Below are 287,669 nucleotides of genomic sequence, written 5' to 3'. Positions count from 1 at the left end.
GGATTGCAAGCACAAAAGTGAAATCAGTAATGAAGGACAAAGTTTGAACTACTAAATGCCAAAGTACATACAAAAAAAGCAATCTACGCTTGCCAAGAGTTGCGAGAATAAGTTTACTGAAGTTAATTAAAAGCTCACAGCCTTACTTATGTTTGTTTCCTTGATCTTTTGCTATGGCCTTCACCACCTCCTGAGAGAAATATCCAACTCTTTAGGAGCTAAAAGTGAAATCCACAACATGTCAGACTAAGTTGCCTTGTGTACCTGATGTTTGAGGTTTTTTATCTGAACATTTTGCCTTAAATGAGGTTGCTCGGGGTGGACTAGACCAAACATTAAAGTTATGCGACATAAAACTAAAACCATGAGCTAAGTTACTCATAATTCATCACTATGAATAGGACCTTTTTCCAAAAATTGGACAGTCAAAAGCTGAATTCATTTGTGTTACTTCAAAGGCTTTAATTTAAAAAAAAAAAAGTTGAACTCTCGATGCATGAATAGATAGAAATAGATTTTAGGAGCTGGAAAGTTGGGTGAGTTTATGCCCAATCTTCTATGGACATGTTGGATTAACTGTGACTAACCTCAGTGGAGGATCCCCCCCCACTAGAGGAAGGTCAGTGTAGAGGTGGATGGGAGTGGACCACACACACCTCCTGCCACGGAGAGATTTATCAAGCCAGCTTTGCTCCCCGAAACACATGGTTAATTTAGCAGCCATTACAGGTGACATTTTGATGAATAGAGAAGGCTGTTCACGCATACATAGGCAATAGGCATAAACACACACAAACACACACGCACGCAGACGCGCTCATAGAAAGAATAATGGTCATTTTACTGCAGTCTGCAGGAGGACGGGAGATAAAAGTTAGTGTTGGGAGAATGATGTGTCAGGATGGTTTCATTAACTCAGAGATAGAAGACTCCTGTCTGTGGCATCAGCAATCATTCTAGGGGAAGAAATTATTCTTCACGGCTGGAGATGGACATGTGCACTAACATAGTGACAAACTACTCAGTTACTCACAGTTAATCCCAGCTGCTTACAGACCCAAATAATCCTGTCTGTGTAATTAGCACTCCTGCTAATCAGGATTTAGCTGAAATGCTAAAATGTACGTGTGCACCTGTGTGCGCAGCCCCAGAGAAAAGTTGCACGCATCCAGGAGACGAGAGGCCGTTGCTCATTGATCCCCCCTAACCCATTTATCATCATTTTCATCCCTTTAAACTGATATCTATTGATTTGTCGGAGCTGCCCTTCACTGCTTTGAGTAGGAGGTTACACACATACCACAAACATTTGATCACTGTCAAACATGTGTTGGCTGGGGCTGTGACAAACACACACTAAGCTGCTCCACAAAGAGCTGTCTATTCAAACCAACAGATGATATAGAGTTGTTCTACCCACACATGCAGGATGCAGTCTGCCTACGGTTGAACAGCAGCCCAGGAGCGGATAGAAAATGTCCTTTATGAAGCAGCGACTCTGCTCGGGCTTCTATGTCTTGTCGGCGGTTTGGCAGGGAGCAGAACAGACGCGCAGACAGACAATAGAGAAGTCTCTATGGAGATCAGCCTGCACCGCTACACGGCCACCGCTTCTTTTTTTTTCCTCCCCAAGTCCCGGTGCCTGCAGGGACACTGTATAACCCTTTAAAATACAGTTTCAAAACATGGACAAATCAATTTCCTTCGCTTTGTTGAATATCAAACCTCTCCCAAGGACTAGCCTCAGATTCAGACAAGATTATTTTGGGAAAATGAAATGAGAGACTCAAGAGTATGTAGCACTGCAGCATAACTCTTAATAATAATGATAATAAAAAGCCAATACTTTGTCTGTGTATATTCGCAGTAACAATCAGATCAGATCAAACAATCACATCAGATGCAAACTTGATTTGATTATGGTCTTTTCACCACTGTGGGTATTTTTCCTCTACGGGAGCCGGGGAGTAGAGTGGTGTCATTACCTTCGGCTCTGATCACGATGCATCCTGAAGGTCAGACCTGATGAATTGGAGAGACAGCACTGTTATAGAGAACAGCCATTATCCATGATAGTGAAAGAGATTATTCACTCTCCTGAGAGAGGAGAGGAAAGGAAATACTGAGCAGAGTAGATAAAGATTAAAGGAAGAGAAATCAAAAGGAAAGGAAAGGAAGGAAGGAAAGGAAAGGATCCACATTCAGAGGGCTCAGACAAACACCTCAGTGAGGAGTCACTGTGAAATGCTGATAGCTGATGGGTGACAAAACTCCCCTACCCACTTAAAGCTGACACCTCGGTGCAACTGTTTCTCTCCACAGCATGCAGTCAGGGATGATATCAGTGTACCTGAGAGAAGCTCGAATACTCCCAGCCCAGTTAGAGCTGACACCAGGAAACAGTCTCCCTCCTCCGCTCCCCTCTGTTTCAACTCAACATTTTCTCTCAGCGGAGATGTCCTCTGACAGAATTCAGCACTGTAACCACTACACAAGGCTGTTAGCTGAAGATATCCCCTCAGGCTGGAGTTTAAGGGCAGAAACGCCTGCTGGTTCGACTGAATTAAAATAATGTTGATTCCTAACCTCGTCGCCGAATAATTTGCAAGCAATCTAAAAACACGTCCTTTTTACCCTGTAACCCCTTGAATTCTGTTTAAAACCGAGGCAAGAAATATGCAGCTTGTAATCTATGGGATATCCCATCCGAATAGGGGTCTTCTTGAACCCTAAGCCTATCTTCTAGTCTGTCTCTGCTTCTCTCTGCAGGCTGTGGTGATGAAGTGCTTTGTGCCTGCAGTAGTCCAGCAGTGTGCCGTGCATGTTAAAAAGCCAGTGATGGCGGGGGGAAGCCTGGGGAAGGCTGTGCAACCAACAAAGCTGCAGGCCAGAAGCCACGCTGTAGGCCGGGAGGTGAATAAATGATTTGAATGGCAGTAAAAGGCGGATGCAAATTGGCTCGGTCTGGTACGTAAACATACAGCCACATGCATGAAATGACACGAATAAACAAAGCCGTGTGTCTGGTTTTATCTACAGATACAAATGGAATGGCGATGCATGAGCACAGCTGCAGATGCGCGCGTTCACTCACACAAACACCAGTGCGAGTCTGCATATTGTACATCAGTCAACCCCATTATCATCTGCAGGAGATGAATACTGACAAGAGCAAGATGCTAAGAGAAAACAGCCTGTTTTTCTTCTTCTGCGGCACGTCCTCCACGTTCACACAGCTATTACATTCATGAGACATATGATTATACAACTAACTACAGGGATCCTTTTCAGTTATGGAGATATTTGAGTTTTGGAAATAAAAGGAACATTAAAAAAGCTGCCAAATTCGTCTTGAATCTAAATTGCAAGAAAATAGTTCATTTAATGTCACAAAAAGATTTGAAGAAAGTTCCTACTGCATGCACACACGCGTGCGTATATGTGTGTTGTGCGTGCATGTGTGCGTGTGTGTCTGTATACACCTGAATCTGAAAGCTCTGAGGACTAAATTAGAGAAAGAGTAGGTGCTCTGTTTCTGAAGAGAGGAAGGCTAGACCACTTCATGGGTCACACCTCTAGACTCCATCAGCACTCCGGGCCTCATTGAGAAGAAGATCTCTGGGGTGCAGGGCGGACAGGATGACCCGAGGTTGGCCTGGGGAAGTCATGCTCAGAGAGGCAGACATCACTGCACAGGTCAACTGTGCTTCTCAAGGGGGTGATTAAAAAGTTAGAGGTGTGATTTTCTGCTGTTGCTGCAAAATACAGCACAGTACCCGAGGCAAAAATGTATTCGGTTTTTCTCCTGTGAGTATTTTACATTTTGGCATTTAAATGACTGTAATATTAACATAAAATTAATCATAATGTGAAATTATCTGAAGTTGACTTGACTTCTGCCTACCTTAAAACTGCTACAGAATACCAAGACAATACATTTACATTTTCTCCACATGGTCCACCTTCTCTGTTTTATCCCTGGGATATTATCAGTTTAAGGCAGTGAGACTGAAACTCAAAGTCTCTGCTTGTGACTCATCATCACCAGCTGTACAATGCTGAATACATTCTGGTTAGATGAAGAATAGTGTTTTCCCTTTAGCTTTTCTATACCAAACAAGTTATCTCAGCAGGATTTACTTACTAATGACTAATATTGTGTTATATTGCTACCCTGTGCCGTGAATTGGCTCAAGGTTGGTGACAAGAAGGGAGTCACTTACTTTGATCCACTAGAAATAATTTACTGCAAATAAACTAACAAAATGCAAACATCAAAGAGGGCTGATGCCAGGTGGAGTGGAGCTAAATGAACTGAAGCTGCTAAAGTTCCAGCAACTAAACACAAAACTGGAATTGAAGTGTGAGCACGAGCCAAATTAGCATAGCCAAAGGCTCCTCCAAACAAAGGCTCTCTGACAAGCCCAAACTTCCCAAGACACCAACAGTTAACCAAGCAAAGACAAAGCTTAAACCAACTCCAAGTACAATTAGTGGTGTACACCAAAGCTACCAGGCCAAACTTCTAAGTTACAGATATCACAACACCATTTAACATTAAGGGATCTGCAGTTGTTAAACTTCATAGACTTACTAGTTGTACCATATTGAGCCATGTTAGCCAAATATCATAAGCATTTTGGATATACAGTGGTCCCTCGCTAAAACGCGGTTCACCTTTCGCAGCCTCGCTGTTTCGCAGATTTTTTGTGCAACTTTGCATGCTTTTTTTTTTTTGAACAGCGCATTGTGTTCTGCGTCCTGTTTGGCTGTAAACCACTGTCAGTCGATCTCCTCCGTGGCGTGACTCCTGTACAGTACAAAATGTGTTCAGCTTGTCAAATATACATAAATCTTCGATTGCTAGCAGTGTGACTCTGAAGTGCTGTACTGTATGTTTGTAAGATTTCTCCCCAATAAACACAACAATGTCGATGAAACATTTTGCACCGTCAAAAGCACCCAAAACGCAGAGGAAGATGCTAACCATCGGAAAAAAAGTTGGACTTCTGCACATGCTAAAGGAAGTTACCGTATTTGTCGGATTATAAGGCGCATTAAGCGAAGCAAAACAGTCAGATACATCAAACTTTCCTCAACTCAGTCTTCTTGCTTCCTCCACTTCCGTACCATTTTTTTTTAATTCTCTGGCAGCTGCTCTATTCCCATGTTCTGGACATGAAAACAGGGTTTGATCTTTGGTTTCTTTCTATAATACTGGACTTATTTTTCTACAAAGGTTTGAACTTTGAGAGTGTTTAAACAAGAGAGAAAAGTGTGAAAATGTTCATGCCTGTCTGAGAAAAGTGTATAAAGTGTGTAGTGAGGGGTTTTACAGCCTTAACACATCTATAATAATAGTAAAAAATAAAGTTGGTTACTTCACAGATTTCACCTATTGTGGGTTATTTTTAGAACGTAACTCCCGCAGTAAACAAGGGACCACTTTATTGGCCATATAGTTTGTCTTAAATTATATGGCAAACCCAGAAACACATGTACCAGAACAAATGCAGTGTTGCAGTAACAGCCAGAAATCCCAAGCTCCCCAGTTCTTGCCAATGCATTCAAAACTAATCTCAACCCTAGTCTTTGGACAGATACGTGTTCTGGGTACTTACGCACTGATTCCACTGGCACCAAAAACTGGGAACCATCTGTAGACCAGGGAAATGCTCCCAAGACATTGTCTTCAGCCACAAACTTGCCCATATATGATCAACCACTAAAGAGATGCATGGCTCATGGAAATTGAAATATGGCTATATTTAACCCAAAACAACATGGAAAATCTTAAAATTTAATTCTCTGGTTTGAAAACCAAACAAAATAGTGACTGGTGCTGCCTTCCTCCAACACCAACCGCAATTAACTCAACTAAAGTTATTAAAATACCCAGTACAAACAAAACGACATCTTTTGCAGAGCTCTCAAGCATCTTTGTCACAATGGTGAATTCCAAAATTTAATACCTTAATTTTTTTTTTTTAATATCCTGGATGAGCCCCTATTTGTCACGAGCTAGCTCAAAGGTGGAAGTCCACATGAGAAGGTAACTCAAATAAATCGAATTTATGACAAACTATCAAAATGCAAACATCAAAGAGGGTTGTTGCCAGGAACATTTGAAACACTCTGAAATGTTTCTATATGTCTACATGGACAGGGCATACTGGTATTCCTCAGACTTCACAGATACTGTATGGAAAAATGTGTTGTGTCCCTCGATAAGTAAACCTAATAGTTTGTTTGCTTTGTGAGTTGTGTTTGGTTCTCTTTTTCTATAGGGCCTCTGTATAAATCAGAGCCAATGCAGAAAAATTTCCAACAGGTTCACAAACTTTTTCCTGCAACTATATGCTGATTATGCGTAAGTTAATCCTATTAATCCTGGTTACATTAAAAGTTAACCACCTTTGCTTCCAGCTTGAAATTGGAATAATAAACCACTGGAAAGTCCCTTCAAATATTTTTGGTACACTGAATAAATAATATTAATCCAGTAATACAACTTACCCCTCTGAAACATTCATATATGCCGATTGCAACCCGATACGGTTTACCATTATGCTTGTAAATTGCACTGCCTGTGATTACTGCAAAATTGCCTCAGTCATTGCGGCACTTTTGTAGGCACACTCGTACCTGTCTTGGTCTTGATGTTGGAACTACTGCTGCTTCGCTGACATGCTGGACTTGCTACACAGAAGTGTTTCAGGCATGTTTTTTAAGTAGTCCGTCTCAGATATTCACTCCAGCTGTCGCAGAGGCTTGCTTTTTACCTGTGATATATGCATGAGTGGAAGCATAGCCTTTGAATTTCAAGTCTATTTTCCTGCATTTTACACAGTGCACAGTAATTGTGTGCCAGGCTCTGAGTGCTTCCAAAACACAGGTGACCTAAAACTCAATGCACTGGCTGAGCGCCTCTTGTGTAGACCCACATAGAGCACCAAAGCTGCTGCTGTTTTTCTGCTAAGCCCTGAGGGTTAGATTTGGGCATTTAGATTTATTTTTAACCATAAGCATATCTAGTCTTAGAATTGACTCTCCCTTGAATATAATCATTTTGACAGTAGTGGCAGGATCACCTTTTGGTTAAGGAACACCATAAATATTTTTAGAGAATGGGTAGAGAATGCAAGGCAGAGAATGTGGGGTGTGCATGTCAAGGTATCCATACCTCCTGCAGAGATTCTGCAAAAACTGTCTGACTGCCCCGACTAGAAGGTGACACGGTTAGAGGTGAACAGCACCTATATACTATGTTGGATACTTCCTATCTTCCAGCCATCTAACTTAGCAAATATTCCAAGCAATAGCAACTGAAAGAAATGTACTTTTAGCTAACAGTGTTCTTTTACACAGAAAAGTGCACTGATTGAGAGCAGCCAAGATCTAATATTACACTTAGTTATCATGTTCTAAAGGCAGATTTAATCCTTAGGAGAACATCTGCTATGGTACAAAAAAGCCTTGGGCAGCTGTTGATAAACTATAAGCTGTCAATCATGTCTTATATGCCCCCCCTTTACATCCCTGAGGGACACAGAGAAAGGGGGGGAAAGACAGAGAGTTAATCAAAGGACTAGTTTTCCAATTAAGTGACAGCGAAAGTTACAGGATTGTATCTTGAATCCATTTGGCTTACTTCATGCCTAAGATGAGAGCTCTAAATAGACTCTGTTGATTCTCAGGTTTAGTGATTAAGCTGGTCATGGCATATAAGAGTACGACAGAGCGCTGTTTTTACACCGCATTGTCTTGATCCTGTGTGTCTTCATGCCGTCCCAGGGAAAGCTTTTAGAAGCACAATCACTGTTGTGTTTGAAAAATGTCACCCTGCGTCATGCGTGTTGAGATTAAATTTTGTCTGATGCTCATCAGCTTACCCTATGAATTATTCCAAGAAGCTCCTTTCCCGCTAAAGCAATTTGTTCTGATGGGACTGAAGGTTATCCACGTGGATCCGGAGTGTGGCCTTAGTGTATGATTACATGTTTAGCTCCAATATTGATGTAATCCACAAAGGGTATTACCCTCTAGCAGATATGCATCGGGGGACTTTAAATCTGCACCCAATCTCTCCCTATCTTGCCCCTGCAGCTTTTTCCATCAAACAGCGGCGATTTGGCGCACTTCTCCTGATGGGGTGCTCCTCTATTCTCCTGCGGCTGTTGGATGGCTGACCCTCTATCCAAGGCGCCTCTTCTAACACGTCTGAATGTTTTATTCATGACACCTGTAGAACACAGTAAACCGCTAAACCGCAACCAAAACAAAACGCCTCAGTCACCTCAGGAGAACCACTTTCCCTGTTGAAATAAGACACTTCATGTCTCTGTTGCAGGGGTGTTTAGATGCTCATACTATGAAACAACCACACTGGGACAACTGAATCCATTTCACCAGTGGCAAAAAGATATGCTTATGCACATCAACCCCTCTGTTTGACTAAAAGTATATTCTTATTTCTTGGAAGATGTCAAGCAAGGATAATTACACCACTGACACGTCCCCCAAAATAGCCATGCTAGTCTGTTGTTTCTAAGCAACTCATTGTATTTAAATCTATTTCTCTTTTTTTATGTTCATTTGCTGTCTCACCGAGAAAAAGATATAAATAATCACAGCACTCATATAGCTGCACCCACCCAGTACCATTTAGCTCAGCTTAGCATAAAATTAAAAACAGGAGACTACCAGCCAAGAAATTGTCTGCTACAAAACCACTTCTTGTTTTTACAAGGGTTTTTGTATGAATTATGTAAATGTGGCATAACATAAAATATCAAGCATGGTTCTCTTCAGAGGGTGGCAGCTGGGCTAGGAGTTTTTAGGCTATTTTTACATCTCCCCCCAACAAACGTACTGTTTTTCAGCTAGCTGCTAGCATAGGGATTGGTTAGCTTAACTTAGCATATCAAACATACGACATACAAAAAGGGAGGCTTGTAGAACATTACACAACCTCAATGTTTTTTCTTAGCTTTTTTTTTCACTTTGGGTTTAAAAGAGGACCTAATATGGTTTTCTTCTTCTTTTTTTATCGCTTTGACTAAAAACCTATGCTTCTAGCTGTTTTAAACATGTTGTTTCAGACATGTTTTCCACTTTTGGTAGAGATATACATGGTCATTTAAGGTACACAGGTCTGGCTGTGAGCACAGAATCCTTACGCACCTGTTGTTCAAGTATTTTGTTTGCAACAGGCAGCCAATCAGAAGAAAGATGGCTTAAAGTGAAGAACGAGGAAGCTAAAATAGATCAAGGCCCAGTATATGAAAAATAAGCATTATGTTGAACTTGAAATCATGCAAAGCTATGAATATGGAGCGGGGTCTCTTTAAATAAATTATGTTTACGCTAAGCATGAAACACTGAACATTTTTAATTGATCAGTGCAATTTTTTCAGAATTCCTACTTATAAAATGATTTTTGTATAATCCTATCTGTCTTTGTCATTGTGGTTAGCTTTGATAGTAAATTAGTGTCAGTTGTCATGTTATTATCATCATATTATTTACAGCGGACTTTTTCTTTGACTCTTTAATTACTGGAGTTGTAGCTAGGTTGTATTTTTTGGATATTTTTATATATGCCTGTGCTTTTAGAGACCAACATTATTTGCAGAATTTCTTGAAAGCCACAATTATACAGGAAATCATGCATAACAAGCATTCATTTTATAGCACATATCATTTATATATTCTATGTTTTTATGGGTGCTAAGCATGCTATCCAACTCATATGGGGTCACTCACAGCACCCCACACTTGAAACATGCTCGAACCAACACTCACAAAAGCCAGTCATTTGCTTTACTACAAATAGACCTCTGATAGGTTAACCTCTTTTATGAGAGCTTTGTATGCACAGAGGAAGAAACAGAGTAATAGACAGATTGGGACAAGAATGGAGAAGCAGACATCGGCCAGGCCCCTGCAATTAGAGGCATGTGGAGACACTGAGGTGGAGTCAAGGGAGACATTGCTAGTGGACAGATGCTAAGAAAAAGCTAAATCCATAAACATGTCCTCTGGATCCCTTCAGTCCATAAAGTTTTTTCTGCTTGTTTTGTTCTCCATTGCACTATAATTTTGATGCTTTTTCTTATTTCAATAAGTGTACTCCAGGCATGTCAAACTTACGGCCCAAGGGCCACATCCAGCCCGCAATGCAATTGTATCTGGCCCGTGAGATAATTTCATAGAACAATTATTAATGGCCTGTTGGTATGTGGTACCCAGATCTTCAGCCCTGCTGAGAATCCTTGCAGGCAGGAGTGGGACTTTATTTTGATGGGCACACTATGCAGCCAATCACATGCAAAGACAGACTGGGATCATACCGAAGGATGCTACGCAGATGTTCCTAAGAAAGCAAGTGCAGCGGTACAGGCCAAATACACAGAGAGACCGGGAGCTTTGCATTTAAATGCAAAAGTGTCGGGAAAAAGTGAAGAAATGAGTGAAAGCGTATGGCTGCATTTGAATGATACTGGAAACTGCAAAGCTGAGTGCAGAATTTATCAAATTAGCAGCTGGCTAAAGTGATACCCATTTATATTCTCAGGTATTTTCTGTTATGGAGGACAAAAGGTTTCAAACTTGTCCAGGTGTTAAACCTCATGCGTGTTCTCTATAGTAGTAGTAAATGCATAAAAATAAGGCTTTTATAAAAACGTGCTTCCTTGAAAAAGACTAAATTTACAGTTCAGTAATGAATATTACATAAACTGTATACAAAGTGTCTTTGAATGGCAGAGATGCAGAAATATCTGCATGAACCACAAACCCATGGCTCAGTGTCTGAGTGTCTAAATGAGTCTCACAGGCCTGAATGTGCGCTTGAGGCAATTTATAATTCTTAACTTGTTTGATCTGCAGCTCACCACAAACAAGTACAAGCAGAAATGTTGGACTTTTAAATGTAATTTCATAAGTTTTACAGCTTTTCCTGCTGATAAAAACCTCCCATATGGCCATTCATACTACACAAAGTAACTCAAAGTGACGTTGGATTGATGTCTTTTATATGTCATTTTTGGATTTTCAGTTTTAGTCCACTCAAGGGGTTGTTTTGTAACGCCAGGCAACATCTTTTTTTCGACGTCTACTGAACCTCTACCGTTGACGTCCGTAGGACCTCAGTGTACAAGCTATTTATAGTTCAAGTGTGGTCGTAATGGACGTCTTTTCAATGTCAAACTTAGACTCATTTTATACTGCTTCTACAGGCTCTTTAATCCCATGTTTCCAGTGGGTGGAGGACATGTTTTCTATAGTCCGCCAGTTAATTTTTCTGTAGGTTTATTTACGCTTTCATAAATAAATAAATTGAATAAATAAACCACTTAAAGAAAAAAGAAAAACTGCCATTCATAGCATGTTGATAACAGAGAAGCGGGGTTACACTAGTAACCAAGCATTTTAATGTACTTTTTTTTCTTTTCTTTGCATTTGTGAAACTATGGAATGACAAAAAAGGAAAAACCCAAAACCTTCCCATATTTTTATCTAATCAAAATGTAAGTAAATGTACAAGACAAACAATCCTAACCGTAGCCCTAAACTACCCAATTGTGTTGTTGTTGGCTTGAAAGAGTTATTCAGAGGGTCTGTCTGTTTACAATTACACAGCTCTTTCAAAAATAATTGTTTAGTTTCGGTTCTTTTTATTTGACATGTGAGATGTTTATCTCCTGGTGTGTTATCATATACATGTATCTTGCGGAACAAGTGTCTAAAGCTGTAACTAATGAGCTTTAGAAAAGCTAAATGTAGCCTGATACACGCTGTATATGCCAGTCTTATTGTGATATCACAAAACTTTGAGCAAAAAACCCCCAACAAACCACTGTGACTGAAGTTGTTGTGAGTGAGCAAATGAGCATGCCGTTTTCACTTTTCAAACCCTAATCTTCTCGGCAATCAGTGGATTTGAGCCAGTGGCACTTTTGATCACAAAATTTCTTCTCCCTCATGAAAAATGCAAGAATTTCCCTTATGATCAATAAAAGCCTGTACCACTGGATCCCAGGTGATCAGACACAGTGCATAATACACCCTGTGTGTGACAGCCACGTATTGTAGAATGATTGAAATTGATGCAATGTCAATGTTCAGTAATCACAGAGCTCCCTGTCTCTACTCCTTGATCATTCAGAGTGAATCAGACCCAGTCTTTGATCAGTCTCTGGCGCTGTACCCGGGGACCAAGAAAAAGAGACAGCCAGTACAGAGGAGAGGACAGACACAGCCATGTATTTACCCCTGCATTTCAATTTCACTAATGATTATGCACGTCCAGTCACTGTATAACAGCTTGGAGGAAGCCAAGTGCTGAGCCAAAGCCTTTATTATAGAAGATCTGAGTGAACATTATTGCTTTTGCTGCATGAAACAAACGCTTCAAGCAATTATAATGATTATCATTATCTGCTGAGAGACATGCTCGACGCAAATTGGCTCTATGTCAGTAATTAAGTGATGCACCCCTTTTTTGAGGGAGGTGAGTGAAGTTTTCACAGTGCTTTTAAAATAAAAAGCTTCAGTAATGCTGTGCAGAATTTTAATATCCACTCTATGGGGGATAATTTGACCCATTCTCTCAAAAGGTTCTGCATTTGAATGTTATCACCTTTCAGAATGGCTAATTACATGTAAGAGAAAGCAAGAGGAAGAAAAAAAAGTGCGGGCTAATTTGAATATTTATAATCTAAGTGGCCAACCGACACAATAAATGTAGTGTCCAAGTCAGTTCTGAGTTCTATAATTTTACTTACCAAAGTTCTCTTTTTTTTTTCTAATTTCCTAATTCTTTCACTGGAACTTGGCCAAAATTGTGTGTGACAGTGTGTAACAGTCTAATTTCCTCTCCATGTCAGGAAAAGAGAAAGTGGCTGCATTAAAGCAACCTGCAGTTGGGGGGACAAATTAAAAGAAAAACCAACATAAAGTCTCCCAGTCACGTTTTAGATCCACTACGTGCCGCCTGAACAGCTTCAGTGCAATTTGGCATTCAGTCCCATAAACTCCAATGTCTTATTTGGTGTGACTGCAGATATGCCATAACACATGATTCACACAACTTTTATAGTAATTAAACAATTCATTGACTCTCACACTATCTTGAAGAAAACACACCAAGATGATGATATTTGACCATTAGGTAATGGCGATTTGTAAGAACAGTTGATTGATTTGCAGTGACTCTGACATCTGGAAGGGCAAGTGGACACAAATCAAGGCAGCAAAATTTTCCCCGCAGCACCCCTCACCCTGTATGGTCCAAGTATCCAGGTGTTTCCTTAAATCCTTCACCCACTTAGTCCACAGCTATAGCAGCAGCCTTCTAGCTACAGTAGCCCTACCAGATAGTCCAGGTGTGAGTTTATGTATACAATAAATTGGATATTAATTCTGATTTTTATCACCTTCCTATGCTTCACTAGGGTGCTGTTGTGACAGAATGAGGTTAGGCGAAACATGACCAAAAGGGTGACTACAGTAAAACACCAGCGACTGAAGAGCCAGGCACCAGATGCTGTCACAGAAGAGTATTAGTTGTTTACATCTGACAGGCAATTCTTTTCGCACAAAAAATAATCCTCTACAAAGTTTTCCTCACTTCACACGTAATGAAAACTTTGGAGAGGATTGTTTCAATTTAGAGTATTTTGGAGTTTTTTGGCAGGCAGAAATGCGAACTGAGTGCAATTTGCTTACAAGGGCAGAATTAGCGTTGAGGATGCCATTCTTTTTATGCTTCAAGTATGAACACTTAAAAAATGCAGATAGCTCTGTCAGGGTGTTGATTTGATTTTTCAAGTGATTTTAACACAGTCCAGCGCTAGCGTCTCTTCTTCGACCTCAAAGACATGCTGTTTCCATCTCCCATAATAAGCTGTGATTATCAGCCAGCCCAAAATTGTATATGCAGTACTATACTACACACCCCATCATGATTACTCTCTCTGTTTCGATTTCCTTTGTGCACCACTAACTTCCTATCCAGCGGCATGTGTCTGATGAGTAGTGCATGAGTAAATCAGTTGCTCATTATATTTATAGTAGTAAATTCCACATTTGACATGTTTTATAACACGCAGAGACAATGAGACAGTATGTTTTACACAGCACCAGGCTGCTAACTGAAGAGAAAAGATACTCAAAGGCACTCATTTTGAAACATTTATTGTTCTCAGATTGGCATTTTAAAACTGGGTGTGACTGTATTTGGACACAAAAGTATATTCAGAGCTTTATCAGCTTAGACAGGTGCTTATAATTCACTATGAATTTAAAATTGGAAATTTGGTGGCTACCTTTTCACACAACCTGAACAAGACAAAACAACATACACCTTTCACCAAAAGTGGCCACAGCCTTAATAAATGTGCAAGTTTAGGCCTTAAAATAATTTTTAAAGTTTTGGTTTTGTCTTTTTTTTTGGTTTAAAGTTCCTTTAAATTACTGCCATCTTGAGGCCACAGTTGGCTGTTGTCTCTGGAAGCAGGCATAACTCTGCTTGACTAAAATCCAACGGAGTCTACTTCTGTCTGTCCTATTTGTGGGTGTGTGTGTGTCTCATTGACAAAAGCTTGTCCAGCTGCTGAGGCCAGCAACATTATCTGATTGTAAACCTGTGCTCACTGTCTCTCCTTGTCTTTCTGTAAAAGTCACTGCCCGGCACTGCATATAATCTCAGTTTAATATATTTACTACCTGTCATGACTGTGTGCAGGCAGGCAGGTTGGACCCAAAAGCAGGACTCGGGAGGTGAAAAGTGCACTTCAAACTACTTTATTGCTAACACTGACCTGTAACAAAACTGAAACTGAAAACACAAATACACTAAACAGGCAAGCAGGCCCGCATACAGAACACAGAGTTTGGTATGATGGTACAACGCGACACTGGGCAGGGGCCAACAGGGGACAGGAGGACGGAAGTAAACCTACACTGAACATGGAGCACAGGGACCAAAACCTAAGTACTAGAAATCTCAAACCAAGGAGAAGCTGAGAGCTAGAAGTACAAACTGAAACTCAAAACACAACCACCCTAAGAAAACAAAAGCACAGACTCCCAACACCAGGTCACCAACCCAGGACCGTGACACTACCTTATTGTAGAGTAAGTCAATCAGTGTTAACCTTTGCTCTCATCAGTAGTTGCTTTAATTTTCCCACTTATAAGTTGAGAAAAGTTTAACTTGGGACTCACCCATTTTGCATCTCCAGTAGTTAATTCACACTTTGCCACTTTTAGTTTCTAAATGTCATTGTCTGACTGTGGTTGGTGGTCAGCACTCCACTGCTAATCAATTCTTGTGTGGGCATCCCTTAAATCTATTTCTGCAATAAAGTTGGGCATTTTAACAAGTACCCTGATGCTGGTGTGAGACAAAGGCCAGGGTGTTATTGCCAACGTCATAGACATAAAACAAAATTTATGTACAAGATGCTGACTTTAAATTATTTGAATACATGTAAATTTTATTTAGTACAGTGGAAAATGTTAAATTTAATGGAATCTGGTTAAATGAAATTTACACTGATATAGATATCCCATGCTTACTTTTCTTAATGGTTGAGTATTTGAATAAATAAAACTGTCATTCTATATATTTTAGTTACATTTTACTCAAAATTATTGCCAGAAACATAAAAATGTAGCAAGATATAAGTTGGTGGATTAGTCTACTTTTGGTAACTAGTCAAGTGTCGGTGCCAAGTTAACACATAGTGGACCAGCAAACTGATATTAACCCTACATCGAATTTCCTGAACTGAACCTGTTGTTACATATTGTGGTTATAAAGAATGATGCTCTCAAAATCGAATCCATGCATAATAATAACAATAATAATAACTAAAAAGAGTCACATTGCTGTAACACAGATGTATTGTGTGAGTGCTAAAAGCTGCAATCTATGCTTCAAATAAGTATAGTTTTGTTTTTTTAATCTTTTTTGAAGCAATAGCTTTATATGTGACAGAAAATGATGGAAAACAAAGCTCTTCTGATTATTCAGACAAAGTGGAGGTCACAAATGGAAGTGGGTGGGAGACTCATTATGTGATCCTCTGCCAGCAGGTAAGTATTCCTCATGCGTTTAGAGGAGAAAAGGGAACAGCGATGTAGACAATGCAAAAGGGCACAAAACGAAATGCACGACAAACATTTGACAGCAGACTGAGAGAAAGGGTAAAAAAGGTGAAAGGATAGACTGAGTATTCTAAGAGGCGGAAGGATTCTAAGTGAGGCTGAAGGAGAGGAAAGACTGAGTGGAGGAGTGGGTGGGTTGCTGGGTAAGTTTCTCGAGTGCAGGCGACTGGGGAGGGAGCGAAAGTGTGAATCCATGGGATATTGGATGTCCTGACCTGGCCAGTGGAGGGCGTGAGGATGGATTGGCCACCACGGACCATCTGAGAAAGCATGAAGAGGGAGAGAGAGAAAGATGGGGTGATGGAGATGTGGAGAAAAAGAAGGGAGTAAGGAGAATATCAATGGCCAGACGGAGACGCGTATGGATTTCTCTTTCGTCTCTTCAGAGCCTAACTTTACAGCAGCACAGGAGTGGATCGAATTGGGAAAGAGAGAAAAAGTGCCTGCCGATCCTCCCCAGAGAAATCAACACTTATGCATGAAAAGGTTCTTTGACTGTTAACTTTGTTTGCCTGCTCGTCGTTCAATAGGATGCACTTGTTTTTTTCATGTCCTTCTGTTTACAAGTCGACACAAGAAAAGCAACATAAGGTGGCGACAGGAAATAATGAATGCCACGTAAATGATAAAAAGTCCATGCCTCAGAGTGAACTAATAATAAAAAAGGAAATTTCTGAATAAGTGTGGTTATTACAAAGTCCTGCCTTGCAACTATTTGCATAATTCCAATTACAGCACAATGACACAGTTCCTTCCTGATGTGATTTGTGCTGACTGTTAATACCATCAGCCTAAACAAAGGAATATTATGTTGATTCTGAAGCTTTGTCTGTCAGTGTATCCATCAACATTCATATAATGTAGAACGTGAAAAGATAGCCAGAGGTTATCTGCTTTAAAGAAAGAATAGAAATCTGTCACTCGTAACTATGCCTTGTGTAACACTAGCAGCAATTCAGTCAACAGTGAGAACAGGATAGAGATTTCAGACGGTTAATTATTGTCATTTTACGTCAACGCCACCAGCTGTCCGGTCCTAAAAAGCCAGTTTGGCATCAGTAAAATGTGGCACATCACGATGTGGGATTGTTGACAAAAAGTACATACTGTGGACACGGCATTTTTCTAGCCATTGTCGAATTTTTTTGAGTGTACTTTTCAGTGGATAACTGCACATACTCAGAGTCTGGACACTCAAAAGGATTAGAGGGAACAATTTCCAGCCAAGTCAATGTCACCTCATGGTCCATTAGCTGCCTTCCCTGTGCGTTCTCAAAGATCTGAAAAATGTCATTAGGAAGCTTGGTCTTTCAGGTTCATCTGAGTAATCGACAAAGCTCGGCGTCAGCTTTTTCTATTGAGAATATTTCACTGGTGCAAAGCGGTTCTCGTTGTTGAATTTCCTTTTTTTCCCCCCTTTTTTGAGTAAAACCAAAATAGCCTGCATCCCACCGACGCTTGGAATATTCATACTGTTGGTGAACTGACGGTTTAAGCTTTATCTGTTCAGGGAGTGTCGTGATATCTCATCCCATTTGCAGCACAATAGAGCTGAATAGAAGAGAGTAGAGTGCTGGCCTTTGATCCCCTACAGGGGGATCGCCTGTGAAGAAGATAATGAGGAAATCAATAAGGCTAGTTGTAAAACTCGGGCTAAGTCATGCCTGCTCAGCTGGGGGTAAGCTGTGTCTTACCGTCAGCCTTCCAGCATCAGCTGAAACATAATTGCGTTACATGTGCACGTGTGGGAGTCGGCGTCTCAGCTTGTGTCCAAATATATACGTACGTGTTTCCAGATATCACATGTGAAAGGCACTGAGGTTATAGTTATAGATTCATGCAGTTTCACTTGTCACATCTCTGCTTAAATTCATGGCATCTCATCTGACAGGAGCCAAGCCGGAGAGAGGGGGGTTCCAAAATAGCCTCAGTGCTGCACTGTATTAGTCTTGCATGCTAAGACAAGCATCCTTTCTCACTATGGGGAAGTGTGAGTGAAGAGGCAATGGTGAATTGTGATTCCGGCAATATTTCGACATTCTGGAAAATACACGTGTTCCCTTGAAAAGGTCAATACCGCTCAGATATACTTGGTGGTAAATACGAAGCTACAGCCAAAAGTCAACTAACTCAGCATAAACACTGGAAACAGAGGGAAACACCCAGCCTGCTTGTCTCTATCCAAAGGTGAAAAAAGATGGGTAAAAAGCAACCCAGCTATATCTTGTTGTATAAAAATCCCTAGAGGTTTCTGAATTGAGTTAAGCTAGTTCTTTACCACATCTTCAGTCTTCATACTAAGCTAAGGTAAAACAAAAAGAACAAACAAAACAAAAAGTGTTCAATTTTATCTCTCTTGTTTGTGTGCATTTGATTAGCAGTCTGACTTACCCGATAAGAAACTGAGAATAACCCTGCTAGAAACACATTTTATCTGCGTCCAGTAACTTTCGTCATCAAGCCTAAATATTTTTGAAGCCAGCATGCTGCAAATTGAAAACAATCATTTCCTCACACTTATCAGCGAGAGGTTAGCAGGAGGGAACACGCTGAGTCTTTTTATATTGCACAAACAATGCTTCCGTTATAGCTGCTGGACATTAGGCAAATTTACAAGAGAAGAATCTGACATGACTGGCGATGTTCCTTATTACTCATGTATCTGCGTGCTCTACACAGGCAACACATACATTTACTGTATTTAACCCCTAATTGCCGTCAGATAGGAGGACCATGCAGATTGAAATGCTTGCCACAGAAATACTTCAGGTGTTTAAGAGACTGATGCTGCCAGAGGGAGATGGTATAAATTTTATGAAATGAATTTCACACTATGACGGATAACAATAGAACCTAACCTCAGCTTGGGGAGCAATGTGAGGCAGCTACATGAATGATCGCTTGCGCATTTAATATTTGTTGCTGTTTGATCAGTCAGTCCGTTTGATATTTCACTCGTATAAAGTTCAGTTTAGTGAAACAGTGTTGCAGTGTTCCGGGGGGAAATGTACTTTATCGTACTTTCATACAGAAGAAAATAAATAAATAAATAAAATAAAGGATTTTGTTTTCACGTTATGGTGCACATTTACCGTAGCTCATTTTCTGCATTTTTATTTGGAGCATTTTATATCTTGTATCAAAATATGTCTTGACATACACTGCTCTTTCCCATCCATGCTTATAAGCAAGTCATAAAAAATGCATCCCTAACCATGATTTCTACTTTTGACCCATTTTACATCAGGAAAGCGACGTGAGTGAACTGCACAAGCTTGCATGCTTGTCATGTGTTATTCTCATTATGTAGTTGACATCAAAAAGGTGTCCAGTAAGAATTTCAAAAAAAAAGAAAAAAAGATGTTAATATTTTACAATCGCACAACTCTGTAATGGCAATTGTGCAGAAGGAGAGGAGAGGAGAGCAGAGGAGACCTTGGGCTGGTTATATATTCAGGAAGGAGCCTCGCTCTAATCCAGATACACTCCTGCTCTGTCCCCCATGTGTGCCCTGCCCTTAAGAAGACAAACAATGGATATCCTTCACTCTTCTCCAAATCACCTCTTTCAACACATTATCCTTCATCTACTCATTCTTGATCCTTTTCATGTACACCTGCATCTTTATATCTGCATGTACAGCAGAACCCAAAAAGAGCATGCTCACATGAAAAAGATTTAATTTTTTAAAAAGGGTGAAGAAGGAGGAGAAAGGGCCTGGCTCACTTTCTGTTTGTGTAAGAGGGATTTTTAGTTAAGCCCAATTTAACAGTCAGTGAGTTTAAGCAAAGGTGCTCCACACTTTCTATTCTGCAGCATAAACACTCAATATATGCTAAGCCTCATTCTCTTGGTGTGCATAATGCTGCCTGGATCTCACCGAGCTCCTGTGGACCTGCACACACGGCCCCATCCTCCTCACTCCTTCTGCCAATAGCTGCCAAGGAAAATCAATATGCCAATACACATTGCAAATGTTGGGTCTTGACTTTGCAAGGTAATGTCCGCTTGTCTCTTCAATTTTGCTCTGTGCGCAAAAGGTAAAAAAAAATGTTCCTTCACTCTCCCACGGACATCGGGTGATGAAAAACACAAACACCGTGGGTATTCACTGTTGCTTCTTGGCCTCAGATATGACAGCGACCTTCTTTCTGTTCATCCTTCGCATACTCAGAGGTTGCAGTGCACAAAACTTGAGTTTTACTTTGCTTTTTTCTTTTCTTTTTTTTTTTCCAAAACCTGACACCCACAGAGCTGGTGATCAGAAAGAGTGGGGAGCACATATTATCTATGCTTCTAGCTATCCATTAGCAGATTCTTCTCCCCTTCACTGCTCTTAGAAAAAAAAATATATAAAAAGACGAAGATTCAGGCTGATTTCAAATGGAAACCATAACCTTGAGCCTACAGTACTGTATCCAGGTTTCATCCCAAGGCCCAACAGTGTTTAAGCATGGTGCTGAAAGGAGTGGGAGGGAAATGCCGAGGAGGAGAACTGGGGCTCAGCACTGAGAGCCCAGAGACCCCCGTGTCTCAGAGAGATCGGTTCTACTCTGAAAACTCTATCTACACTTAATCCTGTCTCAGAGGGACACACACCCACGCGGTGCCCATACAAATGTAAGCACAGAAACACACGTGCAGCTGAATAATTCATACACAGTCACACACAATGAGTGCATATTGCACATTATCACAGCTGCAGCTGCACGAGCACCCTATCCTCAGTGGTAGAGCTTGCACTGATGAGTTTAGAACAGCTAAATGAGAAATAATGGTATTTTTTTTTCAGGCTTAAGACTACTTTCTTATTATGCACTAGTTCGAACACACATATCACAGCCGAGCTGGCTAGGGGGCTGATGGTTTGCCAAAAGCACATGTTGAAAGGAGTCTTTTGCAAAACATACGAACCTTCTCCCAGTAGAGCTTTGCACAGTACAAAGTGTGTGACAGATGAGTAAAGCTGGAACACTTTGAAACATCTTCAAGAGTCAGGCTGCCCTACCTTAACATCTGAATATGCATGAGATTTCAAATTAGCAAACCCCCCCTTTCTCCATTTCAAATAACATCCATGCTGGCTCTTCAGCTGTCACGTACTGTGCATGTATCTGACAATAAACAGCTCGAGAAACTTTAACACACTTGTTTTCTTTTTAAATTTTCACAGAGGACTGATTTTATTTGCTTTTTTTTTTTTTTTTAAGGCAGTTTCATGAATAAGGTCACTAGGGAGAGACCAAACAACCCTGTCAGACACAAGCAGTTTCTGAAGCCCATCAAGGTTGTGTTCTCTCCAGGGATGGTAAATGGCACTCATTCTCACTGTCTTGTTGTGTTTTGATCCAGGCTTAGCTTTTTGGACGATCACTGATTTTTGCTGTTAAAGGTGACTCATGAATAATAATATGTTTTCAAGTGAGGCAAATTAATTCTTTGGCATGATGTCAATAACAACACTCTGAATAAATACAGCATTGACACGTCTCCAATTTTTTCAGCAAATTGCCAGAAAGGAAACAGCTGTTGCTTTTAAAATGATTTCCAGCCACTCTGGAATGCACACAACAAATTGTAAGCACAGAAAGTATTCACACGGTGTAAGACGACAGCATGCGGAGTCATATATTGTTAGCCATTGGAAAGCAGAAAAGTAGAAAAGAAAGTAGACAGAGCCATAATAAAGTGCAGGGCAAAAGTCTTTAGTCACCTCTTATTTCTTTGTATTTTGCTTCCAAGCAGCCAGACTTTGATCTTGAGAAATAGTTGTCAGGATTTCTGACGGTATTTCAAAGTTTGTCTGTGGACACTGGCTGTTTTTTAACTCAGTTTAAGTCCAGTCCTTGCGCTTGACCATTTTCTGACGAACATTTTTATTTTTTGCTATGACTTATTCCAGCATTAAAAAAAAGGGCACCTAACTCAAGGGATCTACGAGAAATGCCAAGATAACCAACAGATTCTCACTCCCAAAGCGTAACATTTCACACTAGGTGACAAATCGTCTGTATATTACGCTTCTGGGCACACAACATGTCCCTGTATTACGAGATCGGAAAAATGAGGAAACCATTTGGAATGAATCTACACATGTACGTTCGTTTTACTTAAATTCCTTTGGAAAACACTATCTAACATCATTAAAGTGCTGATTAAGGTCAGGGATAAGGTTAGGGTTAGGGCTAGAATACATGGGTGGATTACCGCGGGAGTGTCACTCTACTGGATTTCATCCATAACCTGGCGTGCGACAGCTGCTGATGTAATGCAATGTATCACCACATGGCGGCGCCTCCTGTCTCGTGACTGGTGTGTCACCCACTTTTCTTCTCCCTGTAATGTACGCGGACTAGTGTGCGGACTAGTGTGCTCTCAAGTAATGTGTGGTAGAGGTAGCACTCTTATTTTTGATATTTTAAATAATTGAGAACTTGTGAAAAGTCAGAAGCTGTTGCTCATTCGCTATCCACCTGCACACCTCCGAGGCTGGCTTCATCTCCACCGCACGTTACAGGCGTGTAGCATGAAAAAAGCCACCTTTCGCGTTCCTCAGGAACGCCTCTGGACTTCACAAATCGTCACTATATTACGCCTCGGGAGTGAGAATGAGCTGAGATAACACAGTAAAAACAGTAAAGTAAAAAGTACAATGTTTTTTTCACAAACAAGGTGATTCCCAGCAAGCTATTAGCTGAAAACTTGGCATAAAGCTTGGTATGTGTGCACCATGTTCTTAAAAGAGCTGAGGAAACTGGACAAGTGGAGGACAAAAGAACAAGTGGCAGGTGTGAAAAACTACCTTTAGCAGATGAAGAGTATCTGAAAGTTTTGTTCATAAGGAGAAATCTTGCTGGATCTAACAGGTCTTGTGGAGAGATGAGTCCATTTGAAAGTCTTGGTTAAAATCATGTGTATGTGCAGAGGAGGTCAGGAGAGAGGTAAAGCTGTGAATGTCTACAGCCATCTTTAAAACACAGTGGAAGCTCTGTTGTGGTTTGATACTGCATTTCAGTCAGTGGTGTTGGAGATCTTGTCAAACCTTGATGAAATTATGAATGCAGAAATTTACCATCAGATTTTGATCCACCATGCAATCTGAAAACTGTCTGGTTGGCAATGACTTAACTTTTCAGTATGACAATGGTCCCAAACACACTGCCAACGCAGTAAAAGCATACCTAGATAGAAGAGCACACAATGCACACACAATCATTTATGGATTGGCCTCACAAACCCTGGGCCACAATGACAGAGAAGCGGTGTGGGATCATCTTGACAGAGAACAGAACAAAGAGAAGCGCTTTGAATGTCCTTCACGAAGCCAAGAAATCTATTCCTGAAGACTACTTAAAGAAATGACAAGAAAGCTTGTATAAGAGAGTTCAGACAGTGTTGAAGAATAAAGGTGGACAAATATTGACTTTCAAGCTCATTAGAATTGTGTAAACTCTGTTTTTACCTCATATTCAGTATTTCCATGTATGTTTGCACATGTTTCTGTAAATCATTGCACTTTTTCCTGACTGACTCGAAACTTTTGCACAGCATTAAATTATGTCTTGTGGTGTTTTTGTTGTCATTATCAGCTAATGGCTGATTTCTGTGACCCTGACTAGTTTTTAGCTCTTGAGTGTAAAATGATTGTCCTAGCTAGCTGCTACATTTTACTGAAAAACAACAGGCTTTATCGGAGAGAACTGCAAATCAGAAAAGATATATAAGAGTTGATGAAATACCGCCTGACACAAGGTTTGCGGGAGACACTGAAGAATATGGTAATGTGTGTTCATACCACAACAATAACAATATAGAGGCTAAAAACCACCAGCTGAAAATTGGATGAATGCACTGTGGGTTGGGGTTTGATGGCATTTCATAAATTCCGAATTCAGTATCAAATCCACTCATCACATCCAAATTGAATCTCCGAGTTCATCCTTTTTAAATAACTATATAAATATAATAAAAGCTCTCAGGATGTTCCATTCCCCAACATAAGCAATATTTATAATATGCATTTGTCAGAAATATTGAAACAAACTTCAGCTACATTGTAGCATCCCCAGGGGTTGTTCTGGCAGGGGGCATTTTGCCTGCTGGTTTTATGTGCTGACTAAGAGTTCAGAAAGTATAGTGTATGGGATTTGTGATGTCGAAAGAGACAAACGCTCATGGCTTGTCCCGGGTGTTTTTTAAATGGCATATCTCTTCCTATAAAGCCATTGATTTGTCAATGACTTGTATTGTGGCAGAGGTACATGCACTACTTCTACTGCAGTTTCTCAGTAAAAGAAACCTTTATATGGCTTCATTCTTGGCACTGCAGTCGCAATCAGGCGGGAGGCAGACTGCATCCAAACATATTGAAGGGATTCTTGTTGTGTATGCTACACATTTTCCCGCATTCATGTATTTGGTCACGAGGGCTTTCTGCCGAGAGGGGTCTAAAGCACATTAAAAGTTGCTATAGGGTGTGTTTTAATCAAAAGCATTTTTCCCCCAGTCAAAATCAAACCATTTTATTTTGTTGTCTACATTAACCATAATTAAAAGAAACCTCACATTGTACTTTAAACTGTAAATAATAATAAGTCAAAAAGTGTAAGAAAACAAATCACTTCTGAACTAGAATCCATATCTCCTGGGTGTAAATCCTGTGTTTAACCCAGTCATCCTGTGCAGCCTGCTGCCTCTGGTACACTCTTTCTACTATCTCACCTGACTTCCTGAAGGCTTTCTGGCAGGAAGCCTTGAAGACAAGTTTCTCCCACCAGTGGCATATCTCAGAAGAAAAGTTTGTCAGCACAAATGGTATTTTCCTTTCATTTTAAGTCTAATTCATGTTATTAATTCACATTACACAGAACTGCTTTCCAAGTCAGACTTCATGATGCACCCCAGTAAGTAAAAATCCACAATTTCCTTTTGGCTCATATTTCTAAAAAGTAATTTTACACTATTTAATCAGAGATGTGTAAAATTGGTCTTTTCTTCGCTGGATTCCACTCACTGCTCTCAGGTAAAGACAAACTAATTAATCTGTAATCCATGACAGGCTGTATTTTATAGAGATGAAGTCACACACAGTGATTCTTCTCCACTCTGCCAATATCCACACCCTGAGTAAAGTATAATCTACAGGGAAACCGTTCTACAACAAAGATGCAGATTCTGGAGAAACCAGCAAATATGCAGTCGGCTTCCTGCCCTCTTCAGTTAAATGTGCTTGGTAATTCATCTTGTTGAATGTTGCTCATCTTTTATGTATATAGCTTTGCTGCGTTGTGTATATTTTTGCTTTTTCTTCAGTGGCTCAGGGGATATCAGTGTTGCCTCTCAATAACAACACCCCTGTTCTGATTCACATGGTGATTTTTTTGTCGTAGTTTTCTCTGAGTTCAGACTTCTATTTGATGGATTGCTGCAAAATCTGCTACAGATAAATTAGCTAAATTAGCATGCTAGCACGCTAAACTAAAGCTAGTTCCAGGCTCAATCAACAATATCCTGCATCAATCATGCACTCGTAGTCACTTCAATCTATTTGCTTGAAGTTTGTCTCCATTAGTCAAAATTAATCTGTGGCTCCCTCCCAACTCCTCCAACCGTTCCCTGTGGTTAGTGGCTCCACAGGGAGCTAATGCGCTAATGCATCTGCCACAGCCCCATGAACTCAGGCTTGGCCACCAAATGTTCACCTGCTCCAGGAGAGGGCCCAGTCTCTCATTTTCAGGCAAGGTTACCAAGCCTCAAACTTTTAGCTTTATTGGAAATTTCTGAAAAATGTCACCCGGTGTTTGGTCCAAGCTTCTAATAATGTGAGACTCTCCTCAGGGACAGTGTTTGGTGGACCAAACAAGACATGAAGCAACTTCATTGTGGACTGCAATATAAAATCAATTTCATCACATATGAGACTGGCAGAAATTCTCTCAATAATCAGTCAATTAACAGGCGTTTCACCCATCAATTGAAAATAGTTATTCGTTTTTCTCTAGCTACTCAAGGGAAGACAGCATACAGACAATCAATGAATCTTCTGTATTTCACTTAAGTATTTAAATTCTGAGCAATTGTCTGATTTAACTTATTTATTCACCCATTATTTATTCAGCGAGTTACTGAACTAGCGGCAGCTCATCACTCACAAGAACATCTGGTTTTCATGAAACACTCGATTCTATCCAACTCACATCCAGCAAATTAAGTTTGTTTGCAGTGTTCAAACAAGGAAAATGAAGTGATGATTTAGGTGTTTCAGTTGCTATTTGTCGGCTGACACAAAACAAAAAAATAAGACCATTAATGCCGCGTCAACAGATAGTGCAGATGGGAAATACATTAGATTGTGCTCATGTATATCCAATGGAAACATAAAAGGAACAACTGAGTGCCCTTCATAACAATAGACAGTTTACAATGGCCCAGGGGGATGGTGACACAACAGGGGAGAGGAGACACAAGTGTCTTGATTAGTAATACTAATTATCATCAGACCGTTAGCAAAGACGAGAGAGCATTAAGTTAAATGGCCTGCTCCAAATTCTCTTTGTTTCAGCAACATAAATAGCTCGACGACAAATCAGATCTTCATCTTTTTCTCATTCTCTCCGTCTCTCTCTCTCCGACTCCCCACTTTCGCTCCCTTTGAGGAGAACAAAATGAGTCAAAATCTTGTTCGTTACAATGAAATCAGACGACATTAAATTGTTCGCCTATTAAATCAGCCCTTTATCAGACGAGATATTTTCAGTACAAAATGCACAAAATGACAACCAAGTTCACACAAACGCAGGTCAGCGCAGACCAGCGAATGGACTCCAGCTCTGCTGCCACACTTAGATGATAATTATAGTATATATTGTCACAGTGGATGCATCCTGACAAAACACAAACACACCATATGCAGATTGGCCAGTTTAACAGGCTGAGGATAAATCAACATTTAGTGTGCAGCAACGCTGGAGAAATATTTATCCTGGAGGACAAATGATGTGTGTGACAAAGCAGCCATATTGGGCGAAGTAAATAAGGCAGATTAACCGTTCTGTTGTTCTGGTGATGTTGTGTTCCCAGACATGTTCTAGTAGGACAGATGGAGGCAGTGAGACATACAACCCTCATTGTTATCACAGACTGGGCAAAGCTGCATTAGAATTAATTAAACAAAAATAAACTCAGCATGAGGAGGGCTTCATTACTTATCATGCAAGGACCTAAAATGAGAATTAAAAGATCAAAGTTATTACAGTTAAGATGTAGAGAGAGTAGAGTATTCACAAATAATTGTTTTTTTGCTACTGCTGTACATTTGACCTTATGTGTCAATACAAGATAGCCTGTAGGGCTGTCACCATCTTGGTATTTTGAAGCCAGAATAAGGGATGTATTTGGATGAGAGGGAGAACCCAGCCATGGAGGGGCCACAAGCCAGTCCTTCTAGTGCCCAAGCCACCAGATAAATGGGCAGGGTTGTGTTCAAAAAGCGCATCCGGCATAAAACCTTTGCCAAATCAAACATGCGCATCATCAAGAATGAGATTTCCATACCAGATCGGTTAGGGCCTGGGTTAACAACGACTGCCTCCGGTGCTGTTGGCCAACAGGGTGGCAGTGGAAACTGTTGGCTGAAGACAAAGGAGGAGGACAGGGGGAAGGCATGTCCAGAGGCAGCAAGAAAGAAGGAAAGGAAGAAGTGCTTTGACTAGTAAAGGGAGAGAGCTGCCTGATAGGACGTAGAGAAAGAAGGAAGATAGATATATTGCGTGCTCAAGAGACCTTGTGGAAGGGAAGCAAGCCCAGGAGTACTGGAGGTGCATTCAAGCTCTTCTACCACAGTGTAGCTAGAAGGGGCAATCCTGAAGAAAAAGTATGTAACAGTAACAGTTTTGTGGAGGTGAAGTGAGAATCAGACAGGATCATGAGCTTGAAGTGTTGAGTGTTATCAGTGCGTATGCCCCCACAGGTTGGATGTCAGTTAGAAGAGACAGTGGAGTTCTGTGATAAGTTGGCTGAAGTAGTAGAGAGTGTCCCCAGGAGGGGGAGAGTGGTGATTGGAGTGGACGTCAATGGATGTGTAGGTAAGGGGACCAGAGATGATGAGGTGTTGGGTAGGTATGGAGTTAAGGAGAGAAATGCAGAAGGGTAGATGATGGTTGATTGTGGATGGGAATATTAAAGGGAGACATCACGTTGAGCGTTTTGGAGACCCTTAGAGAGGCAAGGTGGGGATGGCTCTGACATGGTGGCCAACAGATGTTGAGCTGCCAGGAAGACCCCAGGGCAGACACACGGATGTGATGAAGGAGGACATGCATAGGGTGGGTGTGACAGAAGAGGACGCCAGAGATAGGGAGAGATGCCGAAAGAGCCGAAAGAAAAAGGAGATTTGGATGAGAGGGTGGATACAAAGTTGCAGTTAAGCTAGCATGACACATTCACAGACTGCAAGGATGTATCACACAGCAAGAGATCTTCTAATTACCGCTAAATAATATATTATTGAAATACTAGAATTTGACTCATAAACGGTGGAGCAGGCTTATTAGACGGGGTGTTAATTAACCAAACGAGCCATATTACTTGCTTGATTATTGCCTTAAAAATGATGCATCATCACTAGCAACACAAACATGGTGAAGAGGTCCATTTCAGTTCATTCAGCGAGCCTAGATGAAGGCTAGAAGACTGCTACCTGTTTGTCAAAGCAGAGACGCCTGTAATGGTAACATTAAACATTCACAAGATTTAAACAGGTGGGTGTAAAACCATTCAACCCTATAGATGATATAATTTTATATAAATTAAATTACTAATGACTAATTGGCTCTTTCCTCCTTTCTCCTGTGTTGTTTAGAGCTCTGCCACTGTTTGCTTTAATTCCACAATCCTACTGTGTCACCAAAAGGGTGCAAGTTGTTTTTTTCTCTCGCTCTTTTATTTCTGTCAGACAAGTCAGTCTCATATTGATGTCAATCCATTGGTAAGGTCTAGCCAGTCGAATGAAAGGTCAGAAGACAGACTCTGTATTCCTTTTCAGTAGCAACCAAAGCCACCCACATGTAATACTGTGCGCTGCATTATCAATCCTGATGAAAAGACACGAGGCAATCTTTCATCTCACCTGGGAAATGTCATCTCTTTCAGCGGGACCTTGCCTGTGCTGAAGTTTGTTTGTCATTTCTGTGTACTGATCGTCCGCTGAAAAGATATGTTTCCTTGAGGGATTATTCAAATTAACAGAGTTAAAAATGATCAAGTGGTATTTGCTTTTCTTTTTTTTTAAATTCATGCTACATACCTTTGATTGGCTTGGGCTGAGCACACTGTGAGAAAGACTGATTAAAACATAATGCCTTTTCTAAGTGAATATCATATATTTCCCATATGAAATAATGCACACGCGAGCTTTAGCAGCATTTACCTTGAAGCAAAGATCAGGCTGAGAGCCTGAGACACAGATCAGTGGAGGAGTCTCTGGGGAAAAGTAAGTCTCCCTCCTGCTCGCAATGATAATAACATCCATGGTTACAGAGTCGAGAATGCAAAGATATCACTTTCTTTCTTCTTTTAGGGTCTCTTACACACACACACACACACACACACACACACACACACACGCACGTGTATATCGATATATATATAGAAACACTGCAATTACATTCATTATTACCATAAAAACAATCTCTGTGTATATTCACACACCAGAGGGACCTATCTAATCGAATCTATTTCCTTTGCAGATGATGGATTCACCTTCTGTCATGGTGGATGTTGTCACATTTCCATGCTGGTGGAAATATGGTTTTATTTCCCGGCTTATCTCGACTGCCTCTACCTCATCTGCTCCCTGTTCTCTCAGCATCTCACACCCGTCTCTGCCTCTCTCGCTCCCTCTCTCTCTGAATCTCACTAACATTACCACCAGCAGCAAAAAATGATGGTAATTGGCCATTTTGGACTTGGACAGCTGCTAACATGAAAGCAAAAGTGGCTTCAGCTTGGAGTGCTGGGCTCTATAACCTCTTCAACAGTTTTCCCACTAATAACCAGGATATCTCTTTCCTCTCACATAACCTCAATAAGAATGCATGAAAAGATGAATGTGGAACCCAGGTAATACATACAGGACACACAAACACACACACATGTGAGAAGCATCTCTACTGGTTTCGCTCCGTCTTGGCTGATTGGAACTGAGAGCTGAAACAGAGGTATGTCTCCCCATATACAGATTAAAAAGCCTCTTATCTTGCTTCTTAAAGCCTTTAAGCAAGGACGATGTGCTTCACTGAATTATAAATGAGAAAGTTCCACTTGACTTGTAGTTTTTAATTTAAACCAAGCCATTACCTAACTTGCATCAATTAGGCATCCTTGGATTCTCTGGAACTGGCCAGGAAAAAAGTGGCAGATCATGTTACTGTTATTTTTCTCAACATTTTTGCAAACGTGCAAAGCAAATAAAATGATTTCACAGTGTTACACGGGAAAATCATGATATTGAATGGAGGGATTCCACTATTTTGAAGAACGTCCCGAGGCTCGGTACCTTGTAACAGAGATCCAATCGATGCCTGTGGCTTTAATCACATCTAAGTTTAATGCTAGCCACATCTCCGAGGTCTAATGCTTTACTTTCACACCAAATTACTTTTTAGCCCAGGGCACATTTTCTGAAAAAAAAAATGTATCTGTGGTCACAGCTTGAACAGTACGGCCATGATCCATTGATTGACACACGGCTAAAGGCTGAATCCCACTGGAGAGGATTCCTCGTGAAGCACATACAGTAGCAGGAATCCTGCCTGTTTCTGTGGAATTACTGCACATGTAACGAGACCTTTATTACAGAGTACGGCGCCCAAAGCCTTACGACAACTTTTTTTCATTTATAGCGAGCCTAGATTCAGGTGCAGACTAGTGCTGAACACAATCACAACCCCTTTATCAGGTTTGGTAGCAGTTTCTTATTGAACCTCCAACAATTGCCAATAATCCGATGAGAGAGTGAAATAAACCTTGGAACTCTGGTAGTTAATTAAAATCCTCATTGGAAATTTGGTTCATTTCATTTCATCATTTTAGATCCATTCCTCCAGTTTCACTTTATCATTCTGATTCCCCTGAAAACTGGATTTGCCTGTGTGGTATTACTCCTGAAATAGACAATATTCTCAAATGCATTGTATATCTGATTTTTAATAATAAAGGATTGTCTTGTAATCCAAAGCAACTCGTGAGATGAAGCGGCATGCTTTAAAAGAACCAGAGTGCCATCATGTGGAGGACATATTTAACTGCAGGGTGCTGTGTAAACTGCATTATACAAAACTGTTACACAATTAAAAGTATTTACAGGAGTGACAGCATATTTCAGTGACCTAAGTTATTGTTTTTTGAAACTTATTGTGTATTTTCTGTTCAGGGACTTGATTTAGTAGAAGAAAAAATAGCCATCCCTCATGTCCCTGGTGTAAAAAGAGAACAGTTTCAGTTGGTTCCTCCAGATGTCTCTCTTTACCCAAGTGTATTTGCATATTTGGCAAATCACACAACCCCAAACAGTGAGGATCTAGGGGGGGACAGTTGTTCAGATGGCACTGAGTGTACACAAGTACATGCAAAGTCCAGAATATACAATGTCTGTCCATTTTCCGTATATTGTAAATACTGGTGTGTTGCCATTTGCACATTTATGCACTCTTCTCAGGGCCAAGAGCTGAACCATATTCTGCTATTGTAATCTAAGGCTCTGCTGCGGTTATAGAAATAGCACACAGAGCTGGGTTGGCCCATAGACATAAAAACTGCAACTATGTGAATAAAAATACAATTTTTAGTTTAAAGAAACGAGGCGGGTGTTAGAATTCCAGACAGTACTTAGTAAGTGACTACCAGATAAGCAGCATTTGTTTTTGGATGACTTTAGTGGGATTACAAAAGAATAATTTAGTTATGCTACTTATGGAGGCATCCTTTTACCACCTTCCTTTATACAGAGTATCTGATGATTAGAAGAGCACTTCCATGTATTTCCCTTTGCCAGGAGACAGTTCACAGAAAGCTGAGAGGACACAGGGAGAAGAAAGGGAGATAAATGATAGGCCTCATTATAGAGCTATTGTTTCGTATCTGTTAAAAACACAGTTGGTTAAACTTGATTTCAACAGCTAAACCAGCACAGCGGACACTGACCAGAAACAATGACGTGGTCAGAGGTCAACATTCATCACGGAGATAAAAACAGACAACTCTAAAAGGACTTTTCCAGTGACGACTCAGTGCGAGGAATGCTGGTTTACTATCAATCATGCTACTGATCGTGTAGGATATCTCGCCTAAGATCTCAGGCCTTGACTCAGCTCAGCTGTACTGACACATTGTGCTGAGAAGACGCAGAATGATCTTCAAAGTTTTTTTACCTTTTGTTCTCCTCAGCCCTCCTCTGCTGACTATAATCCCACCCTTCTTTTCCAAAGTCCCCTGGGTTTTCCCAGTCAGAAACACTGCTCTCCAAAGAACCTGGAAGCACCCAGATGAGTGGAAATGATGCCAGGGTGCTTTTCTGTCACTTTTACTGACCCAAAAACACAGCCAAGTACAGTTCACCCCGAGGGCCCGTATAGAAAGATACAAATAAACAACGCACTGATAAAGAACTGGGGTGAATATCTGCATCATCGAAGTTTAGATTTTTGACAGCCACAAAACACAGAGGACAAGCAGGAACCTACTGAGCCACATGCGAAACTAGGCTGGACAAACGCCGAATGCTAAAAATGTCAAAAAACAAGAACATTTAATGTTTTATGAAGAAAGTCCATCCAGAGTGCACTTATGATTTAAATTCCTAAAAAATCTGCTGTTTCCTCCCTTGCTCTAAAACAGGAAGTAGAACTGTGCTTGCCTTCCGCTCGTCTTGTTTATTGGAACCCGCCTTCCTGTTTTCAGATTCATCCTGATAATGGCTGAAAGTCCCCAGCTGAAAGCCTCTCTCTCTCGCTCACACACACACACACACACACACACACACACTGTCAAATCCCCCTCATTCCTTTTTTTCTTCCCTCCCTGTGCCTCTTTCTCCCTCTTGCTGTCTCTCAGATCATTGCGAGATAAGTCATTTTGTGAGACCTTCCAATCACCAGCAACATTCAGACCTTTCAGCACATTCCAGCTGTCCGTATGCGTGTGCCGACTGAGGTGGTATTTATGTGTGTGTGTAAGTGTGCAAAAAACCCCCAAAAGGCCCATGATTGATTAACCCAAACTGATTGGAAGGCTCAAAGAGTCAAATGTCGAAGCGTTAGCTGGTAGGATGAGCTCAGATGTGTGTGTGAGTGAGATTTGGGGATGGTGCCATGTGCACCCGAGCCAAGGAAATATGCAGGTCAGTGCAGAGGGAATGTCAGGAATGTCAGTGTAATTCAAACTCTTGTCTGCCACCGGAGGCAAGTGCTACCTGGAAATACTTTTTACACCAAAAGTGGGCAAATATGGGTGTGTGTGTGACTTTACACCAGAGCATGGTCATGCATAAGGGGTCTTAATGTATACACGGTCGTGGCAGCCCAATGGCATCTCCGGCCAGCAATCAGCGCCATCTAGGGACATGTGCTAAAGTTCCACAGTGTTTTCCAAACACCTGCACCGAAAAACAAGATTTCCCCGACTTCCCAGCTGTTCTCACATGACCTACACCTCCCGAATCCAGTTCCCAGGCTTTTAGTAAGCCTTTCATTTGATATCACAACATATCGGCCAACCCCTCCCTCCCTCCCTCCCTCCCTCCTTCCCTTCCCTGTCTGGCTTTTTCACGGCAGCCTGTTTTCACTCAGCGGCTTTGACAAAGACTGGCGAAATAATTACAGCTGGGCCTAAACTGGGTTTGTCTCCAGTAATCTCCACCAAAAACCAATGAGTGCGGACCGTGTCATAGGAAGAGGAGGAAGAGGCCGATTGTTCTGAAAATGAGAAGCCAGTGACATCATTTCAAAGAGCTCTGTTCCGAGTGTTCAACACTCCGGGTAAATGGGCAACAAAATAAACTCGCTGTAATGTACGCGGCTCACCAGACACCAACAGAACTTATCATTTCAGGCAGAAGCTCATCTCCATTCATCGCCCATTTCCCCGCTTTCTTTTCCCTCATACAAGATGCTGCTTTAATGAGTTTATTTTCCAAAGATCAGAGGCTGCTTTTTCTGTCTGTACAAGCCAGATCTGAGCTGAAACATTTGTCCCGTTTCAGCCAGGATGTCTTTTGTGATGGCCCGGGGACAGCAGGAAGACTGCTTGGGGTTCTGAGGAAGTGTGAGTAAGGGGAGGGAGGAAAGGAGTGAGGGACTGGAAGCAAAGACAGAGGAACAAAGACATAAGTTAACTTTATGAGAAAAGATGAACATAACACATAAGAAATGACAGAAGGCATTAATTTAAATCAGTCAAATGTAGCTTTCTGTATGTATAGTATAAAAAAGAGGGGGCAAGCCATTAGCTCAGCAAATGAAGACGTGACCTAAGATGCTCCATCATACGAGGGGGTCATATGAAGATGAGGTGGCTTTAATTCGCAGTGACAGCTGCTTATGAGTTATCTGGGGAAGTGTAGCATGTAAATCACCGTCTTGCTACTACTACAACCGCTACACCCTGGAGCACTCCAGGGAGAGCAGAGGAGAGGAGTACGGCTCCATGGGCAAGCAAGGGAAACATGGACACACAGAGATATTTACATACAGTCAGACAGACTTCCTGGCATTGTCAGCCCGAGAGCGTTGATGTCAGATCCACTCCTTCCTGTGCAGAAGGGAGAATGCTATGCGATGACAATGGGCCCAAAAACAGGACAAAGAGGAAATGTTTAAATTTAGGCCCCCTTCTTCCACCATCTCCTCTTTCACGGCTATGGAGCTCTGGAGCTGTTTAGTTTTGTGAATTCCTTCAGCCCCACCACCACCACCACCACCTCCCTGCCTCTCCAGAGCTCCCTCTCCCCATTGTGTCATTTCAATAGAAGGATTTTCACATTCAGAGCAAATCCCAAAGGAGGATCAGCTAGTGAGACCAGAGTTCAGTCAATCACTTGTTTTCACTGATGTTCCTTTAGAAATTATAAGTGCTTTCTCATAAATCCACCAACAAATAGAAGAGAAAAGAAAAAACAAAAACATACATAAATATGTGCTTAAAAAAGCGAGTGGAAACCAGATGAGGGGTTTTTAATGGGCTGGAGATTTATCACAAAAATGTGATAAATATTCTTTATAAAATGAAATGTTTCCAGCATAACTTAGCTCTAAACGCGCTTTTATGAGCCTGTTTAACTCAAATAATTACAGCTGCTCTGCTGGTGTGCAGGCATGTGTGTCTAGGTGTGTGTGTGTGTGTGTGTGTGTGTGTGTGTGTAGGGGGTGTTGGTGTGTGTTTCTCTGTCTGCGTGAGAGCTTTATCACAAATCAGAGTGTCGGCGTCTGTAGAAGCTTACAGGGCAAGAGTTCACCGGTTTGTCCAACTCGTTCTCGGAGTCTGAGGATAGCGGACGGACTTCACAGGCAACAAAAAAGCCCCAAAACACACGTGATCGGCAAAGGAGTCGCTGCAGTCCACGACTTAACTCATGGATAGAAGTTAAGCCCGCAGAGGACGGCGGATAAGTCTGGCTGACGTTAATAGCGACTGCTGTTATTGACTTTGACGACAGCAGCGACGATGCCTGTTTGACACGGAGGGGGGAAGCTTTCTGCTTTCGGGTAAGTTGTGAGCTCCAACAGCTAACTTCTCTTCAGGAGGACTCGGGAATTGTGAGGGAGAAGAAGACAGTTCGTTTTTCGCGGGTGTTACTTGACAAGCAAGTTTCTGAAGTTCGTGAATTTCACAGCGAAGCCCACATCGGCTGACTTTTGCGCTATTTCGACTCCTTGTTTTTACTTTTTAAAATACTTTTAAGGTGGTTAAAAACTTAGAAGCCCGTTTTACACTTCAGCCTAGCGTTAGGCAAACGTTAATTTTATTGACGCCATTTTTTTAATGACTTAAACGCCCAGTGTGGCAGCCGTCTGTCGTTCACTGACAGCGGGGTAGAGCGAGCTGCTGGTGCCCTTAAAAGTTGTGACACGATAAATACTGAAAGCCAAAACTTAGTGAAACTTAGTGTATATCTCATTACAATATAAGTACCAAGCAGGGTGTGTAACATACTGAGCAAAACTCATAATGCTGCTATCAGAGAATAACAGTCTTTTACAGTCATTTAAAAAAAGGACATGAAATTTTCAATTTAAATGCTAAAATAAGTACTAGCTAATGTGTGTAATTAGACAGCGCTTGTAAAACTGTCATTTCTTCTTTTTCTATTTTTTTTTTTAAACTTTTTGCGCAGCTACTGTTTATTTAAATAGCCCTCTGAAAGGCTTATCAGTAAATTGAATTGTAAAATTGTGCTGAGAGGCCAGCTTAATTGAAACGCATCTTTCGTTGTGATCTGAGGGAACAACAAAGATGTGTGCTGGGGGGCCTCCAATTACACAAAATGCTTCCATACATTTAAAGGGATTACAGTAGGAGGGGGTGCTATTAGCATGTGGTGGGTTCGCTGTGTCACCGAGCATCTTCTTCCTCAGAGGGAGCTTATCTGAGCTCTGATGATGTCACAGCTGGAGCGGGCCTGAAATAACCACACATCTCTGGAGTGGGTGTTTCCATGACAACACATCCTCCCGGTTTAAATGGTGGATGGCAACTGTGTCTGAAATAATTACTTTGAATAATATGGGCAAAATACTGGGAAAGTGGGGCGCTGGGTGTTGACTTGTTGCACAGACGTCTGCCTCTCGCAATCACAGAATGAGACTTTGAATACTGTCGTGGCGTTTCAGTATTTAAGCTCATTTTATTGGTTATTCTTGAACGTTTGACCTGCAAATAAAATTCAGTTTATTTAATATCCTCCGCTGATATTTCCCACATTTGTGGTGCCCATCTACAGGCAGGCATTCTGAGTGAGTTACATTGGAGTAAGGATGATATAAAATGACAAGGCAGTCAGTTTAATGTCAAACTCCTGAATAAAAATGTGGTTTTGTTCCTCTAGGTGATTGAGAAAGGGAAGGGCCTGAAACATGATGTCCATTGGAACTGATAGCTGACACCGTAGAATGAGAGAGGATGGAGCAGACAGGCAACCCTGCCCTTGAGAGCAACAACCCTAATGGGTTTGTCAACCGAGTGTTTAATGTTTCTCTGGATGTGGAGAATGAGACCAGCAGTGTTTATATTCAGGAGACTGGAACAGGGCCTGCAGAGGGGCAGGAAGAGACCCAGGCTGCCTCTTCTCAGACCCCTGTCAAGGACAGACAGGAGGTCAACAGGAGGCCTCGTGCCACAGGGGGCATCTGGAGGATCCTGAACCGAAAGCGAGCTGTCTCAGAGCTGGAGAGGAGACCCCACTCCATGATCTTGCCAGGGGAGGCTTCCATCCCTAAACTCTCATTCGCTGACAAAGTTCGATCCTTCAAGAAGCTTAAATCCCCGGCTGTATTCAGAGGGAAGGCAGGGAAATTGTCCACTGCAAAGTTTACCAGCTCTTTGGTGGATGAGGAGTCTTTCTGCCGTGATATTGGCACACCTCAGCAGCCCAGTGGTGGCACGCTTAGACAGCGTGGCCAGAGGCATTCGTATGCTGGCTATACAGCGCAGTTTGACTGTTTGTTTGAAGACATTGACCTCTCAGCGTCTATGGATGGCCATCAGCCCACTGTAACGGGCGAGGCTGTGACTCAGAATGGCTGTAAACCGTCTGAAAAAGTTTCCTATACTAAAAGAAGCCACAACAATTCAGCCAACTGCAACAAAAGTGCTGCAGCTTGTGAAGAACTAAGCACTAGAGATAGCCCGAGGACCCACCGGAGTGGAGGAAGGAGGCACAAAGATGTGTGGAGTTACCTGAGGAGGATTTCCCTTTTGGGGAAGACCAATCCTGTGTATTCAGAGAGAAGCTTTGACTCTGAGCTTCCCTCGCTGGACAAAACAATAGACTCGGACTATGGCTCTGTGGACTTTGAGAGTGTCAGAGAGTTTCAGCCACCTCCCCCGAAACAGTCGGACACCAAGGGGCACTTTGGTGGTCTCTTCAAATTTTTCAACAACTTTGCAGAGACAGCTAGACGATGGCGAACAACATCACGCTCCTTCTCTCCTCCAGAGGGGGAGAAGACTCCGATGAGCTCCCCACGGGCCCCACAGCGTGCAGTGGACAATGTTCACAGTGTGTCTCTGACACTTCACAATGAAGGACTTCCAACATCCCAGCCTACCCCTTCATCACCAGTGACTACTAAATTCTTACACTCCAATAGCTTTGACGGTGACACTCCAGCACCTGTGACAGGTGGACGATCACCTACAGTGGTCCTAAAAGCCTTTAGGCCCTGCTCAGGACCTCAGGCTGTCAATGGCCTTCATAGTTTTGAAGTTACAGACAAACCTGCTGACAGAGAGACAAACCACCGGTCCAAGGCCATAGTAGAAAATCATGTCCCTCATTCAGGCTCAAACACGGAGGCTGAAAATGAAGCAGAAGTTGAAAGGGACCAATCAGATTCTCTCTGTCAAGAGGGAAAGGTAGCGGGACAGACAGGAAATGAGCAGGATTCCCGAGATGCTCCGCTTGACTCCCACCAGATACAGGAAGTGAATGTCCAATCACAACAAGGTGATAAAGAGAGCACAACCAATAGCGTACCAGCATCAGATTCCACAGAGGAAATATTTAAGGTAGGTAACTTTAAATAGCTAGTGAGCCACCAAATTCGAATGAATGCATTCAGTAAACAAGTGTATACTTTGTGTTGTTAAACCACCTTTGTTTTTCTGTTTTATTTTTTAGAGAAAGGCATTTTCATGTGTAATGGGTCATGTTTTTATGCCATAACTACATTCCATTGCAGGCTTTTATTCACAATATTAACACTGCCAGAAGCATGCGTCATGTCATTACTTCATAAATGCTGAAAATATCATTTATGTAACTGCTTTAATCATGGTCATTCTTTTGCTTCTGAAAAAAAGCAAACGTAGAAACTAAAAGGGACCGGGGTGATCTGGTTGCATGCAGGTAGCATACGTGTTAGAGAAAAACAAAAACCATTCAAAGAGCTAGACTATGACATGATTTGGGCACCTGCTTTGCAGTTGTCCTTTTGCCCCATCTGTTGGAGAAAAGAGGAAATAGTAATTGTAAAGGTGCACAACACCATAGTGGAGGAATTTGGCATTTTCTTGCTTAGTCGGCCTTTTGTAGCCTGCAAGGAAACCCCACGTTTCCCACAGAGCCAGGCGTGTGTGTGTGTGTGGGACTGCGGCAGCCCAGAGTTCTATGACATCCGCGCTTCATGACAGCACCCTTCCCTTCTCACTCCAGTGGCAGAATTAGTCATCTCCCTTCTAGTCACACCAACGAGTCAGGACATGTTGGCCCCAGCTCCTAATGACAAAATCAGATATGACATCTCAGTACTCAGCACACTTTCATAGGGGCTTATTATGCAAAGGCAAGGGCTTTGGGAGCATGTGTTTTGGGAAGGGTGCTAATGTTTGGTCCCACAGTAAATTAGCAGGGTTCTACGCTGATGCCACTCTTAAATGGAAAAGATAATAGGGGCAGAAGGAGGAATTAGCAGATAAAAAGAATTCATGTTTAACAGTATTACAAGATGTAACTTAACTTGAAGCCTGCTGAAGAATTTCAAGATGGAAAGTGCTTTGAGCCTTAAGAAGGGCAGAATTTCACTTATTTAACCCAAATCCTTTTAAAGGGCTTAGTAAACCTGTGTTGAGAGTTCTGCTTTTAGAAGTTAGTGAAAAACTAAACAAGTAAGTCTCAAAAGAGCTAGCTGAAATCTGTAGGGTGAGAAATGGCAGCCTAATTAAGGTTCACAAGCCAAGTAGCTGTGGCATGAAAATGGAATAAAACACAACCTAATTTTTTTGCAGAGCTGTTTGTGCCAAATGTGTACACAGATCAGCAGTAGAAAAAAAACTGCAAACACTGATTATGTATTCACACACTGATTTAACTGCAACCCACTGGCTTTGGGGGACCTTGTTTCCCTACTAATACAAGTACCACAATACTTAAAGCCTTGCTTCAAGTATTATGGTACCTCATTAAGTGAAATTGATCTATTTAATTCAGCCGTGCACTCATGATTTTGAACGTGAGAGGCCGGTAGTTACAAAGTTTTTGCTGCTATCAGGTTTGGATCATCTGCTGTCAAGGTGATACAAACCTGACAGCACCACAAATGTGTTTTGGCCTGTCATCAAGATAAGTTATTGAATTAACACAAGTTTGGCAAGAGCATTGCACATGGACAGCAAAAACTGTGAAGCTGTGTACACCGAGCTTTGCTAAAAAGAGTGTTACAGCTCAAAGTTGTGCCCAAATAATTTGTCACATTTACACTGCAAAGCCCTGTTTAGGGGACGTGATGGCGTGGAACAAGAAAATCCTTCTCAGTAATCACAAATTATTTAAAAATGAAATCCACATGTCTGTTGTGCTGATATTTCCCCTGATTTGCCAACAGTCTTGGCATTCAGTTACCTACTGATCCACTGCAATTAAGCAATGGGTTAGAAGCTTTAAAAATAAAAAAATGTGAGGTATATTTTGTTGAACCTGCAGAGACATTTTTCTTAATTCCCTACACAAGAAATGAATTGTTGCACCTTTATCTGGGCCAAACTGCTGAGTATCTGTGCCAATCACAGCTGTGTGAGCAGATTGCCAGCCAGACAGGCTGCAGTGTAAGACAGCCTGGCCCGGCCTTGCCCCACTCGAGCACAGAGAAGACCTCTGTACCTCAGAAGCGCTTGCGCCCTCGTCCTCGCCCGGCATCAGCTGTCCTGGACCTTTGGAGACCCAACCCGGACCGAGATCTCGACAGCCATTACAGTGAGGTCGGCTCACTTTCCCGAAGGAGACGCAGGCCTGCTACCACAGTGCAACACTCTCTGGGGCAGAGAGGGATGGCTTCCCGCGCCAGGCCTTGCTCTGTCATAGAAACCAGTGTTACTAGGGAGACGCAGTCCACGGAACTGCATCACAGAGTAAGATGTCAACACAGGCATTCATGCAAAAACTCACTAAAAGCAAACATATAAATATGAACATAGACACGACAAGTAGTCCCATAAATATACCAACACGTGCAGCTATATAAAGCCAATGTAGGTGTGTCTATTACACATAAATATATCTCATTTTTACACTGAAAAAGTGAAAATAGGTAGGCCAAGTCTCACTAGTAGTCTCCACCAACTCACTGACAAATATAGCACAAGCCCATAATGAATCAAACACACACCACAGACTATGAAGGGCATCCCAGTACTAACCCAGTATTTATATACCACTCACTGTTTAGCTGCAACAATGCTCTGCCTCTGCCTGCACTTTTGGATGCAGCTTTTATCCCTAGCTCTCATACTCCCTTTCTGCCTTTCTCTCTCTTTCTTTCTTTTTACTTTCTTCTATCCTCCCTTGTGGTTCCCTTTTCTCTCTCCTTCACTCTCATTCTTTCTCTGTGGCCAATTTTCTGCCTCATCGCTTCCATAAGCTCTACCTCTCATTGCCCTAACTCAGAGTCAGTTCATTTTAACCTGAGAGACTGCCTGGTTGGCATGATGTATAGTCTCTCATGGTTTGCTGCAGGGCATGCACACTGACCAATGCACCAGAATAGACTTGCTGGATGTGAAATACTTTAATTCTCTGCACAAAAAAAGAAAAAAAAAGGGGGACAAGGCAGTAATGTGAAGGGCAGGAGAGAGTGTGCATTCAGCCTTGTGTGTGTGTGCGTGCATCTGAGTAACCGTGTATGGAATATTTGAGGTGTCCTGACTACTCAGTGTTCTCCAGGCCTTGTCTCGCCCCCCGGGTGTGTCACCGTTAGAGCCCCCACACAGGGCGTCTCTCCAGCGGTGTCGCTCCCTGCCTCTCCCCCCCAGCACTCTCACTGCATTGGCCCTGCTCCTGCCACAGTCAGGTATTGTTCCATATTTTTATTCGTGTAAATATCCAGATTGTTAATTGATGTGTGTTTAATTCTGCTTGTCTTCTTGTCTCTATCCAGCAGACATGGGGCAGTCCTCATCTTCAGTGCGCCTGCGGTCTGGAGGTTCTGGTAGCTGCAGGAGGAGGAGGCTGTTAAGACCTGGGTCAGAACCACTACAGGTCAACATAGTGAGTATGATATACACACACATGCAAATAATGGCATTGCATATTTTTATTTCTTTTATTTTCTTTTAGACTTTTCAGGCCTTTGGACAGATTTATTAAAAAAAAAAACACTGCACACAGTGGATGGTATGATGACTGATAGCTTCTCTCTGATACCGTTAATATTGGAGTTTACAAGGCGTTGCTCAATGTTTCATCAGATAATGAAGGGACTGATCCGTGAAGATGGTGGCCATGTGGATTAATGTCACGCAGTACTCTTTGGCCATTACTCATCCCGAGTTGCACACCCAACATTTCAGATGTGTTGTTTAATGTGTCGAGTGCAATTCACTCAGACCAAATGGTTAATTTTCACAGCAGATAAAGAAATAGCAGTAAATTCTAAATAATACTCTTTGCATGCTGGATTCTCTAAAAACTGTCTAGAGTGTCAGTTGTGTAAAATTGGCTTTAGAGAATGCTGGAATAACGCTGCTCGGGAGGTGAAACCAGGCATTTCGGAATCGATGCTTTGAAGTGGAAGTGGCCTCTAGAGGATTCTAGTGAAAGGAGATACAGAGTCTTCTGATACATCCTGACAGGGTAGTGGCACACATTTCTAGTGCTGTCCAGCAGCTCTGCTTACAGAACTATAATGCATAAGACAAACACTGTTTTTTGTTTTGAAAAATATTAAGGCTAAAAATAAAACCATCCAGAAAACAAAGAAAAGGAAAACAACAGAAATAGAGGTCAAGTGTCAGGAAACCACTCCTCTTTTTGATACGTGTGACCCAATATAGCAAACAGTGCCCAAAAAGGGTTCGCAAACCTTTTCATATATTGTCTGGTTGTCTTCTTTATGTTATTCTTTCTACCCCCCAAAATTGCCATGATTTGTCTAATTTTGCGAAACATTTGAGGGTTTTTTCTACCCCTAAAATTATGCTTTTAGCTTTTTGACACAAAAAAGGAAAAAATGAGGCTCACTGATGTTTGTTCCTTTTTTAATATAACTGTGCTTTTGTGGGTACAACCCAAGTAGAAATGACTTTGGATCTAATGAAATTTTTAATAATTTGCTCACATTACTTTTTCCAGAATGTTTTAATCTCTCTGCACTCCCAAACACACTGTTCCTTTTGCCTCTGTGCATCATTCATTTATTGTAATAATTAAAGTGCTTTAATCTGAAGCACATCTGAGTAGCTAATTTCCAATCGTCCGCTGAGATTTCAGGTTCCAAGTCTTTGTTCCATGTGCGTTCAGTTTTTCTAGCTCTCTAAAAAACTGGATATAAGCTCGTAAAAGATGTTTTTTCCCCAGAAACAGTCTTTTGTCATCATTATTTCAACAAGTGTAGTGAGTGAATTATGTTTATGTGTTTTTAAAAAGCTCAAAATAAAGACAAGGCTTCTATTCAGATCAAAAGTATCCTTCAGGTCTTTAACATCACAGTTTGGATGAGACAGCTCTTGAGTCTTTTCATTGCTTTAGAGGGCCAAAATTTAAATGTAGAATCTGCATTTCCTGCGGTGTAAAACCGGTTAGACCACACTATGACAGAGTCTCTTTGTTTTAAAGATTTTCCTTACATTATATCAGAATGGAGCTACATGTTTAAAAGTCAGCTTACTAGCCTGCTTTGTGGTAAATATGGAAACTTCAAAGAATATTATTTATTTGTAGTATCAGAAAAGTATTTTTTTTTACTCAGAAATCAAATAATTCAATGCTTTGAGTTGCAAAGATATATTGCTACAAGTTGCATTTTCCACATCAGTCTCAAATTTCCAATTATTTACAAGCAGTCAATGAGGACCGACTACAATATATGAATTACATTAAGGAGTATTTTCTCATAGCAGTAATGCTGTCTGCTCAGCTGCTGAATTATGATCCCCGGCTTTCGGTCCTGGCATGTCTTCCCATTGAAATTTTGTAAGCTGTGCCTTTGAAGAAGTGATACTACTGCATTTATAGGCTTTGATTATAACTTTTTTCTCCTGCTGATCTAAATAGTGTTTGTGAAACACTGCGCACTGTTGCCATGACACTCACTGGCTCCAGTTCATCTTCTTGCTTCTATCTTTAGGCAGCCTTTTTAAGCGTGAGCTAAATAGAGTAAGTGTGTGGGTGAGAGAGAGAGAGGCAGAGAAAAAGGGGTGGGAGAGAAAAGAAGAGAGATGCTCCCTTTGTCGTGGTCCTCCCCTGGGGTAGGGAACATGGACACATAACACTGGCAGTGTCTTATGTGTGTGGTTGAGTGGTGAGAAAAGTTTATTTGGAGCAGGCTCAAATGCTGGGATCCAAATAAAATCAGTAAAGACAGCTTTATTGTCATTATAGTTACTGTTTAACAAAATTTCATATGACTCCTTAAAAAGCAAAGGGGTGGATGGTGACTTAACCTGACAGTATATAGATGATTGATGGATGGATCTCTCCGGGTCTTCATTGTTAAAAAGCTCTTGTTTGTGATACAGAGTAGTGTATGTTATAGTCTTCCTGTTAGGATGACTGGTAGAGCCCGGAGGCCGCAGGCACAGAGAAAGCATTCTCACTGCAGTGGATTAACTGCTAATGCTGACGCCTCTCTTCTCCCTTTCATTTAAATGGATTTCTCCCCCAGTCAACCTCCTCTCCTCGTCTCTCCTCTCTTCTCTTCTCCTCTCCTCTCCTTTCCTCTCCTCTGACAAACTCTGGCAATAGGCGTCTTTAATTCCTATGCAGATGAGAGGACAGTTTCCTGTGTGTTACTAATGCTGTGCCTGAAGCTCTGCTGTCAGCTTGTCAGTGAAGGGGACTGTCTTATTAACAGCTTCATGCAGATTAAGAGTTTCAACAGAAATCTTCTATGATTAAGTTTGGGCGAACCTAGGTCTGTCTGGACATAATCATATTATGCAATGCTATCTATTTATTATGAACGCATGACTCAGCAGGCAGTGGTTAGCTGGGCAAGAAATGGAGCAATGATGAAAAAGGACAACGTCCTTATGCACACACTTAAACACACGCGGGGAGTACCAGTGCTCAAAATTTCTGTTCGCTAATTTAATCGGACACACTTGCAGATTTCGTTTGTATTTGCATCCTGGGTCTTTGGCCCCCATGTGATACACCCTCTTTGCAACCCTCTTATGCACACACAGACTTCACATGCTCTTCTGATATATTCAGTATTCATCTGTCAGGATGTATGAGTCATTGCATTGACAACTTCATTATTTGGTGTGGAATGAATAGCACCAGCTAGTGATATTTCTGTCAACCACACTATGAATGTGTAGCGTTTGTTTCACCCTGGGCTTTATTTTAGAGTCCTGAGAGAGAAACCATGGGAATAGCTCCACCTCGAAATAACTGCACGTTTGTACAGTTTGCACTCAGAGCCAGTGGCGACCTAGAATCCTTTATCAGTGTTCATTCAGCATTGTTCCTCAGTCAAGGTGCTGTGACTTACCGCAGCCACCAGCTAATGCTGTTTTGTAGGGCGCTGTAGAATCTGATAAATAGCAGTGCCACTGACTAAACCCGAGTAGATGGTTGTGTCAGAGCCTCCCCAGGCTGTTTCTTCTTAAGAATGATTTTCTGCCCGTCAGGTGTGTGCGTGTTGTTGTTAATGGCGCATAAATGCCCATGTGACTCTGTGCTTACATGTATGGGTGTGTGTTTCTGCGTGTCAGCGAGTGAGGCAGAGAGGCTAAGGGCCTTTCTCTTATATAACTGAGGAGAGCGTTGCCTTCACTCCCTACAAAACCCATTTCCACTTTTCAGATGGCTGCACGTTCCCTGGGACTGGAAGAACAGTGCCTGCGTATTAATTCTCTGAGTCACTGGTGTATCCTGTTTTACAGTAGCTCCGCATTACACTCTGTATTTTGTCAGAGCATGCATGCCTGTGCAAGTACTGATTTGCGTTCATGCTTTCTTGAAAAACACTCCACTGTTCTATCTCTCAAGCTGTGATATGTTGTTGACAGTGTGGGACAATGGAGAAATACTGGAGGATGGTTTCAGCAGTATCACAACATGCAGTCATTTCACCTATGAGACCGTTTCAGACCTAAAGGACTTAGGGGCTTGTTATCCAGCACCAGTTGTAGTTTTATTTGTACAAGTCTTCCCTGGCTGATTTTACCCACAGCCATCACTGTCCACTGCTAGTGCTAGTGTAGCACCTTGAAGGTGCACTGCATTGTCCTGTATAATATATAAAACCAATTAAACTAAGTTTGCAAGAGAGACTTGTAATGATGCCAGGTTTAGCAGAGAAAGCTGTAATTTAAATTGCCTATTCAGAAATAGGTTAGAAAATACAAATGTCAATAAATAAAAAGTAGCTAACTTTCAATCTGACATATATTCATAAGGAATATGTGTAAGATATATTTAATATATTAAAAGATATATTAAAAGATCTGACCCTGGATGTATGTGTATATATGTTATCTGTGATTCTTTACTCCCTCTGTGCACATTTAGAGACAGTCGCTCTGATTTGAATTACTTTAACTAACTTACTTGAGTGTTTGGAGTCTGAATAAATAAATAGCTCTGGCCCTGGTCACTTTATACTGCATTAAAATAATGAGACAGAAGCTAACTGTCTGTACAGTGTTCTCCTAGTTAGAATGTGTCCTGCAGGCCTCTGTGAAAGATGGGCTGGATTTTTCTGGCAGCTGCCACTTCTTGTGTACATTATTTAGCTTAACTTTCTGCCTTTGACCTCCCCGGCTCCCAGCTACACCACATGCGGCATCAGAGAAAACCCTCCATCACATTCACGTATTATGCAATCTCCTTGCTTCTTGTACTTCTTCTTCTTCATCCCCCCCCTCTCGATCCGCCTCCCTTTCTTCATGACCTCAGCGCTCGTCATCCCTCCCTCCATCACGTCCATCTCTGTTTTCTCCTCTGTTCACATCAAGTTTTCTTCCCCCCCCACTGCTTTCTGTGCTTGCTTACCTTCTCCCCCTTCTTCATCTATTCCTCCCTCCAGGCATGTGAAAACACCTGCTTCCTGTGGCCCGTTGTGTGGATGTGAAAGCTTGTGTGTGAGTACAAGAGCACAAAGTTTTAGTGCACATCCATGTCTGTGTGCAGTCGTATATTTTAGCTTTTCAATGGAAGAAGGTTATCAGACAGTCTATTAAGTCTTTGATGGCAAGAGCTACCCTAACAAAAAAAAAAGAAATAAGGTGCTCAGAAACAGAGAACAAGCCAAACAAGCTTTCACCCAAATACGGTTTCACTGCAGAGTTTTGCATTTCAATCTGCTGTTCTGCTTTTGAACTCTTGTGGTGTGGAAGCAGTGAGAATGTAAAATCGTTTTCGCTCAGAGGACAGGTGGAGTTTTCTAACCATCCCTGCAGTTTGTAGCTAGTCGCACATCTATGGCATGCACTGTGTGATAGTGGATTAGAGTGAAAGCGTGGACTCATCACTGCTAACTGCTGTCCCACAGACTATGTGAGAAATGTTTTACAGGAAAAATCTAAACATGGACGTTTTTCCGTACCAGAGCACAAATACCCAACGTGCATCGCATGCAAATCATCCTGGGTTAGAAAAGTCAGGAAGGCACTTCTCTCTACATGCTTCCGGGGGTCTGGGCTGCAGGTGGCAGCCAGTGGCTCTGATGAATGGTGACAATAGCACATGCTCACTACACACACAGCCAGCACAGTTGAAGTGTAGTGAAGCAATGCCAGTTTATACAACCAACCTAGCAAAGGCCACATGACTTTATCCCTCACACCTTAGCCGTGGTCTCTCCAGCGACGAGACTGTGGGCTTCATGAAACCACACACTGACTCTCACGCTGAACAGTGCAACAACAATGCTTCCTATTGGTTGCAATTTCTAAAAAGCTGCCTCACCATTACACACTTGATTACGTTAAGTAAATATTTTAACAGAAGCAGAGTTCTCCCCTCTGTTAGAAGAAATTTGAAAGTGGTCATTTAAATGCATCTTTTATCACTGAGATGATTCAGGGAGGCAGCTTAATGAGTGAAAGGGATATCAAGATGATAATTTAATGGCATCTTTTATCATTTGATGAAATAGTCACTTCTGTTATCTTCGTTAATCGTCTTTAAAGAAACATTTTTTCTGTTTGGGAAATTACACGTATTTCTCAAAGAAGAGAGATGAAACTATGGTTACAACTCGCATAAATGTGAAGCTACAGCCAGCAGCTGTGTGGCTTACAGCAAACAGTGACAGCTTGAACAAGTGCTTTCAATCTCATTAGGATTTTTTCTTAATAGAGGTGCGGGAGGATAATGTTGAGATTCATTTGTTTATTGCATGTTTGAAGCTATCAGTGCACAATTAAATTACTCTCTGTTATACGGTTATGACAGTAGCGTGGTAAGCTTCTGTCACAGAAGTGTGGAAAACAGGTGAGGCGTGCATCAAATGAGTTTCTAATTTTATATGTTTCCAAGCTAATCTTCAAAAGCTTGCTTTCATTCCACAGAGAGACTTGATGTGGCATTCCCTAAGTTCAGCTGTGTTTATTCAAAGACTTTCCGTCTTTAGTTCTGCTAGCGCTGCACAATGCTATGCAGTCTCACCAGGGACTGACCCAAAGACCACAGTCGCTGGGCAGATTGTTTGTTCTGCAGTCTCAAGAACACACAGATACTGTATTGATTTGTCATTAAATAGCAATTCATTCTCACAACTGTATCATGCATGAGCAGGACTATTTCTCTTGAAGCTATTAGGCCCTGGAGTGTTTTGATATCGCTTTTGATATATGTATCCGTGATTTCTCTGCCCTACTTGGCATCTATCTTACTCTATTTCTCAAATCTCTCCGTGCGCTGACCCACTGACTCGACTTTACACTAAAAGCCAAATTGAGCTGAACGAATAAACAGCTGATGCCTGAACAATGGTGACAAAACTGCGTTCAGGAAAAGTCCAGCACTTTATTTTTAGGGCGCTTTTGTGGCTGAAAGGCCTGGGAGGAAGCAGGAAGTCAGTGTGGTTGCCGTGGGGATGGGAGGAGAAGAAAAGAATTGGAGCAGACAGAAGGGAAATGGGTGTGGTGGGCTTTGCCTCCTATTAACTAAATACCTACTGACCACAAAGAGATTCATTTGCTAGCACTGAAACTTTGCAGTCTTTTTCAGAGAGAGGTCATAAGATAGTGGCGGCTTTTAACTGATCCAAAAATGAAAAGTAAGAATTAAAGAGTCTCAAAAGAGCTGATCCCAGACCAGCAAATGAGCAGCGCTTGTCTTAAACTGATATCATGTAGAATCCAGCTTTTACCCTGGGGCATAAATTGCGGGTTAATGTTCTGTCATATGCGGGATTTTTTCCACATCGTGCCAGCCTTGTTCAAGGACAGCAGTTTTTACTCAGCTTTATTCTAATATTATTTAACCACCATATATATACACATGCACTGCATTAGCTGCTGTTCATCGGACCAACGCATTTACACAGCTACCATATTGTTCAGGGGCATCAGTATCCCCTAATGTATTCAGGCCTGTAGGAAAAAAGTCTGTCTACCTATTTTAAGCAGTTTATCTCAAACAGCACATGTTTAGTATTAGATTTAGTAAGTGTTACACGTGTTAGCAATTTACACTGACAGAAGAACAGCAGCAAAAGTGAAAGGGATGATTTACAAGATGGTAGTGAGACCTGCTGTGATGTATGGTTTGGAGACGGCGGCACTGACAAAAAGAAAGGAGGCCGATCCGGAGGTGGCAGATCTGAACATGTTAAGATTTTCATTAGGAGTAACCGGACAAGAATATTAGAGAGACGGCTAAGGTTGAGTGGCTTCGAGACAAAGTTAAAGAGACAAGGCTGAGATGGCTTAGACATGTGCAGAGGAGGGATAGTGGATATACTGCACAAAGGATGTTAAAGATGGAGTTGCCAGGCAGAAGGAAAAGAGGAAGACCTCAGAGAAGATTTGTGGATGAAGATGAAGAAGGACGAGCAGAGGGTTGGCAATTCACAGGACATTTGTAAAGATGCTTAGGAAATGTAAAAATGCTCCTTAATTGCACTGAGTTGTTTGTCAAGTCTTTGGGTGTGTAATGACAGCAACAGTTGACTGAAAAGTCATGTGACTCACTGTGTTTTTATCAAGGCTGCTGTCTACTGACTTCTGGAAACTTACACACTAAATGAGTCTATGTGAATGATGCTTTCCAAGTCTACATGCTGTTACAATCACTTATCACTTATATGCAAATTAACTCTCAACAGTGTGTCATGGACATAGTTTGGGACTAGTTAGCAACATAACACAATATTTTTTTAAAAAACTTGTCACCATTGGAATCTTCTTCCTTTGGCGCTTAGTTTTTGCTTTGAATTATTTTTATTAAAACAACAGTAAGCAGAAGAAACATTTTACAGTAATAATGTCTTCAGAGAATATAAAGTCACTGTGGACATTAAGATCATGTTTTAAGGTTGTATTGATCTCATTTTAAGATCTGCTGTCTAGATGATGTTTTTTTTTTATCCATTAACCCATAGAATTGAAAAAGGGTGCACTTTCTTTTTCACAACTCTATATACAAATGAATCAGTACTTATATTCAGACCTAGGGAGCTGGATTTCACCTATTAAAACGAAAAGATCCCACAATTTACCTTTTTTAAATTGCGCTCGTCTCTCCTTCAAGGTCATCTTCTGATGGGCCTTTGGACTGCTTTCCACACAGATGCTATTTTTAGATCACTCTGCTCTGTCCCCTTGCACTTGTGTCATTGGTATGCACAGTGGATCTTCCCGAGTATGTGAAAACAGCAACATTTCAACTTGAATTTGAACCCTGAATTGTGTTAGTGCTGCTAAAGTAACTTATGTTTTCAGTGCACAGAAAGACGATTGTCTCCCTCAACTCTGAATTGGCAGTCTGACCCTCTGGAACGAACTAATACTGTACAACCCTGTAAATACTTTGTAAAAACAATAATCATGGTCCTGGTTTCGCTTCTAACCTTACATGCAAATTTGAGGTTCACTGTAAAATTGCAAAGCGTGCAGTGCAGGTAGTCGTGATGGGATCTAAATATAGCAGCAGTCCTGGAGAAAGTCCAGAGGTGCACGATAAGATCACCTTCGGAGTAGGATCGGATAAATACTGATCTGGTTTGGTTTTTAATGTCTGTGGGCAGAATCCCAGAACTTCCTAATCGTTACTCGGGTAAATATGAACGGCAGTTATTTGTAAATAAGTAAAATAGACCTTTGTGTGCGATTTGCATGTGAGCAGTTCTCTCATGGGTAAAACATGTCCCAGTGAAGTGGGGAGCCAGCAGCTGCTTCTGTGAAAGCGGTTCAGGGTTATTTTCACATGAGAGGATGAAGAGTGATGTCACTAAATTGACTGTCAGTTCGGTTTAGTGGTTGACAGTCCTGAAATTGGTGCAAGTCATACAACTGAGCTGCGTCGGGGCTTGTTCCCTAAGTAATGCACATTCACTAAGTGTAATTTCAGACTCATTTAACGTAATTCTCTGCCGGTGGGAAATATTCTGCCGTTTATACCATCTCTTTTTTTTCTTCTGTATATGTATGAGTATATTATCATTGGTGTCTGTGCAGATTTAGACTTTCAGATGTGACCTTTGTTGTCTAAATGTCAGGGAGATTGGAGAGGGAGCCCACAGAGGTAGGGCAGGCTTATGTAATCTCCTCACTCTGTGTTGCACACACACAAGCAGAGAGGAGGGGAAAAAAAGCTTGTTTGAGGACGGTTGTCATATCTCAGCTGTGATGCCTTGTATGGCTCTCTGTTCTCTGAAAGCCAAGCTTTCAGGAGCCATTGCTTTTATCAGCATGTATGTGCAGAAAGTGCCCTGGAAATTATTTATGGCTTTAAAAATACTGATACTCCTTTGGTGTTATTCTCTTAAACTTATTCTGAGGTCTTTTGATCCATTCCAAAGCTCACAGCTGAATGTGAAGTTAGAGTGTAGTTTGGAAAGGGAGTGTGTATCCGTGTGTAGGATGGTTGACTAGGGAGATGGGACAGAACTGAAGTGATTCTCCTATGTTAATTTATTCACAATCACGTCGTGCTGCACTCATAATCTGCCAACAATCCCGCAGGCTGGGATGTGCTCATGTTCATCTAAGGTATCACTGTGAACATGAAGGCCAAAATTATGTGCATGCCAATGGCAAACACGTGCATCAGATCAGAGCTTGGGCCATTTTGTCCTGTCACTTTCGATCCTTAACCTTAAAAGAACTCAACACTGAAAAACATTGTACTGCACACCAGACACGAGTCTCCTTTAGGTCTGAAAGGCTGCTCTGTAGTTGCAAGAGTTGTTCCTCTCTCTTTTTCAGAGGACTTCACCTGTATCCTGCACGAACCTCTAGCAGTTAGTCGATTCTGATCCGTAGAAACTTAACAGAACAACCCCATAAGTACAGCCTCCTTTTCAACCATTCAATCAATATGCTCATAATGCTCCAGTCACACTAAATGATATCAAACCACAGCTGCACTTGTTTATGTTGGCCATGGGTGTAAAAAGCTAACTAAGCTAGCAGCACAGGAGTCTGTTTTTCACATATTTCTGTTGCAAATGTGACAATTTGGAATATATTACTACTGACTTTTAAATAGTTTATTCTTACAGTGGGCTGCTGTTGAAATCCTCTTCATTTCATGGTGACCGTAGAGTCAGACAATAACCATGAGTTTTGTTACTTTTTCGTACTCATGCTTCACCGAATCACAACAGTAATCATCTCAAGGTACTTTACATTGTACGCTACAAAAATGACAGAAACGAGAAATGAGCAGGCATTTGGCAACAGTGGAGAGAAATAACTCCAACAGAACCAGGCTCAGGGAGGGAGGCCATCTGCCGCGAGTGGTTGGGGCGGGGCAAAAAGAAAAGCACAGAGATCACAAGTAACAAACAGGACAACACACAAACAACAGGAGAGAGAAGACACAGAGAAATGAGATGCAGTTATGGCATCTAAGCACATTTGGTGTCGAGGGGAGGGGATCGAAGGAGAAGTGGTTTACAGGGAGCTGCTGAGGAGAAGCCAGTGTGGGTGGGAGATTTGTGATCTCCCTTTCTAGTCCCTGCACCTTCGGTCATTGCTACTACAGAAACATAATTTAAGACAATAATGATGTCACATGACTTATTATGGCCTTTAAAATACACTTTGGGATATAATTACATAGTTGTTGTTTTTTAAATATTTTTGATGCTCGGGAAACAGTTACCATGATCTGGTTCTTCTACAAGTGATGTATATTGTTTAGTTTTTCTCAAGTCTAGCTGAGGGTCTGAGGTCTACCACTGTCAGTTTTGACATATTATGTCTATAAATCCATGTTTGCATAGACCATTGTCAAAAAGCACATCAAATACCCAATAATTTGATGTCTAAGATATTAAAATGTAAAAACGTCCAATGGGTGATTTCTTTTAATTAGGCACTGCGTGGAACTGACATTTCCTCCATGAGATCAGTTTCAGCCTTTTTATTGCAGCAGGCAACTGAAATAATTTTTCAAAAGTGGATACAAGTGCTGAAATTTACACGTTTGTCCCTCTGGAGCCATTAGTTTTAAAAATCCCATTAGCCACTTGAAGTTTCAAAATTTTCCAACTGGCCCATCATTTCTATCTAAGGAAACTGATTTATTACACAATTTCAACCGCTGGATACATTTCACAGGTATTTCTCTTGATTTATATGATGTCAAAACTCCTATGAAGGCAAATTTATAACTTAGAAACCTAAGCACCTAAGAGCTTCTTCATTTCAAGTAAAATAAAATGATGGCAATGACACATACAGCATTTTCATTAATGTTCATGTGGTACCAGTTTAGTCCTGTGCAATTCAGTGAACATCATATATTTGATCCCTGGTTGCGCTCTCTCATTTTTCTTTTTCATTGTTTTATAACTATTATTTTTAACAGGTTAACACAGAGAGAACGATGATTATTTAGCACAACACCAACAGCTGCTTCAGTTAACCTGACAAAGCAGGTCTTTGGACCGGTCCAAACCTAGAACCTTTTTGCTGCGAGGCAACAGATGCACCACTGTGCTGCCCACCTGTTTGTTATATTGGCTAACTCATGTAACTAATCTAACTACACAGGCAAGTTACTTAATGTTCTGCCCTCTCCTAATTTAGTCTGTGGTAAATGGACTATAATTTACATACATAGTGCTTTTTTCCCCTCAAAGCACTTTTTACACTGCAGGCTGCATGCACAGATATATTTTCAATGCTAACACACATCAGGGGATACTTGGGGTTCGGTTTCTTGCCCATGGACACTTCAGCATATAGATCCAGGAGCTGGGGATCGACTCACCAATCCTCTGAAAACTATGCAACCCACTCTAAATCCTGATCCCCCATGAACAGGATATCTGGGGGGCATAGGTGAGAATTTTGCCACCAGTGAGGAGTGCAAGGGGTCCACCCAAGAGACGTGACAAACACCATAGAAATAGTGAGACTACTGCAGACTTGTACATGGTTAAACGTGTATGATTTAACAATAAAGTCATTCAGAAAAAAATCTAGTTTACTGGGAAAAAAATTACTTTGTTGCAACTGAATTGTTTAATACTACATTTGTGGAGACATCTTCCATTTTAAAAAAGCAACAACAGCAACAGGTAACATTAAAACTGTACAGAAATTGAAAAAAATAATAATTGCAAGGAAATGGTGATCTTAATTTTATCTCTGCCCTCTATGGAGAGTAGTGTCAGTGTCCTCGTCTTTTATATAAGGAACTCTTTCTTTATGGATGCACTTCCTTTGTTTTTGGAGCACTTTATTAGACAATAGAGCAAAGGTAAGTCGGCATCAGGTGGAATTAATGTAGCATAGATGTGGCTTGGATTTTGAACTGCATAGGCAAAAAAGGTAGCACTGTAAATGAAAGAAATAACTTCTAAGGTTAACGCCACAGAGTACATCTAGTCCAAGTTCTCCAGTTAAGTGCACGCTGGACCGGTCTTCACACGATCTTAGAACTTAAAACTTGAGGTTCATCCACTCCAGCAGGACTGAATTGGACACCTTTGATCCCCGAGAAACCGTTGCATGTCCGAGAGATGGCACCTTTAAACGATCTTCTTGCATCAGTGAGGTGCGCCCGGTGCACCAGTGGTAATGCAGAAAGTGCATTTATTTGAATGTCAAAGCAGCTCCTGTCTGATGAATCTGCTGCCACTGATAAATTGGCAGACATTATGCCAATAAAATTATAAGATGGTGATCACTTTGAGGAACATGCATCCATTACTCTGACATTTATTCTCCTTCATGCCGGGGTTGTTAATGGTAAATGATAAATCACCACGGCACCACCGCGATATTTTTAGATGGGGTGGGAGATGAATGAGGTTATGATTCTGGTCTCAGTGGTCGATGTAGTCAGCGAGGGGCTGGCTGTGCCCCTCCCCCGGCTGTAGGTGATGGCTGACGCCGGTAGTCTAGCGGCAGAGAGCTGATCACTATTAACACAGGACCGCCTCTCAGGCTCACAGCCGTTCTCCCTGGTCCCCCACTCACCGGAAGGCAGCTCAGCAGCTGCGAACAGCCTGCGCACAGCCTCTCTCTTGTGTGCTCTGAGAATCTATTGGCCTGAGAGTCGGTCGGGTTGAGGGAAGAGGCGAAACACCGGCAGGTGTTGACTAGCGGGGAGAAATCGCGGTGCAGACTGATGACGATGATGATGGTGAGGATGATGCATCTCTTCCCGTTATCTTTATGAATCGCATCGCGCTGTGTGGAGAGAAGTAGGGGCATCTTTTCGTCATTTCTTGCCTAACTGTAATGGAGGATTTCTGGTTGCTTTGAGGCTGCGTGTCTAAGCGTGGAGAGCTGAATACCGCCCGTAACTGAGAGCACAGCTCAGCATCGGCCCGCAGCGCTGCGCCATGGCCTTGGACGTCCAGACTTGCGCGGTGTTTACGGTGATCGCGGTTCTGGTGCTTGTGAACGTGCTGTTGATGTTCATCCTCGGTACTCGTTAAATGGATCTGCGCTTGGGGCCCGGTTCGCAGCGCAGCGCACTTTCACACAGGAGAGGAGAGAACAGCAGTGCGCGTTGGTCGAGAGCGGGGACACCCGGCGCTCCATCACGGCTACGCGTTGAAATGAATGACGTTGGTACAACATAATGTATTTCTGTTTCTTCCCACCACCCTACCACCACCCCCACCCTCTCCCTCCTTCCAATCCTTCGTTATGTTTTGTGTCCTCTCCCCCCCCCGTTTGTGATAGCTAGTGTTGTCTGGTGGTGGTCGTAGTTGTGCGGATACAGATCTGTGATGCGCTTACCTTTTTCTGTGGTGACTGGAAATTCATTTTCCCCGCATAATAGTATAAACATCTCCCCTCCAACCCACCTTCCCCAACCCCACGTCGATCTTCCCCTCTCCTCCATGTTGAATATTGTGGATTATGCGCATTGATGAATTTTATTCTATAATGATATGACTTTTAGATGGGAAATGAATGTGACGGTGTTTTTTAAAAATAATTCTAACAACATCCTACTGCTGCGTAAGGACTTGTTTTTTTCCCTCCCTATTGTGATCCACTGTAGCCTCATCCACAATATGGCAGCTAATAGCTGTGCTGTGATATCTCCCCACAAGTCAGTGTGATATTTGTAGCAAATAGCGGTGCAAGTGAGAGGTTTGTGCTGCTGATCGCACACTCTGGAGCATCATTGTAGTCTCAGCTGAACAGTAACCAACAGCACGGCAGGGCTAGGCCTAATAAAGAAGGGCCTCATCACTCCAGGTTTCCCCCATTTTAGATTCAGCTAAACTGAGCTCCCATTTCACAGCCCCCGATATTGTGCCCTGTTTTCTCTCTTGCACTTGTAGCACCTGTTTCTGAAGCCCACATGTTATGTCACCCAGGCACTAAATGGTGACTAATAAAAAATGCATCATTATATATTTCTTTCAGATGAAATGCAGTCCAAGTGAAAAGGCTTGTCAGCTGGAGATGACAAAAAAAAAAAAGTATTTTTCCTTCCATTCCCTTCCAAGTGCACCGCCATAGTCTAATAAAGGATTGGAGGCAGGTGTCATGAATGTTGAATGAACGTCTGAAATAGATATTCTGAAAGCCCTATCCCAGAGCTGTCCATGACAGTCCTATTAATAGGGATGTTAGACTCGCCAGGTTTTCGGAAGATACTGTATGTGCTTCCTCACACTCACTGCTAAGTGCAGTGTGTTTTCTGTGCGTGTGCAATTAAGTGATAAATGTTGTACTGTAGGTGCCGTGAGATGTGTATTATGAACACAGATACCTCCATCACATGCTGTTGCATGAGGGCTGGTGTTTTCATCTCTGTGGCTGGTACAAACGCATAAACAGCATCCCCCTTTCGGAGACCCCCGCAGGACTGTAAGCATGCAAATCGTCACAACGTCACAAGATTGTAACGTACACCGCAGTGGTTATGGGTCACATGGCCAACAAACAGAGTGCTAATTACAGATGTGTTTCTCACATGTAAGTATGCGAGCATGTTAAGTGATGTGGGTGAGAGGTAGTCTCGAGTGGGTGTTATCTGCTGTGCCTTTTCAGTCTGCGTCCTGCGCACATCCCGAGCGTTCACACGTTTGTAATTCCTCCAGGGCAGGTGCCTTCTAATAGAGTTCTGTTAAATGCTGTGCAGTCAGAAGTGTCAATGTGCAGATGGTGTGCGCGAGTGGGACAGCGGCGTGTGTGAGGATGTGTGTGCATTTCTCACCGGTTTTAAGCAGAGCATCTTTGATTGGCTCCCAGACTCAGGGTATAAGTGTATTACATAACAGGGTTGGCAGACACAGGGAGGACGGACCGCGAGACTCACTCGGTGCATCGGAAAGAGAAGCCTCTTTCTGGAATACACTACCTTGTTACTTTACGGCTCAGGCTCTCGTGGAGGACCGTCACCTATTCCAAAACAGGGATTCGATTATCATGATCGTATGAACCGGACTTCTCCATGCATACACTCTCCGAACAGTTACATGCCACAAACATGGTAAGGTTGGCTAAAGGCGTATGTGTGTGTGTGCGCGCGTGCTTGTTCAGGGATGCTATTGGTACTTTGGTGCAGCTGTGCTAAGGCGGGATACAGAGGAGGATGTTGGAATGCAGTGGCTTTGCCAGTGCAGTGAATGCTGATGTGTTGCGCTGCAAAGATGATATAAGCAAGTGAATCTGCTTTCTATTCGTACACATTTCCGTGTCAGGCTCCATGTCTGTGCTCTGACATGTAACAGAAAGCACTGTCACATACGCCTATATAAAGGGAAAGATTCCTCTGCATTCATTTGCATTGACCCAAATACGGGTTTTGCGGTTCAGAGATATCTGCTTAGCCCTCTGATCTTTCATGTTGGAACTGCAGCGTGCCCATAATGATGACATAGGTCATGACAGCTGATAGACACACATGTAATGATGAGTATGATGAGCAAGCCCTCTCCGTGCTTGGCTCTGTGTGTTTACTGTATTATCCAGCTAGGTATGGGGCCGTGCTTAGGCGGGAACGGGGGAAGATTGATTATGTAATGCTTTTAATTTATTCAGACATGTAGAGGGAAAAAAGGATGCAATATATTGGAGAGGGCAGTACTGATCTCATTAGAGAGATGGAGGGATAAACGGAAAGAACTGAGGAGGGAGGAACACTAGCTGTGAATGGATCTCCATCCCTCTTTCCTTTGCTCTTTCTGTCTGTTGCCCGTATTACAGCAGATTGATGGGGACAAGAGAGATTGCACTTGTAGTGAATGGGGCTGAAAATGGAGTGGTGCTGGAGGGACGACGAGGGGGTGGGAGGGCAAGAAGCAAGGCTGACCTCAGTGCCAAGGCTCATCTCTTCTATGGGCTTCTTTTTATGGTGTAAGTCAAGTGGAGCTGATTTAGCTTCCACTAGTTATTCCTTCAGGTGTTTTTTTCCTAATAGATCATTTAAATTCCCTTTCCTGAACCAGCAATGATTTTTTAATGTTTTTGAGCACTACTTATTGGTCCTGTTTCCATGGCAGCGTGACACATGTTTTTGCGGTAACCCTCCTCTCTTCCTGAAGTGGAGCGCTTTGAGATATAGGCTACAGCTATTGTTACCCCAGCTACCTGTCCAAAGTGATGCCTGACTAAACAGACCCCCTTGATGGCATCTTTGATCTCCGAACTCTCTGCAGAGGCCCGTGCTGTTTTCCTTTGCATTTTTAGATTTAAATTGAAATTGCAGTTTGTGATTGATTTTAATATTTAATAGCTGAGTGATACTGCAGTTATTCGGTGGTCACTCTTTATGTGTGACTACTCTCTCACACACGCACGCGCGCCTAAATCTGGAAATATTGTGGTGCACCCTGAAATGTCCTTGCCTCATCCCATCATCTTGTCAATATCAGTGAAGCATCCTCATCTGTCACCATGACGACGGCTGTTCTTTCACTTCCAGGCATGGAAGTCCGTCCCTCCCTGTATTCACTTGTCTGCCCTGATTGGCTTATAGCCCCTGTAGCTGTCTCAGTAAGCCATCAGGGAGGTGGTCTTGTCTACAGGTTGGAGGGCCCATGTAGCTGCTGAGTTTGACACACACACTGTGTTGTTTCTTATAGACACACTGCGCACTAACTGCATCGGCAGGAAGGTAGTAAAGCACTTTTGTGCTAGAATGAGGTAGAGGCAGGAGGGTCATTTTTGTCTTTTACAATAGGCAAAATAATCTTAGATAATTAAAGAGAAAAAAAAAACAATTAGCTAAACGTATAAAATGAAAGTAGCTCAATAGGATTATGCAAAGGCCTTAAGAGAAGCAAAGAACTAATTTCGTAGCCATCCCTGTGACAGCTATTTCTACAGGCCTTTGATAAGTCCTTACCTAGAGCCACAGCATCCCTTGTCAGGGTTGGTTAGCGCTGGCTGCTCTGCCCACAGCCCCAGGGACTGGATGCGTGGTTAAGCTCCGGACTGGAGAATGCTGATGAACACTACTGTGGAGAGAACAATTGGGACAAACAGTTGGATTTGTTCCACGGATGCATACACAGGTTTCATGCATACAGAGTAAAAACGTGGGGCTGCACGCGTGCATGGGTCTGCGCTTCAAAAGGTAACAGAGCTAAGTGATTAGTGTGACAGATGGTGACGCTTTAGATTGATGATTTCAGGCGCTCAAGAACATGTCTTTTAATGAGAACAACCTTTAGCTTCTCCGGTTCCCCCTAAAGAATACTGATCACCTGACTGGCTCTTACGATCTCTAATTGATGCACATCAAATAACTTTGCTCATGTATGTTGCACAAATTCAATCTTTATTTTTAGTGTCGCATAATGTCCACATTATTTATTCATGATTTTAAAGTCAATAGAAAAGATTTGATGAGTCATCCTTTCATGTTCGGTAGAAGACTGCTGCAGATAAAATAACAAGCCCCAGTGACAGCATGAAGGAAAGGAGATTATCCCTTCACATTTGTTTGCTCCTTAGCATTTATATTACATTAACACATGTAATTATTCTAATGTCATAATGGGCCAATTACCGTCCCTGTGTGGAGACTGGTGCTGTGCCACTGAACACAGAATGTTTCCCCACTAATGGCTCTGCCTTTTTTGTATCGTTGTTTTATTGTTGTGTTGTACTATGATCTGTGTTGGCTATTGTGCCGTTCTATTTGCTATGCAGTCCCCGAGCTGCTAGCGGGCCCTGGCTTTGAGGGCGTATGTTTAACTCCATTAGAAATCTGAGTGGGTTTAACAACAAGGACTCACACATACCGAAGCCAAAATCTGGCATATCACTGTACTGCATTCAGTTTCAGATTTGATTCATTTACCGTTTTGGATCACGTTGGATTGTGTTCTGTTGATCAATGTTTAGTGTTTACTCCTGCTTCACAGCTTCACGTGGTCAGAATAATACATAGGGTATTTCTTGTCTCTCCTTCCAATTCCTACAGTTGATAAGTGGAGGTTCAATCGTCAACGCTGAGGCGGTATGGGACCATGTGACCATGGCGGACCGGGAGTTGGCGTTTAAGGCCGGCGACGTCATCAAGGTGCTGGACGCCTCCAACAAGGACTGGTGGTGGGGCCAGATTGATGAGGAGGAAGGATGGTTCCCTGCCAGCTTTGTACGGGTGAGTTAGCTGCAGCCATGGCTGGCCAGCGACCACAGACACAACAGACACCCACACACGTACACAAATGGAGGCACATGAACATATGCACCCGAGCTGATAAATAAACATACTGGAAGGTACACATGCACAATTATTCCGCCTTACACAAACACACTTTCACAAAGCACACACATTAATATGCTTGTTCCACAGTTCCACTGTTAAGTGCTGCTTTATTTTAATAATACATAACACTGAAGAGAGGAGAAAACAGCTAGCGAGGTGCCTTTATCGGATGTTCAGGGACAAGAAAACAAAGATGCTGATGAGCCCCATTTTTTTTTTTTTTTTTTTTTTAGCGTAGCATCACCTTCAACTTCTATCCTTGAAATCCAATTAAATTTACAACATCCTCGCATTACATCATGATTATGTAATAGCACCCTTGTCTTAGTTCAGCTGAATCCAAAAACTGCACGCTGCCACTGAATGCCTTTCCCTACTACTTTTACTTCTGCTTTCTGTAATTGCACTTCTCTTGGAATGGTGAAGCGTGACTGTACAGGAAGATGTATATTCATAGTTTAACGCTGCGATATGTCTTTGAAATTTCTTTGGATGAAAGCTTCTCGCTTAGGTCTTAGTCCAAGGCATATATTTGCGACACTGATATTTGACATCACAGCAAATTTGGAAGCAAGCAGTGAAGCATGGCAGTGGAAATTCATAAAATTGTGATGCGGCAATCCTGAAATATACATTTCAGATACAGCAGGAGAAGGCTTTTATCTGAGAATTAAAAATTTGCAATGAAAAATATTTATAAAAGACACAATTTATGATACAAAGTTGAATATATCGTTGAACATTCCTGATATGGTTTAGTGTCTTAATGAAGGAAGGAAGAATTAGCGTCTTTGCTGCAGTTGAAGGGATCCCACAGCAGAGCACCCACCCAGACACTTTCCATGGTCATTCCCACCTGTCCACCCTTCCATATTCACTCCTGAGAGGGCAGGGCAGACAGGCTGACTGACTGTCAACCAAAAAGTATCTTTCTGTTCTGTCATTCTCTCTTTCCAAGGTGGAACCCCACCCTCCTCAGCCCCAAACAAAACAGGTTTTCTATATCAACCCCATAGCAACTCCACGGTTCCAAAACACCACGTCAAAGGTGCGTTTTTTTCCCAGCTTCATCAACCCATCCAGCCTGCCCGCCCACCCGCCCGCTCCAGTCTGTCCACGCAACGTGCCCTCGACATTACCAAACATTAACGTTATCACATCATTCCTCAACGGGGTCGATAGAGAGGCAGAACTGATGAGTCAAAAGTAAAGCTAATGTGAAATGTCTCCTTAAAGGGCCATTCTAAAAAAAATTGTACAAATGTATTCACATAGAATTAGATGGATTTTGGAAAAATTACTCATGTTTTTTTTTTATAGTTCAATTATGGATCATTCTCTTCAGTACTCTATTTACTATTGACTCTGACTATTTCTCAGTCTTAATGCTGCGCTACTAGTTCTCGTCTGCAGTCAGTGCTCTACCACCCGTCACTCTGCTTGTCTGTGGCGCTACATTTCTCATCTTGTGTTTGACATTCTACCCGTCGGTTCTTTGATGTTCTCTTGGCAAACTGTGTGTCATCAGGTGTTGGCTGCTGGGCATCTGAAACCAAGCTCACTTGGCCCTTTCTATGAGCGAGAGTGGAATACACGATGTATGTGGATCTCTATGTGTGTGCGTGAGTGTCGGTGAAATCATGAGGTGGTATTTGAGCGTATATGCATGCATATGTGTAGGGGGCAGATTTTGAGTCACATGTTAAATGCCCTCAGAATATGTGCTCGGTCTCTAAGAGAGGGTTTTTTTATACTCTGGAGTGTTTGGCAGTGCGTTTTTTGACATGCTGGACCAAGAGAGCAACTCACTGTCCAAACTACCAGAGGACCTCTTCATGAAGCGCTGTGTTTATGTGTGGGATGTTTGGGTGTGTATGCTTTCATGTGTGACTGGTACCACATTAGGAAAGCTAATATTACCAGTTAATACTAACAATAATCATTATATATGAATATGTTTTCTAATCCTTTTTTTCCCACCCAAACTTTAAGAAAGCTCTTTACTCATTTGAATGCATGTGGCTCTTGTGTGTGCGTGAATGTATTTGTCCTCAGCTGTGGGTGAACCAGGAAGACGGTGGGGCAGAGCCAGCTGAGGGAACCAGCGAGGTGCAGAACGGGCACCTGGATCCAACCAATGACTGCTTGTGTCTGGGCTCACCCCTCCAAAACCGAGACCAGATGAGGGCTAACGTTATAAATGAGATTATGAGCACAGAGAGACATTATATCAAACACCTCAAGGACATCTGTGAGGTACTAAACATCGGCACACATTCATAAATCACACATCTATATACACTGCTGTTCCCGGCTTTGCTTTAATATGTCACGTAAGAGCAGGACAGGTTATAAACTATATGGTATGAAGCTGAATTAATTAAAAAGCAGCAGTCTTTTTGATGCTACGCATCTAGTATCTTGCATAAATTCGTAACACTCCCACATTCACACTTTTATTCCAGGCATTTTTTTCTTTCTCGTTTGCTAAACAGGCCAAAAATAATGCTTTTTTAGCTAAATGCAAAACCGCAATATGTCAGCTGTACACAGTGGTCCCAGCAGTCCAGACTAAATTTGTCATTATATTATGAATCATCCTGAAGTGACAAGCTAAAATTCACACCTAATAAAAATAAACAAAACCCTGGCCATTTTTATATTATTAGAATTGCAGCTCTTTAAAAATGCTCCCAAGCCAGGAATCTCAGTCTAATATATAATAAACAGACATGTATCCTGTTTAAAGTGCACACATTCTAACATTTCAATATATTGATAACTTAATTTCTAAAATATTTGGAGTTGGTACAATTTTGCCTCTATATGCTGCATCATTTGATTTAAATGTCTTTACAACATACACTATATACGGCCTGCTTTTCCCTGGCATGTGTCTGGTCTTTAAACAGTGGTATCTAATTCACTTATCTAAATGACAATCACTGTTATTTACTGGCCACCACACTGGTGATAAAATGCACTTGACTGATTAATCATCAGCAAGTGTGAGCACCCAAAAGAAGACGTTTTGGCATGTAGGGCTGGGCTATATCATACCGTTCACGGTAATACCGGTGTAATTTTGGGCAACGATAGGAAAATGAAATATCGCGATAGAATGTGGGTAAAACGCGCATGCGCAGTGCCTTTGTTTACATACGCACATGGCGGCGACGCAGAATGAGAAGAGCGAAAGTGGATCGTTAAATGAAACAGATGAACCAGAACTGGTTTGTAAAAATGCTGCAACTTCGGTGGTGTGGAACTTGTTTAGCTTTCGTCCGTCAGATACACAACAAAGCACTATTTTTGGTAGAGCATGCTAGCGGGCCGTCGTTATTACCTTGTTGTCAAAGGAGTTTGCAAAGAAAAGCGTCTGGACTTCTTTGAGTTGCTTGAAGACGTTTCACCTCTCATCCGAGAAGCTTCTTCAGTTCTAAGGTCAAATGGCCGAGAGTCCCAGATTTAAACCCAGTGGGAGTATCCCCCCAAAGAGGGACAAAGGACCCCCTGGTGATCCTCTAATCACATGCGACAAGGTGTGAAAGCGGGTGTGGTACCTAATCAGCCAGGGTTTCGGGTGAGCTCATTGTGAAACCTGGCCCCACCCTATCATGTGATTTCCTGAGGTCAGATGGCCCAGGATGTGAGTGGGCGTTAAGGCGTCTGGGGAGGGAACTCAAAACTGGATTATAGATGGCAGACAGTTGGTGTCGTAAACCACCGCCTCTGTTCAAAGATGGTCGCTCTTGACTACGATGACCTGGATGACTGAGAACCTTCACAGACTTATTACCTTGTTGTTTGGAAAATACGGCACACTTAAAATCAATCCTTTGATTTTTCTGAAAATCGACAGTGCCGCTTATAATCCCGCGTGCCTTATGTATGAATTCTGGTTGTGTTTACTGACCTCGAAACGATTTTATGTGGTACACGGCGCTCGAAAATCTGTCAAATGTTTCAGTACGACTTTGCTAAGCTACGAACCCGCACCGCTTGATGGATTGTCGGAGTATTACGGCTACCGTAGGCAGGTGCCTCGCGGAGTGATACGTACTGTGCTTCAACATAATATTACCGTATTGTGTGTGTATAAGCTCTTTTTAAGTTTTGTGGATATTATACATGGTTATGCTGAGGATATGTCGGCCAATTTCCACTGGAAATGCCTTTTGGTTAAACTGTCCGCAAGGAATTTGCACTGTTACATTTTTATATAACGTTAATGCACATAAAAAACAGCTGCTTGTTTAAGTGAAAATACATTGATGGGGTTTTTGCACTAATAAAGTTGTGGAGTTGTAAAGTATTTTGTCTAGTGTCAATTATATCATCAGTTATATCGTTATCGCAAATTTTCAAATGTATATTGTGATAAATATTTTTGGTCATATTGCCCTGCTCTACTTTGCTGTTCAGGTGTGTGCTCACACAATCCCACAATCTTCCCAGGAGTAAATGTCCCAGCATATTCACTCCATCATCAGACTGTGTGATGCTCGTAAAACCTCCAAAAAACCCCAACGCTACATCTCAGACTCTGCAGCCCTCAGTTAGCATGTTAAAAGTTCATGACAGTAAAATTAAAGAAAGACTGAACATGCATGGCTTTTTTGCAATGTTTGCCAGGAGAAAACCTCTTCTCTTTAAAAAGAACATGCCAGCACTGCTCATGTTTTTATAAGCATCTGAACAAACAAGACCTCTGGAACGACGTCCTTTGGACAGACAAGACCAAAGTGGAGATGTTTGGCCGTAATGCACAGCACACAGCAGTGCTATATGCTAGAATAAACAAATAGCCTTTGCTGCAGTTTTGAATTTAGACGATTTCCATCACATATTTTCCAATCATCTTTCCCTAAACTGCTCTATACACATTCTTTGCATTCCAGGTCATATCTAGGTAAGCATCTTGTTTAAGAATAGTTGCAATAAAGCGTGAATTTTACCTCTGCACGTCTTGCTAATGTAAGCAACTTTCATCTTCCAAATATTCACGGACATGCACGGGCAAAACACTCTAAGGATATTTCTGAGCTGAGGAACAGATTTGAACAAGCTCACTTTTAAATAATAAAAACTGAAGTTGAAGAGCTAAAAACCAGACCAAGCAATCAAAAATACAGTTGTAGAATATTCTGGATTTAAAAAGCCGGTCAGTTCATTAAAGTAAGTTGCTTCGGTGTTTTAGAAAAGTTACACAGAAGAAGAAATTTTGCACTGCTGAAGTCAAAATGATGCTAAGATTTTTTTTTTATTATTTGAAAAATTATTTATTAGATGCCTGTAATGGTTCTTATGTTTCTCAGATGTTTTAATTCGTCACCAGTAAATGACTTGATTGTTGAAATGTCACATTTCTCAGATACAATAATGTGAAGTCCCTGTTGTGATTATGCATATTTGAACTGAGCCTGACTTCAAGAAACAAAACAAAAAGGATTAGCATGCATATTTCACAATGACAGCAGGGAGAATTCTGGCTATCTTATATCAGATCTGCTCCCAAAGTGCCAAAGCTTCAGGGCATTTAATTAACTACAAGCAGCCATGGCACAATTCGAGACCTGATACTCATTTTGAAAAATGTTTGTGCTCATCTGAACAGGATCATCTGTCAAAGCCTCACTGTAGCTGTAACCGGTGTTGTTTGCAGGGCTACTTGCGCCAGTGCAGGAAGCGCGTGGACATGTTTAACGACGACCAGTTGAAGGTCATCTTTGGCAACATCGAGGACATCTACCGCTTTCAGATGGGTTTTGTCAGAGATTTGGAGAAACAGTACAACACAGAGGAACCGCACCTCTCTGAAATCGGGCCGTGCTTTTTAGAACACGTGAGTATATTTTAGACAAACTTAGACCAAAAATAAAAGAAGAAGAGAATAGATTTTTCTTTTATCTCGTCTCGTTATCTTGAGATAATATTTAAATTGTGGAGATAATTAACCAGCTAACAGCATCCCAAGATAAGGAGAAAAGTTAATGTTTTAGAAACCATAATCACTCCCCTATTTATATGATTTTTTTAAATTATCCTGATGATGTCCATCTCTACTCCTTTGCACTACAGCAAGACGGTTTCTGGATTTATTCAGAATACTGTAACAACCACTTGGATGCCTGTATGGAGCTGAGCAAACTGATGAGGGATGGCAGGTACCAGCACTTCTTCGAAGCCTGTCGCCTCCTCCAGCAAATGATTGACATCGCCATAGATGGCTTCTTGCTCACGCCCGTCCAGAAAATCTGCAAATATCCACTCCAGCTGGCCGAGCTTCTTAAATACACCGCACAGGAGCACAGGTACAGTACGCCGAGGCCAGGAATAACTTTTCAGCTGTTTCATTTGTTGCCCTTTCATAGAAATGCATTTGCTTCTTCTAAAAGTGAAGTCATTACTGATGCATCATTTTGTTCCAGATGCATTGTGTTGCAATGCAGCTGTTGCAGGTGTTGGGTTTAAACCACTGAAGCGGTAATTATCCATGCATGAACTGAAGCAAATGTTGTTTTGTACTCTTTTTTTTTCTTTTTCCTTTTTTTTGAAGAAAACATCTCATTAAGAACTCTAAGTTGTCTTGAAAATACTATAAATTCCATTGTTCATATACAGTATTCCTTTCCATATATATAGGGAGAGAGAGAGAGAAAGAGAGAGCGAGATAACAGGTTAAATATGAATTGAGGATTTTTTCTTCGAGTGTTGGCACACACACAACAACCTATGTTTTTGCAGCACAGAAGCAGAGTATGTAATCTAAACATTTGCTGATGAGCTTTCATGCATTAAACGCATATGTACGCATCCAGATGTGCAAACTCATGCGTGCAAACCCACGGAAACATGGTGTAAGTGATTCAGCATGTCTCAGCCAGCTCCAGGTCATTCACAAACCACGCGTTCTCAGCCAGAGAGGGACAGGTGCCAGCTCTGCCAGCGAGGCCTGCCAGATCGCAGTGTTTGACTGTTAGGAGCAGTGGAGAATCTGCCAGATATAGGACTGTCTCTGTCACACAAGCACACACACATATTATCTTCCAAAGTGAGGATTGGATCCGCAGCACATCTAAGCCAGAGGGATAAATCCAGCTCAGTTAGCAAAGACGCAGCCGGAGTTAACTGTGAATAGAGAAAGTGGCTGATTAGAATTAAATAGCAGTGTCTTTTTCCCTTTTTTTTGAGTGTGTTCCAGCAGATTTACTACTGTTACTTGAGTTTATAACCCCGCTCTTTAATAGGCTACTCTGTATCATTAACTACTAAAACATTACATGCCTTTGAGTGGCCAACCACCAAGAGCTACAACACTCTTAAACACCCAAGAGTAATTATGTGTACACTGTGTCTGTAGTGACTATCGATACGTGGCAGCAGCACTGGCAGTAATGCGGAACGTCACCCAGCAAATCAACGAGAGGAAGAGACGGCTGGAGAACATTGACAAGATCGCCCAGTGGCAAGCGTCGGTTCTGGACTGGGAGGTATGTGTATGAGTGTATGAATCTACTGTACTGTACTGAACAAAAGCTTAATGTTTATGTTTTTATATTTCCCCAAATGGTGCCATTAATTCCTAAAATGTGGGTTGTAGACAGCATTTACACCCAAAGCATCTCAGACTAAAGAAAAGGGTCCATCAGCAACACCTATGCCTTTGTTTTCATTTTACCACCAGAAAGGGTCTTTGCACAAAAGGCAATAAAAGAAATCCAGCCATGGCCAGCAGCCCATAGTAGCAATGTAAATTACATTGAATGGTTGTGATATGCTACAGTAAGCTCCCCCGCCGCTGCTTTTCCCTGCGGGCTTTTCTCAAATTTTTTCATGGCAGATTCGGGTCGAGTGAGTTTAAAATACTGAGATATTTTGGCGGCATTTTCAGAAGTTTAGTGTTAACTATGAGGTGCCAAACTGGAGCAAAAATGTAAAGAACAGCGACACAGAGAGATTAAAGCGGTTAAATTGCCCGTTAACGTGCTTGAGACTGACGTGTGCGAGAAAGTGTGAAACAAATGAATGCAGATGATTTGACTCTTTTCAAGAAACTCTGTGAATCAAGCGCAGACCTTCCTGGGGGCAACAGTGCTGCTCGTTGATAATAATTAATTTACTCTGATGGTAGTAGTTTCACTTGCAGAAATTCACACTGCGACAAACACTTACTCAGAGCATACTTTCTATTTTACCACCAACAAAAACAGTAACATATAATAATAACAACAGAAATATATCAAGTATTCTTTTTATGCTTTCTCTTTCATAAACAAGCAGAAGAAAATGAGCAAAAACACAAAAAATAAAATCCAAAGGTTACGTTACAGTCTCCTGCTACATTTCAGATTTGTCTTTTGTATTTAATCTGTGTATGAGACTGGATATAAAAACATTTACTTGTGCCGGTAATTTTTTTATTTCTTTGCAAAAAGTGTTTAATAATAAAGAAATAATAAACAAAATAATGTCTTTATAACTACTTCAAGGCATCCTGGTGCATTTTAGTTGACAGATGAACACCTGTTGGGAAGTTTTTATTATACTTACAGTAACGTAGTGGGTTGACTTGAAGTTGAGTAACATCTTTCCTCTGCTCCTTTTTCATTGTTACACACATAGTCGAGACACGGTGAAACAAAGAGCAGAGGAGACTAATAAGGCAGAGACTCTCACGCTGGGCTACAAAGTAATGACTGCAGTAAAGTAATGTAAATAACATAAATAAGGTGGTTTGTTTTGACTTGCTTTGCCAGCTGAGCACTCTGGACTGCCATCTTATGTTTAAATGATGTGACTGTCTTAGTCTCTTTTTAAATGCCTGTAGGCCGGCCAGTGTTAAAAGTGCTTTTTTACTAACATACCAAAAAACAGATGAGCTAGGATTCAAACACACACAGCAGGAAAGCGAGTGTTTAAAAACTGAAAAAGACAGCTTGATTTTCAGAGCAGGACGTAACTGTGTGTTGACTGATTTCCAAAGGATTAATCCAGCAGTTTACTACTGCACTTTGCAAAGTTGGGCAGCTTATAATAAGATTTTATTTTCAAGATTGATTGGTTTCAAGCACTCCCCTTTCCTACCTTGAGAGACATTTAGATGTTTCAGCCTGTAAAAAATGTTCCATAATTCCGATTTATCCCTGATGACATGGTTATGACATTATCAGGTTTAATTTCCAAGACTTCTTTGTGAACCACAAAATACATTATGTAACTGTTTCCACAGGCTGAGTGCGACTAACAGTGATGAGTAAATGAATTTTTGCTGTAGCAAAAGGAGGAGTATTCTTTTCATTCGTTAACTCTTTAACTGTTGTGTTTATGTCTAGGGGGATGATATATTGGACAGGAGCTCAGAGCTCATCTACACTGGGGAGTTGTCATGGATCTATCAGCCGTATGGACGCAGCCAGCAGCGAGTCTTCTTCCTCTTTGATCACCAGCTGGTCCTCTGTAAGAAGGTAAGGCTGTGTCTCTCTTCAACGTCTTCCTTTTATTTAAAGACTTTATTGAGTAAAAACATGCTTAGAAGCTAAAATGTAGCCTCTGCTCGTGTTCTTGGAAGTTGCAAGATCACATGGCTGGTGACAGAGATGCTTGAAGACAATGTGAATTCTTACAACCTGAGTCAAGAGCTGAAAACAGATTACATAATGCTGCATGAGAGGCACCAGCCCTCGCTGAAGATGCGTTCAAATCCTCAGTGCCTTTCACAAAATGGAGCTTTGGTAGTTTAGGCTCTAATGCACCGAGGCTGTGCTCGCCTGTCAGACGAATGTTCATGCCTGGATAGACTCAATACACGCACAGAGATACAGACACAAATGCAGGCAGACACTTAGACACAAACACACACAGAGGCTGAAAAACTGCATCACGAACACACAAGCGTGGAAACAGAGGAACAATAGTTTTATCACTACACAGGCAAACACACACAGAACAAAAAAACAAAGACTTGGAGTTATATTGTCTTTCCACGCACACACACACCCTCCCCTGGCTTGTCACATTTGAACATCTCTGGCACCAGAAATGAACTCAGGTATGTCCTCAGACCTCTCTGTGTGCCTGCTGTTCTGGTCCACTAACAAAAATCCGCTCCGAGTCATTCTAAATGATAAATTCCAGTCTTTGTTTTTATTCTTGCTTATCCAGCATCCTCAGTGCTACATATGTATCGGCTCCTAAGAGCCCTCGGGACGCGTGAGGAGCACATTACATGTTGCCTGCCTTCTTTTCCTCTCATCTCTTCCTTATCAGCACAAAGATGCACATTTGCCTCTGCATGCTTATTAAAAGACACCCGATCCTTTCTTTGTACCTTCGTCGACCTCGCAGCGTAACGGGATGTTCATTTCCTCCTGAGGGAGGGGTCGCAGCGAAGATTGTTTCATGTGGCCATCTTGTTCCTGCAAATGATGAAAGTTAGAAGGGTTACAGTTATTGTTGCTGTGTGTACTCGTGGAGAGCTGAAATGCAATGACAATGTCAGTCAATACTCATTCATTAGTTGTGTTTGTGTCTTTTGCAGTATGTGTTTTATAGCTGCTGTGTGTTGGGCTCAGGTACTCAAAAATCATGTTGCTCAGAAATTAATAGATAGAAAGTTGAAATTTCAGAACATAAATTTTGCAGCTTTAACTGAAATTTCTTCTTACTAAAAAGGACATATTCCATGACCTGACATACACAAAAAAGAGCCCATTTCACAATTTACAACAGAATTTTCAGTAAAAAAATTTTTTTCTATGAATTCGCATGAGATGTATTTTTTAAATTTCAGGTTCTTTTATGTCTTTATTTCCTTTACAGTTTAAACCCAATGAGCCGTCCTGAAAGATTTGTGATTTAATAAAATGGCTTTTCTTTTAATGCGAAAAAACTGAGAGATATTGCTAAAATTGTGCTTTTTCATCTTAATATAGCTCAGGAATTACATTTGAACGTCTTTATGTGCTTAGTAAATGGACACTTTTTAAGAAGTTATTAGGCACTGTTATCAGGCGTTATTAGGCACCTTCACTGATGTGGCCCATTTAATATGAAATTGCGCTGGATGTGCCCCATGATGTTAAATGAGTTTGAGACCCCTGCTATACAAGGATTCGATTCATGGCAGTGTCATTTTACAGTCATTCATCTGGTTTTAGTGGTGTATCTGATAATCTAGAGCCATGCTTCTTTTTTGTGATATTAGGCAAAGAACTGAAAAATAGGGCTATTTTCTGCAGCGTGTGAGTGAAAGGTGTCGCGTAAGGCACACTCTCGAGGTACCGTGTTTGTCGGCACCTCTAAGATTCAGCACACACACAATGACAAAATCTATCTGCTCTTCACCAGGATCTGATACGCCGGGACATCCTGTACTATAAGGGCCGCATTGACATGGATCGCTACGAGGTGCGGGACACTATAGATGGGCGTGACGAAGACTTCAACGTTAGTGTGAAGAATGCCTTTAAATTGTGCAACAAAGACAGCGAGGAGATCCACATCTTCCTGGCCAAGAAGCCAGAGGAGAAGATCCGCTGGCTCAGGGCCTTCGCCGAGGAGAGGAAGATGGTGCAGGAGGATGAGAAAATCGGTTAGTCACACACCTCCCTACACCTCCATTTGAAAACTATTAGTTTTGTTCACAAAATGCTGGAACTTCAGTTTATTCTTTTGTATATTTATCACATTTACATAGATGAGATCATCAAACACATTTTAATGTTAGACTAAGAAAACCTGAGTAAATCCAAAATACAGTTTTTAAATGGTGATTTCATTCATTAAGGGAAAAAAAGCTATGCCAGTCTACCTGGCGTTGTGTGGAAAAGTAATTACAAAGCCATTTCTAAGGCTTTGGGACTCCAGCGAACCATGGTGAGAGCCAATATTCAGAAAGCGGTGACAGTGGTGAACCTTCCCAGGAGTGACTGGCCTACCAAAATTACTCCAAGGACGCATTAATGGCTCATCCAGGAGGTCAGAACAGAACCCAGAACAACATCAACAAGAACTGCAGGCCTCCCTCGTCTCAGTTAAGGTCAGCATTCATGATTCAACAACAAGAAAGAGGCTGGGCAAAATGTTCCAAGACGAAAACCACTGCTGACCAAAAAGATCACAAAATCTTCTGTTACATTTGCCAGAAACCATCTTGATGATCCATAAAACTGGGAAAAAGCTGAACTTTTTGGAAGGTTTGAGCCCCATTGCACCTGGCATGGAGCTACCAAGGACATCGTACCAACAGTCAAACATGGTGGTGGTAGTGTGATGGTCTGGAGCTGCTTTGCTGTTTCAGGACCTGAGTTACTTGCCGTAATTGATGAAACCGTAAATTCTTCTCTCTACCAGAAAATCCTGAAGGAGAAGGTGGCCATCAGTTCATGCCCTGAAGCTCAAGAACACTTAAGATATGCACCAGGAAAATGATCCAAAAACACACCAGCAGGTCCACTTCTGAAAACACAAAAATTAAGGTTGTGGAGTGGCCTAATCACTTCAGCCCGATTGAGATGCTTTGGCATGACCTTAATCAGGCCATTCATGCTTGAAACCCTCCCCTGTGGCTGGATTAAAACAATTTTTCAAAGAAGAATGGGCCAAAATTCCTCCACAGTGATGTGAACGAGTCATTGCCAGTTATTGCAAGCACGTTATTACAGTTCTTGCTGCCAAGGGTCACACAGCCAGTTATTAGGTTTAGGGGGAACTACTTTTTCACACAGGGCCAGGTAGGCTTTTTCCCTTAGTAGATGAAATGATCATTTAAACATTGCATTTGGTATTTACTCTGGTTATTTTTGTCTAATATTAATTGCCCGATTATCTGAAACATTTAAGTGTGACAAAAATGCAAAAAAATAATAAAAAATAAGAAAGGGGCAAATACTTTGTTGGAATTCACTGCACAAAACATGAGCTAACATCAAAGGGACAGTTCACCCAAAAGTTACATTTTTTCTTCCTCGGCCATTTATCCATTTAGATCGTTTCAGTGCAAGTTGTCCAGTTTTAAAAATACAAGTTTTAGAACTGCCTGCCTTCTCTTGAATTGAATGGAGATGCAGGTAATCAAAGCTTTACAAAACAGTCTTTGAAAACATTGCAACAGCGCCTCTTTCCAGAAATCATGACCTGCATAGCCCACAATGTCAACAAACCTTGTTGTCAGCAGTTTCATGTGCGACCTGTTTTCTTTCCAACCAAAAGGAGCGTGGTTGTAGCTAACGTTACAGATCAGCAGACGCAGACATCAGTGTTGTTTTCTTGTGACAAGCATGAGCCTCTTGTGATGGTTAAAGGGGCATTGCTGTCTGCAGGGTGATGCAGCTTTTTTATCTCTGATGTTTGTAGATTTTGAATCTGAAAGACCAAAGTGATAATTGGGCTTTTTCTCCGGCTGGCTGGGCTGTGCTCAAAATGTAGCAGAAGGTGATAAACTACAAAGTGTTTTTCAGACTGGACAGGATTTTGTTTATTGCTGGGACTCTTTCGAAAAGGCTAGAACTGAATGATGCTTCCTCTAGTTTCCACATACAGTAAAATTAGCTCTCAGGAGCTCCGTGAATTCCAGATTAAAGAAGTTTTACTGTATTTTAAAGTTATTTAAATAAAACTTTTTTAATCTGCAGACTGTGTGAAACTTCTCCCCGACACATAACGCTGTTGTCTTTTAGGTTTTGAGATCTCTGAGTACCAGAAGCGACAGGCAGCCATGACAGTGAGAAAAGTGACCAAACAGAAAGGTGAGGCAACAAGAAGATATCAGGTGATTTCCCTTTTTTTTTTGTCTTCGCTGGTGTGCTCTGTCTTCTCATCGCTGTTTACTCTTCCCTTTACCTGCTCTGTTTTTTTGCTTTCTACACCTTTTTTGACACATACTTTGTTTATGGATGGACCTAGACTAGCCTTGTAAGTCTACATAAGCTAGAAAAGTCACGAGCGTTCACGCGTTCTCGCGATATTACTTCAGATGTATCTCCTTTTATGTTCAATGTCTGTCAGCCCATACATGAGACGACGTTGAAGATATGACCTGATATGAGTTGTAAAGCAGCTGTTAAGCATCAATGAAAAGACAGAGGGCTGTTTGCATGAAGTATTGAGTTTAAAGGAGGATGCCGGTGTTCATGACATGTGGGTCCTGTGTCACGCTTGCCTTGAAAGTGATTTAAAACATCGCACAGAGCTTGAATTTTTCTTCTCTTACTGAGGAAAGGCCTCTTCCCACTGCACGTGTTTCGCAGAAGGCGATGAAAAATGTTTTATGACTTGTGATTCTAATGCTGAAGCACTCAACACCCTGTTTTAGATTTAAACAAACTGCTTGGTTTCTGAGCCAACTACTATTTTGTGTATTTTTATTCAATGCAGACCTCTTAAAATTGATTTTATTTATTTGTTTATTCGAATAGGGACTACATAGCATGAACCATGTCGCGCAGCACAGCAAGAGCTAATAAGTTAATTTGCAATGCCAAATATAGAATATAAGAACTTCAGGACTCGTAACATGACAAAGTACACACTGTAGTACAGTGAAGTGCCATATGACAGGGATCCGATTATTCGGGACAGCAGTATTGATCCCTCTTTGAAGGAAAAGTGATCCTAATCTGGATCCAGTTTGAGTCCCCTTATACGAAATTCCACATCTTGAAACCTGTTTTTTACAATTGAGGATATAGACTATATTCCCAAAAGTATTCAGTCGTCTGTCTTCACACGCATATGAACATGAGTGACATCCCATTCTTAATCTGTGGAGTTTAATGTCAGTCCAACGTTAGCAGCTTTAACAGCTGGGAGGGCTTTTCACAAGGTTTAGAAGTGTTTATAGGAACTTTTGACCATTTTTCCAGGAGCTCATTTGTGAGGTTGGATGAAAAGGCCTCCACCCTAATTCATCCCAAAGATGTTCTGTCAAGTTGAGATCGGGACTCTGTGCAGGCCAGTCAAGTTCTTGCACACCAAACTCGCTCATCCCTGTCTTTATGGACCTTACTTTGTTCACTGGTGCACAGTCATGTTGGACTGCGTTAAGAGTTCCTAAGGGTTCAAGCCCAACTCCTGAAAAACAACCCCACACCACAATCTCACACCCACCAAACTTTATACATGCCACAGTGCAGTCAGACATGCACTGTTCTCCGGCAACCACCAAACCCACACTCGTCCATCGGATTGCCAGAACAAGAAGCGTGATGAGTCCAGTGGTGGTGTGCTTTACACCACTGCATGTGACGCATCAGCTGCTCGACCATGGAAACCCATTCCATGAAGCAATCTACGCACTGATCTTGATCTGAAGGCCACATGAACTTTGGAGGTCTGTAGCGATTGACTCTGCAGAAAGTTGGCGACTCCTACCCACTCTGCACATCAACATCCACTGACCCCGCTCTGTGATCTTACATGGCCTACCACTTCGCTTCCACTTTGTCATAATAACACAAACAGTTGACTGTGGAATATTTAGTAGTGGGGAAATTTCACGATTGAACTTGCACAGGTGGCATCCTATCACGGTACCACGGTGGAATTCACCGAGCTCCTGAGAGCAACCCATTCTTTCACAAATATTTGTAGAAGCAGTCTGCATGCCTAGGTGCTGGATTTTATACACCTGTGACCATGAACGTGATTGGAACACCTCAGTTCAATGATCCGGATTTGTGAGTGAATACTTTTGGCAATATAGTGTATATAACAGTGCCTCACCAATCCTACTAGATGTTTCACATTTTGCTGATCCCAAAGCTCATACTGGAATTACAAGGGCAACCTGATTATGTAAGCATTGATGTATGAGTAAAAATATTAATAGAAAATCTAATAAAATGATCAAAACTTACCTAATTTCTTTTGTTTAATAGGCTGAGCTTCCCTACTTCCTATCCACACTTGTAACTACTCAGTTATATATCATCACAGGGGGACTTGATTGCAGTAGATGCTGCATGTGACCAAGAGGTTATACAATAGCTTAAATGTGCAAAGCCTACAGAGTGTAGCATTGGAATAGCAGACATTCTCATTGGCTATTCACAGTTATACAAAATGTAATGAGAAGAATCATCAGAATTCTTTTTTTAAGGAATGGACACACAAGCTTGGAGTGAATTTTAAAATACATGGCTTAATTTAAAGTTTTTGCATACAAAACTTGTGTTGTTCCCCAGAAACATAACGTATGTGTGTAAATCAGACTCATCCCATTCTTTACATACTAGCATGTGTGGAGTCACTGCAGCCTCTGCTGTTGTTACAGTAACTACTCACAACCACGTGAGACTCATGAATCTCCTCTTTCTAAAAGTACATCTTTTGATAGTTAGCAGTGAACGACTAAAGCATTTTGAAATTAGATGATTGCTTTGATTCATCCTATATTTACCTAAAGGATTGTTGAAATGCAAACAGTGACATGCCATTGATTTTAATGATCAGACATTATTGTCTGTCTCTTGCAATTTTATAAGACAAATGCTGCATTCAGTGGGAATTGGCCATGAGAGTGGTTGTTGGTGCTTCTGGTGCAACCAGAAACAAAACAATAGCTGTTTTGATTAACACTGAACGCTGTGATATCTCGTAACATGTTCCACAGTTGGTCATGATTTATAATAAAGTAGGAAGATTATGCCTTTTCTTCTAATTTACAGATTGAAAGTGTTCTGTTTTAATGCTACATATGTGACATTAAAAATCTATGACACATGTGTGGTATCAAAAACTGCATAGAGACCTACACTTGCCACTTATCTCGGTAAAAGAAGGAAGACGTCGAACAAGTTATTCAGAATGATAATTCCCGAGGAAGCATCGGCGACAAAGCACCCACATGTCCAAACTGCCGGTATCATCCTTTACTATTTAGCCATTTTAGTGCTAGGCTAGATGTTTGTACATTTACCATTACTGATGTTCTTGCCAGTTTCACAATAAGCATGCACATCCATTAAGGTATTAATGAACTAATGACCCCTGCTGGAATGTTCTCTCTGACATTAGGAACCCAGTAGATGTCTGTCAGAAGTAAATGTTGTCTGTTTCTAAGTGCTGTATGTGTACATTGGCTGGCACAAGGTGAAGTACTCTCTTGAATTTCAGATTCATTTATAGATTTCATCTTGAGAAAGAGGGCCATGTTGTATGGACATGGTTTGAAAATGATAAAGGTATATGCATTAGAGTTCTCCTTAGAGCTAGCACAATAAGATGCCATGGCAACTGCTAAGCAGCATTGGGAGGTGTTGTGTCTAACGTTGGCATTGGAGCATGCGGTCACTGTCCAATCTGTTTACAAGCATTATGCTGTCTATAAACAGATAAACAGGTTCCACTAACACAAAGAGATCGAACCCTTCTAACTGCTAAAACAGCGTCTGGCCAAAAACAAAAGACACTGTTTCTCATCTTCTCATATTCTTTTCCTAAGATGCCATGGCAACTTTTGAATATTTCATCTCCAAATATTGATTGTATTTAATAATGACAGTAGCATAGTTGTGATGCTTGTAGACTGTAGCTCGACGACATTGTAGACTGTAGTTAAATGCATATTAACAGCTTTCTGTTGGCTCTATTTTCGCCACTCTTGTGTTCTCAAGTGTCGAGGGTGCTATTCAAACAAACGTGCTGTTAACAAACATGGTGGAACAGCGCCCCTTTGTCCAAATGCCCGATTTCATCGGCGTATCAGTTGTAATCTGCTGCTTCTCTTGTTTGCCCGCCACAGAGTTTGATTGAAAAGCATCCTTAGTCTCCCTTGTGTCATTGCTACAGCTGAATCTCCCAATTCAGCTTTCATCATATATTCATCATATTTTCGGGATTAATATGCAGGAATGTTAACAGTGAAGGCCCATTTTGTATGTCTATGTGCCTGTTTTTTGTGGAAGCATGACTTGATGTTGTGTTGTTGTGCCTGTTCCAGATGCAGTACTGATAACGTTTCCTCTTTGCTATCTGCCTCCCTCCTCCTTCTTTTTTTCTCTTTTGCTTTGTGCCCTGCACTGCCTCCTTGTCCCCTCTCCCTCCCCCACAAAACCTTCTTGCTCTTTTTTTGTTTTTTTGGCGCCTGCCTTCCCAGGTGTAAACAGGTGCACGCCCCCTTCATACCCGCCCCCACAGGACCCCCTCAGTGTGGGGCAGTATGAGGTAACGGAGGACATGGCACAAGGAGAGGTTTTTGAATTCAGTCAATCCAAAAGAGGCCAGGCTCCTTTCTGGCAGAATTTTAGTAGATTAGCTCCATTTAAGAAATAGAGATAAACAGACTCTTCCGATGGACCAGCTATTTTTCTTAGAAGCACTAAACACTGGATGATCATGTCCCCCCTCCCCCCCATGATGAAGAAAAATACAAAAAAAACACACAAACACGAGACTTTGAAGTTAAGGACCAATGTTAATATAGAGTGTGATTGGAAGCTGCGAGAGGACTGAAGACTTGGATTTAAAACAAAGAAAAAACGTATAAAAAAATAAACACAACTTTACAGTTCATATATGTTAGTAACATTCTTAGTTATCATGCTTCTCCGGCTGAGTCAACTGTCACGAACTCTTCCCCCCTTTCTGGATAATCACGCCATCTGAATGTCCTGAAGTCATCGAGATTGTTACATGAGTTCATTTTCAATCCATCTTCTGGAAAGAAACACGAGGCCAAGCCAAGTCATTCCCAGTAGTATGATTGTGACCAAAACAAAAAAACAACAAAAAAAAAAGCTGAGATCTTGCTGTGCTGCTTTGTGAGATTGTTTGATGCATTCTTCTGAATGTGAGATGACGACCTCAGCCGATCGCTGCGGCGTGTGAAGGACCTGCCAAGCTCGGCTGTCAACCTCACCTCTGAGTTAGCTCCATCCTGCCACCGATCACGCACCCATCGAGTCATCTCTGCGCTGCTGATGTCTGCGTCTGGACCTCCTCCTCGTGCTCAGAGCTTCATTCTCTTCTCTGTAGCTGCTTGCATATAATAGCCCCCCCCCTCTCTGTTCACAGTCTGACATTAGGTGTTCCCTTCCTTCTCCGCATCCCACTCATCCTCTCTATCTCTCTATCCACCTGCTCTGCCTCTGTGAGTCAGTGGCTCTCAGAGGAAGAGTTTCACTCTTTTGGAAACCTGCCATTGGCCGTGATGTGATGATGGGTCAGGGAACAAATCAATAGGCGGAACATCAATAGTATATTTACATCCGTTCACCAACCACTCGTGACAGGGTATTCATGTCCGATCGCGCTGAGGGGGTGTGTGCATGCACTGGATTTGGCGGTGAGCTTAGATGAAGCAGCTGGGAGCAGGAGATAGGCCGGCTACGGTCCGCCTGCCTTGTGCCACAGCCCCTCTCCCACCCCGCCCTCCCTAGAGACCACCCCTGTAGCACTGTGCTGGCACCTCACTGGGTGGAAAAGAGAAAAAAAAGCACAGCCTACCTCCAGAAAACGAGCGGTGAAAGTGAAGTTGTGATGCATTGGCCAAAAGAATAACATGTCAGCTGTCAAAGAAAAGACTTCGGTTAATTATTTTGTGTCACTCCCACTGTAAAAAAGCACAGCACGTACTCCCGTTTTGAGTATGAGTGATACAAATATCAACATGTCAGTGTGACCAATAAATAAGAAGCCCATCCAGTATTCAAGGGGTTGGGGGGTGTCTAAAAAAGTGATAATGATTTGTGAAGTGGACCAAAACTAACTGGGGAAACAAAAAAGTCGACTGCAGCAGTGCAAGCCGATGCCGTATACGGAGATAGAAAGGCGGATTTAATCTGTAGCATGCAGGTTTCCTCTGACACATTCATACATCTCTATAGACTCCAGCTCCAAACCTCTGCTTTCTGCCTCACCCCTCCTCACGTTGCCCCCCCCCCAGATCTGGCAGTTAGCTCCAGCTCTGCTTAAGTGATTTCCAAAGGACTGTGGCGTGATCAGATTGGTTTTGTTTAATCAACAAAAAAGTGCGTGAAGCCGTGGTCTGCGAGAGATCCTAGCATCATAGAGTCCTTCAGCAGTAAAAGAGAAGATCTGAGGAAGTGAAGAGGAAAATTTTACATGCATCATGAAGACGTATTCTTTTTTTCCCACACTTGGAATGTAGTGAAACATCTGTCCACGGTTTGTGACCACGTTTTGACCTCAGACACAGGAGTACATTTTGTGTTGAATTATATCACCAGATGGACAGTACATATACAGTTTGACAACTTGTGCAATGTGATATATCATTCTATATCTATCACTATTCACTACAGCGTGATATGAAAGAGTTATATATTGTTCTATGTCATTTGTTTGCCTTCTTATAGGCCTTATAACCTGTTGGAGAAAAAAACAGACCTTACAATTGCTTTGTATGTTGTAATTTATGTTTTGTTTCAGTAAAGGAAGATGAGAAATGGGTGAGTTGGCTGCTGGTGTCTGTAGAGATGGCTCCCAGTGAGATTGTTTTGGAAGATAGTTCTCTTGGCTGGTACGGCAAAAAAAGATATGGTTCCTAGGCTATCGTAACCTCAGGTCCCTTGCTATGGCCCGCCCTGCCCCACCCCCCTTGCTCCCTCCAACTCCCTGCTTAACACTACCACCAGTACCAACATACAAATACAAGCATGCAGGCAAACACACACACACACTCAAACACACACACACTAATAATCATGCTTACTTGCTGGCCCGTTCTGCTGCGGAGAAGAGAGATGCTATCTAACAGTGCCTTCCAGCATTCCACTAGTGATTATCTATTCAGTTTCACAGGCAGATTTGAATTAGTCATGTATTTTCCCTTCAGTGCATCTCTCACTCTCTCTTCCGTTCTGTTCCCACAACCCCCGCCCCTTCCCTCATGCACACTGGGAATTCCTCGTTCCCCAGTGCACGAGAGCCGCTCGGACAGAAACTTAGAGGTCAGGCCACTTTTTCCATATGAGTAGATACTGTGCTGTTTGATTGAGATCCATTTAAAAATTGAAAAACGACTCATTTTCATATATTATCGCACATTTACATAGGAGCAGTTTTATTGCACATTAGAAATTAATTCTAATTTCAGATGTTTAGAAGCATCGACTTCTTTTATTGTGTGTTTAACACGCTGAAAGACAGTTTAATTTGAATATATAGTAGGAAGCAGATTTCCATTAGTTGACTTAGGTTCGCGTGTCGATCTATATTATTAAAAGTGAGTTATGAATCAAGAGTCATCTATTTTACCTTTATCAGCTACACACTGTAAATACTGTAAAAAGAACAGATCATATATTTGGATATCGGTATTTTGCGTTGGAGACGAATGTTGTTCCAGTTCTAGCGTGCGGTAGATCTCAGTACCAGGTAATTGCATGCTTGTGGCATCCAATATTTTGCATGAGACTTAAGGCAACACTTAACGAGATCATTTAGTTTTGTTTAACTTCCAATTGAATTTTCTTCTTTTTTTTTTCTTTTTTCCCCGGCAACACGGAACCATTCATTTGTGTGTACCCATACCATCTCACTAAAGGGAGTTCTTTTCTCTGTCCACCTGTCTCCTGCTCACTTGGCATTACAGGTTGTAGCTTCTGTTTTTTGTATTACTATTATTAATATTATTATTATTTATTGACACATAAGAGGGGAACATCTTTTCCTGAATTAAACACTGAACTGCTGATAGGGAAAATCAAAGGCACTGATGTTCTCTTAGCCCAGATATGATGGGTACTATAAACTCTAGCATCATTTTAAACCCACACTGCTATGCTACAGACTGCTGGTTAATATTCTTTTCCTAAATATATGACTTTTTTTGGTTTGTTTTATTTTTTTGTGGAATGCCATTATGTGCAGAGGCAAAACGGGTAATCATTTTTCTACGACAACAGTGAACCAAATATGAGTTAGCACTGATCTTGGGTGTTTGTGTATAGATTTAGAGCTGAATAAATTCGAAACCTCTTGGGACGGACTAAAAATAAACATAATCCTGAAGACACACAGTATTTCATAGCTGTTCATATCACGCTCTTGTTCCTTTTAAATACAATGACTTGACATTACAAAGCAGTTCCTCGCTTGTATTTATTGACAGCAGTATTAAACATTACAATTTTGGCCACACGGTTTCAATGATGTATATACGCTGGTTTGAGTTTTCTTATAGAACTATCAATCTGACCTTGCGCTCCGAGCTGAGAGGATAGCCTTCTGTGCAAATTATTTTCTGTTTTCTCGCTTTCTCTTTCCAGTCATATAACCAAGGCAGCCAAGTTAGTTGAATGCATCAGAAGTTGCACAGATTTATGTAATTCCTTCTAGTCCAGGGTGAGCCAGTAGGCGCGTTCACTCACAGTTAGCATAGCAACATCTTCAGTAGGAACTCCTTGGAGTCGGTTATGCAGTCCCGTGCTGTTCCAGAATAGTCAGGGTAAAAGTCTTCAATGAGCCATATGCCGATGTTGGTGTTCAATGGCAACAAACAGAAGACTGACATCCCACATTTGGACACTATTCATTGTATATTACCATCTGGTTTCAGGGTTTGGTTTGGGAGGGGGGGTGTCTGGATTTTTTTCCAAGTGAAAAATGTACTCACAGAATCCTTTGTCATCATATGCAAACATTTGTCATTTTCTTTCTTGCTGGCTTTTGAGTTTGATTATTTGTTGTAGAGATGAAAAACCTGAAAAATAATGCCTATTCAATCCAGAAACTGTGAATGGGAGAGTGGAAATGTCAACTGTATGTACATTATATGTTTTGATGTAATCAGAAGCACTGGGAATATGTTGTACTTTGCTGTAAAAAAAATCAATCCATATCTGATATAGCTGTACTTTTTGTTGAAAATAAAACTACAGAACTGCGGGGGGGAGGGTTCGAGGCATCAGTCTGTGAGTGAGAGCATTGTGCTGGCCTTCCTGTCGTGTGACATCATATCCTGTTTGTTTGTAGGGCTCATTCCTGACAGCTGACACATTAACTCCAGGATATATTATGTAAGATAAATAATATCACAATGGTAATCACTAATCACACACACACAAAAGAAAACATTTTTTTTTAAATCAACAAACTTCTAAACACTAAAATTGAATCCTGAAAATAATTATGCTCTAATCAATAAGTAATGAGCGTTATGCAAATATATTCTCCCAGCTGGAGGCACTGAAGTGGGGGCTTTTCATTCTGCTTCCTGGTGTTGTGAAGTCCAAAGACGCAAGAATGTTTTTCAGGCAAGATCTAAGACATCCTGTTGTGGTGCAGACAGTGTGTGTGTGTGTGTGTGTGGCTGGATGTCTAAATAAGTAAGGTGACTACATGTGTCTGTGTAATGTCACCCGAGTAAAGGAGTGAGCCAAAGTGGATGTTGTGAGGTAATATCAGAATAACAATAGTGCCTGTGAGGAGCCTCAGCTTTGGATATCCACAATGCATGGTGTTACTGTGGTCTCTAGTGGCCACTGATGTTGTTACACTTCCCAAAGATACAGTGGATTTTCCAACATGGAGCCCTCCTTTTGCTTCTAAAAGCTTCGTAGACATGAAAGAAAATCTTCTGACTTCACAGCTATAAACAAATCGGATGTAAAACAGTCCTTTAGCTTGTTCTGGTAAAAATTTAAAAAATGTATAAAAGAAAAAAAAATTTAAAAAAGAAGAAGAAAAGCATCACATGACGTCTGAGGTTTCATGTTTCAAGTAATTTCTCAGGATCAGAGGAACGTCCAAGCTGTCAATTGCAGGCTCTTTGTTAGCAAAAGCGAGGTATCCTCTGATTGCCAGTCGAGCCTGTGACATCAGAGGTTTGGGGCAAACTGTTGAAGAAACAGAAAACAACATTTGTATGCTGAGTCAGTATAGCACCAACTCATAACAAAAGGCACCTTACGACAATTTAGGTAAAGACCCCACAGAGCATTGAAGGGAAAACCACAACTATCAGATGATCCCCTATGAGCGAGCGCATAGTAACTGTAGGGAGGAAAAACTTCCTTTGAACAGGAAGAAACCTCTGGCAGAACCGGGCTCAGGGAGGGGCAGCACTTCTGCCATGACTGGTTGGTGTGAAGAAGAAAGACGAGAGAATATAAAATTGAATGGCTTGCAGCAGTGGTGTATAAAAGAAGAGATCCTCATTGCATCATGGGACGTCCCCCAACAGCCTGAGCCTATTCTAGCATAGCTAAGTGATGTTTCAAGGTCACCTGATCCACACCTTACTATAACTTTTATTAAAAAAAACAAAAAGGAAAGTTTTGAGTTTAATCTTAAAAGCAGAGAGGATGTTTGTCCCCTGAATGGAAACTGGGAGCTGGTTCCAGAGGCGAGGGGTCTGAAGGCTCTGTCTCCCATTCTACTTTCAGAAACTCTAAGAACAATAAGTTAGGCTGCAGTGTGAAAGCAAAACTCTATTATCGCAAGCTCTATCATCATGGGGCCTGATCATTCAAGATTTTGTATGTGAGGAGAAGGATTTTAAGTTAAATTCAGGTGTGACTCGCTCTCACCTCTCTCCTTGAGGAGCAGAAGCAGAGCTTCGTTCTGCTTAGTGGTTTTGTCAATGATGAGTGTGGGCAGATAGACGTCTGCTCCAAAGTCTATAAGAAGCTGAATGTACTCCACCCCACAGCCGTAGCGGAGACACACCTCCAAAACTGTCTTCGGCTGTTTGATCCTGGCCAACATTTTCTCATCCGTGCAGTTGTAGTTGGGGTTTGCACCGTGAAGAAGGAGCAGTTTAAAGCAGTCCAGGTGTCCATACACAGCTGAGATGTAGAGGGGCCCTCTGCACGCTGTGGCGTTGGAGGCCCATTCGGGGACTTTGGGCTTCACATCTACCTCGGCTCCAAACCGAAGCAGCTCTCTGAGTATGTCGACGTCACCCTCTCGGGCAGCGGTCAGCACCGGGGAGCAGTTGTTGTACTGGCTGCCATTGGGATCTGCTCCAGCATTCAGCAGTGCAACTACACAGTCCAGATGTTTCCCACTGACAGCTGTGAACAGAGGCGTCTGGGCCTTCACGTCCAAGCTGTCAACCTGGATTCAGACATAAGAAACCAACAGGTTTTTTAAAAAGTAGAAACAAAGTTTGTTGATACAAGAAGTACACCACTGATTTATCACCGCAAGTACTTTTCCCCTGAGTAAGTATCAAATACCGTCCTGTATGCATGCGAGTAAGTGACTGGATCACAGTTTAACGCTCTTCTAAGTGAAGGTATCATTTGCACAACCCAGCATCCACATGTGTGCCACCGCAAGCTCTCACCTTTAGTTCAGTACGACACGGTTAACGGCTCTGTAGCTCACTAAGTGAAATGCTGAACTGACAATGTTGACTCTGCTCTGCTGCTGTGGGAAATCTAACCCCCCAAGGCTACTGATTAGGCTTTGACTGAAGATAATCAATTCGTTCTGCAAATCTGTTGATAGACATCTGCTGGCTCGTGCACTGAATGCACTGGAAACAAAGAGAAACAATGTTAATAGCTGTTAAACCCAAAGAAGCATCTAATAGATGCTCCGCAGAGCTGAGACGAGCTGCGAAGGTGGACAGTGTTGTTCTTGTGAATCCTAGTAACTGCTTCCAAACTGCACTTAAAAATTTGATCTATTGTTCAAATGTAAATAATCATTACGTCAGCTTTAATGCCCAAAGTGTAAAATGTAATGATGCAATATATTGTAATATCACACCTTATTTAATTATTTTCCCCTTTGAATAAATAAAAAGAAAAGTTTTGGGAGCTTTTAAATGAAACCCATGATGTCCAATAGGTCATTTTTGTTAATAAATAAAAACGAAGACATCTTGTTACACACTCAACATCTCATCATCCTTTCCACAAAGTCTCACCGCTGCACCGTGCTCCAGTAGTAGCTCCAGGCACCTCAGATGTCCCAGTGCCGCGGCAGTGCGCAAGGGAGTTACGGGGACCCCCCACCCGCTTCGAGCATTGATAGACTTTCTGTAATCCTCCTGAGACAGAAGCTCTGAGAGCAGCGCTACATCGTCACCACTCACGGCGTTGTTCAGAGCCTGACTCAGCTCGCCGTCCTCATCCTCCTCCTTCGGCTGGAGCAGGGAGAAGATCTTAGAAATGTCCATCAAACTCATGTTGGCAGCTCGGCCCAGAACCATACTGGGACTCCAGGCTAGTTCAAGTCAAAACCCTTTCATCTGCAACAGCAGAGAAAGACCATAACACCATAACTTGTCATTCGGCTTATGTTTTGTTAAGACTAATTTTTTTAACATCAGAATAGCACGAACATGAAAGAATAAGGCTCACGAGCATACACCGCAATCATGAGCTAAATCGGTTTGTGCCAACTGCAACTGCAGCAGTGAGGGATTTACACTGGGAGGACACCTACCTCACCTTGTTGCTTGTTGATGGTGTTTCCAACGGGAGAAGTCAAAACCATTTCAGAGCTCCAATAAAACACAAGTCATGTGAAGTTAAGGTCCTCGAGGAATGCCCGATGCTTCCACTGTTGCAACGAGTTGAGAATCGTGCAGTGTGCTCTGTGTGTGTGTTCATGTGTGTATGTGTGTGCTTAAACTGACAAAGGTGCCAGAGCTCCTTTCTGGGGTGGGGTGGGGGGTGTTTGGGGGCTAATTTTAGGCCACAGATGGGCCTGACTAAACTTCCATTCTTGGAGACTTGAGTCTCAGGTTTATAATTAGAAAGGTGATAGAGTTGTGACACTTAGTGATTGCCCAGTGTGACTTATCCCTGGGACATTGCTGTCTCTTTGCCACAGGCCAGCGTGTGTAGCATGTTAAGCTGGAAGGCGCTGCGCTTCTATATTTCCCAGTCTTTTCTAAGAAGAGCGGTTATTCTGCTGCATGTGTCCTGTCATCACCCCGCTTTGCCTGGTTCACACTGAGGGAGCCATTTTGGTGAGTGTCAGCTGTGTGACTGTCAGGGTCTTCAGAGAGGAAGCCAGTCAGCTGTTCCCCTGCCAAACCCACCCATGTCTTCATGCTGTCCCACGTTCAGAAGGGAGGCTCTGACACGCAGCACTCTTTCAGCAGATGGCACAAGACACCAGATTCCTGGCATTGTTCAAACCCCACGAAGAGGTTTTAATTTATTTGAGCGCAAAGAGCAATTAAACACAGACACGGAGGATTGGCTTTTAATACAAACTTCAAGAACAGGGACTGAAAAATGGCGCAATCTCCAAGCTGGGATAAAAATGCAATAAGATATGCAGTGGGCTTTTCTTTTAACCACAGCCAAACTAATAACATCAGTGAGAGAGATTGAAAATAAACCATGCAGACCATGAGAGCAATGCAGTTGCTGGAAATTTTATTTAGTCCTTCACGTCACATTCCCTGCTGTGACATATCACATCAAAAAATTATTGTGTCACTAAACTTGACTGTACTACTTTTATAATTTTTACAATTAATACATTGCACACAAAATAGCACCAAATGTTAAACACAACAGTCCCATTTTTAAATTTCTTTTAATAAACATATGTGTAACTAACTGCACGACATCGCTCTCATTTTTAAAGTAAGAAGTTTCTTAATTTAAGAAATTTCATCTAGCCCTTAATAAAACAATAATGTAATAATACTAAAAAATAATAATAACATCAACAACAATAATAATAATACGTTGATGTTTTATTAAAGTCTAGAAATAGTTTCTTAATTTAATTGAATGGAAAAAAGAAAAAACTAAATATGCTTTATCAGTACCCATGTGCTAGCCCTTTAAATTCCCCCGTCGACCACCAGATGGCGGTAGTGGCGCAGTGATGGCAGGAAGTGCAGCTGTAATAAAAATTAAAGAAGCGAGTGACGTGTTGGGAAAGCCATTTTCTTAATGAGCCGTGTTCCACGTTTTCAATTGTTTTACTAAAGTCTGGCTTAGCTAACAACGGGTGGTTTCGATACTCTGTTATCTCTCCCAAAAAATAAAAAATAAATAAAGCCAACACTTAATTTAGCGCCATAAGCTAAACGCAGTCGCGGTTAGTCGGTTACGGGATGCAGTTTCCTGAATGCCACTTTATCGTTTAAACAGATAGCAGTGAAGCTCTGTGTCTGTGTTTGGCACAGAATGGAAGAGGAGGAAGCGCTGAGAAACTACTGCAGAACAATGATTTCTCGTATCCGGAACAAGCACCAGTCCCCCCAGGAGCACAAACATGGAGGAGCCAGAGGGAGCAACTGGTCCGAAACTGAGAGACGAGTTGCATCAGCGCACAGAGGGAGTAACCTCCATGTTCTTGAACGCAACACAGACCCAGCCTCCCCTCATGTGGGTCAAGGTCCCGCTGTCCCACACGTCCCCTTTCAACTAGTTACGATGCTGAGGATCAAAACCTTGAAGGAGGAGATGAGACGGGTTATGAAACATCCTTGTGTGACTCAGTTTCGCCCTGTCTGGATGTCATTACGGCTGTTCCAGCCTTCATGTGCTCTTATTTGTTGACAGGCTGCAGAGGTGGAGCTGCACGGTCCCGCTGTGTGCAGCGTGTGCGCGCAGGAACAGGCTTCTCTGGCCTTGAAAACTTTTATCAGGAGGAAAAAGACACAACTGCAGATCCAAGCGCTGAAGTGCAGACTAAACACACGTTTGGGTAAGTGACTTTTAAGGGGTGCTCATCTTAAATTAACCCGCCAGCTTACATGCATGTCAGAGTAACTGATCACATCTGTTATCTGATTCTGGGTTTTTTTTTCCCCCTTATAGGATTGGACACTTTAGGGGGAGTTGGCACAGAATCTCTCAAAGCCCTCCAATGCCCCTCTCTGGATCTGGGAGGAACTACTTGGCAAAGATAAGCAGGTCACAGCAACCTGGGTTTCCTTAGCAACCGCTAAGGAACGTGGAGTTGCCCTGGCAACAGATGAAATGAGGGGTTACCCTGACAAAAACGCTACAGGAACTCATTTAGGAGACCTCGCTGTCCTTTTTCAGACAGATAGCTGCAGACATGACAGCCGCGGTAATTATGGAGCGAGGGACAGTGGCGTAAGTGCAGTCGAACATATTCTTGCCTCTTTATTTTCAAACACAGGCTAAACCCACCCACTTGCACTGCTCGGCAGCAGCTGTGTTTACATTCACACCCCTAAATAACACAAATGTCCAGCCTTTGTTTTGAGTGCAATAGTGGTGGGGGGGAAAAATGCACGCTAACAGGGTTAGTACAAAACAGCAGTTTATTTTCTTATCATTGTATTAAACACACAACACTATTCAAAGCAAATGAGTCTGGCCTTTTTTTCCCCTCCAGTTTTGGTGGTCACTGAAACACTGTAAACATTAAAACAACACTGTGTTGTATTTCACTTTTAAACCTATTCGATTTTATCTTGGCACAAAAAAAAAAATACACAACAGACAGCCGTGGCAGCAGGCATGCACTGCAAAAGAAACGAGAAAATACAGTAAAATATCTAAGGCAATAACCAATAGCAACATGGGCAACATTATTCAGACAAGTTCAAATTTTCTGCATTATTACAATTACAATTGTCAGGTGCTAATAAACTACCGTGAAAGTCGTACATTACATATAAACACATCCAAAGCACTGGAAAAACTACAAAATAACATTACTAGATGCTCAACCAAATCTTGACAGGTTAGGAGCAAGTTACTAAGACAGTTTGTTAAACTGGGGGGACTGTGTGGAAACTGGAAGCACAGACCTGTCAGACCAGTCATGTGGACTACACGGCTGATCCAAGGTCAGTGTCTTGGACCGGTTGTCTTTATACTCCTCTGAAGCTAAAGGTGGGAGTCTACTCATCTGGCTTCCTCTTGGGCTTCTTTGGGTTGCGGGAGCGGCTTTTAGCCTTACATAATGGACAGATGGGAGCGTTACGATGAATCTGCTGGTGGCAGGACAGGCAAGCCTGGAGAAAGGTGGAGGAGGTTAGTGCGAGAACTTAATTTGAGGACTTTTTTGTGTTTTACAGATAAGAAGCACCACAGGTTTCATGCAGCCATGTAATCCATCGGCTAGTGTCTGTTGACTGTAGCACTGCTAAAGAAAGACACGAGTGAAACTCATCAACTTGTACAGGAATAGCCACAAGCAATGAAAAGTGGGCGGGTCACAAACTGAACTTATCTCAAATGCAACTGTACTGATTACTAGTGAGTACAAAGGCTGCAGCCGATTAAAATATGACAGGGCGCTAAACAGATTAGAGGGTTATCTATGTGACCAGAGCTTTAAATGTCAAAAGTCCAGAGTCCGATATAAACAATGAGGAAGAGGAGCAACGCACAGAACTCAGCTTGGTGAACTGATTTATGTGCATGTAAACAGATACATCCTTTTAAAATGCTAAAACATCATCATATGACAGTCAGTGGTTTCTGAATTTAACCTGGCAATTTTTTCAATACCTGTTTACACTCACAAAACTGTTTAAGCAGCGTCTGACAAAGCTTAGCCTTCACTTATACACTGATCAGACATAACTGACCGCTGACAGGTGAAGTGAATCGCACTGATTATCTCTTCATCATGACACCTGTTAGTGGGTGGGATATATTACGGAACAAGAGAACATTTTGTCCTGAAAGCTGATTTTAGAAGAAGGAAAAATGGGCAAGTGTAAGGATTTGAGAGAGTTTGACAAAAGGCCAAACTGATGGCTAAACGACTGGGTCAAAGTTTAAAAAACTGCAGCTCTTGTGGGATGTTCCCAGTCTGCAGTGGTCAGTAACTATCAAAAGTCTAAGGAAGGAACAGTGGTGAACCACTGACAGGGTCATAGACGAACAAGGATAACTGATGCACGTGAGGAGTGAAGGCTGGCTTGTGTAGTCCGATCCAAGAAACGAGGTCCCGTAGCTCAAACTGGTGAAAAAGTTAACGCTGGTTCTGACAGAAAGGTGTCAGAATACACAGAGCATCACAGTTTGTTGTTTACGGCGCTGCAGACCAATCAGGCTGCCCATGCTGACCCATGTCCACCACCAAAAGACCCAAGATTGGCATCAGAACTGGACCACGGAGTAATGGAAGACGGTGGCCTGGTCTGATGAATCAGGTGTTTGTGCGTTACTTACCCAAGGAATACCTGACACTAGGATGCCCTATGGGAGGAAGGCAAGCCAGCAGAAGCAGCGCAATGCTTTGGATATTGTTCTGCCGGGTTGGGCCCTGCCTTTTATTCAGATGTTACTTTGACCCATACCACCTACCACTGTTGCAGACCATTAACGCGTTCTGCCACAAAGCAGAAATAGTTCAGGATGGTTTGAGAAGCACAACAACGAGTTTGAGGTGTTGACTTGGCCTCCAAAGTCGAGCATCTGTGGAACATGCTGGACAAACAAGTCTGATACATGGAGATCCCACCTCTCAACTTACAGGATTGAAAGTATCTGTTGCTAACTTGGGCCAGATACCACAGCACACCTTCAGAGTCTAGTTGGAGCTGTTTTGGCAGTAAAAGGGGGACCAACCCAATATTAGACAGGTGGTGAGAATGTTATGCCTGATCGGTGTATAAATAGCTGAAGTTTATGTCAGTTAAATTCACAGTGCTTTGGCATCATTATGTGTGTGTAGATAATACCTTCATAGGTGGAGGTTGCTGTCTGAAGGTGGCCGTCTGACGGGCGTCTTGCTTCCTGGACACCTGAAGCTGCTGTGCTGCGGCTGCGGCGGCAGCAAGGGATTCTGGGATGGCAGGCTCATGTGTCTCCTTCTGCCACTCTGCCTTCTGCTTCTCAAAGTAGCTGTTCAAAAGGAAAAGCGAAACCTGGCTAGCAGTGAGTCTTATTTAATGCTTATGAATCATATTCCAGTTGAGATTACCCCATCTACACCGTGCACCACGAGACGAGGGGCGGCAAAAACTGAACAAAAGGAAGACTTTGAACATTATAGTGGAGCTCACACGTTCTCTTTTTATGCACAACTCTGAGCAAAAGCACAGTCGCTGTGAGACTGTGTGCATGCATACAAACGTGTGTGTGTGTGTGTGTGTGTGTGTGTGTGTGTGTGTGAGTGTGTGTGAGTGAGTGTGTAGGCAGGGGAGGGCTGGGAAAGAAATGTGGCCTTGGACTTTATGCTTGACTGGCTCATTTTCAAAGAAAAAGAAAAAAAGAAGTGATATCCTATTTCATTACGCTCTGATTTTCCTCAAAATAAGTCTGCGATAGAGCAGAACTTTGAGCATTCACAAACCAAACTCGATGATCCACCAATGCTTCGAACAATAAAGATCATTTGCAAGCGCTACATTAACACACACATCCAGAGTCATGCGCTAAAAGTTTATGTGCCATTTTTGTTTTCATGCAAGTTAATACCTCAGTGTGAGGTTTTCTTGCTATTATGGAGGTGTAGCGTGCTCATTTCTGTGCTGAGACATCACTCTCATGCAGTCTCTTTAAAAAAATACCCAGCAGCACCCCACAGGCCTGTGAGGTGTGATTTAATTTTCTCAGAAACCGCTCCAACACAACTTGTGATACAACTACAGTGGCTACTATTACTACTAAGTACCGTTACTCAACAAAACTCGAGCAAATGGTGCTTCAAACGTCTCCTCCGACATCTCATAAATCTTTCTCTCACTGTGGTGACTTGTGTGTATGAAAAGCATTTAAGAACAACAGCGGTATAAGCCAGAACTTGCATTTACCAAGTACTAAAGTTGGTATTCAAGTATCTCATACAGTCAGGATGAACATGAAGGAGCACGCCACAAAGAAAAAAGGAAGATCACCTGGCCAAAAATGAATTAATCAGCTAAGCTTCCACATAGCACGTGGCCAAATTAAGAATCCAACCTGCCAACAATGTCAGCCTGAATTTCCCCAACAGCAAATATATTGACGCCCTTTTCTTTTTTTTCCAATGTGTTTTCAAGTTAGAAAGTTTTTCCTTGCATAGGGAGGTATGTCACATACTGCGAGAGAAACACCAGATCATCATCGGTCTGGTAGAATCATTAGTGAAAATACACAAGTGTGATATCTCCACTGAAGACTGCTTTTCTACAGCCGTGCTAGCACAGACCTGAAAAAAACAACATGAGCCTTTGCAGTATTAATTCAATCACTTTAAAATATTTGCACCTATACAGCAAAATGTAGAGGATACAATAAACGAAGCCAAAGCTGTGGAATACTTCACTTCCTAGCCCAAAAGTGGGATCCACTGCACTATTAGGACCATTAACTATGATTTCCTCCACATCGTAAAATGTACAATCACCTACTGTTGATGGATGTCAGCCTGCAGTTTGTGCTGCTGGGAGTCTACTTATCAGCCCCCCACCCCGCCAAGATGTACCTCTGGTGTTGTGGATAACAGGAAGTTTTTGAAGCAAGAAATTTCTGTCAGCATCTGAATCTGGAATCTAGACAAGTGGAATTATTTTATACTAGACCTAAATTTCTGAACAGGCTAACAAATCCGTTGATCACAAGAATACCCATCTGATGTTTAAACACCTAAGTGCTCAAAGGGTCCTGCAAAGACAAGAAAATTTGCCAGAGACTTTAAGTGTGTGGAAAAAAAAGTAAATACGGGTCTTTAGAGTTTTAATGCCAGTATCTAATAACCCCCTATTTTAGGTGCCAGCTTCTAATAGCACATATTTTCCCAGTTACTCTTTATATAGTCATGCTGATTCTGTTGAGGTGATTTAACTTGCCAGTCTTTACAAATAATTGCAGTTGTTCCTCTGTTGCCGTCCAAATACAGTCTAGGGGTGTCACCAGAAGCGATACTTACAACAACTTTCAAAAACGGAAAGTCTGAAAATGCCCTGGAACTTGTTTTTTTGTTTTTTCCTTCCACAATTCCATATGTGCTGTAGGTAGCACACGCCTAAGTGTTTTAATCTATCCGTACAAGCTAAAGAAGAAGGAGGCAGAAACGCCCAGACATAGGAATACACGTGGAAGATGTGTTGCAATGGCTCCACCCTGACTTACTGATAAGAGATTTTGCAGAATTGATAATCGATTTCCCAAAACGCAATATGTAAAAAATGTTACTGTAATTCGAGAACCAAGAGAGGAATACTTCCAATTTAGCGAAGCACCTAAAAGCCTGTAACTAAGCATTGTTCTAGCTTATATTACCGTTTTGTTTGAGACAGCTGGCATAAGTGCTGTGGTACCCACTATTTTCACAGGCTATGATGTTAGCAATGGCTTATGTTAAATGTGTGGCACTTGTAGGTTGCTTTGCTTTCACTCTTCTTTGCAGTTCATCCCAAACCAGCTCGATGGGGTTTAAGGCGAGAGACTGTGCTGGCCACTCCATGTTTTCAAGCTTACCATCTTATTCTTGTTTCCTGAGGTGGTCCTGGCATAGCTTGCACTTATGTTTTGGATTATTTTCCTACTGTACAATGAACTCCTCACCAACTAGGCGCATTCCAGAGGCTACTGTATGCTGTGGTAGCCGTTTTCAGGGTGTGTCTCTCACTCTCTCACACTGTACAAGTCACCAGCAAAACAGCCATAGAACATTATGCTTCCTCCATGTTTGAAAGCTGATGTCACACACTGTGGAACCATCCTTTTGCTTAAACAACAGTGTACAAAAATTCTCAGTGATGAACTGAATATTTAAAATTTTTATTCATCAGTCCATAACACCTTCCTTCAGTCTTCAGTAGTCTATTGGTGATGTTTCAAGGCTCAGACAAGCCTCTTTTTGTTATTCTGATGTCTTAGCCATGGCTTTCATGACGCAAATCAACCTGTAAAACCTGCAACATGAAGTCTTCTCTTCACAGATGAAACTGAGATGTGCCTACAACTACTATTAGTCTGTGTTTGAAGCTGTGGTCCTGTAAGCTGCCTAGAAAACAAGCTGTTGACTCTCAAAAACCTGTCTTCTGATTCTGTTGTGGCTTCCTGTCATCGTTTCCTCCAGTTTCTGAGTGCCTGAGTGGTGAAGGAAACCGTACTCGCTGACACCTCGACTTTCTTCGCAATTTCTCACAATTTTTATAGCAACACACTACTTTCTTCAGTACAATACTGTTCAAATATTGCTCACGCAGGTACGACAACACTACTTTTATGGAGACATATGGGGTTGTAAGTAATCAAAAAAAATTGGGACACCTGTAGAAATCAGTAGCACTAACTTGAAGGCTCAATCAACTTCCATTGCTGCAGAACAGCTATAAATTGTTAACCCATTTCTTGTTACCTGAAAAACACCTTTTTGGATAACTGAAATGTACATTGTTTTCAGTTTCGGATAACCTCACTTTAAAAAAAAAAAAAAAAAACTTCTGGCAGTTCAGCATTTACCTCTGTACCATTTTTAAAAAACTGTGGTGTTCTAAGACTTTTGACCAGCAGTGTATATAAACTAAACTTAGTATAAAACCAAATACTCCAAATATTAAAAACACTAAGATCCAACACACCAGAGATGGCCACGAGACAACACAATGAAGCAGTATTCCAGGAAATCATCTGCCTCGCCACTGGAGCATGCCAAATTTCTGCTCTTAAAAGAATTTTCTCCTTCTTTTTCACAGCCGTGTTTTAGCACTGTCAAGTCTTTCTTTAAGGACCGCTCCACCATATTGATGATAGGGAAAGGCAGCTGCCATTCTCTGTAGATATTTATCCAATCCAATGGTCTATCATCTCAGCAGTTTTCTTTAACGACTTAACTACTGCGTGATGGTACTAAATAAGCCAAGTCACAGAAGTCACAAGAAAGCCATTACTCTGCCAATTATAGCCACATAAATCACTGACTGTACTAAGTTCACCATGTTTGGAGCAAACTAAATTTTCATTTTCGTGATCAGGCAGATTCTCTCATGAACATTACATGACAACTGTTGAAATACTATCCTGTTTGCTCAAATGATAACGTCTTGGACTTTAATAACTACGTAATCACTTGAATAGACTTTGAGCCCGATGCTTAGATAACGCTGTTTGCGATCCAAAGCCAGAAGTAAATCTTCCTTTCTGTAACTACTGCAATCTCTGTTTTAATTACAGCAAAAGCAGAGCAATAAAGCAACAAGACCAAGAAACGTTTTTAAAGGCTAACTATTTTATGTCTCATCCTGGTGTCAATGTCTTCTTAAGTACTGACAGGAAAATTTTTCTAATCTTAGAAATTTAAGGACGTGTTTTTTGATCTCTTTATTGACACTCCCCACCGTTATCAAAATACAGTGAGATGCACTGGACTGATCCCTCTGTGTGAATTAATTCATCCCAATACACGAGTCCTCTAGCCCCGTCAGCAACACCTCAACAGAATCCCGCTCATTTAAAATTATGCAGAAACCAAATTGCTGTCTATCCTTTGGTTGTGTGTGAATATTTCAAACCGCTTCTGTGCCACATTTGCCCCAAAAAAACCAAAAAAAAACCTAACAACATGCCTTTGCACAAACCACTTTCCATTAGTCCTTTATAATGCAATAATAAATTTCAAGTATGAGTTCTGCTGTTGCTTCATCCCTCTGACACAGTGTCTCTGAAACAGATGCTGTCACCGGGGTCATTAATTACAAGTTGGGGCCTGTTGAGAAAAAAAACCTGCTACATGGTTGTGTTTCATAATTAATGTTGAACACCTGTGTATCATTATTACCTGAAGCAATGGACTTTATTAGATTTGAACTGGAGTGTTTTTGTTTCTTTTTTACCAAATGGAAATACAATTTTTTTTAAAGTGCATCCATTTGAAATTCAATGATTACATTACATTTCAACAGAGCCTGAAATCACTTCCTTGAAATTTCTTTAAGTAATACTTCTCCAGGCTTCTTGAAGGACATTCTAAAGCTCTTCTTTGGTTGTTGGCTGCCTTTCTGTGCCTTGTTTTTTGGATCAACACAGGGCTTACAAGGCATCAATCAAAAGGGCCAAATGCACTTCCCACTCGTCAGTTTACTCAAGTCTTTTTAAGGACACAAATATGCTAAGTTATTGGCTAATATCTAGGAATCAGCTTGTCGGTACAAAAATGCTATTTTATGTCTGTCAAACTGTGGTAACAATGGTATTTTTGTAGATTCAACTAAAAGAATCGGTTTCTAGTAATCATTTAAAATTAATTATTTGCTAATTTATCTATTATGTGTAGATACAGCACTGGTTTGTCTGGTTGGGTTAGGTTTCTTTTTTATGCTTCAATGATTCAGTGTTCAGTGGCATAAATTAAAAAAAAAACAAGAGTCCTTTGAAAATGGGCAGGTAAGGCTGGGCTGTATGACCACAAATCAAAAGTCACAAGTCACATCCATGACAGCTTTGATTGATTCTAGTCCTTGTACATGTTGATGACAATATGTACAAGGACTAGAATGCAGCCAGTAACCAAGGAATAAGTTTGAAAAACGTTCTGAAAACCTGGAGAACTATTGCTCAATACCACTTTACAAAAACTACAAGAAAGTCTGGGTCTTTGAAAGGAAACTAAAGAAACGAGGTCACTCAAGTCTTCCGCACAGTACTGTTCCAGCAGGAAATCATATTTAATGTTGTTTACGTGATGCAGCTTCCCTCAAAGTGGACATAAGTTAGTGTCATTATATGACAATGCGTTTGTGTTTGCTTTTATGTTTAAAATCTTTTGCACCGTGTGCATAGGAGTGACTGAGACACTCCTATGCTGCACAACTAAAAGAATATGAAGTCATAACATTCTCACAAAATTTGTATTCAGTTTTTCAACTGCTGTATTTTTTCTGCCTATGACACACTGTAGATCACATTGTCTTTTAACAGCAATGGATTCTTTGTTATCGTTTCCATCCTGTAGCATCTAGACAGCAATATCTCAAGAGGGCAATAAACAAACTCAACAGCTGCTACTGAACAAGTAGTACTATGTGCTATTAATTCTTGGTGTTGACAAGAAAATTTGATGAGATTTATTGCATAAATAATATGACGTTAGATGCACTGTGTGTGTGTCCGTCTGTGTGTGTGTGTGTGTGTTTACTGACTCCAAGGAGAGCTTCTCCTCTTCTTCATTCAAGTTAGGGAGTCTGTGTAGACCTAAAGTCATCCTCAGGGCATCAACGTGCTCCTTCAGTGGTTTGTACTCATCATGCAGGCGCCGAGTTGTTTCAAGCAGTTTATTGAGGTCATTCTCCGATTGCTTGATGGTGCTCTCCATCTAAAAGGACAAAGGCTGATTTTTGAGAAATGCACATACAATATGCTCAGCTCAAACTATCTATAGTTACATCTAAACACTGGAATTTTTCATCCTGCTACATAAGATCAGCAGACACTGCAGTGACTAGAAGTTGTTGTGAAATCACACAAAAGTTCAACAGTGATTTAGTGGCACTTACTAGAGAACAGCCACTCACCACATTGATATCTGCATGGATGAGGCGCAGCTCCTCCACATGGGCCATTTTTTCTTGAAGCAGGAGATCCATTTCTTGTTTGTACTCTTTCAAATGTTTCTCCTCAGACTCCAGAGCCTCAAACTCAATCTTCAGACGAGACTTGATCTTCTGCATTTGGATAGTCTTATTCCTGCAGGCAGTGGGACAAGGAAAAAGACATGAGCTGCCAGGTTGTCTCAGTCACTCCTATGCACACGGTGCAAAAGATTTTAAACATAAAAGCAAACACAAACACATTTCCATCTGCTTTGCGGTATTGAATTTGTGCATATTTCTAAGCTCTAATTGCAGTAATGTTATGACCTATTTAAGTGAGCCTGCACTGTAATTAATTCATACATAATTACTGTATCAAAGCGTTATAGCAAGGGAAACATTACTTTGCACTACACTACATTACACTGACAGCCTGCTAAGCTAAGGAGCTAGCTGGCAGACAGTAACAATTAGCAACGCACATCTGGCACCTTGTTGTCACACATCTGGAATGTGGATGCACACGGTTCAAATATGCGGTTTAATAACAACTTGCTTATATGTGTCATATTCAGCCCGCCTGCCACTTCGGTCAAAAACAAGTTAACACAGAGCTACACTCGCTCAAACCTGTTTAAAGGGAGGACAGAGCAGGTCGGCTAATATTAGCTAGCTCAGTAACAAAAGCGAAGCCACAAGGGCTTTTACCTTGGTCGGCTAATGTTAGCTAACATAGCGTATACTTAGTACGTGCCAAACATTCAGGCAACCTTTAACTGTATCCGACATCTGAGTTTTACCGTATCTCCAGGATGTTCTCCAGTTTGCACATTATTTCTTGTTCGTCTGCCATCGTTCACCAGTCACTAGTCGTTCAGCTGGCCAGCTCAGTTACCCGCGAGGCCAGGGTGGTCTCCTTGTTGATAAAAACACAATAGCCAACGCGAGCGCGCACACGAGCACGCGTCCGTACTGTAAAACCGTGGCTATGTAAGGACAAGTGGAACCGCGAGCCCCCTGCTCCAAGCAACCCCAAGCAACCTGCGAGACACTCACGTACAAACTGTCCACTTCCTCTGTCTAAAGTAACTATATAAAAGCTATTTAAAGAAACTCACGGTCAGCAAACAAAGCACAAGAACCAGAAACTCGATATATATATGTATATATATATGTGTGTGTGTGTGTGTGTGTGTGTGTGTGTGTGAGACTGTGTTAACTGCTTTGTGCAACAGATCACGTTGCCTTAAGTTGTAACCTTTCACAGAGGTTCATGTTCAGATGGATTTGATGTACTCATCAGAGGCTTATTCAGCTAAATCATCATGCAGTCATTGTTCACCACCTGTTATAAATATGGCTGTGCCTCAAGTTTCCAGCTTACAAAGTAGCACTGGCAGTGGGAAACATGGCATCAGATCTAAGCCAAAATGTCAAAGTCTAAAGTGCTATTTCCAAGCATTAATTTGCAGCACTGAATCCATAGCATGCACAGTTTTTGCAAGTAAGACCAGCTTAATAGTTTAAATTAAGAGAGTAATTTCTGAAAACTTGTTCATGAAATAAAGAATTTCTCTATTGTACTTCCCAAGCACTCCCGCGGGGTTGATGCTTGTTAGGCTCCATGAAAGTGTGATGGGGTTGAGGTCAGGTGACTGTGGAAGAAAAGCGCACAAAAGACAGCACTCTCTGGTCTTCTTTCAAGTAGTTCTTGCACAGCTCGGAAGTGTGTTTGGGCTTATTACGGCGCTGCAGTATGAATCCTTCTCTACAAAGGTGCAAGCCAGAAGGTGGAGCATGTCCCTAAATAACTGAGTGCTACTCTTTGGTCAGACTGTCACTGATTTAGTGCAGGTGTCAAACTCCTTGCTCATGGTTTCCCTTTGAAATTTTCTGCTGGAAACTGGCAGAACAGCCAAATTTACCTTAGCCAAGGAGGTTGTGTGATTAGTTTGAGCTGCCTGTTCTAATTTGAGAGCAGGTTTAATCAAAAAGTTATGGAAATAAGGGGGGGAAATGGGAGACATTATCATGATGTTTTCAAGAAATACCACAAACTAATCCAGATCGAGATAATCTGAACACTGCTTCAACAAAAGGGATGCAAATCAGTGACTTCTGATTACGTGCACAAGGGGGTTAGAGTGGTCAGTGCTAAAGAATTACTTAAAATAGTGCAGAAACATTACTTTTTCACTTCACAAGTTTAGATGTTTCTAACTCTTCAAACTTTCTGTACTTGGTTGTGTGTTTGTAAAGCTGAGAAAAATGCACTTTTGACAATCTTAGAGTCTATGAAATGCATAAACAAGGAATATTCTTTTGGGGGGGGCTTGTTGCAGTTTACTTCCAGATGAAGTAAAAAACAAACACTCTTCCCTTTTAAACTGTATGCCATAACAACATATGCTTTGAACATTTCTGAGAGGATTAATAGATTAGAGGAATGCACTGCCGGATTCACTGATACTGAGAAATAATGGCCTGTGGAGTTACTGGTGATTTGTATCCGTCTACAGACAGGTTTGGCAGACGCACATCATGCCTCATTGAGATACTGCGAGTGATACAAGGTCAAAACCTCAATGATTCATGAAGAAAAGCGTAGACAGTGGGTGAAGGCTGCCACTTTAAAATCTGCAGGCCAGGGCTGCCACTGGATTAACTAAATGAACAGTACTTGGGAATAATACAATGGCCCATTCTCATTCAGTATAATCCTTGCAGGTATTGCAAGCAGTTTCATATGACTCGGCAGCAAAAAGGCAACTGCAAGCACCTCTCTGAAGAAGTGTTTTGACTATAGGTTAAAACAGAATACAAATGTCAACTGTAAGTAATTTGACTTTTATTATCTTTCTATATTTTTATTATACTGCGCTACATAAGTGGTTTAAGTATGGCAATTGGACCTCGTCTGTAAAAGCTACAAGATTCTTAGAGGTATTTTTAGTGCAGCTCTTATCAAGCTGTGATATTAAAAAGGTGTTTCTGATTATTTGCATTTGTGTTCCTGCATGTATCGAAGCTTATTTTTTCATTTTTTTCTCTATACAAACAAAACAGTAGCAAAGTTGAGCTTTCTGTTCTTTCTTTCATGTGTAGCCTATTCACTGAAACAGTGTGTTCGGCGAGACTATCAGCTGTGCGACATTGTTATCGTTTCTGTCATAATTAAATCAGGTTCTAATGGAAGCATGCTTAATAAAGCTTTAAAAAGCCTTACGGGGAATAGAGCAAACAATTTTCCCCTCACGTTGGTGTTTTTTTGTTTTTTGGCTATTTTACAAGTCAGTCTATACCAGGGATGTCAAACTTACATTTTAGTTTGTAGGCCACATACACCCCACTTTGATTGGCCTGAAAGAGTGAAACCCTCCTTTCTGTCGGTCTAAAGAAGTTTAACTACACATTTAATCTCTGAGTTATCTTTGTTTGCTACGTGATGAAGAAACGCTGCTGTAGTAAGCGAAAGAAATTTGTCAGCACGGCTCATTGCGCTTAAATAATGAGAAATAAATGTGCAAAATTACAGAAAAACATCTAGCAGCTCATTGGCCAGACTGTGCTGTAATTATAAAGCATAAAATTTTTGTTAAGTCACAGAAAATGTTCTTTTTACTGTCGACACATTTGGAAAAAACTGACATTTCAATAGTAGATAGTAAAAACACTGTTGTTTAACTACTTTAGTGTAACATGAGGGATGTCTTTATCAGGAGGAAAAATATAAAACCTCTGAAAATACAGTTAAGATTTAAAATGTATGCACTCCTTCACATTTTCCAAAGTCAACTAGTGGAATAGATTAGAATCTTTATTGGCCCCCAAACCACATGTTTGACACCCCTGGTCTATACCAACAACTGCAAAAAATATGTGCTGTATATATGGTGTCGCTGCTTTGACCCGTCATTATACATACTACTAATGCATCATGGAAAAAAACCCAACATGTTGCAAGTTAAGTCTAAAATACACTGTGGGCTTCATTTTTTGATTGTAGTCCCCACCAACATCTTGCGATTGGATGCTCCTGGTTGAACAGAAGAATGTAAGGAACACTCCTTTTTTTGCTGTAAAAGAACCAAGAAATTTAGCATTTTTTTAACGAACAATGTTAGTACAGATTTTGTAGTGCTCTTTTTTTCACCCAGTTGCTCTCCATGCTCCTTGATGCTTCTCCAGTGACGCAGATGAATGCACAGCAGGGAGCATTTCCCCTGTATCTCAGTGAGAGTGTTTTTCTCTGGCAGATAAATGTCCGAGTTACAACCATGGATGCAGAGCTGGAGTTTGCCATCCTGCCCAGCACAACTGGCAAACAGCTTTTTGACCAGGTACACTGTGCAAGTATAGTCAAAGACATCATCTGACTTGCAAAAGCACGACTTTGATTGTGTTCCTTCATGTATTTAGATAGTGAAGACGATCGGTCTGAGGGAGACGTGGTTCTTTGGGCTTCAGTATAAGGACAGCAAAGGCTTCTCAACCTGGCTCAAGCTGAACAAGAGGGTGAGGTGAAAGTTTTGGAGATGTAAATGTTTTCCACTGTGTCCTGTGAGGCTAATTATTAGCTACTTATTCATCCATCTGCTTGTAAAATAAATAAATAAATCAGGTGACTGCTCAAGATGTGAAGCGGGACAATCCTTTGTTGATCAAGTTCAGGGCCAAGTTTTACCCCGAGGACGTCGCCGAAGAGCTGATCCAAGAGGCAACTCAGCGGCTCTTTTTTCTGCAGGTTGGATATGAGTACATTTACAAAAACCCCAGCTTTTGAATGGAAGGTTTTGTAAATTTGCACCAAAAATTGCAATGATGAGCATACCTAGTCATTTTAATTTATATGGAACCATTTGTTTTTTCCATTAAGACGACTCACACCTATCAGTCTATTGCAAATGGCATATTTACTGAAACATAAGAAATATTTGCATTTAGATAAAAAAACAAAACAAGGAATAATAGAAATTTCAGTAAAAAGAAACAGCAGGTTTTGCATTGTTTCCATAAGAGACTACTTGCCTTGGAAAGTGTGCATTCGGGTGCACTAGTTAAAGACAAGAATACACAGGATTTCTCTCACTGTGGAACAGATTAATACTGCCATCCTTGTCGTACTATGAAATGGGTTATTTGTGAGTTTTTGTTCTCTATTTTAGGTAAAGGAGAGCATCCTAAATGATGATATATACTGTCCACCTGAGACTGCGGTGCTTTTGGCCTCATACGCTGTTCAGGTCAAGCTCGGAGACTACAGGGATGATTATCACGTACCGGGATATCTCGCAAAAGAGAAGCTGCTGCCACAGAGGTAGTACATCCTGTGAATATTAGCATTAGCCAGAGTTCACCTTAATTTCGAGTTTCGGCGACCTTAACTTTAACTGGCGTACCTACTCTACTGATTGAACCAGGGTTTTGGAGCAGCACAAGCTGAACAAGAGTCAGTGGGAGGAAAGAATCCAGGTGTGGCATAAAGAGCATAAAGGGATACTCAGGTACTACAGTTTTACTGCAAAAAAACAAAACAAAACAAGAAGTTTGAATACACTTTTTTGCACACTGGTGTTTTGTTCATAATGATACTTTCTTCCACACAGAGAAGATGCAATGTTAGAGTACCTGAAGATAGCACAGGATCTGGAGATGTATGGGGTCAACTATTTCAACATCAAGAACAAGAAAGGCTCGGAGCTGTGGTTAGGGGTGGACGCACTGGGGCTAAACATCTATGACAAAAAGGACAAGTGAGTCATAATTCATGAATGCCTCTGAGACATTTACATACGTCACAGTCTGTTAATCTTTCTGTTCAGTGGTCCAACACAACCACTGGCATTCATGGTGGCCAGATGACTTTGCTTTTCTTTATTCTAGAGACACCATTTTTTTTAAATTTGAATGAAATGAGCTACTTTTTCTCCATTTTTCTATCCATATAATCAAGTGCCTGAAAAAGGCTCTACCATGTATTTTGGTTCTTGTTTGATTATCAGATTCTATCATGCTAATATGTTAAAGTGATTGTGAAGATATTTGCATGCTGATGTTAGTGCTAAAGTCACAGAGCTCCTATCAGCAGGCAATCAGTTTCCGTCTGTTTTGTATTTTCAACATGCTAACATCTGTTACATTTCCTGTACACCACAGTATGATGAAAAACCACACACCTTTTCTTTTTTTTTTGCAGGCTGACTCCAAAGATTGGCTTTCCCTGGAGTGAGATCAGAAATATTTCCTTCAACGACAAGAAATTTGTCATCAAGCCCATCGACAGGAAAGCTCCGGTATGCGAAACGCTATCGTTAACGGTGGTGACATCACCTTCCATGAAGCTAAACTAAAATCTGGCAACAGCCTCTCTGTGCAGTTCATAGATGCTCGTGGACGGCATTAAATAGTCTTTCCTTGTGTACCAGTGAGGGTACATAATATGTTAGTATTCAAACATAGGCTTTTTTCATGATAATTTGCTGTGACTGTAAACAGGAGGTGTGAGCGAATCCCATATTTTTATTACTGCCAAAATAAAAAATTTGCAAACGCATAAATTACAGCAAGTAGTGTAATGAGCTTCTGCTTGATCTCATTTACAAACATGAGTTTAGACCCTCAGTCCAATTTGCCTTCTGACTGCATGCAGAGACTTGGAAAGTGCCCAAGAGTTTAGTAAAAGTAATGCTTTCCTCAAAAACAAAACTATCCTTTTTGAATATTTAAACCCATCCTTGATGGTAAAATGGATTTGATGTGCTAGGGGCCTATCACAAACCAATCCTTGGACATTCAACGATTGCTGCATTCTGTTTGGTATAGGACTTTGTCTTCTATGTACCTCGCCTTCGCATCAACAAACGCATCCTGGCATTGTGCATGGGGAATCATGACCTGTACATGCGCAGACGTAAGCCCGACACCATCGAGGTGCAGCAGATGAAGGCCCAAGCTCGTGAGGAGAAGAACAAGCGACAAATGGAGAGGTAAGGAAGTGGTGGTGGTGGTGGTGATGGTGGTGCTGGGTGGGGAGTGAATAATGAAAGTTTATTTTTACAGTTTACAGTGTGTTCTCTCTGCTTTAAGAAAGGACTGTCAGGAGATGATTTTTTTTTCTTTGGATGTGTATTTATGCACAATTCTCCTGTCAGGGCTCTGCTCGAGAGTGAAAAAAAAAAGCGAGAAAATGCTGAGAAGGAAACAGAGAAGATTGCTCGGGAGACCATGGAGCTGATGGAGCGATTGAGACAGATTGAGGAACAGACAAAGCGAGCTCAAGATGGTCTGACAACTTTCTGAATGCAAATATTTCTTAACTTTGGTTTTATTTTTCTGTTAAAAAAACAAAACACTGAAGCACGGCTGTGCAAATTTAAACATTTTATATTTCGTGATTGTAAAGCTTAAGCGGGCATGTAAACTGTGCTGGGACGGATGTGTGTTGGATGTGTCTGCGCCCACGTTTGTTTCAGAGCTGGAGGAGCAAACTCGCAGGGCGCTTGAGTTAGAGAAGGAAAGAAAAATTGCTCTGGAGGAGGCTGAGCGCCTGGACAAAGACCGCAGAGCTGCAGTAGAGGCTAAAGCAGCCCTGCTGCACCACTCTGAGACCCAGATCAAAAATCAGGAAAACCTGGTACAACTGCACACAGCACTTTCATTCACTTTCAGTCAAATTCACAGAATCATATATTGACGAACCTATATACTGATTCAGTCTGTGAAGCTACTAATAGATTGTTTTTTAAAATCTGATTTTTAATTTCAATTTCAGTTAAATGCAAAGTGCATGAAAGCACATGTTCTCTCCTACACATTGCACTAAAAGAGCACAATGACCTAATACCCGGAGGGCTTCTAACTCTCTGTCCATTCCTAACCATTGTTGTATAGGCCACTGAGCTGGCAGACCTTACTTCTAAGATCTCTCAGCTGGAAGATGCCAAGAAGAAAAAGGACGATGAGGCGAAAAGATGGCAGAAAAGGGTGAGAGTAAATCAAAGAATCATGAGAGAAATCAAGGAGGGCTTCAAGCTTAGACACATATCTGTCAACAGACCTGAGTACAAAAGACAAGTGCAATGTTACCCACGTCACTGCGTTGTCATTTATCTATCTATAAATGCTATACTGCAAATACTATAATTGCATGAAACATGAAAACATGAAACAGATAATCCAAACGATATACTGTACATCATCATAGTTCTTTATTTAGTCTGGAAAGGTCTGGCTTCTTTAATCACCTAAGAGCTTATATTAAAAATCTTTTATACTAGCTGTGGGTCCACATAGTCTACTAGCACATAGCACCCATGCCTTAATACTAAAAGCTATGTTGCTATGTTTATAACATAAATGATTTACAGTATAAATCATTTATAGTTTATACCATTTATAAATCATTTATACTAGATGTGTAGGTATTAATTTATTTACGGATTTAATGTTGCAAAAACAACAACATAGATGTCAAATAGTTAAAGTGTTTTGTGTTTGATGAAGGAATCTGAAGCATTAACAATTATCAATCATTGCCCCTATATATCATTAATAAAAAATAATCATAAATGTCAAGCAAAATAATAAATAGATGTCATGGTCAGCTATTTCAGTGACTGTACATCCATAAGGCCTTTTTTAAGAATGGGACTCCCATGTTAGTGATAATTACATCAATTATTCAGTTACTTTTAATATAACATCCAACCCCAGCACTTCAGTACGAGTCATGTCTGTTAACAGGCAGTGATGGTAGAAGCTGATTTGCAGCGAACAAAAGAAGAGCTGAAGACTAAACTCATGGGTGTCCACATCCAGGATTCGGTCCACTCTAACATCCTCGACCACGATGAGACGGATGAGAGCAGCGCAGAGGCGAGCGCTGAGCTGACTTCACCGGGGATGGTCCGAGATCGCAGCGAGGAGGAAAGAGTCACAGAGGCCCAGAAGAACCAGAGACTACAGAAAAACCTAAAGGTAAGGTCAGCTGTCAAATGTCTGTCTGGTAACACATCAGCTTGTCTGGTCAGAGGTCCTATTCAGCTACAGGTTAGCAGTCATGGATTGTTTAAGAGAGCAGACAAATTATTCACAAAATACCCTTGATTTTGTTGTTGTTGTTGTTGTTTTTAATTGAAAAGCTTTAGGTTCTCTGAATAATATTCTGTAAATTAGAAACCACTCAAGCTGAATGCTGAGACTAATGTGACAATGAGTAAATGGCCAGTTCCTGCAAAATGAGTCTGGATTAAAATGAGCCCATTCTACCAATGTGGGAACAATTCACATAAACACACACGTGCAATCAATTCTAATACCTTTTACATTAATTAGTAAATGCAAATGTTACAGTTTTTCTTGTTGACACAACAGGATTTGAAGTCCTTCAAAGCTCTTTGTCTTCTGCGCAACAGAAAGCATTTCTCATTCTTTGTTACTGTTTGCAAATTTTAGCACATTTAAGTAAAAGACTCAGCATAATTGTTAACAGGGCGAAAAACTGTTGGTTGTATAAACCTTTGTGATCGAAATAAATTATGTACTTTTTCTCAGTTTAATGTCTTTACTCTTGAATATGCCGGTATTATGTAATGGTGTACGTGGTGTTAGACATCACATTCAGAGCAGTCCCACTGAACAGTCAAAATCTGCCCTAAAGTAAACACATTTACAGAGCATATGCACAACAGAGAGCATCGTCGCAATGTGGGACCATGCAGGGACTGCTCAGATGAAGATTTTAGGAGGGAATCAGATTGCCCAAAGAAAAGGAAGAGGAGTAAAAGGGTGTGGCAGTGAAGAAAGGGGAAGACAACAGCGTATGTGAAGACGCAGAGACATGCAGGTGGCCATCCTCCTGTTAGACTGCATGTGAGCAGTTATTACAGTTTAGTATTTTTTAATTAGTTTTTATAATTTCATTTTGACATTCTGTTTTAGTTCAGTTTTGTTTCAGTTAGTTTCCATAGTTTCAGGTTAGTTTTTACCGGTTGAAAATGTTTAGTTTTAGTCTGCATGCTCAATCATCCAGGTAAGTAAATCCCAAAAGGTTGAGTCTGAATAGAATAGAATAGAATAGAATAGAATAGAATAGAATAGAATGTCTTTACTGTCATTGTCACAGGTACAATGAAATTGGTCTCTGATTGGTGCATCATCCACAAAATTAAAATTAAATAAAAACATAAAAATACTTAAAGTGCTAATAAGAATAATATATCTTCACTAACAGCTTGAACAAACAATTCCCGTACATTCACACACACATACCTCGCTCAGTGCATAGACCATTTAAGCAGCATAATAACCATTGTTTTGTAGCAGCATTAAGACATGTTATTGCAGTTGGGTAAACACTGTGTTTGAGTCTGTCTGTCCTTACATTGATTGCTCTGTACCGTCTGCCAGAGGGCAACAGTTCAAACAGGGAGTGGCCATGGTGAGTAGTGAGTAGTATCTCTTGTAATGTTCTGGGCTTTCTTAAGACAGCGGGTGCTGTGTAGGTCTTCCAGCATGGGGAGAGGACAGCCAATGATCCTTTGGGTTTTGTTAGTGACCCTCTGGAGTCCTTTCCTCTGAGCCACTGTGCAGCTAGTGTACCAGATGCATATGCAGTAGGTTAGTATGCTTTCGATGGAGGCTTTGTAGAAGGACACCAGCAGTCTCTGTGTGAGATGTTATTCCTTCTGAGAATTCTCAGGAAGTGCAGTCTGTGCTGGTCCTTTTTCAGCAGCTCATAGGTGTTCACACTCCTGGAAAGGTTCTCCTCTATATTAACTCCCAAGAAGCGAAAGTCTGCCATCCTCTCTCCACACAGTTAATGATTACTGGTGTTCATCTGCACGTAGTGTTTTCAGTGGGAGAAAGGTTTCCTCACTCATGCAAGTGACTTCTTCAGTCTCAGCTGACTGCAGGTTTCCCCAACCTTATAACCAGTACATTTGCACAATGAGTGAAACCAGCCTACTGAATGTTCCTTGATTATTAACATGCAAATTGTCATGACCATTGATCAACAACCACAGATCAAAGCCCAAAATGCTAAATTTAAGGATAATTTCTCTCTATTTTTTTTATTTTATTTTAGTTAATTTGACAGGTTTTACAAAATAACTTCAGTTAATTTTTAATTTTCATTTTAACTAGTCTCAAATATTTTTCACATAGTTTGTACTTAGTCAACTATAACCTTGCAATAGACAGCTTTAGACATGAGGTCACTGGGACTCTGTGACCGAAACAAGCGGCTGTAGTGTTGCACGGAGTGTGCCGATTATTATTTATTTGCTTTTTAGTCTTAATAGTTTAAATGTTTTTGTTCTGTCCACTTTTTTGCACATTTTATTTTGTGTATTTTGTTTTTTTCTTTACTGCATCGCAATATGTTGAGCGGCCATTGCATTGTGTGCCTCCAAAATAAACACTTTGTTCCTCTCATTATATGCAAAGTGCTCCTTTGCAAAACAGAATGTAAAATCATATGCATCTCAAACCATCAGTATTTCCTTTGATACACAGCACTCAATGTCAGTGTAGGACAAGACTGGAAGGATAGGAGTCCACTGTCATTATCGTAGAATATCAGCAATTGTTTTACCACTTTGGTGTCATGTTAAAGTTACTTGCCATGTTGCTCTATTGACACAAAACTTTGGATTCTGAAGCATGAAAATAAGCTTTTATGCAACTTATGCCTTTTGTAGTTTAACTAATGCATGTATCGTTTATAATAATTTCAAACATGCTTCAAGAAATGTGTGAAAGCGACTGAGAAAAACTGCCAACTTGTAAGTGCCACCTGGTAAATATTCAATTCAATCCAGTTTTATTTATATCGACCCAAATCACAACAACAGTTGCCTCAAGGCATTTTATATTGTGAGCTCAAGATCCTACAATAATACAGAAAACAGAGAAAACACCAACAATCATACAACTCCTGGCGACAGTGGGAAGGAAAAACTCCCGTTTAAGAGGAAGAAACGTCCGGCAGAACCAGGCTCCGGGAGGGGCGGCCATCTGCCGCTACAAGTTGTTGGTTAGGGGTAGGGGACAACACAAAGACAAGATGTGGAAGAGAGCCAGAGATGAATAATAACTAATGATTAAATGCAGAGTGGTGTGAAAGCACACAGAGAGTTAAAAAAGGTGAGTGAAGAAAAAACACACTTCATGGGAACTCCCCAGAGCCTAGACCTATGGCAGCATAACTAAGGGAGGATTCATGGCCGCCCGATCCAGCTCCAACTATAAACTTTGTCAAAAAACTAATTCTAATCTGTCATTAAATTTTTATTGGTGTTACATACTTTGTAGTAAGTGGCTGAGTTACATTTTTAGAGATTATTTATTTGATATCTAACAGTGGGGCCACACCTCAAACCGTCCCTTTCCAGTCGTGACTGCGTACCTGTCCTCCGCAGCAATTTGTTCTCGTTTCCATGCTCCATCTTCCCTCCCAAATTCTCTCTTAGTCATGCTCTCCGATAGATATCACTCCAATCCTCAGTGAGCCTCATCGTCTGGCGTAGATTGTTGTTCTTCACCTATCCATCATGTTCATTTTAAATAAACATTGTAATCTCGTTTGGGGTTGTGAACTCTTACCTACTCCGACAACCAGCTGACTGCTCTTTCCTTCAGTCTGAAAAACACATCTTTAGTTCCTGCTGTCCTGTTGTGCTGTCACAAACGTTTAAACTAGTTTGTTAAATCTTCTGTACATTTTGTTGACACATTCGTATGGAGGTTTTGACTCTGCTGTAAAGACGGGCCACATAATTACCGCCACAAATTGTGTTTCACCAGAGCTAAGTGCACTTTACATAATTAAACATTGGTGGGTCGGTACATTATCATTCTTTTGTTTTTATTCAAGTTGCAAATCCCGTCTGTGCCCCTATCTCACAGACGTGACGAGAATTGATGCTGCGTAGACAACGCGACACAAAAATAGACTTTATAACTGGGCACAAAGGAGTGTTTTTTAGATGGGATTGAGGGGGATTGAGGGGGAGTGTAGGGGAGCGGGGTAAGGCTTGTGAATAGTCTTCTACTCTCAGGTACGAGGATTTTATTCACTTTGTGTTTGTGTTCTTTTTTTCCCAGTTCCTGAGCACCGAACTGGCTCGAGCTGTAGACGAGAGCAAAAAGACCCCCAATGACCTGATCCACGCTGAGAATGTGAGGGCGGGCCGTGACAAATACAAGACCCTGCGTCAGATTCGTCAGGGCAACACTAAACAACGCATCGATGAGTTTGAGTCCATGTGAGCAGGAGTGCTGTCGGCCCGCTCAGCCTGGAGGAGAGATTAAGTTCGGATGAGCTGGACACACACAGAGATTTTAGAAGTCTAGGGGAACATTATCACGTTAATCGTAAATTAAGTTTAGGAAGGACAGTTTGAACCCGAAAACAAATTATATTATAGACAATGTTGACGATTTCTTTAGTAAGCAAGTCAGTGAGAATGTAGCAGCTGTTCTTCTAGATGCATTTTTAATTTCACACACACCCACATTCCCACTTCTCATTTGTGAACAGGTTTGCTGTTGCCCTTATCAGTCTGATTACATCCTACTGCACTTCCAATATATCCGATTGAAAACCTTATTAATGTTGATTAATTGAAGCAGTGACATTTAAGGCAAATTTTTTTATTCCAGCAAAATGTGAAATCATCTTTTCTTTATCTCGGAAATAGAAGTAAAAAATAAAACAGAGAGACACAACTGATGTGGGTTGGGTGCATTATTTTCCATATGAGCAATATTGGGTGTCTAATGAGTAAATCTGCTGCCGGTTATCAGTTTTAAATGCATGTTTGTGTAATATAATGTAATATAGACGAAGTTAACTTGCCACTGTGGTGCAGGGATGTGGCTGGGGGGCCTTAAATTCAACTGGCCCTGTCAATGAAAACATGGGTGGAAATGAACCTTTTTGGTATAAATGCACCTTTGTAAGCATATTCTTTAAAACTTTATTTTGAGAAATGAGAACAAATTGCTGTAAAAATAAAAATCTTACAACATGATTTTACAGTATTTCAAACATACAGTAATATTCTGTAAACAGCAATGCATTCTGGGAGCTTGGATAAAGCTTATACTGTAAAATTCCATATTTATAGATGCATTGTGGGATTTAAAATAGTCCTAGGAATTTTCAGCAGTGTATGGAGGGATTTCTAGTGGTGGTAAGTGACTTATTTAATTCATTTGTTATTTTAATATTTCCCTCTTTGTGTTTAGCAGCTTTAAATTGGGCATTTTTGAAAGTAATGTTATATCACCGCTCGTTGTCTGCTAACAAGGTTAAGGTTAGCTTGATTGTTGCTGATGCAATCATCAGTGAATGCAGAGGAGCTTTTGGCACTGATACATAAGGTCAGCTTTCAGCATGAATCATAATTTTGCAAATCAGGAATGTAGTTTATGGTTAAATTAATAAAAGTTGATGTGCTCAGCAAGTAATACCAAACCTTTTCATTATATTTATTTTAACAGCATCTCTAGCTTTTTACATAATTGTCCTGTAAAACAAATTCAGCATCATCCTGTAAAAAACTGTTTACAAAAACTACAGGGCAGGCAACCCTGCTGCCAGTATTTTTACTCAAAATTTTACAGGGTTTTTCTTGCAGTGTTCATTAAGTCTTTTACTCTTAAAGAGGAACCTAAAAAAAAGATGGGTGCACAGATTTTTCTTTATTTCGCCAACTCAGTACGATAAACCATATTTCTGATTAAAACCAGACAGAATTTCCTTGTCTTGTCCTGCAAAGCACAACATTTTTGATAGGATTTTCTCATTTCCCATGTGCCCACCCTGAATGTGAGTGTGCGCCACTCACTCCCTCTTGTGTCACCCCATTAAAAAAAGGGGGCTGCCACTACTTCTTCTGTTCCTGCAATCCAAAAAGGAAGCTTTCCACAAACGCCCCAACCCAATCCAGACCTTTTTATGTACTGGGTAAAATTAATAAATATATATTTTTTCCTTTTTAGCTATTTAGACAATTTGTAGTCCCCAGCCCCTGTCGTGCTGCTGAGTCATCACAAGCTCTCCAAAAATAAATAGTTGAAAGCACAGCGTGACTACCTATCAGAGCCTCCACTGACCACCCAGTTCTTTTTAATTATTATTTTAATGTGTTTAAAACACATCAATAATTGTGCAGTCTGGTTTGTTGGTAACCTGATTGTCTGTGCGAATCAGACTGAAAAACACAAGCAAGGGTCTAAGTAAACAAACTACTACACGGAGTGCTTGAAGAGAAACCAGGCTCAGCGGCACACATGAAACGTACAAATACATGTAATGATTAATCGCGGCTATGCTCTTCAGACGCCATTAGATTTGCACGTAAAATAGTGAGAGGCACGCAGCTAGGTTTTAAAATTGATAAAAGTTAACCTACACTGGGTTCATTAATCACTGTCTGTGCCAAAACCAATTCTCAATATGCTGGTGCTTTTCTTTCTTTCTTTTTGGTTTCCCGGTAATTCGTGAGGCGAATTTTAATCCTGCGTTGAAAAAAATAAATAAAAGAAAGTTACTATAAAAGTGTCGAGAAGCCCTCGTCATTCGTAAATCAGACCGGCGGGACGTCCCTTCCTTTTCGTAACTTACGTCGACGACTGGTGTGCATTTCCCATCCGCCGAGACGCACGAGTGTAGTGTCACTGGGTAGGCGTTTTCTAGCCTGGAAAGTGTTGTTTTGTTTGTTCGCCGCGCACCCAGTGCACTCTAACTCCGAGGACCGGAGCCGAAATGTCCTTTCACTCGTTTTTGGAAGAAACAAACTCTTTAACGATGAATGAAGGGGATCGATTGGATACTACCACCTATGCCTGTCCGGCTTATGAGCTCAGTAAAGCGGTGTCAGTGTCTTTGGGTTTGGATTCGGTGTCTTCTCCGCCCAATAATATGAACCAGAGCTCCAGCAGCGCCTTCGCAGAATGCGACTCCGGTACTGTGGCGGATAGTTCTCGGGGAGTGCCAGAGTTGAGAAGGGCTGGGAATATGAACTCCGACGGCAGCATGTTTGTCCTGGGTGACAGCAGCCTCAGAGAGGACGACTTTGGAGAAGTGTGCCAGGGCATACAGCAGGTGAGCTGTATGGATCTGTTCGGATCGGGCGAAATGGACAGTGCGCAAACTGTGACGCGTGGCTCGGTGATATCCAGATACGTCTGCAGGGAGTCAAATGTGTTTATGAACCCCACGCCGGAGCTGCCCGCGCCCCCTCAGGTGCCCGGGGTCGTACCCTTAAAACCACCTTCGTCTTACTGTGCCAGTTCAGACCTATATAGGGATCTCCCACCGGAAATGTGGTGCGCAAATGAGCGCGCATACAGCGACCGATCCCAGCCACAGCCACAGAGGGGAGAATCAGGGGAACATAATTTCTTGTGCAAATACTGTAATTGTGGGCAAGCTCCTCGCGGAAACAGGCAGGAATGCCGCTGTATCTGGTACGGTAGAGGTGACCAGGGTGGCAAAGGTGGCATGCGAGCGACGGCACAAGGATATGGCCAAATGTCAAGTTACCCAAGTGCCATTCCTCAGGGGCAGAACACTTTCTCCACTATCAAGAGTGAGCCTTCGGTGTGGATGAATTGCACAGATCGCAGTTTAAGGTAACGATCAGATCTGAATGATTTGTTTCGTTTGCATCAGATCAAAAGGTCATTCATACTGCGTGCAGTACATTCAGTACTACCGATCCCTCCCATCTCTCACACCTTTCTTTAATGAGAAACACACAGCGTGAGCCTCGTGCCAGTAATTACGCTTCAATCAACCCGCTTTGCAGTCGGGCTTTGGTCATTTTGTCTTCTAAAAGAAGTGCTGTAATGAGTTTAGGCGTAAGTTCGCAGATGTTTAACGGTGCACTGTCTTTCCGGATTTCATGCTTAATTTCTTGACGTTTCTGTGTCGAGCCACAGAGCATAAGCTAATTGGATACGTGTCAGCACAAATAAATCAAAGGCAGCGAACACGATTATTATGTATCGCTATCAGCCATGACTTCTATTGTAACTCTGTGGAGTCCTGAAATGTTCAGCAGCACTGAACCCTTTGTCCTCCAACAACATGGTGTGCTTTTTTTGGCCTTCTCCAAATCATTTTTTAGCATGCAGCTACACTAACTTAAAGTTTATCCTATCCTTAAGATTTTCCAGAACTGTCCTTATAAGCCCTGGGACTGCAGCAGTAGCAAATGTATCAGTGTCCCTATAAAGAAGAGATACAGCACCTGTTGCTGCTTCTGCTTGTAGAAAGAAAGCCTTTTATTTTATTACAAGTTATGGATTCATTAAAAAAAAACTGCACTCTGGCATGTGCTAATCACAACTTTTACTTTGGAGCAAACTGGCTCCCTTTGCTGACAAATTGTCAACCATATGAGGGAAAAAATATAATTTGATTGGATTTTAGAGAATTTGTATGATAACACTCAGTGAAGGCAGACCTACTAACCCAAAACCAATAATGTCTGTGTGAGTGCTTTTTAATGTCTGCTGCAATTCTTCACCAGTGTCTTCCCTCAGTTTTTAAACCCTTTTAAAAACTGAGGGAAGACACGAAAACAACACCATCGTGTGTGTGTGTGTGTGTGTGCGCCCGTGTGTGTGTGTGTGTGTGTGTGTGTGTGTGTGTGTGTGTGTGTGTGTGTGTGTGTGTGCCCAGGCACGAGGACTTTTTTCCAGGTGTGTATCTGTCAGAAAGGAGAGTGTGTCAAGTGTGCGGAGATGACGCCTCGGGTTGTCACTATGGAGCAGTCACCTGCGGCAGCTGCAAAGTATTCTTCAAGAGGGCCGCTGCAGGTGGGTGCAACACACACACACACACACACACACAATTACTCACTCACCGATTTTAATTTCTTACACCCACTTGCTCTCTCCTGTAGACAGGGCACAGTGACCCTGACATTATGAGGTCTAGTTATTTGTTATCAGTAAACGCCCACATGTCGTTGCTATGAGTGGAAGCCTAGGCATTGTTGAACTCACACTCCTCATCCCCCAGCACTCTTGTGTGCCTCCAGGTAAGCAGAACCACTTGTGTGCCAGCCGAAACGACTGCACCATCGACAAACTGAGGCGGAAAAACTGCGCGTCGTGTCGCTTAAAGAGATGCTTCATGTCGGGAATGAGCCTTAAAGGTGAGCTGCCAGAGATGAGGAAATAATGAGACATAAATAAAGGAAAGTATTTTGCAGTTTTAAAAAATGTGTCAGCGTGGTCAGATCCCTTACATTTATTAGATCAGAAGCCCTCCAGTTGAACTCTAACAGAATCATCTCTCCAGGTCGCAGGCTGAAGGGAGCCGGACAGGCGAGAAATGGAGAAGAGGAGCAACAGCTAGCTAGCTGGGGACAAGGAGAAAAAGAAGAGAGGGCAGCGAAGAAAGACGTAGTCTTGGAGTCCGGAAATGCAGGTGTCAGGGCTCAAGGTGGTAAGGATTGGTTGCACAGAGCTCAAGTGTCAGGTTTATTCAACGCTGAATTTACTTTTGCCTGGAAAGACTCGATCTTGTCACACTTTCTGCTTCATGTCGTTTTTATCTACATATCTCAAGCAGCTTCCCAGGCCCTGGGTGCGGCCATCCCCCCACCCCTGCACTCGTGCCTGTCCCTGCTCAGCATCCTACAGGCTATTGAGCCAGCTGTGGTCAATGCCGGGCATGATCCTGCCCAGCCAGACAGCCCTATGTCCTTGCTTACCAGCCTGAACAAGCTGGGGGAACGGCAGCTGGTAACCGTGGTCCGCTGGGCCAAGGCAATACCAGGTAAACTAATCTGAGCCAAGGTAATTCATTCCAAGTAGCTCTTCCAGAGAATCCGGTAGGGAGCACATTTCCATGGCTGCTTCCATTGTGGTTTATATTCAGACATACCACTTGCATTCCTTGTTAAGCAAAACCCTGAAAGATCAGACTTGTAAACAACTTTGAGTAAGAGAGTGGGTGGTAAATGGGCAGCTTGAGAAGAAATAAGCGTAATTCAATCAAAAATCACGTTAGAATTCCCTGTGGTTTGGATGAGCAGTACCGCTGTTAGGAAATGTATTTTAATCTACCAGCACTAAGCCAGGCCTCAGTATCTAGGTCAAAAGATGACAGACCTTTCCAGAAGTTTGCGCTGGTTTAGTGTCCATGCAAAACAAACAAAGTTGTTCAAATATTAGCCACTAGAGGGGGATGTTTCCCATTTAAGCAAAAAAGAAAAAAAAGAAGAAGGCTGAAAATGGCCAGCATTGTATCCATGTTTGCCTCAACAGTTATTTAATTGAGCTAAATCAGCTGATTTTTTTTTTTTTTCTATAAAGCTGTTTTAATGCTTAACCCTGAGGAGAGCTTGATAACAGCGAGTTTTGTTAACAGGGTTTCGGGATCTGCACGTGGATGACCAGATGTCAGTGATTCAGCTGTCATGGATGGGAGTGATGGTGTTCGCCTTAGGCTGGAGATCCTACACGCTGACTAACAGCTCTATGCTCTACTTTGCTCCAGACCTGATTTTCAATGAGTGAGTTTCAGCAAATATTCAATTTAACATCAAACAACGAATTCACAAAAAAGGAAAAAAAGGAGACACAAAATCTTTATAAAACTAAGAAACAAGAAATTATCACTGTGGCATGGGGTTTGCTGGAATGCCGTGAGACTTCACTTGTCATCGTGAAATGCGATGAAAGGCACAGCGCGACACGTTTTTGGTGTTTTTCGGCAGGAGGAAAACAAACAGCCAATGTCTCTCCGTGCACGCCAGCAAACCCGTCACTTTGCATTTTATAAATGTGGCTGGCGGAGGAAATCTCCTCAAATGCTTTGCTCTTTTTCATCATTGCACAACCATTCATCAGTGTCCAAGAACTTCCACTCTGACAAGTTTTAATTTACACTCCGACCTCACCCCCTCGGCCCCTTATCAAAATGTTTCTGACACCTCAACTCCAGCCTTTGTCTTTTTCTTTCTACTCCCAAAAGAAACCCCGACAACAGAGTTTGTGTCACACAAATCGCTGTACATGAGTCCCACCCCCCTCCCAGGCTCTTATCAGTAAATTGTTGTGTCAAAAAGAAAGAAGGTGTTGCTCGGAATTACGATATTCGCCAACCCTCGTGGCAGCTCTGAATTGGTCAGTGTTTTGCGTGACATTAGCAAAACACTCATTCTGTCTGTGTTACACCCCTGTCACTCTATTAGGCTGCTTCTGACCTGCATAGTAATGGATACGCCTGCCCTTGTTGCTGACCCTCATTTTTCAGTGCCTCACTGTCATTCTCTATTTTCCATTATCCATCTAACTCGTTTTTTCTCACCTCTGGTGCCTTTTTTCTCTCCTTTTTTTTCCCTTCATGTCCCCACAACTACTCCTTTCTACATTTCTCGCTATGTGACTCTCCTCCTGCGTCATGCTTTTTTTCCCCCCCTTTTCTCTTTTCTATCCCTCCTCACAGCCAGCGGATGCAAGCGTCCAGCATGTATGAACACTGTGTGAGGATGAAGCTACTATCCCAAAGGCTGTGCATGCTCAAGGTTACCCAGGAGGAGTTCCTCTGCATGAAGGCCCTGGTCCTCCTCAGCATCAGTGAGTCGCTCGGGACCATGAGTAATGGCGCGAATGTCAACTCAACGTGTGAAATACAACTGCAATAGAGTACAGCCATACTTTAGAGAATTGATGGGATGGATAAAGTCTGTGAGAGTTATTGTTGTGTTCTGGCTTTGTGGTCACAGTGCCAGAGCAGGGCCCGAAGAGCCAGCATTGTTTTGACAAACTGCGGACCTCCTACATCAAGGAGCTAGACCGTTTGGCCAGCCACCGCGGAGAGACCACCCGCACGCAGAGACTGTTTCAGCTCACGCAGCTGCTGGACCACCTCCAGTCGGTAATACACACAACCGCATTCCAAAAAATGCACCACGCTGTGACTCTGGACACGGATGCACATGTCATTTTTTAGTGTGAGCGCAAAATAATGCTCCTTCCTCTCACACAAAATGACAGACAACACTGTACAGGCTTGCAATACAACTGTAAACTTATTATGAATGAACACACAAGCAAGATTTTTATTATTTTAAAATTTCATGGCTGGATTAATTCACCCCAGTCTGTCAGATATTGCATTTAATATCTAAGCCCTTGTTTTTTCCTCAGGTTTAAGCCTGTTATTTTTTTATTCTCTTTTAGCTTCTTTGTATCTGTGTTTCAGATTATATGTTAACCTGGATTTGAGATTTGCTTCCTTGAAACGGGTAATCCTTAACAGCCTACCATGATAATTAACAGTTATGAAAGAATAGTGGTGCCAGATGCTGCTGTATTAAAGCCAATAAGTTGATTTCCATTTGTAGATGATTTATATGGACTGAAAAATAATCCAGACACAGTAAATGAACTGCTAATTACAGTCATGTGAAAAATAAAGTTTGGAAGTACGGCCTTTACTGCTTTGTGAGCAGCTCTGTGAAAGCGTTCAGGTGTGTTAACACAATGCCACAGCCTTCCCAGGAGTGGACGTCCCAGCAAATTTTCAAACCTCAGTGAGAATGTTAAATGTTAAAGTTCATGGCAGCACAATTAGAGAAAGACTGAAAAAGTATAGCTTGTTTGGAAAGGGTGCCAGGAGGAAGTCTTCTCTCTAAAAAGAACATGGCAGGATAGCTTAATTCAAAAAGGTGCAACTGAATATTTTTCTTCTGGAGACTTTTGGAAACAATGTGTTCAACATCAAACAAAATTAAAGTGGAGATGTTTGGTCGTAATGCACAGTACTGATTTGGGCTTGTTTTGCAGCCAGAGGACCTGGACACATTGCAGTGATTGAGTTCACCATGAACTCTTCAGTATACCAAAGCTTTCTAGAGTCAAGCAGAGCAACAACTCTGCAACAGAATGGCTCACAAGGAAAATAATCAAGGTGTTACAAAGGTCCAGCCAAAGTATAGACCTTAACCTGACTGAGATGGTGTAGCAGGACCTAAGCAAGCTGTGCATAAACAATTGCCTGCAAACCTCAAAGAACTGAAGCAGTGCTACAAAGAACAGAGGGCCAAAATTCCTCCAGAATGATGTGAGAGGCTGATAAAGGTCATACAGATAATTATTATTTTGAGTTGTTGCTACTTAATGTGGTTTTACAAGCAACCAAATTATGGGCTGTTTTCACATGACTGAATACAGAGGTGGCAAAAGCACAGGCTTTCTTTACTTAAGTAGAAGCACAGATACATTTATTAAAAATACAGTAAAAGTTGAAGCACTGAAACAACTTTACTCAAGTAAAAGTGAAAAAGTACTGGCTCAGAAATCTACTCAAAGTAAGAAAGTAAAAAGTAGCTCCCTCTAAGATAATTCTACTAAGCATTTTGGTACAAAGGCAACTGAACCTTGCACTATAATAATATAATAATATAATAAAACAATGTTAGTACATGAGAATACCAATGCTATCGAATCTAAAGTCTAACTTTAAGAAATCCACTCAGTTTCAATCTGTTATGCAGTGAAAGGGAACTAAAAAAATAATAACTTTTTTGTTGCCTACATTGTAGAGGGTTACTTTGCCTCATACCTAAACAGTGAAATGATAACAGTCACGTGTTAAAGTGAGATTCAGCAGATCTGTGCAGTGGCTCGGCATAGGGCAAAGAATCACAGCAGCTCCAGTAGGTTTTCTTAGTGTAAAGACTGTGATCAGCTGACCTGCTGCTCTTTGTGGATTTACACAACTGAATTCAACAAGATGTAAAGTTTCACAAGCTATCTTCACCGATGTGTATCCCTTACACTGACACTATACTGTTTATACTGTCTTTCTACTAGACAGTGTACATTCGTATAAAGTTGGAATTCAGTGAATGAATCTAAACATCATCATCTTAACTTCAAATTCATCTCTGTTACACTTGATGTAACCTAACACTGACCATGAGCACCACAGCCACGGTGCAAAAGTCCAATACAGAGCTTTGCTACTGAAAACCTGTTTATCCTGGTCAAAACTACCTAATGTTTTCATGCCACGTATGAATAACATATAGTGAGTTTAGCTTAGTTTGTGTTGCAGGACGTTTCACAACATTAAAACACATCATTTATCAAAACATATCATATGCAAATCCAATATGTGATTAAAATTAAGCTTTAAATTTGCAGTTTATCAAGCATCACTGAGCAGTCCTTACCTTCAAATCTATCCTCTCTTCTTCCTCTCCTGCCTTTCTTATTTTAGCTGATAGAAACGTTAAATACTTAACCCATTTTCCCTCGGGATGAATAAAGTATTATCAATCAATTTGAAATTACCATGTTTTAACCACCAAAAAAACAAAAAACACGTCACTTCCTTCATGCTTTGTCCTCCTCTGCAGCGCTAGCTAGATGCTGTACCGCGTACCGTGAACCTGCACTCCTTCCTGCCCACTTTAACCCTGAGTATAAACACTATAAATGATCATTTTAAACCAAAAGTAACGAGCCTGTTTTGAAAATGTAAGGAGTAGAAAGTTCAGATATTTGTTTAAAAATCTAGTGAGTAAAAGTAAAAAGTTGCTAGAAAAAGTATTAAGTATAGAAAGTTTTAAAAAGTATTTGTACTTCGTTACTTCCAACCTCTGACTGAATCTGACTGCTTTTCTACTCTCACTCAAAACACTTTTCACTACATGCCACATGAACCTATTCACATGCAAAACACTTTAATCTGTGGCCATAATTTTCACTTGATGTCATAAGAGTAGTGTTAAACCTCGAAACAAATGCATAAGCAAAAAAAGCAGGTTCATAAAATTTGCCTCCATATGCGCGACCATGCAGAAGGTTGATTATCATTTCTGTCAAACATTTGTGCACATTTATAGCCAATACAAGCAAAATCAGCAACATCTGAAAAGAATTTAAAAAAAAATGCTTTGTATTATATTTTAACAAGATATAGAAAGGTCAAGTTGTGCTGTGACCTTCAGTAAAAGAAGAAAATGGAAAGATTATGAGCCAAAGAAAAGGCATAAAAGTCCAGGCACTGAGGTAGATTCAAACGAGTTATAAAAGGTCTTTAATTTAGTTTAAATTCACCCTAAATAAGGCGCACGCTGATAGCAATCGGTGTATTTAATGTTTCTAGACTTATATTCTGTTTATTTTGTTAATAATATATTTTCCTTTTTACGTCTAAGCCGTAAAAGACTGATGTGGTATTGTAGGTACATAAGTGTATCTACTTAAAAACACATGTAGTTTTCCTGTTACGACTTCTCGATGTGCATTTTTTGCATTTTTACTTTCTTTTTACTTGGTGAACTTTCTTTTGTTGTTGTAATAAACACTAATCACTCATATCATCCTCACTGAGGTTTAGGGAGGGGAAAGTGTGTTGATGTAGATGTGCAACCACTAGGGGGTGTAAATGGACTACTTTTAACCTTTTTAGGATTTTTTTTTTTTTTCTTTTTGTACTTATATCTCAATGATGAGAACAATTGGCTGTCAAAGGAAAAACCCCTTACATCATTATATGAGTATGACCAGAAGAGTTAAAGCGCTATGTGGAGAGGAGCCACAACAGTTTGAGCCTCCGTCTTTCACTGTGGATTTACCTTTAAATGCTCGGCTTTGTGGCTTTTGAGCTGGAGGGCAGCCAGAGATTGTCTGGAAGGGCCCTTTAGGAAGAAGATCAGAGCTGATGAGGACTCCTTCAGCTTTGCCCTGTCTGTGGAGCTTAGTGTCACAATAAGCATTATCTCCTAAAACCGCCTCTTAAGCTGTGCCAAGACAGTCTCGTTTGTTTTTGTTCATTCGTATTATTATTTGGGCATTTTTAGTCTTTATTATACAGGGACAATAGAGAGCATCTACATGTTTTCCACATTACATATTTATTGATCTCTTTGTTTCTAATAACCCCACCACATGTATGTGTCATGTTTTTGTCTCTTGACTTAGGTTGTGAGGAAATTACACCAGTTCACCTACGATCTGTTCATCCAAGCTCAGTCCATGCATGTCAGCTTCCCAGAGATGATCTCGGAGATTGTGAGCATCCACGTGCCCAAAATCCTCTCTGGGATGGTCAAGCCCATCCTTTTCCACAACGTGGCCTAGTGAGTGAGAGTCTCCAAGACTGTCTTTTCATCAGCCACACCAACCAGAAAGAGTTCTCAATGATTTTTACGCTTCTGTCCTGAGAGTAGGGCGCAGTCCAGGTGTAAGCAGATGCTAACAGAAGGGCAGACAGCACATTCTTCCAGTCTAATGTAGTCTGATTTCATCTTCTCACTTCTTCTTCTTCTTCTTCTTCTTCTTATTGCCTGTTTGAATGTATCCTGCACATACACAAATGCTTTTTGGAGGCTGATTAAAATACTTGCATGCATTTCTGTCCACATACTAATGGTGAACCTCGTGGCATGTGAACTTCTTCAGCTCTTCATGTGGATAATCACAAACTCTTCTGGGGCGTGTGGTGCGGGGGGACAAGTTTGAAGGCAGCACATCAAGGTAGCTTGTCTGTGTGCATTAGCATGACATTTTGAACTAGCTTTTTTTCACAATGAATGTTTCTGTGTGCACCTGAGATGAAAAAAGGAAAAAAAAAAAATAAATCAGTGACTGACAGTTAATAATCGGTTGTGACGTGCATGCTTGGAAGCAAAGCTATCTTGCCCGGAGGCATATAAAAACATTTTTTTGACAGCTGTCATCATCTATTAGAAAAAATATCGGACTATTAGATTTCTGTTTTGTCAAAATGAAAGCACTTTCAAGGTGCCCGCGACTGCAGCGTCACCAATTTCAAATGTATATTTATCCATTTTTGATGCCAAAAAGGTCACAGTGAAGGACGTAATTGGACAAAATGACTCCATTAGTCGAGAAACACCACGGGTGACTTTATTATTATTTTTTTTTTTATCAGGAAAAAAAAAAAGGTTTTTCAGTGCCAAACATTATTAAAGTTTTTCCACAGTGGACGTTTCATACTGTTGTAACTTTTCTACAGTTTCCTAAAGTGTTCTTTGCAAATGCTTTGTTGTGTATTACCATGTAATCCTCGTAGTTTATGACAGTTTTTGCTAAAGGTCCAGCCAAGAACCCGCTCTATTGTTGCAACATTTACAGCTTGACATGTAATAAAACAAAATAAAGCCAAAGTCTGAGTGCATACCTGCTGGGTTTTTCTTTTTTACTAATCTCATTGTCTTGATGATTATACGGGTGAATATTCCAGTTTTTCTCCTCCGCCTCATTCAATTCAAGCCCGCGAGGAGTTTAACTGGCTGAGCAGGGCGAACGAAACATCAGACAGACATTTCTACTACTGCATTACCCACAGTCGGGATTATCACACACTCTCCATCCAGTCAGGTAATACATTACAGCAGAACACGGCACAGAGCTGGATATTTAGGAGGCCTGGAGGATTTCTTTCATCAGTTGAGCCTGTCTGCCAATCAGTAACTCCAGCCTTTCGCTACCATCTAGTGGCGGCTGCGATAACCTGCACCAGTGAAATGAAACTTGGCAGTTGTGTAGTAGCACAACATCTGTTGGATCCATTGACATTTGCTTCGTAATGTAATTGGACACGGGTTCACTCAATGTTTGAGTGAGGTTACCATTAAATAGACCGAGGCACGAGAGTGGACTTGAGTGCATTAAAGGGTAACAGCAAGTAAAGGCTGCATGAAAAGCATGATTCAGGATTGAAAAACTTAATATAAATGTTGAGTGTAGGACCTTCACGTTTAACCAGGCTGTGATGTTGAAATCATTGATTTAAAAAAATGTTTTTCTTTGCTTTTCCAAAGAAAAACTCAGGTATGAGACACTATAAACAGTGTATATAAAGCATTTACATAACGTCTGTAAGCCTAGATAAACAATGAGATTACTTTAAGAGCTGGCTCATTTTAGTTACGTGGTACATTCGAAAGCCTCATCCATAAAAACGAGCTGTCTGGGTAACCTCTGCCGCCATTTTTAGTCCCATTTCCTGAACCACCTCTTTCAACAAGTATTTGTCCCTCTCATAAATGAATCGGAGCTGAACGAAGTCGGGATTGAAAGTCACGCTGAAATATCACTTATTTCTAAATACGTCCCTTGCTCGGCGTGCCCCTGTGGCTTCCCTTGAAGGGAATTGCATCTGGTAGGTTTGCAATGATCAAAAATGTATGCGCTGATGTCGACATTTGAACTTAGTTTGGATTCCATTTGATTTTTTTTGTGTTTCTCTGAGTCTGTTCCGCATCAATATTACATGTCTGCTCTGCGAGAGGAGGGGATTTTTTTCCTTTCGGGTAAGGACGACCACAGAAAGCGCAGTCACTCTGACCACAAACAACAAAAGTTAAAACTATTTCCTTATGTGTAGAAGAAGGAAAGATTAACGCGAGGAAAGACAAAAAAGGGCGCCCAATTAAAAGAGAAAGGGCGCGCCGAGCTTGACCCCAAAGTAACTGAACACCCACAATACCAGAGTGGCGGGGAAACGCGCTTTGCGCCTGGTACAATACTTTCTTTGCCAGAGCTTATATAAAACTCAAGCGATAATGTCTTTAACACCAGGTTACCGCAACTCAACTGCTACGGTGACCGGAAACCAATTAGATTGTGGAGGTGGTAAGATGACACCCCTGAATGGGGTGTTTCAGTGGCCTATCTAATGGAGGGTGATTCCTACCCAAGCACCAGTCCATTAACAACCAATTAACTTCCTATTAATATTTTACCAGACAGGGCCTCTCATCCTGACATGTTTTTAAGGAGCTTTTCCCAGGAGTGTTTGAACATGAGCAGCTTTTAGCGCAGCATAAAGAGGCCTGTGTAATGGGCTGGAGGAGGAGGAGTGGCAACCTGATAGCACTGAGAGCAGAGGAGGGGAGAGAGGAGAGGAGACAGACTTCTGCAGCTGGTCTGCCCCGAGCCGAGCCAAGCCTGAGCAGGGCCAAACGTACAGAGAAGGTGTAGAGGGGGGGTTGCAGTGATAGGAAATCCACGAATTTTGAGACTGTGACTCCACATCAGACATGATGAGTAATGATCTTGAGCGTAAGCGTGTTTTAACGGTTAAAGATGTGAGCGATGAGCGTTTTTGCTGTTTGGTCAAAAAAGAAGAGAAGGGGGGGAAAAAAAGGCTGAGTAGCAGTTTTGCTTCCAGGACCATAAGTGCTTCTCACCATCACGGGGTCCATCGTAAAATAAGTCTTAAAGAGCAACATTCCTGCTACCGATCTGCCCTAAACTTGCTTTATGCTGCGTAACGCTGGTTTTTGTGGACATTTCAAACTAGTTCAGGGAAACTCCCTGCCTTCAGAGAAGAGGAAAGCGAGAGAGAGAGAGAAAGGCCATTATGACTATAGCCTGCAGCTACTCCCAACGGATAAGGCATTTGTCTTCACTTGAAAGTATGATTTATTTTTCCAGCAGTCAAAAGGGTTATGTTTGTCACCGCGCACTGAAAGGACTTTTGGAAATAGCAGCAGAAATGGGGGAAAAAGAATGTCTGCTGGTTTTCTAATGCAGTCTTGATGTTTTCTCAAATGCTTCTCCCTTCTATGGTTACATTGCCTGCGATCGCTTTCAGTCTTCATTAACTTTAGTTAATCATACTGAACCTCGCGTCTAATTTATCAGCGGGAGCGTTTAGTGTGTGTGAGCCGATGATTAAGAGAAAGAGGGGAATGTGGGAAGGTGGCGGAGGGGGGCTGCAGGGGGGACGTGGTTGTATCAGGTTCCTTCCACTGGGTGTAGATGTGGTCTTAGATTTCTCTCCGGGCTGCTGATTAGCCGTGCGTACGTGTTTGCGTGCGCGCGTGCTCAAGTGTGAGCGCGCGAGCCGGGAGTTGCACCGGAGGAGGAGACGAGAGGAACTTCGGCTTTAATTTCCCCCAGCTCCAGATATTACACCCCCGCGCGCTCCTGTTTTTATTGGAACGGAGACCAAAAAACACCAAGTGTTTATGATGCATTAAAACATGGCGGGGAACTTGAGTGTGGAATTGTAAATCTATACGTTTGGCTCCGTCTCTCCAAAGCGAGCTTAATTCTTTTATCGAGGATTTTGGCGTGTTTTACAAAGACTGATGATTGTAATGCTCCGTGAAATCATGTTTATCATCTTGATGTGGAGGACAGAGGTGAGAGAAGCAAATGGAGGCAGAACTTTGGAAATAAAATGGGTTGTGGTTGAAGCACAGAAGGAGAGAATTATTCTGCATTCCCCTAATGGACATTTGAACAAACAGATAGGTGAGGAGACCACATTACATTCTATTAAGACCACTTTTGTTGTCAGTGAACTGTTAATGATGTACAAAGGGAGTTTTGCACCTCTCTCCAGGACACTGCGAGCTTTGTGTTTCTCATTATTCTCAGGAAAGCGCCAACAGCTTTTATACCTGGAGACACATTAGCTGGCTCTAATTAGAGTAAATATTCTTCTGGTATAACAGCAGTATTGCCTCACCAATCCGGCAGCGATTAGCTCTGTGTTTTTCTGCAGGGCTGCTTATTCATTCCCGGCCCCTCTCCATCTCTCATTCTGCTGTTTTTTTTCTGTCTTGATCATTGCTTTCGCCTCTTCCTCACTCTTTCCCTCTCTGCACTCAATTTACGTCTCGTCTCTCTCCGCCTCTCTCTCTATCTCTCCCTCCTCACAGCAGGCGTGGAGCACCGCTAGCTGTGACAGAATCACACTGCCTGCCCATGCTCCACACACCTCCCAAGTTCATTATATCTGTACACACAGGCCATCTCTTGTAGGCCCTCATACCGCCTATGTCCCAGCCAAATGCAATGTGACAGCGCCGCCAAAGCCCTCATTTACGGCCATCACAGGACAGATTTCCCTTTCCAAGGCTCCCGTCTGCAGCCTGATAGATGGTACCCCTACTTTTTTCTTGCGCGTGCACGCTCCAGTGTTGTTATTTTGTGGGTGTGTGCTTCCACATCCCTCCATTCATCTACGTCTGCACCTGTGTTAGTCTTTGTGTTTGCAGCAGGCCTGACTTAGAACAGCGACGTTTCCCCTGTCAGTAGTGATCGCTGAAACAATGTGTTATGATATTACCGGGCTTTGTTTCCACTTACTCACACGCAGTGTTTTTATATCTAATGCACTCTGCATACGTTGTTCTGATTTCGTGCTTAACTTTCAGAGCGCTGCTCAGTTTTAAGTGCACGCTTCGTGCAAGACCCTCCATTCCTGTGGCGTGCTTATTGGAGCACCCTTGGGGCGGGCACATCTCTAGTTCTGGGAGGTGGGGGGGATGCTGCAGCACACTTCAGTTGGCGTGCACACTTTCTGATATCTTGTCTTTTCTTCCCTCTGAATTTTAGACTCCGAGTGGCCGCCCCAGGCATCAGTTCTGTGTCATACTGGGAAGGTCAAAAACAGACACACACTCATAGATTTCGAATATCTCCATCAGCCCTCAGAGGATCAGATTGTTTTACGGGAAATCATGTCACGGGTCAAATGATTGAATTATTAATGGAAGTGTGGTGCAATAACAATCGGCCCTTGTCTATTATGATTCCAACGTGATATTCACAGGCCCCCTCTCAGCCTGACTTACTATGTTACAATCCAAATCCAATAATGCCGACTCGGCAGAAGAATGTTTCCCCTCCTCCTCCTGCTATTGTTTCATCAGTCGAAGAGCGTCTTTAGTCTGTTGAATCCACAGGCACGAGTATTTCCAAGTCTCTCAAACCATATCGACTGCCGTGCCGTGTTTCCAAGGTTAAAGCAATACATTTTCATCAAAGGAGTCATGGTAAAGTAATCCGCGACCGTAGGACTCTTTCACAACACGCTGCTCTATGAAAAGTGTATGTTTTTGTGCGTACACTGAGTCTAATACAGTATGAGGGTGCGTAATCTAGCATTCCTTCAAAAAACTCTAATCTTTGTTCCTTTTTGCGGTGCCAAATATGGATTTTGTTTCTGAGCATAGCTGGAAATCAACCAAGCAAATCTAAGGCCTATTCATGATTCACATTATGGAAATGAAGGCAGACAATTCGGTATTCCCACATTTGCATATGTAAAGATCCACACTCTGAGAGGTACAAGTATTTTAACCTAATTTGAAGCACAAGAGATTCAATTGGAAGCAATATGTTGGTTTTATGATGTTTTGAGAGGGGCTCAGTGCAAGTAGAAGCACTTCTTTTCATTTTCCCTCGGGCCTGCTTCTCACACAGAGCCGGTATGGAAATGCATGTTCATGTAGGGAAAAGGGGGGGGGATGGTGATGGATTCTTGACCTCGACTCAGGAGGATTTCTCGGGTCTGTTTTGAGAATGACCGTAAAGCAACACGGGGGAAAGAGACGTTAGGTCAACCATTTCGCATTTATTATCTGCTGGTGCCAGAAAACACAACTCTTTTAGACATCCTAAACATAGCACACTGGACACATGGGCTGACAACTTCACTTAGGCAAAGGAAATCAAGCAGGCTTGTTAATGCAGCTGTTGAAAACAGTCCCATTAGGAGCAGTCACTCCTATGCTTTGTTTTTTAATCATTTGTACTTGCCTTTTCATCGTCTCTCCCTATTGGGTATGGCTGTGGGTTTTGGTTTTTATTTTTTTAATTTTTAAAAAAGAGAGAAATGAAACATGTTCCCAAACATTTAATGAAGGCATCTCTCTTCCTCTTATGACTCGGAAAAGGATATCACAGAGAATAATAGAAGAAAAGAAAAAGAAAAGTTGTAATAGGTTTCTTGGTTTCATGTTCCCCAACAAAGGCGCAGGCATGTCTAGCTTAATCAAGCTCGTTTGTGTCATTATGCATTCTCATTACAGCTTAACAGAAGTTTCCCATCTGGAGAAGCAATGTCGCTGTTTACAGTCCTCTCTTCCTCCCTTCTCCTCCCATTTCAAACCCCATAGACATTCTCCGAGGCCTAAATGAGCTTGAAGACAAAAAGAGCACTGTGTAGCGTTACACGGTTCTGTGTAGAAATGAGCTTTTTCCCTCATTATGCTCCTCATTTTATGGGAATAGAAAACAAAAGAAGACATATGTAATTACAGCATGAGCAAAGCATAAACATGCCACATACAATGAGGCTACGCTCTCGGCAGCAGGCTAATTGTAACTTTGCCCTTCTCCTTCAGTGCCTGAGTTATGCGATCGCTCACTTCGAGACCCAGAAAACACGCATATGTGCTCCTAAACATGCACGCACGTACGCACCCATGCTGTGCGTGCGCACCCGACCGAGCTTCACTTTCAGTTTCTCAAAAACGGGGACATTTCCCAAGGTTGTTTATGGTCTTTATTGCTTTATAGAGAGAGGCACGTGGCTTTAATGAGGGTAAATGACACTGCAGCTATTTTGTCAAGCACATGATAGTCACATAGTTATATCTTCTGCACTTTGCTCAAATAAATTTTTTTTTTTTTTTAAAGATTCTGAAGCAAGCAGCATTTTTTTTTAATGCAAACAGCGTTTGAGATTGCAACAGGCCATGTGTTAAAACTACTGTAAAGAACTTGCCAGTCACAGCCTTAAAGTCTCCTCAGGCAGTTAAAACCACAACACTACAACCATGAATGGCATCCCAGCCTTGGTCTACACACACATCATTCCACACATTACTCCCTTCAGCTCCCCTTTTGATGTGTCAGAGAGAGAACTAGCCACTGTTCCACTGTTTTTTTATTGCTCACACAGCAATGTGCGTGTACATATATGACTCTGTGTGTGTGTGTGTGAGTGAGAGAGAGAGAGAGCAGCAAAGTGTTTGCTCTTCAAAGGCAGCAAAGGGGTGTGCTACTTAAGGCCTATTAAACCTGGAGCTCTGTTCATTGTGGCTGGGAGAGAGAGCACTGCGTGCTGAGGCAGACAAAACGGCAAAGACGTACCTTTGAACTGGAATCATGTGGGAGCTCACATTTTCACAAGTGCTGCAGAACAGAAAACAATGTTTTGGAGAGTCCCCTGATATATATATATATATGTGTGTGTGTGTGTGTTTGTGCTAAGGACCAGCTAACAGAGAATCTGTTATGGCTTTGCCCCTGACGGTGTGATATTACAAGCTTGCAGTACATAATCCAACATACTGCAACTTATTAAAATATGACCATAGCCGCTCCCCGAGGCTACATAAACCGTCTCTCTCCCTCTCACACACACACACACTCACACTCACACTGGTATACATTCCTGTGGCACACATGGGAACGCACTGTCCATACTTCTGTCTCACTCTCTTTCTCTAATAGCACATTCTGTAGACCCAAGCTGCACTGTGGCTCAGCGGCTGTTAGCGCTGTTGCCTCACAGCACGTCAGCCCTGGGTTTGAACCTAGCGCTTGTGCGGGATTCATCTGGGGGGTCCATTTCCGCCATAATTAAGCCAAGATCAATATTTTCTCTGTATTTGCTTAACTAAGGCTTTGGCTTACAGTTGGAGTTTTGGCACTTCGCGGTGGTTGCCTGTTGCTCCTTAAACTCTTTTTTGAATAATCTTTATTTTGTTATAAATAATTTACAGAAAAAAGGCACAAAAAAGTACAAATATGACGGTGGGAGTTATATAAACAGACAGTCCATAAAAACATTCAAAAGGAAATAAAATCCAACATTCTTGTTGGTTTTAGTTAAACTATACCTATTTATTTTTTAGTTTTCCATTAAAACTAAACTTCAAGGTAAAGACTGAAACATGCTTAAAATGTATTAAACTATTTTTTGTGTGAAAATTTGCTGGTATGAATGTGATATATTGCATTAATCAGAAAACAATTGTGATGCTAAAGTGATGCTAATACATTTTTCATACAAAAAAAGTCATCATATTAGTCCAGATATCCTTACATCACTCTGCATTTCCTCATTAGTTATTATTAATTTCTGTCTTCCACAGTGTGTCTTTTTCTGCCCCTCCTTGAGGCTGGTTTCTTCCTGTTAAAAGGGAGTTCTTCCTTCCCACTGTCGCCAAGTGCTTGCTCATAAGGGTCATTTGATTGTAGGGTCTTTACCTTATAATATAAAGGGCTTTGAGGCGACTTGTTGTGATTTTTGGCTCCATATAAATAAAACTGAATTGAATTGTGTGGGAGCAGTTGCAGAAGAGAGGCATCACTGCTCACACTTAAGATGGGTTAAATACATAGAATCAATTTCCCCTAGGGGGATTAATAAAGAAAAAAAATCCAGGCATGAGCACACACTTTTATTTAAAACTGCATTTGAGTTCATATCCTGCCATGGGAAGAAAAATGTCGCCAACAAATCAATACTCTGATGGAGTTCCATACTTTCATTACACACTTCCCGCTGCAGCTAATTGTCCCACAAGGTGAAGAAAGGCATGCCTCAGGAAGAGCATACCAGTGTATATGTTACTCAATATCACTGGATGCAGCTGATAAGCATATCAGACACAGCTCTCTCTGTCAGGAAGCAGGAAGGAAGTGAGTCAGACACACCGAGTCTGATCTGTACCACAGACTGCAGTTTATGTATAGGGAATCTAAAAAACAGAGTGAAAGAATTATCATAACCTGCAGGGTGGTTTGTGCAAAGCAAAGTTTGGCTGGATTGATTTCCAAAACTCATTCCAAATAACAAGAAGCGAGTTGAGCGCAAGGACTGCAGTAATGATAGATATGCCCGTATTGGATTCTTTTATAGAGTGGGAGTGGAGCACTATTGTTAGATCATAATTCAGACAACCTGCTTCTTTCAACTATGGTGGATGAGTCTCCCAGGAGGGTACTGTTGTAGTCATCTGCATTATGTGCGTGCTTGCATGCTCGCACATAATGCATCCACATCCACCTAGACACACACATGCACACACACAATCTCTGGGCTCATACAATTTTGGTGTTCGTGCAGTCCCCAGGGCGCAGAGCAGGACAGGAGATTTATGTTCTCTGTCGTCCAGACACGGTTCTCCCGGCTAGCTCCCCACTCATTAGAGCTCCTACATGGTCATACGTGTTACTCTAACAAGCTGAATAAAGCCTCCCTCCAAAGCCTGATGGATTCGATGGGTGGAGTGAGTTCTCCTCATTGCAAGAACCCCGAAGGAGACGTCACAATACACCAAGCAGCGCAGCAACAACTTATCTCCATGGAAGCGGGGGGGAAAGGACTACGGTGTTGTTCAGCCATCCATCATGGTTATACACATTTATTAGGACTTAGTTTAATGATCCTTCCGTGGACATGGAGATGCACTTAAATTAAAATGTTTGGTTTGCGCTGTGTTGTGTGTAAAACTGAGGCGAGGAGCCCTGTTATCACCGCTACGACTGCAAGTGAAGCCAGAGAGCATGTTTGCTAATCTCTATAGTTACCAGATATGAAATGAGGGTTGTACTCATTCACTCTCGGTTACAGAGACCGGAGTAAACATGAAGGCAAAATGAACAAACAGATGAGTTGTTTGTGAACTGCTCTGCTCACAGGGTTTATCAGTATTGTTTCTAATCCGCCTGATAATGAATCCAGAGTCTATTTTGCAACCCATGCCTGACTGGTCATGGTATGTGCACGTGTCTTTGTGTCTGTGTGTGTGTGTGTTGATTACAGCAGAGCTACTGATATATCTTCCAATGAGAGCTGTTCGCATTGGTGGAATTGACTGCAACGTAAAAAGAGCTGTGCTTTGTTATAAATTTAATTTCTTGTGAAAGCTCGGGCAATAAGCGGTAATATTGCTGCCAATGAAGCTCATTTCATCTAAGTCTGCACCCTGGGATTTAATCAAAAATCCTTTAGCTGTTCGCTTACAAGTGTTGAGATCAGGCTCTCCACTACAGAGGAATACATTATAATGATTTCTGTAATGGAGACATATTGCATGTTCTCATGCTAACTGCTGAGGCTCTGATCAGGAAAAGGACTGACCAAGCCACAGTTAATAATCTCCCACTGGACTAGCTTTTTCTTCTCTTTTTACAGCCAAGGCAACAAAGTTGCACACAGGTGAAGGTTGCAATGAAGCAGCCATTAGTTGGTAAAGCGAGATGGGAGACAACCAGCCAAGCATTATTTACAACTTAGTTGGCGTAAGACGGGCTGAAGAGATGCCCCTACATGCTCCACACGGCCCATATTTCACACACAGCTATCAAGAAGTGGCAAATAAAATGTCTGCAGTCAAATTTTACAGACCAGTAAAGTGTAACTTAATAAAGGCGGTGAAATGCATGGTGCATTGACTGCCTGTGCAACAACATAGTGATTCCAGAATGATGGAGGATGCCATTAACAGCATCATTAATGAGCCAACTCAATGCCTTTGTAATCAAATGAATCCATTCAACGGCCTAACTTATTCAAACAAACAGCGGGGAGTGAAAAGAGAGGTGATAGCACAGCCACAGCCGGCAGTGCGTTCCTCCCAAGCCTTTCCTGATTAATCGCACTACAATTTTTGCGCGCTAGGTCATTCACCTCAGCAGTTCTGGCACTGAGAAGGAGTTGGATGGCTCTTGGAAAAAGCGCTGTTTATCATCGCACCAAGAGCAGGCGTTTTTTTTAATGTAGCACAAGTCAATTCATTCATCCTAAAAGTGTTTGAGTTGGCATGCGGCGCAGGTTTTTAAAAAGATATTTAGTGATCTGGGGAGAGTTTCACTTTTCTAACGCAACATCCAAAGTAAACCTTTTTCACTTCCAATGATAGTGGATCAGCGCGGCACAGACAGAGAGCCGTGCCATTGTAAATTAATCAGGTTTGTGGAGGAGAAAGAGAAAGAAAGCATTCCTCAAATGAGACAAACCCCAGCCCCAGCTTGATGCCGGCAAACCCTGGCTGTGTGATATGGCCCGCTTCCATTCTAGAGCCAAGGCAAATTTAGAGCTGATAAAGTTGGCCAGGTCTGTTACAGAGAACCTCTGCGTTATCACAGCTCCGGCCAATTGTCTGTACAGATTCCTCCACTTGTGCGCTTATCTATCACTCCAGGGGCACAGATGAGAGCCAATAAGTATGTAGGAGTATTTTTCTTTTAGGGAAATAACATTAAAGTCAAGTTGTGTCTTGGCTGTGTGATTGGGATTCCACCACTGAGTCACTGTCAGATTTGTGCCTTTTTTTCACCTCACTGGGGAATACAGTAAGGGAGACTGTTGTGTATGCAGTCTCTGTACAAGCTGCTCTGTCTGGGGGGACACCAAGCCAGCCTGGCTGCCCGGCCCCTTCATGGAGACAGTGCTGGGTTTAATTATTCCCAGCTGTGCCTCATCTCCCTCCCCAGCTGGGCTCTGCGTCCCAGTGTCCTCTGCAAGTATGCCACCTTCAGCGAAGTCAAGGTGAGACACAAAGATGAGTGTACCCACACACAGAGCCGGTGCTGGGGCTCATTCAAATCCACACAGACAGAATCTCCCCTGCATAGAAGAAGAGAGACAAAGTAGCATGAATTCCATTTGGTACAAAGGTTTAATTTAGTCAGCTTGCAGAAGCTGGCATTGTTCTGCAGGCTCAGTCAATTTGAATTATAATAACCGAGTTTTACATCAAATTGCACTTAGAGGCGTGTTATGTCAATATAAACAAGTGTGGCCAAAGTTATACCAGATGAACTAAAATAATATTTGGAGGTTTGTGTAAATTCCTCTGCAGTTAGTGACCGCCTGGAGTCTTTGACCCAAAGACATCTGCAGATCCTTTCAATCCACCTTCTCTACTGCACACACTTTTTCAGCTTTTGCTTTTTTTGTGGGCGCTCTCCACCTTTAGTCTGCTCCAAGAAAGTGGAATGCAGCTCAATCGGGTTGAGATCAGCAGACGAGGATTCCCCTCCTACACGTTTAAGGCCGATTCTGTTGTGTGCTTCAGCATTGTTGTCCCGCTGAATTGTGAAACGTCCAATATGTTTTGATGCGTTTGGCTCAACCTGAGCGCACAGAAATCCCCCAGCAAACCTCTGCATTTATCCTGCTGCTTGCAGCGTCAGTGAAATCATCAACGAATACCAGCGTACCGGCGCTAGTGGCAGCCGTAATGATGAGGGGGGTGCTTTAATCATGTCGCTGTTCTTTTTCATCCGCCTGACAGAGGTGAAGTTTTGTTTCATCAGACCAAAGAACTTTGTTCCACAACACTGCCTCACTTTTGTACATTTTTGTGAACTGATGCTTGGCCTATCTGTTTCTGAGTTTTACCAGATGTTGCATGCCTTCATCCTGGAGACCATTCTGGACTTGTGCAGCCATAAATGTTTTTTCTCTGCACTATTCAGATGGGTTGCCATTTTCAAGTTTCTTGTGTGCACAGGCTTTTTTTTTTTTTTTTTTTAGAAGGAAACCAACTGTTGATTTTACCTTTGATATCTCTCTCTGACAGATTCTGCCATGTTATCTCATCTTACTCTCGCTCTCTCTCTCTGAGCCACTTCTGAGCTCTTTTATGCATGAAGGAAACTTTGAATAAACACACACCTGGCTCAAAGGGATATTGTGGCAGTTTCCAATTACTTTTGAATCTTGCCGTCTGGGCACTGTGTGGTTAAAACAGCTATATCTCCCACACAATTTTTTTTCCATCACTGACACAAACCCACTCAAATTAATGCTGAAATTATTTCATTTCAAATTGAATATACAGAATCTCAGGGAGAAGGACGTGACAAGTGGAACTGTCCAAAAACTTGTATGTTTTTGTGCTTTAATTCAATTCAGTTTCATTTATATAACACAAAATCGCAACAACAGTCACCTCAAGTTGCCTTATGCTATGTGGCCCTATCTAGGCCCTACAAGACCCTACAATACTACAGAGAAAAGCCCAACAATCAAACGAACCCCAATGGACAAGCAGCTGGCAACAGTGGGAAGGAAAAACTCCCTTTAAACAGGAAGAAACTTCCAGCAGCAGCCATCTGTCACAACCAACCACCTAAAGTTGAGGAGAGGGAGACACAAGAAAAATGACTAGATTGCATTACTACAGAAACACAAGTGAGAGTATGTCAGGATAAAATGCTGTCGTCTTTATCAGAGAAACCATTTCCACAGGTATTTCTCCGTCTTTTTAAGAAGATCCAGAAACACCAGCATCGCTCTAAGTGTACCAAAAACACGGTCAGTTATCTCTTCCAGGTGTCCTTTACCAGTCCTTTTTGCAGCCTGTTGCCATGGTACCAAAGTTTTTTAAATAAAGGTTGAATTAAATTTGGTCTACTTTAAATATGTCGCCTAGTCTTAATGCTGTAAAACTGAGTAGTTGGATTTCACAGAGTCGGATAAATAGAAGGAAAAACAGGCTGATCATACCCCACCCTCACCCATATCTGACTTGTATTAATCTAGAGCTCTACCTCATATTGGGAAATCCCATAATCATCCAAAAAGAAAATTGAATTAGCAGTGTGTTCAAGGATCTCAGTCTCAGAACATGAAGTATTTTTTTGCTAAACCAGTATGTTACCGAGTTGCTCTTGTTTCCGTGAACGTGGCCTGTGCGGAAGGACAGCGACGCATTAATCATGCACACTTTCGCGTAAAACAGATGTGATGTGCTGAGATAACAGAGCAGCGATGCCGCATACTGTTTCCAGAATGAGACAAATGCTTGTGAAAGCTGTCCCTGCGTGAAGCTTTTGCGTGACCACCACTCTGGCAGTTTTGATTGAATCCCAATCTGACTGAGTTTGACTTGGTCCATCTGTGCGACTGTCCTTGGCCTTGGTTTAGGGTTTTGGGGTAGAAGGGAGGGGTGTAGAGTTATCACACTGAGAGGCTGTTAGGGTCATTACAACCCTCTGCTTCGATATTTCCATTTTTTTCCCCTTTTTTTTGATGGGAGCCAAATGTTGTGCTGGAATCCCTGTGTCTGTCTGTCTTTGTTCCTGTCTCTCACCATCCTGTCCAGGGCTATGCCAGCACAGCTGTGAGCGGCAGCGTGTAATAAAAATCTAATGCGAGCAGCTGCTGGGGGTTTAAACTGTAATGAGATGGTGTGTGAGATTACCACACTTCGCTAGTCGCTGAGAGAAAGCCTGGCACCCCTACAACACCGCCCCCCCCAATGGTACAATTACACTTTAGATATGGCTAATAGAATATCCACACAACGCCTGTAAGCAAGATGCATAATGAGCTTTAGCTCTGCCTCTTCTCCTTCTTTTTTATCTGTCTCTCCATCTCCCTCACTCTCTCTCTTATGCCCACAGCTGCACAGAACATCCACCCCCAAGGAGCTGCTGTAAACTGCGAGGGGCTGATGTAGGAAACAGAGACAGTGTTTTTGAAATCAAAGGCACGCCTAGTCAGAAGATTCCCACAGAGGGGGACAGTTTTTTTCTCCCCCTTTTTTCTCTTTTCTTTTTTTTTTTCAGGGTCTGATCGCTGGAAACACAGTTTGCCTTCTTACATCAACCCAACAAATAATTCAGGCCTCAAGTCATGAATAGTTGAAAGCCCTGTGTCAACTTCATTAGTCATCACGGGGGAGTTGGTGGTGGAGGATGTATGCATACCCACATGGTGCCCATGCATTGAATGGCAGGGTTACAATAGAAAGGAGGCTTGCTTTAGGTCTGCTGTGGAGCCTTTGTTACGAGCTACTTTATTATGCAAAATCTTTTTTTCCCCACTTCTCTGTTATTGTCTTGCTTATTTTTCTCTTCTCTTCTCTTCTCTTCTCTTCTCTTCTCTTCTCTTCTCTTCTCTTCTCCTTCTGTGTCATCCTATTATTAGAGCTCTCTATCCCGGGTTTGATACGATGAATGTAGGAACATAAAAGTCCTTGTTATGATTCCCGCACCTCTTCTGAGTCTCTCTGTAATGAAAGTTCAGGGTGTCTGGGTGTGAGGCGTACGTACCTGTCATAGCGGTGCTGCGATAATAGGCCCATTGGTGCCACCGCCTCATCGTGGCGGATGAGGAACTCCTCTGAATGCATGCAACTATTCATTACCTCATGCAGAAAGGCTAAACTCCAGATTCACAGCTCTGTAGGGCTGGATATTGTGAACGTGACCCCGGGGAGCAGGGCAGCGGAATTTCAATACGCCACTCGGCCAGTATTATTCCACACCTGAATGCAGAGCCTTCCAGACAATTAGCGGAGAATTATAGCAGGGGAGACGTTGGGTAATTTACAGAGTCCGTCTCGCCTCTGCCCCAGCCTTGGCCTTGCCATCCGTGCAAGGATATTACACATTTTGCACAGCGGGGAGATTGCAAAGTCGCTGGCAGGAGAAAGGAAATGGATGCTCTCAGAGTACTTAAATGGGAGCAAACTCCATTTCTACAGGTATTTAGGAGATGTCGAGTGAGGCGGCTCCTGCCTTTCAAAATCTTAAACATTACTGTGAGAAGGGTGCACATCAAGCCTGATGTCTGACTCCTTTTTTTTTTTCCTCCAGCTGCACTCAAACGTCTGCATTCCCTGCAGGTACCGCTGTGAGGCTTTACGTGCAGCAAATGGCCTGTCACTGTTGCCAACTGTAACTGTTTTATCAATCCAGCGCAGATGAGCTCCATCCCATTATAAATGCAAAGGATGATCAAGTCATTAAAGTAATGTTTGAGCCTGGACCGTGGATAGGCAGCCTTATCGGCGTATTCCACCGTCCCTTTCATTAGCCCACCTCATCTTGTTATTATCATCAGCAGCAGATATCGTCTGCTGCAGATAACGGTTGTCATTTAACCGCGCTGCAGCCCTTGATTAAAGTGCTCCATTAACTGACACACTGTTGTTATTTTGCCATGAATCCATCTCTTCATCTATACAGAAATTTGGGTGATTATGATACAGCATGAACATAATGGAAAGTTGAGCAGAATCTCCAATCAGGTGGCATCATCACCCTCGTCAGCTGCTGATAAGATTAAATTACCAAACATCCAAACAAATGCTCAAGCGAATGCATCAGTCAGCCTCACTTCTGTTTGCCTTGTCATCTTGTCGTGCGACGCCACGGCTCGCCGCTCGATGTGGAATGCTCCTTGCCACATGAGATCTTCTCAGTATCCCAGCCCTCTCCTTCCAAAACGTGTGTTCCAGCTGTTACCACTCTCCTGAGTTGTGAGGTTATAATGAGCATGGAAGCAGCTGCTTCCTCCTACAGTAGAGGCCCCAGCCTCTCTAATCCTGATCATTAAGAAAGGAAAGGGTGTGGGGAAGCCAGAGCGCGCAGACTTGTGGGCCTCGACACTCCAGGACAGGCTGCGGAGACTTGGGTTACTCGACCATTTTATTAGTCCACCCAGCAGGTATAACCCTATTGATCTGCCTGAAGTGGTAAAAAGAACCAACTTATGCAAGGCAGCTGGAGCAGCGACTACAAAGAAGCACTGCCACTCTGGTTTCCGCCTATCGTTGTCCAAAAATATTTGCCTCCATTACTCCACGAAGCTGCTTACCCGAGATTAAGACACAGTAGCCTGATATTTCGGTATTCTCCCAGCCTTAACGTCGCCATGCATAAACTCAATCTTACACAGAAAATATCAGATTATGAAATATTTATGTTCTGACCTTTCTCAGTAATGATTTCATGATTTAATTTTCTCTGGCTTTACCTTAAAGTGCTGAGAGAATACAAAACAGACCAAAGCACCAGGCACGGGCGGGGGGTGTAAAAAGATGATCTATAGAGACGATGACATTTGCATTCAGCTTGTAAATATCAACAACACTCAGGCAGATTATTCATAGGTCTAGACTTTCCTGTTCCACAAGTGTCTCTCACTAATCCTTCAGACATTGCCGAAGACATCTCTCTCTGTCTTTCAATTTCACTCGGATGAAACAGTAGAGTGAGCGATGTTTACAACACACCGATACCCAACGCAAAAGCTGGAAATAACATACCGTGGATGCGTCGCCATTAAAGCGAAATATATGCAAGCGCACAGCATGGAATGTACCAGTGTAAAGTTAATAGAGTTACATTTAGAATAACAAGCCCGCTCAACCTTGTCATGGTTCGGTCGACGCGAAACTGCACCCAGAGCTGTGTCTCTAACAAGGCTCTGTCTTTGGAGATATTTTATGTAGATTAGTTATATGCTAATTTGAAGCATGACCTCACTGTTTGCCAGAGAAAGTCTGTCTGTCTTTTTGATCTGCATATTAATGCCCAAAGAGTAGATGGAAGTTGAGACATGAAAAGGTTTAATAAAATCAGCAGGTAAAACGCGGCCTCATAATTAATCCAGCAAAGAGGAAGTCTTCTGCAGACAATGGCCGCACCTCAGATTCATAATTAGGCCCTTTATTGATATTCCACAGCCTCTCTGGCACATCACCTGAAACAGTGATTAATCTTTCACGGTAAGAAAAAAACGAGACGTGCTTAACTTCCTCCTGTACGACTGGCTTAACCGAGCAGAATCCTGAATTATCTCGACCAGAATCATAATACACCCCCCTCATCCCCCGATCCCCACGCGATAAATACACAAACTAGCAAAATTACTAACCAAACTCATTTTTCAGCTCCAAGCACAAACGTAGGTGAAGTTCACGGGACGGTGCAGCGGCTTTGTGTGTCATTGCGTTTGCTCTACCTAACCTCTCCTGACACCTGGAGTCAGGGACCCCCCTCTAAATGTGTAATATTCAATCTTCCTGACAGCTCTGCTAATGACCAGAAGGAACCAAAACAGAGGTAATAGGTGAGCCTCAAAATTGCTTTCAAATTATCCCTGATAATGATTCCCGTCCAAGTAATAAACTCTGCTGTATGAGCGAGTGTGTGTGAGTGGCGGTGTGTTTATGTCGAGGGGGGGAATGTTAGAATGGCAGGGCTAATTATCAGCACTATTAAAGGTAAGTACATCCAGCTGCATCCCGGACAAGTCCTAATGAAGGACAGCAGACGAGCTGGACTCTTTCATCTGTCTGCTGTTGTTGGTCAGCATCCACACCTCTGGACCACCGGTGTCTGTGCCACTCTGCTCCGACTTGGAGGAGAAAATTAAACATCGCGCAGTGACACGGGTCGTATTTCTTCAGCGCCTGCTTTCTTTTCCACTTGTCAAGCAAAGGGCGATTTTGTGATGGATTATGAAGTTTTCAAATGAAAAACTTGTTATGTTAGGTTGATTAATTCTCTTTCCCCCCCCTTTTTACCGTCTTCACTGGTGGATATAATACAGCTAGTCTGACTTTGTCTATCTGCGGTTTATTCTTTATTTATTATTACTTATTTATTTATTTTTCTGATAATAGCTCTAAAAAAGATACTGTTGTCACTCTTGCGTTGGGTTGCTTTCCCTATAATTAAACCATTAAAAACCCAGGTCTGCACTACACAAATTACACTTATTAGACATAAAGTAAAAATGTACTTTATCTGATGCGCATTTAAAATTGCTCTTTAAAATCCTATGATTTATATATATCATAACCGTATCAAGACTTTAATGTACCTAAACAATTAGAATGTAATATAAATGTAATATAAATGTATTTGGTGCTTATATAATCTTGTCATCTGTCCAAAATTACTTCCATAAGCTTTCAGATGGTGCCTCACCAAACAGCTCCAATAGAAGGATTTTATTAGCTGTGTAAAGTTTGGAGGACAAACACAAGAAAACACGTGAAATATGTAAGCGTATAAATAAATATAACCCAGTAATATTTTATAGACAAGGTGCACATATACATATATATAAAAATGGTGTTTCCCAAATGCTTTGTGCTCTGTAAAAAGACTGTGTGGGCTGTGTAGCCTTGGTCTCTTTATCTGTTTTTATAGGGGATTAAAGGCGTAACACAATAGGCAAAAAATGAAGCGTAAAAAAGTGAAACACACAGACTTCCACAGACATAAAACCAGTGTTACTGTTGGAAACATGTCATGAAGTATTCAGTTACGAAAAATGGTGTAATGTCAGAGTCCTCATTAAGACCCTGAGAGGCTACGATACTCAGCGTATACCTCCAGAAGTCTGATGCAGGGTATTGTAGTGGAAGCACTGTACAGCTAAAAAAAGAAAGAAAAAAGGCTGATCTGGTAGCTGTTTGGAGTGTGGCTCAACATGTTCTTACATCTGCTATTTTCCTGATCCGGCACCCTTGGTATTGAATTCTGGGGTACGTGTGATTTTTCTCATTTTGCCTTTTCAGATAGCGTTCCCATCCCGTTAGCATCATTTTCCAACATCTCCAAAAAAAATTTTTTTTCCCTTTTAAAAACATTCACGGCCTATATGTGTTTTCTGATCCGTCACCTCTGTGAGATTATCATTTATAAAGAATTGGCCAGGTTTAAACACAACAAGCGTTCAGAGGCTGTGCTCACTGTTAAACAGACACCGACAGGGATTGTTGGCAGTGGACAGGAAATAGCAATTTTTGGTGCAAAGTCCAATTTTTGCTTCGTCACACTATTTCCACCTCTGCCTCTGAGAGAGGGAGCAGTCATGAGGCAGGATGCCTGTCAGGAAAATGTGCATTTCAACCAACCCAACAAATGGGAGCTTCAACCAAGTTGTTGAGTAGTGACCCATAATGCCGCAGTGCCACGCCAAGCACACAAATCCCAGGTAACACTGAGTCAGAGGCTGTACATGTTAGTTAAGCTTGCAGCACTTTGTTTTTTCTACTTGGAAGACTGCAAATGTTTTTCATCAGGGTCATGGGTGAATATGGGGTCAGGAAGTTGTTTTATTTCCATAATCTATGCAATACATGGATTTTTTTGTGCGCTGCATATGATAACAAAAACGCTTATTCCCCTTTAGATACTGTTACATGACTATATAGGAAGTCTTGGCTTAAGATATTTTGTTCCACTGTGTAAAGCCTGCAGATCTTTTCCCACTATCTTCTTGTAGGGTATGTTTGGTGCCAAAAAAGTAAAGAAATAGTCTTTAAAAAAAATAGCCCTGTTTCTTCTGGACCGCAGCTCATTGTATTTACAGTGCTTCACTGTGGTTCGTAAGCCAAACAGCAATCCATCAGTCTCTATTTCTCCTCTAATGCATGTAATGTAGCAGTTTGTACATTTCTAATCAGTGCTGTGTATACATCACTGTCAACATTCACCACCCCACCGACTTGTTTCTTTTCTCAGATTACAACCGTTGTAGTCGGTCGTATATTTCCAGAGCTTGTGAATTATGAATGATATAAAATATTCAAAAAACCAGCACAGAGCAACAGTAGAAAGAGCTTCTCGATCAGTCGGGTATGCATGTGGTCTGTACTTACCTAAATGAGCCCAGAGCTGTGCATAGTCTAACTGTCTGACCTCTACGCTGCACATTTATTTTCCAAACATATGTTGGCTATTTCGGCAGCTCTGGACTGTGAAACTGAGACAGGAGGAGAGAGGTCTGTCGAACATGTGAGCATGATCTAACTGGCTGTGAATACGGGGCGAATGGACCAGCGGTTAGCGGTTGAGGAGAAAAGCTAGCAAACTGACTGACATGTTTTTGTGATCCGATGCAGATTTTGCAGAGGTGCTCTGTAGGACTGCGTAACCCCGGGCCTTGGGGCTATGAACTTCCAATCATTTCCGAAAATGCATGAGCGCACACGCACACACAGCCACGCACAATCCCCACCAGCATAAACACTCATGAGGTACAGCTGTTCTACTGTGTCTGATATTAAATGACAAGGTGACTTGGTGTCCTGTGGGCCACCTGAGAGGTAGGGCTCTGCAAGGGGGACACAGCAATCTATTCTCCTCAGTGCTGAGAGGAACTTACTCAAGCAGAGCAGCAGTTATTTCCCCACTCTGCTCTGCCCCTGATCCCTCCCCGTTTGCCTTCAAGTCAGCACCAGTTAGCAGTTCCTTCAGTGTGTGCACGCGCGTGAACATGTGTATGCGAGACTGCGCGCCGGGCTAATTTCTACCGCCGTGCACTGCAGTGTGTTACGAGCATTCTCTGGGATATTGATGTGCTGCATATTAGGGAGCCGAGTGAATCAGTGCTGTGCGCTGTAAATATTCTATTGTCACTTTAATGCCTCTGTCAATGGCTTTGTCCGGGGTAATTCTGTCCCCCGTAGCTTCCACACACTTCATGCGCACACATGCAGCCACTGAGACTGAAACAGAGAAAATGAAGGAAGAGAGATGGAGAGGATACACTCACACACACACTTTGCCTGAGGTTTTTTTCTTGCCGTCACAGATGATCAGGCCTAGTTCTGGCTTTAGCACAGCTCTGGCCAACCCCGGGTCCTGAAGCCAAACTGTTAAAAGACATTAAGTCAGCACAGAGACGCGCCACTGCTTCCTCTCTCTGCTAACCACAGGACACTAAAAGTGTGTGTGTGCATGTGCGCGTGTGTCTGCGCCATGGAGACGGAGAGACTTTGGGGCTAAGATCTGCACACATGTGTATCCTAATGAGTCTTTGCATGTACTGCCGCATGTGTAGCCCTCTCCTTGCTGAGGTCAGATAAAGCGGGGGGGTGGGGGGGGGGGGGGGGTGGCAGAATATTTGGAGCAGCCTTCCGGTCTCTCTGGGCTCACCACATGCCTGTCGCAGCTCAGTGAGCAGACTGTGAAAAGCTTATGTAAATGACGAGCCGCTCAGATGTGAAATCAGCTCTGTATTAAATTGTTTTGTTCCACTTGTCAGAGCTGATTAGTCCAAAAGCTCTCCAAAAGCTGCACAGGTATTGTGTTGATTGTATTCATATAGGAGCGAGTGCAGAAAGAAATGCGTGGAACACCTCGGGGAAGAGCATCTGTGTAGGTAGCGGGGTGCAATTGCCCTCTCAAGTGTGATCACTAGTCAGATATCTGATGGCAGATTAGTAGATTCTGAAGATGCTGGATGGCCCCTCACAGATGCACACTGATTGAGATCTGCCCCCATACGAATCCAGAAACACTCCACTTGTCTCTTCAAAAGAGGCCATTTTCACTCCATTACAAAGCCCCAGATCACAGGCTCCATTAGTCTAACCTTAGTTCACTTCTGAGAGAGCCTCAGAGCTACATCCCCCTACCTTGCCTTCCTCTGTTGCTCTCTCTCTCACACGCACATGCACATACACGCTTCTGGGATGCAGCACAGGTGACGTTGTTTTTTCAACTGAGTGTTCGAATAGTGGGGGAGAAATTAGAGTGAAAGAGAGAGGTATGTGAGAGAAAGCGGGGAAGCAGGTCTGAGAGACATGTGTGCAGAGAGAAAGAAAGAGAGGGAGAGAGAGAGAGGCAGTGAGAAGATTGCAGCACTACGTCTGGAGGGCTCCCAGCATAAAGCAGGTCTTTGAAAAGGGCAGACAAAGAGAAAAGGTCTCGGCCAAATACCTGAAAGAATGTAGAGAGGAAAGAGGAGCGCGGCCAGAGGGAGATAAGGCAGTTAGCCGCACACTGAGGCCAGCTCCTGTGCCATTGGATCGGGTTACTCCTGCTCGTATGTGCGTGTGTCTTCGCATGTGCTCCTCTGCGCGCTCGTCCATTTGAGCCGGCCGACCTCGATGCCGGCTCTGCCGACATTCCGGAGCGGTCTGCCTCTGTTCACGGTCCAGTGAGGTCGCTGACAAAGCTGTGATGGGCGAGGATGTGTGTGGCGCCTCCGGGGCGAGCCCAGGTTGGTCAGACAAGACCCCCGGGCTGCAGATGTGAGCCTCAGACTACAGGGTAAAAGAGGTTTAACAAAGTCTCAATATTTCTGTTAAACCCAAGAGAATCTAGGTTCCTGCGCGTCACTTTTTTCCTTTTTTTCCAAGCTCTTCTCCTGGGCTTCAAAGCATCTAAAGATGAGAGCCTTCTTTGAAAATGATTTTCAAGTCTGGGCTTTATCGGTGTGTGGGAAATCACCCTCTAGCTATTTTGTAAAGCTTAGGCACCTTTGAATATACTAACAGAACCTTAGGATAAAGGGATCTACTGAGCTACCATATTGGCAAGGCAAAACGAGGTGCAGACCAGCTTCTCCCCGCGTTGGGGTGGCAATGACAACAAATCCGTCAGGATATTAGAAGTGGATAATATGAGTATCGAAACAAATCTAAGCAGTTATTAGTTGTGATTGAGGTCTGATAGCAATTAGTCTCGCTCCGGCACACAGACTGACTCCTGTCTAATGATGTCATTGACCTTGTCACCTCGCCGAGGTCAAAGTGTCCATGTTAAACCATGCGTAATGGTTCCGTGTTTAGACTACAAGGGCCTGTCCAGCTAAATAGTGATGGATCGCTTCTTCTCGCTGCTGGTGGTGTGTGTTGCTTCAGATGATACGGGTCTCAACATGATACGCAGTTGATTAAATCAATACTCCAAGGAAATATGTGGTGAGCTCAATTTCAGTCCAATAACACAGGGGTTTTAGGTGCATGTGTGAGAGCATGCGCGCGTGTGCATGTATGTCTCTCCACGCGCTCCCCTGAGGAGCGTTTACACAGCACACAGAATAAAGGACAAGGACATTGTGTTTGTTTGCAATATGCTTTTTCAAATGAGGTCATCAGTAGGAAAAAAGAGAAAGATATCAGTGATCATCTGAAAACACATGAAAGCAAAATTCCCTTCCCTATCAGCGATGACAGAGAGGATGACAGCGTGGTTATTTACTGCCCCGGGTGTCAAAATCATAAAGGCGAGATGGAAAAATTACAAAAAACCCAAAGTCGGCTTATGCAAAAACTGGAGAATATTTTTCTATTTTCTCTCGCTTGCTTATTAGATTTGCTTGTGTGAACTGAATGAGGGAGGCAGTACATAAAGGATGGCACATGTGGATGCAGAATACAAGATCTGAAAGAATTTCCACCCATATGGCCACTGCTTTCTGTCTGTGAGCCGGACAGGTGCTGCCCTTAGGCAGTGAACGTTAACGAATACAGGCACGCTGTTCAAAACACAAGCAAAACAGGGCTAAGAACAAGAACAATCATTTGTGCTATTTTAGTCCTTACCTGTATTTTGTCCTTTTCTCTCTTCCCTTCTTTACTGTCTCGGCCCAGCGGTGACCCACAGCAACCCCCAGCCTAATGACTGCTGCAGTTTAACACTCATTAAAGGTGGTCAATTAACCAGAGGGCCCAGAGTCACTTTCATTAGGCAACTTGTAAAGGTCTATTTTAGTCTGGCTTTAAACACAAACATAAGGGGGGCAGACAGGACGGGTTGCTCGGTGCCTTGACCTCCAGTGCTTGTAGCTTTAGATGCAAGAAAATAAGGGTTGGGGAGGGGGTCGGTTAAAAACCTGCAAGAGGAAGAAAAAGAACCTCTGGAGAGTCATTTGTTTTGTTTGTTATTTGTTTTGTTGAACTGGATTCTGTTGGTGTTTTATGGAAACAAACTAAAATGGTAAAAAAAACAAAAAAGCAGTGAAATTGCTGAACAGAGCACAGAAAATGAGATCTCATGAGAGTGAAGATGAAAAACAGAGCCATCTGCGCCGAGGGTTGGCTCTCTAAAGACGATCTGGTCTCATTTCAATCCTTTGTATCACTCCTTTACAGTAAATCAAGGGAGAGACTTTTTTTTCTGTGGTTTTTAAGTTTTTGCGTGCGCGCGTACTTATAGATGCTCGCGTTCGTGCGCAGACACAAGAGCAACCACGCTAAGGGGAATGATTGTTTTTTTCCCCCATTCCTGTAACACATCTCAGAGAGAGTGCGTGCATGTGAGAGGGGAATGTGCAGATCTGGTTTTAGGCAGAAAGCGTCTCCTGGTCCCAGGCCTCTGGAGTCATCAGCCTGTGAAGGTCAAGTCTGATTCAGAAAGAGACAAGGCAGATTGGCATGGAAATGGAATCTGCTGTCTCTGTGCCAAACGTCCAGACTGACTGACTGGCCTCAGCCTCTCATCACATCCAAGTCTATCCTCTCATCGCACCGTGCACTCCTCCTCCTCCTCTCGCGGACGCCTCTGCATACCAATATCGGAATAAGACAGCGGAGGACGGGCTCTGAAACAGGCCTGTTTAATAATCACGATGTCAAACAACGTCCGCATGAAAAGGAAACACGAATACAGCTGTTAGTCGAAGCTAGGAACCATCTGCTAAAAGCAAAACTGTCTCTTCTTGCTGCCTTTTTTTTTTTTTTGCATATGGCAGATTTAGCCTTAAGACATTTCTGAGGCAGTTATTTCATAATGAAACAAGAAATGCACTTATTGTGCTAATGGATTCATAAGCAGCTGCTGCTAAAAGATATTGTTTAAATGTTTATTATATCTTTATGAGAGACAGCAAGTTAGATGAGTTGCACGATGGCTAATGGCTGGTATGCGAGTGTGTGTGTTCTGCTGTTGTATGTAATGAGCATGCGCTTTTGATATGAATGAGTGCAGTGAGGCGTGAGATGAGTATGTGCCTGCTGGTATGGAACGAGTCCTTGCACTTCTTGTGTGTGTGTGCGTGTGTGTATAAATCTGTGACTGGACTGTATTTGTGTGTGTGTGTGTGTGTGTGTGTGTGTGTGTGTGTAAGCGAAGGAGAGAGGGAGAGAGTGTTCACTGGGCTGAAATGGGTCCCTGCCCTTCATGAATATTCAGCTGCTCTCCCCCCACCACGTTCTACTGATGTCTCACTGATGTCAGCTTGCGTGTGGGAAAACGAGTTGGCCCAGTAAAACAGCACTCCCCTAAAGCTGTTCTTGCTGCTGCAAAAAAAGGGGATGTGCTCTCTAGGTCATCCCCGAAAATGCAAAAAAAAAAAAAAAAAAAGTGTGCCGGTGCAGAGCCAGTAACAACATACAGATGAGCAAAATGTTCTTGATCTCATGTGGCACTCCTAAATCTAGGGCAGCACTTAGGTCACATGTTTAGGTCAGTCACCCTTCACTCAGAGATCCTCTAATGCATCCTGTCAAGCACCGCGCAGCCACGGCACGTCTGCGGACGCTCTCTTGATGCTTCCCGGCTGCTCTTCTCCGTTTTTCATTTTTTCTCTGTGTTTGTTAAGCTGAAAAGCACCGATATATACGCTGTCTTCAAGTCGGGTGACATTGAGAGATCCTTCACCGTGCCGCTGACTCGGAGACGTTATTATTCTGACACTGTCGTCGTGGAACGGATTTCCAGACAAAAACACAGTGGCATGCGCAGACACACACTCCACTCTGCCCCCACAGATGTTGTTCAGTATTTAGGTCAGTTAGTGTGCAGATGGGTGGTCAGCCACGCTTGTATTAGCTGGGGTTTACAGGAACTGATACAATAGGCCAGTCAGCCCTCAGTTGCCACCCTGGAGAGACCGGAAGTGCAGCTCTTTATAATCACAACGGACAGTGTTTGCTTACGGACACCAAACAGCATTAAGGACCAGTTAATGACTGTAGCCAGAAGATTTAGACTGCTGTGAAAATTTAATATACTTCTACAGTACTGTAGCTGTGGAAATAAGATTGCTCATATGACTAAGTACAGCTTACAGCATGTTCCTAGAGGCAGGCTATTCCTTTTTTTTTTTTTGGTATTACTCTGCACGGGGGCCATAAATGCACAGACCACTAAGCAGAGACTGGCACGCGGTAGAGGACAAAACATTATTACAGTCTGTGTTGAGGAAACTGGCAATCAAATACAAATGGAAATGCAAAGTTACGAGAGAGAAATCTGTGCGGCAAACTAGGCCGAATTTTTCATTTAAAAAAATGATCCCACGGGTTTGTATGTGTGATATGAAGTTATAGAAAAGATACATAAATGAAATCCCATGCCAGCAGTTCTCAACGAGTCATCACTGAGCCATATACAAACCAAAAAAATATGGAATACTTTGAGGAATGGCGTTGGGTGTTAAATGCGCTGCATAGTGATGGTGGCGTTAGTCATGTGTTTGCGCAACCATGACCACAATGATTCTTCCTCGGGCTCAGCCTTGTGAGGCTTATCTGTGGTGACACTGTCACTGTGTGACCAGTAAGCAACCACCCATCCATTTTGCAAATGGACTATGTAAAGGTCATGCATGTAGTGCTGGCTGACTGGCAAATGCACAGCCTGGACATGGAGGGGTTAGAAAATACATATAGGAGACAGACTGGTCAAAGGGACCTGAAGTCTATGACAGAGGCAAAAGCAGATATTAATGGACCACAGATGCATAGCAGTAGGTAGGGATGCAAAAAAGTGACAGGAAGAAAAGAGTCCAAACTACTATACAAACAAGAATGGAGCTGAAACAGTAACTCATACACAATGTAGGCAAACATCTGGACTAATTATTAGCAGCTTAATGCAGCATTTATCAAAAACAATGATGGTAAGGATATAATGCTTAAATATATCAGGTACATATAGAAGGATAGAAAATTACAGGTAACATTAACAGTCTCAGTAAGGTGCTGGACAACAATGTGCTGCCGGCATTGATTCTCTAGTGCAGTACTAGAGGGATGAAAGACCACTCGTCCAAAGAATATTCCCTCATTTGGTGTTTTGATGTTGTGTGCAGACAGCAAAATGCACCGTGTGTTGCACTAATTAAATCTGATGCAATCTGGTGGCTGCAAAGGCTATATCCACCCACCGGCCACTTCATTAGGTACTAGCACTGGGTTAAACCCCCCCTCTTTGCCTTCAGAACTGCCTTAATTCTTTGTGGCACAGAGTCAACAAAGTGCTGGAAACATGGCTCAGAGGTTCTGGTTCATTCTTACATCATATCACACAGTTGCTGCAGATGTGTCAGCCAGCACATCCAATTTCCATCCCATGGAGGGCATTTAAGTACAGTGAACGCCCCATCCTGTTTTTAATATTATTACTTTATTATTTTTAATCTCTGCCTCTCTTCCACAGCATGTATTTCCTCCTGTCTCCCTCCATTCACCCACAACCAGTTGTGGCAGGTCGATGCATCTCCCTCCCTTCCTGTCAAAAGGCAGTTTTTCCTTCCCACTGTTGACAAGTACTTTTTCATAGAGGGTTACAACATACAGCACCTTGAGGTGACCATGTTAAGGTTGTTCCTCAAAAAAGTAACATATTACACATTACATTACTTTTTACGTTACTTTACATTATCGTTACTTTTCTTAAACACAGTGCAGTACGTTATTCAATTGCTCGCTGGAGAAAGTATTTAGTTACACTACTTTATTGTTACTCTGTTAAATGCACTCTCTCATAATTACTAGTTTACAATATTAACCTGAGGCTACAGTCCCCCACACCAACACAAATGGGTACCTTTTCTTTTAGTGTTCATGTATGAACGCAAAGCCGACAGCATAAAGCAAAAATGAAAACCAACCCAAGAAGAATTCAAAGCTATTGCCACAGTGATTCTACTTTAAACACATGAACAGGTAGAAACACAGACTTCAGCCCAACTACTCATCAACTTGTTACCTGTTGAAGTTCAGGGTCTGGCTGCTGGGCTGGGGTCAGGATTCACTCAGCTTTAACATCTCCCTAGGCTCTTGGTTAGCTTAGCGTTAGCATGCTGCCTGCGCAGATGCTTGCAAATAGCAGAAGTTGTGTTAGCAGCATAACGCAGGTGTTTCTGTCCTGGATGCAGTTTACATTCTGCTGTTGTGCTCTTATCGTTTTGTTGAATATAAATAAAAGCAATGTCCACATCTCCACTCCTGAAAAATGCACATCACTCTGCCATTTTCGTCCTCCTGGCACATAAACTGAAATCAGTGCACAGGAAGAAAAGAAAGCATGCTTGTTTGATATTTTTCTTTCTTTCTTTCTTTCTATGCTCCTTGCGTGCAGATAACTGAAAAACCTTTGTAACGAAAGTAGCGATATAATTGTAACAGTTTCTAATGCATTACACCCCACACTGATGGTAGGCTGTGGTGTTTAAAAGTGTGCCAAGAAACTATCCCCACACCATTACACCACCGCCACCACCCACCTTGACTGTTGATATAAGGAAAGAAGGATGCATGTGTTCATGTTGTAGCAGAAATCGAAACTCAACAGACAAGGCAATGTTTATCCAGTCCTCTGTTGTCCAGTTTTTATTAAGCCTGTGCTGCTTGCACCCTGAGTTTCCTGTTCTTACAGGAGCAGCACATGGTGTGGTCTTCTGCTGCTGTAGGAGAACTGTTTCAAGGTTTGATGTGTTGGCTGTTCAGAGATGCTCTTCTGCATGTACCTAAGAGGTAACAAGTGGTTATTTGAGTTACTGTTGCCTTTCTATCGGCTCAAGCCAGTTGGACCATTCTCCTCTGGGATCAACAAAGCTTTCTCACCCAGAGAGCTGCTGCTCAACTGGATATCTTCTTCTTTCCAACCCTTCTCTGTAAACCCCAGTAGATCAGCAGTTTCTGAAATATTCAGACCAACCCATCTGGCATCAACTTTTCTTCCCCATCTGATGCTTCTGTTGAAATTTGGTCGACATGCCTAACAAAACGACTGGTGATTGTATATGATTTAGCCATTATGTGACATTAATGCCATGTGGATAGGAGCATTGCTGTTTTAGAGACATCTTAGAGTTTCATTAAAGGTTAAAGGTCATCACTTACATAAATTTGTATTGATTTCCCCTCTTTCTATGGGGTGTGCCAACAAATGCTCCCCAAAGATTTACAGAGCCGTCACATCCCCTCACTGAATGCACCCAGAGTTAATCTTCCTCGCTTTTCTGCCTGTATTTAATTTGTGTTTAATATTTTTTGGTAATTATATTTTTTGTATATTTTTGTTGAGTATTCTCAAGGGTTCTGGAGACTTTGTGAAACATTCATTCATTATTCACTTCAGATTAAATACCCTCAGGTTTTTGAGCCACTATTTGACGGTTTCTGTTTAATAGTTTCTTATTGCTATTCGAAGTCTCATTTTAATGCTGTTAAAATGTTTATTTAGTGAAAAAAGTTTCTATTTCATTCAATGTTTCTTGTATTTCTTCAATATTGTAAAGCTTTTGTTTAATTTCACTTAATATTCTCATGTTTTTGGCTCAGTTGTGCATTTGAGCAGTGATTTCTTATTTTTTGTCATGTTTGTCTTCCTTCAGTGCCCTTGAGTTCTCACTCTTTGAGTAATCTACATTTTTTATTATTAGGCATTTTCAGATAAATATAGTTTATCATTCAGACAGACTCAGGAAATGTAAACATTTCTCAAATATTCTGGTGTTTTAATTCCAATGTTTTTATTCCCCAGGCATTCTTTAAGATTTAAGTTTTCTTTCTTGCTACCCGTCAGTCACACGAGGCCAGGGCGCAAATGATTAAGCTCGAGGTCCTGAAAGTAAAGTTTCGTAAACACCAGCAACACATGAAGAGAAAAAAAGGTGCCATTATTTAAAAGTAGAAATGTGTGTCTGTATTTGCAGGGGTGACTCTTTTGTAGTGTTACACATCAAGAGCAGTTTGAGTGAAAAGGGGGGGGAAATGAGAGAGACAGAACGAACCAAAGCTTCAAGGCATAATACTGTAATTGGAAAATTGTGCAAATGCGTTTTGGAGTCATGTTATATAAATGGCCAGCAGAGATAATGCCTGAGATTCGAGGCATGGCCTAATTGAGAGTAGGAGATGGAGGAGGAGAGGGGTGTTGATGCTGAGGGGGCAAATGAAGTGTGGGTTTTAAATTGGGAGAAGAAAATGTGGATGGAAATGGCGTTTTCAAAGACATGGGAGGGCGGCACAGGGAGAAAAAGAGCCGTTTCTCTTTAAAGGGGAGAGGAGGGAAAGAAAGAAAGGGAATAATTCCCACTTTCTCCCTTGCTCTCCACACCTGTGACCCAGCAGCCAAGCGGCCCCAGCTATTTCTCCAGGTTTTTTCTTCTGTTTTTTTAATGCATACAAGTCTCTTTGGTTCCCTCACTCTGTATGATTGATGAGTCTCAGTTAGACCTGGATCCCTGCCACGGCCCAGGCCTGATCAGGCATGTTCTGGTCATAACAATGCCATCAATATGTGGCTGACGGCTGTGCTTGTGCATGTGTGTGTGTGTCTGTGCATATGTGAACGTGTGTTTATAGTGAAGCATAAAATAGAAACATACCATAACCCTTAAGAACCAAGATGCTTTAGTGGAATTTCCGTTTCCTGCCCCTCCGAGGGATTAAAGAGGAATGTTGTTTAGACACAGTTCCCCCCACTGATTGGAATTTGAATCACATTAATGAGCCCTTTCATGAATGATCTAAATGTTACTGTTTGACTAATGAACTCTCTTTTCATGTCTCCCCTTCCCCTCCCCTCTCGGTTTCCCCTTTCTTTGTGCCATCTCAGGTTTCCTCCGTAACCCTGAGATTGACCAAAAATCTGCTTGATATTTGATGAGCAGCATGTGATGAAAGGCATTAGGAGGTCTGCATTATTTATGAATGGCGAGTGATGCATTAAGCCATTAAATATGTATATGTACATTACATGAGAAAGAACATGTCCCGTTGCATGTCATATTGATTCTGGTGTGAGTTACGAGTCTTCTGTATGATGCCTATGAAAAAACATTAAGAGATTGCACACCAAAATCACTTAAGAGCTCTATTGACCGCCTTTCCCTCTGGATCCCCCCGGTCACAGTCGAAAAGTTGCAGAGTTCTGAACCCGCTTGCTTCACCAGATCAAGGGTAGCGTCTGCACGCGCAGCAGATTTTGTGAGCAAGAGGATTGTGTGAAATAACGTGAGGGGGGAAACTAAGATGCGGTGCCAGCTTACACCGTTCGAGGAATCGTACCAATGTTCCTAAATTCTTTCCATCATCTGGCGCGGTGTCGCTTTTCTTCTCCAACTTTATTTTTCCATCTGTGGCTTCGTGGCCTTGTCAGAACTGCAAATGGCTTGCCTAGTAGACAGCGTTGTAGGAAGCAAAATGATAAAAATCTGAGGCAGATAACCACCGGCAGAACTGAAAATAAATTACTCAGTGCAAAGGGAGAAAAAACCCCCATTAAGCTGTGCTTCTTCACCTTAAAAGACCCTGCTCTTGTTTAGTTTACATCACTGGTGATAATAATTAGTATGGTGGCCACACGCTGTGAATTTTTTAATGCATTTTTTTGTCAGCTTGAAAATAAAGTTCAACTCCATTTCACAAATAAGACGTGAGTTTGCTTGTTGGGCTTGCTGACTAAGTGTGACGTTAGACTCTCCAATAATTCAAATCTTTTCCACAGTCAAAAAGAAAAATCTTGGAAGTCCTCTTCTGAATTAGTATTCATGGTCATGGATGAATATGTAAGTTAAATTGTTCCCAAGCCACCACAAGCTGCTGGCAGTTTCTGCTTTCCCAGGTGACTTGTTTCATCTATAAAGATGTTCCAGCCGCCATGCTACACGATTAAAAAAACATAAGACATGCACATACTTACATCAAGTGGGAACTCGTGAGGACGGGGTTCAGCTGCTGACAAGTAAATAGACAAAACCAAGATGCAATCAAAAGGATGAATTACTGCACACTACAACCACTGTATGCTGCCAGAGAGTCTCCTAATGCTGCAGCAACATATGCAGCGAGGACACGAGGCTAATATTTGATTTAAGGAATGACGAGGAAAAATGCTGCAGTGCACGCTGCAATGCTATTTTTTCCCTAGGATTTTTTTGTGTGTGTGTGTTAGTGAGAACAACAGAAGAACCCCCGTGGCAAATCCGTGCACACACACACAAACACACACTTGCAGAGTCACAAACACAGAGACATACACAGAAAAAACATGCAGTCACACACAGTAGCTCAGTGGGGGGAAGGATTTAATAAACCCACAGTAACATGGATCTACGGGGGTGTCTCGGGACCGAGCCAGGAAACCAGATGAATGTACCTGCCCTCGGGCACAGAAGGAAACAGCAAGGGTTGGGTGGGTGGACTGGAGTGAAGGGCTATAGTGTGTGTGTGCATGTGCATGTGGGGGGGGGGCAGTGAAGCCACAGGCACATTAAGCCTCTCATTGCCCTGACTTTTTCTTTCTTCTGCCATCAGTCTCTTCACTCGCCCACTCTGTCTCTGCTCACATCATCAGCCACAACGAAAGCCATGCCTACAAACACTGATGTGTTTGTCAGAGAAAATGCCCAATCACTTTAATAGCATTTCATGCCATCTCCGCTTTCACCAAGGACTTGGAGTTTGCTCCTCAGTCGAATAAATGGGGACTGTAATTTCAGACAAACGCAATGGAAATGCCGAGTGCAGCCAATCAGATTTAATCATGTATGAAGAAATGTAATTCTGGAGGACACTGGGGCAGAGCGGGTTGATATGGATATTAGTTACTATGCAAAAAGGCGTGTCCATCCTCCCCGAATATGAATTTATGAAGCCTGCTTGTGATTTCAATCTGACTAATGTATCAGAACAAACCCATCTGTGCAGCACTGACCCCTGAGGTGAGGGTTTTTGGAGGGGTTTGGAGAGGAGGGGGCACTGAGAGGGAAATGCTTCGAGCGTGGGCGACTGGTTTGTGCTCCCACCATGTACGAAGGTGGTCAGTGGGAAGGCAAATTAAATCTTTTGCCCACATTCATAAGGCTTTGAAGAAGGGGGGATGAGAAAATGAAAAGAAAAACATCACTCCAGACCAAGTTCCATGGGAAAAATTTTATTTATCAATATGCGGTAGTTTCCAAACTGGTGGAACGTTATTTCCATTGTAGCTGGTGCCAACAGGTTATGCTGAGAAGCTGCAGAAAAAAAAAGTGAACGGCAAAATGAAATAAAAAACAAAAAACAAAAACTCGACAGCTGTGATTCAAACAAAGGGAAACGAATGCAACAGGTTCTGCTTACACATGCACATTGAAAAATAATACTGTGGCTTTGAACAATAGCAGAAATCAACCTACAGTGAGGCTCATGCCACGAGCGACCAACATCCTTGTGCTAAATTGGGAAGGGAGTGATGACAAAGGAGAGGGGCGGAGGGAGGGAAAGAGAAGGAGAGAGCATCTTTAAAACAAAGGACCGCCTGGGAGATAATGAGTGGTGTAAACCAGATGATTTATTGGTGAGCGCAGTACGGCCACACACTCATACATGGCCTCCTTTTCTCCTCCTTTCTCTCCCTCTCTCTACATCTCTCTCTCTTTCTCAGTCTGGCCCGACAGACTTATTAAAACTGAGGAAAGATTCATCTTTGCGGGCCCAGAGTGTTTTACATCTTATAATGGAGTGGAAGGTGCAGGTAACTCAAAGGCAGTGGAATAACACAGTCTTCATATGCAGAGTTAAGTGCCGTCTCCAACAGGGAAGGGCCTTATCACTCACAGCTTCAGCGTGACGCATCCTTTTCAAAGCCACTCTGTGACAAAGCTTCAGTCCTGAACAGCTTCTAGTACAATTTGTGTTTAATGGCAATGTAAAAAAAAATAAAATAAAAATCTGAACCCCATTTTTTTTCTTTTTAAAACACATGTGGTAACAAAGAGTTTTCTTTATTTTGACAATACTGGACAAAGCTGCACAAAAAAGGCAGCTCATGTGAACTTTTGCAATATTAACTCTAAAGGAAAAAGTAAATAAAAACATGTTGCAGAGACCAAAAAAAAAAAAAAAAATGCAAGGATTCATACAAAACACACTTTAAAAAGACAGCTATTTACAAACATCCTCCATTACAAAAATCTAATCTTAATTTTTTTGTCCTCGTGAGCAGTGTTCAGGTGAAATTACATCTTAAATCGGGCTCTATCCATATATTTACATTTACTGTTTTATACCCACCCCGCCCACCCCCCAAAAAAACAAAAAAACTTGAATAACATTAAGTGGTTTACTAGAATGAATGAAAATGAGATATGGGTTTGTGGTAATTTGGTAATGACTCCCTAAGCTGGTGTAGGTGAACGGATGCGCGGCGATCCGAAACAAAAATATTTGATCTAGATGTGTTTCGCAGAGGGCCGCTGAGGGCTGCATGCTGAGTTAAAACACAGGACCACAAAAGCACAAGCAGCTGTTTAGGTTGTTAACTCTGAGGTTAACGACACGCACAAAAAAAAAAAAGCCACTGGAGTCTTCCCAGAGTCTTCAAGCTGGGCTGCCTTTTAACTCAGCAGTGTCTGTCGGTGGATGGCAACAGTATGTGGCAGCGGATGATGGGTGTCTCTACCGGTGGATAAACATTAACCGGCAGCCTGACCGTTTGACTGGAGATAAACCTGGACCCGTCAGTCTTGGTGTGTTTGTGTGTGTGTGTGTGTGTGTGTGTGTGTGTGCGCGCGCACATGTGCGTCAAACGTCAGCTCATGTCTGCGTGCCTAGGAATGGCTGTCCTTATCTGCTCCCCTCTCCTCTCGCACATCATTAACCGGGACTGCGGCACTCTGTACTTTGGCAGCCACACTGTTTGGAGCACCTACTTCCACATTCTCCCCCCCCCCCAAAAAAAACCCAGGTCTGTTCAGAGGCTGGACCACAGAAGGGTACACTTACACACACTCACACATGTGCGCATACGTACAGAAAAAAACTGCAAATATAAGCACAAATAAGCTTCACACATATGAGCACCTACACGTTCAGCAGCGAGCCTCTGCGTGCACACACACATCCAGCCGCAGTAAATCCTGTTCCCGCTGCCCTGGGCTGTGTGATAGCTGGTCTGCAGTGTCCTCGCTGGCTGAGCACCTTGACTGTGGAATAATTTGCGCGGCATTTTTATTCACAGCACAACTGGTGAGAGGAGGGGGGGTGAACGCTAAAAAAGCTACCTCCGCCTCACCCGTCACCCCCTCGTTCCCACCGCCATCACCCTCGCAGGTTAAAGCCAAGTCACAGGAACATTTTCTCTTCTAGCCGCCGCTCTCACTCTCCCTGCTCCCCGGCTGGTGAGTGTGGGCATGGAGATGGCACACAGATTAGTCACACGCTGGCGACACCACTAACTGTGCACTCCACTGACTCATCCACAGATGGCAGCCAATTGGCATCTGATAATACTGTAGCTCTGTGTTCAGCTGTAGCTCTCCATCCAACTTATATATAGGGCATCCTACCTATGTAGGCCAGCCAATCAGTGCCAGCCTACGCCCACCTTGCCCAGGCAGCGAGCACGAAATTGTTTGATGCTTACACTGTGGTTCCAAAAGCTAGAATAAACAAATATCAACCTGCCTGCTGTCTTAAAAACAATCGCCCTGAAAGCTCATCAGACACAGTAAAGATCAGTGCCAACTGGAGCACTGAAAGGGTTTTGCAAGAGCTCGGGCTTGTCTCTCTGCAGGCGCGTCGTTCTGTCTGTGTGTGTCATTTTTGAAGCTTGCAACAGTAACCTAGTGTTCTACCTCTAAGCCAATAAGGCTTCTCAGATACCAAACGGGTCTGGACATGTCCAAACACACTAATGGAAGACACACCCTGATAAAACACACACATACACACAGAGAAGTCGTAATGGTAAAGCTCATATCGGGCCAGCAGAGATAGGAGTATTCCTGGAAACACACATACACACATAGACACACCTTGACATCAGCAGTCCAGGTCAAGGTATTTCCTTACGGGGAAGGAAAAGAAGAAAAGAAAAAAAATGGGAGCAGTGGATGATATGGGTGATGAGAAGATGGAGCAATAATGGTGCTCTATGTAACTCTATACATTGTGCACTTGTAGGAAAAGTCTAACAAAATACAACTGCTTTGTGAACTGAATCGGGGTTCAAGGAAATCCTCCATCAAAAATAGTAAGGCAAACATCAGAGGTGCGAAGGGAGAGGAACACATTATTTCACACACTGTGTCTGATACCTGAGCTATCTGGAGAGTTTCCTGGCCCAGCACGGAGCCCCGACTAACACACACGCGTGCGCACACATGCACAGAAATGCACGCATACACACACACACACACACACACACAAACACACACACACACGTTTGTTTTGTAGTTTGTTTTTTTCCAACACTTGCACACAAACTGCAGGCCGAGCGGTGTTCGGGCCTGCGTCTGCCTGCTCCTGCCTTAGTGTGCTAGGGTGGTGTGTTTAACTGGGTGTAGAGCAGACTTTGGGGAACTGAGATAAGTTATATCCCGTCCCTACAAAGGGACAGCGAATGACGAAGTTTGAGTTCCATCTGTTGGTGTCTCCCCCCGCAACCCCACCCTCCTCGCGGTCAGAACACAGCTGGGAGAACGGTACGGGAGGTGGGAGGTGAGGCAAAGTGTGGGGGAAGAGGAGGAGGAGGGAAGAAGGTGGGGATTGTCAGGCAAGCCAAACAAACAGAATAAACCTCTCTGTCTCTCATCCGTCAGCTCCTAACCCCGCTGGTTACTGGTCAGTGCACGGTTCTCCAGATTTGTGCAGCAGGTGGTAGAAATAACACGGGCTTGAAGAAACATCAAGCTCCCCGAAAATGCAAAAGGAAAGTGTCCTTCCCACGAACTTAAGTCAAGCGCTCCTCTCTTTTTTCCTTCTCTCTCTCTCTTTCTATCTCCTGACCGCGACGCCGGCTGCGCAAAAGCGCGTCAGACTTTGTAGTAGATGTTGGCGGGGCTCTGCGGCGGCATCTCCTGGACTATGTAGACCGGGTGGCCATAGTCGCCGCTCACCTTCTCATAGTGAGGGCAGTAGTTGTTCTCTGTCCGCAGCGGAATGATGATGTCGCTAGGCTCCGTCCCAGCCGTGCCCCCCGGCAGCTTGGGGTTGGACAGGGTGCTGAGGGACAGCGCGGAGGGGCGGGGCTGCGAGTGGGCGTTTTTCCTGGCCCGCTTGCGCATCTTAATGAGGAGGATGACGAGGAGGAGGATGAGCAGGAGGAAGATGATGCAGCCGACCCCGATGACGGAGAAAAGGGCCGCTTTGGACCTGAGGAAGCCCTCTGAATCTGAAGACCCGGACTGGTCCTGATTCATGTGGTCTAGAAAACACACATAAAAAGAGAAAAAGGGGGTTTAGGGAGTGTATAAAAAATTATTACCGTGGAAAGAAGGTCAGGAAAATGGAGAATATTGTAATTTATACTTTTTCCTGTCTGACTTCTTGGAGAAAAAGAACGACAAGTCTTCTTATCTTTTTTGGGGGGGCCCATATTTCTGCTATTTCACATTTGGCATTTGTGAGATTTATTAATCAAAAAGATCAAATGCATACATCAGAAACCTGCTTGTCATGCGCTCTGCAGAGTTGCATTTGGCCATGTGTAAAGAATATGTGGTGGTGGTTGTGTGCTTTCCATTCGGGGGGGAGGTGCAAAGCTATCGCCTCTTGTTGCTTCACTCATTTGGTGGCTGGAATCGGTCTAATCGCACTATATTCAGAAGTGGGGGTGTGGGGGTAACAGTGTGCAAAGAAAATATTAATAAAAGCATCAAGCTTATTCTGTTTTCCTTTTTTTTTTGGGTGGTAAATAAGGCTGAGCACCCCCCACCACCACCACTGTAATTTTCATATAGTCCCTTAGAGACAGCAGACCATTTACAGTAAGCCCGTCCTGTCGTGTGCACATCTTGCAGTCTGAATCGACTGCGAGCACTGCTCAGTTTGTTGTTTGCTCAACATGACTAACAGCCCCATTGATGTAATCTAATTGAATCAGCTCAATCAAGAATAGGCCTCTAATGAAATCTGTAGTCGTCACTCAACATAACAAAGATTCCGGCTATGATAGGATTTGTGCCTGGGCAAGTCGTACGACATGTCAAGGTTTATATGGCAAAGGCCAAATGAGATATGGAAAAAAATGAGGAAGGCATATCTGAGCATCTGATTTTATTTTATCCCTTTGTTTAAGGGGTTTGGGGTGGAGGGGGAGACAGGGTTGGTTGTTACTGGTTGGAAAAGAGAATGACTGGCTCCTCCGGTGACTGAAATATGAGAAGAACCAAATCTGTTTTCCATGTATGCACGCAGCTGCTGCCAAAGAGCAGCACTCGCCCCTCTCCCAGCACCACCTCTTTACTGTCCATGACCCCCGCACAGGCACACAAAAGTCTCATAACTCCAGAGACTGCCATCCCCGCTTAATGACTGTGTCTCCGCAATCATCTGGCCACTCCTGGACTTAACCATTTAGCGAAGGAGGGGCTGGCTCCGCTCTTGTTTTTAAACTTTTTTTCATGCCTTATCGCAACCAAATGGCATCAAGGAAAGCTACCGGTTCTGGCCTTATCAGCGAAATCAGAAACTGGAGGAATTTTCTACACTCTGGTCGCTGGAGAAAGCTGGAAAAAGAGGCTGTCAGAAATGTCATTCCTGAAATATCAGCCCCTCAAACCGCATTGCCTCGTCCTTCATTCCGCCCTCCACTTCTTCACTTGACATAATCACTGATCTAACAATGGCAGACAGGCAAAAGCCCAGGTATGGGGAAAAGTGGCATTAGGAAATCTTTTTATAGAGCAACTAGTGTCAAATAAGCAATTATTAAATGAGGACAGCTTATCACATTGGGACAGGCAGAACAGTCTGTACTTGGAGGAAGTTTGTAGCATCGAAAGTTGTGGAGTAAGTCAAAAAGTTAGCACGGGGAGTGATCAAAAAAAGAAAAAGAAAGCGGTCCCTCCTGTGGGAAGCAGCTATGAAAGGTGCTGGTAAAAACAGGAAACAAGGAGGGCCCAGAGCATCCGAGGAGGCTCATGTGACTTCTTCAATTATCGCTGCCTCTAATCTTCATTTATCTGCAATTCTAATGAGGTTTAAAAAGATATATAATAAAAAAAGTGTGTCTTTGAGTCTCCTTGGGTGCAGTACACCCTGTGTGTACAGTATGAATAAGTAAAGTGAGCTGTATTTGTTTAAGGTGGCGTTTCATGTTGTTGGACTGCACCTGTACTTTTGGGTAGTTTTATTACCTGTGATTGTACAAGTATGTTAGCATGCTGACCCCCAAAAATCAAAGGACTGCTGGAGGGGTGAAAAATCCATATGAGAGAATTCAGACTTCATTTTTTGCTTTCTCTTTTGAGGCTAAATGTGACTAATTATGAAGAAGAAGCCTGGAGGCTGTGAATATTCTCTCCCTCTCTAATTTTTTTTCTTTTACATTTCACAAACCTTTATTTTACTAAAATATTTGCACTCGAGAAACTAGAAAGCATTTTTTAATGAAGTGTTAAGCTGCAGTTTATGGTAATAATGTCAGTCAGTCTGCTCACCAGTGTTTCCTGGTATCTCTGCTCCCGGCCGATCCTGGTCAGGCAGACTGGGACTGGACTCGGGTATGGTGTTGTCTGGAACCTCCGGCACGGCGGGGTTTGCATTTGGAACTGTAGGAAACAAAACGCACACAGACACAAAAAAAAACTTAGCCTTGGCGAGCTGCATATGCTGAATTACAATGACTTGTTCTCTGCGACGCCACGGATTACTTTTATTATCTTTTGATATATCTTTTGTGTTGGGAGAAGGTTATCTTTGCGTGTGTTGAAAGTGTTTCACAGGCAAAGATGAAAGCACAAAAAGAGGAAGGACAACTTAGCGAGCGTCTGTGAAACACGCCAATATCCCTGTCCTGCTGTAAAAAACAAAAAAAAACGAGCTCACATCTACATCAGCAGCTCCTTCAGCAAACACTCAGACAGCCATTTCCAACACTGACACATTCATGAGAGCGTAGGAGACAGACACACACACACCGCCGTGCGCACACGCCAATGCACACACCTACAATATACTTACAATACACTTAGGCATGGCAGAATGAGGGTAAAGTAGTTATATATTAACTTTTTATTGTTTTACATTATTCATCATGTTAAAAGGCCATAATATGCCTTATTTATTGCTTTGGCTTTAACTCTGCCAGAAAGAGGCAGACTTCTGAGGAGAAGAGAAGAGAAGGACAGGAAAGAAAATGGGGGAGACAAGGAGAGGAAGGGATTGCATAAGCTTTGAGGTGAGGCGCAAAGGAAAGAGACAGTTTATCTCTCTGTCTGTTGTGATCTCAGCCAACACACTTTGAAGTCTTTGTGCAGTAAACACTGGTGGGTCCACAGCGTGGTTTTTACAAGGGCAGGGTCGGCAGACAGAAGACAGTTATAAGCTATTACCGTAGCCAGCCAGATGGATGCCACAGTACACTATCAGATGCTTCTTCTCTATCAGGCCTTATCTGCATCTGCCCAAAGGGCTGTTCAAGGGGCGTGTGTGCGAAATAGAGAGGAGGGCGTGTGAGGAGGCAATTTACATTCGAGTCCCCCATGGCAAGTTTCTGTGTGTGAGTGTGTGTGTGAGTGAAAAGAGCCTTTCAGTCTAGGAGTGTACTTCCTATTTCCACCCCAGCTTGGCCAAATCTCAAGTAGAGAATGATCAGCGTGGGGAGTGCAGGGGGAGGTGGTGGTTTTGGGGGGGGCGTCTGGCAGATATGATAGAAGAAAAAGGAAGACAAAGGAGGAAAGAAACATGACAGCGTTAATTCGTTTTCTTCTTCTTCTGTTTTTTTTGGAGCATAAACCGCACTGTTCCCCCATATTCTCCATGTCCACACCACCCCATCGCTCCTTACTGATTGCAGCGGTGGTGAACCTTAGGTGTGAGCTGTTGTGCGCTGTCAATAATTGATGAGGAAAGACAGGAGTGAGAAGTGGGAACATTCACGCATGGCAGAGGATATGAGAGGACACAGTGATCTGATTCACTCCATGAATATAGCCACAACACTGTGTCAACCACTGAGCATGTGCAGGGAGTGTTCTAATGTTCTGACCCATTTTTCGAGCGTGTACTGCTGACATTTCCCTTAGCTATGCAGACAGCAACTACCTCAGAACTGCCAACCCACCAGAAGGAGGAGGAAGGTGGGGGACGAGGAGGAGAAAGCGAGTGAGTGAGGGAGACAATGATGGAGCGATAGAAGGGAAAGACAGATTTTGCTGGGGAGAGAAGAAGAGAGGGAGAGAAAACATGAGGGGGAGATGCGATCGAGGCGGTGAGTCAACACATTTCTAATGAGCACATGAGTGACACGAGTGTAGCGGAGGGGATAAGAGCGTGCTGAACAGCAGCGTACGTATAAAAAATAGACTTCCTGCTTCCCCTCAAACGCCCCCCTCCAATCAGCTTCTCTTCTTTTTGAAGACAAAGGAAAGAATGCGAGGCATTTAAAAAACAATTAAATATCAATGTGTCAGAGACGGATGACTCGACGTGACTCTGCCCAGACGTGTTGTCACAGTGAAATGGAAATTCAATGCAAATGTAGCATTAGAAGAATGTGCACATTTCTCACAGTGGAGTGAGTCACCAGAATACAATCGTGGTGAAAGTGCAAAAGGAGTACAAGGGGACATATGGGAAGATCTTGGGGATCTGGCAAGAGGAGGAGCTGGCATTCGAGCTACAGATACGCAGGGAATGTGAAGCAAACAGTCAAACACGGCAGCATCTGGGGTCAGAAGCAAGCAGAGCCCAGGTTTTAGCATTTGCTAAAGCAAAGCCTTATGTGACTGCAGAAGATAAGAGTATAGGAGTGTAAATAAGGCCGGCTTTCTGTAATGATTAGTCCACTGAAGATTTTAAAGTTGAGTCATTTAAATGTCAAGATACTGCAGAAATTACATTTAACCATGGAGTAGATCAATCTCTGAGCCAAATGTATTCAATTTGTGTATTAATTTAAAAAGTGATTTCTTTAGTAATTTAATTCCAAGTCCATGAATTTATGTTAAAGCCTGTCGATATGGATAAAGTGGTGTGTTATTAGCTGAATATACTCCAAAAAGTATTCAGCGATAATAATTGTTCACTGGATTACAGTATAGATATATATATATATCAGGCCTTATTTACACACATATACATATATATATATATATATATATACATATATATATATATATATATATATATATATATATATATATATATATATATATACACATACACACACACACACACACACACACACACACACACACACACACGAGCTAACCGCTCTAACCCGTTGACGCCGCGTTAATGCAGTTATGGCGTTAACATCATTTTAATGAGATTAACGCTGACAGCACTAATATAGATATATAGATATAGATATGTATATATCTCTATCAGATAGATAGATGGATAGATAGAGATTTTATATTTGATTTATTTCACCACTTTCTAACATTTTTATACAAAAGTCTCACTGTTTTACAAATGGCAACATCTGGCTTTAGTGAAAAAAGAATAATAATGTGAAAAAGTACACAGCAGCAAAATCAAAGTTCCTGTCAACGCTCTAATTTCTCGAGGACCTTCTTCAAATAGTTACTGGGTTGGACGGGAACATTATACATCAAAAGTTCCGCCCGCAGAAATAGATTTAAAAGTAGTAGCAGCAGGGCCAACAGCATCTTTTCTATCAAGGTTTTTAGGGCACATTGATTGTGAGTGACAGCTCGCTATGGACCATTTTGGGAAATGAGCGCATGGGTCTGGCGAAGTTGAGGAACAGCCAGGAGGTACAGGAACACACTCCAGCTGAGACAAACTTTCCTCGAACTTTCCTCCAAAAGGACATTTCCTTTCAACTTTGATTAACGTTAAACGATGAAACTGTTTCCCCCCCAGTTAATAGCGTGGCGTAAAACCCCGCACTCATGCATCCGTGTTGTCATTCTGCGAGGGGATTGCAATCCCAGGCTATTGGATGCTCAAATTGACCTACATGGAAAGGCTGACTCCTTATGAGATGGCTGTGGGTATTTTTCACTGTATCTGCTGAATTTGTTCCCACTCAGACCTTGCTAGCATCAGCAGCTTGTTAGCTTCTATTCTCTCTCTCTCTTTCTCCGACTGCCAGGATACGCTGCTGTCATCTCACAAGCCAGAATTCAAATATCTGCACACAAATTTGCAGACACACACACACACACACACTGGAGATTTCTCAGCGAGACTGAGCGAGTTTATTTTTGACGGGATGTTGGGATCGAGCTTTTAAGCTGGAATCAGATCACTGTGGCAGGCAGATGTTCCTCTCAGATGGTGGTTAGTGTCTCTTTTGGTCAAAACAACCAAACTGAGGATTTGGGAAATGTTTACAAAGTAACACATCTGTGTACTGTAGTCTGTCAAACTCAGGATATGGATGTCCACATATCAAGTAAAACTGCGTATAAAAGTGAAATGTATGATGCAAACCAAATGTTGCGACCAAAGATATCCAAACAAAGTGAGCTTGTTTACTTCTAGCATTTTTAGATGACTTGCCCTGACCGTGCACTTACATACCAATTTCAAACACATTTTCGTTCTGTGATTACTGTATAAGAATCACAGTCGAGGAACATCAGAGGCCTTTTTTTACAATTTGGAACTGGAGTCATTCCTCATAGATGTTTCTCATTTGGTTGTTATTCCTCCGGGATCTCATTTTCCACACTGTGCAAAAACTGTTTGTGGATATTTAAGATGTATTCAAAACTAGCGTACGAGTGTAGAGATGAGCTAATGGATAAAATCAACCATTAGGGTATATGTAACTTTATATGGTAATGAAAATCTATATTGAGGTAGTGCTTTCTTTCTTTTTTTTGCTCTGTTCAACTGAAAATGATGACGGGAATTCAATGGGTGGCAAATCAGGTCAGTGACGCACAAATCCTGAAAATTCAATAGTGTAATCTATAAAGTAGTCCTGGTTATTGATTTACAATATTGCCTGTAACTATGTAATGCAACACAGATATCAAAGGGGTAATAACTGCAGTATTTCAGCCCGTCCTAGAGGCCAAAATGAATCAATAGCTACTGATTTTAAAGTGATGCCTAAAACTGGAATTTATTTTTTTGCAATAATTAAAAGTTTTCTTAAATTGTGTTTAAAAAATATATAATTTTGTAACAATTAACTGAAAGCTACAAACGACTTCACATGTGTAGCATCCATAACAGCTCATCAAATAACTGATGAAATATAAGAAAATATAACACTTCTTCTGATAAAAGCCACAAGATATGAAAGAAAGTAACAAGTATCAAACAATTATTTCCAAGGTCAAGATTAATTCAAAGTTTAACATGTTTGAATGAAATTTGAAAACGAATGCAATTAACTTTCAGCATAACTGTAAACAATTTGTACTTAATTAGTCTAAATATCTTTTTTTAACTATTTGGCAAGTTTTTTGTTTATTTTAGAAAATTGTTCATATTGATGATCTGACCGTGTCTTCTTTTACAAATATATTTTTTCCTAAACTACCACAAAAAACTGCTTTAACTATACTATTTTGATTTTTTCTTAAATATTTTAGAACAATAAACACAAAAAAATAATAACAGGCTAATATCAGATCATCTTTTCCTCATTATACACAGAAAAGTCCAAATCTAGTTTGTAAATGTTAATTTCATTCTATCTGTAGCAGCTCGTTTAGATGTCAACATTTTATTGAGTCCCATCATCGTCATGTCGCTCAACTCAATAAATTAGCTCCTGCCCTCAAAGAAGTCAAATAAAAAAAAATGACAATAATATTAACCTTGGTAGCCAATCTATTTTCTAACGTAACTTAACAGCTCCGCAGAGCAGGTCTGGTCGGAGGCCGGAGGCAGTCGTGTCACACTAGTAACGCACGCCGTTAAATGAAAATGTCACACCAAAGTGAAACATGGCTTTGAGGCAGAAGCGCTGTATTGTGTTCTACATGTGAGGTGAGCGCACATTTACCTTGCCCGACTTTCATGATGACTTTCATGGCTCGGCTCTTGCACACGCCTCCCTCCCGGTTCTCGAGGCCCTCGACTGTACCGTTGGAGGTTGCTGGAGGGTAAGAAGGAGAAAGTGGGGAAAAAAAAGAGAGGGAGAGAGAATGAGAAGAAGTGGGAGGACGTTGATGGAGGGTAAAGAAGAGAAACGTGGGGGGTTGGGGGGAAGAGAAGATGACACACCGGTTAATGAGCACGTCCATAACGCACAGAACTAATCAATATTTACGACAAGCACTGATTAGCTGTTCCAGTGATTAGCCGTTCTCATCCTCAATCAACCGCCGGCTTCTCTCAACGGTGTGTCTCATTAACACAATAAAGTGAAGTCAAATGAATGGAACAACATTAGAGTCTACTGAGGGAGGTGGGTGCTGAGGTGAAGAGAAGAAACATGGTCAAACCTGTGTGTGTGTGTGTGTGTGTGTGTGTGTGTGTGTGTGTGTGTGTGTGTGTGTGTGTGTGTGTGTGTGTGTGTGTGCGCGTTTCTACTTGTGCATAGTTTAGCAGTGAGGCATGCCAGCAAGACTTCCAGCTGCTTGCCAACTCCTCCAGCAGCTTACTCCCTCTGAGCCACATGTGTCACTACTTGCTGGTAGTGCATCGAGCTAAATGCCTCCCTCAGTGTGTGTGTGTGTGTCCATTTATATATTGGTGCGTGTCAGCCTCTCTGCATTTGTTTCAAAGCGCACGCTCGTTCCCTAAGTTGAGCGAGGAGCTCAGGGTTGAGGGCTGTTTATTCAATGTCACATTCACTTCAGACACCGCGATACAATTGGCCGTCTATTTTAGGGCCCATGATAATGACCTAGGGAGACAGAGTGTGACTCTGACCTTAACACTGGGCAGCTAAGCACACGGCTGTATGCGTGCTCGAGTGTGTGTGTGTGTGGGCATGCGCCTGTGTGGGTGCATATGATGGCAGCTCTAATTTTGGAATTCCCCAAATGATCTCCATCTCCGCTTAGTCTGCCGTTTCAACTCACTCCCTTCCTCTGAAATGCTTTTGTTTCTCTTCCTCGCATTATCCGTCTTGCTCTCTCTTTCTCTGCTTTTTTCCCCTCCGCTCACTTCATTTAGGTTTTTTTTTAGTCTTCTTTTTTTATCAGCACTATCTGGCTCTACCCCTCCCCTTCCCTCCCTCTTAACTCAATGACCATCTCCCTGGGTGATTGCCTCAGATGGCACCCTCATTATGATGAGATAGTCTTGGAGAGGCTGCTTATCTAATGATGACACAAAGAGAAGCAGACTTGGCAACAGGCAGGGGAGTTGGGTGGGTCCAAACAATGCACTACAAACACGGCTGGCACGGTGCATCAGTGTTTCTACACGCATTCCCCTGCTAGAAACTGATGTTCTATCGCTCTGTGTTGAAATTTGGCTCCGGAGCTACGTAAAAGCTCATCTAGCTGATTCATGTCCCGTCACTCCTAAGTGTTATTAATGTTGACATTTTGTGGCCCTGTGGGATTTCAGCTTTGTGCTTCGGCAAAATTGAAGAAAACCAAATAATGAATTGCACTAATATTATGCTACATTATCAGATCGCACTCAAGAGTCGGCGACAAATTTACAACGAGAACCACAACATTTTGTCAGCGTGGCCGGAGAACTCGATAATTTGCGAGAATGATTGTGATAACATCATGTCAGGGGCTCTTTGGCAAAATCCCCCTCGCTGTAGACTCAACACGACTGAGTGAACCGGACACCGAAATATATACGAGGGGGCCAGAGGAGCCCGGCGCTGCGCAGGACCAGGAAAAAAATAAAGAGAGCGAGAGAGACTTGAAATTTACGTGGGGCATTAATGTGAAAGAACACTCATGACTAAGTGAGTCTTATGATTTATGTAAAGTCTACGCAGGGACCGTGTCTCTTCTAAAGGGAACATTCAAAGACAGTGAGGTGAACAGGCCTGTTTCCAGTCTTGAAGGCGCACACCCGTCTCCCAGCCCCCAAATGGCCCAGACGCTGCCACAAGTGCTAACCTCATCCTGCCATTTTCCACCCAATTTCTTCTCTTCTTTCAATTTTTAAATTTCCAGGGCAAGGTTATACAAAAAAATGAGCTCTTTGAAGATCAAGCTCAAAGGCGCTTGAATAATCTGACTAACAGTGAGCTTCATGCTATGAATTTTATATCCTCTCCAGGAGAGCAAATCTACTCAGTGTTAACTTACTCCTGTCATCTAAATTAACTATTCCTTCAGGCTGGCTGAACGGGCCTGTGCAATACTGATGTGGCATAATGATAAGTTGCCCCTCTGGGGCCTCTGTTTAGCCAAACAACTGAGACTGAAAACAGAGCAGGATTTATAAAGAGATGATTGCTTTATATGTTGTTTGCATTCAGGCCATTTAAAAGTCAAATAATTCAGGCCTTTACTGTACCAGTGGAAATTCATAATCCGATTAAATGTGTCCAATTTTAACCACATTTCCTTATGTGAATCATTTTTAAGTATTATTCAAGATGGAAATCAACTAAAGAGACAACTGCTGAGCGCATTTAAAAACCTGCACTAAATCTCGAAACTCGCACACCGTTAAGAACCGTGCATTCCTGTGTTGCTCGATATCTGTGCATTCACATCTATCATGTCAAAGATCAGAGGAGGAAAAAAAAAACTGCCAGCCATGTTTCTCAGAACCCCTAACCTTACTCTGCAAATAAAGACATACTGCCAGCTTCCTCCTCTTTAAATCTAAAAGCCTTTCGCTCATTCTATCGCTTCTTCCTCTCACTCAATTTGTCCTCCCCTCTTTAACCCTCCCTCTCTTTCGTTTCATCCCTCGCATACTGACGTTAATCCAAATCTGGATTTCCAGATATTAAAAGGCCGACGATCGTGTCGCGTTTTGGAAAGAGGAAACTGGGGAATTGGGTCTTCCCGTGTGTCTCGGGCAGAGATAAAAACACATGGGGATAAAGGAACGACAGCATGAAGAACAAAGAAACTCCCAGTCTGCTGCTAATGATTTGGGGGAACAAACTGTTTCAGAGTGCAGCGGTTCAGAATACAGAAAGAGCTGGTCATTGCATGAAGGAATGTTGCTTTTTTTAATAAAGCCGTCGGCTCCAAAGAATGGCTTTTGTATGATTTAAGGCCCTCTTTGTGGGTGTGGATCACTGGCCACAGAGTGACTAGTAGGGGGAACAAAAGATCTACAGCTGCTGAAGTCATAAGAGAAACCAGGTGCCAAATGTTGATGTTGGGAAATATCGACAGCGCGAATGTATCGGCCAAGGAGAAGCCTTACGGGGGGAAAAATTTAAAAAAGAGCTGGCCTGGAAGAAAGGCTCCCGTTCCAACGCTACACACGTACCACTACTGCACACATTACCTAAAGCATAACCCATTAACATGCATATGTGAATGTAGGCGCTTGCAAATACACCAGTGCACACAGACTTCACAAGGACATTCAGGGTAAAGTGGAAGGGCTGCTCCCCGAGGTGCTCTGAAGAGAAGAGTGGGAGAAGTGTGAGAGGCGCACCACTGACTGGCCAAGACAACACGAGCTAAGGCTAGAGTGCGATGCGGTGGTCTATATTTATTCTCAGGTCTGCTAAATGAGGTCACTCAGGTGGTCCTGCTGAATATATTCCCCATCTCCATCATGAATCATCTGCTGCTTATTATTCCTGTCCAGCCCGGGGGGGGCCTTGCTTTCATACAGCGCAATGGGCTGTGTGTCCGCGAGTGTGCGTACAGTGCTGTGTGTGTCTATGCATGCAACATCTGCCCAAAGCACCAAACCAGGGGATGGATACAGCCCATGTGACAGACAGAGAGCAGGTTGTTTAATGAGAAAGTGGATGAGAGGTGACATTCATTGGCTACCTTTCACACACACCACCGACAACACCACCCACCCCCCCACTTCCATTCTCTACAGCATTCAGACTTCCACTTAGACGAGCTGAGCAGGCACTGGGTAGTCACAGTAACCACCAGTAATAATGTCTATATTTTCCCAAAAAAAAGCTAAATACATAAACAGGCACAACCACAATCTGATCATTTACACTTAGCATCAAGGAAAAACACCAGCACAAAGAGCTTTTTCATCCATCTGAGGCAAAAGCAGGGAGCTAACGCAGCTGTGGCAGGTATGAGTGTCCGCATCAAACAGAGCGTCACAGCAGAAATGGCTATTTCTCATACCTGCGACTTTCCTATCTCAGCTTTTGTTTACATTACCGAACCAGAATCAAAGTGGTGAGAAGGAAAAGAGGGCCTATTTGCACAAAATATTTCACTCCTGAATAAGCACAGAGAGGGTTAGATTAGGTTTATGCGCCTGATTCCAGAGATAACCCACCCCAGCAGATCTGGCATGCATGCAAGAATGCATGTGCACACACACACACACACACACACACACACACACACACACACACACACTTTTCCACAGACACAAACACAAAGTGAGGTTGGCAGACTGGAAATAATACTGGGGGATCTAGATGTTTGCACTTTGAACCTTTTCTAATCCTTAGTATTAGGGCATGGCTAAAGCCTGATTATGGTGGAATGAAATGGATCTAAATAGATGTCCCAACCCATCAGCCTTCCATTTCTTTGTCCTAGAAATAGAAATGGAAATAAGTAATCAACCTCCAACCTCTCACTGGCCGACTCTCCCACGTAGCCTCCTCCGCAGGTTTGGCACCAGCAAAGAAAATTCATTCAGACTTTTCATATCATCTCCGATGAATTAGGTGCTCTCTCAGCCTGGCCGAGGCTTTTTTTTTAATTCCCGTGTTTCTTTTCAGTAATAAAACCTGGCAGACAATATAAAATAGTCATATCTTCAACGCTAGTCCCGCGCATTTTTTATGCCATTTTGGAAATTCAATATTGAATTTAGGTTAGAATGAATGTGGTTTTGAGTAATGAGGGTGGACACAGATGATTTTCTCATCTTCACGTTCAACAGCTATTCTCCTTCTTCTTCCTCCTCTTTTTTTTTACAATTTACTCTTGCAAGCATCACCGTGCACCAGTTCTGGCATTACCACGTGCTGTCTGCTCTCAGGAGCCACTTTGCTGAGGGTACAGAGAGCAGGTAGCGGCAGCGTCAGAGACGAGGTTTAAGGCTGGTTAGCGGCCCAGTGCACACAACTGTTGCTCAGCTCACTGCTTCAATATACAGCCAGAGGGGGAGCTCCTCTCCTGTGCCCTGATTAGAATGCTCGCTCCCTCTCTCTCTCTCTCTCACACACACACACACACACACACAGAACCACACTTGAAATGGTTGCAAAAAATATATATACAGACATGTAAGAACTTGGGCCTACAGAAGTTAACAGAGATGACGCATACACTCACACACAGACATATTCACATAAGCACGCGCACGCACACATACGCACACACACGCACACACACACACACACTGGCTGCCTGTGTAGCCAGAAGATCAGGCGGGACTTAAGAGCTCCTCCGGCACCAAAATTACAGGGTACCTCTAAATCCTCCCAGCAGAGAGCACTATGGGATGGCGCAGGGTGGGGGAGGATACGGAGGAGGGGGTGGGTGGGGTGCTGCGGGGGTGTGAGAGAGGGAGGTGAAGTGGAGAGGTGTGTGTGCGTGCACATGTGCAGTGTTCAGGGAAGGGATGGAAAGAGGAGTGCGTGCAGGGGTGCGAGGAGGGGCGGGAGACGAAGCTGGAGATTCCGAGAGAGTGTGCGAGCTGGAGAAGGGTGAGATTTGATCTGTCTGAAGTGTGCGTGTGTAGGGGTTTGCAGGATGGGTGTGCGTGCATATGCCGGTGAGGGAATATGGAAGGAGGTGATGAAGTGAGGAGTTGAGAAGGAGGAGGAGGAGGCAGGCTCCGTTTGGAGAGAAGTGGGAGGTGATCTCTCTGTGAAGTAAAGGAAGCATATGTGTGCTGGACTGTGTGCATCTGAATATTCGTGTTCATTACTGTGTGTGTGTGTGTGTGTGTGTGTGTGTGTGTGTGTGTGTGTGTGTGTGAGAGAGAGTTTCGGCCAGCTTGCTTCTCTCTCACTCACACTCAACATTTCTCTTACACTCTCCCCTAAGTATTCAGTTGTGTGTGTTTTTTGGCTTGTGCAACTGGGTCCATTTGAGTAAACTGTGTGAGTGTGCGCATACATTTATGTACATTGGAGCTCACATTTGTAAAAATGTGTACAGATGTCACTGGGAAAATATATGACTCTTGCAACTTTTTTATTGAGTGTGTGTTTTATGTGTAGGTGTGTGGTCCTAGATTATCAAGCCAGAGGTTGGGCATTATGAACTTCCCAGCCAGCCCTACAGGGTTAGTGCTTCAAGACTACTTATGACAGCTTTTAACCTCTGCAGAGGACCTGTCAGCGGCTCCCAAAGTGTCTGTGTGTGTGTCTATCTGTGGAATGTGTGCGTCTCTACAAGACTCCACAGCCTGCAGTCACAGAGAGCTTCTGCATCATTTAGCTGTGGGTGTCTGCGTGTCACCTCTACACTGGATCCGGTGGGGCAGAGTTTTTACACCGCTGCACTTTCCACTCTTCATTTCCCAGCTCAGCATGCTACAAAGCCCCTGTGCTCCCACACAGCACCAAACTTCCCCTCGTATCCGCGCACACACACTTGCACGAAGATAGAGGACAACACTGTCCTGTGCGCGATCACAAAGAGTCTGCACGCACACACATACACACCGCACACCTACACACAAACAAACAAAAAGTAGGCACGCGGCGCGGGGCCGTCTGTCGGATCAGTAGGAGATAAAGGATGCAGAATAACAGGAGGACCTTGGGGAGCAGAGCAAGTCATCTGTCTCAAACACGAACAGACTGAGCGCGCTCCAACATGACATGATGTAGACAGACTCGTCTTAGAGCACATCGCATCCTGAACCTTCCTCTCTCTCTCTCGCACCCCACCCAGCACGAGCGCACGCAGACACATCCACGGCGCACAAATTTGCAAACACACAGGGAAAACAAACGCGGCCTGTTCAAAATGTGCAAGCATGCTTCCGAGCCCGAGCCCACACAATCTGACAGGTGCACACCGAGGGAGTGCAGAATTCTGAATGCAATCGATTGTCACAATAAAACTGTGCAACCCGAAGGAAGGCGAGGCTTAAAGCTCCTAATACTATAAGCTGTTGCATACACTATTAAAAGTTATGAGAAGCAACGACGGCGCCAACAGCATTCAATATAAATTTAATAAACCACGCCGACAGCTAAAGTTAAAGCCTACCCACAACTCCCAATACTCCCAATATGGGGCATTTTTTAGATATTGGCTATCTCAACTTTTACCAGTTATTTTAGCTATAATATATTCTGTTGTGTGGAGAAGTTGCCAGTAGCCCACACAACCCTCCCTAATGACAGAGTAGCTAATTGGCAGTAATGGCTCTTTTCACCGATATCATCGAGCTGCAGCCACAGAAAACCTCAGCAGTTTAACACTAATCATTTGCAGAGAAACAACTGGGGGGAAAAAAGCCTGAAGTAGTGGCCTGGAGTAACTCTCTTTGCCTTAGATGACCAGCATCTATAAATGTGTAATTACAAAGGCTTAACCATTTGAAAAAACAGACAGTTGTGACTGTTATTTTTCTTTGTTTGCTGTTGTTCCTCGTCAATAAGGTATGTTTTTTCCTAGGTACAGCCTTAGTGGGCGCACACACATACACATTGTTCACCTGTTAGTTTAGCGTATTCAAGGGTGCTACACGAGCCATGGGTGACACATACACACCTACACAAACACACCGTTGCCTCTGAACTCCCCCAGCAGACAGCGCATCATTTGACTAATAGCAGCTGAAATGTTGCGTGTTCAGAGAAATAAGTAGAGAGGAAACTAGGTCAGTGAGAGAGAGGGGAAAAAAACTGGCATTTCACCTTCCTATTGGTCCGAGCTAAAGGTTAGCAGGGATGCTGCACATGCTGGGACACACACGCGTGCACACACACGAGCTCTCTAAAGCTAAAGGTTAATATGGTTCACATAGGAGTTGCTGAGTTAGTGTTTATCTCGGTCTTAACCATTATGTCTGTGTGCACATGGCTTGATTGCACGCCTGTGTGTGCAGCTAACAATGAGCACGAGTTTCATCCCTGTTAAAGACAGAAGCCAGTTCTGTATTTGCTTTCCTGTTAATCCCGCCAGGGACTCGGTTTGCTTTCTATCGCTGTCATCTTCCAAATGTCCATTAATCCACATTAACAATCCGTCAACATGACTTCTAACCGCGTATTTCAGTTCATATCTTCATCCGACTGATAACAGCCTCACTAACTTCTAATCTGTTCTAATTTGTTATGAGGAACCTTTTTTTTCCCAGCATGAATGATCATTTCAGGTTGAAATAATAATAAAATCTAAAAAAAACAAAAAACAACCTCCCTTCAACATTGTTGCAATTTCATTTGGTCATGTTCACTCTGGGAAGTTATGCACAAAGAAATGGAGCATAATATTCAATTTTCATTCTCTATTAACTGTCATTTTATACAGGGGGAGAGCTGGGGAGATGCCAAGAGAGATGGCAGGCAAAATAGACAAGTATCTGTTGAGAATATTAAGAGTAACTGCCCTGAAATGAGCGCCTCACATGAAATGTGTCAAAAACCGTAAAGGCGGCGATAAATCAGAAAGTAAAATTCAATACACGGGATGAATAACATATACCAACAGGGGATCTTCAGAGGAGAAGAAGTGGTTTGACGTGTGAATTATGTCCACTACTAAGCCACGCATTCAGACTTTTATTTATTTTATGTTGCGTATTAAGTATTAATGTTATGACCGTTAGCCCGTTTTGAGGAATTAAACTAGCAAATGAACATTTGGCTTTGTGAGGCATTTAATTAAAGCCCGGTTTTGGGACAGATACCATTATCCGTAAGAAAAAAACAACTTGGCTTAATGTTTCCTTTAAAAAAGTCAGAAAAACGTCATTTCTGCATTAATGGAAAAGAACGGCTGTTTCTTATCCCACACTGTGACCATAATGAGGGAACCACTGGTCTGAAGATATTCAGCTTTTCTCAAGTTTTGTCCTTACTGTTGACACGAGAGCTGATTACTTCACAGGCTGCGAAGGACAAGGTCTAACTGCGGTTTTATATGCCATAACTGTGAGGGACACCTTTTCCCTATGCCTCAAGTAGAAGAAAACTCTTTCCATAGCACGCTGCTGCCTTCTCTGCACAAATGTTAAATGCATGAGGAGCACATTTTATTTGAATGCACTAAAAACTGTTTTCCTCCAAAGCAAATGCATTAACAATGCTCTTGCTGAACGCTGAATCCATAAATTGTTTTTGCAAAGCAAAACTGCAGCAATCTGGCCTCATTCTTATTGTACTGTCAGGGTTGGGGGGGTGTACAACACTGATTATCCTATTATTTCTCTCATGAAAATGCCTTTGTATTTAGCTTAGCCTACTATAAATCCCAGTAGTTATGTCCTTAAAAAACATCCCGCAGCATCCACATTAGTGGGTGGTAGTGCTATTGTGAGGCTGCACATGTGTAATCAGGAGGCAGATGTACAAATAAGGTCCCCCAGTAAGCTCGATCCTCAGCAGGATGCTCATTGAAGTTTTTTTTTTTTCCCTCCGTCTTGCTTCATTTGCACTGCTAATCACACGAGGTGAACCGTGGTTCACCCGCTAAATCCCGACAGATGATAAACCTGATTCTCTCTGTCTTTTCTCCGGCCTCTGTGGTCGTCTACAAAGGCCGATATGGGACTCTGGACTCCAGAAAGGAGTCGCCCTCCTCGATCCACCTCTGAGGGCGCACGAGCCACAAATCAGCCCACGCTGCCTGATAAAAGAACCGTTGGGATGGATCGGAATGTGGTGGGAGATAGCAGTGTCATGTCAAAGGCCGCGAGGGTCCAAAAAAACTTAGACTAGCTCTAGGAGCTGTCTTTGAGGGACCTTGCCCCGAGAGAAAGCAGAGGTGAAGCAATGGAACACGTCGACGAACTCGATGTTCACTCATGCTGACGTGTACAAAATGTTTGTAATGCATTTACATTTTTAAGTGTGCGAGGCTCTCATGTGTCTGTGTGGCTCTCTTATACCGTATCCATTCATCCTCCCCCGAGAGAGGAGCTTCATTTTCGCTGACCTTTTCAATACGGCCTCCAGAGGAGAGTTATGACAGCTGAGCGAGCCCGGTGTTTCTCGGCACAATAACACACATCAAAGATGGAGAAACCAACAAACAAACAAACAATAATTCCTACTGCAGGCGCAGCGTTTCCCCTCTCAAACAGGCGATGCAAAACAAACCAAATGAGGCAATCTAAGTGAGAAGGAACCGTACCGGTGGAGGGGGAGGATGCAGAGTCCAGGCACTGACCCAGGTGAGAAAACTGCCTTCAGGCTAATGATGCTGCTTGTATAATAATCAGGTGTGAGCAACATCAAAAGGGAAAGATTCAGCTAAATGTGGATTAATTGTTACAAGATGTCAGAAAGCAGCTTCCATCAAAAAGCTTAACGACAAAAACAACCGCCCCAAAAAAGAGATCCTGCAATAATCAGCGATTGGAGCTTTTTCTCGCTCAGTAACTAATTGATGATGTGTTGCAGCGATGGAGAGATTATAATGTAAAGGCAGTGAGATAGAGGGCAGAGAGAGAGATGTCAGTGAAAGAGACAGAGGGTGTACTTGTGATGGAGGACAGAGTCGACGTCGGTCCATCTGTTGTCCACAAAAACAAAATCTGCAAAAAGCAGAACAAAGACAGACAGAGAGAGAGGACAGTGCACAGGTGTGTGGGCGTGCACGTGTCCCTGCGATCATACACGTGTGTGCGTGTGCCTGTGTGTGTGAATTTTTGCACATTAACGTGTGAGCCTGTGTGCCTGGGCCCCGGGGGAATCTCCTGTACCTGCTAACATGGAGGCGACTGAGCAAAGCTGACTGCAGCTAACATGCAGTCTAAAACGCAAACGGCTGAACCTGAGAGACACGTGGTGGCACATGGGTGTATATATATATATATATGTATATATGTATATATATATATATTTTTTTTTAGATATATAGCAATATTAAAATGGGTGTGGGGTGTATAATGGAGCTGATGTGAAAAGTGCCAGGGCTCCAAGCAAGGCTCCAAAACCGCAGTGAGGCTTCTCGAGCATTGAGGCCAGGCTTGCAACACAAGAAGCAGGGAAAGAAACACACTTTTTCCTCCCTTTCCCCCTGTTAACCACCCAAAAACCCCCCAATCAGAAAAGCACAGCAGACCACAGAGAAAATGCTGCTGATTACATCCTAATATGCACAAAGGCAAGCAGTTGACACGCGTATACAAACATGCACAAACACACACACTGATTACATCCTCTCTTTCTCTTCTCTCCTCATCCTTGGTATCGCTTACACGGTAAAGACGGCGCTGATCGAGGACCAGTGTTTTTTGGCACAGGCCAGCAAAAGAGCTCAGGAGCTTAACCTCTAGTCCGATGAGCGGAGAGAGACTGAGGCTCAGGATCCACCCCCCACCGCCCCACCGCCTTGGTGCCCCCAAGCACAAATAAACAGCTACAACACAGACACACACACAAAAAAATGTCTAGCTTACTCGAAACAATTTCCTGAAGAATCTGTCACTGTGCAAGAGGGATGGGAGAGGGTGGAGGGGGGTGGAGGGGTGATCTAAGGAGGAGAAAAAATAGGTGGAACAGCAAAGGCGGACGGAGAGGTAGATTAAGTTGCACAGAAGGGGGTTGGGGGGGAGGAAAAGACGAACAGAAAAGAGACGGAGAGAAATTGGACCCATGGGTTTGGGGGGGAAAAAAAACATGTACGAAATCATCGAGTCGCTGCGAGAGGCGGCGCGAGCCTGAACTCAAAACGCAACACATATTCATTTAAAGACACGTTTCTTTTCGGCATCCATCCATCCAAACAACCAACCGTCGTGGCACCCGTGCACAAGCTCCCGACAGCGTGCACGCTTTTCACCCGTGGGACAGCTGACTGAGAATATCTCGTGCTGAGCTACAGCACAATGCATACAGCAGCTTCTATTAGCCAAGCAAATCTGTGGAGAGGGAGAGAGATGGAGGACGGATGTGTGCGAGCAGATTGTGTTTTTGTGCAAGCATCTATTTGCATGCTAGTGTGAGCTTATGAGTATATATATATTTGAATTTGCTTATGTGGCTTTGTGCTTATTTATGCCTGTGTGTTGGGCGTGCATGCACGCACACACACACAAACGCACACGCCTCTTGTGTGTTTGTCTGCTCCTGTTACTGTGTTTGTGTGCCTGTGGTCGTGCTGGAATGGAACACGGACATTTTGCCGCTGAGCTGAATTCACAGAAACGGGTTTGGTCCTGGCCTGCAGAGCAGTATTTAGACTCTGTATTTATGCGTTGGACAACCACAGCAATCTCTATCACCGCCTTGTGATTCATGTTTGTTTGCTTTGCTCTGTGTTGATTCGATTCCATCAAGAAGTTGCCCCCCTCCCCTTCTATCTCATTCCCCTAAAACTCTTCCCACAGAAATGTTCACGCCATACCCGGTCAGAGTTTCATCAGCCACCCCTCATCGGAGCTGACCAAGCACGCAGTGGGTTTCCATAGCGAGGATGCGACATTAAAACTAACAGCCTCTATAATTATACATCCATATTTCTCCGATGAGTTTGTGTAAACAAGTCCGGGCTCCAGCTCGGGGGAGGCGGACTTCTTGGCAGGCCCTGGCTGAGGGTGCCACTGAATGGCTGTCGGAAAACAAAGCCATTTCAGAGTGTGCCTTGGAAAAGACAAACCGCTGTTCTAGGGATGGTGGAGAGGCAGAGCGAGCTCCATCTGACAGACACAGAGCTGTGATTTGAGCTCAGTTATTGGCCAAAGAAGAAAGACACTGAGAATATGTGTTGTTGGCAACGCAGAGGGCAAACAACCTCAGACAATCTCTGATGGAAAAGAAAATATGCATTTCCAGAGTGTTTCAGATTACGGGCCTTCATTGTTTTATCCCGTGTTTCTGCATACGTGTTTTTTTAAAAAGCGATACGCCATTGTCCAGTATAATTTGCCTTATGGACATTGACGCTTGTCTTTCCGTGTCCTACATTTACTTTTCCTAATCATCGCGGACTCCAAACATGCAGTTACCCAGCAGTCTTAATATGCCTCCCCTTCTTTTTGCCTGAAGCTATTTTAGGGGTTGTAAAAACCACAGAGGTAGTTTCAGCATAGACGATGAAATTAAAAAAAACCCAGGAAGCCACGTTTGACAACTGAAAATCGCTCCTGGAGAAATAGTAATTCGACAAATGAGTTTGTGCTAGATGAGAGGGTTGGAAAAAAACTAAAACAAAAAAAAAAATCAACAGTGTTGTTGCTTCTGAGTCAGCTCTGCGGTCTCTCGTGGCCTCTGTGCTGAGAGGAGATCTAAGATAGCGGTTAACAAAAACGACTTGAACAGACTTCCCACAGCACCTGCAAATGCACACACACACACACACACACACACATAAAACTTTGAAACGTGAGAGCAGAGGACGGATGGTTTAACGGGTGGAAACGAGGAATGACATCGCAGGAAAGAGCAGAGCGCAAGGCCTCGCATCCGTGCAGGATAAAAATATTCTAATAAGATAAGCGCGGAGCACAGCCGAGGAGGGATGAGTGTCTGCGTTTGGGGGATGCACGGAGAGGACTAATTGAGATGAATACATGAATATATCAGCTTCATCTAGCAGCAACGGGTTCAGTCGTAACCAACGGTTACCATTCACTTGTACAGCCACATGAGCAGCCCCCCCCCAAACCCCCTCCACTTACCAAAAAAGCCCCCCTACAACCCTTCAATACCCCCCCCCTCCCGACTCTAAACAAACTCCTCTGTAATAAACGAAAGGCAATAACCAGCGACAATCATGCTGTGCCTGCTAACCCTCTCTGAATGAAATATCCAAAGGAGAGCTAGCAGAGGCAGCCCGGATAGATTTGCAAAGCAAGCAGAAAGTCATATATTACACTGGCACTCTAATAAACACTGGGCTATGTTCACTCACGGGGGGAGGGTGGTGGTGGTGGGGGTTAAATCTCCTTAGTCCAGGCCATGATGCTTCACCGGTGATAACCTGACCTGTTAGCGGGGTTTACTTTTGAAAATGGAATCCTTTAAAGCTTACTGATTAGCTGCTCTAACCTGTAATCAGTAACATCGATGACAGTTATTTAGTCAATCAACAACTATTACTCTCTACGATCAATACTCAATAACTTAAAACACACACTGAACTTAATCATATAGGATTAAATTTAAAGGTTACTCGAGACATCTTTTGTTTTTTGCTTCTTTTACAAATGCTATTTATAACTTTTGAATCAAAAGTTAAGACTGCTTCTTTAATATCACTTTTAGAGTCTTTTATGCTTTTAAACTGTAACATTTTACAAAACAGGACAGACAGAAATGTTTGCCAACAGTACAAATTATTATTTCAGTGGCTGTCAGAGATTTGGGGGGTTTTTTCTTCAATGTCCACAATCTGATAAATATGCAATGAAACAATACAGCCTTTGTTCTCTACTTATAATAAGTATGTAGGAGAGGCCATAATTGATGCAAAAGGAAAATCCTACACGGAGCCTCTTGCTTGTAATTAAAATATTTCAGTGTGATTTTTACAGAGGGAGGCTACCAGATGTTAACAGTTATCATTTCTTAACAAAAAAATTCATTTAATTGCCAGTTAAGAAATGTGCGAGTTATTTGCATCTCTATAATCTGACAATCAAAATGCCTTTGTGTAGTTCAAATGCTCCGCTGACAACTGCAGCTGCCTTGTTTCTGAGTGCCTGTGATTTGATTATGGTAATTTTATGTTAACTCTAAAAGATGACATTTAACACTTTTTTTCTAATCAGATTACTGTTATTGCGCTACATCATAATCGAGCTATACGCCTCGCTAGTGTTGATGTATATTTATTCGGCTGCGTACGTGCCTTTGCATTTGTATGCGTGCTTCCAGCTTCCCGAAGTCGTGAACCTTGCATTTGTGCATGCAAGGTATGATAGAGAGTTTATGTCCTTGCAAAATGTGGGGCAAGGGAGGATCTTGTGATCTTCTGCAGACGAGCCCGGGGTTTCAACCTCAACCTCCAACACCTCCAAGGCCAAAAATAAATAAATAAATTCTTATATATGCGAATGTTATCCAGGGGGAAGATGACTGCTATAGGTGGTGGTTGGATGGAGGGGTATTATGTGAAGCTGAAGCAAAAAAATAAATAATAGAGATACTTATATAGAGGAGAGTCCACATCAAAAAGCATACTATCAGGCGTGAGCACCACAGAAAAAAAAAATCATCTCAGTGTGTCAAATGCAGTTTGTCAGATGTATTCTCGGGCAGTGATTTTCAAATACTGGATAAGCACCCATCTTTAAGTGTTTCGGGAGATAAATACGGCTCTTTCGTGACTGACTTATGCTCAGACGACAACAACAGTCTCTTTCTGTTTCCAGAACAAACAATCAGAAGGCGTTCCGACAGATTTATGTGGAAAGTCAAAGAAATAAAAACAGCTTCACTGTTTGCTGTGAGCAGACATAATGTTTTGGGGCTTTTTGGTTGCTGCCCCCCACCCCCCTTCCTGCCTACTTTCTCTCTTTCAGTGGGGCATATCTTGTGGAGGTGAGACAATGTGTGCTCCACTGCGGCAGCATTCTGGTGGGGAAGTCTGTGCGTGTCAGGGTCCATGATGGTACACTGTGATGGAGAGTGACAGCTGTCGGGAGGCATCAGGCTTACCCTGCCCCGCTACACGGGAAACCGAGGGGAGAGGAGAAGTGCACCACGATAGGTTGCCTCCGTCTCCTGCCTCGTGGCCTTTTTTCCCTTATATCGAGCAGAGCTTTACCGGCCCGGCTAACCACTGCAAACGTCTAACCAAGCAGTCACGCTACATTATCTCAATGAAGAGCGAATGGGAGAGAAAATGAAGGGACTTTTTTTTTGGCTCCTGCTAGGTGACATATAAAGAGTGCCTGTGTATATATTTGTACAGGCGTGTATGCTTGTCCTCCCTCTCTCTCTTACCGCTCTGTTGCTCATTTTCCCCATTATATTTCCTTTTCCTTTAAAAGCCTCCTGTCTAAAATCACCTCTCTCCTGCCTCTAACCCCTAAACGCGCCGCAGTCATTTTGCTCACAAACAGCTCGTTCGAAATCCACGTGTTTAGACAACGCAATGAAATATAACCAGTTTGTCCGCTTTTACACCTGGATGGGGGGTGGGAATGTGTATGTTCATATGTGTGTGTGTGTGTACATAGCTGGCATGGGGGAACTGAAGGTCTGGGATTAAGATCAGTGCAGGGTTATCATTACTGACCCCCCTGCTGTGTTTCCGTGACCTCTCGGCCATGAATTTTGACCTTTAAACCCACCACGACTCCTGTAAGAGCGGGGCTGGGATGAGTGGACGGGATCCCCTGTGGTGATCACCAGAGTCAACACACACACGCTCACCATTTGGTGCTTACTTTACCCCAAACCTTTTGTTGCTTATTCTGCCCCACGGAAAGAGACGAGGTAAAGGATGGGAGTGGGTGTGTGCGAATGATAAAGGGGCTAACAGAGCCACGGAGTCAGACTGGAGGTCGGGTGTGGACAAGAAAAAGACTGCCAGTAGATTGAGTGGAATGTCCACTCCCCTGTGCGTCTTCTTCTGATCTCAAATGGTGTCTTTCACGTCTGACCGTTAATCAGAGCAGATAAGCCAGGTCATTATACACAGAGCAGATTTACACCGCTCTGCTGGCTGACCGGACCACATTCCCACAGAGTCACTGGGATAACCTACTCACATCTTCTAGGCAGGGATAAGCTTGCCTAAGGGGGCCTCAACACACACACACACACACACACACACACACACACACACACACACACGCACAGTGCACTGCTGCACAGGTAAAGCAGGCGGTGCGTTCAATGCAGGTGCTTATTCTCTCTTCTCTTGCTCCCTCAAGGAAATGCACACATAACACACACACATATGCGCCAGCCACGCATGGCCATTATCTCAAATCAAATCAAATCAAATCACCTTTATTGTCACATCACATGTGCAGGTACACTGGTACAGTACATGCGAGTGAAATTCTTGTGTGCAAGCTTCACAAGCAACAGAGTTGTGCAAAATACAATAACGTGCAACAAGCAAAATATAAAAATGGTTAATCTAAAAAGTAATAAATATATGTACCATATATAAAGGTATATACATCTATATATCTAAATGATAGATGAAGTGTGTCACGGTGTGTGCACAGGCTGCGGTGGAATAAATAAAACAAGCTCTTCCTGTTGCAAAGGACAACAACATTACCATAATACCAAGACAAATACTACATCCGATTACTGCTGACGCGAAAACGTTACAGTATATGAGCCTAATAATGATCCACCATCAGGCTGGATTCTGCACGACCAGACTCCCCCGTGAAGGATTTACAACTGCTTCTGTGAGAAAACACTATGGAGAGAGTGTTAAGTGCTCCTAATGCTTACATAAAAAACACACATCAGCAGGAACGCTGTTACGGAGCAGAGACACAAGAGAACGTTGCAGAAAAGCTCATTCAAGCTAAAGTAAAGCTGATGTTCGCGCAAACCGCAGTCAAGATGCACGGAGACGCGTGTGCCATTAATAAAGTTCGCTCAAATATTTATGAAGTAATCGGGAGACAATATGCGGAGAAGCTCTGCGAACAGCTGGTTAGCAAAACTTTGAGGAAGACGCCCAAAAATAAAAATAAAAAGCCCAAGGTGTTATCTGCAAGACATGTGGGCGTAATAAAGCTCAAAGAAATATTTCTAAAAGTCCACGAGATGCGTTGCAACAGCAGCCCACCCCTCTCTAAAAACGTCCCTTGATAACATCACAAGCTTCATGCTTCTCTGCATCCCCGTTTGTGAGGGGGAGTTCGCAAGTATCGATCGAACCGCTACAGATGAAAAGAGAAACATATGTGCGATTTAATTTGCGTGAGTGGAGAGTGTGAAAAAAAAAAGAAGCCACTTGTGAGACTAAAATCTACACATCTGAACTTTTGAGATGTTTTATACCCAAAGTTACATTTTATACAGTTAAACCATGCAAGGAAGACTTGTGTTCTTATTTGGGAAAAATGTAACATAAGGAGATTAATCGTGTTTTGTGAATATTTGGAAATATAAAAAAAAGTTAATTATGTGTTGGATAAAACACTGTTATGTATCACGCCTCATTAGAGGAGACTGGTACTGGGTCCATGTTTTCCTAGCAGCCCAGGAAGCCTGCAGTAATTTCTCATTGTGCTAGTCATCCTCTGGCAAACGGCAGCTTGTTGCATGAGTTTAGACAGTGTGTTTCTAATGTCAGAGTCATCTCTAATAGTTTCAGAATAAATCACAGATGCAATGAAGACTGTTTTCTGAGACAAGATCAAGCAAAACTCGACGTCTAATTTTAGAAATGTTTTAAAGTCAGACAACTTAAAAAAAATAAATACTAACAGAAGATAAAATTAGAGCCTAAGTAAGCAAAACAAGGCCTTATTTTCCTTTATTAGCTCAGTATGTTATCATGTGCAGAATCCCATTAAAAAGACAAAAACAGCAACTGTTTCATCTTTTTGCAGACTGAAATCATTAGCTCTTTCCCCGATAAAGACCACATCTGACGACGTTCTGAAACCTCAGTGTTTATCAGTAAAGACGTGGTGGTGCAACTTCTGATGCACATCCGGGCTGACTCCTGATTATGACAGAAACTGCTCAGTTCAGATAAGAGCTTCAAGAGTTCCTCCTAGTCGACTTTCAGGCTGCACAGCATTAAAGAGTGCTTCTAAACAAACATAATATACAGTAAAAATGCATGTTGTCTTTCAACTTTCCTGAATAAAACAAATTAACGTTATTTTTTCGATACGCTCATGCACGATCTGTCTCTGCAGCTCGGCTGGCTTATCAACAGTTAAAAGATGTCAGGTGAGATTTACTGTTACCACCAAGCCAAAACTAACAATGAATGTCTGCTGCAGTCTTATCAGACTGCATTTAAGTGTGAATCATATGCTTTATGTTTTTTTTAGATCGCACTAGTGATAGAACTCGTCCAATGTCAGCCAGAAAATAAGGCTGTTGAAGACATGATAATCCTTGTGTTGAAGGACAGCGAAAGGACACTGAGAGAACAGTGAGTTAATAAGACATATACAAACCAACCGCCCCTACACTTTAAACTGTTTGCAATGAAGTAAAGTACCCGAGATAAAACCCCTGTTTTTGTTTCTCTTTGAAGGCTTTGGGAGTTTAAACTGGAGGATTTTGATGAAAATGTTGCCAAGCCTCTCCTCATGCTGGCAAGACTAGAAACCAAAAGAGGACCTATAATAGTTGCTTTAAATTCGTAATGATTTTATCTTCTAAATGTGTCAAAACTGCACTTTATATCTGGTTTTTCAGGTGTGAGTTTTTCAGGTAAATACAAATAATAAATGAGGGATGCTGAGTTTCAAGGCCAGATGCTCCGTAGTCCAGCCTCTGAATTTTCAGCAAGCTATTTTTGATGCACAATTACTAACAGCTTCAATTCTGATGACTCGAACCTACGGACATCCTAAAATCCCAAAACATGGCATAAGATGTATTAAGAGAGAAGCAGGAGGAGGCCCAGGGTCTGGGCTGCTGTTATTGAGGGTTATCGGGACAACTTCTCCTATTCTATCAGGTTTGAAATGGTCCTGTCCATTTTGAAATTGCATGCGGCACATTTCAGCCCAAGATCCCAAAAGTCTGACTTGTTTCTAAATCACACCCTGTCAAACATCAACCTTTTTCGAAGGTTTGGAGTAACAGGATTGAGGTTTTCTACATTCTCCAGGAGAAAGACCTCAAACCCAACAAAGAACCAGACAGTGCTGTGATTCTGGATTTTCCGGCTCCTCTGACCCCACCTGTTAAACCACTGGTCATTACTTCAGTGCTGAATTACTCAACCAGACAGTTGGGTGAAGCAGATTTGCACAGCCAAGTTTAGAGATAGACGCGGTCCCATCAGTTTTTTTCCCCCTGCTGAGCCTCAATCCTTAAAGGAAAATATAGTACGTAAAGGAGCAATCCAACCACGAGAACTCCTTCCAGCTCTTACACCCATTGCTAACCCTGAGGTAATTACAACGGCATCAAATTACATGAGCAGGAATCTGTGTGAAAGGCAGCAAACACCACCCAGTACAGTGACAGACTCTTCTATGTCAACACCACCAGTTCCTTTGACACCCTCTACTAAAAGTCCTTGGTTTACTCATACACAGACCAGTGAGGTTACAAATTAAAAGATCTGTCCTAAAGCCAACCAGAGAGCAAGACTCTGCTATTGTTCCAACGTCACTGCAAACATAGTTACCTATAATAAGGAAGCAGTAATAAATTACGTTGACAGTGTCTAAAAAAATATGTGTAAGGAAAAGTTTGCACAACCTACAATCTTTAATTTTTTAGTAAGTAAATTTAACACTACACAAGCATTATTATTAAAGAAAATATGGTAAAAGTACACATTAGATGGAAGGGCAAAAAACCTTTAATTCTACAAGTTTGTAATTTCTTAATAATTTTCCAGAAAATTTCCCAAAAATAGCTTTACAGTTTTACTTTACTTTTGGCACTAATTACAGAGAAAATACACATTTCCGTAAAAGAAAAGCTACATTTAAGCCCAAACTGTTCACTATTTATTTATCTTTGCAAACTGAAGTCTCCATATATGTTCAGCTGCCTCTCTGTGACAAATTTGGCATTATCGCACGCCCATCTGTCTGAAACGTTTCGCTCTGGTGATGAAAAGGTTCGCTCAAGTTAGTGGAAGTGATAAAATAAGAGTGCAACAAATACACTGTATTTTTGCATTTCCATCAAGTAGAAAAAAAGAAAAAATAGTACTTTTTTATTTTTATTTTTTAGGAAATTGAATGAAATATTACCTCATATTATTATAATATAATTGCATTTGAATTATTTATGTTAAATTAACCTTTATTTAACTTCAATCAGCAGCGGTTAAATGCACACACAAATGCACATATGTAAAGTAAATATACACACATACATGTTATAAAAGGTCCAACATAATAAACTTCAAAGCTAAACAAACTAAAAACAGTGTATTAAGTAACTGTCACAGTCATCTCAGACCAAACAAGGGCAGTAATGTTCAGGCTTAAAAAGATTTCCAGAAGATTTGAAGCCTTTTCTTCTGTATGAGGTTGAGGAAAAGCTAGAATAAATAAGTCAACAGCTTCCCGTGCTTTTTTGGACAGCTGCCGGTCAGTAAAATAGAAACAGACAAGTGTTTATTTTATTACTGGCGTTTTAGCAAAAAAGCAATATTTAAACCTAAAACGCTGCATCTAGTGGGAACTGCAATATAGCTGCTTTTACCGTGGTGTTGTTCTCTGTAAAACAGCAGTTTGAAAGAATAAAGAAGAATCAGGCTGAAAACTTTAAGTGAAATATCGAAACTGTGCCCGAGCGCAGAAGTAAATAGCAGCAGTAAATCTACTCGGTGACGTTAGACGACTGCAGAAAACTCTATTTTTCCCACCACAAAAATGTAAAAAATAAAAAACCCCAACATTCAGCAGTCAGTCAAGGTTGCCACTTTAAGGTCCCGTAATGATATGGAACATTTCCATCCTAAACACCTAATACCGCTCTGCTCTCTAGCTGCTGCTGCGGTGCTGCTGCAGCGGCCATTAAAATGCAGTTTTCCTAGGAAACTCCCAGGTGTGACTGTGTGTAACTGAGTGTGAAGCAGAGATTATTACTCAGATCGTTCAGTCGGGCCTCTGCGGTTAAATGAAGGTTAAAAAGCTAAATATCAACAATAAATCATCTTTCACGACAAACTTACAGGTGATGTAGTAGTTGACGTTCCTCTTGAACTCCAAGCCCATGTAGTTGGGGCTGAACTCCTGGAATTTGATGGTGAACTTGATGTCCTTCTCGGGTTTGTTACAGTTGACCAGGACGTTAGGATCGAGGACTGTACTGCAGCTCTCCGCCTGCTCCCTCTTCACCAGATACAACTTGTAGTATTCGTAGTCTCTCCCCTTGGTCCGCTTTGGGACAGATGATATCCAGCTTGTCCCCGATGTCGGGGTAAATCACCAGGCCTTTTCCAGCCACAAACCTGAGGTGGGGAGGGGGCGAGAAAAAAGAAAAGAAATTGTTACAAACACATAAAAAACTAAGTCTGGAAAAGCAGCCGCATAATTCAGCAACAGTTTATACAGCCTTAATACTTTGAGCTGTCGGAGTTATGGGTTTAGATTTGTCTGGCATGGCCTTTTAGGCAGAGCGCAGTTAATTTAGCCCCGCAAAAACACTACATGTAGCAGCTTGACATTGTTCGGCATTAGAGTGTTTCACACAAATCCCCTTAAGTTCCTTCTCATACTTGGATATGAATCAAAGCATACCAAAAGTTTGCGAGAAGGGAAACAAGATGGCCTGACACAAAATGGCTGCCACAGAAACGGACGTACGGGTGGGATTACATCACATTTTTGAAAAAAAAGCTTCTTCATAATTTCAGATTTTGTGAGTTTTGGATAATGCCAGCCCGACGGCGTGGTATTCACATGGCATCTACTTCAGTAGCCTGCATCTCTGGAGGAAAACATTGTACCAGGGGTCGGCCGGGAGCTTACAGCTTCCCGGTTCATCTTCCCCTCTGCCGTGATCATCTACTGAAGGATTAAGATAATCCATGTGGCCTTACTGTACCTCTCCACCTCGCTCTCTGCTGCCAACTCAATCAGATCAGCTCTTGTTCTCCTTTATTCACTAAAGGTGGGGAACAGGAGGAGACCCAGTGTGTGTTTGTCTGTAAGTGTGTGTGAAGAGAGGAGGCGGAGGGGACACGCCAAGTACTAAGCAGTGTGTTTGGGCAGTGGTGTGTATGTTTATGCATGCCTGCCTGTGTGTGTGTGTATGTGCGGTCAGCAAAATGGGCTGAGGTTGCAGTCTGATGTGGGGTGGGGGGTGGACGGGCTGAATCATTGTTCTGGACTTGTTTGAGGCTTAAAATGTCAACATGGTTCAACTCTGCTGTCCCAGTTAGCCAAGCATTAACCCAGACAGCCGGACTGACCACGGGTGTGTTCATGTACGTGTACGTGTCTGTGTGTGTGCGTGCGTGTGTCATGGGCGCAGACAGCGAGCACAGCAGCAGGGCTATCTGCTAGATCTGCCCATGCCAGCGGATTTAAGCAGGATTTAGCAACGCGCGATGCATTTGTTGTTTTTTCTGATCTCTTGTGTTTTAACAAGACATCAGGGGTTGGGCCCCTCTCTGTCCCCCCTCTCTCTCTCACAGTCTCTTCCCTCTTTTTTTACCCTTCACAGTGTAATCTCACCTTATCTACAGCCCCTCATTTCATCATCACACACATCATTTCACCAGTAAATAACTGACTCCTCAGACAGCCCCGGCTGAAAGTAGGGAACTGATGCCTGATAGTGTAAGTGCGCGAGTGTGGTCGAGCTTATTGGGGGGAGACGGCGGCAACGGCGGCGGCAGTGCATGATCACCAGTCTTCTTCCTCTGATGATGTTAAACGCTGGCAAACAGCCACCCATTGTAAGAAATGATCTTTTAAAAAGTCTTCAATCTTCAGAAGAAATTCCCCCCCCATGAAAATTAACATGATTGGATTAACATTCATGGCCATTCATCTCAGACAGGGTCATTACCAAACATATGAGTTCATTCACAAAAGAGATATGAGATATAAGATAAGAGACATGCAAAGTGGTCAAAATCCTCTCTGTCAGCCCGGCTGTATATGATGTCATGAAAGCATGTGTGGGAGGGTGGGTTTGGGGGGGGGGGCTCTTATACAACGCTTGGAAACGGGTGAGACGTTATTTGGCCGCCATTGTCTGAGGCTCATGGGGGTGGAGGTTGAGGGGAGGGGTTGTGCAAATTCAAGGGCCGATAAGAGAGAGGGAACTCGGGGTATCCTTTTGTCCTACGTCTCCCGACAATCTGCCTATTTTCAGCAGCAACAATTTGCATGTGCTTGTGTGCTCGTGCACTTGTGTGTATGCATGCATCCATATGTTTTCATGCATGTGCGTGTGCGTGTGTGCCGTGCCCAGTTACACGTGCGTACGTCTATGAAGACACAGACACAATCAGTCTCTAATTGGATCTACAAGATGCATCAGTGAGGCATAAACAAGTTTCCATGGCAACATTAGGCTTTGTTACTGACCACCCCTCCCCTCCCCACCTTCTCGCTATTCCTCCATCTAGCCCCCCAGCCCCCCCTCTATTTCTACTCCACAATCTCATTCCCCATTGCTTTATCCTTCCCTCTCATTCACCTCCTCAACATTTCCCTCATTCCGATTTTCTCTCATCACCACCACCACCCCTTTCTCCATCCTCCCCCTCGCTTTCCTCTCTACACACACACACACATCCACACACCTACAGAAAAACAAGCATGAAACCACAAAGTGGGGGGGAAAAAAGGAGAAAGAGGAGGCAAACATCATGATTACACTGCTGTTTGTTTCACTCAACAAGTAGCTTGCAGTTTCTGTTTTCTTTGTAGGTAAATTGTTGGCAATTTTTGGGGTTTTTTTGGTCAAATGTTCTGATTCAAACATTTAAAAGCCTGGCTAGCAACTAAAACGAGTAGCCTCACACTGGACTCCTCGCTTTTACAGGCCATTTATTCTGTTATCAAAGCGAGCCGCAACAATTTAGATGAATAATTAAGATTTCCAAAAAATCTTAATATCTTAATATCCCTGAAGGATTTCATCGCGAGTCGGCCCCTGTCATTGATTCAATTTTCCGAGCAGGCCTCCTAGTTGGCAGTTAGATAGCTATCCTAAGTGAATTCTCCGCTTCTGTTTCCCAGCCTTTGTTAACTGTCTGCTATAATGAGACTCTGGCTGCTGTGGAGGTCTGGAAGCGCCATCGCAGATGGGAAAGAAGCAACATAAAAGAAATAGGGCAGCAATTAGTGTTTAGCCCAGTTTAAAAGCCCTCCACTTGGCAAGCTGCGGCCCAGCTCCAGTCCAGGATGTGAAACTAAACTGGTGGGCTGGGACTTTGTCTCCTGTTTGTCTCTCTGTTGGCTTAATCAGCGCCACTCCGGTGCTACACACAGCCACGCAATGAAGAGGAGGAGACGAGTGACTGAAGATTATTGTACTTTTGAGGAGGTCGAAAAGGGAAAAAGGGGGTTGGGGGTGGTGGGGGGGTGAATTGCATCTTTCATTCATGTTGTCTGGAGACTTTTTAAGACCTGTTGATGAAAGAAGGTTGAGCGCACAGAGGAAGAGCTGTGCAGATACAAATAATGTTTCTGGGAAATGACCCTGAACATGAGAGAGCCTTTATTCCCCTCATGTCAAACGAGGTGGATCTGCCTGAACCAAGCAAAATAAAGAGAATCATTTTCAAAACAACCAAATGAGGTTGGTTTTGTTTCATCTGGATGGCTCCACAGCATGCTGAATCCTGTAAAGAGCTTATGCAAACATACCTACGCTGTGGTGGAGAGGGAACAGAAAACAACGAAGCAAAAAGAGAGGAGAACCCCCCACCCTCCCACCCTTTTCTTTTTACATTCCACTGGTGAATATGAGCACATGATCTCAAATATGCTACACCCCCCACCCACCTTCCCATATGCGCGCACACACACACACACACACGGATGTGAGAGCACACAAAAGCACTGTGGGGTGCATCCTAGGCCTTCCCAGCCCAACTTCCCAGCCGCCCCTATTCAAGCACCCTGCCCTCACCGACTTTCATATAAAACGCCGCCTACACTAAGGCCCACTCAAAACCCCTTACAGAGCCTCAATCTCCCCCACCACCGCCATGTTCTCCACCCCCGTCCAGTCAGCCCGAGCCTCTGCCCCGAGCGTTGCGCTGGCAGGCAGCCTCGGCCGCTGAATGAATGGACCCGAGGCACAGGAACTGAGAGAGAAAGGGGCAGAGACGGCTCATATCAACAGAATGGTGTCAAATTGATTTGTTCCTCCTGAGCAGCAGCTCGAACATGCCATACATATCAATTAAAATCAATTACATGTCTGCAACGTATACACAGTTAATTCCTCCGTGCCAGGCCCCAGATGCAGGCACCGGCTCTTCTCTTAACGTCTCGATTTTGCAGCTGGGCGCATAATTACTCTCTCGTTCTCTCCAGCCTTTACAATACATAAAATCATGTAAAATGACAAACATATGCACACTCTCCACGCACGACAACAGGTATTCAATTCCCCCTGATATCAGCGTGGTAATTATCACACCAGGAGATCTGTTCCCTCACCAATTACTTCTTCTCTCCCTGCATTATCCACACAATCAGCATGGCCGCCCCAACCCCCCACCTATTATTGGAGATTACACTTTCCATATGGCGTGAGACATTTCCTAACGTTTCAATCAATACTCCATAAGTTTGCCGCTCAAACAGATACTAGAGTCTCCCTGCAGTAAAGCACCCGTGTGACACAGTTATGCTTAAGTCTGCAAAGAACACAAAGCCGTGTTATGCAAAGAGCATTGTGGTTGAGCGCTTGTGTAAGATAGTGTGCGGCGGCAGGGATTTACAACAGATTCATTCGCTCGAGGCAGTCTATGTTTTGTGTAATCACAGGGTACAAATGCGTCCTGTTCTCATTCAAGTCAATCAATATTAAATAATTGTCTGCTACCAGGGACTGCTTTGGCCTTTCATTTCCCTCTAGGCGCAGCCAACTGCTTGCTCGGCCTCGCAATGAAAACATTCAAATAGCGGGTTCTGAAATGGCTTCGCTCTTAATGTGGCGGTTAAGATCCACTGACACGCAGCGTGGTCGTTTCAGGCCAAAGAGAGTTTTGCCACAGACCCCAAACCGATCCGAAGCTTCGAGAAGGTGAGCTGGTCGCAGGGTTGCGCTTGCAGCCCGCAGCTCGACCCCGATCGGTTGTATACATAGCTGGCTTCTGTCAGGCTGTCGCGGGGGCAGATGTTCTTAGGGAGGCCTGACTATAAACACACGCGCATAAACACACGCCCCGCAGTGTACACACACAGATTTCCTCACATGTCAAGCACAGTAAACAAGTCGCCTCCAATGCTCACCCAGGCCCCACACACACATAAAGACACATGAGCAAACACAAGCATCCTGAAATTAAGAAAAACAAGGTCCATCTGGCCCCAGAACTGTTTAGTAAAGCAGGAAGGATTTGACCCTTATTGTAGAAAAAGAACAACAAACTAGCCAGAGGGTAGCGATATTGGATAAACTATAAACTCTGATCCAAGCTGCACTGTAGGCCAGACTTGGCAACAGTGACTTGCTGAAAAGTAGAAAGCTTGGTATTTTCCCTCCGGGCTGTCCCCATTAGAGGGACATAAATGACGATGTCAGAGGCAAAAAAAAAGACAGACAGAATATCCTGAATTCCACCCTGCAGAGAACTGCTTTTGTATGTGTGAACACAGGCTTCCTTTTTCTCTCTCTTTCTCACAGAAACACACAAACACGACACTAGCTTTAGTTAGCTCAGTCAACAGGCTGGCATGCAGAGCGGATCAGATCCCATCCAGCGTGGCTCATAACAGTGGCAAACGGATGAGCTCCAGCGCAAGCGCGCACATCCCTCGTGTTCAAAAACGAGCCCAGTATGCTTGCCCTCTATCACTGTCACATGAAGGGCTAGCATAACACCATCAGCGGCTGTAATGAGCTAACAAGATGATGCCCAGATGGCCTTGCCACAAGTAGGACAGAAGTGGACGTTGTTTCCAGACGAACAAGCTGAAGAGCACTGTTGAGCGAGAGGAGTGTCAGAAGTCATTAGGGAGGAGAAAGAGCATAATCTGTTTCTTCTTATGGCCTCTGTGGTTTCTGTCAGAGCTGAGCCCATCCCTCTCTAAGAGCAGGGGAGTTAAGCGAGCATGGGTGTATGCGGTCGTGATTGAACGTCATCCACGGTATCGCTGACAGCAAGAGAAGGCCCAGACTGTTGCTCTCTGGGCCTCCACTTATTCATTCTTCAGCTCGGGGATTGAGTTCTTCCAGCTGGAGGGCTGAAGAGAAGAGAAGAGAAGAGAAGAGAAGAGAAGAGAAGAGAAGAGAAGAGAAGAGAAGAGAAGAGATTTGGCTCGGCTTGAGAGACATTGGGTCAGTTTCAGCCCGAGTTTAGCCCTCATTCTGAGGTTGCTCTGTGACCCAAACACACACAAGGCTTTTTTCTCTCCCCCAGCCCCTTTCCTGGCCACAACACACACACACACACACACACACACACACACACACACACACACACACACACACACACACAGCCAGCTGCCTCCCATCACTGAGGAGCAGCCACAGATGGGCTCTGCATGCTCCGTAAAGATCTCTCCACAGGCCCAGTCTACAGTCACAGCCAAACCCGCCTGGCCCTAACTCACTGTATATGTGCTTGTGTGGCTGTGTGTGCAGATTATACATGTGTCCGTGCAGGCCTGAGTGGGTGAAGGTGAGCGCGCCTGTGTGCCAGACGCCCCGATTGAGCCAAAGTTTGCGATGAATGTGCGTGTAAATGAGGTGCGGGGCGCTGGACGATCACAGACAGAAGGATCCCCGAGGACGCGCTGCCGCAGAGCAGAGTCGAGAGCTGGACCGGGATGCAATCAGTGCCGAGCAGACCGAAAAGGGGGAGAAATCAGGAGAACCTCCCAGACGAACAATAGCATCCCTCACCCTCACCCCGACTGGGTTTCACTTCCACTTAAGAGAGCACAGGAAGAAACCAGGGAAAAGAAAAAAAACCATAACCATTATCAAACCCACACAGCTTGCAAACATGCTACCAGAGGCCTTTTTTGTGCTTGGTATCTCTAACCCCATCAATAAGCCCTCAGAAAACATTTTCATTTAAAAAAAAAAATTGCTGCTCAGTCACATGCACTAATAAACACATCCAACACACACACACTAAAACGTTAAAAAGTTATTTAATTTCTGTTCAGCTCAGATACAGCCAGTCATGGTTAAATTCAATTGCTAACAATTGCCCTCCTATCTCAGCATGGTTAAAATTACTTGAGGGATCTCAGTTTTAGACTGAATAATGAAGCAAGTAAAAAACAGCTCATTGAGGATGAGGGCCTGGATACGGTTTGTTGCTAATTTTCCAAACTTGTGCTTCTAATAAAAGTGGCTCTTAGAAACACCGTGATGAAGTGCAGCTGCCCGGTTTAGAAATATTCTGGCACCCACACATCTGGGAATCAAATCAAATCACCAAAACACACTGGACACCCATTACTAATGTGGTTTTTCCTCTGAGGGATAGCTTGACATTTTGAGAATTTTGTTTATTTGCTTCCCAAAAGGTTAGCTTAACCTAGCATAAAGTTCTAAATGTAATAAGAGAACATGTCACTTTAACGCGTCAGTTTATAAACATGAGATATGATCATTTGTAAGACCTGAAGGTGCATTTAGGTTACTTTTGTCACATAGGACAGAACAGGGTAAGCCATTTCTCTGTTTGAAGTAAGCTACGTTGATACTTGCTTGTTTTCCAAAAGGTTAGCATAACCTAGCATAAAGTTATTAGTACAACAAGAGAACATTTCAGTTTTACTCTCCAGTTTGTGTCATATAAAACGGAATATGATAGTTTTTAAGACCTAAAGGTCCATTTAAGTTCATTTGTTACATAGGACAGAGCCAGAAAAGCTAATTCTCTTGATTTCTATTCTTTTTCTTTAAACACTTTAATGCTTGCTTCTAAAAAAAGTTAGCTCAACCTAGCATAAAGCTTTTGAATACAAAAAATAACATGTCATTTTTCACTTCAGTTTGTGTCATATAAAAACGAGATATATTATGATAATTTGTTTATGCTTGCTTGCTAGCTTCATAAATAGCATAGTCTTTATCATAATTCTTAGCAAGAAAGACCAAGTGATTATATATTCCAAAAGGTCAAACAGTTCCTAAATGAATCTGCCATAATGTGATGATATATTAAGACTTGTGCTCTTTCTTCTAAAGGATTACTTGACTTTTTCAAAATTTTATTTATTTGCTTCCCAAAAGGTTAGTTTAACATAGCATCAAGTTATGAATGTGATAAGACACAATGTCATTTTTAAACTTTATTTAGTGTGCTATATAAAAATGAGATCTGATCATTGGTAAGACCTACAGGTATATTGTAATTAATTTTTTCACATAGGACAAAGCCAGACAAACCATTTTTCTCAATTTCCAGTCTTATGCTAACCTAAACGAGCTTGAAGCTCACTTTGATGCTTGCTTAGTAGCTTCATATATAGCATAGTCATTAATGTAAAAAATAATTATATATCCCAAAAGGTCAAATAGTTCCAAAATTAATCTGCTCTAATATAATAACATATTGAGACTTCCAGAGTTGGGGTCTTATAGAAAGATTTGAGTTTGCCTCTATAGAATACAGAAATGAACCACATGCAGGTTGAACTTTACAGCAGCTCTTTACGATCAAAGGGGAGCTACATCTATATTTTATAAGCCTGTATGTTGTTAACAGGTGTTAATATGACACAGCTACAGAAAATCTGGAATACTGGAGAGACACCAAAGCCTTCCTGGAAGAACAAAGGGAAGACACGGTGCACAGAAAGCGAATCAATCAATCTCTGCCAGAACACGTCTGGCTTTGACAGCGCAGCTCTGAACCCAGAAGTAAAAGATAGCACGCAGCAAAGTTCAAAATACTTCCATTGTTCATCTGTCAGTGTGAAAGACAATTGCACGGGAGAGGGAGGAAAAATACTAACACAATATTTATCTTGTGTCCCCTTCCATCCTGACTTACTCTTTTTTTAATGTATTCCTGCTATTGTGAGGAGTGCTGGGAGATGGATGGGTAGAGGAGTCCGGTAGGTGATATGTGTCTGCTACACGCACTGTACAGTCACTCACACATTTCCCCCTCCGTCTCCAATCTCGAGGAACGGCAATAATTCAGTCACCAACAAACAGCACCGGGGGTTTTTTTCTTCTTCTTTTTCTTTTTCTTCGTGGCATTTCAATTGTCAGTGGTTGGTGGTTTTTCTTCTGCATTGTTCTTGAAACTGCTTCCCTGGGAAACTGGGAAAGTCAAACAGCTGACGAGATGTCACCTCATGAACTCCCTCCTTAGTTTCACACACTCACAAACAACCACGTCGGCGATCTGACACACACTCACCCAGTCTCTCTTTTCTCCTTCCACAAACACACACACAATTCTAAGGATCTCTCATCAACCGCGTGTCAAGCTCAATGACACACATCTCTGTCTAAACAGGCCATGAGCTGCTGCCTCTCACAGGCACTGGCTGTTGCCTTTCAAGGCCAGTGACTCTTGATCATATCAAATCGGACATGCGAGTCTTATGAAGGCTGCCGGTCTTCGCTCTTTGTTCGCGAGTCACGATAAAAGTCTCCCAGTAAACGTCTCAGGGTTTATCTGTAGAGTGTGGACACATTCCTGAAAACCTTGTTTTCCATTTTGCCTCCAGCAGCGATCACTAAAAAAGTATGTGTGTGGTGCAATAAAAATTAAATTTAACAGTCATTTCCCCATAGCAATACCTGCTCACTGTGCATGCCCGTACCTGGGCTTTGCACATGCCTGTTGCGACTGGCGTTATATGAGAAGCACGTTTGACCCGAGGAATCATCTGGTTGTTTGAACAGGGTTGCAAACACACACATTCTCACATGTGCATATATACTTACACATTCTTTAAAAGCCAACAGTAGCGAAACAAGAGAAGATAGGCCTCTCTGTGTGCAGCTGACAGAGTGAATTACACAGAGAGCTAAAAACCACCGCTTCCCGTCTCACCCAACAGCACTGGATGGCTTTCAGATGGATTTCTCAGAATCTTGTACAAACAGTGAGTCAATATCGGGGTAATGGCCTATCGTTGAGGAAGAACAATTCACAAGTGATTTGCGGAGAAAATGTGTGTTTAGGGCACTTTGGACCGCACTCTGTCACCCAGCCGTAACAAGGGCGCTCTGCCAACAGGCTCCATTTGCAGGGCTTGACTAGAGTACTCAATGCAGGTATTTGAGTATTCTTCCCGACCCCTTAATATGTGCAGCCATTCCTCATCAGAGGCAGGCATCGGAAAAAGAAAAAAAAATAATAAGAGAGAGAGAGAGAGAGAGAGAGAGAGAGAATTCCCACTGATGAATAGCTGATAATTCTGTTTCTGACGATTCAGGAAGCCATGAAATCAATGACAAATTTGCGTTATGAGCAAACGTACACGACGTTTTAATCCTTCCGCACTTTGCCTCTGATATTTATGCCTGTCGCGGGCGCTTTCATTATCATAGAGCGTGTTTAATATTTCTCAGCTGCGTGAGAGGGACCGCCACACTACAGATGATTGAGTGTGCTGGATTTAGTGTCGTTCTCCTTCCCTTTCTCCAGCTGTGACCATGTACTTCAGGACATATACACACACACAGACACGACAGAGTCAACCGAGAGAGAGGGCACCAGAGAGAAGGGGGGAAAAAAAGAAAGAGGGGAGGCGGGGAGGAGGGAGCAAATCTGAGGACGTGGTGCCAACCAGAGAGGCCCACCGTGCCTCAGTCCCATCTCTCCAGCTGAGGGCTTTGATTCGCCTGATTGTCTCCAATATTGAGACACACAATAAACACAACACTTGGCGGCCATTTGCAATTCTAATCAGCTCCTCTCAACTGGCCAGGACAACTCGGCTAGAGCCCTCTGAGATATCACTCATCTGACTGCAAAATAATGACACAATCATCGCCATGGCTACGCTCCTACTACATCCCATGAGCGGCAGCACAGAGAGGATATTAATACACAGGAGCACTTGGAGAACCAAACGAATTAGCCAAGAGATTAGCCAGATACCGGGTTAATGAATGCGCCACGCAAGGAAACGCTTTCACACCCACCTCCTCTTTAAAAAAATGAGGAGCAGCAAGCGGACAAGCTAGCAGGTCTACACCTGCTTCTGCAAGTGCATGCCGCAACAGGTTTGTTAAATAAACTATCTTCTTTCAACGCGAAATTCCGACTATGTAAACTTAGGCTGATTGTTTCCGGATAAGGCAGCGAGTTGTTAACTTTGGCGGCACTATCTGTTTTTCAAATGCTCTGCAGAGTGCAGAAAAACCAGCGCGCGAGCTCCGATGCGATCATTATCCAGTAAAACGTGAGCCTATATGTTAAAATACTGTGTTTCCTGATGTTAAGAGGTTAACGTAATTTAGGACGTTTACGGTAAGATAAGAGCGAGGGGGGAACGAGGGGTTTATCCTCAACAAACTGTCCCAAAAATCCTACATCTGTGAATTCTAAAAAGCCCATCTGTTGGCTTTTCTCCCCCGTGCCGTTTCCACCGACTTGACAACATGACGGTAATAGATGCTTTGCAGATAAATGAGAGCAAAGTGACATGCAATCATCCAGCGTTTTAGTAGCCTTGATGTATTTGCTTTAACACGCAGGCGGAAGATGAGAAACCGAAATTTATTTCAGAAAATAACAGGCACGTCTTATGAAACTGGTTATTAGACTTGCAAATCATTCCGATGATTCATAACGGGGGACCATGCTCCTATGCCCTCATTTTTGTTTTTTTATGTTTGTTTTTTTTCCAAGCATGCACAAGTGCATGCCTGCATAGGTTCATTTAAGTGTGTGTGTGTTGGTTTGTGAGGATTCTTGCAGGGGCATGTGAGCGACAGCCTGTCAGTGAAAGAGATGTCATTATCTGGCTGATGTCTGTGTGAATTGTGACCGGGTGCAGGGTCACATCTCTAGTGGGAAGCTGACACTGCGGACAGGAAGCATTACTTTATGATTTTCCCTCCAGGAGGGAAACACTCATCACAATCAGCGACGCTACTGTTCAGGCCTCGTTTAGAGGTTAATTCAATATGGGCAGCATGCTAATGACAATAGCATGACGAATGCCTACATCTTAAAACCCACTTTTTACAGGATACATGTTCTTTAAAATAACATAGTGGGGAATTTTTTATGCTTTGTTCTCAGTGCCTTGAAAAAGAAATAGGGAGGGGGGGTTCAGGCAAAGCCCTTCCCTCCCTGTTCTTAGCCTTTGACTTTTTCTGTGTAACAACAATACACGGGGTTTTAGTTCAGTGTCCTGCAGTCGATCTGTTAGGCCACTGATAAGAGAAGCTGATGGATAGGTTTAATCAGCCAAGCCCAGGGATCAAGACCACGGGACAGATCAATCAAATGCTGTGTGGTTTCTAAAAGAAACTGCTTTTATCAGTGTCAGAAAGGACTCTCGCTGGGTTTCTTTTTTTTCTTTTTTTGTGTTTGCAGGAAGGAAGAAAGCAACATTAGCAAAGTAAACTAAATATAAAGAAACAAGGGAATGTATTTCAGGTGCATGAGTGGAAAGCTACACTAACTAAGCCCGGCTAAAAATAAGCGCAGCAGAGCAGAAAAAGAAACATCTGTAATCACTACGCTGAGATTGTTAAAACTCCTTGAGGCAACTCTCCGACAAAGCATAAAACTAAATGTCCCTGGTCTCCTATATACTAAACACCTCCTGACATAAACAGAAATAAAATGTAAAAAAACCAAAACCTTCTGAAACAGTGAAACTAAACCTGCACTGAAATCAAACAGGAAGCACAACAGAAAGACTGAGAACTATCTCCAGCGCACAACAGATCTCTATAGAAGAGAGCAACGCTGAACTGTAATAACTAGGACGCGGTGCTTTTAATACACAGCTGCCTTCCATTTCTTAAAAGAAGCTTCTTATCGGAGAATTTGAGTGACAAGCCTATTCTCTCGCTTACAATCTCGGGCTCATGATTGTAAAAGACAGCTACACATGTCCCATCAAATCCAAGACAAATTGGTTCCTCTTTCTTCTTTGCCTTGGATGGGAGATCTTATCCAGGCGGACATGCTTAAGTTGTCAGTGGGTTTTCTAAAACCCGTATTGAACGGCATATTGACTGATGCAATCGCGGAGACACACATCATTAGGCTCATTAACAGCGAATGTAAAAAGGGGAGGACGGTCTAACTGGTGCAGCGGGAGTCTGTGTCTCCTCTGATAACACTCGCCTTTAACAAGCGGAGCGTGCGGGCAAAGATGCAGGCTGTCGGTATTAAAATGAAATGTATGTGTGTGTGTGTGATGTGTCTGCTAATAAATAGCTTGTTTGACATGACGCTATTCTCATTCGCGCAGTTTGCTCTGTGATAACCGGTCGGATTGTGGCCTCGTAAAGACGCTCCATGTGTTGTTTTAGGAAGCCATTACAAACTGGGCCGTCTCCATTACAAGGGCTATCTGATCATTATTACTGCCATCTGTAACGCACACTCAAACCTTAATCTGCGCGAGCCAACCACAGCTGACTCCTGAGCTGGCGCGGAAAACACATCCATACTACCTTCCCCTATATGTGCGTGTGTGTACATCCAAACGTGACACGGCAGCTGTTGCCTCGTCACATTGCGGGCCCTTGGGCTCGACACGTTTTACTCCAGCCTACTAAAGCAAGGCTGAGTGGAGCAGCGCAATCCCGTTGAAGCCACTGACTTGCAAGTCTCTTTTTGAGAGGCCGAACTCCCTTCAACACCTGTGCAATGCAATCGCAATCTCCCAGCCAGAGCTGCTCCCACCCTTCAAAGGCTCGTCACAGGACGCACATCTAATGCAGGGAGATGGCCGGTTAAAGCCTCAGCCAGGCACACCGCTTTGAAGCGACTGCTCCGGCCCCTCCAAAAAAGAAGCCAAATCATTTCCCTTCCCTCTACCCCCGTCCATTGTGCGAGAGGTGCACCAGGCGCTCTTATTCGGTGGCCGCATGTGGGGCGCCTTCAAAGATCACGCCACTCCATTCCAAAGCAGGGCCACTACAGGAAATGAGACTCTCCCGGATGCACGGGGGCTTCTCGGCGATAAATATATTCATGCATTCATGTATATTTCAAATAAGAATTTGACTCAGCCCGCATAATGCACATGGCAAGGTTCAGACTTTGAGATTCTTGACATGCATGAGGCGCTACAATCAGGAGTGTATAAATAAATCAGAAAACGCAGCAAACAGAGCTCCTAAAAGCAGCAACACAGGGCCTGAGCTCGGCGCGAAGAAAAGGACTCACAGAGGTTTGTCTGAAAGAGAAAAAGCTTTCATCTCCGAGACAGCAGAGGAGAAGAGAGGAGTGATGTGATGGATGTTTGGGCTGTCATGTTTCACAGTTGGGGGGGGCAGACTTGAGACAGATGAGAGGAATAGCTAAAAGTAGTCAAACTTTTCAGGGCGAAGGGGAAAATGGAAGATGAGACAGCAGAACAGCGGATGGAGCGCCACACATTAAGATTAGCCGGTTAAAATCGCAGTGTGAAATCTCGTGCTACGGAGCCTCGAGAGGCAAAACCGCCACAGTAACTCGTTAAACGGAGTCGACGCAACGCCGACGGTCGTGTTCTCCGAACAGTTCATAAAGGGAAGCTGAGAGGTTTTGGGATATTGTGTGTGCTTTAGCAGACCCTAACTCCGATTTCCAATATCGGAAAGATGATGAGGGACTTCCACGGCTGAGCACATCATGGGGGAGAATAAACACACATGTAATGGGAAACATGTGTGTGCGAGATGAAACGGCCTCCCTCATATGAATGGGATGAAATATAGACCTGCGTCCTGCCGGGCTCCAATCAGGGCCGTAAGAACTCTGCATGGAGGGGAAATGACGGACCCCCGACGGGCTCACACACACACACACGCACACACACACACAGATACGGATAAGCTGCCAATATGGTCATTCTGGAGCAGTTTCATGTGGAGGCCAGAGTCTGACAGTGACATCTCCATTCACTCTTGAATTCTTTTTCGCTTCCCAACATGCATGGGACACACACACACACACATGCACACACACATGCACACAGAGCTAGAGGCCATGGGAGGAGGAGGAGCAGCACTGAGGCATTAAAAAAAAAAAAGCCTTTCTCCCCGCCGTGGGTCTCTGTGGGGTTTAGCATGGCATTATGGGAAGATTAGACTTTAGAGTGCTTTACTATCTGATGTCATTGTTGGTTTTACGTTGTCTGGATGGCTTGTGGAACTCGGACCTGATGGCAGGCACATTTCTCTCCAGACAAAATGCTCGGGGCTGCAGTTGTGATTGATTACAGGTTCCTATTGTATCTGTCTGGTATGGCTCTGTTGGAAGAAGAATTAGTCAGACAAAAAAAGTCATGGAAACGCTACACATTTGACTCCATCAATCAAGTCAGCAATCAAAATAATTCAATTAAGAGACTTAAATCCCGCTGGCTCACCAGTCCCTGCTCCAATAGCCCAGAGACAAACTCAATTTACTGACAACCCATACATGATAGCATTAACTCCACTTTAAGGCTCCAATCTTTTTCCATTACTTATGTTTTCTAAATATCAAGGGAAATTCAGAGGAAATAGCAGAGCTATGGTGTTTACCAAGCAAGAGGACAAGTTGGAAAAAATTAAATAAACAAGAGCAGCTTCAAATGCATAATGAAATTGTAGAAGGGCTGTCCGGACAACTAAGCTAATTTGCAAGTTGTTTAGAAGGCAGACTTATTTGCAAAACACAAGAAACTTTACAAATGTTTTTTTCATAGGCCGTACATCAGAGATGCAGGATTGCAGACAGACTGGGAAAGGGAGGTTGCTGAATATGTGTGTAATTGTCTTTTTTCCCCCCCGTTTCCGAGGTGTGAAAGGGAATGCAGGGTTGCGCTGGGGCGTCCCGGGGAGAGGCGATTGAAGCGTCACTCACAGCTGCCACACAGAGCCCCGGCGCACACCAAATCCCAGGCCCGGGCTTTTGCCGGCAGAGGGCCGGGGCCGGGCCTGGGAGCAGCAGGAGTCCCACAGGCCTTTTCTTCCAACTCCTCTCACCAGCACAAGGGGGACCAGGTCCCTGCTGGGAGTTTGCTTAGAAAAGACTGAGCCAAGACTTGGCAGAATGGGTTAACGGAGGCATACACACACACACTCACACATATACACACACTATTTCAAATGCTTTTTGGGGGCTGTCTGTCTTGCCTGTGGGCATGGTGGGAAAAAAATGAAGTAGGGAAGGAAAAAAAAACCCCAAAGATAAATCAAACTTCCAGTTAACAGCTGAAAATTTGGGACACGCAAACGCAGAGATGCAGAAAGAGACGGCGAGTAAGAGAGGCACTGCTCAAACTAGATTACTGGAGAAATGAGTGGGGGTTTTTTCTGCTCGATGCCCGGGGAGCCTAATAGAGGAAAAGTCCCAAGGATTATACACTGTGCCGTTTCCACGCTCGCCCTAATAGTCTCCATGTCCTGCCTCTGTATGCCATAGATGGATTATGATGCTTTATAATTAACATGGGTAAGGGGGTTGTTACAGACCGCCCATCTGCCACGCTGACACACTTACGGGGGGTATCCCTTGGGAAAAGGAGGCCGCTACCACACTATTCCATTACTTTATCATTCTATCATTCTATTATCCTACCACTCGATTCAATTACCCTGTCACTCCATTAGTGTACTTGTAACAGTGAACAAAGCTCCGTGATGATCATTAATGATATGTTCCGAGCCGGTTGTGGCGTGGTCATGCTTCATCCAGGCGCTTCTTGTAAAAATATGATCTTTTACAAAGCACGGCTCATTTTTGGGTCCAATTAAGATGTCAAACGTAAATTGAGAAGCTCGTCGGCAGCCATAACAAACGTCTAAATGTGATACATTGTATTTTATTATACTTTTTGGGAGCATGCAAAAGATTACTTGCCTTCATTTTCTGCAAGAAAAACTGAGGGCGTAAACTGTTACTCTTGACTTGCTGAGTAAAAGCATTTTTGTCAATAATACACATTTTTTAGTGTTGAAAGTTCCAGCAAAACTTTTGTCCAACTAAATCTATCGTTTGCTTAATTAAGTTGAAACTTGTAAAAATGCTATAAGTGATATATATAAGTTTTTTTCATTTGTATTTTTGTTTTGGGGTTTTAAAAAAGGCGAGAAACCGTATAACCCTGCATCGCAATTTATATTCCCACCTCAGTGTTTTCACCAATTTTATTTGTTAATAAACACGCACTTCCTCCCCTGTCCCACACATTTTTGCGATTACTCGCTGGCCTCCGTCACCTCCTGGCACAGTAAATGCAAACCAATCCCACAAAGGTCTTTAGTGTGCCACAAACTCGGAGGGGGAAACAGATCCCTCGTCGCCTGTATGCCGGTGACAGCCCCTGACGTCTTAAAGAATGTGCAGTGCAGCTGGCTGTTGAGGTTGCCTGCCCACTGTTAGGGAATGGCATCCGATGAGGTCTGCCTCCTCAGCACAGAGGGGTTCTATGAGAAAGAGTTAAGTCTGTGAGGTCAGTCTGGAGGAGGAGGTTACGAGTTCCCCGAGTCGGAGCCGTGGGGGTAATGGTTTTAGAGATGGCTGTCACACAGATCCGTTCCACTGTCCAATACTGCCGCTGATCTCCACCAGCCCGAGTCTACTTGCTTTTCAATTGCTCAACTTCTCTCTCCCCGTCCTCCTTTCTTCTTTTCTCCCCTTCTTCCCTCCTTGCACTGACACATGGAAGTAATCTAGGATCTCTATGCTGGACTCAAAGGATGTGCGGTTGAGCCCGGGGCTGCATTTCGACGCTCTACATTAGCTTCCTTTCCTCTTCTGTTTAATCCCCTTATATTCAACTGCTCTTATGTAAAAGAACTTAGATGGAAAACAAAAGGCAGACTTTGCCCATTCAACTTTTTTCTCTCTCTCCCTCTCTCTTCATTTCCTGTAACTCTGCATCCCTTCCCATTTTTCTTCTCGAATCAGCTAAAAGCACAGGCGAGGCGACAAGTAGGAATCTTAAGGGAAGCCTTCCAGCACCGTCGTCTGTGCCTCTGCTTGGCAGAGCAGGAGCTGATGGGAACTTCCTGGTTGCTGCCAGCCAGGCCTCCGTCTAATGAAGCTGGGTCGCTAACAGCCTGTAAGGCAGCCACTGTTCAGCCACTCTACACTCATCCACCACCCGGCCCTCGACACTTTCACAGGGGCACACTGGCACGCTCCTAACACTTCCTTAATGCTCCGCTGTGGCTGGACAAAGAACAATGGCGCACGGACGTGCACTCTCAAGCACTCCTTCACTTCCACAAGCTCAAGAGGAAAAATAAACAAGACTCAGACTGATTGGAAGTTTATTTTATACTCAACTGAACTTACAATTACTCTGTAAATAAGCATCTATACACCCTATTTTTTTCTCTTAGGAGGTAGGATCCTTTATTGGGTACAAGCAGAAGAAGACAAGACAGGAAATACGGGACAGAGGGCAGGGGAGCGACTCCCAGTAAAGGAGGCAAGCCAGTGGTGGTGCTGCTCGGCTGAATTTGCACCCATGTGGTGCACGCCCTAACCACTCAGCCATCATCACCCATTTAAATGAATGTGCGTTTATCCCAGTGAAGAATTTTTGGTTGCATAATGCACTTTGCTGCATTTGTCATTGTTATCAGTGACTCACAACTCTGTGACTCACTAGTAACTGTCACACCTATATGAAAATTCCCCAAATGTAAAAACAGTTTTTACTTCAGGGCTTTGGTAACAAGTTCTTATCTGTCATCCCCCCCAAGCATGAAGATTTTTGGATGTCTTATTTCACACAAACACTCCAAAACAAAAAGGCAAGTGTTAAAAATGCAAAATCCCAACTTGAGCTTTTTTTGTATGAAAAATTAATTTAATTAATTGGTGGTGGGGGGGGCGGGAATTAGGCAACATGACAATGTGTGCATTTTGCTGATTTTTTCTGTGCCCTTTCTGTTAGTAGATGTGTGTGCAATATCTCTACTAGTGTCAGGTTACAATCTTGAGCTGCAACTCCCCAGATAAACCCAAAATAAAAATCAATTACACTAATTAATTTAACTTAAATATGAAAGCTAAGGATTTTTGCCTGTTTTGTGTAGCTGCATATATATTTAAATAGAAGTACATATGGTAATATTGTGATATGACACGTTGCCTGCGGATTTAGATTCTCGACGTCAGTAAAGTTGCTGTTGATTGTGTCCAGTCACTGCTGTTTATGTTCTTGTTCTGCTAATTGACTAATCCTTCCAGGCATTGTCCACTCTTGCCAAATGATTCACTGCTTTCAGCTGCTGTCCCTGTAATATGTCTTGAAAGAAAACCAACTGGAACTGTGGGTCACGACGACCAGTTGGAAAAACACACACACACACAGAACAAAAAGATGGAGGAAGAAAGAAAGAAAGAAAGAAAAAATCCAAACAAATTAGTAGCAAATGCTACTTTTCCCAAAGTCGGGGAACAAAAGCTTTGGTTTCGTGTGCACCACTGCTTGAATATAAAGAAATGAATGCATCAATAACACAGCAAAACAGAATGATCAGCTTTCAGTGATGTGGCAGCCAAAACCACCAGTGGATAAAGTGAGTCCATCTGGAGCAAAACCATGATGAAAAAGCTACATTGTTTTCCTCTTTTTCTTCTTCTTCTTCTTCTTCTTCTTTTTCCTCTTCTTCTTCTTCGCTGAAATAACCTAAACGCCCTGCAGCCCTCTTTCCCGAGCCCAGGTGCCTTGTGTAGATAACCAAATGAAGAATCTGCCATTACCCACACACACCGCTGAAACAACAGTCGTGTCGACACAGAAGCACACGCGTGCGCGCACACACACACACACACATACACATATAAAAGCAAACGCAGCTGTCCTTACAGCGAGACACAGGGACCCTTTACAGCACTGTGGGCCAGTTGCTATCCAGAGGTATTTCTTATTGGTTGGCCCTCTCTCGTTCTCTCTGAGTGGGGCTCAGGCTCTAAGTCCTCTCTGTGTGTAATGAGATCTCTATCAGAGGGAAACATGATCAGAGTCTAAAGGGTGGAGAAAGGGGGAGACTGTGGGAGGCAAAGAGAGAGAGGGAGAAGGTACGTATCGCGAAGGGGTAACGGGGGCAAGCAGCGGGGTGTGAGGCAGGGAAGAAACAAAAACAGGCCTCTGACCCTCCCCGACAGTGACCGCGGCTACACGGAGCAGGAGAGGGGAGCGCTCGCCGGACTCCAAACCAAATCCTGTTTCTCGTCTGAGGTTGCATCCGGCTCTCGCTCAACAGGTTTCGGCAGTTTTCAAGTTGTGCCGTTTCAGTTTGTTTTGTTTCACTTCCTCCTGAAAGTCGGCATAGCTGAGCAGGTGAAAGTGGCAGATGAGTCAGTGTTTGAGAACAAACCCATTCAAATGATTGCTTTCGTAAGAGGCACTTCCAAGATAAGGAAGACATTGTATTCTTCTCATTACCTCATGCAAAGAAAAAAAAGAAAGAAAGAAAAAAAAAAAATCTGCCTAATTAGCTTATTGTAAAACACTAAACATGAAAACAAAACCAGCAGCAGTTAAATTAAATTATGCTGTGATGGAAATGTAGTGAACCAATAAAATTGCTGCCTCATCATCTCAAAGCGCTTTGCAATTAAAAAAAAAAAAAAAAAGCCACAAAAATTCCATTTTTTTGTTTTGGGAAAAATTAAACATATTTGCTAAATGTCCCAGTGGTAATAAAGTTTAGCTTAATTACAAGCCCACTGAACCGTTTAACCACGCAAGCGTGATATAAAGCAAACCAGTCAACTGTTAAACTCTGAGCCAGACAGCTGAGGTCAAGGGACAGCAAAGTAAGTCGAGTAAAGTAGAGACTCACAGGCTCGAATCAGGAGACTTTACTTTTTATCAAACGCAAACGCTCTTTTCGTTTTTACCCCCCTTCTTCTGCTATTTTGCGTCCTTTTGTGGGCTTTGACGCAGAGGCCAAAGAATAAAAAATAATTCATGTAAAGTCTTTCCAAGCCTCACCAAAAAATGCAAAGAGTTCAAAAGCAGTGCAGCAGACTCTTGCCCAGCCTGTGGCCGCTTCCTCGCTGCATGTTTTTAGAGGTGTGCAACTGTGTTTTCCATCTCTCCTCCTCTCCTTTTCTTTCTCTTACCCCTCTCTCACCACCTTGTTTGTCTCCTGAGCTGCTGCAAACAGGCTGTGCTGGTTACAGGTCATGAGGTAAATATTAGCCGAGGAGGGCTGCAGGACGTGCAGGAACCGCTCACAGCAACCTTGTCAGATCATCATTAAATTGGCATCACTGCAGTGTACCTCAGCACAGTGTGAATGTCAGCATGTGTGTGTCCATGTATGTAGCACGCCTGCACATAGCGGCGCTAGCTTCAGCCAAGGCAATGGGACGTGATCAGTCATAACAAAGTGACATTTCGTGGCGTAATCCCACTCAGCTAAATGAGAACTAATCCGATTTGCTCTGATCAAATGTTAGACTGTTCTTTACCGGCCGGGGGGACGCTGACACATCCCAGCCTTCTTCTTCTTCTTCTTTTTCTGCACGGCTGCTCCTTCATCACCCCCCCTCCCACCACCACTCCTACTTTGCCACTTCACTCATCCGGCCTCAAATTAAATATCAAAAAGGTCTGATGCATCCTGCAGCAAAAAAAAGAAGAGAGAACTAAAACTCAAGCATGTTTCCTCTTGTTATTTTTCTCGCAAGACAGTGCTACCGCGATGATGTATGTTGCCTGTTCAAGCACGCTGGGAGGAAATCAATTAAGCAAACCCCCAGTTATTGATAATGCAGGAGGCGGGAGTGATGGCATCCTCACATGAAAATCCATAGCAGCAGGAATGCACATAAACCTGCACAAACACACACACCGTAGCGGCCCAAACCTGCTGGTTTCCTAGACTTTGCCTCATAACTCATGGCCTGTGGGGAGGCACTGGTATTGTTATAGTTTTTGTGTGTATGTAGTACACTGTGCAAGCAGAGGGCCAGATTAATTTATTAGCTGAGGCAGCAGCGCTCCCAAAAGCAGGAACAGGAAGTAAGACATCGTAAATCTCGATAAGTCACCAGATAGTGTACTGTACATTTCTATAGGCTTCTCCCACTGTTATCGCTATAGAGTAATATAGGCCAATACCGAGAGATGGAGTTTAGAGGAACAAACAGTGAAGACTGATGCTGATTCCTGCGCAAGCACACCCACCCCATCTCTTTTTCTTTTATTGCCTATCAGCGAGTGCTGCTGACTGATACATTTCAGAGCAAAAACAGGTTTGTCTCCCTCTTTTTTTTTTGTTATTGTAAAGCCTGCACACAGCAAGATAATTGTCTATTGTTTTCCAAAAGGCAGAGCAGCGGGATAATTAGCTTGAGAGAACACTTTGCAGAGTGCATTATTGTTCCACTGTGAACTTTATGAAATATTCAGCCGTTCGTGGGGATTTTACAAGGAGCAGAGTGGAGAAACAGATGGAGAAACGATCTTCCAGTCCCTAAAATCCCAGCATGGTAACCTTCTAAGACATTCCCTTCAGGTGACATCATCAATCAATAAATGTCTCCCTCTAATTTTTTTTTTTTACTCTTAACTAAAAAGTGTGGATTTTTGCGCGCGCGTGTGTGTGTGTGTGTGTGTGTGTGTGTGTGTATCTTTGTCTGATGACGCTCATTGTTCCACTACTTCTGCAGCCAAATAAAAGCTGATGGGCCGTAGTCTTGCCATTAGGACCGGGCCACACACACACACACACTCAGAGACACACACTCCAATGAACATGGCAGCAATATTCATACCCACTGACTGCACAACGAGCCTCTATGACATTTGACATTTGGGGGATAAATCATGGATTCACTTGAATGAGTAACTTACAGTTATAGGCTGGTCGAGCTACTCTCCATTTCCCCTCAGTGCTGTGAGCTCGAATGAAGGTCAGCTCCAACCACACAGATCTTTTTCTCTCTCTCTCTTTTTCTCTTTTAGTTTATTTCCCCCCCCTTTATGAATGCTTTCCAACATGATGTAAATGTGGGAGTCAAGTCTAAGTGGGTGATAATTGTTACCAGAGCGTAATCTATTATCAGTAGTCTGGGCTCACTTTACTTGTTTGGATGGGAATAATATGGATTTTTAAAGAAAGTGTCTGGCTTCAGCTGCTGCCTTTTGAAAAACGTGTCCTTGATTTCATGGGAAGAAATTGCGCTGGATCCAAGCCAATTGTAATTAAGAAAAATACAATTATTTTCAATCATTTGCTCACCTGATATCTGGAACCATCTTGTCATGCATTTTTGTGGGGAGAAACTAAATTCAAACTTGGCCACTTTGGACGGAGTGTGGCCCTCGTACGCCTGTTGGGAGGAAAAAATATCCTGCGCTATAGCTGAACACACTTGGCGTGGTTTACTTGACTTTTTCACCTTTATTCTTTGCACCAATTATGAGTGGATGAACTTCTCACAGCCCTAGAATAGCCGTGATTGAAGCGCCCATGCCTTTAGTTGGAAAATAAAACGGTGGGTGCAATATTGCGAATAAAATTGCTATAATTACCCATCTTAATGTGCGATTTAAGCTGGGCCTGTTGTACATTGTATAAGCCTGTACTTAACGGTGTTTCTTCAGTGTTGGGAAATTCCCCACTGGGAAAGACATCAACGCCACACTCTGCGGCGCAGAGAGGACAATTAGAACTAAATAAATTATGTTCTTTTTAAGATAATTGCCACATTTAACAGAACATTTAACCCAGCGTGTACACAATGGCAACTTTTCCATAAATGTTAGCCCTCCATTGCGCGCGCACACACACACACCCATAGAGTTTGACACCCTCGTCCAAATGAAAATGCAAGACTTACTTGGGATTCTGCGAGCTCCAGATTATAGTCTCCAGCGATTTAGCCGAGGGTAACGCCGACCTGCACATTATTGTAAAGATCCAGAGGTAATACTTCCAACAACCGAGTCCCGCCATTCTGATAAATGCACAAGAGGAGTGAGCCGAGAACTCTAGAGCGACGGACGGTGCGCTTGGCAACCTTTATCTGCGGTTCGCCCGGTGGGAAGGTGAGCTACGATCAGTCGGGAGCATGTGAGGTCGATATCAGATACATGTCCTTGTGTCCGACTTCTTTAGATCTGCTCCAGACCCCGTGTCCTTAACTGAACTGCCGTGCGAAGGAGCCCCGGTTCTTGATAGGATTTGGAGGAAAGCAGCAGCAGCAGCCCACCGAGTGTCCTGGTTGACCTGTGGCTGAGACAGGAGAAAGAAAAAAAAACACCCCCTCACGACCTTTTCTTTCACTCTGTGGACAAAACTCGGCGATCCCGATGCGTGGAGTGGATCTAACCAATCGCGCAGTTTTGCCACAATCTGACGATGCGGCTGTCGGTGGAGCCTCGCGCCGCGTCTTTGTCAGAGCTCCCCTCGGTGGTGTGTGTACCTGTCGCCGTTTATAGCCTACAGATGACCACATTCATCCATCAGTCACAACTCCGCAGCACGCCAGGAATCCCGAGGTCCACTTCATTCCAGTGTTATCTTTCACTCCTCCGCCCCCTGCTTTTGCTATTCTTCCTCCCAAAAAAAAGAAAAAAGGAATTGAGTTTCTATTGTAAATATTCCTCCTGGCTCTCAGTGGCGTTACGCGTGCGTGTTGCGCTCCGGCAGGGTCGCTTCTAGTCCAACTCGGGCATGCTGCGTGGCCGGTGCGTAAAAATACAGTCCGGTCTCCCCGCTAGTTTATTGCTTCATGAAACACACACAAAAAAGTGCCGAGGTAAGATTAGACCTGCTCCCCTGCTTCTCGACGTGGCTCCTAAATCAGCTCACCAACATTTCCACGCCGGTATGTTGTGTTTTTTTTTCCTAACCGTCTGTAACACTGTGCCCTCCGGTGTGTGCGGCAGCCCGAGCTCAACTGTAACCCGAGCTGAGGAGAGCGCATGAGGAACAGCCCACTGTGCCAGCAGCGGCCAATCACAGCGCTCTGTCCGAACTTGGAAGCAGGAAGCGAAGGCATTTATAGGGACGTGGATGGGTAGATCTTAGGTAGAAGGAGGGAGCGAAAACTCGGGGCGGGGGGGTGCTGTTATTGGGTTGACCCCACATCTCCACCTCCCCTCTCACCACCACCTCCACCACCACCTCGGCCCGAGCCATCGACCCAAATTGAAATGGACTTTGGAGTTATTCGTCATACTGAAAGCTTCGGTGAGGAAAACGAGTGTGTGTGTGTGTGTGTGTGTGTGTGTGTGAAAGTGCTTACAAGAGCAAAACTTTGGCCCCTTTAAGTCCAGGGCTTGTTGTTCCCAGTAGATAACTAATTACTAATTGGTCCATCAAGAAATTCCCCTGGAGCGCCACATTTATCATTTTGGTTATGAAGGATTGCATTTGTAACATTTTCCCTACGACTAGTCTGTTATTTCTGCTATTTCTAGCTGTACCGCTGTAAATATATTGGTTTTATTCTATATACACAGGATTACAGTATCTGTTCTTTTGGCCCCCTTCTTTTTCTTCTCTGAAGGGAATGATGATTAATGGTCTCTTTGGATCTCTTTCTAGTCGTCCTCTTTTGGGATAATGAACTGCATGAGAACTTAGTCTCCAGTGTCAATAGACAATAGACGGTCGGTAGCCTATAGTCACTGGGCCATTCATTCACTGAGGAAGAAATGCTTGACACATAATTGATCATGTCCATGTCTGTGCCCCCTTTGTGCGCGCATATGTGTGTGTGTGTTTGAGGGAGAAAGGAGAGGAGAGTTCCCTTTCATTTCCTTGCATTTATTCAATCAATGCTGCCCCCTAATGGCTGTGATGAAATCGATTCTCAGACTACAGGTGGGGGGGAGACTGAGTCTAATTGGAAAGGAAATTAAGCAGACATTTAAAGACACGTCTTATGGTTTCTGAAATTATTTTTTTTTATTACATCCTGTGGCGTGTTGACAGCTCATAAATCTCTGTGAAACAATAACACAGGCTTCCAGTGATTATACACCCTAATTGTCTGAGTAAATTTATATTTGTGCAGTTAATGTGTGCGCATCCTCAACAGCAGCAGTTGCCACAGAGTTGCCATCTTGGATGCCTGATGCTTTAACGACCAATCAGGTGGTCATGGACAGATGCCACCTGTGTACAACTTTGTGGACTGCCACACATAGGGCCAACAGTTCGTGAGGATGGTGATGCATATACCATATTATTGTTGTAGAGGTTTGTTAGCCCAGCAAAACATTATCCATAGATTTGTCCTAGGAATGATCAAAATTAATCTTTTACAATAGTATATATAGATTTCAAAAGACAAAAATGTTATATTCACTACAATATGTGAAAGATGACTGTCTGTCCACATGCCTTTACATAAACAAAAAGTCGTCTGTGCAACAAGGAGTGTATTGAGCTTAGCTTTCATGTTCACTCAGATCATGGAGGACCCATTTAAGTGTGTTTTCACCCTTCCTACAGCTACCTATGAGATACTGGCATTTTCAAGGAATGAGGTCATTGTGTTAATGTGTATAGGTGGCTGTGATTAGTGCTTCCATAAATAGCCTGAATGTACTTTCATATCACAGCAGCTCATGCACACACATTTCAAAATGGAGAACGCCCATGTCTAAGGGGTTTTTTCATCGCTGATTGGTAGTAATGTGTAAAAATCTTGAACCTCACATTATTTATTTCAGTGCAGCTGTTTATCAGCTGGTTATCCAGGTATGCTTTTACTGCTTTTTTAGTGTGTTTGGGCTCAATATCAGATGACACTCGCTGTTGTACCTCTCTTTCGACCTCCTACAACATGTTCCATCTGATTTTCAGTCCAGTTCTTGTATAATTTAGCACACCTCAGCCCCTTCGTCTTCCTTAAGAATGCCTAAATGACACCTACCCTTCTACTGAGACTGTTCCATCAACAGTCGTACAGATACTCCTCGTCTGCTGTAGGGTTTTTTTAGGTCTGCTGCCTCTTCTTTTGTCTCCACTTGTCTAGTTTCCTCAAAATTTTTAAGGCCACGCTACACACCATGTCACAATATACCAACATTTCATCTAATAGCTCCTTAAGAATCACCTTGTTGGTGCAAAAATATCTTTTTATGTCGGTCAAACTGTTTTTCACAGATTCAGCTAAACTAATTATGTGTTTGTGCAAAAAGCTGCCAGTAATAAAGGTCAAAAGATACAATTTAAAATTGGTTCTTGGCCAAATTGTCTGTTATGTGCAGACACAACACTGGTTCACAAGTTAAGTGGCTTTTTGCTTTAAGAGCTTGAATGATTTATAGATCAGGTCAGTGTTGAGTGGCTTAAGAAACAAACAAACAGACAAACAAACAAAAGCTTCCTTGGAAAGTAGTCCGGTACAAGGACTGGACTGAAAATGAGTTAAAAAGCAGTCAGTGTCCAAAGAAAAGCTTGGAATGACCTTCGCAAACCTGGAGAACTGTGGCTCAAGACCACTTTAAAATATTACAGGAAAGTCTGGCTCCTTGGAAGCAAAATATAACGAAATCAGGGGTAGCTCAACACCTTTGCACAGCACTGTAATCATGCTTTTATTCATTTAATATATTTACTTGATCAAATGCGTCAGAATGCGGTCAAATCACAATTCAAAACACCTACTAACACGCTGACACGCTTATAATGACCAGGCAGATGCCAAGTAGGTGTCCTGCTTATTCACCCTCTCACTTTTAGTGTTGCAAAGTTCAGCTGAGGCTGATTAAGAACGTCACCACTTTAGCAGTTATTAAGTTGTAACCCAAAGTACTGGATTAATTGAAATTTTGACTGGATATTGGCACAGACACACGTGAAAGGATTACTAGAGTATTTCTATCCCGCTTTAGGGAACACGAGCGCGTAGCAGATATTATTGCAGTATATCCAATTGCTTTGAAGACTTTTTCCTTAAAGATGCTCCTGCTGGTGTTAAAAGAAATGTCAGGTGATCGCCATTCCTCCTCTGTGGGCCATGAATGTCTATATGAACCTGCAAGGCAACACATTCAGTAGTTTTAGAGACTGACTGGCAGTCAGCTTAACATTACTATCCCCAAATCCTGCTACCTTTCTTGCTATGAATACTATACAGTGATATAAAGCAGGCACACTGTAAATTCTCCCTTTTTAAACTGAAACGATTCTTTGGTTCTTAAACGCTCACAGATTTATATGAAATTCATCGTGTCGTCATTTCTTACAGCTCGTAAATGGAGAACGGAGAGACATTTGCTGTCGCTTTTGTTTTCTTCTCTCTGAATCCAAGATGAACCCTGCTGTCGAGCACATAGTTCCTTCCCAATCTGATATTTACACTTAGCAAACACTGAAAGTATGACATCATGGTTCCAGGATGAAGCCGCTGCGGGCTCGTAATTCGTCCAGCAACCTCACAGGGGAAGTAAATCACGGTTAAAACGCCCTCCTCTCGCTTTTAATCTGCCCTTAATGAAGTCTGGCACATTTCCCTTTAGTCGTGGCTCCATGACACGACTGTGATCTACAGGCCCAGCCCGGAGACCAGAGGCCCGTGGCCTCGGTAGTGCTGTGGGAGACGCGGCTTGAGCCGGGGCTGCGCGTCCAGGTATGAGCCGAGCCCCTTTGGCATGCACGGGGTCAAGTGGTTAACCCTCGTTATCTGGAGAGGACGGGGAACATGTGACTGGGACGTTCCAGCTGCAATCAATATCGAACAGTCATTAACCGCAGAGACAATACATCCTCACACACAGAGACGCCCGCGCGCACCCGAGCACTTAGTGGCACATGTTTCTCGTCCATGTCACGTACTGTAAAGTCTCCACCAAAGGAAACGTAAGGGCATAAACACAAACAACATGGATCCACTCCAAACACTGAGCCATTTTAAACGGTGGGAAAACTCAGCTAATGTTAACAGACTATTTTCAGAGGCTGACACTTGAAGGTTGTTGTATAAGCTTTTCCTGCTGCTTTGATTTAACTGTAGCGGCAGAGAGGCCAATCACAACAGCTGGGCTATCCGCAGACTTACATTTCCTGTTTGTGGTATGCTTGATTGCTGTCCAGACGTCTTCCTCCCTTCTCTTCTTATGCTTATGCTTGCTTCAATCTACCTCCTCTCCTTTACTCGTCTCAGCCATCACGACTGACAGCAAAGCACTGATTACACACAAATAACAATCTGCTCAAAACATGTCCTCCACATATTATCATCCCAGTATGAGACGCAAGTAAAACCTTCTCTTCTCTTCTCTTCTCTTCTCTTCTCTTCTCTTCTCTTCTCTTCTCTTCTCTCATAGTAGTAATTAGGCTTGATAACCACCCAAGACAATAGACATTTCATGTAACCATCTTTGTCGACATATAAACATCCAGGAATCTCGATAGCAATCCTGATTAGTGCCTGGTTGTGATCCTCCTATCTTAACTTGCCGCAGTTCCCTGCATTATACCTTTTTAGCCTCTCGGATGAGATTAGAATTTGAAAAGGGAAATTGTCCTTTGATGCTTCATATCAAAGAACTAGACAATTCCCATTGAAAAAACGAGTAGAAAGTGAAGACATGCGCTCACAAACACACACACACACACAGACACGCACACACGCATATGTTATTAACTCACTGTGATTATTTGTTAGCGTAAGCTGCATTTTGTAGGCCTGTGGCCCGGAGGGTTTAGAAAAGAGCTAAACTGATGGAGAGAATATGCCAAATGCTGGCCTGTGGGGGTGTTCTGTCTATTCTAATAGAATTACCAGCCTCTGATAGATGAGTCTTTTCTCCGAGGCTACTTGTCTGTCAAACATTAGGTCACACTCAGCTTCCAGACTCGGAATTGGGGTGGGTGGGTTGGGAGGGAGAGAAGAAGGGGGCTCAAGGCGCAGGAAAAAAAATGTCTGGAGAGGTGCCTCACTCCCTGCCAAGAAAAGGAAGGCAACAAAAGTGAAAAAGGGTTAGAGAGGGAGGGATGGGAGTAGAGGGGGGGAAAAAAGCGAGGGTGGGAGCTGGTGAAAGAGAGTGAAATGAGTGAGAGTGGGGGTTAAAGAAAGAGAAGAGAGCGAGCGGGGTACAAAAGGGTGCATTCGAATCCACTCTAATTAAGGCCCGTGTGATGGACAGGACCTGCGGACGTGCCTTCTTTTCTTTTTTGAGTGTCCGTGTGTGTGTGTGTGAGGGGACGGTGTGACGATGGGAGGAGCCGGGGCCCTAGTAGAGATGTCTACTGCCAGCAGCCTGAATGGGACAAAGACCTGAATAGAAACTTCAAAGCAACCTCTGTGAGCTCCCCCCCCCTCTTCTTCGCAGTCCCTTGGCTGTGTGATGGTCAACAAGCTCCTGTTCAAGTGTGTCCGTGTGTGTGTGTGATTCTGTTTGGCAGTCTGTTATTTTCTGACTGCTACATGCATTTCTTGGCAGCTATGCGTGCAGTGTGGATTTCAAAGTGTGTCTTTCTGCCTGGGTGTGCTTTTTGTCTTATGCGATGATGTGTGCGTGTGCATTTTAAAGAGCAGACTGCAGGATGCAGATATAATTGGAGCAGAGGATCTGACTCATTGCTCTCTCCCTCTGAACTGAGCGCCGGCTCTCTACGGCGGGGTTGGAAGTGAAACAAGTAGCCCACAGAGCTGACGTGTTGAAGAAATTATTGTTGCTAAATGATACACGGGGATTTAGCGTCTAATTTGATCCCAGTGTCCTTACTGATTTTGGCCTGCGTTACGATCTTGCGGTGTGCGTCATCTAATTCGATTTGGCTCCGGCTCAGGCCAACTAATGATCTTCCACTTATCACCCCTCTTCTTCTCCCCAGTTGATACTCGTCAAAGTGTCTTTCCCATCAGACCCACCAGCCTCACATGACTCCCGACAACTGCCGCAGAGAGTTGGAATCACTCGGGGCCCCTTCAGAAAAACAGGAAGCCCTAAAGGGTGAGGGCCAGGGCAGGCAGAAAGATAAGATTTATGCATGCTTGTGTGCTGTACGCTCTGGCATGCTAACGATGGTGTGTATATGTGTGTGTCTGTGTGTTTGGATATCTCATAGAAGTATCTGTCCTGTCTGAACCCTCTTGCACCAGTCAAGTGTCAGGTCAGGCTCTGAAGCTCCTGAGATCAACATGTCATTGTTCCTGCCTGGTGTCACTGACATGTCCTCAGTGACATCATCGCCAGCGGACGCTTGGCATATCGCTCACCTCTCTCTTCAGTGCTCATCTGAAGTGGCATTAGCCTCCACCTCTAATCAGAGTACATAATAAAGTAGCCACAACAACCTCATCAGTGGCTTTTATGCCCTGGCAGGTGCAGCGCAGCATTGTAATTGTGTAGGCTGCTGCAACTTTGATCACGTATTTATATTTAAAGAGGTAGTATGGCAACCCTGGATGCATGCGTGCATGTACGTCTTCACAATCCTGGTAATGGAAACATCGTCTGAATGGGCCTTTTTTTTTCTTTCAAAAGAAGCAGTAGCACTTGTTGTATTGCATTTCAGAGCAAACGTGCTTCAATTCATGCCATAGAAAACCACTTTGAGATAACTTTATCAGCAGATAGAAAATGTTATCTGCTATCCTGATTATGTCATATGTTTTCAGCTGAGCAGCAATAAACAAAGAGGCTGTAAAAGATCCTGGAGGACGTTTATGGGGAATAATTCCCCTGCCCTCTCACACACACACACACATAATGCTGTAATTGTGACACGCCTTTAAAGCAAAGACGCAAGAATGATCACAGGGAATGCATATGTGCACATGCCCACGCTCAAACTTGGAAAAGAAAGGGAGCATTGCACCTAAGAATGCACTGTTGCGCAAACACACCTTTGGCAAACAAAGATATACTTTTAAAAAAAAAGAAAAAAAAACACTTTAAACCCAGGGAGACAAACTCCTAAATCTGAGGATGTCCTTGTTAGTAAGCAGCCGAGGGTACATGAGTGCTCTCAGCCGCATCATGAAAGCCTCAGCAATTACTCCCATGCTCCCTCGCTCTGGCATAAATCTGCTCTTATCTCGGCTCGCTGCAGGATCAGGGAATATCAGCTCCAGCATCTGCTCCATCTACAAACCCAGCCACTAAAAGCACAACAAAGTGGTTCTGCAGGCATAAATAAAGGAAGGTGGTGGCGGGCGGGGGGCGTACCGGAAGAAGCGCAGGGGGTTGAAGAGAGGGAATATAGAAAGAAACTGAGAATGAGAGATAGGAGGAGGGGGTTGCGTCTGTATCTCTTTAGCATTTCTCTCTGCATGTGTCAATCAGCCAGAAAAACATAATTCCAGCTCAGCTCAGCTCAGCAGAACCTCTTGGAGGGAAATGAAGATGTATGGAGAGAACAAAAGGTCAACAGCATGGGTCATAAGGTGCAACTTTTACATTAGTTAGTATGGGAAGATGCAAAGTTAAGACGGGGATGTTTTATTTACTGGAGGGGCAATTACTAATGCTTCTTTTGTCCAATAAACTTTTCTTTTTCTTTACCTTAACATCATTATTATTATTACAAGTTTATTCAGAGAGGTCAGCGGATTCTGGGCATGCTATAGACAGCAAAGTTGCTCGCACCTGGCTAAAGTAACAACAAGGACGGATGAACAGGACTCCAAACTATTTTTAGGAGGATGTTTATTTTCCTCACGGTCCGACTGGAACATCTTTCATTCTGGCCTCTTTTTTTTATCACAGCTGTGACCCTGACCCCCCCACTACCACTCCGTCCTCCGCCTCCTCCGCTCGTCCTGTCTCCTGTGCCTCCCCGGTTTGCTCTGCATTTCTTCCTCTCTCACTGTCCTCTACTCCCATGTTACCTTGGGTCAGCCACTCCTTTCTCTCTCTGCCTGAGTGTGTGTGTGCATGAATGGTAATGGAGCTATATAGAAATGTATAACCATTCGAGTCGGTTCTGCTCAGCGTGCACGCCTGGCAAGTCATAATAGAGATGAAATGTTACAACTAAATGTTGAGAGGAAATACCTCAGCTCCAGGTGCTGGCTGAGGGTCAGGGGTGAAGAGGTGGCACACCAAGCCTCGGGGTCCCCTGAACCCTGACCTCACGAGACTGATGAATAGCGTGCTAACAAGGACCAGCTCTCTCTTAGGGTGTCTGCACTCTCTCTTCTTGTCTTTGACTACCTCTAATTTTGCTCTCCCAGGAACTGATCTGGCAGCAGCAGAGTAGTAATACTTATACCGGCTGAACCTTTAAAGTACCTCGCCATCTGTCGTCTTCCTTGGATTTATAATTATCATCATATCACATTCAAACTACGCACTGTCGCACTCTTACATAACCTAACCCCTATCTACCAGTGCCTGCAATACTTAAGAATAGATTGAATAAATTATTATTGGGTGAGGTGTTAAATCTTGGCCAGCAGTAGAAGTGCTTTCTTTCTAATGAGGCTCCGCTACATCGTCTCTGCTCCTCATCGGCACGGAAGAGAAGCGAGAAAACCTGCAGCAGGCACATTCACGAGCCTCCCCCATACACATATGCACGCACACACACCGAGTACACTCCCACATACATGCACAAATGGACATAGTTTAAATGTGGGCGTTGCGCACACACACATTCACATTTACACTCACACACATTCCAGCCGCACCCTGGCCCATTTGCAAAGCTGTATCATAAAGCCAATTAAAGAGATGAGTCTTATTAGCAGAGGTGTCTCAGCCCTCGTTCATCACTGGGGTTTCCTGGCAGGGGCTGGTGACATGCAGAGCTCTTCATCATCTTTATGAGACCTGTCTCATCACGCCCTTATAAGACACTCATCCAAACTTTACTGAGACTCATGATTTAGCAGAGCGGGCTTGGCCCACAAATCCATTCAGTCGTCCTCGGGTCACCTTTGAATGCGCTTCAAGGGATTTGAAAATGAAAGTGGAGAAAATGTAGGCCTTGTGTGGCACACTGCTACCTCGCTGGCTTGCGTGTCTTCTGTCCCCCACCCTCCTCCATACCCTCTCATTGAAAAACCCGTAATCTTGTTTCCTCTTCCTGCAGGGAAAACCTTTATTATCCTCACCGCAGAGCACAGGCCCACTGGGATGAGTGAAAGTGGCTTCACAACAATGGTGTGAAGTGAGGAGAGAAGGTGTAGAGAATCAAATTCCAGGGTAACCCTGGGTAAATATCCTCCTGCTCCCAGCTGAAAACTCGTCTTGTTTTCTTGCTTCGCGAGGTCGAATACCCCGCTCAGACCTCTGGACCACCTGCAGCTCTGCTGATGACAGATTCCCTCCACACTCTGGACCATCAGTGCCAAAGAGAGACTAATCCTCCAGCTTCTATCCCCCAAGTACAATAGCCCTGTCACTCGTTCACTCATTCAGCATACCTTTAGCCGCTCTGCCTGTGTGTCAATATGAAGAAAACCGACAGGAGGCAGAAGGTGGATTCCCACGGCGCTCTATTCATAGCTTCTCACTGGAATCTCTGACCTGTTCTGGCTTGTCTCATGAAACCTGCTCATCATAATGAAGGGCATTGATCCTACTTCTCATTTCACATTCACCTTGACATCTCAGTTACAGCCCACAGAGCGTCTCCTCTTAGTCCAGGAGAGATTCTTTTCCTTTATTTGGTTACAAAGTATTTTATTGGATGCCCAGCACATTGTTGGAATGATACGGTTTGGAATGAATGAGGCGCTAGAAGATGAGTCTGGACATTCAAGCGCTGTTGGCCTGTCTGTGTGAATGAGGCCGCGTGCCTAATCTGAGGCCGGGCCTGGTAAATGATTTTCCAGGGTCAGCTGCTTTCCTCTGCCCTTACAAGCTGAGAAGATTACAACAAATGTTCTCATTAATGATTTATCCACAGAATTAAAATTCTCTGGGTTTATCTCCTCACAGAGTCCTGGAAAAGTCTCAGGCGCTGCGTGAAACAGCTCTTCTTAGGGGGAGGCTTGCGATCAATCACAAGAAAGAGCAGCAATTAATGTAGAGCAAACATATTTTGAATGGCCATGAAATGCTGCTTAGATCCTCTTAGATGAGTTTCCACAGTGAACTCACATGTATGTGTAAATCAGAAGTCCTCCTTGACCCGCTGAGGTTTCAACACCAGCTGAACTGATAGTGTATGTTGAGGCCTTTGGGTTATCAGAAGTAAATACAGGCTCTAAGTCCATATGAGGCTCTGATTTAAAATCTGCAGCCCTGACCTCGGCAGCACAGCTTTTAACCCCCAAGTCAACCCAAGCAGATGCATTGCTGTGGGAAAAAGAAAAGGAAGTTAAAAAAACAGCTACAAAAAGAAAAGTAGAGGGAAGATAATCGCTTTGGCACAGAAGCGTGAGATGTGGAAATAACTTTGACAATTGGTTTGACAACAGCTACACACCAATCCAAGATTCCTCTTTGGTCTCTTTCTGCATGAACACCACTAACAGCATGTTACAAAAAAAGGTTGACAGCTCAGATGACAATTACACAGGGCTGCAGAGGGAAGTGCTTCCCTTTGCAGTATTCTGATAGCCGACGTGTGACAAGCAGACGTAGTGATAGATGAGCCTCTTCATGTATTACAAGCTGGACATGAAGGGCGCTCACTGCCAGGTCCTATTCTGGTACGCCCGCAGTGATCTGAGCGCCTCTTTATTAATCATGCACTTAACACAGAAGTCTCAGTTGCTTTCATCCCTTTTTTTTCCTGCTACCACGCGTCCTCACTTTTATCAGAAGAGCAACACTGGCGCTCTTTGTCTCCACATGACAACTCTTGCTAAAAATGGGATCTTTTTGATAGTCAACACAAAGTAAAAGCTGTCGTGTGTACCAAGATGTGTACATTCTGTTTGTCAGTGACTTAGTAGAAGTGCAAGATATACATCTATATGTATAATGAGTCAGAAAATGTACAGCAGTAAAGCCACTGTAGGGAGAGTGGAGGTCTGCCTTGAACCACACTGCCCCCATGTGGCATGAAAGGTAATAATTTTCCAGCGGTTACCTGTTGTTTACCTGACGTCCTGAAAAACTCAAACTCAGTCAGAAGTAATTCAAAATGTCAAGATTGTAAGTCAAAATTTTGCTCCAACTAGTAATTTTGTAATAACTCAAAATTTCGACATAGCTCTGCTTGCTCCAGAAACAAGCTTCCATAGAAATGTGTTCAGTTAAACCCATTTCTAACTGAATTTAAATAATGTTCGCTTAACAATTACTTAACTGTAGTTTGTTTTAGTTGAATAAATTAACTCAAGGACTCAAAAGCTGTTTCAAGGATTCCGTTTAAATACAACCGTTTATATCCGCACTAGAATGCTACTGCTTTAAAAATTAATGCAGTTTAACGGTTTAGCTCCTAGCCACACTTTAGTCAAATTTACATTTTATTTACATCCGCCATCCACTCAAATTTACATTGTTTGTTCAACAATTCTGTTTACCCGTAGTATAATTTGCTTTAACCGTTACTAGTTTGCTAACGGTTTGCCTCCTAGCCATATTTTTAGCTAAATTTACATAATTAACAAGTGTTTATCCGCAGTGTTTTTCTGCTTTAAATGTTAACACCCAGTTCAAGAACTTAACCGCTAGCTACACTTTTCGTTCAATTAATATTTTATTTATATGAACGATTAGTGAAATTAGCATTGTTCGGCTAACGCCATTTTCCCCCTACATACCGTTAGTATGAAAGCATCTAACTATTATCCATATTCTAGTGTTAAGGTTAATCGGTTTTTCGTTTTTAGATTTACACACTTTTTCTTTTTTGACTTTATCTTAATCAACTGTTAACTTGTTGAGGTGCACTTGATATTGTATATGTTTCAGCCGCCTCCATCTTTGGAATCACCAAACCACACCATATTTAGGCTCTGCAAAGAGAACATAAGAAGTCTATTGTGCAGCCTGATTAGTTGCAGTTTGTTTGTTGTGGTCAAAAGTAAAAAGTACCACAGATGAAATGTGTTGATTTTTATTCAAAAGTTACTGTCTCCAGACAAGTACAAATCAGAAAACAGAGTGACTGAAAGAGGATGGGATAATAGACAACAACTCAGAGTGTAGGCAAGAGTGCTGACAAAATAAAACACAGACATGGCCAAAATGAAGGAAAGAAATAAAATTTTGTATATATACACATGATCTAATAAGAATTTATACCGATGTAGTGGTAAGTAACAAACAATAAACAGTACTTTTTTCCTTAAAAGAATTTTTCTTTTTTACTTACATAAAATAATTAGGCAAAACACATATAGGCTGTTTATCTACTTTATCACATTACATCTGACCACCTCATATTTCATGTTCTAAGAAGCCAATTATCCACCTTTAAACATGACTGATCCTCTGACATGGAAGATTACTGTGAGAAAATGTGACCTCCACAAGCATGTTTAAGGCTTAAGCATGGAATGACTACAAAATAAAAACCTCAGTAGACAAAACATTTCATTAAAACTTGTGTGTGACAAATACATGTCAAAATCTAAGCTTTGTCTAGCTGCCACAGCGCTGCTGAATAACTTTCATCTTCAGTATTGGCTGAATGACTACCTTACAGTTTTAACATTTGAAATCTAGAAGTATTTTGTGACCGGACTCTTTTTTTTTTTTAATGTTGAGAAAACCTTAAAGCTGAATTTCACAAGTCTTTTCATTAGTTTTATCCAAACTAATTTACATGTAGGAAAAAAGGTAGAAACCCGAAGACATTATCAAGACAAAGAGAAAAAAAAATAAAAGAACAAAACATAAAAATACAAATTTAAAAATCTTCCTTGATGCATGGCTTTACATGCTTTCATTTTTTTTTTAAAGTTTTACTTACACATTTCTCACTTTGTGACTGAAGGTTGAAAAGTTGAAAATAAGAAAATAATAAACCAAAAGCACATATATAAAATCAGCACCGATTCATATATAACTTTTATTTAAAATGTAGAGATACCCATTTCAACATTATGCTGCTGGATTTTAAAGAGAAAAAAGGTGATTTTCTTTGACCGAGCCATTATCCCCCAGAGCCCACACAGTGGTACTACTGGGATTAAAAAAAAAAGAAGAAAAAAAAAGAAGCTCATTTTGAGGGGGAAAGGTGTACATATGTATCTGGTAAGATGGTGGTTAAGGAGTGATCCAAATCTTGGGGTAAGCTCTGGGACTTACAGCGTGGAGCGTTCAGTGGACTCTATAGGAATCTTCACAGCATAAAGGGATCTTAACTGATTCTAAATGACATCTCACCATCTTAACCACCAGTGGTTATTAGGACCTCAACTCAGGGCCAACAACAGGAAGAAGAAACAGAGATAAAAGGGAGGAAGGGAAAAAAAGGGGGGGAAAAAAAAAAAAAAAAGCACAGAAACATAAAGACCTCCATCCACTTGGCTAACACAGTACAAGCAAGCTACTACAGTCCGTTTATAAATTACTACTTCACACCTGGTAACTTACTACAATTGTAAAAAGGGTTAGACATAAACAAAAATGTTTCTTAAGTTAAACACACCATTTCATCCCCATTAAAAAAAAAGAAAAGAGAAAAAAAAAGGAAAACAAAAAGCTATTACTGATTTTTCTTCAGACATGTCTCATCTCTAATAGGTTTGGAAGTGGCCTGTTACGCTATTTCTGAACAGGAAGAGCTTACCCAAGATTATAAAAGTAAATATTTGAAACAAAGTCCTCTCTGAGCAAGCAACACTGAGTGTGGGTTGTCATTGGTCCACGTAAAGTACAAGCCAGATTTTTTTCTTTCCTTTTTTTTTTTTTCATTTTTGCCTTTTCTTACAGAAAACACTTCTGTTTTCGCTTCTAAAATTCTCTTTAAATACAAAGCGCCTCTTCTCTCATCCCAGCGTCAAAATCATCTGGATATTAGCTTAAAACATGGACACCCCAAGCATCTGGAAGAAACAAACAGAACATTAATACAGACTTCACACTGCACTCTCTTGGATGTTTACATGATTGAATGTCCATCTACATCAGTAATGATTAAAGTCTGAAAGAACATGACAGTTTTCAAACAGTTTCCAAACTAAATTAACAGTTACTGAGAAATCCTGATCTTAAACAGGCTTGTTCTGAGCCGTGTAAAAGAACTTGGTAAAAGCCAAGTACATCGCAAATGGTTTATATCCTCAGAAAAACCTTAATGGAACAAGATTTGAAGTATTTAGCGCAGACAAAACTGCTCCATTCCGATTTAGTTTCATTTTTGTGATCAAAAAGGTTGTTTAAGATAACATAAACCAGTCACACAGGGCTCTACTTAGCCTTACATTGTTGTAGAAGAGGAGGAAAAAGAAAAAAAAACCCTTTAAGCAACTTCCCAGAGGTTTTGTGACAGTCTGGAACAAGAATTTAAGGCTGGATATCCAGTCAGACATAAATAAAAATCGTTTATACAAGCCTAATGGTTGCTCTGCTCACTAAAAAGAAATGTTGCACTTGGCTAGAGGTTAGCCAGCTCAGCCTGTCAAAATGCACAGCCTCATTCACAACCCAAATAAAACAGGCTAGCAGCTGGTCTAGCTAAAAAGGCAGGCAATTGCAATTTACTTCCCAACAGTTGTGTCCCTTCACATTATAAAAACCCAGTATTAGTGTGTACCATTACATGTAACAAGTCAACAAACAAAATACAAGATTGGGATCAGGATCAGTACAGGATCCTGATCTCAGTGCTCCTTACCGATTCATCCATGATAGACGGGTCAAAGTAATCGGGCTTGAGCTCAGACCTCTCACGGCGGTTCTTGGAGGGTGGCTATGAGGTTTAAGAAACGGCATATTTAGTAGATTGTCAAACAACTACTCCCAAACACTGTTTGAACTTTACCCCCATATATTAAAAAAGGAAGGAAAAAAAAAAAAAAAAAATTGCAGAAATCGACAGAACCAACATACAATACTTAAAAAACAAATAGAAGGTATGAAATTTCAGCATATGTTTGGAACATTCAAGTAGAGTGAATTTAGAGAAACGAGGACAGTTGTACAGTCTTCTGGTTGATTCAACATGACATTTGGAGCCCATCTCATGGAATCCAGCTCCAGCATCCAAGAGAGGTATTAGCCTCGGATCAAATTTTGTTCTGGCTTTACACTCGGGATACATAAATCTGTGGTGTTGGCATAAATGACAAAAATAATTTTGTCTTTTGTGATCATGGTATACCAACAATTGCAATGTACTGGCAAGTACATACTTAAAAAAAAGAAGAAGAAAAAGATAGATATATTCTTCCCACAAGCAAACATTTCTCTTTAATGATTTCTGACTTGTGCTAGTTCTATTACAGGCAACATTCAAAACAAGGTGCCTGGTTACATCCTATGCCGGCAGTGTGTGCAATAAAAAAAAAATTAAAAAAAACAGTTACTCAAATGCATCAGAATACATTCTGAACTTAGTTGTAAAAGGGTTAATTTTCTTTGTTAATCTCCAACTACCATCAAACTGAATCATTAAATGACAAAGAGACAATTTGGAAACAGTTACTTGTGTAAAATGCTGATTTCCAAGACCATTTGTGATACAGGCTTTGTGACACAAGCCTGTATCACAAAGCTTCAGAGGACATCTTTATGTTTGTACACCAAGCACAAACTCATGAAAATGCATGTATCTCACCAGATCAATGTCCATGGTGTCAAAGTCCATGCCTTCATTGAGGTCATCCATACGGCCTTCTGATGACATCATCACATCCTCCACAATCGGCTCTTCGTCTTCTTCCATGAGCCCAGTGCCGCGACGACTGCTGAGCAAACCACTACATAATTAGTAAGTGTACCCAGTCTTCAGATTTACACATGGGCATACAGGTGTGCCTGTGACTTACATAGCATGCTGCAGATTGGTCCTGAGCTTGGCATAATTCATGGCTCTTTCTTGCTGGCGTGCCTCCTCTTGCTGTCTTTGAGCCAGCATCCACGTCACCTGGGAACTAAATATATGAGAGCACATTATTTAGCCATGTTTTGACCCACAACTGTCTGGTGTTTTTACTGGGGATACCATGAGGATACAACTTAGTTGCCCACTGGCCCGATGCCTGTAAAAACTCAGGGTGGATAAATAAACTAGTCAGTCACTGTCCCAGTAGGACCAACACTTGGCAGGCTGTTAGGCACAACCATTTTGCTACCATTTGCCCTCCAAATTAATAGCATGCAAATGGGCAATTACACTGAACTCTGTCTTAATGTATTTTGGCTCATTCCAGTCCAAACCTTTTCTCGGAGAATAAGCGATCCTCTGGCCTGAATAATCGGCCTGGATATGAGCCTAGATGCATTTATAAAATGTTATAGTATGAAACATCGGGATAAGCTTAAATAACAGATAATTAATTAAAAGTAAATGGTCATTAAAGAGCTTTGAGATTATAGGGTCAACAAAGAAAGAAGAGAGAAAAAAAGTTAATGTTGGACTGTGGGGTTTTTGAGTAATTGAAGGTGCTCAAGGAAAGTAAGTGGTTGCTGCTGTAGCTCCAGGCTACTTCCAGTTTTCTCAGCCTGTACTTGAGAGGCTACAACTATTCACTACTGATCTTATATAATCTCAACTTAGTTACCAAATCCTGCTCACTAATATCATATATAATATATATAGTCGCAGATCGATTAATTCAATTCTGAAGCTCAGACACCATTTTTCCTCATTGATCTGCCCGTTCTCTGCAGATTAAGAGACACGTAGCAAATCTGTAAAATCGACTCCTAATGTGTTTGTTCTTCTCCTAGGGATTTATCTAGGTAACAGGTCATTATCAAAACTGCCCTCATTACTGTGCATCAAAATGCTTCGCTAATAATTTAACACTGACAGGTTACAGACCTAAGTAATGTGTTTGAGTCTTTGAACCTTTTTGTGGTCTTGCCAACTCAAGTGTACTTTTATTTTATTACGCACTTACAAACGTGAAGTTTTTAGAGAGGTTTTGCATCTAAGGACAGAGAAGAATCAATAAGTCCTCTACAGTAAAAATGTTTTTATTTGAATGAAGAAGCGTGTATTAGCCTGTAACGATTACTGTGCTGAACATGACAGCAATAGCGCAGCAATGAAAGACTGAGGCGTGCATACTTGTAATCCATGGATGCCTGGTGGTGCTGGGGCGTCTGTTGATGGTGCTGCGGGTGTTGGTGGGGCTGCTGCTGGTCGTGAGGGAGGGGGTAGACCCCCATGAAGCTGTCATCACGCGCCCTCTTAGGGTCCCGCATGGCAGTGGAGGTGAGATGGGGAGATGGCATCATGACTGGAGTCTGCATGCTCTGCTGCCAGACTTCACTGCTGCTGCTGCTCTCCTCTGCACGGGAAAAGCCAAAGCGTTTGTTTCAAACAACCTCACACATTCTCGTTTTTATACATTTTGCAAGTTAATAATGCAAAGCTCTATAATCCTGGCCATGCTGAGTTTGAGGAGAATCAAAATTTAGGATTTTGATTGGTTGCTATGGCAAAAGCAACAAATCAACCTTTGCACCAGGGGCAGGGATTGCCACAGTTCACAGAAGAGGCGTAGGTATACAACTGAAATACAGTTCTGAGCATGCCTGTGTGTTTGGCACTCTAGGAACAGAAACCACCTGGAAAATTACACAACAGCGAAAACGGTGGGCCGTCTCTCCCCTGGCCCCAGTGAGCCACAATACTCAGTCGTGTTGTCACATTGATAAAGACTAGCATATCTACTCATTATTAACAGTTTTGCTTGCCTTAATTTGTCCACAATATGAATTAGCGTGGCATTTTGTTTAAGTGCTCTGGCGGCAACAGAGTGTGAGATAATGTTCTCTGGAGCTGTAAATTAAGCCATAACAGCAGAAACATGAAGTATTACTTGTAAACAACAAAAAAACCCAAAACAAAACAAAAACTTGATGGTGATTGTATGGAGCTTTTATGCCTTCTCATTTATTAGTTAGGGGCTTTAAAATAACCAAGAAGGCTTGGACTTTGCCTTGGGGCCAGTAAACTCTACTTTTCTTGAAATCCAAATTTAACCTCTGCTACAGAGCGATATCCTGTCATGAATAGTTCTGAAGCAAACATACACGTAGAGAGGTTGTTTGACTGTTAAAGAGTACTTTGACTCTCTCCTAACATCTGCTGTTTAATCTCCTAACCCCACCCATGCAGGCTAGTGAGAAGACATCTGGGTTAATCTGGGCTCTGTGTTTGTAACATCGTGCCTGGCTGAGTTGTATGCATTTCTCAGATTTAATTCATGTTTATAGTTTATAGAAAACTGCTAGCTTTAATCTTTTTAAACCAAACTGAAAATCAATATATTTTTTCCACCTGCACTATAATTAAACACTTTTATTTTAATATTCCTGAGTAAACAATACCTTCTGGCAACTTCCTCTTGGCTGCTGAAGTTCCAGCTGTAACAACAGGAGGCTTAGTCTTCTTGGAGCGAACGGAAGAGCCTCTGCTGGAGTAGCCACTCATCACAGACATGGTATCATCATCGCCCCCAGCCTGTAGGGAATTCCTGTAGGAGATGAGAGGAAGCCAGCAGTCCTCTCGCTGCAGCGCCATCTGGAACGTCATGAATCGCTCCAGGTACATGTGGCTGGGGAGAAGATGGAGGTCATCTTGAGAAAATGCAATACGAAATACACAGGACAAACTTCACACGTGAAACCAGGTGCACATTCCAATTGGGGCATTTGAGGGAAAGGAAAAAAAAAAAAAAAAAAAAAAAAAAGGCTGTCATGCATCAGAAACACCAGTTGCACCAGTTGTCACAAACACCTGTTCTACTGAAGCTTCCCATCCAAAAGAAGAGGGGGGAGAAAAGAGGAAAATCAGCTTACACAGTCCTCTTGTCTTGTCTCATAAGCTTGGAGGAGAACTCGCTGAGGATGTCCAAGAAAGCCAGGTTGCGTGGGGGGCCTCCTTCTCCCTGGGGACTAGGCTCCTTAAATGCAAACTCGATACCATCCCTGAGAAAAGCACAGAGGCAGAGAGAAAAGAAAAAGAGAACCTGTGAGCAAGGATTAGGAACGTTTCATGGACATTAAACAAAAAGCAGTTCATCTTAACTGTGTAGTAAGGGTGGGCATACTCATATCATTCATGATAATACTGGTAGTTTTTGTTTTTGCCCCGGGGCGAAAAATAAATAAATTATATCATGATATGCTTATTTCATGGTGTAAAAAAAACACATCACCCTATTACGCAGTGGATTACGCTAACATGGGTCATGCAGCATGAAGTTATTAAAGTTGTGAAGGTGAAGGTCAACACGACTGGAAGCATCACTGCAAATTTAATTCCCAAAAGAGCAGCTACTTAAGTGCTGTGGAAATATTTTGGATACAAACGAGCAGATACAGAACAGACCACAATAATATGCAAGGAGTGCAAGAAGCCTTTAATATCGAAAGGGGGAAATACATCTAACTTACTTCACCGTCTGAAGCATCAGCACCCAAGTCTGTACCAGGATTGTCTGAAAGCCTGAGAGGAAAGCTCTGCAGCTAACGCTACAAAACTAAAACAAAGTAAGCTAGTTTCTGCATACCTTCACCAAGTCTCTGGCCAGTTGTACTCCGTATGATTTAAAAAAAAGCAAACACTGGAACTATATTACCCAAGCGCTCACCATTTGTTAGCCAAAAGATATGATGCCAATCCAAACGATGAAGAAGGAAGGCTTCATGGAGCTTGTTAAGAAGATAGACCCATGATAAATGATCCCGAAAAAATGATCAAATTTATCGTTATCGTGATATTATGTTTGGGCCATATCACTCATTCCTACTGTAGTAAAATATCTGAGTTAAGAGCAGCAACCCTGTGCATATCCTTAGATGCTGAGGCTGGAATCACTGGGATTTTCAACATTTAGAGACCTTTCAAAATCAAAAGATAAAAAAATAATTTGTTTCAATAACTATTTGTATAATATGGTACCTACATAGAGCTTGACTGATTAGATTGTTAACTGCTTAAACAGCGCACTCATTTGTTATTACAGGCTAGCGATTTACCTTTCCTGAATGTAACAAACTGAGAATGGACCACTGAATATTTTAGGTTGTCGGATTCTTAATATAAAAACAAACTGTTTTGACTTGTCGGCCCCATATCAGATCTAGTAGTTTAAGTGTGTTGAACACATACGACATTTGATTCGTACCACTTAAGTAAAGCAAGTTGCAGTAGTCATGCCACAACTTTCTATAGTGTAATATTACTTTATATAAAATAATTAAACATGTGAAATACTAGAGAGAACTAGGCAGGCATATTGTAAGATTCTGGGCCTGTAGCAACAATTAATGGCAACTATTTTTATACATTTATTTTTGTTTGTTTTAGTCCTCCTGCACTCTTCCCTCTGCACCATGGAACAAAAGAATTCAATTTTCACTAATAACTTAAGTAGTTTTAGGCCTTCTTTCAGAACTCTTTGAATTGGAACAAATTTAATAATACTAATCTGTGAAACTGTTTGGCTCCAACAGATAAAGGTTTACCAGTACCGATGTTTCATCAGAGATTTTGCTCCGAATGTCCAATATAACGTAGCATTCACTGACTGTGAGAGATATAACAATCCAGATGAAAGAAACAAAAGCCACTGAGAAGATTGAATGCTTAAAACAACCAATTTTCCACCACTTATAACGGTATTAAAATAGATTTCTGCCACGGCAATAGTTTGTTTTTAGAGAAGATAGCTGAAATGATAGTAGTGATGATCCACCATCAGATATTAAGAAAACTCTGTGCGGCTCATTTCATTCACACGGCTCAAATATGTGACCGAGCAGTTTTATTTTTACAAAACTGCTCGGTCGGTTGCCTTCCTTTATGTTTCTGCAGTTCAGTGTTGCGTTTTTTTAAAACATGTTTTTCTACAATACTTACTGTACTGGAAAAGGCTAGAGTGTAACATTTCATGCCTTAAGCCTCTCCAAAATCCGGAGGAGAAACAACATGGCAAAGGAAACACAGTATTCAAGAAGTAATTTGTCTAACATGACAGTTCCCAGATACAGGGCCAAAATCTAAGAAAAGCTTTGTAACCCAATATGAGCAGAATAAAGCCTTACTTGTGCAGCATGGCAATGGCATCTCTGGTTTTGACTTGATCGAGACCGAAAGTTAGAGAAAAACGACGTGCCAACTCCTTGATTCCACAGAATGCCGAGGAGGAGCGATCAAAGCCATGACCCAGTTCAGTCACCATTTCAATAAATAACTAGGACACAGAGAGATATGGAACATTAGATAACATCTTAACCACTGGGACACATGAGCAGAAGGTCACAATTATGGAATTAATTAATACGCGAGCAACAGCGTGCACACTGACCTGCTGCAAACTGAGGATGAGCGTCTTGGCACACTGAATCTTGTCAATTTGCCGAGTCTTACTCATAGTCTCCTTGATGATATCACCGTAATCATTGTAATACTGTAAAAACAAACAGGAAAAACATTGAAAGGTCATGAAGAAATTTGTGCGTGTATATGCATGTGCCCAAGGTCAGGACAACAGCTAATGTGTTCATTAAACAACTATTTTTCCTGTAAGAGTTACTGATATTCACAGTTAATGAGCATAGCACACAACTGCATATTTTTTAAACAACAAATGCTTAAGCTTACCCTCATGTACTGTTTAAAGATATCAGCTCCAGTCCTCATTTCTACCACACAGTAGATAATGAGTTTACAATAGGCAGCCAGGAGGTTTCTTCTCTTGTGCAGAGCTTCGATCTTTACTGCTTCGTCGTCCTGTTGCCCATCTGAGGGGGAACAAACAATTTGAAATCCCATTAGTTTACTTCCTCACTTTGGCCAGTGCAGTGCCAAAACTGCACATCTGCATATTCATACCTGTGCTATTTGTGTCATCATCCTGGTCTATGAAGACATGGTTCATGATGAACGAGAGCAGCTCAGACTGCAGTGAATCCTCTGGAGAATAGACCAGGGGCTCCAGGTGTTCTCTGCCTCCGGACACCATCTGGTGGCTAAAGATGAGCAGGAGATCACACAGGATAGTGAACGCCTGTGGAAAAAAGAAGAAGAAAAGAAAGTTAAAACTCTGTGTGCACAAGCCCTAAACAAAATGATCACAAATTAGATTTTAAATTAAGCAGATACATTATAAGTGCAAATATCCATTGTAGCTGCAATAGGAGGCAACCAAACCACCGCTTCAGAGTTAAAAGGTAAGTTTGCTCAGCTGCACAAACTCCATGTATTTTAGGTGTTCTTGCTTTGCTTTCAAGATGATTTTACGTGCACATTTACACGTGGATAATTGTCATTTTCTCATCTGTGTCACCTGCTCTTTGACAGCTGTGTTAACGTTGGTGAGGTAGCGCTGACACATCATACAGAATGCCCTCATCTGCTTCCTCAGGGTCACCATATCATCCTGAGACAAAGACATTTTAAAACATCACATTTACAGCTGCTTAAATCTGTTAAAACAGCACAAAATAGCAATGAAATGTGATTAGACCTCACCTTTCTGGAGCTGCCCTCAGATAACTTGGCCAGATGCCACAGTATCACGTAGTGGGTACATTGCAGTGAATGGATGACTATCTGCTCACAAGGAGCGAGAGAGAAAGAGAGAAAACCCACACAAAATAAATTAAAAAAAAAAACAAAAAAAACAAACATGTATCAATATTTTCGAGCATTTAAAAAAAAAAAAATTATGTATATTACCTGCTCAGGCATGTCCCCGTTCTCTATGCCAGTATTGAGCAGCTTGAAGTTGCTGGTGAAAAGGTCCCATCCCGAGAGGTCATGTGCACTGCAAAAGAGTTGATGACGTCTCATCACTTTCAAAAACGTGCACACTGAATCGTCCAACAACGCAGCAGAGGTAGATAAAAGCGCATAGAAAATACTTCTGGGAAAACATACTTGTGAAAAGCTGTGATCCTCTTTAGAGTTGACAAAACCTGATAAGCATCATCTTCATCAGCATCTTCACCCTGTACAGAAAAAAGTGATTTTAACAGGTCAAGATCTTTAATGTTATCATAAATAAAAACAAATTGGAGTTTTCAGGTTGTCCAGAAAGGTGAAAATTTCTGATGAGCTTCTTTACAAACTATATGATAAGGTCTTTCACAGCACATCAAGTATTTTCATCCTTGCTATATATAAGACTTCTGTACAACAGGATAAGTTGCAATACCAATAAATGAAGAGCTATGAGATGTGACAGAGCTAGAACAGAACACAAATAATGGAGGCTGTGCTCTTTTCATGGTTTATGTTGAGCTAATTTCTGTTGTACTGGACTTATAGGTATGCTGGACATTTAAGCGCACTATTACTCTCACCTCTTGTAAAAAGTCCTCCAATAGCCTGTTAAATTTGTCCACCAGCTCATCCAGCAGCTGGGAGCGGGCTATGTCCACCCTGTTAAAGATTGTGAATTCCTCATTGCAGAGGGCGTGGTACGTCTTAGAGCAGGACTCTAAAACCTCAGTGTCTGTGTGCTTCTCCACAATTTCTTTGATCTGACGCAGCAGGGATTCCAGGTGCTGGAGGAGAGTGGGAGATAGAGATATCAGCATCGTGTGTGTGATAAACAATCACATTAATATGTTAAATACATTAATCCGATTTGTTCTGATCTGATTAGCGCTGTCCGACAAGTCAATTTGTCTTACCTTCTCCAGACGCCCTGTGGTATAAATTTCCAGGTCAAAGAATTGCGGAAGCTGCAACAAGTTAGTCACCTTCTCTGCATCCACGGCATACTGTGGAGCACAGAAAGAGCACAATGATGCTGTACTGTTAAAAGTACAACCTCCTTAGGAAGATTGCTTCTAAGAAAGCTGAGTGGATATGACATACCTTTGCCAGTAGAGGGGGCAAAGCCACAGCAAACAGCTCTGTTATTCTGGTTCTGTCATCCAGCTGAGTCTTCTTCTCTTTAGCCGTCATCACCTGATGTGTGATGCAACCAAATTAGACCACACAACTAGTCTCCATTCATCCATTCAGAAAGTCTACTCTGACTTCTTAATACTGAACACCACCATTTGGGGTAAACGTAAACTACATTAATCTTTTTTTTTTTGGGGGGGGGGGGGGGGGGGCACATCTGGGGAATATTTATTTTTAACTTTTAACTAAATTTCCTAAATAATTTAAGTAGTAAACTGATAAACTTTCTTTAGAAACCGATATGTTGTAAACAACTCAGTGGGGCTGCATAAAAAGGCCTCAAAGCAGCTGTGGTTAAACTCATTAAAATAAATGAAGTATGTAAGTGCAGCAGAAACATGTCAGAAAGTACATGTTTAGTATCTACAATTATGCAGAGCGAAGCTATGCACCAACTTGCAACTGTTAACAACAACAACAAAAAAAAAAAATATCCCAGAACTGGTCTTGTCTCCAAAATCAAACACCACGACAATGAGCAAAAGAAAGTATATACATTAAAACAATCTTAGCAAACAGTCTTATCCTCTAATGGCCTACATGTTGCACTTCAGACAGCAAAATTATAAAAATAAAAAAATAATCAAACAACAAGTTGGGTGACAATTATTTGAAGACCTATGAACAGATGTGGATCTGTAGATCTTTTAAGTGGCCGTGTTTCAGTAGGTTCATAAAGAGTTAACCAATTTAACACAATTAACTCTATAATATTACTGTCACCAAAGATATCCCAGGATAGTTGGCCAATCAGGAGAGCAGCACAAAGACAGCGCAATCCAACAAACAGACGTCACTAGTGTTGGCTCATGATTTTTAGCGTGTCAGCCACTCTTACCCTCTTCCCTGTTCCTCTTCCAACAGGTGGGTGGCACTCAGCAGCCTGGCGTACAGTGCACAGCATGATTTCAATCAAAGCCGTCTCTTGTCTGTCCGTGAGAGCTGCAAAAGAAAAACCAAACAGAGAAATCAATAAATCACAATAGTGCTCTCAACTGCATACCAGTATAAAGAAAAAACAAAAACAATAAACAAAAAACAGTGCCATACCTTCCTCTCCTGGCAACGGGTCATCTAGCAGTAAGCTGATCATACACTCCCAGTCTTTCAGTAGCTCTGCACCACATTCCCAGAGTGAGTCCACTAGGTAAGCCGCATGCTCGTGGAGCTGATGGAATAAGTGTTCAAACAGATGAGGGATGGATCACTGATACTGTTTACAAAACAGTACAGGAAATAAAGACAGAAATGTGAGAACAGAAAATACAGCATAATAATGTACCTCACTCTCCAGGAAGAAAAAGACAGTGGTCTTAATGAGGTTGGCATTGGGACTTTGTCTGCCTCTCCTTTTGGGGGCACCTTCATCTTCCGGTTCTCGGTGGCTGAACAATCTTTGAGAATATTTTTCATTAGTTGGGAATCACATGGAATACATAACTCAAACAGCTGATATACTATTTATCTGGAACTGCAAATGTTTACAAACAAAAATCACTACAAGCCTGAAGCTAGAAATCTTAACTTATGTCCAACATACTTCTTAAAAAGGAATTCTCCAGCTGCAACTGCAACCGGCCTGTGTGCCGAGTACACCAAGTGATAGACGCTCTCACAGTCCTCAGGAGTCAACACCTCATCTGTACTACTGCAGAAACAAATACAAAGGAGGTTACAAAGACTTCAAGCAGTAGCACAGATGTACAAAATTTACAAGTGCTCAGCCTTGAAGTATAAACTATGTCCCAATCACTTGTGCTGAACAACATTAGATATTATCAAAAACAACCACTTACTTCAAAACAAGAGTAAGTAGCTTAATAGCTTGTACTGCTACATCGTATTCTTTGTCAAGTGTCATAGAGACGATGCGGTCCTAAACAAAAGGAGAGATAGAAAACTCAATGAGTCATTTTGCCTTGGAACCTCCTGAATTACTGAAAGCACAGTTAAATAAAGACAAGCCCATGAAGTTTGTTTCTCCGAGTATGGAACAAATACAGCTGTTGTGTTTAAGTTGTCCAGCAGGTGGTGCTGACCTTAAAGCGACTGGTGAAGAGCTCCAGTCTGGCATTGAGTTCTCTGTTGTAATAGAGGCCCTGCAGTGCTGTGAGACACTTTAGACGTACTTCACCTTGCTGGAATAGAGTAAGAAAGTATCCATTACTGGTTACTGCAGTTATCAACACACTTTTTTTTAATAAATAAGTAGACCTTAAGAGGAACTTTTAAAAAATTCAGAGTCCTTTGTATTGCCCACCTTATCGTGCATCGTCCATCCCACATACTTCAGATAGCTGTCGTTGAGGAAGGCATCACTATAGAGTTTCATCCACACTCCAATCTCTTCTATACAGATCGCCCTGATTTCTGCTATTGAATCCCTGTTAAAACATTATTTAACAGAATGTTTAACAAGAATGAGGGCTGTTAGCAGTCTGTAGAAAAGACAGTGATAACACAGTTCAAGACTGGATGCTGATTGATGTAAGGCCATACCGATATCTGTGAACAAACACTCCTTTGAATATTGCATTCATCATGTTTTCAATCTCGTCCTGATTTTCCTGGAGCTGAAATCAAGAGCAGAATAAACCATGTCAGCACATTTTATCACACAAACACAGCAACTGACCAGACTGCAACAATAACTGGTGGTCAGGATGCATTGTTAACATAATAAGACTTGTGTGACAGTCAACTATGCCACCATGCTGTGGTGTGGCTGCACAGTGAACTAACAGATGGATGCCCTGTGGGACCTGCTGTTATATAACCAATAAACTGGCCATACAGGCTAAATAACACTTGGCATTGCGGGTTCATCACCTACAGAGGAGTAGCAGTTACTATTCTCCCTAAACCAACAAATTTTTGCTCACAAGCTACAGTAATTCCTATTTACATGGTTATATAGGTTCTTTCATGATTTGGGGAGAGTCTAAGTTGGTTAAAATTTTGTCCACTTTAATGTCAGTTGTTGATTTTGCAGAATACTGGTTTAAATTCTTTTTTTTTTCTTGGTCACCTCAAAGAACAAATAATATACTGTGCTCATTTATTGTTTTTAGGACATGAATCTTTCACAAATCACCTGAGATTTCTGGTATGGTCATCTCTGATTCAGAATAGAGTCCTTATGTTGAAACAAAGTTCAATTCAATAAATACTCTAGCTCAGCAGAATGTACTATGCATGCATGACTATCACCCAAAAAAAAGTTCTGAGAGAAACTGGTCTGTCTCCTCCCACTTTATTGGGGAAATTGGTATACAAGAAGGACCCTCCCGCTGTGTTTTTGCCAACACAGTCTCCAGGTGCTGAAACATAATAACCACTTAAGCCCATTGTGTTCCACAACTCTGCACAGGCGCAAGCTTTTATAAATTAAACAGATCAAGGACCAAAGTAGTTTTCTTCACCTAAACAGAGTAGGCTAAAAGTTATCTGTACAAATGCGTTTGGTTACCAGGGATGGAGTTTGCAAAGCTTATTACTAATTTGATAAATCTAAAATGGATCCATTCTTTACAGTTCAACTTTAGTGTGTGCTAGGTGATGCACATTATTCTCAATGCTACACTTTTACCTCATTTACATAGCTACACTGGCAATATTTAAAAATCTATAGCTGCTTTCAATTAATGTAATGGCATCTGAATGTGTTGGCTTCGTGTCTAAAGGATTCTGGTCATTTCTCAAAAACTGGAGAGAAAAAAAAAAAAATTTCTGAGTGTATGTGCACTAGGGCAGACACAGTAACATTTGCAAATCTGCTTGAACAGAGCATAAATCTGAACTGCATGCAGTCACATTAACAGGCAGACCTTGAACAGCAATAACATTCATCTCACCAACTTCAATTTTCATTCGCACCAAGATTGAAACATTAGTCATTTCTGTTACTTTCAAGCTGCAAGAGACATCTTCCTCACAGCCTGTGTGGAAGGGACAGGGTAGAGATGCCTCTCAGCTACAGCATTATGCAGCACGTGCACACAGACACAGAATTAAACTTTCAAGTGTGGCTGCACTTCAGCAGAGTCGACACCATGCTTGCCAACACAAATGCAACAAGTCTTTTAAGGCAGGCCTTTCTCATGCACCTCATCTCTCTGAATTAAGCAATTTGCTGTAATATTTATGAACTTATAAAAAAAAAAAAAAAAAAAAAGTACATATTATTGAAAATTTTCTCCAAATATTGTGATATATTTTTGCTCCTGTTTTTGTCTAACTGAAGGAGAAGCAGCATTTAGTGCAAATAAATGAAGGGCGTTTTCAGTCTTTCTTTTCCAATAAGCTACTGTCATGGATGACACACTACAATGGGAGTTAAACAGCATTATAACCATCAACAGCATAAATAAAATGCGAGCACAGAAGTAGAAGTCTAGTTAGCGTTTTTCCTGGAAACTTTAAGTTTCATATAACTGCTTAATACTTTAACAAAAGCTGACGTAAATCAACCTTGTAATTAGTCAGAAACTTGTACAACATTTTCATACATGTGGATGATTAAGTTTTTTCTTTCTATTTGAGTCGAACATCTCCGGCTGCAAACATCTCCTCCTTTGTAGCCTGGTTTTACTCAACAGTGCATTTTTGTCTCAAGACGTGAAACACGTGTTGTTTCCACCTTTATGGGGAACAGTTGTACATGTTGTAAAGTTCAGTGCTTTGTTGGAGGTTGTTGAAGTAGCTCTCTTTTTAGGTACTAAACTGTCATTAGAGGCTGACACACTGCTCTTACTTTCAGACATGCCTGGGTTTGTCTCCTTGTTGTACGTACAAAGGAACATAAACATATGGTGTTGCTACAGTAAAAATATTGTGATAGGATACTTTTAATGTAAATATTTATACCGGTACTATAGCTGATGATACAATGTGGTAGAGCCCTAAAGAGCGGTCACCAATTCTTTTGACAAACTACCAAATCACTGCTCAAACAAACCAGTTTTCAATGTGCTTAGGTGTGATAAGCTGCATGATAAGAAACAAACGCAACAAATTGTTGCAATGCTTACCTCTTTACGTTTTTGCAACAGCAGCTCCAGCCTGTCATTTGCCCTTTTAGCGACCATTTTATTTCTCTCTGCCTCGTACTGGCGCTGGGTGTTGTCCATGTTGATGCTCAAGTTTAGAGCTACATTCACCAGGGCTGTCATCAGCTTCATGGCTGTCAAAAACACAACAAGGAACACGAAGAAATAAAATAATTTCTGTAATCTGTAGATTATTTCAGAACTGTCTCTCATCAAGTTATGTGAGCTTATCTGACATTAGTGGGTGTTTGGTATTGCAATGAAATTTTGTTCTGAATGCACTGAAGAGCAAAATAACAATATCTTAACTTTACAGGATGGTTAAATAGTCACAACTGGAACAATATTTGTATTTTAGAAAATAATAAAATACGTTTGGGTTCCTTTAATTCTGACTAAGTAGACCCCTTGAATTCAAGTATACTTTACAAAAGAAGACAAGTCACCAAACTCAAAGCAAATAGATTAAGTATAGATCCAGTTTTAGCTACACCTGGGGAACACAGTAGCTTAGGTGCAGAGAACAATCATTAACTAGTGTATTATCTAAAATAACTGTCCACCAGCTGAAACAGGCATATCTGCCAAGACCAACACTCACACCCAAACAGATGCACAACAAAAGCATACTGAAAGTTCAGGACAACAACTTTCCAGACAGAAAAAACACCTATATGTTTTATAGTCACACGTGACACGTGACAGAGAAAGGATTAAGCCTAACAATATCGGATTGTTGTAGAGCATATGATCAAGATTCTTCTGCATTTTTAATGTGTTTAAATCCCCCTTTACTGTTTACATGAATCCTAAGAGTTCATGTGTACACGACAAGCTCATGATAAAGACTTAAGTTGTCCTTGCCTTGGAAGTGCAAAACCATTTAAAAGGATCTAATCACGAAACATAACTTAAAACATTTGTGTAGGTGACCCATCTAGGTTGATTACTGGGGTTAATAACTTTAATACTACTATGAAACAAAATGTGCAAACAGTATAAACGACTAGAGTTCACACTTGGTGTACCTAGACCGATGAAAATTTCTGACCTCTTTAAATATCAAAGAGCACTAGAAATGAGCTTGCAGTTTTAACACAAGGATACAACAAGGAAGAACCTTTAAAACACAACTTTTCCTGGCTAGCTAACTGTTGTATGCTTGGAAAAGAAGCCATTATTGTAAATCAGTGCAAACATTTAAATATAATTCATAAACACACATGATCTTACCTGCCAGTGTTGAGGTGTGTCTGAAGGCTCGGACTTGGGAATCCGATAGTCCGGTGAGAAGGGAGATGACTGTGTCCATCATATACTCATCATAGATGATACTGTATTGACACTGGCGCACTAGCACCGAAATGAATTCACAAAAGCTTGTTTTGAACTTCTTCCACTGGGGCCCGGCTATGGTTAGAGGGTAGTCACCGCTGTCCTGTACACAGAGGAACAACAGTCCTTCATTACAATGACTAGTACTAACAGTAGTTATCTACCACAAATGAGCAAAGTTTATTGTCTTTGGTACGTACAAAAGTTCTGTATTTGGCATCTGAAATGACACTTAAGTGATTTATAATGAATATGGTGTGATTATTAGTCTAATGTGGTAACTTGCCTCATCAAATTCCTCTGTCATCCGTCGGATGATCTCAGAGTTCTGCATGTTGCGAAACATTTCTCCAGTAACCACACCTGACAGGAAGAAGAAGAGGAAGAAGAAGGAGGTTAGACAGAAGACAATTTCCTGAGTGGAAAAGAGGAACTACTGATTCAGATGAGTGGAGGGAGGTTCTGCAGGACAACAAAGCCTACATACTTCCTCAATATAGTTTAAAAAACAGCCAATCATGTAGTATTAGTATTGAAGCTGAGAAACATATACCTTTGCATCCTGAGCACTGGATGAAGAAATTGATGAGATCCAAGAGTGCAACATCTCTGTCATGTTTGTAAGATTCAATCCAGTCATCAACAACAGACTGCAAGAAGATGGGGACAAGCAAAAGTTGTGTATTTTTTTCTCTGAGTAAAAGAAAAGAACAACAACAAAAAAAAGGTGGCACTTTCACAGGGCTGTTCATACCTGCATTGCACTCCTTCCCAGCTTCACAACCTCAAATAGCATCATGTTTTCCATGCCATTCTCTTGGTGGTGGCCATTTATACGGCCTGCTCCCTTCCCTCCTTTTCCTTTCTCCCCTGCTGCCTTCTTCCCCTTCTTTCCACCCTGGGAAAGTAGCGAAAAAACAAATATAAGCCTGAGAACCACTGCAGAGTGTAAGGAAAGAAAAACATGTATTACCAATACTTGTGCAATGGTCCATTTGTTGCATCTATACCTTTCCTTTAGCTGTATTTGCACTCCTTCCATCAGGATCCTCAGAGAAGTCTGTGTCTGAGGAGAATCGGGTGTCTGTATCCCTGACAAAAATAAATAACTGCATGAGATATCATATCAACCTTAACCTTACCAATAAATGTAAACTAGAAGTAGATACTTACTGAGTATAGGAGAACTCTGATGGTATTTCTGGTGCTATCATTGTTGCAACATCTTCTGGATAACTTTAACTTACGACTGGCTTATAATCCTCACAAAATACAAGGCAGGAGACGTTGCATGTGACCTAGGATATGGAGCAGAATTGTTGTAGAGTGCTACACATGCAGTCTTATTGCACATTTCACCAGCAACACTGAAAACTAAACAAAATAAACACTTTGTGTTTCCAGAAATCACTGCATCTGTAGTGAGCAAATGTTACTTTGATGTCTTTGAAAGAGAGAGTGAGAGAGGAAAAAAGAAAAAAAGGTTTCACATGGTAACAGGGGGCGGACACAAACGCTCCTGTCATGCTCACTGCCCAACCATTGGCTCCCTCCCTTTCTCTGCTCTCCTGGGTTTACAGACAACGTCATACAATCAAGACCGGAGTGTCTTCCTCAATGTCCAAATATGGCACTGCCCTATCCGCCCCATACATATCTCAACCAATCAAATGGCAGTATCAACATCAACAAGATTCTGCAGGCCACAGGGAAACTATTGCATGGTTGTGAAGTGTAAATTAGTGGCACACAGATCAAAGTAGCAAGCAGAAGCAACTTTTCAAATCAGGACTCATACTATGCCCATAATTCTGAAGTAAATGTAATTTTTTCTTTAGTAGTCAGTGAAATCAATAAAAGCCTTACCGAGTAAACGATTCAGTCTCAAAAGACAAACTCCACCCATTATACACCAGTTTGGGTGCAGCGAGTCCCTCTTTCAGTCCTAGTACACTTAGAGCTAACATACACAACGGTGTCATTCTTTCATTAGTAAACTAGACACAATTACTTCGTAAACTTTAAGGCCGACTATCCTATTGAAATAGAAAGTAACGTTAGCAAATGGATTCTTACTCACAATTTCACGCAAAATGAAGCCCCACGCGTGCCAAATTACAGGTTATTACTGTTTACTGTGAATTAAATAGTAAACGTAAACGTGAAACTGGTTAACATCAGCTAACAACAAAGCAAACATAGGTACTATATGTGATGTAGTTTCTATGACTGTGAGTTTCAGCTTTTCACAGTTAATTCTTAGCTTGAGAATTTGGTACCGTGCCCATTTCCTTGATAGTGAGGGGGATACTGCATGACAAGACGACGGGATTCGTGCAGACAGAAAAAGTGGCGCCAAATCGGGGAGTGTATCTCATAAACTTGTTAATGCGAAACGACAGTAAAGAATGCTATATTTAAAAAAACACGCTAGTGTGAAACTCAACTGTGTGAATTTCTCAAGGACAACTATGCCACCAACTACCGGCTCCGCTCGCCCCAACGCCGCCGACAAGGAGCCGCTCTTCGTCGGTTCCTGTCAAAATTGACGCCGGTGCGCTGCTGGTGCTAGCGCGAGTAGCTAAGTAACCGTGGATTTTTTGGCGTATTTTCCCCAGCGTCAGCTAGTTGAAATTTGATGAAGTAAGCACGCGCTACTTAGGGAAAACAAACTATGAATAGCCAAATAAGAAGAACGAGAAGCGCATACAATGCAATATCGTTAGATTTTCAGAACATGCCAGCGTTTACCATTGCTATACTAGTTGGACCATAATAACAAAACAACGCAAGCCTTTCTGTACTAGCGTGAGCTAATATTAGCCAGAACACAATAAGGCTAGTCAGAAATGCTGCCGTGAACATTAACTAATTTCTGTCTACGTGTCACTCGCAACCAGTCTTCGTCCGAAGATAAAGCAAATAATAGCAGATAAACTCCAATGGACGAGCTGAAAATAACTCCCACTAGTTAGCAATGCTAAGAGCTACTGCTAACGTTACCTAAAAAAACATCACGTCCTTGCGTCCTCCATCTTGCCTCGGGAGTTCCAGTGCCGTATTGCATAAGCAACAAACACTTTGTTTACAAATATATAAAGTGCAAGTAAGTCGGTTATGGCAATAAAACGCTCCTGTCTGTTCTGAGCTACGTATTTTGTGCCGCTGTGTAAAAAATCCAGTTCGTTAGCCTGCTAACAACCGAAGTAGCCATGTTCCGCGAGCTAGCGAAGCGACTTGGTTCAGGCAGACATCCGCGCTCTGCGCTCATCTAAAGCTAGCCTGCTAGCGAGACGGCTAGCAAAATACAAATCAACTAAGTTCCAGATAGCTCTCCGCCATTTTACAGCTAACTTACCTTGTTGTGAAATGTAGTCCCGGTACAATCGTAACTTTTACTACTCGTATACAGCCTCCGTCTGAATTCCGCCACAATTCTGTAAAAAGAGTTTAAAAGTCGCGGTCAGAGGCGGTTTCGGACGTTCTCTCACCCCGCTTGCTCCGTAGTTCGGTTTGTTGTTTCGACGACCTGGGAGGAGGAAATCCTGGTGCAGAGCTACCACCTAGCGGCCACACTACTCGCACTGAATGCACGGTTTATAGCCTGACATCTAGTGGTAACCGACGAGAACTGCACCGTAACACTGCCGCCTCTGTTTTTTGTGGGCTAGCTTTTGTAGCCATTTGTTCTGTATGTATAAAAGGAGCATACAATACTAACCAAGGATGTTACTATTTGAAGTATCGTATCAAATCGGTATGGTTTTCGTCTGCAGTTCCCTCCCAGTTCACAGTGACAACTTACACACAAGCAAAAAAAAAAAGAAAAAAGAAAGAAACATGATAAGGAGCTCAGCAACATATAGACAAGGTATTTTATTTAGCACATCAGATAAGACAATTCTCAGATTCTGCTGTAAGGGTTAAAACACCCTCCCCCACTGTACTTTAGGAAGATACTTAATAAAACACAGATCTAATTCCTACAAGATCATTACTCTACAAGAGTAATGATTATTACCATCAGTGAAACTAAAATGCAGTAAAAATTAAAAATCTGTTTCTAAAACTGATAAATTTGGGTCAGTTCTTGTATATTTTACCATCTGCCATCACTTCAGTTTATAAGCAGTCAAATGTTACATCACTCAATACTTTCTCAAACATCATCTGATAGAAATGTAACTTTCTAGCTAACATTGCACAATCAGTACACTGGGATCATCTCTGCAAACACAACACAAAACTCTTTGTTTGGTGATGAAATGAAACAAAACTCCAAGTCCGCATAAATATTTATTCACACTTGATTAAAGAAACAATTAAAACGATTCTTACATTACAATGGTTAACTCCAAGCCCTTAACTTGAGCTTAGAAATGTAAAGACGCAGAAAAACTGGTTCTATACAATAAAATCCAAGTCAGTTTATCTGTGGTAAGTGATGCATTAGAATATACAAACCAAAAGAAAGGCACTTCTGGCGAAATGTGTTTCAAAATAGGAACGGCCCTTTAATGTGTATTTACATCTCAGTACTCATTATCGGTCAAGGAACTATTTATAAAACCATCTACATCTATACAGATATTTACCATTGTAGGGACTAGGAAAATATAGTTTTACACATTATCATTCTAAGATTTATTTAAAAAAAAAAAAAAAAAAAAAGTGGTCCATAAATATTATAGGTATCTACTCTACAATTACAATATAATTACAATATTATAATGACAGTGTAAAAGCAGCATTGCTTTTGAGCAAGCATATATTGTTCTCAAGCAATATAGGTCTTGATCTTCTGTGTTATATCTTGACAGCAGATCGGACACTTGTTGAGGGCCTGTGAACAATTCTCGCAAGCAACAAGGTGAGCGCATGGGATGAATACAATGGCAATATCTCTGTCCATGCATATTTTGCACTGTTTTTCCCTCTGCAGCCTCTGTAGTTTCTCCAGTGGGTCCTCATCTGACAAAAAAGTAAATAAATAGAAGTCAACACTGCTCAGACTTTGTTTCATGATGTATCTGGGGCACTGAATTTAAAAAAAAAAAAAAAAAAAAAAAAAGACAAAGAAAAATGTACCTTCCATATCTTCTGAAACTGGATTTTGATGACTTGGAGCCTGGAAGCAAACAGGGAAAAACAAAATCCTGTGATTGAGATCACTGAAGACTGTAAGTCCTTGAATTATGACGCACCTTTAAGTCCTTGAATTATGACGCACCTTTCACATGCTGAAATTGAACACTAACTAAGCTTATTTTAACTAGAGCCCAATCTGGGACTACTGATGATTTTTCAGGTGTAGAAAATTAAAATACAAATATTCATATACACCCATTTATACACATAAAGTATGGCACATTTCCAAAACAAGTTAGTGATTGTCTGTGAAGAACAATGTGAGCCTTCCTGCTTTGCAATCCATGATGAAAGCCTTTCTAAACTAGCCGTAAGATTTTCAGCACTGTTCAACTTTTCATTTGGGCACATACACCAGACCAATAGTGTTGATATTGACCATGCTCCAAGTGAATCTTAATTTGTAGTTTACGCATCCACAACTTGTGGAAAAAGCAAATACTTACAGCTCTGTCATGTTGTGGTCTTTGTAGGTGGATGCTGTTGACAAATTCTGGCCCTTTGTTTGCCAAAAGGAAGCTGCACCTGTTTTAAAACAGCATGTACTTTGATTAAAACAGACACAAATGCCACAGAACAAAGAACAAAGTGTGTGTGTGTGTGTGTGTGTGTGTGTGTGTGTGTGTGTGTGTGTGTGTGTGTGTAAAAGCATATTAAGAAGAGGGAGCATAGTCGTTCTTACCCTGGGTAGTGTTTGGCATGCTCCACCCAAGGGTCTTCCTCAGGCTGCCAATTGTTCAAGCCTCCACCGCACTGGAAACACAAGACTGCGTCTCCTCTTCCTGCAAGGATACAAATTACATTTGATTGCATTCACAGCTACCTACTAGAAAATTTCAATCATACAGTTTAAAATGTTGCACAATGTTTCTTTAGTCTTAAACACCTGAACACTACCTGTGCTATAGAAGCCAGCTCTGGCAAGCCTCTCGTGGTCAACAGGGTGCCAGACACCAGCAAAACTAGCACGCCTTGCCTCAAAACTCTGCATTGAGGCTGGGTCATTTGCACGCTGATTGTTGCTGGCATCCTCCTCTACACCTGTCTGGATTGGGATGTTCCTGACGTCATGCCCAAGGATAAAGTAGCAGTTGGGATAATGCTTGCTGTGCTCACTCCAGGCAGTATCTCCTGGTTCCCACCCATTCAGCCGACCACCACAGCAGAAACACTGAACCTTGTCACCCTGCCCCACGTAAAAGAAACCGGCTTGGGCCAGATCTCTGGGTCTCACCGGAGCACTGTTGGGCCAAGAAGAGAAGGTCCGAAGTCGGGCTTCTTCATTTCTCATGTGAGGAAATATAGGGTAGGTGGCCTCATCAACCACTTCTCCTGTTCTCAAACGATATTCCATGTCTCCTACTTCTTCACTGATTACTGCAGTATTGGAATTCTGGTTAAAACTGGTACGGTGGACGCAGGTAAGAAACATGCATGATGGAGAAAACTGTGAGAATGAGAAAAGTAGAATTGGATCAATGTGGAAGAAAACCAAACAGACAAAAAAAAGTGAAATATTAACCACTTCGACTTTTTCATGTTACAAGTTTGATTACCTGCATGTGCTTGTCTACAGGTCTGTCTCCTCTGTACCAATTATCCACAGTCATATTACAGCTGAAACAGCGGACACGGTCAGACTCGCCGGTGTAGAAGAAACCAGCCTGTGCCAGTGTTTCCGCAGGCACCTTGTTAGCAAGGTTGGAGCCACGGAATGAGTCTATGCGTCTTTTCAACGAGGAAAAATCAGGCGCATTGTCCGTCTCCCAAACGCCATCTTCACTTACATCACACATGATTGAAACAGGAAGCTGTAGGGATTTGTTAACTTGATGGACAGATGATCTGCAAATAGAAAGAAACAGAATATGTTTGTTGGTTTTTGGTTTTTGTTTAAACGGTACAGTGTCCTCATTTGCTTGTTTGTTTGTAAACAGACACTTCAGTGGTTAAATTCCCGCATTTCCATGTCTGGCGCCAGAGAGCCAATCTGCACATCTGCAGGGTCTCTGTACCTTTAAGAGAATGCCAGCCTGTTATCACATGCAGGAACTGAATGTTCCATGTGAGGGATGGGCACTGGAGAGGCAGGTTTGTCTACAAACACAGTGCATATTAAACCACGTAAAAGGTTATACCGCTTGAAGATACAATGCAGCAGAGACCTCAAACAAAAGGCCCAGGGGCCAGAAACAGCCTGGCAAAGGCTCCAATTCAGCTCGCCGGACAGCTTTGGAAAATGTGAAAGAAGGAATATATTTTGGGCTTTTGACTGTAGTTTTACTGCTTTTCCTATTGACAGAGACCTCCCCATTCATAATACACCAAAGTAATTAAGTAATAGATAAACAATTAAATGACAGAATAGTTCCTGTTTTTTCTGTCTACAATAATAATAATAATAATAATAATAATAATAATAATAATAATAATGTCTGTTTTTTCTTTTCAAAAGGTCTCCAGAGTTTTGTTTTGTTTTTTAAAGAGAGGAGGCAAGCATTTTCTGTGAATTAACAGAAACTTTCTCCTTTACAATTACAGTACAGTCTGAGAAATGAGCTGCCAGAACTTCTGAAAGTTTATGCATTTATCCCTTACAATTTAACCCTGGAGAGCTGTGCTGACAGATTTTGTTTTTTGTTTTTTAAATCTACTGCAGCAGTGTTTCTATGGCCTGAAGAAAATTTGAGAAGTACTGTTGAAATCACCCTTCTTTGATACCTCAAGGATGAGATTTTGCAGTTAAACTTCTTAAGGCTGAGAGTAAGGGCAGTTTCACTGGGTTTGAGGTCTAAAGTTAGCTTGTATGTGGCCTTAGAAGAAAAATGAGTTTGACATCCTTGCAATGCAGAATATGAGGAAAGAGAGCAACCTAAGGATGATATGCAGCAGTTTAAAGCACAAGCCACAAAATAACACATCAGTATTACTGCTGAAGCAGTAGAGAGGTGTGGTAATTTAATTTAGGAGCTCACCTTGTGCATTACCAACAAGTAAATCATGTAGCAACACATCATGAGAAGCACGCCTTACTGCCTCTTATGTTAAGGGTTTGACTTGTTAACGCCTTCGCATTGCTGTAACATAACTCAATGCTTTTCTGCGTGAAACTATGATTTCAGAATCTTCACATTCCTCAGCGTCATTCAGTGTCACAGCTTGACGCAAAATGGACTTATCATCCAACGACAGCACACAGTCGCCGATTAAACAACCGTTTAATCGGTGACTGCGTGCTGGGTCAGTTGCTTAAACAGCTGTTTATCAGCTGATCCGTTGCTGTATTGATGGGATGCGATCTTTGAACTGTCTTTACGTGTCTGCATTATTTCAAGTAAATCAATCGCCAGCGTCATCCCTTTATTTATTTATTTTTTTTTAACTTGAGCCAAGACTGCATCGTCCCACGCATTAAAATACTCACTTTTTGACTGCGCACGACATCTAACCGAAAGTAAGCGACAGGGGAGTTTTCCCCATTAGCAGTTCCACGTGTTGCTTTTAGTATGTATTAATGATCAGATTGGCGACGATTTGACCCCCCAGCAAATTCCACAAAGGCCTCACAGCTTTGCTTCAGTTGAAAGCGACACAGACGCCGTACTGTTTCTGGGAAACGCCGAGAGCAACAGCGCTGATGACAGCAAAGACCTCGCTAAACCCACACCGTGTTTTCGTTCAGTTAGAAATTAGTCAATACAGTTACCTAAAGGTGCTTTTATATGTAAAATGTAAACACCCAAGACGACAATCTTGGACTCTGACCTGTGCTTTTGATCTGTACTGCTAGGCTCGTAAGCGGAATCGCGAATGCTAGCTTCAGAGTGCTTGGTAGCTACATTAGCTTAGCCTTTTTACGCAACGCTAGCTAGGTCACACAGTGACATATCGAATATAATAACATTTTAAATGTTTACCTTTCAACACAGCTCCTCTGTTTTCTCCAGTCAGTGTAGAGTGTGAACACCTCGGAAAGGAGACTCCGGTGAAGTCTTTTGTGACCTCCCTGTCAGGAAGTGAAAACCACCTAATCAGGTGACGTCAGGAAAGGGTTGTGGCCTGGTGGTTTTCCAGCAATATCTGTGTTTGCCCAGATATCTTGGAAAAAGAAATTTTTGATGTTAATTATTTTTTTTAACCTGGATTACTTATATAAGAGTCATCTTGCATTTAAAAATGCAGCTTCTACGTTCTGATCAGAATGGGGGGTTTTTTTCGCTCAAAATGGCTTAGGAGAGCTATGTTTATAAGCCAACAAGCTACATTTGTAGTCCGTTTTCTGATTTGGTTGCATTTCAGCTGTCAGCTACGCTGTTTAATTTAAATGTATCTCCTATCTAATCCGCCAGTCACAGGGCAGCAAGTCAATGCACTTAGGAAAATGGCAGAAATGGTAAAAACGACCTCAAACTGAGCATCAGAATGGGGAAGAAGGGTGATTTAAACACGGCTGCTGGTGCAAGATGGGCAAATCTGATCATAAACTGCTAATCTACTAGGATTTTCCTGCAATACTGGTATTTAATAAATAAATAAACAAAAAAGAAGAAAAACTATTCAATGAATGCCAGTTCTCTACACAGATTGTTTCAAGCTGCTAAGAAGGTACACGCAAGGTATGAAGAAGCGCATACTCTGGTATGAACGCCACACCTCGGTATGTTGTTCTTTGTAATGTATTGAACACACAATGAACTTTGAGGTAGATGAGACTCAGCAGTAGACTACACCTGATGGCACTCCTTGTCAGCTGAGAACATGTTTGTACATTTGGATTAAACAAGATAAGATAGTGGATCCAGCCTGGCTTTTATCAGTGGTCCAAGCAGCTGCTGATGATGCTGAAATGGCACACTTTTGGCCTCTTAATACCAAAGGAAAATAATTTAAATGGCACAGCCTACTGAGTATTGTTGCTCTCCATGGCCATCCTAAAAATACCTAAAACTATTCATTTATTTTTAGGCAATTTGAAGCATCCTCAATTTATAGGCTGGCCAGATCCCCACAAACTCAACGTGGAACAACATTGGACCTATTCCTAACACTGAGAATCTTTTAGCATGTGCTAAAACTTGATATTTTTGTTACGTGACAGTCTTTTCACTTTCATGTATTCTTCTTTTTGTCCTTTAAAACTATTATTTACTGTTGTTTCAGTTTTCTCCAACAATTATTTGGCTTCCATCAACTTATCCATTTCTTTTGAGCCAAGTTTCATGTGAGACTTACAAGTAAGAGTTCCCTTCCCACTAGTTTCATGTTTATTCTAGATTTATTTCCCTTTGTGGTAGTTCCACAAAAACCTGCATAGCTTGTGGGTTTGTGGGGACAATTTTCCACTTCAGTGTGGACAATTAATTACCTGTGTAGACACCCTTTGCTGCTTCCGTCACAGCCATTGAGTAAAAGGCAGACTATAGAAAAGAAGGCTGAAAACTAGCGCCAATAAAAATGTGGGCCGTAATCTCAACATGTGGAACAGGGAACAAGAAACAAAGGCTTTGCAGCACTACGTCAATAGGGAAAACCTGGTCACTTCTGTTTTCCACTCACTGTTCCTTGTGTTGGCAGTACTATAAATAACATAACATATATGGCATATGACTACTACAGGATTTAAATATCTGTTGTGGCTGGGTTAGTTTTCAGGTTGACATGCTATATTCAAAGATACGCATTATTTAAGATTTATCTTAAAAACAATGAAGCTGCACAACTTTATTTGTTATTCAGTTAATCTGAAACCTGAGAAGTCCAAAAAATTAAATTACTAAAGACAGCAGTATGTCATTCACGAACAACACATTTATTAACAGACTGAACTTCATGTTTTACATTGACAATTCAAATTTAATAGAAAATAGCCTGTAGGGTTTGAAAACCTGTGCTCAGACTGGGTTTCTGATCCAACAAATAAGATCTGTGCAGTCTCAAAGCACCATCTGAGTCCATCATCTCATCTTCCACACCGCACCGCTTAAGGAGGACTGAGCGGGATGGGAAATCTTAGAATGTAACTTGGCGGTTGGTGGTGGGGATTTAAGCTGGAACAAGACGTGTCGGTCAGACAAAGCATCATCCCTCCACGATCCGACGGAGTATGTTCCCAAGACTGCCCTTTGCTATCTGGAGCGGGGTCTTCTCCTCCTTGTTCTCAATGTAAATGCTCGCTCCATGTTCCACCAGCAACTTGGCTGCTTCAACACGCTCTTCATCGCATGCAAGATGGCTGGGAGAAGAAAAAAATAAAAATCAATGCATAGCTGTAAATACAGAAATGCCTTTTCCCCCTCCCTAATGCTAGTCACACTGTATAGCTAAAGTAATGTGGATGATAACTTCTAGTACTGCTAGGGTAAGTAAGAAAACATTTTCTATTTAGGTATAATTAGAGTTTATCTTTGTATTCATATTGCATGATATTAAAAAAAGTTGCATTTGACATATATGTAAGCATACAGAGGTGTGTTGCCCTGTGAGTCCTGAATATTTGTTGATGCACTCTGTTTGAGAAGCAGCTGGATGAGCCGGTAGTTGCCCTTGGCAGATGCTCTGTGAAGAGGCGTAGAGTCCAGCTTGTCAGTAGCATTGGGGTCTGCTCCATTTTCCAACAGCAGCAGGGCAATCTGCAAAGAGGTAACGATGTTTCATTCATAAGCTGAACACCACACTTTTACATCCAGTTATTTCTAGTTTCTGTGAAATACCCGTTTTCGGATCTCGTCATTTTGGTTACCACAGTCATGTGGAAGTTTCACGTTAGGAAGTGAGACTGAAAGTTAGGACAATCCTGACTGGAAAAAAAACTGTGGTTGAAATAAAACCCCGTAAATGTCAAATGAAATCCATTCATGTCATGTGCAAGTCCTTGTGAGAGAAGACGATGAAAAAATTCAGTTTCACGATCTTTTATATGCACATCTGATCTAACAAAAAAATGCATCTTGATTGTTGCAGTGTGTTGCTTGGACCCCATTTCCCACCACCTCAAGTCTCCCATATATACATAGGTCTTTATTAAATCTTTGTAAACTTAGCAATGATATAGGTATAGGCAGCATACATGCTACAACAATGTCACAATATTTGAGATTGCTCTGTTCTTATATTGTTATATTATTATCAGTTATACTGAAAAAACATTCTTGTTATCATAAAAATAAAGCTGCAGGTAATGATTTGTTGTATTTTTTTTAAATAAAGCTGACAAATCAGCCTTTTTTATATCCAAGAGATCCTTCTCGGAGAGCAAGAGGGGATGTATTGATGTATTGGTGATGATGGTTCAGAACAAATAAGAAATATTCAGGAAAACCTTCTAATACTCCAGATAAAAACAAGTACATAAATAAAACTTCATTGCATGTCCAGAGGAAAGGTTACAGTCCAAATGAAAACTGTACAGCAAACAGTGAACACAGTGGGAACACATTACAAGCGCGTGTTGACGGTATCTTTGTAATACCTCTATATGCCGCAAGGGGGAGACAAATATTCAGCACAACAAGTTTATTCTTAAATATAAGCTGTTTTGTTTTGTTTTTTTTACATTTGAGAAGTATAAACAACCCATATTTATATTTTACTTATTCCTACGGGGTTTCCTTAAACGTAGTAAAGCTCATATCTACAAGTTTCATTCTAAAGAGAAAACTTTATGCTCATCTAAGAAAAGACAAAAAGGCACAATCGAATCCTGGTACCCTGGATGAGAACATGTTTCAAGAATTTAATAGCCTGTTGCGTGTACAGGGCTTGACTAATAGGTGACAGAGAGTGGTTACTCATAAGCCAAGCCCTGTGTGTATAGGGTGCAGCGATAATAAAGGGGTGGTAACATAGGGGTAATGAGATTCCGAATCCACAGGAATGCAAAGCCAGTACAAACCATGGGAGAAAGATAAGGGAAATAAGAAAAAAAAAAAGATAACAAGAAACAACAAGACAGTTGTGAGTGTAGGTGATGGCATTGCTGTTTATCTTGGTGTGAGGAAAGTAAAAGCAGCAAACAAAGGTAATACATTAGTCATTCTATATGGGAGAGAAAGAAAAAAATGTAATGAAAATGATCCTAATAAGAAGAGGAGGGCTTTTAGACATTCCAGCAAAGGCAAGCCACAGAATAAAGGCATGCTGTAGGGTCCAACACCTGCCTCCCCCATGGATGCCCCTGTCTCAAGCCGGCCTCCTGCCATGCTTACTCTATTCGAGTGCATACATTTGTTTTTCATTTATCCCCCTTTCCTGTGTTCTGTTGTACTTTATATATTTGTGTCAATACTCAGTTAGTGTGACGCACTAGTAGAGCTTGTGTAGAGAACAAGAAACCCACCGGTGTAACCCACCATTCAGCACCCCACCTGTAGCATATTACAGGAGAGGGGCGGGGAGCAAATTTGAAAAAAAAAAAAAAAAAAAAAGAACAGCAACAGATAAACGATTAATTTGAATTAATATGTGATTATTCCTAATGATTATTACTATATTGAGAGCCAGTGTTATTGTACTAATGTCAGGTAAACTGGGCCCTGAAAAGTCCTACTTTTCATAATTATCTTTTTTCAAAATGCTTAGGACACGTTAGCTCAGATCACATGACCACAGCTGACTGAAGTCTTGGTGTGTTTCACTTCAGCTTTGAGTGGCTTACCCACTGTGTCTAAGTGTAGAACAAAAACTGATGACATTGCAAACTATGAAAATACCAGCAGGCACCAGTTCTACCCCTTTATGCCTATAGTAGAAATCTGAAAATACCCTATCAGGCTTTTAAGGTTGTGGGTAAAAAAGCTTAAGAGTCATCAGCAACACCAGGAGTGGCAACAGCAACCACAGCCAGGTTTAGTGTCACCCACAGTATTCACAGTATAATTACTGATGGCACTGTAGAAGTCAAAAGATACATACTTCACTGATGCATTTGTTCTAAGGGCACATGATGCACTAATGTATTTGGAGGAATGATGTGCTGTTTATTCAAACTTTTACATCTTGGAAAAAAGTAAAAAGAACAAAACAAAACAAAACAAAAAAAACTTAAAACCAATATATACCCACAAGAAGTGTATTGTTTGGTTGTAGTTTTTCCAAGGCTGAGGAGGTAATTTGTATAAAAAATAAAAATAAAAATAAATAACTAAATGCCGAGTCTTTAATATATTAACACGTGTGTACATGCGTGAGACACGCTTTATCAGTCTCAAAGTTTTTCTGGCTTTGGTGTATGAGGATTTCTCCAAATCATGCACTGGTCATAATTATTGTTAGCCTGGTATAACATATAGCTTTGCTTAGAACTGTGGAAAACACGTTTGTTCTGTGTTCACAGAGTAGACATCATCAAGACATGACAATAGTAAAAGTGGCCAGTGGGTGTCACTGTGGAAATTGTTTTGTAACCTCAGTACAGTCCTGGCACAAATGCTTCATATGTATAACTACTTCACACAGCTGCGCTTTGCCCATCACTAGAAGACACTCACAGCGGTACCTCTCCCCTGAGCTACACCACTGACAACAATTCGAACCAATAATTTCACATTTGAATTCATAACTCCATCAGATGTGTTGCCACCGATTTCAGTCCAGTTCTTGTGTAATTTGTCATACTTCAGCCTTTTGTCCCTATTTTCCTTCCTTAAGAATGGCTTCTTGACAGCCACCCTTCAGCTGAGACCATTTCTGAGGCTTCAGTGAACAGAAGATGGGTCAACAGAAGTGCGAGATGCATCTTCTCAGGTTGTATGTCAGGTCTTTCCTTGATTTTTCCTATTTTTTGAGAACATGACTTAAATATGTTGTTGCATTTGTTGTAGATTGCCTGCCACTTCTTTTGTCTTCCACTTGTCCACTTTCCTCACTTTCTTTTAAAGGACATACTGCACACCGTGGTGAGGTTTGCCATGTTTTCGGCGTACAAGACATTTTATGCCTGTCAATCTTTTTTATCTCTGGCATTATTGTAGATTTAACTAAAGAAATGGGAACGAATTGTGTTTTCATGACAAGCTGCTAGTAACAAAGTGTCTAAAGATACAATTTAAAATTGGTTCTTTGCTAATTTGTCTGTTATGTGCAGCCAACACTGGCTCATCTCTTGAGTTAGGTGCCTTTTTTTGTTTGTTTGAATGATTCATAGGTTAGTGTATAGTGCTTATGTGGAAAAAACACTCCTCTGAAAATGGTGAGGTATAAGAACTGGACTGAAGATAAGTGGAAAAAGCAGACAAATGTCCAAACTCTTTTGCACAACACTATATAATTAATTATGTGCGGGAACAAAGCACCACTGAACTAAAGGAAAAGATAACACAACTGTATTAACTGACTGCAGAAGTATGGAGTACTAATACTGCGACCTGTGGATGTTACCTCATATCTGTCTTTGGAGGCTGCATAGTGCAGAGGGGTGCATCCATTTTGATTAACTGAGTTGAGCTGAGCTCCTTTGGATATCAGAGATCTCACGATGTCTTCTCTGCCTGCAGATGCTGCAATGTGCAAAGGGGTCCACGAAGCCTGAAAGGGAAAACCAAAACAAAACACAGACATCAGTGGCATCACTCTGAAACAATGTGTTCATCAGTATATCTCTTGTATGAATGGTCACATGGCATCTTATAGGGAAAAGTCTGCAGAAGAAAACAGTTAATGTACCCCAAAACAAACCTACATCATCTTGCAGGTTCACTTCAACTCCCAGGTCAAGAAGAAACTCCACAATATTGGTGTGTCCAGCAGAACAAGCCCAGTGCAGCGCGGTTCTCCGGTCCTGAAATCACAGAGAGTTGTGTTGTTTTAAAAAGAAAATTATTATTCCGATTTACTGCAGGAAAAAAAAATGAATTCCCGCAGGCTGTACTGGTGGGTCATGTGTTCTTACCTGGTCTGTTTTGCAGGCAAGCGTTTTATCTGACAGGATGCACTGTTTTAATTTCTCAAACTGCCCCGTGTAAGCAAAGTTACACACCTCCACATTGGACACCGACCCCTCCATTCTTAAAATAAATGTCCAAATAAATATATTAAAGCTTACTGAGGATACTCTTTAGTTATTTCGTTTAATAAACCACAGAAGCAATGACTCAGGAAATTATGAGCTCTTCTTCCGCGCGGGTCGACTTTTTCTTTTCAAACTAAAACTCCATCGCCAAAATGGTACTGACTTTGCCACGCCACTTCCGTATTATTATCCACACAGTCAGCATTTACTACCACTATTGTTTCCTTAAAATGTAAAAAAAACATCACATGAATGTAGAACTCGGAAGAGAGACGCTTGAATGAGTCTGAAAGATTGTACTGACATTTTATTTTGATAGGCAGAGTTGGTGCCCTGAGGAAGTAATACCCAGTGTGATAGAAATGTGTTGGTTGCTAAAGAAATTATAAGAGAAGAAAAGAAGTCTGAATTGTTAAGTTTTACCAGTCGTTTTGTAATATTTTTGTTTTGAGTTGTTTCCAATAATTTATCCGTTCATATGGCAACCACCCTGGTAAGCTTTTCTATGTCGTTTCCAAAAAACACACGTTAAATCACCGTGTCCAGCTTTGAGTAATACGTAGTTATCTCTTCAGGATTTCAGGACTCATGCCGACCAGTCATGCAGATATTCAGAAGAATTTGTCAACATTTATTACGACTGTATGGATAAGAAGAGGCGGGTGAGTTTTGTTTCTGGAATTTAACTTAAATTAATTTGTAAGACCAAACTACATACGGTGGCCTGAAAGTGCCATAAATACGCCCCGTATTACCTTATTTTTCCACATGTGTGGCCAAGTCAACACATTTCTTTGTCTTAATTCTGTAATCCCTAAATGTGAAGGACCAATAAGCTTTGAATCCGTAAAAAATAACCCCCCTCCCGGCCTTCCGGTCATTCCATGAGGCACACATTTCTAGTTGCGCCCCTCCTTTTCCTTCAGCCCCGTCTTAATTCTTCATGGCATTGATTCAACAAAGTGATTTGGGGATTTTTGGTGCTTGTGGACATGACAGCATCACAGATTTGTCAGCTGCATATCCATGATGTAACTCCTGTTCCACTTTGAAAGGCCAAGTTGGATTGTGATCTAGTGACCGGAGGCCATTTTACTACAGTGAATTCATTGTCATGTTCAAGAAACCAGTCTGAGACGGCCTGAGCTTTGCGATGTGATGGAAGAGCTTGTCGTAGTAGTCATCAGATGATGAGTACACTGTGGTCACAAGGGGATGCATATGGTCAGCAACGTCAGCTAAGCTGTGACATTTAAACAGCTGGTACAAAGGAGCCTAATATGTACCAAGAAAATGTCCCATTACACCAGTCATTCCCAAAGTCAAGAGTGCTGTGACCGTTTTAAAAACCAGAAAATTATTTGGGACCCACCCAGTTCTAAATCTTAAACTCTAATAAGAAATGTTAAAGACCAAACGAAAATGACAAACCACATTAGCTATAAATTGCTAATGCTGTGCAGTCATACGAAAAGTGTTAAGGCCAATGTGTGACCCACTCCTTCAATACAGAGTTTAAGTTAGAGTAATGAGTAATATCACAAACTAACCACCTCCAGTTACCAATTTTAATTTCTGTTTCAGATAAATGTATAGATGTATATAAATGTTTAAGTGTACATGTGAGTACATTAATTACAAACTGAATTTCTGTTATCACTGTAGCCCACCTGCAGTACCTTTTGTGGCCTGCCGGGGGTGGGGCAGCCCACACTTTGAGAATCACTGACCTACGTCATCACACCTCCACCATTCTTAACTGTTGATACAAGGATGGATCTGTGCTATCACTTTGTTTACACCAAATTCAGACCCTGCCAAATGTTGCAGCAGAAAGCAAAAATCATCAGATCAGGCAACACTTTCTAGTCTTCTGTATTTGGTCAACTTTAGTGAGCATGTGTGAATTGTAGCCTCCGCTTCCTGTTCTTAGCTGACACGAGTGACAGCCTGTGGTCTTCTGCTGCTGTAGCCAATCTGCTTCAAGGTTTGAATGCATTCACAGATGCTCTGCTGGGTGTTTCATCTTTATGTTTTTCATTTTCATCTATGGCCATTATAAATCCTGATATATCTGATATATTGGTCAGTACATTGGTTGGGCTCCAGCTTGAATAAGTACCTAATAATGTGGCCAATGAGTGTAGGTTATATAGCATGTTGAAACTTAACTTTAAAATGCCGACTCTTCTAAGTAAGAGATATTGTGAAGGCTTCCATATTGGCGCCTGTGATGTAAATTTATTAAAGTGGATTCAACTGTGAGCTAACCCACAGCTCCTCTGCAGTGAAAACAGTCTTATTCTTAAAGTGATAGATTTCATTTTAAAGATCACAACTTTTCAGTTTCACTATCTAGAGCAGGGGTGTCAAACTCCAGGCCTCGAGGGCCGGTGTCCTGCAGGTTTTAGATCTCACCCTGGGTCAACACACCTGCATCAAATGATTAGTTCATTACCAGGCCTCTGAAGACCTTCAAGACATGTTGAGGAGGTCATTTAGCCATTTAGCCATTTCCAGCTGTGTTGGATCAAGAACACATCTAAAACCTGCAGGACACCGGCCCTTGAGGCTTGGATTTCGACATCTGCGATCTAGAGCTAATGAGCGTGGTGCTCTGCTACAGGCTGATGTCACTGTTGCTGTTAATGTTCACCATTTTCTGGCTCCCATGTGCTAGAACTTAATCCGGCTCTACCTGGACAAGGCCACCTTGGTGTGGAACGGGAATGCGGTGTCAGGACAGGAAGCTCTGGGCGAGTTTTTTGAGTCACTGCCATCCAGCGAGTTCCAGGTTCAAACACTGGATTGCCAGCCTGTGCACGGTCAGTGGGTCAATCCCAAACTCAACACATTTGAACTATTGATCCCTATTAATCATATTGTCTCATTAAAATGTGAATGTAAACCTTTATTCTTCTATTGCTGCTTTAGAAAATTACTGTAACCTCTCCTCATTCACAGAGCAAGCAACCCAAGGCCAGACAACACTGCTTGTGGTGACCGGTGGCACAGTCAAGTTTGAAGGGAACAAACAGCGTTTTTTCAACCAGAACTTTCTCCTAACAGCTCAGGCTTCACCCAACAACGATCAGCCCGTGTGGAAGATCGCTAGCGACTGTTTCCGCTTTCAAGACTGGAATAGCTGAGGCTCTGCTTTCCCCTGAAGTGTACAAAGGCCTCAGCAGTGATCACCTTAATAATAATAATCAATATTGCATTTGTATATTCAGTTTTTTTTGTAATAAAATAAAGTGTCATACAACACTGAGTACGAAAAGGTGTTTATTCTTGAAACGTTGAACAAGGTATGTGACTGCAATGATGGGAGTAATAAATACACGTAGGTTCACCAAACAACTGAAGTGACTGCCATCGTCTGTGTACTTAAAACTTTAACAATGCAAATCCACCAACATAACAGTATTTGGAAAAATACATAGAAAACATTAAAACAGAGTTCAGAGGATCCTTTATACCAAATCGTACAATAACCTATTAACTGAGGTAAAGTACACACAGTATTACAGTATGCCAGTTGTGACTATAATAAAGGCTAAGCAGTTTAGTAGTTAATCATGCTTTTTAATAAGGTGCCTACAAACATTTGTCAAAATGTTTCTATACCCCACATTTGACAACTTCATATATTAAAACATTTGTCTGTCTTCCTGAGTCATTTAGGCCAACACATTTTGGTCTTCCTTTCTTAATAAACCATTAAAATAACATTAAAGCATAAATAAAACACAGGTAAGAAACAAAAACAAAGCTAGATACACAGACACGAACAAACGACTGCAGATGCTCTTTATCGTGTCGATGTGTCTGCGGTGGGGAGCATTTTTCCTTTCAGTCAAGTAAACACGGCAATTCAGCCTTTTTTTACTGTCTAGCTACCACTTTTGCTCGACTACATGAGAACTGCAGACTGAAGGCACCTTAACATCAGTACTCCAACTTTACAAAACAGCATGACATGCCTCTGTGATCATGGTGACATTTTTTTTCTTTATTTTTTGAAACATTTTCAATGAAAGCAGCAGCAAGGCTTAAGCAACATGTGGACCGAAGGTGCCGTTTCTAACAGCTACAAAATTAGAGTCCCAGCAATTTCCAATGGATGGCAGTTGAGAGCTGCAATAGCCTTTGACCCTTCTAATAACAAAAATTGACACTTTAGTGCATCTCTTACAAACACAACTTCTCACACTCACTCATTCTCTCTCACACACTCCACACACACACACACACACACACACACACACACACGTGGATAAACGGCTACAACTATGTACAGCTTATGCTTTTCTCTGTGAAGCTGTGGAACACAAACTACAGCTTTGTAACCAGACGAATATTTACACATCAAAATAGTGGTTATGGTGAAAATGGTGACTCCTGGGTGGTGTGGACCTGCTGGAAGTTACTTCCTCCCATACATTCTCTCTATGTGATGGAGATAGTGGTTCTTCAGCTCTTTCCTCTTCAACTTGAACGCATCTGTGACTAGCCCGGTTTCAGGCGTCCACGGCTCTGGACTCAGATGCACCTTCACTGGAATCTCAAATCGCTGGAGTTTAACTACAAGGAAGGAAAGTGATGTTCAGGCACGTTTGGACAAAGTATGGATGAAAGCAAAACTTGCATAGCTTCTATTATCACAATGCTGTGAAAAGACATAATGGACTCTTACTGTTAGTGGCGACCTCCTTGATCGCCTTCAGGACCTCGCTTTCCATTTCAGGATTAGTGCAGATCTCCTCCCATGTTCCCTCTATGCCCCTCTGTTTGGCCAGTTCTGTGAGCTTTTTCTGATTGGGAACCACGAAGCTGATCACATAGTTCTGATCACTGCAAGGGCACACAATTTAAAAAACAAAAAAAAGTTTAGAAACGGTTCAACATTACGTCGCATGCCCATCACTGAACAACTACAGACGAAAGAATTAATTCAAGTTGCAGCTGTAATCACTTCAGTCTTATTAGGTGCCAAATTTAATTGTTCCGATATCGGCTGAAGTCGAAGTGAGCCCTACATTTGGCGATTCAGTCGTCATTAAAACACTTAAACGTCAATTGGAGTTCTCATGTCAGCCAGAGTGCAGGTGACACATCTGAAGTGGGAAGAATTTCGTGACGGTTTGAGTGTTCAAACTGAAAGCTGTCAGTTCAAGTGTGTAGGCGCTAAAGCCTGTCAGGTAATTATGTATGAACAGTAACAATTTGATTTTATTGGAGCTTTGAGAAGAACTGAGACTGGAAATGATTTAAAGTGTAGGCATGAAGGTATAATAAGCACAGGAAAAAAACAAAAGGGAAAGAATGACTGCATGAGCGGTGTTGACTGATGTGGAATGATAAAAGGAGAAAAGAATTCAAGGAGTGGAGCTGTGATACAAGCAAGTGCTGGCAACGTTGAGAAATACTGCTACTGCTGGGACATCCTGAGTAACCGTGTCTGTGTAATATTATGCAATATACCATGTTTAAACAGTTATGACAACATGTCAGTACTGCTGTAGCTAAACCGGGTGCCCCTTTTCAGAAGCGGAACTAAACCTGCCTGCATAATTGTAACAGAACACATGTTGAACAGACTGGACTGAATTTAGGTTGAAAAACATTTTCCTGCACATTATGTTTATATTAAGACCCCAGAAATAAACACTTGCTTAACTCTATATTTGGTCAGGAAAACAAACAAACAAACAAAAACAAACACAACACCTACCCAATGAATTAAACCTTAGCTTGCTGGATGACCTACACGAGCTGCTCAGCCATGCAGACCCACACCATGAAGCTCCCCGTGCACAGTGTTTATGCTGATGTTTGAAACTCCGCAGTTATTGAATCAGCAGATCGTTGGTGACTTTGTAAAACCCTGCTCTGCAACTTTACATGCTCTGAGTTGGTGTGGTTCTAATAATACGTTTATAGTCAACTGTAGAATATCTAGTAGGGAAGAAATGTCCCACACCAACTTTGTCCTATTAAAGCACCACACTCAAATTCAGTGAGCTCTTTACAATGACCCATTCTTTCACAGATCTTTGCAAAGGCAGATCGCATGACTAGGTGCTTGATTGTATATGCATTTGGCTAAGAACCGAAAACAATGATTGCAAGGTGTGGCCCAATTCTTTTGTCCATATACTGCATTTATTAAACTAATGATAAAAATGTGTCAGTCACTTTTCAAACGGAGATCATCATCTCAAATCCCAAGTGTGAGATAAGTGAAGGAGCAGTTGTATAGATATGCACTCATGTATAGTACAGACAGAAACAGCCTGTAGCTGCTGGATATACCATACGTACAGTAAACAGTTCATGGAAATGTCATCTGGGTTGTTTACTAGTACCTTTATCTTCTATTTCCCGGTTCATTTGCATCGACTGATAAGAAACCCTGACCCTGAATAACATTTCCTGTAATTCTAACTTTATGCAAGTAACTCATGAATTAATATTTGTTTGTACCCGTCGTATGCAAATCTGTGTCAGTGTTTATTAGCACAAAACTTCAGCTGACTTAACATGCAATGTAATATACTGAAATAGTCCTGACATTAATCTGTGACTGATCGCTATAACGTAATTTTCTCAAAATTACCAAAGTCAAACGTGAAGAGTGAAAAAGATGTTTCAAGAAGCACTCGTGTTCTTAGGTTTGGAGTAAAAACAGATGCCTGCAGCAGTTGAATATGATGTTTGAACTGTAAACAGCTTATGGAAAGGTCACCATCTGCAAATTCATTTAGCTGTTTCCCCATATCGTTTATAATCTGCCATTATACTCGTTGATCCAGATGTAAATCATATATTAGGATATGGAAAAACTTTGCCTCTAAATTGCATCTCCTATCGTTTTAACTTTCCCTGAATAAATAAAAAAAAAACAGTAGGTCACTCACCTGTTTGCATAAGCACAGATGTTGTCTATAAGAGGGCAGTTTTTCAGAGCAGATTCCACTTTACCGAGAGACACGTACTCTCCAGCCTGCAGTTTCACCAAATCTTTCTTGCGGTCTTGATAAGAAAAAGTAAATGATAAATGGACTGATTTTTATATAGCACTTTTTAAAAAAACAAAAACAAAACCACACTCTACTTAAGCACTCAAAGGGCTTTATACAACATGTCATTCACAGTAGCATCCCACCCCCACCCAGAAAAAGAAATATACACACCAACAATTTGTAGACAGCCATCTGGGTAAACCTCTCCTACATCTCCGGTGCAGAACCATCTCTGACCATTTTCATCCACGAAGAAGTCCTGATTGTTGCCTTCGCTCCTGTAGTAGCCCATGGTTACATTGGGGCCACCGATCAAGATCTCCCCTCTTGGATTTGGCTTGTCTTTACTGGTGTAGCCACCTGGGTGAAAATAAAAACACATGATTACGCTGCAATGGAAAGATACTTTCCATTCTGCACAAGCGTGTCCCGGCATGTTTCCCCCCCAAACATACCTTCAGCCCAGTCCCTGAGTCTAATCTCACAGCAAATCAGAGGAGCTCCAACACGACCAGTGCTGATGTCTTCAACTGTAAAATGAAAAACATTTCTTAAGAACAGTCATTTAAACATCATCTACAATTTAGGCCCATCTGCTTCTATACTGAGGTATTTGTTTATCCTGTGTGACTATTGGCCAGGCTCACTACAGAAATGACTGCTTCCAGTCAGCAAATCACTAGGGAACTGAGGCACTTTAGTTAATCCATCTTAAAATAAAACTAAGTCAGGATTTGTTTCTTTTAAATTAAATAATGCCTAAATTTGAACTCATCAGTCATTTTTTTGGGCACTCAAAATGTTATCTTACCCTCTGTGATAGTGCCTGCTCCACAGGTCTCAGTGAGGCCATAGCCCTGGCCCACTGGACAGCAGAAACACACATTCATAAATCTCTGAGTGGCCGGGGACAGGGGGGCTCCTCCAGACAGCATCATCCTCACTCGCCCACCCAGCAGTTTCTTTACTTTCCGGAACAACAACCTGCAAAGAGAGATCATGCAGTGTTTTGATTTTAAGTTAAACAACCCAATCACGTTTTAGTGCAAGGGTCACAGGAAAGCATAGGAGGTTTCTTACGCATTGCAGAGCGGTGCGTCATAGCCCCTCCTGATCTGCTCCAGTTTATAATTGTAGCCCAGTGTAAACAGCATCTTCTGAACGAAACCCATTTCCTGCACTTTGCTCATCACGTTCTTGTTGATGCGATCCATGATTTCCTTTTTGGACCAAACATATAGGATTTATTTAGACACCAGTTGGCAAACAAAATAAAATAATGAAGCAAGACACAAACAGGATAAATAAAAAACAAAGTTCTTACTGGCACAGCTGCCATCAGTGTGGGCCTGAGCACAGAGCAGTCTCCTTTACTTCCCTTCTTTATCCTGGTAGACTAAAGAGGAGAAGGAAAAAAAGATTGAAATAATTATTCAACATTTGTAATGCAGCTCCTCCTCAATCTGCCCTGCTTCCCACTGATGTGGCTATTGTGGCCAGAGACTACAGAATCTAATCGACAAAGGCAAGATCAAGTCACACTGGTTTGTGAACAAACTCATGCCTCAAGTTTTAATAAAACCAGACATTATTAAAGTGTTTCTTATCATTTCCAATTGATTTGTTGCGCAGTTAGCAAAACTTCCAGTGGGCTAAGTTAGCCATTTCCTTTCAGTAAGATTAAAAAATAAATATAAAAAGCTGTCTTTTTGGAGAGCTACTGTTCGCCATGATAAACATGATTCACATCTGGTTTTGTGAACTCTCGTTTCCTCAAATCTTTACAATGTAGATAAAGTGTGGACAGGTGCCACGGCACAGAGTCACAATGACCACTTAAACTGTGAAACAACAGGTTGAAATAAGCCAGAATTTTCATCTAAATATTAACAGCAACACCACTAAGAGTCAATTAAAATAAAGACTACAGTGACAGAAACAACCTGGCGTCGGAGCTGCTTACCTGGTCTGACAGCGTCTGTGGGGACGAATAGCCAATCCGACAACCATATGTGACACAGGAGATTTCAGCTGTCATTTCCAGAACATGAGCCAGGGGCAGATAGGCTATGTAGGTATCATTAGGCCTGCCACAGTAGAGTGAGAGAAAGTCTAGGTTAGGACCAACGATTAGTTGACGTTTTCAGTTCCTCTTTCCAATGTTACACTGAGGATCTTTGACTGTACTTCCTTAGTTCCAATTTGAAATAAACTTTCTTTTTTTCTTAGATTTCTTCACATCTCCAAGTAGCCTTACTAAAATCCTACAAATCAGCCATTGCTGCAACTCACCCGAGCCCAGGGATGCGTTCACACTGGCCTGTCATTCCTGCAATTAGGTTACTGTGGACAATGACCACTCCTTTGGGTCTGCCTGTGGAACCGCTGGTGTACATCACAACAGCCAGATCGGATGGCTGGGGCTCAACAATTGCCCTAGCCACTGTAGAACAAAGGAAAGCGTTACTGTCTTGTACTGTGCCTGAAATAGGACAAAAAGCACAACCAGAGTGAGTCAGAAATACACACCATTCTCCGGCTGCCTGCCCATCTCTCGTACGGACTGCATGCTGCGGATGGAAAGCCCTGCTGGGTAGCCTTCTGTGTTCATTTTCTTGTCATCCACATAGATCACATGCTTCAGGTTGGGGATCTGTGGCAGTACAGTCTATGCAGAAAAAGCAAAGAGTAAAAATGTTACAGGATGCCCAAGTACAAGATTTCCTTCTATAAATAACATTAAAGAAAAGGCATAGTCCTTTTGGGATTTTCTTTGTAACATAAAGCCGGTAAATGCATCATCTTCTTTTTTTAAAATTGCTTTAACAAATCAATTCTGTGTTCCTTATTTCATCCATGAAGCTGTGGACAAAAATATTATTCTGGGTTTTCCAAACTTTAATGTTAACAATTTGCTACATCTTAAATTATAATCATGTGATGATAATTGAGGCTGGTTAGATGGTAAACAAAGACATCTCATGAGAATAATCATATCACTGCTTCTCTTGTTCTTAGGAGTGGTGGTTGGACCATGTGCTGTAAAGGATTAACTCACTTTCAGCTTAGTCTCAAGGAGCTCCACGCTGGTGACCAAATGTGAAACATCCGTCTCATTCAGTCCGAAAGCAATTGCATCCTCCCCCAGTGTTGCGTAGAACGTCACCACTGCAATAATAATATTTTTTTTAAAAGGATTTCAGTGAGTGAGAGCATTAAATTATGAAACACTTAACACAGCATTCACGCTATCTGACCCCAAAATCTTGGATTGAACGCGCTGAGATATACTTACGTGGGAAATTGCGCCTAAAGCATGCCTGAGCAGTGATCATCCACTCTGCTCTGGTTTCACAGAAGATCGCAATAGTGCTTTTGGGTTGCTGCCCCAAAGCCGCCAATCCACTGCCAAACTCATTGACTATGGAGTCGAGCTCATTGTAGGATAACCATTTGTACTCCCCTAGGATCACCTAAAAGGGGAAAGGGTCACATAAATAACACCGAACATCTCTGATCACTTAAGCATCTGTCAACAGAGCAGTAAACTGAGCAACCTTACCTTTTTAAAAACTTTGCCGCTGGGCTGAGTCTCGTTCTCTTCGCTCAGAATCTCTCGGGTTCCTAGACAGTCAGCTTCGCCGAAACGCTGCACAGCATGCTTAAACAGCTTATCGAGTGTGTCCTTGCCTGGGAAGTCTTCCCTGGCCAGGGAATCAAATTGGTCCACGGAGCGGTATGGTCCCTCGGCACAACCTGATTTGGAACGGGCTTTTATCCTCTTGGACAGAGCTTTTCTTTGGCCAGCTCCGGTGAGGTAGTACCAAGGCAGGAATGATACTATTGAGTACAGCCATATGATAAGGTGGATTGGAAAAAGGAGGATAGATTGGAGGACAGAGTCTGACTGAAGACCCATGCTTTTCTCTGGAAGGGAGCTGAGCAGCAGGTTATCAGAAAGGTGTCGAGCTTGCTGGTCCCAAAGATGTTTGAGGTGCGTCAGGAGAATTGTGTTGGACGGGAAGAGAGAAAAAAGCTCTTAAACTCTTAAGAGTCCCACAGTTGTAGTATGTAAATATTTGGTCCACAAAATGCTTAAGCTAAAGTTGAGACAGAAAAGAAAAACAAACAAAAAACACAATCAATTGATACAGTTCATTAATCAGCTGCCTGTGAGATCACTTAAATGACTCAAGTTAGATGTCAAAAGCAAGAGAGAGTTGATTTTCACCCAAATATCTATCGCATGCCAAGAGATGTCACAAAAGGGAAGTTGGGTGGTTAACCAAGTTCGCCTGGCGGTTGACTTCTTGCTTAAAGGAAATGACAGAACTCTGACAAAACACTAGATTGAAAATAAAAAGTGAACCATTAACCATCAGTATCTCAGGCTTATCTAAACCCTTCCACCACTGTGCTACCTCTTCTTTACAGACAGGAAGACTGCACTACACATGGCAAGTATCCACAGCCTCACCACCTCCTCGCTGCGTACCAAACCGCCTCTGTATGTCTGAAAGCTTTCAGTGCTCAGCTCGTTATAATGTCCTCTGTTGCACTCAAACACCTGCCTGCTTTTAAACAACAGGTTAACTGAAAGGTCATGGAGGGATGAAGTAGTGCGGAGATGTGGTCACACTGACCAGACTGGCTACTGTCCAATGAGGATCGTGCTGCAGACAACCAATGACAATACTCTTTAGGCTCACCCCACTTGGTGGTCAGGGAAGGGTCACTATAGAGCAAGCTCAGCTTGCTGATATCCTTAGAGTGCAGAGGCGGTAAAGTAGTTAAAACAAACTGCGTCTCATAATTGCAAAATGTAGTCAATATCCACATGTTTGCTCTGTGGCTGAACCCGTTTAGCACGTGACAAAGTAATTGTAGCCTACGGCAGTCAGCTATTATGTGGAAAGTTGCTTTATGGCACAAGACAGACACCGGTTACCTGTAAATAAAAGAACAGTGTGTACTTGGCTACATTAAGACATTTATGCAAAAAGAAGGTCAAACCACGTAACTGGCTTTCCCAATCCTGAAAGCTTACACACTTCATCGTGAGTCACATTTCAGTGAATCATATCCTCCGTGTACGTCACATCTGTCCATACATCTTAAAGAATGATAGTACACCCACACATGAATCAAAGCGGCGGAGATAGAAATATTTATATGTCAGGATCTTTTTCTGGGCTCTTACTTGTGGAAATAAAAATACCCTGAAAACATTCCTGTGTGATGACAGGACGTGGTGATGGTGATGATGATGGAAAAGCCATGGTTCACTAGCTTAAAACACTAGTTTTTCTCTCTCTCTTGGGTGGAATTGAATAAAAGTAAATTAAAATCATTTTACACGGGAATACGGGAGTGAGTGGTTCGATGCAAATCTCCTCACACGTCTATATCTAGTTGTAAGTGATAACACGTTATCTAACGGTAAAAGCCCAACACTGCATATCCGTTTAGGGCAGATATTGCTAACAAAAGCGACAGTTTAATACCGGGAAATGCTAAAGTTGTAGCCGGGGTCTGCGGTTTCCACTTGTAACACGTTACCCTAAAACACCATGAAAAGCAATACGAGCTGTAATTAAAATTAAAGCGACTTTCTCGCCCCCTTTACATAATTGGTCTGCTTCAAAATAAGGCGAGCTGGGAAGCAAATCTGACCTCCTTATCTAGCAGTGAAACGACAATGGGTCAGGAGCGGCATGGCAGACGAAATGACGACAAAAGCCGCCGCACGTTGCTGGCACGGCGAGTCTCACTGGCAAGTTGATTAACGTTAGCTGCTGTCGCTTAAACCCGCTCAATATTAGCAGCACACATTAACTAACGGATAAAGGCTCTAATGAGATTACAGCAGTCAGATAGAGAGTGATACCCTGCTGTATTGGCAGACTGGCAGCATTCTTACCTTCAGCTGAAGAAAGCCCGGTCAGCCGTGTGCCGCTCTTTAGCAAATGACCGAAAGTTACCTTTTGTCGGGACCTAGAAACCCGGAACCACTACGTCATCTGATTCCATATTTCTCGACCAATGAGCAGCCAAAGCGGATTTGCGCTCTTTTATGCTACGTCCGCTTAAAAACAAAAAGAAAAAAAGAAAAAGAAAAAGGTAACAGGAAGTCAGTAATGCGTATGTTCTCTGGCTCTGTTACAGCACCTGTATTTTTCTTTCATCATGTAATGGTTATGTGTGTATTTTTCCGAAGTTTACATCCAAACAAAAGCAAAATAATAATAATAATAATAATAATAATAATAATAATAAAGTTACCGTACTTGCACTCTTATCTAATATATTTTGCAGATAGATCTGATAATTGAAATCAGATCATTTGTTTACATATTATGCAGCTTACATAAATCCAGTTGAGATCTGATAATTTATGTTTATATATAATGGAACTCACATAACCTCGTATAATATTAGACTGAAACCTGGTTTTTACATTTATGAATCTGCTTTGATGTGTGCCTGATTTGGTATTTATTAATGTCACTGAAAATTCTACAAGCACCATTCCCCCTTGTAAATAGATCGATGGATAAATAGGTACGTAAATACAGCACAGACTGATTGCTGATTACTGGACTATGGAGTCCTTAGCCTGAACAAGATTATTTAAAATCATGTATCAGTAGCGAGTTTACCTATGAAACATGGAATAGATCCAGAAAAGCTCAAAACTGTAGGAGTTGGAGAAGTAAATCCAAGAAAAACAATGAAAGCACAACGGCATATCACTCTGTGATGTAAAAAAAAAAAAAAAAAAAAACAAAGAGAGAGAGAGAGAGAGAGAGAGAGAGAGAGAAAGAGAAAACTCTTTTAAAGCAAATAAACATCCCATCACTGAGGCACAAGTCAGCTGTGGAAACAAGGGATGTTGGATTTTTATTTATTTTTTTCAAATTCAGTGCATGAGAGCACTCATCCACAATAACAATACAACAACTTAGGTAAGATTCATCATCTTTATCACCACATTCTATTGTAAAATCACTGAGTTGACAAAATGACTCCCTACAGTACTGTGCAAAAGTTTCCGGCAACCCATGATAAATAGGCAGCTTCCTTGTATTTTGTTAGGGAAACTGGAAATGGGTGCAGCTATTTATTGAAACAAGTGCACATGTGGAAATATGAAGTCAATCTTGGCTACATGCAAAATCAGTATACACACATACATGGTAATAGAGCCTATGAATTGAAAGCAGAGATTGTATTTTAAGCTTTAAAGTCAATATTTGACATAATCACCAAAACTCTCTTAGTCAGATTTCTTGACATTTCTTTAAGTAGTCTTCAGGAATAGTTCCCCAGGCTTTTTGAAAGAAGTTCAAAGTTCTTCTTTGGATGTTGACTGCATTTTGTTCTGTTCTATATAAAGATGATCCCACACTGCTTCAATAATGTTGAAGTCAGAGCTCTGGGGAGGCCAATCCATGTCTGATATTGTTCATTGTGTGTTTTTCTATCCAGATAAGATTTTACTGCATTGGCAGTGTGTTTGGGATCATTGTCATGCTGAGCAATGAAACTGTTGCCAATCAAATGTTTTTCAGATGGTATTTCATGATGGATCGAAATGTGATGGTACTTTTCTGAAGTGATCATTCCACCCCAAGAAGAGTGCCTGACATGTAGCCCAAAACCATCATAGAGCTTCCACCATGCTTTACAAATGGCTTGAGATACTTATTGTTGTACCACCCTCCTGCCCTCCTCTGTACATAGGGACAACAATTTGAACCAAAACTTTCACATTTGGAAACAGACCTGTTGTCATTGATTTTCAGCCTACTCCTTGTATAATTTGGGATATTATAGCAGTCAGACGTTGCACACGGATCCCACAGGCTTGATTTATTTTTATTTTTTTCCATCAAGGACATGACTTTCAGGTACTGCTCACCTGCTGTAGTCTTTTTTTTTTTTTTTTTTCTGTTGGAGCCTACCACTTCTTCTTTTGTCCTCTGCATTTCCAGTTTCCTCAGATTTTCTAAGGTCAACATATGCAAGGTTTTCAGCTAATAGCTGTTTGAGAATGACCTTACTGGTCCAAAACATATTTGTTAAACTGTGTTAACTTTGATGCTCTATGCTTAGATAAGTTATAGGTCAGTGTTGAGTGTCTTAACAAACAAAAATTATTCATTTGAAAATGGTCAGATACACAAATTGGACTGAAAATGACTGAAAAAGCAGACAATGTCTAAAGAAAAATGTGACAAAAATCCTTCAGAAAACCTGAAGAACTATTTTTTAAAACTACTTTAAAAAATTGTCTAACTCTTTGTAATTTTACATATAAGATATACTTTTGTGTTTGACTCTTTTGTTCCTCCAAGCCACAGGTGTCAAACTCTAGTCTTCGAGGGCCAGTATCCTGTAACTTTTACATGTGTCCCTGCTGCAACACACCTGAATAAACTTAGTAGGTCATTAGGGAGACTATAGAACTTGACTGCATGCTGAGGTAGCAATTCAGCCATTTGATTCATGTTACAGCAGCTAATGAATGAATGAACATGGTGCAATAAAAGTATTTTTAAAAGTACATTTTTCCAAACACTTAAAATTTATTTAAATTTACTTGAGTAGGATTAGTGGTTGCCACCTCAGCATGCAGTCAAGACCTATAGTGTCTTGCTAATGACCTACTAATGTTATTCAGGTGTGTTGGAGCAGGGACACATGTAAAAGATTCAGGATACTGGCCCTCAAGGACTGGAGTTTGACACCTCTGCGTCTAAGCAGTTGCACCAATGAGAATGCACCACGTTCCTGCTTGTAGTTCCTTGCGAAGGCTTTGGAAATGATACTTCCAAAACACCATTCAACCAGAACGTTAGAGCATACATGAGTCAGGCTGTTTCCACAACCGCTCAGCTGTCGGGGGCTACAAATATGATGTAAACAGAAGATTCTGAGCAATCCTCCCTTATGATAAGGTCTGGAAATCATGAGCTGCACCTTTCTGTAGTATTTCGCAAGAATGAATGAAAAAACGTACTGGAAAGCGCATATACCTTGGAGGTTTATGCAAACCATAATCTTGTCATTCCTGTTCTCCTTGGTACCTGGAATAGAGGGATGTGTTATGCAAACATGAGTTCCATGTGTGTAACCAATGAATCATAGAATGCTAACACATGCTAACCTAATAGTTAGCACGTGTTGTCAGGGAAGTTTGTGTAATGTTAATTCACAAACTCAAAGTCAGTTAATGAGTTTATTGTCGGATCACTGACACCACACAAAGCCCCAGTTTCTTTGTGACAAAAACCTTAAAGTAACAAGTGCCCAGAGATAAACTGGTTCAGGCCATCCTCTGCAGGTCACAGATGAAAGCTGGATTTCAAAGGCGTAACAATCTCCGTAGCTTTTCCTTTAAACATTCAAACAAAATCTCTAAAAGTGATTTCATCAAATTGCTGCTAGGGTCACTTCATTAATGTGGTCAAATTAATTTGACATCCTAAAATTATTCTGAAGTTAAACCTGATTCCTAGGATGTTTATTTTAAGCATCAATGCAATACTGGAGTAGCGCTAAAAAATTTTTCAGTTAAAACACCCAGACCAGTCATTGAAAAGTTCCACACACATTTAATATGAACAAATTGTTCATGTTAATGTCGCCCTCAAGTGGTCAGTGAAGTAGCAGATGGGGTTAATGAGGTTCAGCTGCTTTGGTGTTAATGAAATTAAGAGCAGCAACAATGACACAAACCAGACTTAATGAAATTAAGAGCAGCAACAATGACACAAACCAGACTTAATGAAATTAAGAGCAGCAACAATGACACAAACCAGACCTGGACCCTACAAAGGTCGCACAGATAGGCCAACTCCTCCAGTGCAGCTCATCAATAAATATCATTGGTATGTCTCCTAGCACAGACTCAAGAGCGTGGAGGAGATCCCAGGAAACAGGCAGTTACTATAAGAAAGATTTTTTTTTTTTATTTAAAAAGTGTTCTTTGTGTTAACGTCAATGTCGCCCTCAAGTGGCTGAAAAGTAGGAGAAAATGTTTTAAAACAAAATAAAACCAAAAGGAAAGTCAATCTGTCAAATAAAACTACAAACAAATAGGTTACTTTAAAGGAGTCCTGATTAAACCGATTTAATGCCAACTTTAATTCTCTCTTTTGTGTACATATTCTATTGGAAATACAGGTTTATTTATGCATCTGTTTATGACTAACTGGCCAAAGGCTAGAAATTTCCAGACCAATGGGAAATCTGTTTTGCTTCTCTATTTGCTCAGTTAATCCACTCCACGAGAATCTTTATTATTCATAAATGTAATAAAATAAAACGCAAGCAACACAAGTGGGTAAATAGACAAATGTATAACTATATGCATCTAATGTATCTCCCAATTACAGAAAAAGTAAATCGCGTAACCCTTATTGATACTTACTGCTGGGATTGATCAGAGCTCTGCTGATTCGTGCTAGACGTGCACACTTTGTTCCAAAACACTGAAACGGGTAAATATATCTCCACATAAACCTATAAATAATATAGGACATGTTTGGGTAAATGAAATGTTGGAGAGTAATAATGCATTTCCTGGTTAAAGGAAACTTAAAACAGAGATGACTGTAACCCGTATAGACGGTGCTGCTGTTATTGATCAGAGATCTGGAGGTGCCACGTGAGAGACGTGCACACAGTGTCTCTACTCCAAACATGAAGGCATGGTACTAACACACTGACACACATGTAGGGGGCAGTGTTGCCAAGTGATTGACAACCACGAGGTGGATGCGTGGTTTGTGAACCAGATGAGCCCTGTCCAGGTATTCTCGCGGGAACTCGTGTTATTTCTATCCAGTATATGGCTATTTTAAGACCATTCGTTTACAAAGAGAAACTAACGCCATTCATTGGTAATAATACAATTCCCACTATTTCCCCCATGGGGTAAACTGACAGCGATAGAGTGTGGGATAAATCGCTCTTTTTACTCATTGTCACCGCCCTCGCGGACTGTCGTTTGGGGATAAACATTCGTACCCAATACACGTTGTCCCACGTGCCTGATAGCTACTGCACAAAAACATGACGGCTGGCTGCTGCAGACTCGGGTACCACAAATGCAGAGCGTAGCAGCGTTTAGAAGCTGGTTGTCGTGACAGACCTTAAAACTTTGAGTTTGCTTTAACTCTTAGTTTGCAGGTGAAGCTTGTAAAACTTTACGGTATCTTACGTAGTTTTGGCCGTGAGGAAAGCTGTGGGGAAACTTGTATTTACGAGTTTCGGGGCTAAAGAAACAAAGAAAGTCGCTGGCACTTTTTAAAGCAGTAGTCAGGCCAGAATTAGCATGTCGGTCGACGCAAATCAGGTTAAAAGCCGTCCTATCCCCACCAGGGTGCTCACCCTGAAGGACTGGTCCCAGCTACCAGACTGTTACAGCCAAACACCCGGGGGTACCCTGTTCTCCACCACGCCTGGAGGTAAGAAAACTGCACTGTGTTGTGTTTTTGTGTGTTCTCAATTAATGTTTTCAGGACTGAACGGGCAGAAAAAGGGAAAAACCCTCCAAAAGTTCGACTTTTGCTGGAAACGAATGGCTTGTACCTACGTCCAAACAGTCACGCATCATCTCTCGCGATAGGTTGCACGCGACAACAGCCGATAAAGTGTCTGATGTAATATTGGTTTCCCCTAACGTCAATAAAAACAGCCCTCGCACTTGCTCGAGACCAAAAAGTGGACAAAGATGGGGCCCCTGCCTCGTTTGTAGATTGAGTGCATGCTCATAGCAGGCCACAGCCCCGTATGTTCACGAGTGTGTTTTACCTGCATCGAGTTGGTTAATACTTTAACGTCGGTGTTTGTTTGTTTTTTTTTATACATGTATAACTACATACCTATTGGGTTCTTAGTTGGACTTGTATTGGTAAGGCTTGTAACAACAATGCCCAATGTGACAAACGCAAACACGGTGGTCTGATCAGTGACTTGTTGCAGCGTCAAACTTGCTGATTGTTGTCTCAAACACAACACGCCCAGTCTTAACTCGTGACTTTTGGGGTGTATGTGTCTCGCTGCCAGAAATGCAGAGTGATTGGCCTTCGCAGTGGTGGAGGAGCGGGAGGCCGTCCTATCCCTGCTCCTCTCTGTTCTGCATTTGAGGAACAGTAGAGAACATTCTGTACGTTTTGAAGGGGGAGGGGGTGAAATGTGTAATGCATGGTGGAGTGTAAACATTTCAAGAAAAAGGCCTAAAAATGGATGCCAAAGGACATGTGATAGGATGTTGTTACTGAGTTTTGACTTGAGTTACACTTTGTATAGTGACACATTAAATTATACACACCCTATCGGGGTCAGAGCTTGTGTTGCTGACCCCCTTTTTCACATGTAGCTGCACGGCACAGTCGCTGCTTTCACTATAGGTTGCATTCCAGCCCCCTTCCCCTGCCCCATTTCCCTTTGCTTTGCTTCCCTTTGTCTAGGATGAATTGCCCGCAAGTCTGTTATTCAACGTGTTTTTCCTTGTAGATGGTGCAAACTCCATTTTAAAAGAAAAATAAGTACTTTTAGGTTCATTCATAAGCATTTAATGTCTGCTGCGTATGTAACCGCTTTTACTGAGTCAAAATATGAAACATGTGGGTTTAATCTGAAAGCATCTTGCTTCAAAGTGAGAATGTTTTGTGGTTTGATTTCTTAGAATTCCTAGAATTACTGTGACGGCTCTAAACACTCCCCATTGTGTGCGCACAACACTTTCCTCTCTTAAATCCCCTCCAATACAGAATAATATTGTCCAACTCTCCAGATGTGCAACTTGGATCACTGTAAAGGGGCTTGAGTTATAACTAGGCTGCAGTTTGAGCTTGCAGAAGTCCAGCCTTTGTTCTGTTGTTTGACTCTTTGTTTTGATTTTACCCCCCCCCCCAAAAAAAACAACAACATAGGTACCCGCATCATCTATGACAGGAAGTTCCTCTTGGATTGTCGAAATTCTCCTCTTGCTCGGACCCCCCCATGCTGTCTTCCCCAGATCCCAGGGGTAACTATACCAGCCACACACTCTACGGGGAAGTTACAGGATCTCAAAGAGGAGGAAGAAGAGGAAGAGAAAGACATTGCAGGTAAATGTCTTGTCTTCTGTCTTGTACATATAAGATTCATTTATGTCATCACAACTTGTAATGTAGAATTTTACTTGGTACATATTGAGTCTCCTGAAAGTCCAGAATCCTTATTCTTCCCTTTATCTGTGAGAATGATGTCAGCCAACACAACTTTATCAATCTGAACACTCTGGATAAACAGTGTGAGGAAAACAAAAGCTTTGCATGTGACTGAGGTGTGCAAAACAAATAGAGTTCAATAATTTGTTTTGCAATGTGCACTATGGACAGAAGACAGAAAGTTGTGTGAGATGATCATATGTTAAGGATATCGTTTTCTAGGCCAGGAGAATAAAACAACTCTAGAAATGAGCATTTAAACGAGTGTTAAGCCTGAGCTTGTGACTCACTGGGATTACTTGTACAAACACAGCCAAAGATTCAGATAATGAGGTCAGTGTTTAATGTGAGTGTCTGCCACTGTAACAAGATGAGGAAAAGCATCATACGTCCACTTTCTTTTTTTTAGTTTAATGTCTTTTGGTAAACAACTTGACTTTTTTTGTTGTTGTTTTGTTTTTGTTTTTATTGATTTCCGATTAGAATATTGTGACTTGCTAGAGATAAAGTCCCTTATTTTGGCAACAAATCCTCTAGTGGGGCTTATTGTGACCAAAGGTTGGGTTCACAGATTAGTCATTTGTTATTGAGTGAAGTACATGCAGCTATCAATCTGCCCTCCTCCATTCCTCCTGTCAAACTAAAGACCATGAGGATTACACGTGACCCCTGCCCACTTGTCTCCTTGTTTGTGTTGGTAAAAACACCCAAGACGTGCCGTGGGTCTTGTTTTTATGTTCTACGTCCTTGGTTTGTCCGTGTGTTTTCGCCCCCTTGATGGTTTCCTTTGCAGTGATAAGAGCTAGTTGGTTCTCTTCACCATTGTCGGTTAAGGTGTGGCTGCAACCACACAAATAAGTTGATGGCAGATTGTCAAATCTCACCATTTTTAATCTCAACTGTTTTGTTTTGTGCTTCTTTTTTCCCAACAGATGACAACCAGTTTGAGATGGACATCTGAGCCGCAGTATTACCTCCTGTGGAGATATTTGTTAAAATGCCTCCAAGGTCATCACTGACCATAACACATTACAAATGAAGCTTTTTCACTTTTTTTTTTTTTTTTTTTTTTTTTTTTTTTTTTAAACATAAAAGCTTTTGTCAGGAATTAAAGAATGAAAGCATGAAAGTAGGGTGCTTTTAACCCTACAAGTGTTTATTGTACTAAATGGGTTGTTTGGTTGCTGATTCACTTCAGAACTGTAGCAGGATTTAAAAAAAAAAAAAAAAAAAAAAAAATCCATTTTGATTTCACTTTTTAAAATCTTTGTAAATAAGAAACTTGTACTATGTTGCTTTTTTTTTTTTTTTTTTTTTTTAAAGTTGAGGGACTATAAGATGAGTATACCAAGACATATGAAGTTGGTATTTTCAATGCATGCATCAGTTATGTTTTTTTTCCCGCCCCTAAAAAGAAAGGTTAACTTTCTTTGGTTGGTAGACGGGTGTCACCTAACATTGTGGGGGTGACTGCTGAAATTCAGGTCCTACTTTGTTTTGTATTGAGGAAGTGATGGAATGTGAAGAAATTCAAATAAAGGCTGTGAAAACTGTCTTTGCTTTGTCTTTGCTCATGTTTTAGCTTTTAAGCTGTACACTAAGTTAAGAGGCCTTTACAGTCTTTATGTTAAACTTGTACCATTTCCAGTAAAGTATGTATTTCTCCAAAGAGAACTGGTCTACGAGGGTTTTAAGTGTTAATGTATTTTTATGGCCCCAAAGGGACGGCTCGTAAAGTTTGATAACGTGTACTCTGAGCAAAGTACAAGTCTATGTTGTGAGGTTTTCTCGGGGCTCAGAATGGACTTCAAGTGGGAGGAGCCTGTAAGTATGTGCTGCCTTATGCCACAGAAATCTACTATAGCCAGTGTAGCTAAGACAATGACCCTATTACACCTTGTAAGAAAAAAGCATGTTGCCATGCAAAATGGATATTAGGCAGTTAGTATGTTGCATGAATGTGTGTGTGTGTGTGAATGGGTGGATGACTGGTTGCGTAAAGCGCTTTGGGGTCCTTAGGGACTAGTAAAGCGCTATACAAATACAGGCCATTTACCATTTACCATTGCATTACTTGTGTACTGATATTTTTGTATTCTTAAAAGGGAAATCCACGTGTGGATAGAAGCTGAATTTTGCTGATCTATGTGAACAGGGCCAGACTGAATATGATTTTTCTAGGCGAAGGAGGTGGGAAATTAAAAGGAAAAAAATAAAATAAAAATCAGTCCTTCCAGTCAGAAGGTTTTGTGGATTAATCCCCAGCTATTCTAATCTGCATGCTGAAGTATCATTGTCCAAGATGCATTTATCAGTGTGTGTGTGGGAAAGATAAATGTGGGTGAGGTTGGGTGAATGAAACTTAGAAAGCATTTTGAGTGTTCAGCTTGAGTAGACAGGTGCTATCTAGGCACCAGTCCATTTTCACTGAAATTCACTTT

At 42.1% G+C, this 287,669-nt stretch overlaps 13 protein-coding genes and 2 long non-coding RNA genes across 40 annotated transcripts; 7 read left to right on the top strand and 8 right to left on the bottom strand.

Moving 5' to 3' along the window:
• The first annotated feature begins 35,607 nt into the window (after nt 1-35,607).
• Nucleotides 35,608-84,572, top strand: arhgef9b (Cdc42 guanine nucleotide exchange factor (GEF) 9b). Of its 12 annotated transcripts, none has more exons than XM_025897935.1 (16): nt 35,608-35,933; nt 37,274-38,955; nt 40,954-41,292; nt 42,104-42,230; nt 42,318-42,427; nt 61,412-61,591; nt 62,658-62,747; nt 63,755-63,955; nt 67,365-67,544; nt 67,781-68,013; nt 69,063-69,192; nt 71,035-71,166; nt 73,049-73,292; nt 75,379-75,447; nt 78,815-78,882; nt 79,797-79,933. In XM_025897935.1, the coding sequence occupies exons 2-16, from the start codon at nt 37,348-37,350 to the stop codon at nt 79,800-79,802; spliced, it is 3,717 nt and encodes a 1,238-aa protein (XP_025753720.1). In that variant the 5' UTR covers nt 35,608-35,933; nt 37,274-37,347; the 3' UTR covers nt 79,803-79,933. The 12 variants fall into 12 exon arrangements, 11 of the variants coding, with proteins under 11 accessions (XP_025753720.1, XP_019201276.1, XP_013127217.1 ...); XR_003213717.1 differs by having other exon boundaries at nt 35,610-35,933; nt 75,379-75,470; XM_019345731.2 differs by lacking the exon at nt 78,815-78,882 and having other exon boundaries at nt 35,610-35,933; nt 42,321-42,427; nt 79,797-83,878.
• Nucleotides 84,573-84,708: 136 nt separating this feature from the next.
• Nucleotides 84,709-88,645, bottom strand: asb12a (ankyrin repeat and SOCS box-containing 12a). 2 transcript variants are annotated; one of them, XM_005468026.4, is made up of 4 exons: nt 88,064-88,645; nt 87,543-87,866; nt 86,194-86,722; nt 84,709-85,500 (listed from the first exon to the last, which is right to left on the bottom strand). In XM_005468026.4, exons 2-4 carry the CDS (start codon nt 87,825-87,827, stop codon nt 85,355-85,357), a joined length of 960 nt encoding a protein of 319 aa, XP_005468083.1. In that variant the 5' UTR covers nt 87,828-87,866; nt 88,064-88,645; the 3' UTR covers nt 84,709-85,354. The 2 variants fall into 2 exon arrangements, with proteins under 2 accessions (XP_005468083.1, XP_003445956.1); XM_003445908.5 differs by having other exon boundaries at nt 88,069-88,645.
• A 352-nt stretch (nt 88,646-88,997) lies between these two features.
• LOC100701004 (uncharacterized) lies at nt 88,998-91,301 on the top strand. The gene is made up of 3 exons (XM_019345792.2): nt 88,998-90,060; nt 90,151-90,295; nt 90,409-91,301. Exons 1-3 carry the CDS (start codon nt 89,773-89,775, stop codon nt 90,498-90,500), a joined length of 525 nt encoding a protein of 174 aa, XP_019201337.1. The 5' UTR covers nt 88,998-89,772; the 3' UTR covers nt 90,501-91,301.
• zc4h2 (zinc finger, C4H2 domain containing) lies at nt 90,868-101,058 on the bottom strand. 2 transcript variants are annotated; one of them, XR_001224454.3, is made up of 6 exons: nt 100,838-101,058; nt 100,020-100,191; nt 99,648-99,820; nt 93,261-93,423; nt 91,374-91,580; nt 90,868-91,085 (listed from the first exon to the last, which is right to left on the bottom strand). XR_001224454.3 is itself a non-coding variant. In XM_003445813.5 (5 exons), the coding sequence occupies exons 1-5, from the start codon at nt 100,888-100,890 to the stop codon at nt 91,467-91,469; spliced, it is 675 nt and encodes a 224-aa protein (XP_003445861.1). In that variant the 5' UTR covers nt 100,891-101,058; the 3' UTR covers nt 91,028-91,466. The 2 variants fall into 2 exon arrangements, 1 of the variants encoding a protein (XP_003445861.1); XM_003445813.5 differs by having other exon boundaries at nt 91,028-91,580.
• On the top strand, nt 100,109-114,512 carry LOC100702004 (moesin). Of its 4 annotated transcripts, XM_005468020.4 has the most exons (16): nt 100,109-100,231; nt 102,765-102,869; nt 104,044-104,091; nt 104,294-104,377; nt 104,457-104,552; nt 104,659-104,781; nt 105,203-105,354; nt 105,458-105,541; nt 105,644-105,790; nt 106,234-106,330; nt 106,860-107,023; nt 107,189-107,319; nt 107,510-107,670; nt 107,928-108,020; nt 108,780-109,013; nt 113,145-114,512. In XM_005468020.4, the coding sequence occupies exons 2-16, from the start codon at nt 102,861-102,863 to the stop codon at nt 113,307-113,309; spliced, it is 1,788 nt and encodes a 595-aa protein (XP_005468077.1). In that variant the 5' UTR covers nt 100,109-100,231; nt 102,765-102,860; the 3' UTR covers nt 113,310-114,512. The 4 variants fall into 4 exon arrangements, with proteins under 4 accessions (XP_005468077.1, XP_005468078.1, XP_003445863.1 ...); XM_005468021.4 differs by lacking the exon at nt 100,109-100,231 and having other exon boundaries at nt 101,234-102,869; nt 108,855-109,013; XM_003445815.5 differs by lacking the exons at nt 100,109-100,231; nt 104,044-104,091 and having other exon boundaries at nt 101,234-102,869.
• Nucleotides 114,513-115,803: 1,291 nt separating this feature from the next.
• Nucleotides 115,804-125,638, top strand: ara (androgen receptor alpha). Of its 3 annotated transcripts, none has more exon segments than NM_001279613.1 (9): nt 115,804-116,681; nt 117,736-117,872; nt 118,097-118,213; nt 118,360-118,506; nt 118,630-118,839; nt 119,434-119,578; nt 120,514-120,644; nt 120,794-120,945; nt 125,004-125,638. In NM_001279613.1, coding segments are annotated over 9 exon segments (2,067 nt in total). In that variant the 5' UTR covers nt 115,804-115,812; the 3' UTR covers nt 125,163-125,638.
• Nucleotides 125,639-159,445: 33,807 nt separating this feature from the next.
• Nucleotides 159,446-218,428, bottom strand: efnb1 (ephrin-B1). Its single transcript, XM_003445909.5, is given in 6 exon segments — nt 159,446-163,715; nt 165,952-166,062; nt 171,450-171,542; nt 193,441-193,639; nt 193,641-193,719; nt 217,366-218,428. Coding segments are annotated over 6 exon segments (990 nt in total). The 5' UTR covers nt 217,482-218,428; the 3' UTR covers nt 159,446-163,323.
• Nucleotides 218,429-218,570: 142 nt separating this feature from the next.
• LOC109194832 (uncharacterized) lies at nt 218,571-225,628 on the top strand. The gene is made up of 3 exons (XR_002056571.2): nt 218,571-218,720; nt 224,325-224,443; nt 224,559-225,628. It is a non-coding gene; the product is annotated as an uncharacterized LOC109194832 (long non-coding RNA).
• Nucleotides 219,416-222,510, bottom strand: LOC112842089 (uncharacterized). The gene is made up of 2 exons (XR_003213711.1): nt 221,732-222,510; nt 219,416-221,520 (listed from the first exon to the last, which is right to left on the bottom strand). It is a non-coding gene; the product is annotated as an uncharacterized LOC112842089 (long non-coding RNA).
• Nucleotides 225,629-230,437: 4,809 nt separating the features above from the next.
• On the bottom strand, nt 230,438-252,413 carry stag2b (STAG2 cohesin complex component b). 5 transcript variants are annotated; one of them, XM_013271753.3, is made up of 34 exons: nt 252,186-252,413; nt 250,001-250,125; nt 249,838-249,919; nt 249,582-249,725; nt 249,381-249,477; nt 249,114-249,190; nt 248,726-248,930; nt 247,475-247,626; nt 244,944-245,017; nt 244,705-244,828; nt 244,484-244,582; nt 244,241-244,320; nt 243,985-244,092; nt 243,727-243,838; nt 243,495-243,612; nt 243,283-243,386; nt 242,352-242,444; nt 242,165-242,254; nt 241,832-242,035; nt 241,407-241,477; nt 241,206-241,293; nt 240,999-241,079; nt 240,814-240,906; nt 240,360-240,534; nt 240,129-240,268; nt 239,833-239,934; nt 239,570-239,718; nt 237,320-237,448; nt 236,849-237,075; nt 235,581-235,803; nt 234,334-234,438; nt 234,123-234,252; nt 233,181-233,255; nt 230,438-232,389 (listed from the first exon to the last, which is right to left on the bottom strand). In XM_013271753.3, the coding sequence occupies exons 2-34, from the start codon at nt 250,039-250,041 to the stop codon at nt 232,366-232,368; spliced, it is 3,816 nt and encodes a 1,271-aa protein (XP_013127207.1). In that variant the 5' UTR covers nt 250,042-250,125; nt 252,186-252,413; the 3' UTR covers nt 230,438-232,365. The 5 variants fall into 5 exon arrangements, with proteins under 5 accessions (XP_013127207.1, XP_013127210.1, XP_013127208.1 ...); XM_013271756.3 differs by having other exon boundaries at nt 234,123-234,249; XM_013271754.3 differs by having other exon boundaries at nt 252,319-252,413.
• A 691-nt stretch (nt 252,414-253,104) lies between these two features.
• Nucleotides 253,105-258,049, bottom strand: xiap (X-linked inhibitor of apoptosis). Its single transcript, XM_003445817.5, has 7 exons — nt 257,893-258,049; nt 255,532-255,820; nt 254,873-255,422; nt 254,658-254,757; nt 254,422-254,500; nt 253,916-253,955; nt 253,105-253,798 (listed from the first exon to the last, which is right to left on the bottom strand). Exons 2-7 carry the CDS (start codon nt 255,769-255,771, stop codon nt 253,605-253,607), a joined length of 1,203 nt encoding a protein of 400 aa, XP_003445865.1. The 5' UTR covers nt 255,772-255,820; nt 257,893-258,049; the 3' UTR covers nt 253,105-253,604.
• Nucleotides 258,050-259,763: 1,714 nt separating this feature from the next.
• psmd10 (proteasome 26S subunit, non-ATPase 10) lies at nt 259,764-265,153 on the bottom strand. Its single transcript, XM_003445818.5, has 5 exons — nt 264,861-265,153; nt 264,651-264,749; nt 264,350-264,496; nt 260,438-260,604; nt 259,764-260,207 (listed from the first exon to the last, which is right to left on the bottom strand). The coding sequence occupies exons 1-5, from the start codon at nt 264,972-264,974 to the stop codon at nt 260,054-260,056; spliced, it is 681 nt and encodes a 226-aa protein (XP_003445866.1). The 5' UTR covers nt 264,975-265,153; the 3' UTR covers nt 259,764-260,053.
• Nucleotides 265,154-265,289: 136 nt separating this feature from the next.
• Nucleotides 265,290-268,251, top strand: nxt2 (nuclear transport factor 2-like export factor 2). The gene is made up of 4 exons (XM_003445819.3): nt 265,290-265,473; nt 265,556-265,642; nt 267,661-267,805; nt 267,945-268,251. The coding sequence occupies exons 1-4, from the start codon at nt 265,459-265,461 to the stop codon at nt 268,127-268,129; spliced, it is 432 nt and encodes a 143-aa protein (XP_003445867.1). The 5' UTR covers nt 265,290-265,458; the 3' UTR covers nt 268,130-268,251.
• Nucleotides 268,252-268,510: 259 nt separating this feature from the next.
• Nucleotides 268,511-278,074, bottom strand: acsl4a (acyl-CoA synthetase long chain family member 4a). 4 transcript variants are annotated; one of them, XM_013271757.3, is made up of 15 exons: nt 277,926-278,074; nt 275,568-276,105; nt 275,301-275,478; nt 275,064-275,173; nt 274,535-274,673; nt 274,298-274,448; nt 273,969-274,092; nt 273,330-273,401; nt 273,086-273,225; nt 272,817-272,989; nt 272,461-272,535; nt 272,177-272,365; nt 271,901-272,015; nt 269,677-269,834; nt 268,511-269,564 (listed from the first exon to the last, which is right to left on the bottom strand). In XM_013271757.3, exons 2-15 carry the CDS (start codon nt 275,922-275,924, stop codon nt 269,407-269,409), a joined length of 2,139 nt encoding a protein of 712 aa, XP_013127211.1. In that variant the 5' UTR covers nt 275,925-276,105; nt 277,926-278,074; the 3' UTR covers nt 268,511-269,406. The 4 variants fall into 4 exon arrangements, with proteins under 4 accessions (XP_013127211.1, XP_025753701.1, XP_025753702.1 ...); XM_025897916.1 differs by having other exon boundaries at nt 275,568-275,978; nt 277,926-278,061; XM_025897917.1 differs by lacking the exon at nt 277,926-278,074 and adding an exon at nt 277,893-277,917 and having other exon boundaries at nt 275,568-275,978.
• A 4,992-nt stretch (nt 278,075-283,066) lies between these two features.
• eif4ebp3l (eukaryotic translation initiation factor 4E binding protein 3, like) lies at nt 283,067-286,783 on the top strand. The gene is made up of 3 exons (XM_003445820.5): nt 283,067-283,479; nt 284,950-285,126; nt 286,161-286,783. Exons 1-3 carry the CDS (start codon nt 283,347-283,349, stop codon nt 286,187-286,189), a joined length of 339 nt encoding a protein of 112 aa, XP_003445868.1. The 5' UTR covers nt 283,067-283,346; the 3' UTR covers nt 286,190-286,783.
• Nucleotides 286,784-287,669: the final 886 nt, after the last annotated feature.

This window comes from Oreochromis niloticus, linkage group LG2 (assembly GCF_001858045.2).
Source record: "Oreochromis niloticus isolate F11D_XX linkage group LG2, O_niloticus_UMD_NMBU, whole genome shotgun sequence".
Taxonomy (NCBI): Eukaryota; Metazoa; Chordata; class Actinopteri; order Cichliformes; family Cichlidae; genus Oreochromis; species Oreochromis niloticus.
Note: the sequence above shows the minus strand (reverse complement) of the source record. Positions and strands in the feature narration are given on the sequence as shown.

Coding starts and splice junctions, on each gene's coding strand:
- xiap (XM_003445817.5), bottom strand. CDS start 255,771: ATGTGTGATGTAAGTGAAGATGGCGTTTGGGAGACGGACAATGCGCCT. Junction 255,423..255,531: donor CTGTAGACAAGCACATGCAG/GTAATCAAACTT, acceptor TCATTCTCACAG/TTTTCTCCATCATGCATGTT. Junction 254,501..254,657: donor CATGCCAAACACTACCCAGG/GTAAGAACGACT, acceptor GTTTTAAAACAG/GTGCAGCTTCCTTTTGGCAA.
- psmd10 (XM_003445818.5), bottom strand. CDS start 264,974: ATGGAGGGGTCGGTGTCCAATGTGGAGGTGTGTAACTTTGCTTACACG. Junction 264,497..264,650: donor AAGTGAACCTGCAAGATGAT/GTAGGTTTGTTT, acceptor TTTCCCTTTCAG/GCTTCGTGGACCCCTTTGCA. Junction 260,208..260,437: donor TCACAGGGCAACACACCTCT/GTATGCTTACAT, acceptor TTCTTCTCCCAG/CCATCTTGCATGCGATGAAG.
- LOC100702004 (XM_005468020.4), top strand. Junction 105,791..106,233: donor ATCTATGACAAAAAGGACAA/GTGAGTCATAAT, acceptor TTTTTTTTGCAG/GCTGACTCCAAAGATTGGCT. Junction 106,331..106,859: donor CCATCGACAGGAAAGCTCCG/GTATGCGAAACG, acceptor TGTTTGGTATAG/GACTTTGTCTTCTATGTACC.
- acsl4a (XM_013271757.3), bottom strand. CDS start 275,924: ATGGGTCTTCAGTCAGACTCTGTCCTCCAATCTATCCTCCTTTTTCCA. Junction 274,093..274,297: donor GAACGCATCCCTGGGCTCGG/GTGAGTTGCAGC, acceptor CTACTGTGGCAG/GCCTAATGATACCTACATAG. Junction 269,565..269,676: donor CAAGGAGGTCGCCACTAACA/GTAAGAGTCCAT, acceptor CCTTCCTTGTAG/TTAAACTCCAGCGATTTGAG.
- zc4h2 (XM_003445813.5), bottom strand. CDS start 100,890: ATGGCAGACGAACAAGAAATAATGTGCAAACTGGAGAACATCCTGGAG. Junction 93,424..99,647: donor GAGGAGAAGCTCTCCTTGGA/GTCAGTAAACAC, acceptor CCTTTTGAACAG/CTACTTTGAGAAGCAGAAGG. Junction 91,581..93,260: donor AGCAACCTCCACCTATGAAG/GTATTATCTACA, acceptor ACCTTTCTCCAG/GCTTGCCTGTCCTGCCACCA.
- LOC100701004 (XM_019345792.2), top strand. CDS start 89,773: ATGGAAGAGGAGGAAGCGCTGAGAAACTACTGCAGAACAATGATTTCT. Junction 90,061..90,150: donor TGAAGGAGGAGATGAGACGG/GTTATGAAACAT, acceptor ATTTGTTGACAG/GCTGCAGAGGTGGAGCTGCA. Junction 90,296..90,408: donor CAGACTAAACACACGTTTGG/GTAAGTGACTTT, acceptor TCCCCCTTATAG/GATTGGACACTTTAGGGGGA.
- asb12a (XM_005468026.4), bottom strand. CDS start 87,827: ATGGTTCTGGGCCGAGCTGCCAACATGAGTTTGATGGACATTTCTAAG. Junction 86,723..87,542: donor TACTGGAGCACGGTGCAGCG/GTGAGACTTTGT, acceptor GTCTGAATCCAG/GTTGACAGCTTGGACGTGAA. Junction 85,501..86,193: donor TCTGCTCCTCAAGGAGAGAG/GTGAGAGCGAGT, acceptor TTTCTTCAACAG/TTTGCCCCAAACCTCTGATG.
- ara (XM_005467839.4), top strand. CDS start 115,813: ATGTCCTTTCACTCGTTTTTGGAAGAAACAAACTCTTTAACGATGAAT. Junction 118,840..119,433: donor CTGGGCCAAGGCAATACCAG/GTAAACTAATCT, acceptor TTTTGTTAACAG/GGTTTCGGGATCTGCACGTG. Junction 120,645..120,793: donor CCTGGTCCTCCTCAGCATCA/GTGAGTCGCTCG, acceptor TTGTGGTCACAG/TGCCAGAGCAGGGCCCGAAG.
- nxt2 (XM_003445819.3), top strand. Junction 265,643..267,660: donor GTATGGATAAGAAGAGGCGG/GTGAGTTTTGTT, acceptor CCCATGTGCTAG/AACTTAATCCGGCTCTACCT. Junction 267,806..267,944: donor GGATTGCCAGCCTGTGCACG/GTCAGTGGGTCA, acceptor CCTCATTCACAG/AGCAAGCAACCCAAGGCCAG.
- arhgef9b (XM_013271763.3), top strand. CDS start 37,348: ATGGAGCAGACAGGCAACCCTGCCCTTGAGAGCAACAACCCTAATGGG. Junction 63,956..67,364: donor ACCTCAAGGACATCTGTGAG/GTACTAAACATC, acceptor TGTTGTTTGCAG/GGCTACTTGCGCCAGTGCAG. Junction 71,167..73,048: donor AGCTGGTCCTCTGTAAGAAG/GTAAGGCTGTGT, acceptor GCTCTTCACCAG/GATCTGATACGCCGGGACAT.
- stag2b (XM_013271753.3), bottom strand. CDS start 250,041: ATGATAGCACCAGAAATACCATCAGAGTTCTCCTATACTCA. Junction 244,583..244,704: donor GATGGACGATGCACGATAAG/GTGGGCAATACA, acceptor ACTCTATTCCAG/CAAGGTGAAGTACGTCTAAA. Junction 237,076..237,319: donor AGACAAGACAAGAGGACTGT/GTAAGCTGATTT, acceptor TCTTCTCCCCAG/CCACATGTACCTGGAGCGAT.
- eif4ebp3l (XM_003445820.5), top strand. CDS start 283,347: ATGTCGGTCGACGCAAATCAGGTTAAAAGCCGTCCTATCCCCACCAGG. Junction 283,480..284,949: donor GTTCTCCACCACGCCTGGAG/GTAAGAAAACTG, acceptor ACAACAACATAG/GTACCCGCATCATCTATGAC. Junction 285,127..286,160: donor GGAAGAGAAAGACATTGCAG/GTAAATGTCTTG, acceptor TTTTCCCAACAG/ATGACAACCAGTTTGAGATG.